We start from the raw sequence: 288,358 nt of genomic DNA, 5'->3' as shown, positions 1-288,358 counted from the left end.
TTTCCACAACCATAATAAAGACATGGCTGTTCTTTCTGAGTGATGCACAACAAGGCATCTCCATTTATCCAGTGGAAGTCAGTGTCCACTTTAAAGAAAAGTAGGCCTTTTCATTTCACATAATGTCACTTTGCATGGTGGAAAGTAAGTGTTTTATTTATTTCAAATGAAATATGTCGCTTGATTTGCTTTTGATATCAGGCACAATTTCACCAGATGCACAGCCTTATATCGCATAGAGTTCAATGTAACATGCTGTTGTTTCATTTTTCTCAATCAGAATGTGCCTTATCCCATTATACATGAAGGCAGCCTTTGCAGAAACACATGTCTTTTGTAATCCATTGGGCGCATTCAGCAGTATTAAAGTTCTAAGGTGCACTTTCCTTCACCTAGGTGCCTTTCCAGTTTGGCAATGTTCAGTGAGGCCCACTTTTCGCATTCACTAGGCCTCAGCTATGTATTATGGGTTTGGGCTAGCCTGTATGTTCCAACGGGTCTCTTTCACTGGCCAGCTTAAATCTTGCATTTGATGCCTAGTTTCGCCTTTTAGTTTGTCCTTCTGGGGCTGAAATTATACCGCACACCTTTCAATGAGTCACTGGTGACCTCTTGGGCAGCTCTCCATGGCACGAGAACATTGGAGTCAAAGGGAGACCTTGTGTGACATTGCAAAGAACCCCATGGTCATCAGAGCAATTTCCTGAACACATCTGCTTTCCTTCAGAAAACCTCTCGCCAGGGTTTCACCTATTACAACAAAAAACGTTACTCCATATTTAGAGTGCAGCTGGTCGGTGATTTACATCTACGGTTCGCCGCCTACCCAAAAGCACTGCTCTGGACTATTTCATGATACTGGCAGTCTGAAGGCCAGTGAGGTAACACGCACATTTCGAATGATATATAGAAAACGGTGTCCTTTTAAGTCAACACCCCAAGACACGAGAATAACTTTTGCAGAGTTTTTTACAGACAATATCCACCTCATACACCAACCACTGCAATGAATCACAATGTCCTACCTATAGACAGACATCAGCTGTACTGTAAGGAAACTTTATTTTTCGCTGCATTCCTCTGTAGACGGGGAACATTATACTCTCATTGAAAACATTGGAACAGTTGTAATCTAGATGGTCAATTAACATTTAGGGACATATTTCCAAAAGTTTTTTGGAGCATGAGAAAAAGCTGTAAATGTTTTCCAGACAGGCGCAACAATTAGATATGCAAACGGACACAACAAAACGCAGACATAAAATGCTCACAGTGGACAGGAATCCTATACATCTGCCAAATTATGCATGAACGAGGGTGTGATTGGCCAGCGTAATCAAAAACTCTCCAAAACCTACTTGTCCAGTAAAGTGTGCGAGCCATCAGAAAAGCAAATCAAGTGGCATATATCTCATAGATCACAACGATGAGCACAGAAAAACGTTCAAGCACATTTCAGCAGGTCTACAGTCAAAGCTTTGCTGATGCAAGGTGAATCCTGCTTCTGTTGAAACTCATGAGGATGCAGAAGGAAAGGGCCCACCTTTCAACTGACAGATGAGAGCCCAGAATCAGACTCTGCACCTCCGCCGGTAATAGACAAGTTCGTTTTGGAAGGGTGACGCTTCTGCACTTGGCAAAGTATGATTCAAAACAGGTGAGGTACTCATTTCCTAAATGACTTGTAGTCTTTCGAAGTGTTCCAACATTTGCTTATTGTGATTATACACTGAACTTCATCCTCTTCAGTCTTATAATGTCAAATATTATGAAGCCTCTACGCGTGTTTCACCACATCCATATTGTGGATCATGAGGAGGTTATAATGAGCTAATGTTTTACATTGGGTATTCCATCTAAAATAAAAAGTATAAAATAAAAAAACTAAATAAAAGATTTGCTGTTTGCAAAATTGCGCTGGTTACATATATACTACATATATAAATCCCTGTCGTTTTATCATATTTTCTAGTTGCTTCTTCTTTACACTTGTCAATGTACTCTGTGACAATATTGTGCATCTAGTCAATGAGGTCTGCTTATTGTAATATTCACATTACAATTGGTAGGTAAGGGATGTATGAAATGAAAAATGGGATAGTAATTACCTGAAAAGTGAAAGATCTGGATATGATAGTGCAGTCTAGGCATGATCCTCAATGCCGATCCGTGTGGAATCGGCATTCTAAGATGGCTGCCTTTTTTATTATTAGCATGCAAGATGTCATTTCGTGCAGGTTAAGCCGAGGTGATGTCACTGCACCATTGCATGTGGCGGCCATTTTATATTTGACAACACTATCTGAAGATGCATCTAGTTTCCAAATATCTTTACCACTATATTTGATGGACGTGTGTGACATGCAGTAGCCAATTTTCTATTCTCCGCCAATATCAGGAGTGCATCTTATTGCCCAGGCCTCCCTAACATGTCAACTGCCAACATGCTAACTTCTATGACTGTGCTTTTATTATTACCATATGTTGCAAGTGAACTCTGACCTTTGCACCCACAGACGCACTACTCAGTGCCCATCAAAAATCAAAATTGCCAAGTACATGACTATCCTTGAATTATGCTCTCCTACACTATCCACTGGGTGTGATACTTTGTCGCCCTCAGCATTTTATAGGGACCTATGCAGACCAACATTCACTAACAATACTCTTCTTGTTTCTCTTCTCTTCCTCCTTGGTGCGTATGTCTCCCCTCCTTGAACTGGACATATACCAACATTAAATGTAATCAACAATATGCCTTAATGCACAATCATTGTTTTCTATTATTACCTGGTTTGCACCACTTGACCTTTTTTATGTATCTTCACTTATCTCACTCTCACCTCACAATTGTACACATGTGACCCAATGCTGTACAACACCCTTTCCTAAACTCAACATCTGTTTGGAATGGTCTAATTGCTGACCCTGTATGAAATATCTCAGCCTTGATAAAGACCCCCAAGTGGTCGAAACACATGTCGGCACCCTAGTATCATTAAAATACCTTATAAAATACAATTGGTTGTGAGTTTTTTGTGACCATAAAATGGCAATCTGAAACCCAATTCCTCTATATTTTACCAATTGCATGTACAGCGCCTATCACGCAGAAATCCCCAACCCATCCTGAATGGCAAAGGGACTTTTATCCTTGCAATGCCTAGGGAAGTTGAAGGAAATGTGCAAAACTCTGGTTCGCCAATGTAGGAAATGTTTGTCCATCGTCATGGCTTTGATATGGATATTAAAGTTCATAAGAAACAGCTGAGAAAGAGGGTGAGAGAATTGTAACTCGGTTGGAGTACTAACTGAAGCTGCGCAAGGGGTTATATAAGCAGTACAAATGCTGGCTTAGACAACGGCCACCATGATTTTACAGCAAGATGCAGAAAAACGTTTGTGCCTTCTAAAAATCTAATCCAACTTAACCCTTATGTCTGAAATACCTCGTTAGATTTTGATAGTAAAGTTTACACCGACAACATCCCTGATACTGAGCCTGTTTTATACAATACTGATGCACCCTGGTCTCTGAATTATGATATGGATGATATTTTAGGAATAATTAGAAATAGTAAACCTTCAAGAGCCCCTGGGCCCAATGGTCTCTCAAGCATGACATTGAAGGGGGCTCTTGAGTTGGGGGCTGCTGTCTTACTAGCTTTATTTAATAACATTATACGTATAATGCAAATACTGCAGTCCTGGAAAACTTCCATCATCATAAGTAATCTGTTGATTAGTAAGGAGGTGAACTGTGCTAGTCTGCAGGATATTTTCTGGAAAAAAGCACTCCGCCTGCCTTTAAATAGCCCCCCCCCATGAAATTGTGTGGTTTGAACTAGGTGTGTCGTCTCTCAGGTCTCAGGTTATATGGAAAGCCTGATCTTTCTAGGCACATGCACATGTGAATTGCAGGGTTGGATTCTGTGATGGGGCAGGTTCTCCTGGCTCTGGAGGGAAAGAAGGAGACTAGACTATGCAAATGGACGGAGTCATGTGATATGCTATTATTAGAGTCCGACCTGACTCTGCAAAATGTAAAAGAATGTCCGCAGTTAGTAAGAAAATGGTTGATTGAGGTAGATTGGATATGCACTTTAGAGACCTATGAAGCCTATGCCCATCAACATTATTTAACACTGGCTGGAAAGCAGCAAACACCCTCTCAAGGTATTTGTCTTTGTTTCTAGGTAGCAGCTAGAGAAGATTCTTCCTAAGTATCAGGTTGAACCTGCTAAACACCATGGACATTTTGGGAGCTAGGCTGAACATTGTAAGGGAGAACAGAAGCAGGCGCCTATGTAAAGGCCCCCAAATCATTGGTGCATGGAATGTGAGAATCTGGTGGATTTGCGGCAAGTCTATCTTGGAAGAATTTTAGCAGACATTCTTACTATGAATGAAGAAATGATTTGGAATGTTATATCAGAAGGCACCAATGTCAGTATTAAATTGAATGTAATACAATGTTTTATAGCTATTTTTAAGAATATTGAAGATGTAGTTAATTGTAACTCTTTTTGGGTGGTGGGTGTATGGTTTGGGTTTTTATACCTAGAGAAATATGTTATTATGAATGCAATGCTGTATCATCTCATGGCTATGTTTTTACTATAAGGCTAAATGTATGGTGAATTTGCACTTCTTTATTTGTCAGTGAAAGGCTCGATGGAGCCAAGCACAATACATTAAAAAAAAATAATTTAAACAAAGTAAGTCAAGAAACTCAACCTCACCTGCCATGCATTCATATGTACACATAGCAAGACATATCACATGCTGCCACTCAGTTCCCCTGCTGATAGTGGTCACCTCCTGAGGAGAGGGAATCCTCACTCATTTCAGGAACTTGTTAGGCCGAGGCCAGGAACAGCACATCACAGCAAACATATTCACCAGGAATCCCAGAGAGTGTACTTTCAAAATACATATGTCCCACCTTAGATGCCTAGTCCATGCAGAGAAAGTTTAGTGGGATGGATCTCTGTTAGTATGTGTGACAACACGTGATGATAATTAAAGGGAATGTTCTCTCAGGAATCTTTCCAATAGATAGGGCATATATGTTGGAGTATATATCAATCGATCACAAAAAACTGTCTAATCCATCTTACCTTTGATTTTCTCAAATTTACACATGCAATACTCATAGGTCGGAAACCACCATCTTATCCGTTGATCCATAACCGTAAGTTCAAGTGCTGTCATGGCAGTAAATCATATCACCTGCCCCTCAAGCTGACATCATTAAACACTTAAGCCCCTTGTCACAATGCCAGTGCACATCTCATTTCAATGTCCTGTTGGAATGGTGATGCAACACCCCAGCTGTGGAAAGGGCTTAGACTGCACAAATTGTATTAGCAAAGAGAGCTGGTCATTTATTTTTAGTATTTTGCTGTTAGGTTTAGCAGTTCTGCACACGTGTTATTTGTAATTAAGCTTTAACACGCTTTACAAAGCATCACAGAGTCTTACACATTGAAAAAGGGGCCACAATGTAGTTGGAAGTTAGAGCCAGGGCATTGTACATTTTTTATCAGATAGTAGTAGTGGGCATAATGTGTTTTGATTTATTAAGGGCATGCAGTTTTTTTTAAATATTTTGAGCAGCATTTGGCAGCTGGTAAGCGGTATAGGGTCAAATCTAGTGCTTAAGTAATGTAAGGGCTGTGTGCAGTGGTAGCAAGGGTTCCGCCACTTTGGATTATGCCACACTAGAAGCTGTTATTCTCACTAGTTAGAAGGATTAGGCCGCCTGTTGGAGCTTTTGCTTTGTTAATTTATGCATCCTTCCCCTAGCGAATAATCAGACGGCCAAGGTTAAGGAAGAAGGGAGACGTGCAACACAAATAGCAAGTTAATTGTGTCGGGTTGAGCAGAGCACAGGGGATGGACGTGATTATTTTTTTTACATACATTTCAAATTCGAAAATGACGAATTCCAATTGCCTGTGACGAAATAATCACATACATCACCCCTGCATGCTATAACCCCACCTGCCACCCCCCTACCATCTAAACTTACCTCTGTGGCTCACGTAGCTGCTGTTCCTCTCCTGGCTCTTTCCTTGCGATGGGAGCTCCGCTTCCTCATTGATAGGAGGAACTTCCTCTGCAAGGTGCCTTTTTCTCTTCTTTTTGAAAAAACTTTATTTGTACCCCGCTTTCCTTTTTATAGAAGCAGAACCCCTTAATGCGTAACCCCTGAATGCCCTAAATATCAAACAAGGGGAGCAGTGGACACAATTAGAATTTTTTTAATCAGTCGTATTTTGATTTTTTTGCATATACATTTTTTTTTATTCGACATTTTGTATGGATACTGAGCACAGGAACTGAGAACATAATGTTGGTTTTAGATGATTAGGTGAGTGTTGCAGCTGTGAAGGACACATTTTATGAGAACAGGGCCTGGTATCGGGCACTACCCGGAGGTCGAGCTAAGTTTGGAGTAATAGTGCCACCATTGAAAGTGGCCAGACTAACAGACTTTACAAATACATCTTTCCCAAGAACTGTGACACAATATTTTTTTTATAAATCACCTGGTTCCCGAGAAAAATATAGCAGAAGGCCTGCAAGGGTGCAGAGTTTTTTCAGATGGGAGTTGCAAGAGGTGATGCAAAAAGAATACAGCTGCAAGGCCAGGGAGGCCTATTCGGGAGTGCCAAATTGTCTGGTCTCATGAGGAAGCAATTGTATTAGCAGGCAGGGTTGTCCTCATTGTTCACACTCGCTCCCTGATTTGGTCCTCTAAGGGGTATGCACATCACAAGTTGTCCACAGTTGTCTTGACCAATAAGGAGACTACATTATTCTAACAATTTACCTGAGTATGATAAATCAATCATATCACAGTGTTTTCTGCTGCCTGCACAATTAGGTTATCTTGTAAGGGGTTGTATTTAATTATGCACGACCAATGGGGAACTAATCTATAGGGGATGTTTAGGTGTTTGTATAGGTGTTAGTCAATGGGGACATGTGATTATGTTGTCTCTGATATATTTTGGTTGTGCTAATGTGCGGTTGGATACTATAAAGAATGCAACTTAGAATAGGAGCGTTGAGCGTGACTTCTGCTTTCAGTTCTAAGGGACCGACTGACACTCCTAGCTGTATTTGCATGTAATAAAACTTTGTTTTTCTTGCAAGCTGGCAACTCATTATTTACCCCCTTTGGAGTGATGTTTTATCAATCGGTTTTGAGGGTCTGCCATACAGTCCTGTCAAGACGCCTTTTTCCTCAATAGGTATCAACTAACACTTTCTAATCAAACAACATTGGAGCTTCTGCTGCCTTAGTGTCTTTTTATTTTCTAGTCAGCCTCAACGTGTTCTTTTTGCTCTATTCAACAACCTTACACCTATGACAAACTAAACTGAAAAAGGTACTTACAGAAACTTCAAATTAATTTACTCTGTAAGAGCTTTCAATTTCAGTGATTGTTAGATAATTAAATCTCTTTACTAAACCATATTTTAATTGGCTATTTATATCACTTCAGATTTCCAAGGGCCAATGCAAGCATTCCAATTCTGGGCCTATTCCCATGTTCTCTGCACTATGGCTTTTTATAACATGTTTGTTTATTCTCCTAATTTTTTTACCTGGTACTTTAATATAAACCACAATTGTTTACTTGATCTAGAATACTATTTTTTTTATTTTACTCACACAGTGGATTTTATACTTCTTCAATACTCAAGAATTATGGCATCCATTGAGCCCTTCCTGTGTGAGCCGGAATATACCGAAGAGGAACTGGATGAGAGAGAAAGCAGACAAAAAGATGGTGAATCTAGTGAAAGTCGTGACGATCAATCACTGGATCCTGATCCTCGTTGCATGGTAGGCCTTTATGCTTGGTGTACCTGCCTTGAATGTGAGGAAATGCCAACTTTGGTTGAGAACTGCTGTTGCCAAGAAAACTCTGGCTGCTAGGCCTACATATCCGAAGAAGAGCCTCTACCACTATGCGTAACCCACCTTCATGACTTCAGGGCAGCCTGCCTTAGAAGATCACTGTTGAGAATGATGATGGTTCTGATGCACGAACTTATAGCAACTGTTCGCCCTTGTTCTCCTAGTAATTAGTAAGTGTTGTGTTTATAAGTTTTATTTGTGACAACCTTGAACTGTAGCCGTTTATGTAGTTCTCCAAGTACATTGTGATATTGTGTGTTCACTGATGATATACATTTTGATTTATTTGAAAATGTATACTTATTTATTTATGCCAAACTATTCCATCTTCTATTTTGTGAATCAACAACCAAATGTTAGTTACTCTTATACTATAAAATAATTCATTTTCCTATGTTTTATATTTCGAAAGGCTGCATACATGTTTATGTTACCCTTGCTTCAAAAGTATTGTGACTACTTTACTCACTAAGAATGTTTTTGAATTGATACCGATGCATTGTATTTTAGAAGATAGGCCAAACAGGATCAAGGCAATTATTGTATTAATTCACCCAAAATATATCTGTATATTTTACACAGATGGTACAGGCTTGTGGCCTATCGAGCGTTTACATGGTGGATTCATGGAAGACTGGGATTCCGCGTTCGTCATGTCGTACCTGTCTGTGTGATTCGAGCCATTCCTGATGAACTTCCTAGTGAATTGAATTTGTAGTTAATATATCAACCTTTCAATAAAGGCATTCATTTTGTTCGTAAATATTTTATTTTAATTAAAATAAATATGTATCATATCATTTTGCATTTTTATATCATTATTTAAATTTAGCTTGTTTCATTTAATTTTTTTGTTTTTCTTTCAAATGTCAAGTTTTATCATGTTTTCAACAGCAACATACAACAAGGCACACACACCAAAGTTAAAATACAAAATAATCTATACTTGCTCTAAAAGATCAATTGCAAAATATATTTCTATCATTTCTTCACATGTTACTGTTTGGCTTCAGGAACTCTGCATTGTTAGAAAGATGTGCCATTGTAATGATGTATCCCCTCTCCGAAACCCCAGCACCGTTTGCTGGACCTCTGCACCTTTTTCTTTAAATCCTGAATGAGTGGAGCCTTTTTCCACTCATTCATTCTTATGGGCACTGTGTTTTGGAACTATGTTCTCTGTGTTTTACCTATACTATGGAGTATACTTTGCTCCATATCTCTTTTAAGGCATCTTTATTTTACTATTGCAGCACACAGCTCGTTATGGGCAGTGTTGCTTTGAGGCCTTTAGGTTCTCCTTTGTGATTCTTTCTTTATCCTTAATGTCTACTGTTCTACACTTGTATCCCTCCTAAAACATTACATTCTGAGAGATTGGCACACACCACCTTGTGTAGTGCCAAGGGAATACCTAATATCCTTTGTTGGAGCTGCCGAAAGGGTGTCAAAACCGCAGACTGACCAGAGAAGCTGATGAAATCCATGCCAGAGGTGCTGCCTCAATACCGCTGCTGAGAGATCCTGTCTATTGTCCTGCCTTTCATCACCAGAGCAAGGAATCCGGAGGTCCAGTCCAGCCCTGCCACATCTAGGGGAATACAGCCACATCCATTTCTTCTAACCAAAGGTACTATGCACAGAAAAGGTATTACCTAGCTTGATTCAAGAAGTCGCTCCAGAGCGTTGGAGTGCAAATAGAGGTGTCCATGGTGTCCACTCTTACCTCTTACCGAAGCTACTGCTTGTGTCCCTTTTGTGAGTCCTTTAACAGAGTCTCCATCATTGAGTTATACTTCTAATATCCTTACCTAGAGACTGAACGTATCCACTGGAACATTTGCTATTCTACTGCTTCGTAAGGCGTGAGCCCTCTCCGAACTGCCTTTTAGATAGGGTTGCAAATTGGACGTTAAAACCTTAGTGTGTGAATAAACTGCTGCTAGAACCTTAGACTCTGCTTGTCAAACTTATAGAGAGTAGGGATCTCGATCCCCTCCTCCGAACCACAGAAGCCAAATAGATTGACCCCTCCCACCGTGGTTGGCACGGGCGCCTGAACGTATATCACAGGGAGCCACGTGGCAGCCAATGGGGGGAAGATGGGATTAGGGAAAGGGGATGGAGAGACAAAGGGAAGGAGGGGAACATAACAAACCAATACATACAACAGCAAATCCTCCTGTACCTGAAACCGTAATTCTAAATCACCTAGCCTAATCTCTTATTCCTGAAGTAAACCTGCTAAATTATAACCATGGTAGCTTTACATGTATTCCCTTTGCATATCACAAACATAACCTAGAACACAGACCTGGAACGTAACATGTTACTGGGGACAATAATGTGTGAAAACACAGAAGATGGTTTAGGCGCAAAATGGCACAAACAAGGGTTGTCCCTTTCATGAAGATACAAAACACATGGCCCGTTGGGCACAATGAAACCACAAACAGAGTTTTGGGACCAAACATAACACATAACTGGCCCCTTGTGATAAGTGGACTCCAAAGACCTGAGTTCTTATAACATGTCTCCTCTCACATGGCGTGTATGAAGCGGGACGTGTATCCCAGAGCGTGTTACCTCACACACTCACTGCATAATGGATAATGAATCAATACATAAACATCCACGTATTATAACCCCAGTATGTAAGCACCGTGGTCCAAAAACACTTAACTGATGGCCCGGATGCCTCACGAGGACATCCGGACCCTGAAGAGCGATGCCCAACACCGGGTAATAAGAACTGCTTCACCGCCGCAGCCCGCGACAGACTTTCTTGTGTTCTTCAGCGTTACCGTCGAGGCCCGGGGAGAAGGGAAGCTCAAGAAGTCCTTCGGTGTCAGATATGCTCCCACATGCCGGCTCCAACACTGCTGCCGCCCATGCTGATAATCAGTAATTACCTGCACCGATGCACGGGCGGCGGCGGGTTTTAAAGCCTAATGGGAAATGTAGTTTATCTCCTCCTGCCAAGCACTAAGCGCCGTCCTCGGCCTTTCCACAGATTCCTGACAGTACCTCCTCTCTCAAGGCCTCTCCCAAGTTTTGTTTTCTCTGCTTGCTGCAAATGAAACTGTCGAACCAATCTAGGTGCATGCACCGCACTGGCCGGTTCCCATGAACAATCCTCAGGTCCATATCCTACCCACTGTATGAGATACCATAACTGCTTCTGTCTCCATCTTGAGTCCAGTATCTTCTTGACTTCATATTCTGTCTGCCCATTCTTAATAATTGCTGGTGGTCTCTGTACTCGCGTTCCCGGAGCTGCGGGTTTAAGCAGAGACACATGGAACACTGGATGTATCTTTAACATGTGAGGCAACTTTAGTTTACATGCCACTGTAGAAATACATTTCACAATTTCATAGGGGCCAATAAACCTGGGGGCAAATTTCCGGGGACCCTTTAAAGGTAGATTGTGTGTCGAAAGCCATACCTTATCCCGCACTTTATACTGAGGAGCCTCCCGCCTTTTTCTGTCGGCATATTTCTTATACTGTTTCTTAGCCTGATCTAAATTGGCTCGTGCTTTCTGTCTGAGTTGTAATAGTAACTCTTTTCTGTCCTGAAGCATAGGGATATTCTCCATGTCAGGTAGATGTTCGGGTAACATATTCTGTGTCTGACCATACAAACATACATTTGGAGACATTCCCAACGAGGCATGTTCAGTGTTATTATAAGTGAACTCAGCCAACCATAAAGATTGTACCCACGATTCACGACCATCACTTAAATAACATCTTAAATATTGTTCAAGCGTCTGATTGACTCTCTCAGTTTGTCCATCTGTCTGTGGGTGATAACTGGTGGACAAAGCACACTCCATGCCTAACATTTTCCAAAAAGCACGCCAAAATTTGGAAGTAAATTGTGGACCTCTATCAGATACAATACTTTGAGGCAGACCATGTAATCTGACCACATGTTGTAAAAACAATTCTGCCAATCTGCCTGCTCCAGGAATACCTTTACAAGGTACGAAATGGGCTTGTTTAGAGAGATAATCCACCACCACCCAGATTGTGTCATACTGATCATCCGGAGGCAAATCAGTGATGAAATCCATGGATAGATGTGTCCAAACCTTCTCCGGAGTGAGTAGTGGCTGAAGTAACCCTGATTTCTTTTGGCGATCTGACTTACTGCGTACACAGGTTTCGCATTCTTGAATATATTTAATAGAATCTTGTCTTAACTCTGGCCACCAGAAATATTTCTCCAGCAACCCTTGTGTCTTTTTGCTTCCTGAATGTCCTGCTAAAGGTGAATTATGACACCAATGCATCGCCTTCTTTTGTAAAGCGAGCGTCGGTAAAAACAATTTCCCTGCATAATAGGGAAGTCCCTTGTGGAATTTTTCCACGGGATTCTCTCCCCACTTCAATTTGACCTTTCCTTTCATTTCCTGTTTAACTTGTCTTAGTAACTGAGTCATTATTGCTCCTACTACCTTTTCCGCAGGAATGATAGTTTTAACTTCGGTTATCATGCTTTCCATATGTTGCTGCCGAGATAGAGCGTCAGCTTTTCCATTTTTTCTTCCTGGTCTAAATGTGACTACAAAATTGAACTCATTAAAGTACTGTGACCATCTTAACTGCCTTGGACTTAATGTATGCGTTGTCTTGAAATATTGCAAGTTCTTATGATCAGTGACCACTGTAACCTGATATTTGGCCCCCAGCAAATAATGTCGCCACTCCAAAAAAGCTGCTCTAATTGCCAATAACTCTTTATCGGTGATTGAATAATTTTGTTCACAGCTAGTAAGCTTGCGAGAGTAGAAAGCTACAGGGTGCCATACTCCTTCTTCATCCTTTTGAGACAATATAGCTCCCACAGCCACATTGGAAGCATCTGTTTCCACTTGGAAAGGTTTTTCCGGATTAGGGTGTCTCAATACCGGAGCTGATGTAAATGCTTTCTTTAACTCTTGAAAAGCTACTTCTGCCTCATAATTCCAATCAAATTTAGTGGCCTTCCTTAATAATTTGGTAATAGGTGTAACGATTTGTGAAAAGTTTGAAATAAAGCGCCTATAAAAATTTGCAAAACCCAAAAAGGATTGGATATCTTTGATGCATTGAGGCGCTGGCCATTCCGTAACTGCTTGTACCTTCCTTTTGTCCATCACAATACCAGAGGGAGTCAAAATAAAACCAAAGAATTCCACTTGAGTGGTATGAAAAGCACATTTTTCCAATTTTACATACAATTGATGGTCTTGTAATCTTTTTAACACTGCTCTTACATGATGTCGATGCTGTTCTTCAGAAGATGAATAAATCAAAATGTCATCAATATAAACTATAACAAACTGATCTAAAAACTCACTCAACACTTCCTGCATAAAGTATTGAAATGCTGCAGGAGCATTACATAAACCAAAAGGCATCACAAGGTATTCAAACAAACCAAACTTAGTCCTGAAAGCTGTCTTCCACTCATCCCCTGCTTTCACACGGATCAAATGGTAAGCCCCTCTTAAATCCAATTTGGTGTAAACAACTGCTGTCTTTACTTGATCTAATAACACTGAAATCAAAGGCAAGGGGTACCTATTTTTCACTGTCACCTTATTCAATGCTCTATAGTCAATGCATGTCCTAAGTGTTCCTTCTTTCTTTGGAACAAAAAATAAGGGTGACGACACAGGGGAGGTGGAATGTCTAATAAATCCCTTATTTAACATGTCATCCAGATATTCACGTAAATGTTGGTTTTCTTTTTCAGTCAACGCATAGATTCTACTGCAAGGTAACTTAGCCCCTGGCTCCAAATCAATTACACAATCATAAGATCTATGGGGTGGTAACTTGTCTGCTCCCCCTTTGTCGAATACCTTAGCTAAATCTTGGTACTGATTTGGGATACTCACAGCCATTGCTCCCACCCTTTGTGGTTCTGCCACTTGGTCTGCCAAATACAATGCGGGTCTCACCTCTTCCTCAAGGTGACTCTCGCATTCCACTCCTTCAAAAACCACCTCCCGCTTAATCCAATCAATCCTGGGATTGTGCCTAAGCAACCACGGCATGCCCAAAATGAGCCCAAATTGAGGTGCCGCAATTAAATCAAAGACAATTTCCTCTGTATGTCCAGACTCACACCTCATTATAAGTGCCTCAGTTTGTTGACAAATGGGTCCTGACACCAGTGGTGAACCATCCACCGATTGTACTCCCTCAACCTGAGATTTTTCCTTCAATGGTAAACCCAATCTTTTCGCCAAACCAATGTCAATAAAATTACCAGTGGCGCCTGAATCCACCATTGCAGACACTAGCTGCTTAGTACAGGCAAACAGTAAAGTCACCAGTATGTACAAATGTGAATTTCTTTTCCCTGTCGTATTTGCACTCCAATTGGGGAACCTAGTTAAGTCTGGGCCTGTCGCCTGAGTTCCCCCTAAGGCCGGCCCAATCCTTTTCCCGACTCAACTTTGTTTCTATCCACCCCTGCTCCTTTCTTGGGAGTATTCGGGCAAGTTCTAATAAAATGTCCTGGTTGTCCACAATAGAGACACAAATTATTAGCCCTTCGTTGCTCCTTCTCAGCAACAGACAAAGGCCCCCTTATTCCACCAATTTGCATGGGTTCTCCTTCTGTATTCCTGTTTCCCTTCCCCCGATCCAATCTAGCAAAAGGCAACACTTCTGGTCTCTTCTTCTCACCCCTGCGCTCTCCAATACGATGATCCAATCTTAGAGCTAAATCAATCATGGCGGTACATGTCATGGGCTGGGGTTCTACTTGAGCGATAGCATCCTTCAACTCCTCTTTGAGCCCTTGATAACACAACACAGTCTGTTTCTTTTCAGGCCAATCTGTCTCAATAACCAACCTGTTAAATTGTGTAACATACGAAACCAAGTCGCGGGTTCCTTGTCTTAAAGCTAACAATTCTTTGTCTTGAGCCAAAGAAACCTCCCGGCGGTCAAATAACCTTCCAAATTCCCCTAGAAACCCATCCCAATCATATAATAAAGGATCATCCTTTTGCACCAAAGGCATTGCCCATGCTGCCGCATCTCCCGTTAAATAGGAAATAACAAATGCCGTTCTAGCTTGTACTGTCTCAAACGCCTTAGGTTTACACAAAAAATGAAGTCGGCACTGCGTTAAAAAGGTCATATATTTCCTAGGGTCTCCTGTGAATCTTTCAGGTGTGGCTAAGGGCACACTACTAGAGGGCTGCACAATCACAGTAGACGTGGCTCTCCCAGTTTGCCTTCCAGTAGAGGTTCCAGCCCCATCAAGCGGGGTGCCTTGTGCGACCAAACCCTGTACCTGAGCTTTCAACATACTCGAATCCTGTCTAGTCTGTACCAATTCTACTTGTATGTCCTGTAGTGCCTTGAGCACATCCGCTAAAGAGGGAGGATTCGTATCCATTTGGCCTGGGTGGTTCAATTACCCCGAAATCGGGGGCAGGTAATTCTGTCAAACTTATAGAGAGTAGGGATCTCGATCCCCTCCTCCGAACCACAGAAGCCAAATAGATTGACCCCTCCCACCGTGGTTGGCACGGGCGCCTGAACGTATATCACAGGGAGCCACGTGGCAGCCAATGGGGGGAAGATGGGATTAGGGAAAGGGGATGGAGAGACAAAGGGAAGGAGGGGAACATAACAAACCAATACATACAACAGCAAATCCTCCTGTACCTGAAACCGTAATTCTAAATCACCTAGCCTAATCTCTTATTCCTGAAGTAAACCTGCTAAATTATAACCATGGTAGCTTTACATGTATTCCCTTTGCATATCACAAACATAACCTAGAACACAGACCTGGAACGTAACATGTTACTGGGGACAATAATGTATGAAAACACAGAAGATGGTTTAGGCGCAAAATGGCACAAACAAGGGTTGTCCCTTTCATGAAGATACAAAACACATGGCCCGTTGGGCACAATGAAACCACAAACAGAGTTTTGGGACCAAACATAACACATAACTAGCCCCTTGTGATAAGTGGACTCCAAAGACCTGAGTTCTTATAACATGTCTCCTCTCACATGGCGTGTATCAAGCGGGACGTGTATCCCAGAGCGTGTTACCTCACACACTCACTGCATAATGGATAATGAATCAATATATAAACATCCACGTATTATAACCCCAGTATGTAAGCACCGTGGTCCAAAAACACTTAACTGATGGCCCGGATGCCTCACGAGGACATCCGGACCCTGAAGAGCGATGCCCAACACCGGGTAATAAGAACCGCTTCACCGCCGCAGCCCGCGACAGACTTTCTTGTGTTCTTCAGCGTTACCGTCGAGGCCCGGGGAGAAGGGAAGCTCAAGAAGTCCTTCGGTGTCAGATATGCTCCCACATGCCAGCTCCAACACTGCTGCCGCCCATGCTGATAATCAGTAATTACCTGCACCGATGCACGGGCGGCGGCGGGTTTTAAAGCCTAATGGGAAATGTAGTTTATCTCCTCCTGCCAAGCACTAAGCGCCGTCCTCGGCCTTTCCACAGATTCCTGACACTGCTAAACCAACTGTTTTCCTTCCTATCTTATGTGGTTTTGCTAGCTAAATACAATTAGTGTATATCTGTATGTGTGTGCGATTGTTCGTTTTTACCGATAATATGGTAGAACTGCCATTATTGTCAAAAGCAATTGTTACTGGAAGCAACTACAAACTAAGTTGTGGCCTTTGAAAAGTATCTACAAGTAATTGTATGTGTTTTAGTTTAATGTGCTAAGTATTTTAAAACATCTTTTGTGTAAATATAATAAAACATATAGGGCCTCATTACGACTCAGGCGGTAAGGGGTTTACGGCGGCGTAAACAGCGCAGACCCTTACCGCCTGATTCCGAGGTCCCTTAGCGCCATGGAGGTTTTAACACCTGCTTTTAGCAGGTGTTAAAATCCATGGCGCTAAGGTACCTTGATGTTAATTACGCCACCGTAATTTACGGTGGCGTAATTAACGCCTTCCCCACTCCCATTATGCCCTATGGGGCAAAAATGGGAATGGGGAAGGGTAAATGGGGATTGGGGACTTACCGCCCCGCCAACCTCGGAATGGGGCGGTAAGTCCGCCAACCACCATGGCGTAAACATAGTTTACGCCATGGTGGTAAAGGTACGACCCAGACGGTAACTTACCGCCTGGGTCGTAATGAGGCCCATTGTGTATATACATGTATTGTGTGTTTCTTTGAATTGCATTGCTAACTGAGTTTATTGTAATTACTCACAGCTCACATCTTACCCTTATGATAAGCTTGACTGCTCTGCCACTCTACTAAGGTTCCTGGAGTAGCAAAGACTGATAGTAAGAGTTGGATACTGATATACCATAGGGATAGTTTTATGTAGTCTTACCTCAAGTGGACAGTAGGAAAACTCTGCTAACATACATTAAATACAATTGTATTTATGAATTAAGATATGAATCAAGATATTTTTCAATAAACGTTAACAATTATCACACCTTTACTGTCATAGTAAATAAAAAAAAAGTATGCTGTGCCATCAAGATCAACAGAGATTACTGTTACTGCCATTAATAGGATTTAAATATCATTCTCACTCTATCATAATATATCCAAAGACTTCTTCATTATCATTATCAATGCACTCAGTTCTTCTGTTTTGAGCCAACAGGTGCAACTTATAGTGTAAGTGTAAGTGAATATACAACTCAACATGTTCTAGCAACTATTGACAATTGCGCACCCATGGCCTGGTGTCTCCATACTCCCCTTTGAAGACCCTGTCCCTGCAATCAACATATCTTTGTGTCCTTTCACTTGGTCACTGTCCTATTGTGCTTGCTTCATCCACATCCATCACCTTCGAGGATCAATGTCAGTTCTGAACTGGGACCATGAACTCACAATGTGGGTGGGTGAATGAGAATGTACCAGGTGCTGAATACCATGTACAATTCAAAGGAGTCTCACCTCTAGGGACCATTGGCTACATGGCCACCCAAACCCTGTATCTCCATACTCCCCGTTGAAGAACCTGTACCTACAATCAACATATCTATGAGTCCATTGACTAGGTCCCGCTCCTATTGCACTCCAGTATCAATGGCAGTTCTCAACCAGGACCATGCATTCCCAATGTGGGTGGATGGATGAGAGCACACAAGGTGCCAGACACCTTGTACAACTCAGTCTTGCCTCTAGGGACAACTGATCACATGGCCACCCTGTGTTTCCAGACTCCTCTTTGAAGACCCTATTCCTGCAATCATGATGTCTTTGTGTCCTTGGACTAGGTTCCGTGCCGATTGCACTGATGTCTTTGACATCCCTTTGTCAATGTCAGTTCTCACCTGTGACCATGCTCTCACAACGGGGCTGGGTGAATGGGAAGGTGCAAGGTGCCAAATACCAGGTACACCACAAAGGGTTGATTCGCATGGGGCCATTGGCCACTTGCCCACCCCAAACCTGGTGTCTCCATAATCCCCTTTGAAGACCCTGCCCCTGTGATCACCATATGTTTGTGAACATTCACAACGCCCTGTGCTCTCCCATTGACTATACCCTTATACGCCCACAGCCCCATCAAAGGCAGTTCTCACATGAGAGAATGCGCTCACAATAGTTGGGTGTAGGTGGCCCCATACGTCTTTGAAATTTGATGTCGTCAAACCCTCACTGCCATCAATCTTTAAACATACCTGTTTTCAGCTTGGTGCTTTTATAATGTTTTTACTCAATTTCCATCCGATTTTCATTTTCATGTATTTCAATGACTTCACCATTATCAATTTTTCTAAGTATTATTATCCCTTCAATTACCCCATCACATGACATTGTATTTGTGGAAAATGTAATGTTTTGTTATCCGGCTTTTCTTTCGATGGCTCAAAAGATGATCAATGTACCAGTAATCCTTTACTTCGTGTGACAGACCATTGACTTAAAAGTACGTTGTCTAGCTGGTCAGACTAGGTTTCAGGGCATTTGCCAAACTGTACAGCACTTTGTCTTTGGAAGCTTTTGTTGGTTGAATTAATCACTGTCATACATTATTTAATTAGTTTTTGTATTTTATTGGACATATGTATGGCGCCTAATCAACAACAAAGACACTGTTATGCTGGCCTTGTGACAATCCTACAATGAAAGTGCATGAGAACGTGATAAGTGCAGGGGGTGAGGGTAGAGGGAGAAGTTCAGGATGATGTAGCCCCACGGGTGGGGGTGGTCAAGGGCTGATCAGGCCAAGTCAGCAAGTGCCAGGGGAATAGGAGGGAGGGGAGTAAGAGTGCACTGCACAGGGAGGACTAAGGTGGAATAGTGTGGGGATAGTCCGGGAGCCCGAGGTCAAGTGCTGGCAGAGGATGCTGGGAGGGACTGGTGGGGGTATGGTCTGGTCCCTGTATGACTATGAAGGGATCAGGGCCCAGTCTCAGCAGCAGGTAGAGAGTTTAGCACAGGAGGTGGAGAGGGAATGAAGTGGGGAAAAAGAAGGTTTTGAGAAGTTTCCGGAACTTAAGAAGATCCGGCTTCAGTCTGAGGGGGGAAGGAGGGTGTTCCAGAGGGAGGTACCAGACAAGAAAAAGGATCTACCTCCCACTCTCTGCTTGGAGAAACGTTTGACCTGCAGAGAGTTGGAGCCAGAAGACTGAATGATTCGGGCTGGGATGTATTTCGGAGAGAAAGCTGGATGTAGAGAGGTCACAGGCTCGAGGCAGCCTTGTGGGTGATGCAAAGGGTTTTCAATTTGATCTTTGCAGTCACTGGGAGCCAGTGGGGAGATTTTAGGGCTGGAGAGATGTGATCCCTGGGCTTCAGGCCAAGGATAAGTCTCACAGTCCTATTCTGGATTAGATGGAGGGGGTAAAGGGAGCAAAGAGTAAGGTTGAGGAAGAAGCTATTACAGTAGTCAAGTCTAGAGAGAACGAGGGCTCTGGAGACATTGAGCTTCTGAGGGAAGGTGAGGAAAGGTAGAATGCCCCTGAGAAGATGGAGTTGAAAACTGGACTTCGTGGCAAGGTCCTTGATGTGTGGAGAGAAGGAGAGAGAGGGGTCAAAGATGCTTCCAAAGTTTGTTGCCTCAAAGGTTGGTGAGGGGAAGGGCCCCAAGGAGTCTGGCCTGAAAGTGAGGGGGCCACTAGGAACAGACATATCAATAAGAAGGATCTCAGTCTTGCTGGCATTGAGGCAGAAATCATTGCCAGAGCACCATGCCTAAATTGCAGTCAGGCAGTCAGGTATAAGGGACAGAGAGGTGGAGGAGGCGGTAGGGGAAGTACGCCGGAAAAAGAGCTGTGTGTCGTCTGTGTAACACTGGAAATGAGGGGAGTAGGAGGAGATCAGGTGGGCCAGAGGGGCGCTATAGATGTTGAAGAGCCATGGCGATAGGCTGGATCCCTTAGGGACGCCATAGGTAGAGAGTTAGGTGGAGTAGAGAAAAGGACCCATTTGCACTTGGGAGGGTCTGTTAGAGAGGAAGGGGTAAGCCATGCCAGTGCCCCGTCTGTGATGCCTAGGGTATCACGGAGACTGTTTATGAGGATGGAGTGGTTGACAGTGTCAAAAGCAGAGGAAAGATCGAGGAGGCTCAGAACAGAAGGAGTGTTAGAGTACAGATTAGAGAGTAGGTTTTCTCAGGTATTCAGGAGAGCAGTTTCAGTACCTTCGGTGTGGAGGGTTAGTTGGGGGATGGCCAGCTTCTCCATGAGTTTGCCCAAGAAAGGGTTGATAGAGATAGGTTGGTAGTTAGCTGGGCAAGAGGGGTCAGCAGATGGCTTTTTTAGGAGAGGGTGCACAAGAATGTGCTTGAGGGATTGATGAAAAGAGCCTGTGGCAAAAGAGTGGTTTCAGAGGTCAGCCAAGGCAGGGGAGATAGTGTCAATGTTGTCCTTGATGGTTCTTGAGGAGCAGGGTAGCACCTGTTTACAGGAGACTTTCATAGAGCAAACAACTGTAGAGATCTCAACTATTGTAATGGGAGAGAGGGAAGAGAGTATGGGTGATAAGGGGGTCAGAAGAGGTGAAAGAATGAGGGAGGTGGGGGGAACAGACGACAGAGAGGACAGGATGTCAAGAGTTTTGGAGGAAAAGTGGAAGGCCAGTGAAGAGCCTAAGGCCTGGTAGGGAGGAGGAGAAGAGTAGACTGTGGTAGGATTGAAGAGTTCCTTGCAGGTTTTAAAGACTTCAGCCATGTTTATTTGTAGCTCCAGAGATGCAAGCTTGGACATGAGCTCTTTTCTTGGAGCAGATGGAAAGATAGTATTGCCTTTGGAGTGGATGGCAGGCCTGTTTGTCAGGGGATGAGCTATATGTCTGCCACTCTGCATCTTTGTATTTTCATTTCAAAGCGTCTAAGTCAGTGTCATCCCAAGAATTGTATTCGGAGGCAGGCTTCATGTGTATCAAGGATGTCCAGGGTGTTGGTGATAGGGAGATGGAGGTTAGTCAGAAGGAGAATCCAAAGAAGGGAGCGGGGGAAGGTTGAAGGAGGAAGCAAAAGCTGCGACTGACACACGCTTCATTGGTCGAATGACAGAGAAGGAGACTGGCATCATTGGGGAAGGAGACTGGGGACAGGGGAGGTCAAGGAGGGAAGAGATCTTCTAGACTATCAAACTATTTCTTCATGTATTGTTTTGGGGTGCCCTAATAGCAGCCATGTCAAAATACTGGGAGCAGTTATGCATATATTCCTAAAGGATATGTTGTTGATATGAACATTCTTGTTCAATTGTTGATTTCCAGCATCCGAGATTGACAGTAGAGCCAAGGATGTCTTGGAAGGGCAATCTAATCTGCCTCTGCAGCATGCAACTCTCAGAATATATGTATAAACCATCAAAGTTCACTAAAAAGCATTGCCCCAAATTTCTTTGCAAATTACTTCCCAATGCAGTTCCAACTATATTTCAGCACACACTGAGTCAGGTGGGTAGTGAACATGAATGATTAATGAATGCTCATATATACACATTTGTGTGCTGCGAGAAACCTGACAGTGTTTTCCCCAGTATCTTCCATTCAGGTGGTCAGGGAAGGGCCATTGATTTTGGTACCCAACCCTCGGGGTGGACAAGTGAGGGAGGATCACCTGTGTGGAGGGTCACGGGTAATTCAGAGGTAAATAGCCAAGGCCGAGACATAGTACTCCCTCTTTCCCTAGCATTCACCAATCCAGTCTGCCTCCGTCTTAATGGGGTATTTCCAAGCACATCCCATCTCCCCCTCCCCATTTCTAAATAATACTGAGAACAAGAAGAGGTGACCGGGAGCAATGAGGATTACCCATAGAACCAACATAGGAATACAAAGTGAGGCCTACCATGTAACACCTTTGAATTGTCCCACCAATATAGCTAGGCAAGGTCAGGCCCTTTACTCCAACTGTGCACACTTGACACCAATTGATGCTCACCTGCATTATAAAAAATGGTTGGTCTGCTAGAAGCAGAGAACGAACTGTGGATTCCGAATGGACCAGTGAAGCCAAGGAGCAGGGAAATGCAGGAAGCAACACCTGGAGGATCCGGAGGAGAACGGCATGCCGAGATGCTGGTCTGGTGCTCATGAGGGGCTGCAGCCTGGTTGGGAGCCATGTCTCCAGGGAGCCGGAGCGAGGCAGCCTGTATGCTACTGGTGGTGTTTGTGGCAAATGCTTGTTCCCTTAGGATGTGTGCCAGTCCTTAGCGTGTCTGAGGGGCAGGTTGTGAGACCCTGACCTCGACCAAAGGCATCTAGGAGAGACCACTCACCAGCGCTATGCTACCCCGTGAGTTTCGAATAAGTGAGAGAGAAAGAAACTCGGCAGTGTGCGGTTGGCTGGAGTGGAAAGGGTTCAAAGACAAGATTTAGTCAAGCGACATGGAGCAGAAAGCAAGAGTGAAAGCAGAAAAGGAAAGAAAGTAAGAAAGAAGAAACAAGGAAAGTGGAAAGAAGGAGAAAGTGGGTCAGCGGCACAGAAACAAAACAAAGTTTAGAGTAAAGACATTTAAATGCACTAGCAGCGCAGAAATAAGTCGAACTCTAGAGGTAAAGACATTTAAAGAGATATAGAAGTAAGAATAGGGTGTGAAAACCGGAGAGGATGTGCAAGTGTGCACAAGTAAAGCAGGTAAGGTGAAAGAAGGTGCAAGGATGTACAAGGAAAAGTAAAGAAAGGTGGAAGAGGCACCGGAGGAGAAAGGTGCCAGAGGAGTGATTCAAGGTACACAGAGAGGGGCCAACAGTCAGGTTGGTTGCACAGCAGAGGAGGAAAATGCCATTTTCGAAAGTCTCTGACACTGCCCCATAGAAGAAAAACAAGTGTTGAAAGGTACACTCAGATAATGTGAACTTTTGTTTGAGACTAGAGGGGCCTGGAGTTGGGGAAGGGAACCCTGAGAGGCCCTAAGGTACATTCCGACAAGGTGAACCTTTATTTGAGACCAGAGGGGCCTAAGCTTGGGAAAGGGAACCCTGAGAGGCCCACAAATACCTTTTTAAACTCAGAAGAAAAGGCCTAGTCTTGGGGAAGGTTACTGAGAGAGTCCCAAAAGTGAACTGGAAGGATACAAGCTTGGGGAAGGGAACCCCAAGAGACCCAGAGACATTTGGAACTTTGTGACATACTGCAGGAGCCCTTTTTGGAAGGGTCACGTGGCAACCCTTTTAAGTTGAACTAATGTTTGAAATGGCAGAATTACACCTATGGGTAAGATTACCTGAAACCAGCTGTGGTTTACATTTCCTTTGTAACCACTATTTTTTTCCTTAAGAAGACTCCCTATCACATTTGATTTAAGAGGGAGGGCAAGCTTAGGTTTGGACCTACAGACATCGACGGCCCTTAGAAGCATCAGTTGAGGCAACAATCCCTTTAGAGATAGGGCCAGTTAGGTGTAGAGTGGAGCCAAGTACCCCCACTCAAAGCTCTGCCCCCATGCTGCCTATATGTTGGGAGCCAGAGTGTGAGACACGTACAGAATCAGTGAGGATACCTATACTGCAAAGAGTAATGGAAGCAGGGTTCATCTTGAGAAAACCATATATGCATATGTGAATATATGATGGCCATTTGAATAAAATCCCAGAGGAAGTGGAACAATCGAACAAGGAAGAAGACTGGTGACGTTGCGAAGTGTGCTGAAAACCCAAAAGAAGCTGACAAATATAGATATGTTATAGAAATTGAAGATGAAGTATAGAAGATGAGCAACATTTTGGGCTTGGGATGAAGATACTCATTCTACAGAAATAATGAAGAAGATATCTCGTAATTTTACACCTGTACAGATGGCAGCAACGCAAGTAGGGTGAAGAATTCTTAAGGCTGGCTACGTAGTAACTAGATTGCGGCGATGCACCAATAATGAACAGCGAATGAACAATGGTGAATTCAAGAAAGGCTTGGCCCAGCACCAGGAAGTCAAGGCCACCGTGAACCTGGATGTTCATGCAGAAGCTACAAAACGTGTGACAAGGTTTTACTATATAAGATATGTTTTTTATGAAACTCACTAAGTGAGAAGATTGAGCATTCCGTTGATGTTCGTTGTACTTCCTGTTTTAGAATAAAACAGTTTTATTTTGCCAACTTCCTAAGTTGGTCTGATTTATGATGTTTGAGTATATTTTTCATCCCCATCTATCTCAGAGTATAGCTACCCCATCTTAAAGAGCGTAGTGTTGGGTTCACGGGTTCATAGGTATTACACCAGCCCCAGAAATTTATTAAATAACGTTTTCTGAAACTGATACATTTGAGTCTGTTTTTCTCTTGATACCATGTATGTCTCACAGTGTATATATATATTCAGTAAAAAAGTTTGTTAAAGGCATGTTATGGTTAAGTTGCACAAATGCAAACCTATGAAATCCAGAGAAAAAACTTTCTTAAAGAGACATTTTGGTTACAAGTTAAACCAAAATTCCCAGAAATAAGTGATGTCATCTTTGATGTCCTGGGTGTTAGTCTTAGCAGTGCACGGTGGTGGCACGATTCATGGTTGCTTAGCTTACCAAATTTGGCACATTTCTGGTCTTATTCGGTTTTACTTGTAAATAAAACGTCCCTTTAACATTTTTTCACAGAATTTCATAGGTTTTTTATTAGTGTAACTTAACAATAATGTCCCTTAAACAAAGTATTTTCACTGCTACATTATAGTGGTTGTATGCCCATTCTCCAGGTGGATTGCGGCAGGCCCCTATTCACATGCTGACACTCTCAGAGCCACGCTGGAGCCATGCTGAGGGGTTTAAACATAAATTTGCTGTGCGTAACACCCGTATGCGAATAGGGTGTGTGAACGCATGAGCAGCACCCTGAAGGCATGCATAGCCAAGACACAACAGAGCACAAAGAAAAATTGGCTTCGCTGCCTGCCTCGTGTGTTGTTTGCATTGAGCAACAAGCCTGGGTGCGACCACCATTTAATGCCCCATGAGGTGGTGACAGGATGGCACATGCATCTCCCACTGGCACCTCCCACAAGAGCACTGAAAGCTTGTGAGAATAGTGCAGAAGTGTTAGGTCAAGAAATGCACAAGTACATTACTTCCTTGATTGCTAGTGCCTCTTGTAACTCTGGCCAGATAAAGGGACAACGGGGAGCCCCCGAATATGCCGAAGTGAGTAACTGTGACAAAGCATTGCAAGACTCCGGATTTAAAAACACAGTGAATGTATGAGTTATTGTGCTTTTAAGGAATTTTGAGAGGCGCTGAAACAGGACCACACATCGTCCAACATGTGGCAGACCGTGCTGTCAAACAAGAGGGGAAGTCAGTCTGGAACCACCTGACTAACATCAAGCCCTACAAAGCAGCGGTCTCCCCAAGCAATGAGATCAAAATGGCCAACATTCAGCAACTGGAGAAGCTACAAGTGAGCAACAAACTTACACTGCTGAGTGGAGGACACCCGGTGGGTATTCGCTCAAGGGCAGCAGAGCTAGGGACAGGACTGCTGATTGATTTAGAATAGGGGACACTGTGCCTCATTGCAAGTATGAAGGTCCAGAAGAAAATGGTGCCAGTAAGCCTAATGGCACCCTTGTTTCTGGACCGGCACACTACAGGTTGGACTGTCAGAGCTGCTGGGCACATCAGCCACGTAGGCAAGTCGTCACAGAATCACCTGCACCGTTATCAACAGTGCCAGTGCTTCTGTGGTCCCCATTCCCATAGAGTCCCATTGGACTTTATAGGAATGGTGACTAACAAATTACCGGCATCTGATTTCCCCGACCGCCAGGGTTGGAATCCTCCGGTGTTACCGGGAAGTCAGGTTCCAGTAATTTTTTTTGGGTCCGGCGGTAACCTACCAGTATCACCAGCAGGGTTACTGCCGGACCTGTAAAGAGGCACACAGTTTGTTTGTTATTTTACCCTCTACATACACAGTCGACGTGAAAGCCAATGTAACTGTTGATGATTGTTCATGTTGCCCGAGGCCCATCGCCCAGAAACTTTCTCAGATCAATTTGTCCACACTGTAAGGAGACCCAGTAGATTTCAAGCATAAGTATATTAAATTTTGAGTATATTACCTTGACTTTATAGAGTATTTGGCCCAGCAGTACCCACAATTTGAGCACAACGATCCCCCAATTCTCGCCACACTGAGAGACCCATCTGTGAGAAAAGTGTGGGAAGTAGTGTTTGCATTCACTATAAGTGATTATCTGTTCCGTGGGGCTTAAGGGTTACTTACAATACTAAAACACTAAACGCATTTCTTTGCGCATTTCAGATGGTCAACTATATCTTCAAGATGCAAGGATCAAGCAGCGTAAGTAAAAATGAATGATATATCAAAAAATGTGATGATTCCGTTGGTCCTGCTTATTCCTAGTGGTGTTGTTGTGTTTGGATTTTGGATGATTTCCTGCGTTGCTAGTGCTACCGCTGTACCCTCCACTAACATTCCCATCAACCCAAGCAGGTGGAACAACCATGTCAGGTGGACAGGATAGCACTGCAGTTACGGTAAGGAGAGGTAAGTGCAATGTTGACTCAGACATGAAGGGGGTAGACATGTATCTTCCCGACATTGCTCGAGTGTCTAATAACATGTGACCAAAGTAGGTAAAGAAACAACCATGGAGAGCTGTTATGTCTGCTCTTTAATCACCTATGCCATGAGTGCCTCCAGAATATTCATAGCAACTGAAATACCAGCAGCAAGAGAACAATGCGTGATGTATCTCTCGATGGTGACAACTCGAGGACGGTTTCAAGGGAAGACAGCAACATTGAGATGGATGTCTCAAGCAATGTTCCTGTATGAATATATTTACATAAACACATTAGACATGTTGAACAATTATTGGCAGTTAGATGAAGCAACACAGTACATTAGAGATGGACCCGAGAAGGGAGAGACTAAGTCTATAAGACTGAAGGAATTGCCATGTTCTTGGACAAAGGTGAAAGAGATAGGAGGAGAACCTGAATGCTTGGAAAGGGCTCAGATATTAGGGTATGGCCAAGTATGCACATAAGATGGATAAAAGGATGGAGTGGTGGGGAGCAAAGCACTGACACTTGAACAGTCACCAATGAACAAGGTACAGGAAGAAAATGACAAGTGCCTGAATAAATGGGAAGCAAGTGCAAAGTTACTCACATGGGTGGAGAAAGAGGCGGGAACAATGCCAAAAATAGCACTAAAGACACCAACTCCGTGTTATCAGAGTAATGGCGAAGTTGAAGTTGGCGATGTCGAATGCAGGAGCATAGAGAAGCATGAAACTATGAAACAGGAACAGGATAACTGATGGACCACTACTGGTCTTGCGGATCTCAGGCATATGAAAAGTTGTCACCCGACTGGGGTGGAGTATCCTCACTGGTACACATCAACATGCCCTTTTTGGTTGTGCCACAGAAGGAGGTGAAACTTGATGACTTTCAGAAGATGGACAATAACAAAAGGAAGAAGGGGTCAGTGAGTGGGGTACCTGCAGCCAAGACAGAAAAGCCAGTTGAATTGAGAAAAGTAAAGAGAGGTGGAAATTACTTCTCTGAAGCATCTGAAACAGCACTAGATGAAGTACCAGCAGAACATAGACTATTCAGCAGGACACAGATGTTCTTTGTATCATTAATACCATCTGTAAAGATGTACACAAACTACCTATTGGCATCTGATAGTGACAATCAACTTCACAGTAAATGGGTTCAATGCAATAAAAGAAGAGCTCTGAACAGTGGGATTGGTGGCATTCCAGGATAGATATGTTCCCAATCTTCTTACAACTATGGAAGGAGGAGATTGCGCAGAAATTGGGAGTTCCTGTTGCACGGTCATACCTGCAAATGACAAAGACAACGGTACCCTGTCAGAAACGGTATTGCAGCTAGCCCAGATGCACGCCAAAATGGAAGAAGAAGCAAAAGGGACTAGAAAGGACCAGAGCTGGATAGCGTTCATATAGTCATGCATGCTATCATGGCTGTCAGATGGACTAAAGGTGAAAATGGGAGCACTAGTGTTGGCAACCACATCATTGTAAGGTATCAAAACTGCATGGCAAAGTGCAAGAAAACACTGGAAGAGGCTATCGGAATGCAGGTAATTGTGGATCTGAACATAGGAGGAGCAAGAGACGAGATGGTAGCAGAGAGAGATAAGCTGAGACAGAGAATAATGATCTACTTGGAGCAATGAAGTTGGACAACCCTTTCGATGCAAAGTATTATGAAGGAAAGGGGATGTGGTGCAACCCCGAAGGAGTGTGCTGCTATATGAACTGGTCCTTCAATGATCACACTAATTACTATGGACACCTTGGAGGAATAATGAAGATATGGCAACCATGAGCGAAAGGATTGTCGTATAAGGATGTGGTCGACAAGTCGACCAAAGGGCATACTGAAGAGGGAGTCGGGATCCTGCCACCATCCCCCCTCCGACAAAGTTCATGACAAGGCGAAATTCCAGAAAATACTGCAACCACCCATTCTATTTCAGATGAATCCCTAACGGTCCCATGATCGATAAATATACAGAGAGATACCCACTCAGCCAGCCATACAGGCCAAAGGACATACAAATCTATTCATGCATGGGAGGAGAGCCCGCGACAATGATTAAGGAATCCCATATGGACAGCCTCGACTGAACAATCTTCCCAACCACACGTATCATCCCATTACACAATCACACATCACCCTATTTATCTCCACAATCACACCCACACATCCATGTACAATACATGCATATACATTCCACAACTTTCTTTTTTCCCAATAGACAGAACAGTATGTCTAATAAAAAGGCACTTCATAGAAAACAAAGAAAAAATAGAGCAGATAAGAATAAAAGCAAGTCATATAGTCATCCACCTCTAAAACAATTGGTAGAAAACATTAAAACAAAACAGCTAGTAACCGCACTCAACAAAACAAAACCAGCCACCACTAAAAGATGTAAGGCCCCTCTTGCAAAAACTAAAACTAAATAAAATGTACAAACAAAAGCAGACCTGCACATGAACCTAACACTATATCTACCAATGTTAACGTAGCCACAGTAAAGCATTCCAAAAAATAAATTTTACCAGAAATGTTACACTGTAGAGTTCTTCACAATCATATAAAGACAGCTAAAAAGTCACAATCTACCCTTAAACAGTACTGCAGAAGACAAATCCTCAACAGTGCATTTCTACTAAAGAGATGTTAGTTTATATTGATTTTGAACAGAATTAAACCACAATCTAAATTAATCAATACATTACTTCTTAACATGCGCAATGTCAATAAAAATACCTTTTCAAACTTCTGTGAAGGTTAATTGATTCACACAAGCATCATAGAACATATTTTAAACAAGAACAACATTTATTTTGCCATAGACAGTAATGGCCGAGTGTATGAAATGGTAGGAGACACCATTATGGCAAAAGAAACCTGTATAGAGAAAACATCCCCAATAAACATTAAACCAAATGTTCCTTTCACCAAACAAACCATCCAGTTTACAAAAGGACATGCTCAATATGTAACCTACACCAAACAATCCTTCAAATCTTTATGACAATTTGTCAATCACTATGTGAAACTAAAAGACAAAAGTAGAATCAAATCTTTACAAACCACAGACTCCTGTCCAGTGTGCAGCCACATTGGACTGTGAGGGCATTGATTAGCCTGCTTTTCAGGAACTGCTTGCAAAAGCAACTTCCACCACATCAAAATGTTAGTAATACACCATTCCGCTATTCTAAATCGTATCCATAGACTGTATTATGCAAAAAGTCCTGCTCTAGAAATCCACAATTTAAATAACATTCTCCTACATGGAACCGCCAAAGAACTCCTTCAAGAAATAGAGCACATCTAAAGTAAATATTTTGGAACTGAAGTTGACTTACACAATTCAGTAACTTCAGAAAACATTAGCGAAACCCTCACAAACTCCAACCTCCTAACAAGCACATATAAAAAAGAAATAGCTAAGTTTCAAAACACATCTGCTAAAATACCAGATCAAATATGTGTCTGTTGTCACAAAACCTTAAAAAAAAGAGCACACATATAGTAGATATGGCCTAAAAAATAGAGGACGATGAGGAATCCCAATGTTTCCAATTATCTGCAAATCTAACAACAAAAAATAAATACAAAATAACCCATCCCTCAATAGTTTGCAAATACTCAGAAACAAAGCTTGACAATAACCAAATGCCATCACATGCTATTACTAACAACTTCAAATTCTTCCCACTTCCAAAAGTTCTCCAACAACTTAACTTGCATGAGAGCATTATAATCCAAACAGTTCACCCATTTAACACCCATTTCAAGCTATAATACGCTTTCAACCAAAAACAGACACAATGCTTCCATCTGAGTTACTAAAAGGCATTAGTGGTAAAGTATTATATTTGCGATTAGATATTGAAGAAAATGTAGAAACTCTAGGAGTACAACTGCCAATAGATCAATCATTGATCGTACTAGTTAATGGTGTACCAACAAAAGACAAACAAATTTGAGAACAACTAGTCGACTTAAACAAAGTTAGACAAGTCCTTCAATATCTCAAAGAAAATAATCAATACTACAAAAATATAATCATAGAGGAAAATGTAAGAGAAACCCCCCAAATAATTCAAGATGCACCACCAACTGGCCAATTTGAACGTGTAGATCCTGTTACTGCAGCCAGCATTTTAGGTTGGTATACAATTACCCCACTGCACTTCAAAGACACCATAGAAGATGCATTAGAAACATATCAAATGTTTAAAACCAAAGGATCACCAATGAGCATATGGGAGAAACGTGTAGAAGCACATTCCTTTCCCCTACTCTTTCCTACAGGACAAGGAAGAAGATAATGATGAAAGATCCATACAAATTACTGCATCAGAATATCGCTCTTCACAAATGTATTCTGAAGACCACAGATTCAGACAAAATGTAGAACACATTTTCCACCTCCTCTTCGAAAGTGAACTAGCAACTCTATGTTATGGATTTGCTCACACATAAAAAACAGGTTCTCATTTTGTAAACATTTCTGCTACCCAACTGTTTCAAAAGATAAGAGACAAAGATAAAGTTCTGCAGTCAAGTATTACAAATCTCTTGGCAAACATGTGCGGTACAGAAGAATATTGGTACTGACATCATGCTGATGTTCGTTGTATGCTAGGGAACCTGGGCCCACCCACATGGTTTGTTACTTTAAGATGTGTAGAATACACATGGGATGACTTGCACGACTTATTGCACACTGCAAACCAAAATGAAGAGGTAATAGATATAGAAACACCATGAGCACTCTGTTCTCTTGACCCTGTGAATGTATGAAGGTACTTTCAACATCACTTCATTGCCATGCTGCACTTCATCTGCAATAAAATGACCGCTCCACTCTGACTAGTGGAACACTTTGTTTGGAGAAAAGAATATCAAAATCAGAGGAGCACCACACATTCATATGTTTTTGTGGATAAACGATGCTCCCAAATGTGGCCATGACAGTGATGCCATTGTTTTACAGTTTATTGAAAATTTAATTACCTGTGGCATTGCTTCAGAAACCATACTTAGTGACCTAAGTACACAAATCTTATGCTTCCAAAAATATAAGTGTGGCAAATACTGATGTAGATATAAAAACAATGGTAAATTCTGCTTTGGCTTCCCTAGCCTAGTTTGCGCAAAAGGATAAGTCGTTTGATGTCTTCTGTTATACACAGGGCCTCATCAGGAGTTGGGCGGAGTGGGAAAATGCAGTCGTAAGGCTATTACCCCTGCATATATGGACATGCCCCCGAGAATCGGACCACTGGCCACAACCACCACAATAGAATTGAACCATATAAAAAGTATGCACAATACAATCAGGTTTGAAAACCCGAGATCCAAATGTTTGAGGGATAAAAGACAAAAGATAATTTTTCCAAAATAACCTTTAGTCTTTTCTCCCCTGAACATTTCCGACTTGGCCCCTGCCCCACCCACAACCCCACCTTCTTACCTTGCAGCCGTTGACTCGCAGTGTCCCTGCAACACCTGTTCCCTTTTACTTCCATGATGGTGAACCGGCGCTGCAGTGTCCTCTCCTTTTTTTTGTTTTTGCGATCAGTGAGTGACACCCCCGCAACTCCCACTCACAATATAGTGAACAGGGGTGTGGGGGTCACCCCTGCAGCAGTAGCTACCAAATGGTGGATTTAGTCAAACGTTTCGGCCGTTCGCTATTTTCGAATGGCGGAAATTCTGCCAAATCTCCCATTTGGTCATTTTTTTCTCCATCATTTTGGCAGATTCCGTACAATACACCTTCAAATAACAAGACTCGCCCTGAACCACCCGCAATTCAAATGATGTCCGCGGACACTAAAATTGACAGCCATCGCCGCAGCACTTGCACACATTTTTTCCACCTATGAAAACATCTCCATGTCAACTTTATTCCAATTCCCCACTGTTCCCGGGCCCTCTTTCGGCCAACAAATAAGCCCAAATGTGTTTCCCAGACTTTTTTCTCACTATGGTGTCTGCGGTCAGCGGTGATGTCCGTGGATTCGGCAACACCTGAAAATCCTTTTTTCTCTTACTAAAAGAGCACCATATCAACTTTATTCCTCTCCCCACCCTATCCAGCCCCTCTTTTTGCCACCAAATAACCCCAAATGGGTTTTCCACACTTTTTGCTCACTATGGAGTCCGTGGTCAGCGGCGTATGGCCGTGGATCCAACATGGCGACTGTTTAAAATAATCTGATGCATCTCCCGTTTTCAATTGACCAATCAGCGTGCTTTTTTTGACCGCGGACACCAAGCCGACCTCTGATTGGTCCAGAGGTGTCCGCAGACCCTAAATCAGGAAATGAGTCCATGGGCCAGACCCACATATCACCAATTTATGTTTTACCTACTCTTTTGCCATTTAAAAAAAAAAAAAACTGGATGGATTTACATCAAATCTAGAAAAGCATGCTTTTATGCACATGCCTCTGCAATTTGGTAAAAACCATCCAGCTGTTTGGCCTGTAGGCTAGAGCAAAATTATATTTTCCATTGCGTCTATGAGGATTTCCACAAATTGTGGGACCTCTCTGTAACTTTTCACCCCTCGGACAAAACTGCACCAAACTTTGCAGAATCATTCTGAGATATATACATTTTCTGCAAAGTTTGGTGAGGATTCGTCTGGCGGGGGCAAAGTTATACGCCATCCAAAAATATGAGTTGAGCAACATAACCATAACTACAGGGCCCTGTAATATAAATATATATATTCCAATTTGCACTGTATTGTTGATAAGCTTACGGCTTGGGTGCTGTAACAGTGTGCTTTCCTTTTCATCTCACCTCACTGGACAGTGATTTTTCTTGTACAAAACCAAGTGACCACCGCACGCATCAGCGTGTGTTTTTCCAGACTTACCACCACATCCAATATTTCAAGTGCTTCTGGAACTGGACTACACATATATTTAAATATAAACAATGGCTTCCCAAGAAAGCATAGAGGCTGCTAGAAGGGAACAGGCAGCTAGCCTGTTCAATGAAACCCTGTCAGCTATTAAAGAGGAAGAGATAGCAGCAACAGAAAAGACAAAAGAAAATAATGAAATTACAATGTTAAAAGAGTTGGAAAAATTATGAAAAAAAGAAATAAGCAAATGGTTGGAAGAACATTCCCTACAGAACTATTTAGATGTGGGGAGGATCCCACGAGGTTTGAGAACCCTCACAATACCATCATTTGAGGAGCAAGATCCAGTCATGCTGAGAGAGTGGGGAGATGCTTCAGACCAATGCTCTAATACCTTTCTACGCATTCTGGTAAAATATGCTGGAAGTGATCGCACCAAAATCCTTGCAAAAATAGGGGAGCTTGAAGAAAAACTAAATAACATGAAGGAGAGCGAAGAAGGGAAAAAACTCAAAATTAACATCAATAATGGTCTTAAATTATATGAAGAAGACATCAAATTGAGGAAACAAAGCAAGTTCCTCCGAGACAAAGATGACTACGAATAAGGACGAGTATATACCTTTGCACATCACTTCGACCACATGAGACAGAAGGCAAAGGAAACAGCAGTTTCATCAGGGTTAGAAAGTCAAGCTAACCAAGAGTCAACAGCCTCCACTTCCGAATCAGACATCACAGAAAATGAAGAAGATGAACCTACAGTGCGCCTCCATTTTTTAGAGGAGATGAGGCTGTTATGCCAAGATGGTTTGATCAAACAACAAGAAGGCCAAAGGATCCACAGCCACAACAAGAGGACGAGGAAAAGGAGCAAAAAAACTACGAGGAGGGGCCAGAGGGGCAACAAGTACAAACAACAACCCTGCATCAAGATCATTGCGCTCTGGCTAATGAATGAAGATATTAGGCTACGCCTTAATGAGCAACAAATCATTAACCTATCCGACCATGTCTTGACCCCGGAAGAGACAAAGGGTTTAAAGCTGGGTTTAAACTTTTGTCCACTGGCTGGTTATGATTACGTGCAGACAAGACTGGATCTGGATAGTTTTGTACGCAAATTACGTTTGAAAAAGTTCTTTGCAACTAACACATACAAAAAGAAAAACAAAAAAATGCTGGAATGCCAGACAGACATCACAATTGCTGATATGGATACTCTCACTACTCTCGTCACATTACGACAGGAAAGCGAGAATACTTTGGATGATGCACCTACAATATCATAAACTAATAGTTTAGAAGCATTAGGTATCTGCACAGACTGGCCATCCAAAAGTAAACTTAAATTCAAATCAAAGTGTTACCCTTTGAGTGCTCAGAACACGAACATTGAAGCATTCTCAAATGTCGTAATTGATGACCTGAAACAAGAAAGGAGAAAAATTATAAAAAACAGTCCAAAAGCAATCTTCCTTGGCAACAACAAAAGGCCCTGTCTGACATCTGTAAAATGGATAAGTACATAGTTAAACCAGCCGATAAGGGTTGCAATATTGTTATAATGAACAAACAAGACTACGTGAAAGAAGCGTACAGGCAGCTTAATGATCACAAATGCTACGAGAGACTTGCAAAAAATCCCATTCAAGAAATAGAAAACAAAGTTTGGGATTTTGTAATAAAATGCAAAGTATGGGCATTTTGGAGGAGGAAATGGTTAAATTTCTTTTTACCAAACACTCAGTCATTCCGACTATATATTTCCTCCCCAAAGTCCATAAAAACCATACTAGACCTCCAGGGAGACCTATAGTAACACTATGTGGCTCCCTCCTTGAGAATATGTCCATATTTGTGGACGAAGTCCTCTGCACCTTTGTCTCTACACTACCCTCATACATCAGAGACACCACAGACTTTTTATGTAGGATTGATGAATTACCCTGGGAACCAACATATTTGCTGGCCACCATGGATGTGGTCTCTCTTTATACATCAATACAACATGAGGATGGCATAAGAGCTTGTGGTGTCTTTCTAAAAACTAGAACTCTCAACTATCTTGAACACACCACAATGATCCTAGAAATGCTAAGACTTTGCTTAGAGAACAATTTCTTTCTTTTCAACAATGGGCCCCATTACGACCCAGGCGGAGGAACATGGTGCTATTCGCACCATGGTCCATGCCGGTAACCTACCGACTCCGCCATGGAGAAAGGGGGAATTACCACCCCATTACAAGGTTGGTGGGGCGGTAATTCCCCTTTCCTCCATGGCCCTTCCACATTCCCATTTTTGCCCCATAGGGCATAATGGGAATGGGGAAGACGGTAATTACCGTACCGCAAATTGCGGTACCGTAATTAGCACCAAGGTCCCTTTACGGGTCCATTCCTTAACAGCTGGTAAAACCAGCCGTTAAGGTGGGAACCCGCAAAGGGACCTCGTAATCAGGCGCTAAGGGATTACCGGTATGGGTAATGAGGCCCAATGAGTTATTTCGTCAAACCCAGGGCACCGCCATGGGAGCAACGTTTGCACCATTGTATGCCAATCTCATGATGGTTAACTGGGAAAAATCAGTTGTGTGGACAGAAGAAAATGAAACTTTCACTGATAAAATAATACTATGGCTACGCTATATCGACAATCTATTTATCATTTGGAATGGTACTGCACAATCATGGCAAGAATTTGTTAAATTCCTTAAAATCAACAATTTGAATTTACAATTCACTGAACAACACAGTATACATGATATTGTTTTCCTTGATGTTAAAATCAAAATTGTGGATCAAAATTTGGGGTGTGAACTTCATAGAAAAATCACTGGCGCTAATGTTCCGCTACATGCGAACAGTGCCCATCCCAAGAGTCTTTTGTGGTCCATTCCATATGGCAAATTCATTCGTATAAGAAGAAATTGCAGCCACATTGTAGATTTAGACACAGCGTGCCAAGTAACAGCTCAAAACCTCTTACATCAAAGGTACCCAAAAAAAGTTATTGAAAGAGAGTATCATAAAGTCCGGGAAATGAAAAGACAGGACTTGTTGATGATATCTAAATCTGCACTTAAGGAAAGTACAGAGGACAGTACTATCAGACTTAGTTTAACCTTTTGAAGCTATTCACCCAAGATACGCAACATCATTAATAAATATTGGAAAGTCCTGACGGTGGACAATGACTTGGGCAAAATCTTATGTGAACATCCAGACATAATCTTCCGAAAAAGTACATTTATTAAAGATCTTGTAGTACAAACTTACATGGTCCCAGACCACACCAAAAAAGGCTGTAATTGGCTCTTAGGGGGATGTGATGGCTTTCTTAAGTGCAGAAAATGCAGTTTGTAAATATGCTTTTAATTGTAACAGCTATACTCACCCCATTCTTAAAACACCCATGCAAATTAAGGGTAAAATCACTTGTGAGTCTGAGCTAGTTGTGTACGTTCTGACATGCCCCTGCCTTAAGTGGTACGTGGGCAGCACAAAATGTAAGCTAAAGGTGCAGATTTTGCAGCACATTAGAGCTATTATCAACACATGGCTAAACATTTTACCGAGTTACATGATGGTGATCCCCAGACTCTAAAATTCTTTGGTATCTTTAAGGTTGACACTGGTCCTAGAGGAGGTGACAGTGAAAAAAAAATGGAGACAAGAAGAGACGAAATATATCATTGACTTTGAAAGCAAATACCCGAAAGGGCACAATATAGATGAGGAATTATACTCATTTCTGGGTGTCTAGATAGTTCCTCTCTCTTTTTTATGACTGCATCTTTCTACCTCCTATTTTATTTCTGTTTTGTCATTTTTGACATCTCATGCTTGCTTGTTGAATAATAACCGCTAGTTTTGTTTTCTGAATACCAAACTATTTTTCTTTTTTCAATAGATTTGATTATTCTTATTTTCGTATATTCTTGTATCTACCTCTCTCCTATACAACCTTTTGGCAAGGGCTTCAGATCCTTCTATACACACTTTTTTCCGTATTCAATTTCTTATTTTACGTGACTTACATCAATATTACAATCTAAGACCTTGGATCTCAGTTCTATTGTTTACTTATCAATGCAAAAAGCATACTATCAAGGAAATATGACAAATGTTTTTTCCATCATGTATATCAGGACACAGCATCAAGCTACTATTTAATTTTAGGTTGCACGGACATATTGTTTGATATTTAATTACACCTTGATTTATAGGCAATTTTAGGGAATATTTTTTTATTCTTTATTATAAAGATCATGAATAGGATCACAATTTTAAAGTGAGGCACTAGCACTTTATTGCAATCCATTTTATAAGAATGTATTTTTATTGACAACATATGTCTGTTCTCATTGTTGCACTGTGCATGAATAATTCTTATGATGTTCAGTTAGGCTGTGGCGGTATTTTATTTTATTCTATTTTGTCATAAACAACAGTACTTTGTCCAGATATGCGCATTGTTGAGATTCCACTATGGATATAATCTGTAATTTCAGATAAAATTTGTATTTACTTGTGTATGAAATTCCATTTCTGCATCTATTCCCATGTTATGCATTACAAACTGAACTGAACCCGTTCTAAAATGGCCACCTGCTTTGCAAGCAGCCAGTAAGTCAACTTTTCACTGTTTAGTAACTGTTTTAGTGTGTTTAAAATCTGGGCTCCAATGACTGGGAGGAGTAACCGTGAACAAGCCACAGGAGGGTAGCGAAACGCGTCGGTCAGCCTCTTACACCTTGGGAAGCCTTTTTGTTTTTAACTGCTATGATTAAATAAAACTTTTTTCTAATTTTGCATATCTTTGCAAGTGCAGTTATTTTCAAGTTCCCAAAGCCTCATCTGTTACTCACCACTCCGAAATAGGCTGAAGATGCGGAGGAGTGACCTTGGAGATGATGGTGGTACAAGAATCGATATTCAGCCTTCCATCCCAGCTCCCCTGAGTACAAGACTCAGGCTTCCTCAAAGAGGGGCTCTTTTCTACAATGTACCTCTCTGCTGTTTCAGTTGGGACAGACAGAGGTGTCAATTGAATAAAAGAGCGGGGAGAACACACACCGCCAATACCAATGCTGCAAAGGAATACAAAGATATTAGACAGTGTTGAAGTTAAGGCAAGTAATCAGAACAGTTGAATTAAATGGGAAACTACCTAGATAGGTATTGGAGTGGAGCTTCCCCGGGGTGGATCTACAAGGAATATAACACAAAATGAGTGGGAATGGTCTAAAGAGCCTTTTAAAGTATCAGTCCCATTTTATACATCGAATTGGTAACAACTAACCTGAATAAGGATATTTTGAGGAAAGGAATCCAGGAAACAGAAGACAATGAAAGGAGAAAATAACAAACAGGAATGTTAGTATAGGGAATTAGCCCCGGACGGCACGAGGGTCGCACTAGTGCCGGGTTGGTGCAGTTTCAGCAGAGCGTTTATATGCACTTGAAGACAAGTTCACAGGATAGTCACTCAATGTCCCAGAATTCAACAGGAAACAAATATCCAAACAAGTCGTGGAGAGAAATAGTAGCAGAGATGGGATTTGCGAATTAAGTATGTACCTGAGCACACATATATCCAGAGTAGGTGTAGAAAAGTTCCGGATAGTTGACAGCAAGTTCTCTGCTTTGGTTCCGTAAGCAGAAGCGGCAACCTGGAATGAAGTACCGCAAGGGACAGAAGGGAGCCGGATCCAGTAACGTTCCGAGTCAAAAAACCAGATGAGCACGACAGAAATAAAGGAGGAGACAAGCCAATCCAATAGTCAGGCAAGGGTCGAAACCAGGAGTTCAGATGAGGAATCGCGTGGGTAGACACGAAGAAGTAACGGACGTAACTGCGTGTAGCTTGTAACGCTAATTAGCAGCAACGAGCCCCTTGAAAGACGGTGGTTTTATAGTCGTAAGGGGGCATGTCTTACCGTATGTCTTCCACGTACAAGACGTGTCGGCTGACCCGGAGTCCGTCGTAGTTTGTACAGGGGCCATGGCAGCCTGTATCTGGTCCATAGAGGGGCTTGTAAAGAAGTTGTATTCTGCAAGGAGGCCCGCAGGGAAGCCTGAAGTGTAACAGCATCCTCCCCCAAAGACTCCAGCAACCCCCTGGCGGAATGGAAACTCCTCAGAAGATCCGGACAATGTTAATTGGAGAGAGGCTTCCATGTACGGTCCTCAGGCCCATACACCTTCCAATCCACAGGTATAACAACGTACCCCTAGACACCCTGCAGTCCAGGATACGCAAGACCTCATACTTCTCCTCTCCATCCACCAAGATTGGCGGAGGACGTGTAGGCAGACGGGTCCCCTGGATGAAAGGCTTGATCAGGGAAACGTGAAAGACTGGATGTATCCGCCATGAGCGCGGCAGGGAGAGCTTGACCGCCACGGGATTGATAACATCAGTAATGGCATAGGGTCCCACGTATTTGGGCAGAAGCGAGCGTTTGCCCGCAATTTGCAAATTACGGGACGACAACCACACCTTCATGCCACTCCAATAGACTGGTGCAGGTGATCGATGCACATCGGCATACTTCTTGGCACGATCTTGAGCTCGGAGTAAATGACAGCGTACATCCCGATGAATCTTATCGAGATCTCTTATACAATCTCTTGCTGCTGGATTGACGGCCGGTAATACCGGATCAAGTGGGAGTGCCCTAGGATGACCACCATACAGGGCAAAAAAGGGAGAAACCCCAGTTGATGTATGCATAGAGTTGTTCTGTGCAAACTCTGCATAAGGCAGAGAAGTAAACCAAGACTGTTGGAACTGAAGGTATAAACAGCGTAGGTACTGTTCGATAGTAGCGTTAGTTCTCTCAATCTGCCCATCCATCTGAGGATGGTAAGCCGAGGAGTACCTGTCCTCAATACCCAGAGAAGTTGTAAGAGCCTTCCAAAATCGTGACTTAAATTGTGTACCAGGGTCGGAAACAATAACCAAGGGTAATCCAAAGAAACGAAACACATTCGTCAAGAACAGTCTCGCCAATTCCGGAGCCGCAGGCAAGCCAGAGCAAGGTATGAACAATGCATATTTTGTGAAATAATCAACAATCACCCAAATGGTGTCATGGCCCTGAACGTCAGGAAATTACACAATGAAATCCATTGAGAGCATCTGCCAGAGTTTGTACGGAACAGGAAGAGGTTGTAACAAGCCTACTGGTTTTGCTCTAGAGGTTTTACACTGAGTGTATATGGAACAAGTCAAAATGTAGTCCTTTACATCACAAACCATGGAAGGCCATCAAGCCCAACGCCGTAAGGCTTCAAGAGTCTTTTGACTTCCTGGATGTGCAGCAATCAAAGAATCGTGAGACCACTGGAGCGCTAAAACTCTAGCTTGACCTGAGGGTATATAGACGCGCCCTTGAATGAATGGCATACCCTGAATTACTTCTAGGTTGAAGTCAGTGATCTCTTTTGGATGGGTTGAGACCCAATCAAGGATGATTGAACGCAAAGAGGGCTGAACCGAACAACCACAAACAACTTTGTTCGGTAGGAGAGGAAGTGCTTTGATCTGTTGGGACTGGCCATCCGCGTGTAGGCGAGAGAGAGTATCAGCCGATACTTGAGCTTTAGCAGGACGGTAAGTGATAACAAATTGATACTGTGAAAAGATTAAATGCCACTGCGCCTGTCTAGCTGTAAGACATTTCATAGATTTGAAGGCTAACAGACTGCGGTGATCCGAGGATACTGTTACAAGATGTTTGGCCCCCAGAAGGTGATGTCTCCATTCCAAGAATGCGTCTCTGATGGTTAAGAGTTTGCGTTCCGTGATGGAATAATTTATTTCGTAAGCTGTCAATTTACGAGAGAAGTAGGCAACAGGATGAATCTCGCCCGAATGAGGACAGGTTTGTGACAACACCGCCCCAAGAGCATAACCCGAAGCGTCAGCTTCAACGAAAAACGGAAGCTCGGGATCAGGATGTTTGAGGACAGGGGCGGAAGTAAAGGCTGATTTTAATTGATCAAAAGCTTTCTGAGCTTCTGAAGACCATACAAATGGCACCTTGGCAGTTGTCAGAGAGGTAAGAGGTGCAGAGATTTCAGAAAAACCATTTATGAAGCGTCTATAAAAGTTTGCAAATCCCAGGAATGATTGTAAAGATTTGACTGAATTGGGCACAGGCCATTCCAGGATAGCACTAATTTTGGACTGACTCAAGCGCACCCCATTGTTGGTAAGATCATATCCCAAAAATTCCACCTCTGAGGCATGAAATATGCACTTTTCGGCTTTTACAAACAATTTGTGATCTCTCAGGCGTTGGAGCACTGTTTTGACATGTTTTTCGTGGTCTTCCTGGTTTTGTGAATAAATCAAAATGTCATCCAGGTAGACAACAACAAACTGATCAAGTATATCATAAAACAAATCGTTCATGAATGCCTGAAAGGTGGCCGGGGCATTACATAACCCAAAGGGCATGACAAGGTATTCAAATAGACCGTAACGTGTTTTGAAAGTGTTCTTCCATTCGTCCCCCTCTCTCATACGGACGAGATTATAAGCTCCTCTGAGATTGAGCTTAGTAAATACTTTGGAAGATCCCAATTGATCAAGGAGGACAGAGATCAGCGGAAGAGGGTACTGTTTTTTTATGGTTTCTGCATTCAAAGCACGATAATCAATACAGGGACGTAAATCCCCTTCCTTCTCAGGAACAAAGAAAAGTGGTGATGCAATTGGTGATTTGGATGGACGAATGAATCCCATGGCCAAGGGCTTGTATATATAATCTTTAAGGACTTCATCTTCTTTGAGAGGGAGGGAATACACTCTGCCGGATGGTATCTATACTCCCGGTATTAGGTCTATTGGGCATCATAGGCTCTATGTGGAGGTAGAGTCTCTGCCATCCCTTTGTCAAAAACATCTGCGTAATCTGCATACTGAGAAGGTACCACAGAGACAACATTTTTAGAAACAGCTCCAATATGCATAGTAGGAGAAACCAGTGCCCTGACCGGACTATCCTGGGTAATACCAAGTAATGTAGTACATCGGGTATTGTATATATTGGAAGGGAACTGAATCTGAGATGTCGACCAGTCGATGGCACGGTTATGAAGCTTCATCCATAGAATATCCAGAATGACTTTGTAGGCTTGTGCTTTGATGATATCGAATGATATCCCTTCAGTATAGCCTTCATCGGCACTCATGTGTAGTGGAACCGTTTGGTGAGTTACCATTTCTGATACAAGAATTCAACCGTCCACTGCATTCACTGTTTCAGGTATAGCTTTGCGAACCAGTGGTATTCTTGACATAGAAGCAAAGCATTGATCAACATAATTACCTGTTTCCCCTGAATCAATCACGGCTGTTGTCTGGAATGAAACATCGTGATTTAGGGAAAATGTAACAGGTAGGCGGACTAGATGACTCGGATTCTGTAATGTAGAGTCCAAAGGTGAATTTCCTGACATAGGGACTCTGTCTACTGTCGGGATTTGGCGTTTCCCGCCTTTCTATTGGGTTTTTGGGACATTCAGGTAATAAGTGGTCAGAGGCCCCACAGTACATGCAGAGATTGTGTGATCTACGATATTCTTGTTGAGCAGGGGTAAGTGGTCCCCTAACCACACCAATCTGCATAGGTTCTGGCGCAGGAAGTGAAGAAGACGAGGCCCCTGCTGAAATGGTGCTGAACATTGCTGGTTTCTTTTCGCCACGTATTTCGGATTTACAGGCATCAATCTGAAGGACTAAATCTAGCAGTTCCCTGAATGCGGTGGGAACTACAGGAACAGTGAAGAGGATGTCCTTTAGTTCATCTGAGAGGCCTTGATAGAAGACGGCTGTCTTCTTTTCTTCAGGCCAGTCAGTTTCTGCTGCCAACTGATTGAACCGAGCCAAATAGACCAATAAAGAATTGATCCCTTGTCGATGCTTTAAGAGTTCCAGGTCTGTAGCTTGAGTAGTGTGACGTGTATCAAATACTTTACTCATCATAGCAAGAAGGGCATCACAATTGTAGAGAACATGACTGTTGGATTCTAACAATGGGTTAGCCCATGCGGCTGCAGTGCCTCCTAAATGTGACAAGACAAAAGCCGCTTTAGTTGTAGAGGTTGGAAATGAAGCGGGACGGCACAAAAAATGCAGTTTGCATTGGTTAATGAATGTTCGGTATTGTTTAGGATCTCCCAGGAAGCATTCAGGAGGAGCTAGAGGGAACTGGGTTGTAAGCATGATCGGGTTTGATTCCTGCTGTGGAGGTGGAAACCCTGAACCTGATGCTGTAGCACCAGCACCGGCCATCTGTGGCGCTGGTGTGGTAACCAAGGCCTGATGGCGTCCATACGTTGGCGCAGTGACTCTTGTGCATTGGTCAAGTCAGTTTGTAGATCCGTGACCATTTGCACGATTTGAGTCAAAGCATCACTGGCCTACGTGGACATTTTACGTGGCTGCTAATTCTGTTACTCACCACTCCGAAATAGGCCGAAGATGCGGAGGAGTGACCTTGGAGATGATGGTGGTACAAGAATCGATATTCAGCCTTCCATCCCAGCTCCCCTGAGTACAAGACTCAGGCTTCCTCAAAGAGGGGATCTTTTCTACAATGTACCTCTCTGCTGTTTTCAGTTGGGACAGACAGAGGTGTCAATTGAATAAAAGAGTGGGGAGAACCCACACCGCCAATACCAATGCTGCAAAGGAATACAAAGATATTAGACAGTGTTGAAGTTAAGGCAAGTAATCAGAACAGTTGAATTAAATGGGAAACTACCTAGATAGGTATTGGAGTGGAGCTTCCCCGGGGTGGATCTACAAGGAATATAACACAAAATGAGTGGGAATGGTCTAAAGAGCCTTTTAAAGTAGCAGTCCCAACTTATATATCGAATTGGTAACAACTAACATGAATAAGGATATTTTGAGGAAAGGAATCCAGGAAACAGAAGACAACGAAAGGACAAAATAACAAACAGGAATGTTAGTATAGGGAAGTAGCCCCGGACGGCACGAGGGTCGCACTAGTGCCGGGTTGGTGCAGTTTCAGCAGAGCGTTTATGTGCACTTGAAGACAAGTTCACAGGATAGTCACTCAATGTCCCAAAATTCAACAGGAAACAAATATCCAAACAAGTCGTGGAGAGAAATAGTAGCAGAGATGGGATTTGCCAATTAAGTATGTACCTGAGCACACATGTATCCAGAGTAGGTGTAGAAAAGTTCCGGATAGTTGACAGCAAGTTCTCTGCTTTGGTTCCATAAGCAGAAGCGGGAACCTGGAATGGAGTACCGCAAGGGACAGAGGGAGCCGGATCCAGTAACGTTCCGAGTCAAAAAACCAGATGAGCATGACAGAAATAAAGGAGGAGACAAGCCAATCCAATAGTCAGGCAAGGGTCGAAACCAGGAGTTCAGATGAGGAATCGTGTGGGAAGACACGAAGAAGTAACGGACGTAACCGCGTGTAGCTTGTAACGCTAATTAGCAGCAACAAGCCCCTTGAAAGACAGTGGTTTTATAGTCGTAAGGGGGCGTGGCTCACCGTACGTCTTCCACGTACAAGATGTGTCAGCTGACCCGGAGTCCGTCGTAGTTTGTACAGGCGCCATGGCAGCCTGTATCTGGTCCATAGAGGAGCTTGTAATGAAGTTGTATTCTGCAAGGAGGCCCGTGGGGAAGCCTGAAGTGTAACATCATCTTTCAGCAAATTGTAGTCATGGATTAGTTTTCTGGAGTGTTGGGAGTGCAGCTCCATACAGTGAAGGCTTTTCTGCCTTATCTTGGGAAAATATATATATACATATATATATATATATATACATTCTTTTTTTCCTGTTTCCCCAATACATTCTGGAAATCTCAAAATATCACAGATTGAAATCAATGAAGCATCAGAATCTTCAGAATTGATCAATGACTATGTATATGATCCTGAGTTCACTATTCCAAGTGGATAATATGTACACAATGAAAAAAAATATAACTCCCTAACCTAGACTGTGATAGTTTGCCAAACTGTAAATAAAATCTGGAATGTCACTTGTTGTGGCAGAGCAATTGTACATTTCTGGAGCACCTTCTTGTGACTTCAGTGGAGTAATTTGTTGGGTAGGCAGAGGCAGTGGGCTGTCTGAGGGAAGCAACAAGCATTGTGGAGCTAGAGTTGGGAGTGGTCATCACAGCTGGCCCTTTTCTCTTTGGGGCAGCAGAGATGCAATTGGTAACAGCTATGATTTTGGAATGCTGTCACATGGACTATTTGATCTGCCACATGAAATGTACTGCAAGCTTTTCCTCAGTTCGGCAAGCTCCAGAACAGCTACCAACCGGCTGTTCCTGACGTCAGCTACCAGGGCGTGCCTGGTAGTTGGAACTTCATCTGGGACACCTTGCAGTCCCTCACCTATGGTGAACCAGATGAAGATGATATGGGCCCTAATGGATAACTAGTTCTGGTTCCTCTTCAACTGTCAGTCATTGTAAGGATGTTGCCCATTCCAATTCGTGCACATCTGTCTGGGAAATGACTTCGCATTTCCATGTTGGAGGGTAGGAGGTGTGGGTGTCAGTGAATGCAGGTGTTGGGCCCCTGGCCTCAATTTCCCTATAAAAGCAATTATTCCTAATTGTTCTTCATCGTGCCATCTCCTGATAAGGTGCTTACTTATTTCCACAGCTATGTGGACATAGTCGCTTGTTCGGGCTCTTCATTGGTGTTGGTATGCTCCAAAATTGATTTGCCCACATAAATGCAAAGAGGGAAGGATTCCGCTGGGGCTATGTCTGTGCAATAAAGGGAATGATACATGTTATACATATGTTTGTGTATGCCATTATCTGCTACATTTTGCAACATATATAAACTAATTGTTGATCACCCTGCACCCATTTGTCTTCATGGCCCTTTGATGAGTGATGCACATTTGCCCTTCTAGCAACACAGGTGCACATCCATCCGTTCCTGCCACAGAACACTTTTTCGATACAAACTCATGCAAGTGACAACTTTGCATGTAACATGTGTGCATCAAAACATTTCGTACAAAACGTGTGCATTTTATCAGGTGCACCATTAAATATCCACTTTCTATTGCACAACAAATTGCATTGATTTGATCACAGCGTATTTTAATTGGTTTTCTTTCATGTATCGCAATGGGATGTGTGAAGGCTCAACTGCATCTGTAATTGATCGCTCCTCTGATTAAGAAGTGCACATTTGGCCACTGTATCACTGTATTTTAATTGAATATATTTATTTGGTGTTTGTAGACTGTGCCAAGCCCGTAGGCATCCAGACACCGGTTACAGTGGTTACATAGCGGATGACTTAAAGATGCATAAGCAAGGGAACATGATCTGTGGGAGCTTAGTTACAAAACGTCAAGGTATAACAGTCTATGCAAAGTAGAAAGGTATGCAATATCCGTGTTACTTTATTTACGGCGGCGCTTTAGTCGGGTTGGTCGATTGGAGTTGATCAGTTGCCGTGTGAAAAATGCCAGGTTTGGAGACGTTTGCAGAAGGTCCAGTACGATGGTTCCTCGCTTAGCGATTGAGGTAGGGTGTTCCAATGCTTAGCTGCCACCACTGGGAAGCTGCCGCCCTCAGCTCTTTGCAATCTAAATATCGGTACAGTGAGGAGGTGGGAGTGAGTGGACCGGATTAGTCTGATTGACTGTGGTTTTTAACATTTTCTAGAGAGGTATTTAGGTGCAGAGTTGGAGAGGCATTTGTGGGTTATGGTGAGGGTTTTGAAGAGAATACGCTCAGGAATGTGTAACCAGTGAACGTTTCTTCTGGAAAGTGATATGTGGTCTTTATATGTGGATATGTTTATGGCAGCTCTAAGCGCTTTATTCTGTATGATCCGAAGCCTCTTTCACATTGCCTGCAGTATCATTCTCCATTACTCATGCTCCGCAAATACTTGCACCATCTCGGTGAGAGCAAACAATTATCTCTACTATTATGTGCCTGATCCTGGACGCCATCTTTGTGTGGGTGAAATAGTGTTTCACAGAACCTTAGCTATCCACACTGATGCCTGTTTACAGGAGGGAGCTTGAAGAGATAATATCACAAGGCCTCATTACGAGTGCAGGGGTGTTGGTAATCCGGTTACTATAGCAACACAAAAGGAGTGATGGCTAGAAGGGTTATGCAGTGATTATAATGAATATCAAAATAACTAATCCCATGACAACGAACCAAAAATAACGAATTCCAAAATAACGAATATGGAGAAAAACAAAAAAAAGGGGTTGGGAGTGGGAATAGTGGTTTTGGTGGTGTGGGAAAAGTATTAGGGTATTAGGAACAAAAAATGGGTGGGGTTTGGGGGAACCCCCAAAAACAATGAAAAATGAATGTTATTTTGGAATTCGTTATTATCGTATTAGCTGTAATGAGATTAGTTATTTTGGATTTGTTAAAATTCCATTTAATCCTAGAATGTTTGAATTAATCTAATCCTCTGAATTGCTCTGGGCACCCTTCCAAACCATCGTTCTTCGCATGCCTGGTAATTTGGTTACTGCCACAATACTGCTGCATTACCGCATTGTCATATTGAACCTTTGGAGCTGAAGATCAGGTACCCCCAAAACTCAGCAGATTTCCCCATCGTTTTACTGCTCATGGTAAATCCATTTAAAATCCCTACGGGGTCCTTGGAATTTAAAAATTGTGATTTATATTGCCATGCCACCACTTGCAGTCCCATGGAAATGCCACAGGTCTGAGTGGCAGTAATTGAAAATGAGATTTGGCAGTACATCACCATATCCATGCTGTAATGAAGGTCACAGTGCATACTTATGGTGTAGGCACATATAGAATGTCCTCAGGGCATGCTTGAATTAAACATAAGGCAAGTAGTGTGCAATTCCCTAGTATAGGTAGATACCGCCACCCATCGGAAGGTGTACACAAACATTTCATTAAAAATTACAAACACGGAACTGATGAAATAGTTCACTGGGGATTCAGGAAGCACATAATGATTTACAAAGCAGGAAACTTTGATTATTAGCAGTAAGACAGCCTCTGACAACACATACAACTGATTACTTTTGCTAAGATCATCTATACAATACTCAGGGATGTCATTTAGGGGTCGCCAGAGGTCGCAACTGTGACCTCTGAGGTCTCCCTTGCGACCTCTAAAAAACGAACAAAAAAAACATAATTTGTTTCTTTTTTTGTTTTTGTAATGCAAGCTCCTGTGTTGTAGCCAGCAATATGTGGCTCTTTAGTTCTGGAGTGGCTAGCTTTCTTGATCAGGCCCCTTAAAAAAAAAAAATAATAACAACAGGAGTGCCACAAGTCTAACACTTTCACCACTGACCCTAAATAAGAAAGAATAGGAATACCAAATAATGTGTCGTTCTGGAATTCTATACAGTAATTGCTAGACTCATTAAAGGTTTATTTCAGGCACACTTCAGGGGGTGAGTCACTAATGTAGTCTGTTCTTAAACGCCTCAACTCAGCCTTTCATCCTTCTGAGGTCGATAAATGAGTACCAACACAGGTTGGGTGATATTGGGTGTATATTTTTTCTATATAAAGCGCTTAAGCGTAAGTGCTATATGATAACATATCATTATCATTTGGTCATGGACATCTGCTTGCATTCACAGTAATTTGGTAATATGGGCCTATACACACTGATCTTAACGATACATATGGCGAACCATTCTTGTATGAAATGTACATCACAATATAGTGATATCATAACCATATTTGTTGTAGGGTACAATGCTTTGTGATGCCGCTTCCTGTTTTGTTGACGGGTGAAAGATTGTTTCCCACGATATAACTTGGGGGTGAGGTCAAATGACATCACTTCCTGTCATGTCATCAGGGGTCAAGGGTCGTGTGATGTCACTTCCGCTACCCCTGGCATTTTGGGGAAATGACGTCCCTGACAATACTGTCAAACGGTATACAAAATATTTAAACACAGTGAACAGCAGAGTTGCAACGGGGGAGCTGAAGCCATATCTGACACCATTCCACTAAGCAACAGGGCATTGTGCACCAGCACCACCCTATGGCAGGTGAAGCGAAGCCACATGGAAGCAAGAGCAGAGTCTGCAACCGGGGACAGGAGGATAACAGGGATCCAAGAATAGTGCCACAATGAGGGAGCGCACTGATTGGCTCAGCCGAAGATGATGGGCAATTCTGAGCAGGTGTGGCTGAAATTTGTTCCAAATTCTCCTTCTTGACTGGCAGAGGCAAATAGTACATTCACAGAGGTGTGCTAATATAAAGGACTACAAATACTGTCCTGGATTGCTGCTTACTGACTGTACCCGCGTGTAGAAAAATCAACTCCTAGGATCCCACAGAAGACACAGGGCCTCATTACGACCTTGGCGGAACGGGTTAAAAGGTGCCGTGAAAGGTGACAGCGCCGTTCAACCCGTTCCGCCACATTACGAGGTCCCCTCGCGGGACACGTTAAGCACACCTGGGAAAACCAGGCGTGCTTACCGGGTCCCGTGAGGGGAAGAGGGAGCAAACAACGGGCCATCTCGTTATGGCCCGTTGTTTGCTCCCTCTCCCATTCCCATTCAGCCCTATGGGGGCTGAAATGGGAATGGGGAAGGACCGTGTCTGGGTCCTTGAGGGAAGAATTACCGGGCCATCCGAACTCGGAATGGCCCGGTAAGTCCTCATTCCGAGGACCCGGACACGGATGCGATTTCGGTGGCAGCCATGCCGCCAATAGCGGCATGGCTACCGGCCGAACTCATAATGAGGGCCACAGTTTCAGAATTGCTTGCACCTCCGCGCTCCCTCGCGTGATCCATAAATGTGAGCTCTGAGCTCTAAACGATCCCCCATACCGTCTACATGAAATGATCAAAAGGCTGTGGCTGCAGCAGCTTGGAATCTATTTGACAGCTTAGCCCTCTATTAGGAGCACCGAGTAGCCACCATAACACATTGCTAAAATAATAGTGGCAGGCATTCACATACAACATTTTATTTCCCTTAAGTGTGAAAAACATTGTTAGGCGGAAACCTGTGCAGTTCCCTCTGGGACCACTGCAAAAGATTTAGGACTACAGGCGTTGGCGGGGAACCCACTTGGTAGCAGTCTGCACCACACAGATTCACTTGGTAGCTGTGGCTGAGCAGTCAGACTTCTCTCAAGAAACGTTGAGCAGTATGTGGAGTATACAACATAGGGCAATTCTTCACAGCAAGACAAGCAAACACGCAACGAGGCTTAGTGTAAAGATAGTAAGGTATTTATTTATAACACAACATCTATGGAAAACACTAAAGCAAATCACGGCAAACAAATCAAACACAATTAATCTACGAAGTAGAAAACGATCAATCCCCCTAGCAAAATATCGACAACTCTAGGTTCTACCGGTACCACTTATTTCCAGACAGAGGTGTATACCTCAACCTAGATGACACTAGAATATTAGTTAGGACGGGAGAGAAAAAGATAGGCAGGTTATGAAATCAACACAGTTCAATCCTATGCGGATAAAATGCAAGGCAGGAAGGCAAGAATCACAATAGATCGTAAAGTTCAGAGGCCAAGCCCACTCGGAGAGAGGCAAGACGCGATGTCCCAAAAAGTCTCTAGTGGAGATGCATTCAAGTCTTTATAGCAAATTGTTATCGGCAGATTGAACCAGTTCAGAACAAAGAATGAGCAAAGCTTGGAGGCGACCCAGCGGAACGGAGAGGATTAAGACACCTCACTCGAACCGAACGAAAGGGAAGCCAGGCGGACACGGTACCTTGTTGTGGAGGGCAGCTCCGGAGGGGGCAGTTGTTCCTGGTGGTGGATGCACGTCGGGTCTTGGCCAAGAGTAGAGATGATCTCGTCGTCGAAGGAAAGTGAAGTCCGGTGCACCACCAGGGAAGAGAAAAGCCGCGGAGTGCTCCGTCACAAGGCACCACCTTTTGGTCGCGGTACAGGGGTAGTGGCTATCCGGTTGCCGAGGTGCTCTGCACGGGCAATTCGACCACTGAGTCCTGAGGCGAATAAAAAGCGAAGGGGACTGGTTGTTCCCATCAGTCAGGGGAAGAGACTCTCCAGCAGGGAGATCTCCTCTGTCGACGGGAAGTGGTGAGTCGGCTCAGCAGGGTTCCACCGGAGGTGTCGTCGTTGCAGGTCGGCTCAGTGTTACCCTCGTCGGATTCTTAGGTCCTGTGGCGACTTCTGAAGATCCAGTCCCAAAAGCCCTGCTTTTATGCAGAAGACCCCCATTCATTCAGCCTAGCTGTCAATCAACACATGCTAAGTGGTGAGCGGGAAGGCTCACCACCTGGGCCAATCACTCCAGAGTGCGACCTGAGTTGGCAAGGCAACTCGGTCCAGGGTGCCTAAACCCCCTCCCACTCCCCTGAGGTAACCCAGACAGAATGGCACCACTTTGGAGGGTCTCTGTACAGAGGCCCGCCAAAAGTGGAACAAAGGGCTCAACCTTTGGTTTAGGAGTCACAGAGACGAACACAGACGCCATTTTAAAACCGAGTTCTGGCAGAAAATACCACTCGATCAACTTATTTAAGATAAGTAGATCGGTGGTACGTCAGAGATAAATGAGAAGAAGTATCAATCTCCAACAATGGGATCGAACATAACAAGTAGTTTCCACTGCCACCAGCCAAAACTCGACGAGGGGGGACGGGACAGTGCCCCCTCGAGTAACAGATCCAGGAGTAATCGAATTACCCCTACTAGTACGTCCACAATAAGATGGTTGGTACTAGTGCTGTTAGTAAATTTAGGTCTAGTAAAGCCAACGGTGACTTTACATGCCCGGGGAGACAGTAGTCAGTCCCCGGGTATGGAATCTATGGTGGGGGACCCGCTAGGGTGCCCCCGTGTTACGACACGTAGGGTACGGTGTAACACACATAGAAAAACATATGAGACCCTATGGAGTAAAAGACCCCATAGCTCATCGAACACATTGACATTTCAAAGGAATTACACACATACATGTCCAAGAGTGGGAGAAAAGAGTCTCACTCTTGGCAGGATGGAAAAAACCAACTCCAGAAATCCAGCAAAGCTGCTGGGGGACTCACTAGGTTAGGAAGTTCAGCCTAAACAGAGAATTCTCCCTAACAAACATTTCATTTTCCCAATGTGTAACTATGTAATCAACCGTGCCCTGCTCTTTTTTTTACTGATTTGCAGCCGGGATACTTGGGGTAAAACGACAAGACTGCATAAAATGCCACTTCCATCTAGTAGCAAATTATGGCAGGCCATGGAACTGGTGATACAAGTAGAGATGAAATTGCTGCACAGAATAGAATGTACAAAATACTGTTCTTTGCCATCCATCTAGAGGCAAAGCTCGGCGCCTATGATTTCGAGGCAGCGATGTCAACTCGTTATGCATTCAGCTGAAGGCTAGCGTTGGATTGTTTACAGTCAACTGAGCTGAGTGAGATATTGCAGGTTGATGGGCTTGGGAGCCACTTCACATGCTATGTCCAAAGATGGAAAATGACCATATGTGTGCAACTGACCAGCTGTTTTAGGTACATGTTGAGCGGGTTGAACTGCATACACAAGCCCATGCACGTATATTTGGAGAGAACATGGATTCTCTGTAACACTACTTGGGCTCACTCAGCTTAAAACAATGGGGAAGATCAAGCTAAGCTAATTTATTTTGAATTTTCAATGCCAAGTGGCCCCATAGCATTTGTGCCAACTTCAGTCACTCTCTGGTTTTGCACATTGAAAATATGTGCATTCAGTACCCAGCTGGCTGAAGCTGGCATGCAGTGTGTGGGGCCACTTGGCAAATATGTCTTTTGTTTTGCGAACCAGGTGTTTTTTAAATCATGTCAGAATTACCCATAGATTACACATTGATTGACAAAGCATAATGATTTAATTGTTTGTATTGGTGTAGCTGATTTAACATATCAACCTTTCAATAACAAAATATACAATTCCATTGTATAATATAAACAATGAACAATTAACAATTGTGATGTCTTAAATCGGCCATATTTCTGATACATATAACAATGTACATACATATTGCAATCAAATAAAATGTAAAATGAATAAGAGAGGAAAGAGAATAAAAGGAAAAAAAAAGACAAACACTGCAATCATGACATAAAATAATCTCCATCTAACTTTTTTGGGTGGGTGAGGACTACCAACCTTGCTAGTAACTACATTCAGTCCTATCAATAGTCGAGATCCACACGATTTATGTTCAAGGCCATTAGAAAATTCATGATAGCAATTCTAATCAATTGTCTTTCAGTACAAAACAGGTTTTTACATAACACATCTGCAGTCATGATGAGAACATCTTTAAAATGCGCCTTAAATTGGCACATTCTTGCAGGTAGCAACTAAGTACAATCAACCATCAAATGCCTTATGGATTCACATTCAGAAAGGGGAATCAGTTGCCATCTTGCTAAAATCTCATGAGTGTGCCACAAGCTTAACCTGAATCCCATAAATGCAGATCTATGTGTTGGATCAGGCGATTTGGTCAAATATGAATGTAGTATACCACACTTCTTTACTAAAAATAGATTGTTATCAAAGTCTTTATAACAAAAACAATTATCCCTTTTTTTTATCCAGTCCCACTGCCACAATTATAACTTAGCTCTGCTAAGATTTGTCAAAAGAAGAAGAATGGATATGTCTGTGTCACATAGAACATCCTGTACATTTGTTCTCCATTGTTCAATGAATTGATGGTTTGATGATTTTACTTATACAGATAAAATGAATAACAAAGAAGCAGTGTCAGATGCAAGCAAAAATTTCTGATACAAGTAACAAAGCTTCCAAGTGTATAAGCTATACAGCAACAGAAGGCCTAATTCATATCTGATCATTGGCATGGGTTCGGACATAGACAATCTTAATACGCTCTTACAATATTTGCCTTCTTGTTTCTGCCAGAACTTTTCTCTCTTCCATGATTTAGTTTCTGCCCCATATAATAGGGTGAGGGTGAACTTTTGCTTGTAATATGTCATTACTGGAACAATGGAGAATTTACCATAGTTAGCATTAATTACCTTTGCTTGTGATATAGCAGTGGACATTTTAGTTTTAAGATCCTCAAGGTATGGTAGATCAGACGGATGTTCATTCAAGTTAAGACCTGGATGTATGTGTTCTTTAACTACTTGAAGTTCAACATCCTGCAAGGTCCATTTATGATATTTCTTTTCTGTTTTTGTTTTATACCATACTGGATTACTTGAGTTTTGTTTGTATTGATGGTCAAATAGTTTTGTTGCGCATATTTATCCAGAGCTTTAAGTAAGATTTGCAAGCCTTTTGGTGTTTTGGACATTGAGAAATAAATTGTCTGCATATAGTAACCATCAGATCACTTGGTTGCCTAATTCAGGTGAGTCTCTGATGAGGCCCACAAATCTCTGGCTAAGGTCTTCAATACAAAAATTAAAAAGGGCTGAAGCAAGTATACAGCCTTGCTTCAGTCCTCCTTGAGTGCAAATTGGAGATGAAATGTGTCCATCCGTGGTGAGGCGGACCTGGATTGAAGTGCCTGTTTGAAACTGATATATTAGTTTCAGTATGTACAATGGACATTGATGATCAATTCGTTTTGAACAATATATCTGTAGGAACAGAATCGAACGCTGTTCAAAAATCTACAAAAGCCATAAATAGCGGTTGTTTCTTTTGCTGTTCATGTGCTTTAACGGCGTTGATGGTAAGCAAATTAATGGCTGTATCCATTCCAGGTATAAAGCTTGTCTGGAATGGATCCCGAAGTTTCATGTTAGTTACCCAATGATTGAAATCTCGCAAAAGAATGCGTGCAAATATTTTCCTCGGGGTGCCTTTTATAATATAGGGATGATGATCGATTTTTATCAAGAGGTTAGAATAGACCCTGTGTATTGAGCATGCCCAAATATTTGCTCCAAAATCTTGGCCCATGCTTCGGGGTGTTGCTTCAGCATAGCATTCTTAAGGCCAACTGGGTTGCAGGCCCTCGAGGAGCTCAACTTAGAGATATACAGTAAAATATCATCCTTGTCAAATTGCATTCAGTACTTAGGCATCACATTGGTAAAGTCTGCTAAGGAGTCAGGTAAAGGGGAGAGATAGAGTTCTGTGAAGAACTGATTCCACTGTTGCTCAGGGATTGGATTTATTTGGACTAATAGTTGAGTTCTATGAAGGGCTCCATTTAGCAGTGACCAGATTCCAGCAGACGTTTTTGATGCCATTTCGTTGAGCATGGCTTCTCCATTTCGTTGCAATTGAAGGGCTTTTCTAGATTTTAGCCAGTTCTAATGGGCAGATTTTAGATGTCTAACCTGAGCATGTCTCAAGGCACCAGGTAGAGCTACGATTCTTCTAATTGCTCATCTAAGTGCTGTCTTCTTTGTTTTTAACTCATAATCAAATGTATGCAGATGTTATAACAAGTTTGCCGACCTACTGATTTCCCTTGTGTGAATCTCTGTAGGGCTGTTGCATAGCTACCCTCTTTATTCGAGATGCTTGTTGAATCCTGAATTGTCAGCATAGTTTCTAGTTTTTTCATAGAGATGTCTGTCCATTTAAAGCAATTCTTTCCATTTCTAACGTATAATTGACCTTGATATTGATGTGGAAGGGTGTCTTGAGGATAGATCGGCCATGACCAAGTTAAACAAAGTTGCTCATGGTCGCTATGCTCATTAGATCTGATTTCTAGAGAAACTGCTGTAGCCATTCATTTTTTGTCACTGTAAATGTAATCAAGAATAGCTTCTTGGGATTGTCTTCTCCAGGTGTTTTGTGATGGAATGTCGCCCAGAAGCGCTCTGTTAAGCATTACCAGTTGTCTCTCGCGAATGAGGCAGGTCCAACAAAGGATTATACATTTTTGTACACCCGAAACATGCACAAGACAATGTAAATTCAGATCTCCCAGAAGTACTATGTTGGTTATCATGGGTTCCATGTAGAGTAGGTCCAAGATGGATTCCAATTGCTCAAAAAGGTAATCTGCTTGCAGGTCTTCATGGCCCCAGTAAATGTTAATTAGGGCAATAATATATGGATGTCTCTTAATTTGAACTAATTGGATGTACAGGCTTGGAGAGAGCCAGGGTAGTAAAGTGATGTTCTTAGATTTTCTTGTGGCAACTAAATGTCCTGTCATTGGACGACCTCTTGGGATAAGCTTAGCTGAGATGATCTCAAGATCGAATCCATCCCATACGGTACGGATGAGAGTCAAGTCTCCTAGAGTACAATGATGTCGAATTCATGCAAGTTGCTAGAGGGCGAGTTTATTAAATGCTTAAATCCGCACATATTCTAGAAAAGCAGTCGTAACGTTTCAAGGGCATGGATTGCTATGCATGTACCCAGTTAGAGTTTTTCATAGGATCAGAGATTGTGACTGGTCTCGTAGAATTATGGGCACTCAGTCGCGGAGGTAACTCTAGATGATGCACCTGTACAAATGTGTTCAATAGGAGATGGTGCCAAGTTATCTCGTAAGAGAAGGAAGCCCAATTCATAACAAGAGTCTTTGGGTCTCCATAAGGTGTTAAGTACCACTCCAAAGCACATCCATAAGCAGACGCTCGTAAGATCAGATTCATGAACACATTCTACTGTTTCAATGTCTGATGATGTAATATCTTCTAAGGTTGGAAAATCCATACAAATATTGAAGATGTTCAATCTATTTAGATCATATGGTGGATATGGTGACTCTCGGCACCGCATAAGCAAGTGATGATAACTTTAATAGGGGGTCATTACAAGTTTGGAGGTAGCCATGGTGCTATTAGCGCGATGGCTACTCCCTCACCGCATACCAGGTCCGGGTTCCCTGAATGGGGAATTACCGGGCCATTCCAACCTTGGAGGACCCGGTATTTCCCCATTTAGGGAACCCATCCCCATTCCCATTCAAGCCCCCATAGGGCTCAATGGGAATGGGGACCATGCTAACAATGGGCCCGATAATAACGGGCCCGTTGTTAGCATGCTGGTCCTTTAGCGGCTCCCACTAAGGGTGCCTGGTAAAACCAGCCACCATAAGCGGGATCCACTAAAGGACCTCGTAATGCGGCAGTAAGGGGTTAACGGCACGGGCACCTTTACCGGCACCATTAACCCTTTACCGCCAACCTTGTAATGACCCCCATAGTGAATCGTCTTCCGTCCTTGCAATGTCTGCATGACTTTCTTTTGAGGATTAGATGGATTTAATATCATTGGCTGTGCGTCATTATATTGGGGTGAATTGCCACTTGCAACATTTGGCCATTGACTTGTTGTAGGTACCTGGAGTGGAGGACAATTCTTTGGGCCACACAAAATGGGCTTATAAGATGCAATTGGCAATATGTTTGGAGTTATCTTATCATCCGGATTTAATGCCATGTATGATGCAAATGATTTCTTGATTTCGTCACGCATTTGGTCAAGGGTGAGGACTGCAGTAGTGTCCTTTGTGTCTATAGTTAGGGGGGGCTGCTCAGAGTTTGCCAAGTCAGACTTAGTAGTATGCTTTGAGGTGGTAGCAATGTCATTGAGTGGATTGGATAGTGCAGAAATTGCTACCAGATCATCCAATTGCTGATATAGCAGTTTATCTGCGTTAAATGTAGTCTTGATGGCGTCTTTGGCTTCAGAAAAGGCAACATATTTCTGCACAATTACAGGTCTGGCTTTGTTAGTCCATTTAGTCGGAGTAGTTATAGCATTGACAAATCTCTAAGTGCCAGAACGTGATTACGCAAAGGTGCGCAACTGATTTTTCATTTTCTTGTTGGTCGATACTTTCGACATTCTCTTTTTTGGGGCTGTCGCAAAGATATTAAAGTGGGGACTGTAAATGCAGGTATCGGCACTGGTATTTGCGTTGATGTACTGTTAGAATTTTGCCCAGATTTAATTACTTTTGGAAGTGGATCAGGTCACGCAGACTCAAACCTACTAAACTGTATTTCTCTATTATCACATTGCTGATTCAAAAGGGGCTGCTCAATGATAAGGAAATCAGCAACATGAGTTTTCTCTGGAAGGGTAGTCATTGTTTGCGAGCTCCTCGATGTTAATAAAGATGGTTTCTGATGCAAGTGATCTAGCAATGCAGGTCTCAATTCGTATTCCCGTGTTGAAGTTATCGTCCAGATATAAGTTGTGTCATTATGTCTGTTTGATGATTTGCCAGAGACAGCAAAGCTATATTCATGGCTGTAAGTGTAATGTTTAAAGGAGAATTAGTGGGTAACGGGGAACTTTGTGATTGTTGGTTTATGGCCATGAAATTAGATCTATGAGTGGTGGGATTTACAAACAATAGTGACAAAACAGATTAATTGTGCGTTGACTGAGCGAACATGATGGGGGACTGAGATAGATTATATTCATTCAATGTAAGAGGAGTACGTGGACTTGTCTGGATATTTTGGGATCGTTCGGGGGGCATAAGATGTTCCGGTTCCTCAATCATCGGATTGTCCCCTGCGTTCGACCCAACTATGTCCCTTGGATCTGAATGTACAAATAACACTTCCTCTAGATGACTACAGTTTCCTACTAGGGTATTCAAAAGCAAGTCACTGGAAGGATCACATGAATAATTGCTGTAGCTAAACCATGGACTACATGGAGCTCCAGTTGAGCAGTTACCATGCACGCTGACACAGTGTTAGCCACAGCAGTAACTGATGTATCAGAGGTCAGGAGATGAAGCCGCCTCATTTGTGAGCTGAAAGGTTGCCTCCCTTGCCGAGTTTGTTATTGGTTCCAATTTTCATATAGGCGATATTGTTGACACAGGGGTAACAAGTATTTGCAAAGGTAGAAGTAATGGTTGAGTCTCAACTATATGTGGTGGAGTTGTTGTCATGACAAATTTGTTAGTACAAAATGTACGAAGGTCAGCGCTCATAGATTGTGAGTGAATCTGAGATTTAACACAGCGCGTTTTAACAATTGCCGCCGTTAATGTCTTTCTCTCTGATGTTTGCTTGTTAAGGCGTGCAATAGCAGGTGAGCCTTTGCTCTGCAGCTTACCTGTTTTTAAAGAATATGTCCGAGTGGCATCACCTTTCTCAATATAAATCAACAGAAACGGTAAAGATACCAATAATGGGCTGCAGCTTAATTTTTCAAAATCCTACAATTTCTTTAGCTACCGGGACGGTAATGGAGGGAGAGGTGCCCATGGCTATCCGCTCAGCAGCAAAGCAGCTAAGCAGCACACTCCTAGCACTTCTCTGGTGCACTTCCCTCAGATGCCTGCATGCAGATGCACGTGCAGGAGTGGAATTTGCAGGAAGTTGGAAAAAGTGGGCGGGGCCTCACGATTAATGCAGCAAAACACAGTGAAACAAAGATAATCTGCAAGAAAAGTAGAAAGAGAGCGTTATAGTTTTTTTTGCCTGAGTCCATTTGCAACTAGTAACTCCTTGGTGTTTTAAGAAGAGCAGCCAGAATACCACGTGAGAAAAGGCACAAGTAGAATTCTCTGCAGATAAGCAGCACCCTCCTAGCACTTCTCTGATGCACTTCCCTTGGATGCGTGCACGCTGTTGCGCGTGCATGACGGTATTTTCAGGAATATGGAAAAAGTGGGTGGGGCCTCACTATTAACACAACAAAACACAGTAAAACAAAGATAATCTGCAACAAGAGTGTGATAGTCTTTTGCCTGAGTACCTTTGCAACTGGTAACTCCTTGGTGTTATAAGAAGAGCAGCAAGCATACCACGTGAGAAAAGGCACAAATAGAATTCTTTGCAGCTAAGCAGCACCCTCCTAGCACTTCTCTGGTGCACCTCCCTTGGATTCGCGCACGCGCGGCTGTATTTGCAGTTCAAAAACGTTTGCTGGGCCTCACTATTATTGCAACAAAACACAGTAAAACAAAGATAATCATGAGAGAAAAGGCACAAGTAGAATTCTCTGCATCTAAGCAGCACACCGCTAGCACTTCTCCGGTGAAATTCCCTCTGAGAGATTGTAATTTCCCCTTATTTTTTCTTTTGTCAATCCATTTCTCCTCTCCTGTATTTTCCTAATTCTTAACCTGGAGTCAGATAATCACACAGGAATCCTGGTGGTCCCAGAATCCCTATGCCATTATCCTCCCCATGTTCAAAAAGCACTGTGATCACAGATGTGAGTGCATCCATAGACAGAGGTGATCAGTCTGCGATAACCTTGCGTGGCTGTCATATAGAAGCATGGCTGTCATCAATTCACGGGATACTATAGATACGTCTTGTTTATTTGTGGTGCAAAAATGCATGGAGAATCCTCCTGTACCACAGCATTTTAGCCCATATTAAAATGTGAGGCAGTGGAGACGCTGTTGCTTTCCAGTGCTTGCAAATGTAGAGAGCAGATTTCCCACTCTATGCCCAGCTCCGGCTAGTGACTCCATGTGAAAATGTCGTTAGGGAAGGAACATAGTGAGATGTTTTCAGTTCATCTTTCACTATCTCCGAACTATGTTCTGGCCCATGCAATAGGAGTGTCGTTGACCGTGTCATATTATTGTACTTTGTGGAGTAAATTAAAAGACTTGGAGACTGCATCGAGTTTAAAATGTGGAGATACGACAATAATGCATCGCTTTATTCATGATTTGTGCGTTTCATTAGTTGCCACCACAAGGTTGTGCTTCTGGTATGCAGGTAGAACTGCTCCCTTGAGAGCTAGCACCGCAAAAATGTAATAGTGTTTCACATATACCAGGAACACTCATATGAACTTGCCCAAAGACTGGGTTTTTAACAACTTTGAAACAACAGCAGGAAATGCTAAAAATGTAGTCCCTACAAATCATGGAACTGCCTATCAAAAACCTGTTAAGACCAAATGTGCACGAATGTGATAAGGACAACAAGAGAACTGAGCTTATGTAACAGAAATATTAATTTTAAAGTGATACAATTCAAGTGATTTGCCTTAATTTGGTAGATATATTGCCATGTGTTTTGAATGGCTCACCTAGGCAGACTCCCTTATATGCATGAAGAAAATCCATATGTTTGTTCTATATAAAGTTCTCCTGTACTGCAACAATGCATTTTATGTAAAGCAGCGGATATTGTCTTAAAACAAAATATGGCAGTGGTTTTGCTCAAACTTGTTTTCTTGCAGCTCTTTAGTGACCTTGACAAAAAAGCTGACCAGGGTTTCAACTCAGGGCATGTCTCTAAGTACAGAGATGTCTACACTTTTCATTGCACTTTCGATGCCACCTTTGATACCTGCCTCCCAATATGGTCAGCCATATTGTTGACCTAATGGAAGGAAACAAAGAAGACTTATCCTATTACTCAAATCAGTCATTGACACAAGACATTTCAAAGAATTGTTCACATGAGTCACTGTGTTGAAAACAAAGTATGAATTCCACAGTTCACATGGAGATGTAAATCTAAGTGTAGCATTCTTTGAAGCCATACAAAAATGGTTCTTACGATAACAGCAATGATACAAAAGAGAATCAAGAGTTGTGATTGCGAGATTCCCTTCGTTTTCTTGTCCTAGAATTGTGGGGTAGGACTGTATACTACTGGACGTTAGATTACCGATTGCCACTCATTGAAAAGAACAACATACACACACAATGGGCCTCATTACAACCTGCCAGTCCGGGACCGTGCAAAATCCGTGATGGCGGTAAAAACGTTTCCGTGTCCACAAGGGTGCGGAAAAACCGCACGATTACACGCTGTCGGTCGCGCGCACCACACGGACTCGGAAACGTTGTTACCGCCGTCACGGAATACCCCACGGAAATGGAAATAACGAAGCCACAAGTGGCGCAAAACCCGTTTCCGCCTCCGCCGCCACGGACACGGAACCGGAAATACCATGATCGCCAAAACAGGAAACAGAGAGGCGGCCATCATATAAAAGCACAATCCATTGCCATCCAGAGCCAGCACAAGCACAATCCTGACTCTGAGAAGCCAAAAGGGACCACCAGCATGTCTGCCAGGATTCCTGCTCAGAGGCAGCGCAAACAGCGCTTCAGCGAGGCGGAGCTAACCGTCTTGGTGGAGCACATTGTGGACAATGCTGAGATGCTGTTCAGCGCCGACCAACGGCGTGCCACACAGCAGCGGAGGAAGGAGGTGTGGGCCGAAGCTGCACGCAAGTGCACCGCTGTGGGCGTGGCAGTGAGGAGCGTGAAGGACTGCCACAAGCGTTGGGACGACCTGAGGCTGAGGGTACGCAACCTCATTTCCACGCACCGCCAACGCAGCAGTGGGACAGGCGGAGGACCCCCTTCCCCACTGAGGCTGCAAGCATGGGAGGAGCGTTGCAGCAGCGTCCTCCACCTAGAGGGAATCCATGGGATTGGGCAGGCTGAGGCAGGAGTGAGCCCACCTGCAGATGCCGGTAAGTGCCCAAACATGAATGCCACATGTAAATATGCAGTTGTGAGTACTGGGCCAAAGGACCCATTAACAACCCCCCCCCCCAGGCAGTGCATGTGTGGGCCAAAGGACCCATTAACAATCCCCCCCCCAGGCAGTGCATGTGTGGGCCAAAGGACCCATTATGATCCGTATGGCAACCAATATCACTGAATGCAGACACCAGCAATCAGATGCATGTGACTAACACTATTCAATGTACAATCTTAATGACGCATGTGATGCACCCATCTGCCACCACAACAACACTAATTGCATGCCCTTTGTGTCCCCACAGCCGTTTCAAGTGACAGTGATACTGCACAACAGGCCAGCCAATCAGCATCGGCAAGTACACTAGCCACCGCCACCACACAGGAGGATGCTGCCGGCAGTTCTGCACCTCTGGCCACATTACCAGCCACTACAGATGTGCAGCACACCACCACCACCACCAACATCCCCACCATCTCCACACTGGCTGAGTCCAGACAGGTGCCACAGGAACCTATCATGGCCACCCAACAAAACACCGAAGGCAGCAGCACTGCAGAGGGGGCGGCCTGCAGTGATAACAGTGCCCCGCAAGAGCACTCGGAAACGGGGCCACAGGGGGAGATGCCCACATTGGAAGACCTGGGCTCCTTCCATGAGCTGGGGTTCAGCCCCACTTCACTGGGGAGTCCCATGAGGTCGCCCACCCCATCCATGGCCGAACTGAATGCCCGCATGCAGCGGATGGAGGACCAGCAGGCTACCCTCACCCAGCTGGTGGAGAGGCAGCTAGAGGAATCCAGGCTGCAGAGGGAGAGCTACAGCGCCTCAGTGCGTCGCCTGTCGATGTCCATTGGACGCTTTGCGAGCACCATAGTGACCCTTGCACGCCATGTGCGGGAGGGCAATGACCACACCTCCAGGCTTGTGGAGGCCATGTTGGTTGGCCAACAGGCAAATCTGGCACGGATGCCCTCAATCCCTGATTCTGGCCAATCAAACACTACCACCCCATCCAGCTCCACTACTGCCAGTCCAAGGAGGCGCTCGAGTAGGCTAACGGGTCCCTTGGGCAAGGTTGCACAGAAGCGCACACGGAAGTGATGGCATGTGTGTGGGGCAGTGCAGGACACATGTGGACTACAAGGGTGTGAGAGGGGTGGTCACGTTTGGGTGGTGGGGTAGGTAGTTTTGGGGGTTTGGACAATGGGCTCTGGGTGGGGGTGGGCACGTTTGGGTGGTGGGTGGCCCCGGGTGTACAGCTTCCCTAACCAATGCACCTTCTTCCCTGTTGTTATTACATCAATACATCACCATTTCAAATCAAGACATACATGTGTGGACATTGATCATTTATTTTGCAGTGCAACTATTAATTCATTGTCGTCACCATGTTTGTGCATTACTGTGAATGTGCTGTGACTCAAAAGTAAATGCGAATCAGGGCATCCCGTGCTCTCTGGCCATCATGTGCACCCCCAGGGGGAGGCGGTGCCATCCCATCCCCATCTCCATCTCCATCCCCATCTCCATCCCCATCTCCATCCCCATCCCCATCTCCATCCCCATCCCCATCCCCATCTTCCTCATCTGCGTCTGGTGGCATTGGGATGTTCCTGCGCAGGCATATATTGTGCAGCATGGCACATACCAGCGTGATTTTGCCCGTCTTCACTGGGCTGTACAGCAGTGATCCGCCAGATCTGCTCAGACAGCGGAAATGGGCCTTCAGCAGTCCAAATGTCCTCTCAATCATTCCACGTGTGCGGATATGTGCCCTATTGTATGCCTCTTCATGCCTGTTCCTTGGTCTCCGTACAGGTGTCATCAACCATGGCGTGAGTGCATATCCCGCATCACCTACATGGGATGTAGATGGGGGAACATGTCAGTGTTTGTGGCATCATGTCCTCATCTGCTGCTGTGCATTCTTGTATCATCATTCATTCATGCATATGAACCATGCAGTGTCTGGAGGTATGTTTTGGCCATCACGAGGAATGTCGCTGACTGCATATGGGCCTACACATTAACTTGCATGTTTGCTGTGCCCTGCGGGTGGCATTTGATTGTGTGCATGTCATGGTGCAGTGCTGTCCACACATGGCAGAGTGACTCCACTGTACGGAAGTAGTAAATACTCGTCGTATCATTTACACGCCTCTCGTGCTTTTTGGGGCAGTGTTTCAATTGAGGGTGGGTGTCTGCAGTGGCACAGGGTTCATGGGACAGTGACGGGATTGGCTGTGGCAGCGTGTGCACAGGCACATTGTGGTGCCCTGTCATGTCTTCCTTCATGATGTTTGGCATCCGCTGTGTATTTGGTAGATGGTAGGGGGGTGATGCATGTGCGGTCACAGCGGCACACTCACAATGCTCATTGCCTGGACACACACACACCACTCCGACAGGGTTGTAGCATCGTCAGCTGTACTCACCCAATAGCCACGTGCTTTGTCCGGCATAGCGTTCCATGTACCGTGGCAACGTGGAATTCCGCAGTACCATTGAGTCATGTGATGAGCCTGGGAAACGTGCGCAGCAGTGTGTAATCAGTTGCATGGCATCACAAACCATCTGGACATTCAAAGAGTGATACTGTTTCCTATTGCGGAACACCGCCTCAATTGCATGTGGTACTGTCAGCTCGACGTGGGTGCAGTCAACTGCGCCTATGCAATTTGGCATGCCTGCTATGGCATGGAAGGCCAACTTGGTGGCAATGACCCCGGGGAGGGTGCGGGGTAGGGCTATGTGTTCCGACACATGGCGCAACATGGCATCCAGTACCTGTACCAGGACTTTTGAGAAACACGGTTGTGATATGCCGTGCAGCTCACCAACCGTGTGTTGATAGGTGCCAGTGCCAAGGAAATGCAGAACTGAGACAACCTTCATGAGGGGGGGGATGGCGGTGGGGGTGTCAATTAGGCTGCTGATGTTGTCCTCAATCATGGCGGTGATGTGCATGATTGTTGCACGGTCCAGCCGGTATAGGGTGTGGATCTGTCCTGGGGTGAGGTTCCAGGGTGAGGCCCTGATGCGTGGTATTGGTGGCTGGCGGCGGGGTCGGGCTGGCTGGGCAATGGGGTTTGCCATAGCTGCAGGGTTGGCTGGTTGCCGCCTGCGCCTCCTCCGCCTACGCCTCCTCCTCTGCGCCATTGCTGCCACCATGTGCAGTACTGCCTGTTGGTTGAGTAGGCCCAGTCCCAGTGCTACTAGCCCTGCTGCCTGCATGGTTCTGTGTTGTGTTGGGCTGGGTGTGGCCCTTTTGTAGGCTCCCAGTGGCCTGCTAGGTCCAGCTGGGCTGATTTGGTGCACCTGTGCCCTGATTCAGTTCAGCCGGCAGTGTATAACGCCATGTTCGCGGTGGTGGCGGTTCCGCCACCGTGATCACGGTATTTCTGCCATTTTTTCCCCGGTATTTCCGTGTCCGCGCTAGTTGTGATGCTCACGGTGTTTCGTGTTGCCGGTAACGGAGGGGTTTCCGTGCAGGCGGAATTAAGGGGAACCCTATTTCCGCGGTGGCGGTTTAGGGTGGTGCTATTACCGGGGCCGCGGGTCATGATTGCGCGGACATGCAAACAGTGCCGGTATGGTTTTACCGGCAGTGTTAATTCCGGACCGGAGTACTTGTAATGAGGCCCAATATCTCTATAACTTTGTATAGAAAAAACATGCAAGAAAGATATATTTAAAAAGGTTCAGAAGCAACAGAAATGTGCATCTCCATTGAAAATAGTAAGACTATATAATATAATCATTATTTATGTATTAACGTAACAGTCATTTTAACTGTACTAATCATGGGTGTGTTACTTAATTTATATATTGCATTCAGAGTTCACTATGAAATTTGATGAATTCTCATCAGGAATTACATAGGCAATAATTTTCATATCCCATTCCTTAGCTTTGAAATACTACATTTATTATTGCAAAATACTTTAGCTCTGTTATCCCCAAAAATTCAAAGATGTGTTTACATCCCAGTTTGGGACACTAGCTGCTCGCATTACTATAGTGCCACAAAGAAAACATTCAGGAACATGTCGCCTTGATCCTTGTGCGCATTGTGGGCCTTAAAGGGGTATTTCAAGGATCAAACATGTTCATATTCTAACTCTTTTCTTTCTCCCTCATATCTAAATATCATGGAAATAAAGGAGATAAACATATTAGACAAAAGAGTTTTTGAAGCAGGGCCAGGAAAAAAACACCCACATTTTTTAACAAGTTCTTTTTGATGTAAGAATGTTTGGTGGTTCTACAAAAATCTTTTTCAAAACGATTGCCAGTGTAATTTCTTTAAGGTTTTTTGACCAACATAACAAGTAATAGTCAAGGATGTTAAACAAGTTTAGTTAAGAAGGCACAACTCTTTAACTTTACAAAATGCCATTTGAAGATATTGCCATAGTGTACACAGATATTATATTTGAGTTTCCTTACATGTCTTTTCAGGGTTAATTAATAGTTGCCAATATTTCTCAATACATGTGCACATGTTAAGGCTTGCCATGAAGTTTGGGTTCTTTCTGAAGTCTATGAAAAAGTTTAAAACATGTTTGTGTTGTTTATGAAAATAACCTGAACATTACATTTCTCTTAAGTTTGTATTGACACTGTGATAGATAGGGTAATGGAAAGTGTAGAGTGAGAACAGATTTTTAAATATTTATCACTGTGGTTGCTAGGTGGTAAAGGACTATATTGTTTGTCGGCCACAATACTGTCCACCATCAGTTTCCCTTTGTTTCCAATAGGAAGATTCACTCAAAATTCTAGCATTGTGTGCTTTCCCTTTCAGTCTCTTTATCAAATGAACCAAAAAATCCCGGCTGCACATTTTAGGAATGAATACATTAATAAATAAATGTATCTGGTTCTTCACACAGCAACAGGATCTGTGCCTTCAAATCCTAGTACACTATGGTTCTCGTTCAATCCCTTTTGCGTTTCGTGCTGGAAATTCCTACCAAGTTACCCCGTTCACTGCGTCTCTATTAAACATTTTCCTGAACTTGGTCTCGAAATGTTCCCTTAAAGTTCCATGTTGACACTTTTCAGTTCAGTCTTTTGCCAGTGAGGTCTAAGAAATGGATCTCCACATCTAACCGGCAGCACTTCTCTTTCTCAGATGCCCACTGAACTCCCTCCTTCAGAGATGCTTTTCATTCATGCTGCTGTACTGCAGAGGTTCTTGGAGATGTCCTCTTAGTCCCTGTGCCTTCACCTCACATCAGCCACATCACAGGAGCTAGAGTCCATAAACCTGTCTTCAATCTTGCTTCAAATTTGCTTACTCTATACAGTATTGGTTCCGATCAATCATGGGTGGCTCTGAAACATGTAATTCAGGTAAACTCAGTGCCATCCCATTGTCTGCTTTTCTTCCTCTGACCTCTTGCTCTCTGTACCTCTGTGGAGTTCCATGTTCACCTGCACTCTGTGTAGGTTGTGTATCCCGTCTTTGATGCTGCTTAATGGCTATAACTCAGCTGTGAATTACATCTTTATTTATTCACTGAAATTGCAGTCTCGCTATGGAAAAAGTGGCACATTGTAATATACATACATATAAGAAGACATATTACAGGGCCTGTGGTAGGGGCCCTGTAGTTATGATTAAGTTGCTCAACTCATAGAAAGACCTCTTTTTGGCTGACATATAACTTTGCCCTCCCTGGATGAACCCTCACCAAACTTTGCAAAGAAAGTATATATCCCCCTTCTGCAAAGTCTGGTACGGTTTCGTCCAGGTTTGGAAATGTTCTAAGGGAGTCCCAAAATGTGTGGAAATCCTCATAGATGCAATGCACCTACTGCCGAAACAGCTGGATGAATTTTCACCAAATTTGTGGCAGGAACGGTGAGTTGGTCCCGAAAGTGTACATTTGCAAATTTGGCGTAAATCTGTCCAGTAGTGATTTTTAAAACAACCAAGAAGTAGGCAAAGAAAAAGGGATATCTGAGTTCAGTCCGCAGACTCACTTCCCTATTCGCTCCGTGGATGGGCCTCTGAGTGGTCTAGAGTAGACCGCGTGAGGTCCCCGAACATCATACGTGCCCACTGATTGAATGGTGAAGAGCGTGAGGTGCGTCATATTTTTGGAAACGCCCGGCATGTTGTATCCATGGACAGTCGCTGGAGTCCGCCGACAGCACACTGGGGAAAAAGTCTGAAACACACATTTGGGGTTATTTGGTGTTGGAAACAGGGTCTGGGAAGGATGGGGGAGTGGAAAAATATGATATGGGGCTATTGTTGTGGGTCAAAAAAGATTGGGCAGGTGTTGTAGCTGTCCGCGGACACCACAGTAGTTTGTGGACCATGCCATGGACGGACAGCTTGCAAAAGACATTTGGGGTTATTTGATGGCTCGAAGAGGGCATACAAATGGTAGGAAAGTGGAATGAAGGTAATGTGGAGTTGTTTTATATGTAAAGAAAGTGTTTGGAAATGTATCAGAGCCTGCTGTCAATTTTGGTGTACGCAGACATCATTTCAATTGCAGGGGGTCAGGGTGAGTTTTATTAGTTGACAGTTTATGGTACTTACTTGTTATTTAGTTAATTGTATTATGGTGGTTGAGGTCAGTGGCCAGATTCTGGGGGGGATGGCCACAGGCCATGGCCCTAAGAATATGTGCATTTGGCACAACCGCCACAGTAATAATATGTGTATAGTAATTATAGGTAATGTAGTGAGAGTACCAAGTGTTTGTAATATGGTGGAATGATGTAATTGAACTGTATATGGCACTTATGATTGTAGTACAATTGAGGATGGTGCTCATATAATATGTATTTGATTGTATTTTCTATGGTTACTTAGTTTTGTAGTGATTATGAATCTGGAATCTGTGGTTTATTTTCTGTGGAAGGTTTAAAAGCTGTAGTTGTATAGAATGTTACATGTTATAGACCCTCATAAACAGTACATTCTAAGTACTATGTTTGATACAACATTAGTGGATTAGTGTATCACAAACTGCTGTTGCTTTGACATTAAGGGGTTGATTCATGGAAATAATGTGCGCCGAAAATTCCCGCGCAGAGGTGCCAAAACGTGCGAATCGCAGGAAAAGTGCGAAAATAGCAGTGCAAGTGCGAAAATCGCAGGGAAACCAGCGCACAGCGATTCATGGAAGTCCGTGCGCGAGAAAAACATTGGATGTGTGCTAAAAATGTGCGCCACGCACGCCGGCGCACAGGTCATCCAACAGCGTGTGCCACGGCCACTGCGAAATCGCACATAGCGCGGCGCACATCACAAAAGTAGGCGGAACACGGGGCGTAACACTCAGAATGGGGAACAACGCGTGAAAATATGCGCGTCACGGGGGAAGTACAGGAGGCAAGTGCACGGAACGCCCACACGTTCGCCTACAACCCGTATTCATGGAATCGAATAGGGCAAACCAGCGCACGGTGAAAGACGTGCACAGGGCCAAACAAGTACACCACAAGAAAGCAGGCGGTAGCGCCCCTTCGACTTAAAAAAATGTGCGCCAAAATGTGCGCTAACAAAAAGCACCCATATACAGCCATGATGAATGGGCCATACAGTGGCCCTCTAGGACAAATGAGGTGCAAAGGGGCACCGACAAACACGGACACCCGCTGTGTGAAAAATAGCATGTGCGCGTGTTCCTGGGTGCGCGGGAAGTTCCACACGCGATTGGCCTGGGTACGTGTACTTCAGGGTGCGCGGGAAGTTCCACACGCGATTAGCCTGGATACGTGTACTACGGGGTGCGCAGGAAGTTCCACACGCGATTGGCCTGGGTAGGTGGGGGTGCGCGGGAAGTTCCACACGTGATTGGCCTGGGTACGTGTACTTTGGGGTGCGCGGGAAGTTCCACACGCGATTGGCCTGGGTACGTGTACTTCGGGGTGCGCAGGAAGTTCCACACGCGATTAGCCTGGGTACGTGTACTACGGGGTGCGCGGGAAGTTCCACACCCGATTGGAATGGGTAGGTGGGGGTGCGCGGGAAGTCCCACACGCGATTGGCCTGGGTACATGTACTTCGGGGTGCGCGGGAAGTTCCACACGCGATTGGCCTGGGTAGGTGGGGGTGCGCGGGAAGTTCCACACGCGATTGGCCTGGGTACGTGTACTTCGGGGTGCGCGGGAAGTTCCACACGCGATTGGCCTGGGTACGTGTACTTCGGGGTGCGCGGGAAGTTCCACACGCGATTGGCCTGGGTACGTGTATTCCGAGGTGCGCAGGAAGATTCACACGCGATTTCAGCAGGGTACTTGTATTTTGGTGGTGCCGGGGAATGCTACACGTGATTTGGGCATGTGGGTCCTCCCAGGTGTTCCCTCTACACCAGTGGTCTTCAAACTTTTTTGACCTGGCCCCCCCCGGAGCAAAGTTTGAGCAGGCCGGGCCCCCCCAAAAAGAGCCAGATGGACAGTATGTAGAAATCGCTATGAACTTTTGCGTGCCGTCACCGCACCCGACTCCCAGTACAGACCCTGGGCTCTCCCCACCCTACTCCCACCACTATCCCAGTGCTGCCACCCATCCTGCTCGCACCACAGTCCCATAACACAAGCATACACACATCCATAAACATTTAAATAAAAAATAAATCGCCACAAACGTAAGTTCTGAAGGGGCCTGCATGTGGTTGCTAAAATGCCCCGCTCTGGGTTGCTCTGCCTCTGCCCGTATGTGCGAGGAGGCGCAGGAGCACCCCCTCGCACATACGTACATGCAGTGCCCCAGCCAGCATTTCCAATGAGCTATGCAAGGCTGGCGAAGCAAAACACTGCCAGTGTTGCATGGCTCAGTGATCATGTGCCTTTGACAGTTCAGCCAGCCCAGGATCACTCCCTCAGCTGGAAAAATCAGCTGAGGGAGTGTTCAGTGTTTCACTGGGCTGGCTCCTCGGCTCCTCCATAATGGGTGAGGTGGCCAGTGGGGGACGCACCCTGAGCCATTATGGGTGAGCCGGCAGGCTTAGACTGGCCTATAGGACAATAGGGCAATAACCGTACCAAAACTGCAAAATGCTAGTGTAGGCCAGTCAAAATGGGCCAATGTGGGCCAATATGAGGAGTTACTTCACTATGCAGCTAGTAGTTTTGACCATTGTTGCTGAATAAATATTCTTTAAATATCCAATTTGTTTAAATTTGTACAAAAAACAACCCCTTGGGTACTAATCAAACAGTCTCTGACTAAGGGACTGAATATCCATTTGCAACTGATGGCCCTTTTTTCATTGGTGCCTAAGTCCGTTTTATGGTCCAGTCTGAGCTTCCCCTTTCCATTTCCTCCATTCCATTCCCAGGGGGGCGCGCCCCACAGTTTGAAGACCTCTGCTCTACACCCTCCACGGCCCCTGCAGGCAGCCCACACCACAGGGTACTACCACACACCCCTGCTCATGTCCCACAGGCAACCCATCCACCATGGTCATGCCCACCAGCCAACCCACATGTCACCTTGCACTACTGATCACCAACACATGTCTCCCATCACCCCCACCCCAAGCCACCAGGGGCAGCCTCCACCAGGCCCCCACTCATGTCTACCACCACCCCCACCCCCCAGCAGTGCAGGGGCAGCCTCCACCAGGCCCCCACCGATGTCTACCACCACCCCCACCCACCAGCCACCAGGGGCAACCTCCACCAGGCCCCCACCCATGTCCACCTGCACCCCCACCCCCAGCCACCAGGGGCAGCCTCCACCAGGCTCCCACACATGTCCCCCTGAAACCCCACCCCCCAGCCACCAGGGGCAGCCTCCACCGGGCCCCCACTCATGTCTCCCATCACCCCCACCCCCAGCAGTGCAGGGGCAGCCTCCACCAGGCCCCCACTCATGTCTACCACCACCCCCACCACCCAGCCACCAGGGGCAGCCTCCACCAGGCCCCCACACATGTCCCCTATAACCCCCACCCCCCAGCAGTGCAGGGGCATCCTCCACCAGGCCTCCACTCATGTCTACCACCGCGGGTAGGCCCCCACCCCCCAGCAGTGCAGGGGCAGCCTCCACCAGGCCCCCACCCATGTCTACCACCACCCCCACCCCCCAGCAGTGCAGGGGCAGCCTCCACCAGGCTCCCACACATGTCCCCCTGCACCCCCAGCCACCAGGGGCAGCCTCCACCAGGCCCCCACTCATGTCCCCTATCACCCCCACACCCCAGCCACCAGGGGCACCCTCCACCAGGCCCCCACTCATGTCCCCTATCACCCCCGCCCCCAGCAGTGCAGGGGCAGCCTCCACCAGGCCCCCACACATGTCTACCACCACCCCCACCCCCCAGCAGTGCAGGGCCGCCTCCACCAGGCCCCCACCCATGTCTACCACCACCCCCACCCCCCAGCCACCAGGGGCAGCCTCCACCAGGCCCCCACACATGTCCCCCTGCACTCCCACCCCCCAGCCACCAGGGGCAGCCTCCACCAGGCCCCCACTCATGTCCAACTCATGTCTCCCTGCACCCCCACCCCAAGCCACCAGGGGCAGCCTCCACCAGGCCCCCACTCATGTCTCCCATCACCCCCACCCCCCAGCCACCAGGGGCAGCCTCCACCAGGGCCCCACCCATGTCTACCACCACCCCCACCCCCCAGCCACCAGGGGCAGCCTCGACCAGGCTCCCACACATGTCCTCCTGCACCCCCACCCCCCAGCCACCAGGGGCAGCCTCCACCAGGCCCCCACTCATGTCCACTATCACCCCCACCCCCCAGCAGTGCAGGGGCAGCCTCCACCAGGCCCCCACTCATGTCTACCACCACCCCCACCCCCCCAGCACTGCAGGGGCAGCCTCCACCAGGCCCCCACCCATGTCTACCACCACCCCACCCCCCAGACACCAGGGGCAGCCTCCACCAGGCCCCCACACATGTCCCCCCGCACCCCCACCCCCCAGCCACCAGGTGCAGCCTCCACCAGGCCCCCACTCAGGTCCAACTCATGTCTCCCTGCACCCCCACCCCCCAGCCACCAGGGGCAGCCTCCACCAGGCCCACACTCATGTCTCCCATCACCCCCACCCCCCAGCAGTGCAGGGGCAGCCTCCACCAGGCCCCCACCCATGTCTACCACCACCCCCACCCCCCAGCCACCAGGGGCAGCCTCCAGCATGCCCCCACACATGTCCTCCTGCACCCCCACCCCCAGCCACCAGGGGCAGCCTCCACCAGGCCCCCACACATGTCCCCTATCACCCCCACCCCCCAGGCACCCACTCATGTCTACCACCACCCCTACCCCCCAGCAGTGCAGGGGAAGCCTTTACCAGGCCCCCACTCATGTCTCCCATCAGCCCCACCCCCCAGCAGTGCAGGGGCAGCCTCCACCAGGCCCCCACTCATGTCTCCCATCACCCCCACCCCCCAGCAGTGCAGGGACAGCCTCCACCAGGCCCCCACTCATGTCAACCACCACCCCCACCCCCCAGCAGTGCAGGGGCAGCCTCCACCAGGCTCCCACACATGTCCCCCTGTACCCCCACCCCCCAGCCACCAGGGGCAGCCTCCACCAGGCTCCCACACATGTTCCCCTGCACCCCCACCCCCCAGCCAAAAGGGGCAGCCTCCACCAGGCCCCCACTCATGTCTACCACCACCCCCACCCCCCAGCAGTGCAGGGGCAGCCTCCACCAGGCCCCCACCCATGTCTACCACCACCCCCACCCCCCAGCCACCAGGGGCAGCCTCCACCAGGCCCCCACTCATGTCCCCTATCACCTCCACCATCCAGCAGTGCAGGGGCAGCCTCCACCAGGCTCCCACACATGTCCCCCTGCACCCTCACCCACCAGCCACCAGGGGCAGCCTCCACCAGGCCCCCACTCATGTCCCCTATCACCCCCACCCCCCAGCAGTGCAGGGGCAGCATCCACCAGGCCCCCACCCATGTCTACCACCACCCCCACCCCCCAGCAGTGCAGGGGCAGCCTCCACCAGGCTCCCACACATGTCCCCCTGCACCCCCACCCCCCAGCCACCAGGGGCAGCCTCCACCAGGCTCCCACGCATGTCCCCCTGCACCCCCATCCCCCAGCCACCAGGGGCAGCCTCCACCAGGCCCCCACTCATGTCTCCCATCACCCCCACCCCCCAGCAGTGCAGGGGCAGCCTCCACCAGGCCCCCACTCATGTCTACCACCACCCCCACCCCCCCAGCCACCAGGGGCAGCCTCCACCAGGCCCCCACTCATGTCCCCTATCACCCCCACCCCCCAGCAGTGCAGGGGCAGCCTCCACCAGTCCCCCACTCATGTCTACCACCACCCCCACCCCCCAGCAGTGCAGGGGCAGCCTCTACCAGGCCCCCACCCATGTCCACCACCACCCCCACCCCCCAGCAGAGCAGGTGCAGCCTCCATCAGGCTCCCACACATGTCCCCCTGCACCCCCACCCCACAGCCACCAGGGGCAGCCTTCACCAGGCCCCCACTCATGTCCCCTATCACCCCCACCCCCCAGCCTCCAGGGACAGCCTCCACCAGGCCCCCACTCATGTCCCCTATCACCCCCACCCGCCAGCAGTGCAGGGGCAGCCTCCACCAGGCCCCCACTCATGTCTACCACCACCCCCAACCCCCAGAACTGCAGGGGCAGCCTCCACCAGGCCCACACCGATGTCTACCACCACCCCCACCCCCCAGCCACCAGGGGCAGCCTCCACCAGGCCCCCACACATGTCCCCCTGCACCCCCACCCCCCAGCCACCAGGGGCAGCCTCCACCAGGCCCCCACTCATGTCCAACTCATGTCTCCCTGCACCCCCACCCCCCAGCCACCAGGGGCAGCCTCCACCAGGCCCCCACTCATGTCTCCCATCACCCCCACCCCCCAGGAGTGCAGGGGCAGCATCCACCAGGCCCCCACCCATGTATACCACCACCCCCACCCCCCAGCCACCAGGGGCAGCCTCCACCAGGCCCCCACCCATGTCTACCACCACCCCCACCCCCCAGCCACCAGGGGCAGCCTCCACCAGGCCCCCACTCATGTCCCCTATCACCTCCACCATCCAGCAGTGCAGGGGCAGCCTCCACCAGGCTCCCACACATGTCCCCCTGCACCCTCACCCACCAGCCACCAGGGGCAGCCTCCACCAGGCCCCCACTCATGTCCCCTATCACCCCCACCCCCCAGCAGTGCAGGGGCAGCATCCACCAGGCCCCCACCCATGTCTACCACCACCCCCACCCCCCAGCAGTGCAGGGGCAGCCTCCACCAGGCTCCCACACATGTCCCCCTGCACCCCCACCCCCCAGCCACCAGGGGCAGCCTCCACCAGGCTCCCACGCATGTCCCCCTGCACCCCCATCCCCCAGCCACCAGGGGCAGCCTCCACCAGGCCCCCACTCATGTCTCCCATCACCCCCACCCCCCAGCAGTGCAGGGGCAGCCTCCACCAGGCCCCCACTCATGTCTACCACCACCCCCACCCCCCCAGCCACCAGGGGCAGCCTCCACCAGGCCCCCACTCATGTCCCCTATCACCCCCACCCCCCAGCAGTGCAGGGGCAGCCTCCACCAGTCCCCCACTCATGTCTACCACCACCCCCACCCCCCAGCAGTGCAGGGGCAGCCTCTACCAGGCCCCCACCCATGTCCACCACCACCCCCACCCCCCAGCAGAGCAGGTGCAGCCTCCATCAGGCTCCCACACATGTCCCCCTGCACCCCCACCCCACAGCCACCAGGGGCAGCCTTCACCAGGCCCCCACTCATGTCCCCTATCACCCCCACCCCCCAGCCTCCAGGGACAGCCTCCACCAGGCCCCCACTCATGTCCCCTATCACCCCCACCCGCCAGCAGTGCAGGGGCAGCCTCCACCAGGCCCCCACTCATGTCTACCACCACCCCCAACCCCCAGAACTGCAGGGGCAGCCTCCACCAGGCCCACACCGATGTCTACCACCACCCCCACCCCCCAGCCACCAGGGGCAGCCTCCACCAGGCCCCCACACATGTCCCCCTGCACCCCCACCCCCCAGCCACCAGGGGCAGCCTCCACCAGGCCCCCACTCATGTCCAACTCATGTCTCCCTGCACCCCCACCCCCCAGCCACCAGGGGCAGCCTCCACCAGGCCCCCACTCATGTCTCCCATCACCCCCACCCCCCAGGAGTGCAGGGGCAGCATCCACCAGGCCCCCACCCATGTATACCACCACCCCCACCCCCCAGCCACCAGGGGCAGCCTCCACCAGGCTCCCACACATGTTCCCCTGCACACCCACCCCCCAGCCACCAGGGGCAGCCTCCACCAGGCCCCCACTCATGTCCCCTATCACCCCCATCCCCCAGCAGTGCAGGGGCAGCCTCCACCAGGCTCCCACACATGTCCCCCTGCACCCCCCACCCCCAGCCACCAGGGGCAGCCTCCACCAGGCTCCCAACCATGTCCCACTGCACCCCCACCCCCCAGCCGTGCGATTTGCCTGGGTACGTGTACTTCGGGGTGCGCGGGAAGTTCAACACGCGATTGGCCTGGATACGTGTACTTCGGGGTGCCCGGGAAGCCCCACACGCGATTGGCCTGGGTACGTGTACTTCGGGGTGCGCGGGAAGTTCCACACGCGATTGGCCTGGGTACGTGTACTACAGGGTGCACGGGAAGTCCCACACGCGATTAGACTGGGTATGTGTACTTCGGGGTGCGTGGGAAGTCCAACACGCGATTGGCCTCGGTACGTGTACTTCGGGGTGCGCGTGAACTTCCACACGCGATTGGCCTGGGTACGTGTTCTTCGGGGTGCACGCGAACTTCCACACGCGATTGGCCTGGGTACGTGTACTACGGGGTGCGCGTGAACTTCCACACGTGACTGGGCCTGTGAGAGTGGGGTACATGTATTCCAGGGGTGGGCGGGAATATTTATCCACGACTGGGCCTGGGAGAGCGTACTACGTGTATTCCTGGGGAGGGCGGGAAGATTCACACGCTCGCCTACGACGTGCCGAAAAATAAATGGTCCAATCCTGAGACACGTACACCAGCATGAAGCAGGCGTACGTCGACCCGCGCAACATAAAAGTGCGCGCAAACAACAAACAAGCTCATACGCCAGGATGAATATACCATTCCTAGCAGCAGTGGCCGTGGGTTACCAAAGGAGGAGGAGGAGGATAGTGAGGGCCCGAATTTTCACTCCCAGAACCAGCCTTTTTGGGATGCCTGATGACCAGGTGTATGGGAGGTACAGGTTTCCCCCACACATAATACTGGACCTGGTCAGTGAGTGGGAGGATGACCTCACATCACCCACCATGTGCTCCCAAGCACTCAGCCCTCTGGAGAAGGTCCTCAATGTACTGCACTTCTTGGCCACAGGATCATTTCAGCGGACAAGTGCCATAGTGGGTCGGGTGTCACAGGCCACGCAGTCACGCTGCCTACACCAGGTCTTGAACATCATCACTGCACACCCATCAGTCCGTAGGCACATATACCTGCCCAGGACACCTGCAGAAAGGCAGGCTGCCACCCTCGATTTCTACGGTGTGGCACAATTCCCAAAAGTGCTAGGTGCCATTGACTGCACCCATCTGGCACTACGTCCCGCCAGGGCATCTGAGCACATCTATAGGAACCGCAAGCACTGGCATTCCATCAACGTGTTGGTAGTATGTAATGCTAAGGGAATCATCACCTCAGTATATGCCAACTATCCAGGGTCCACCCACGACAGCTTCATTTACCGAATGTCTACCCTAAGCCGGGACCTAGAAGCTGGGCGGCATGGCGATACATGGCTGCTTGGTGAGTATGAATGCCACTGCACATGCATGCATTTCAGATGCAGAGTTATGTGACTACCCCACTAATGATACCCATCACCTCCTCACCAGGGGACAGTGCCTACCCTCTGAGCACCCACATGATGAAGCCAATTTGGAACCCCATCACGCCTCCAGAGGTAAGATACAACACAGCCCATATTGCAACCCGGGGCATAGTGGAGCGCACATTCGGAGTGCTCAAGTCACGCTTTCGCTCCCTTGACCGTTCTGGTGGGCAGCTGTTATATGCGCCCCCAGTAGTGTGCAGGATCATAGTGGCATCATGTGTCCTGCACAATGTTGCAACACACCGTGGCCTGGCTGTGGACATGGTGGTGCCCCCACATCCCCAACCACATGCACATCCGCTGCGCATGGGAGGGGAGAGGGCACGGGGTGAGGCAGCCCGTACGCAGCTGGTGGCTAATTACTTCACATACAAATCACACCCCAGTGGAGTGCACACAGGCCTGGCACATACCATCTGATAAGCAATGATGACTCGACCTGACAATTAAGACGAACAAAGGGACTGTCAACTGTCAGAACCATAGCAGCCTGAGATTGTTCATGTGGAAGTGTCACAATGTGTGCATCCCTACCTACATAAACACCACCAATGCAGTGTCATGAAAAGACACTTCCATGCTAGAGAAATGAATACCCACTCGCAAAATACTACATGAAAACAGTGCCATGTCACCCACCCCCTCCCCGGCACGGCCCCACAACACACCATGGCATGTCATGCAATGTGAGAGGAAAGAAATGAATCCCCACAACATGCCCCAAGTGTCACCAGCTACAGTGTCCCTAATGGAAACATGTCCACACATGAAATGCTCACAGTAACGCATGACCTACAACCCACATTACCAAATACCTACCAAGAATACCAATCACCTACACAACTTCCAACCTACCTTAAACATGACATTACAGACTTAAAAATTAGCTAGCCTCACCACCTGATGATGACAGCCCTCCGAACACTTCCAAGTATACAGTGTTAGCGCCACGCAAGAGTGTAGGTGCACTGCTTACAACATGGACTCCAGTTCCAAGGTGGACCACATTGTGAAGACATGAGGAATGGACCTGCAAATATGGAGGATGAGATGGATGCAGAGGCACATATCAATACACCATGCAGTGTACAATACAACAACAATATGCACTATGAATGTATACACAGTATTGACTACAGACTGCCCACACAGCTCATGGGAGTCCAATGTCACCATGTACGTCAATGTCACTTGGGCACACCCTTTGCAAGCCCATGGAAACGGGAAGCAGGAGGGGTGTGTGTGACAAAAACCCAAGCATCTGAACCAAATCCATGACAAGCCTGCATGTGCCCAGCCACAATGCAGCGTATGCCCAGGGGAGCCACACAAGGCAACACACTGTCCCCAAAAAAAAAAAAAATCAAAAATGGCCATTAATGGGCCTGGGGGTGGGGGGGTGGGGGAGGCCACCCAGGAGGTCCGAGGACAGGGTGCACACCAAAACCCACCTGTGTGGATCTTGCGAAAAAAACACCTCCATGGGCTCATGGCCTACACGGCTGCCCTATTGTGGGAGTATCACTGCTGTTGCTATCCTCACCCTCTGCAGCTGCATCAGGAGGTGGTGGCACTGTGGGAGGCAGCCCACGCAATGCCCTAGTCTGTTCCCCCATGGCTGCAAGCATGCGGGTGTGGTAGGTCTCGTTCTGGAGGATAAGTGTGCGGAGGTCCCCATGTAACAACTCACGGGATGTCCGGACCTCCGCCCTAGTTGCCGGCATCTCAGCTGAGAGCGTTCGGGTGAGACGCTCCAGCTGCTGTTCTGTCCTTCGGTTTGTTGAAGCCTCAAGCTCAACAAGAGTCGTCCTGAGGTGAAGGAGTTCCAGCCTCAGGGCTTCCCTGTGGCCCTGGGACTCTATGGAGATGGCTTCCTGCAGAGTCGCCAGTGCCGCCCGCCTGTCCCTGTCAAACGCCAACATTTCCTCCCTGTGTGACTGGCAGATGGAGTCGGTTGCCTGCTGTAGTCGCTCCATCAGCCGTTCGGGGGGGACAATGGAAGTGGCCACCCTATCCATGGCCTGAGCCATCATCTCTGATGATGCTGCCTGTTGAGTTGCCATACCGTAAATGGATTGCTCCCATGTGGTATTGCCAGGTGGCATATGGCCACCACGTCGGCGGGCACCACACCTGTCTGGGGCAAGGCGAACTGCGCCTTGCTGTGCCGGCACTGCCTGAGGCTGCAGGACTGCATTCCCCCTCTGATCTGCTGGCCCAGGAACAGGATCAGATGTCGCGGAGTGTGACCCTTCATCCGTAACAACCAAAGGCGTACCTGCCAACACTGACATCCCCATTGAGGGTCCTAACCCTGGTGCAGGTGGGTCGGACAGAACAGAATCCCTCCCAGGAACACTCACCTGCGACGGCACATAGGTCTCATCATCCGAATCGACACCTGAATACAGCTCGGAGGAGGTGCAGCCAGAGACACCCCTTGAGAGCACGACCTGCAGCAGTTGTGGGTTATCACCCACCACCACACCACGTCCCTCACTGGTGGTCGGTCGGCCCTCAAACCCCTCCTGGGTCTGCACCATCTCCACAACCCCAGCAGTATCAAGTGCGTCTTCCCCTGCAAAGACATAAAAGAAAACAAATGGAAACAGGCATTAGCACTATGACACACATTTAGGGCTGAGAGGCTACAGAAACAGTACTTTATTGACACATGTCCCACATGACTAAAACACTCCCATGCATGCACCGTCACTGCGTGTGATGGGGAGGCAGATGGCACACATTGATGACACCAAGATGGAAGATGAACACATTTGCTGCATGCTGCCTAGCAATGGCATCACACATTGGCCAGTGATTGGCAGGTCAAATACACATGCCATCACAAAGATGGCATGTACCCTAGCCATGAAGTGAAGGGGGAGAGGAGGTCACCAATTGTTCATTCAGTCCAGTTTGCTCATATAATTGATTATTTTCATTATTTAACCTGCAGCTGCCAGTCAAAAATGGTCCTATAGCACAGGGACATGTCTAAACTAATCATGTCCAGGAAACTGAGCCAGTCCACTGTACCATAGCCATGTCAGACATGTGACAATAGGACTGAGAAATCCTGAGTAAAAGTGGTGGTATGCAAACAATCTGCCTGAATAAACAGAGGTAAATAAGCAACAGTGTTGTGGCAAGATGACACTCCAAGGGCAACTGGCGTGGTGTTGGGCTGGATGTCTAATGTTGGCCGAAGGGATGCTGCTATACCCAAATGCTGGTGCCAAGAATGTATAGGAAGAGGCACATGGGTGAGCCGAACCACTCAGGCACACACACCCTCCCCTGGCACCCAAACAGAAGCCCTCCCACACACACCATGCACATGGATGACACACACATGCATGTGCACTCACCGGACAATGCCTCGTAATCTGCCAGTTCTCCCACGCCTTGGATCAGTTCCTCCGTGACGTAGGTCCCAGCAACCTGCTCATGTGAAGTGAGTTCTATGTCATCTGCTGGAGACCCACCTCCAGTCACTAGAGTTGCGGCATGACTTGAGGCCAGCTTATTCTTTGCCCTGCGCTTCAGGTCATTCCAGTGCTTGTAGCATTCATTAGCTGTGCGCCTCACGATTCCAAGGGCACTTATGATGTCCGCAATGGTCTGCCAGTGTGCCTGACGTTTTGCAGGTGTGGTCTTGGATCCTGCAACAATCACCATTTCGCGGTCATGTGCGGACACATACTCTACAAGTGCATTCAGTTCGATCTCATTGAAGCTGGGCTTCCTTGACGGCCCAACTGTGTAGCAGTGTCTGGGGCATCAGCCTCTACTGGACGAGCACTCTTCCTCTTCCGCTTGGAAGGTGGTGGGGATCCTGAGTGTCCTACGCCGCTCTGGACACTAGGGGCAGGAGCGTGGGATTGCACACTCAGCATGGGAGTTGGTGCAGGCATTAGCTCAAGTGTGATGGTGTCAGGGGGAATGTCAGCATGATGGACTTGGACCGACACTGTCCTGGATGGGTGTGTGAGAGGTGGGGTGGATGGAGCCGCTAGCAGATGACCTAGCTGCCCCTGATCCACGTGGCCTGATGACACCAACGTTCACCAGTGCACGTGGCCTAGACCTGCTGACCTGGAAGTCAGCCATGGAGTCACCCTGTATCAGGTCTGGTTCCACAGTGGGCTGGTCCAACAAGGGCTGAGCATGGATGGTGTCAGCCACGGTAACCTCAACCGGGGGGGGGGAGCATGGGTGTCCCTGACTGCTCCTCCACACATGGGGGGCTAGGGGCACCCTGCAAGTCACGGCCACGTCCCCTACTGGATCCACCACGGCCACCACTTGGGGCTCGGCCACCTTTGCCACCCTTACGGCTTGGTCGCCTCCCAGCCATGGCACTGATGTTATTGTGCGTATGGGAGTCGATGTGAACTATTGTCCTGGACAATTGGGGGTCAAAGGGGTTGGGTACCAGATGGTAATCGTACCCTAGTGCTCTAGCAAGGCTGTATGTCACCCCTGGGGAAAGATGACGGGTCACGCAACGCACAGGCACCCCAAAAAAGCAAAGTAAGGTGCACGCAACCCCTCCTAGACCACATGCGTGGAAAAATAAACCTGCACTACGCTGTGGCACCCAGAAACACAAGAATGAACGTATGCGTGTCACACGCAGCCTAGAATGACCTCTGAAGGGGTATGCGACACACGGGGCAAGCACAGATGTTAAATACGTGCGCGACTCACCGTCTGCCAGGAACAAACGCGTGAAAAATATGCGCGTGTGCACGTTGGCAACACCCCCGCCAAAAGAAGAATTGTACGCTGTCTGATGAGACAGGACAACAGTAGAAGGGAACGCTGTTTGAGGAAACAGGCCCAGGAAAAACAGGCAAAGTGAAAAAGCTGTCAGAGGTAACAGGGAGTACGAACTAGAAACGCCGTGAAGTAAATCGCGTGTGAACCGACAAGAAGTACAGAATTAACCCACTCGCTCTCCACGAAAAGCACATACAAGGAAATGGCGTTCTACACGTACCTATTATACACACGTCACAGACGCGCATACGCGAAGAGGCCATTTCCACCAATTACGCGCTTTGACACTCGGACGTGTATCTCTTCATTTTTACACACGCCATTCTCTACGGCCATGCGCGTGACCTCACAGCTGCGCATGGTGGCCTTTGGGCCAATGAAATCGCATATGCGAGCACACGTGGTAAAACTGCACGTCCGAGTGTCATCGCGTGTAATCGGAGTGAAGTGAGCGTACACGCGATTGGCCTGGGTACGTGTATTTCTGGGGTGCGCAGGAAGTTCCACACGCGATTGGTGGAAATCCACGTGTGCTCTGTCATCACGTGTAATGAGGGAAACACCCGCGTGCGTCATGTCACAGATGCGCTTACGCGCTAAGGGCCTTTGGTCCAATGAAATTGCATATGCGTGCTGACGTGCATACGTGCTAAGGGCCTTTCCTCGATTCACATGCAGACGTGCAGGATTTTCACGTGACAAATCACTCTGTATCAAGCTGGCCACGCGTAAGCACACGGAAGACCATGCTCCTGCCCAGAAGGCCGAATTACTGCCCCCCAGAGCCCCGAGCACGCTCCCACCTGCCATCTGCTGCTGCCTGACTGCCTGCTGCCCACGTGCCCTGCCATTTGCTGCCTGCACATCAGCAAGGGGTGCTGTTGCTGTGACCACCCCTGCTGGAACCGAAGACTCCCGACTGGGATTCCATCACTTCACAGCCCAGCCCCAGGACCTAGTTGCCCACCCACTCCTGCCTCTGGGGTTGTCATGTCAGGCACTGCAACATCTGGCACCACTGACAACCCCTCGCCAGAAAGGCAGAGGGGCACCAGCTTCAGTGCCAAGGAAATTGGTGTCCTGGTGGAGCATGTCCTGGGGCAGTATGATGCCCTCTACGGAAGCTTGCGCGCCGACAAGGAAGGACAGACTCGGATCTGGACGGACATCGTGACTGCCATCAACGCGGAGGGGGTGGCAGTCCGCGACTTCCAACATGTCAAGAAGCACTGGGAGGACTTCAGGTCCAGGACCCTGAACAAGGCCCGGTGCCTCTTGAAGGCAGCGGATGCTAAGGGGCGCCGGGGCCACTTGTCCGAAGATCAGATGAGGGTCCTGGAACGCATATCCCCAGCGCTCCACGTCCAGGTCCTTGAGAGGCAGACCCGTCTGGAGTCGAGCGGTAAGTGTACATGCATCATGATTGTAAGCTGTGCGTGTGGTGATGTGCCAGTAGTGTGCCGGTTGCACATCTGTTTGTATGGGGCCGAGTATGGGTGGGGGTGTACAGGGCTGTGAGGCTAACACATGCGAGGGCTGTCATGTGTGAGACATGGATGGTGCTTGTGTGTGTAGGCTTGCATGCCAAATGCAGTTGTGTGGGCATACATGTTTGGATGAATGTGTATGTAAGTGGGCATGTTCGTGATGTCATGCATGTATGTTGTTTTCAGCTGCATGTATCAGCACTGTGTACATGTGCATGTGTGTGTATTTGACAAGGGTGCAACAGTGATGCAACATGGATGCATGTGACAGCGGGATGTGGAAGCCTGATTGGCAGATGTGACATGGATGCCCATCGGAACACTGCGACAGTTGGCTGAGGTGTACACATGCATGCAAGTGTGGTGGTGTGCGTGCATGTGTAGTGCACTCCTTGTGTTGCATGTGATGTCTGGCTCACCTTTGCCTGCTCATGCTGTTGTATGTGTATGGATGGTGCTGGCAGTTGGGATGTGGCTGTGGTATGGCTCATGTGTGCAAGTTGAATTGACATGTGTGTTGCCGATTGTGATGCCATGTCTGAGGTTTGCCAATGCCACTCATGTGCAACTGTCATGTGTGTATGTGTCCATTGTACAGTGCCCTGATGCCTGTGTTTAATTTCTCCCTGTCTGCAGCGTCAACTGATGAAGAGGGCGGAGAAGGTGCTATGGAGCACAGCGGCGGGGATCGCACCACCAGCCGGAGACGCAAGGCCCGGCTCCCCTCCCAGGTTGTGATCTCGTCGGGGAGTGAGGAGTCCGGTGCCGCATCCCAGGCCGCAGCTGCCGGGGGGAGGTCTAAGAGGCGGAGGTCGGAGTTGGACACCTCGGCAGCAGAAGGGGCAGCTGGGACCCCACAGGGCCCAACGGGGGAAGATGGCACGGAGTCATCCAGGTTGGTGGGGGGTTTGGTGGAGGTGGAGGCCTTGCAAGCAACAGAGACGGGGTCTGGAGGTGGGGATTCCACTGGTGCTAGTGGTGCAGTGCAGGACCAGGGACAGGAGGCAGCACAGGTCGCCGCGGAGGTGCCTGTGTGCAATCCTGTCCCTGATCCTGTCACTGCATCATCTTGCACCAGCAGGGATGCCTACGTCCAGACCCGTTTTCAGGCAGGGGATGAGCTCACGACAACTGGCCTTCCTCTGCCTGCGGACGTGGCTATCCATGTCCGGGTTGAGCCTGTCCTGACTGGTGTGGCGTTGCGTCAACGGGCCATGCGAGGTGACCTGCATTCTTTTCATGAGGAGACTGCACGTCATCTCGAATGGCTCGTTGACCACGTCGGCCTACTGGGACAGGTCACCCAGGCCGGATTCCTCCGTTTGATGGGGCTTGCTCAGACCCCCTCCTCAACTGAACCCCCTATGCGCGAGTCGTCCTCCGTGCCATCTTCCCACCCATCAGTCACCTGGGTGCCCTGTGGAGCACTCTGACGGTGCGGCCAGGCTGGTGGAGGAGGCATCCCTACCACAGTCGGGAGTCGGACGTCCCGCCGGGGTGGCCACATCAACGATTGCACCCCAGCCAGCGGAGGATGTGCAGGCAGCAGGAGGCAGTGCACGGGCAGAGGCGCAGCAGCAGCAACGTGGTGGGAGCCATGATGGCTCGGGGCCTTCCACATCGGAGGGGCAGGCATCGGCCAGAGGGCAGGAGGACCCAGGACGGGAAGTGTCTTCCGCGTGGCAGCGGTTTGGCCACGCCATAGATGCGGAGCGGCAGCAGGCGGAAGAGGCACGGCTCACGATGGTCAGGGCGGAGAACTCCATGCAGAGGGCCCTGAGGCGTGCCGAGTGCCTCGAGGCAATCCGCAGGGAGTTTGGGGGGAACATGTGGACGGCCCTGCGGACCCTCGGGGCCATGGAGGAGGACCACCTCCGGGACATTGAGCAGGAGTTCGATGATGCCCTGGCCCGGAACATCCCGAAGTGAGCCGTCGGACTAGCCCGCTGCTCTTGTAAATAGTTATATAGCTAGTGTTAGGTTTCCTTTGGTTTGGCTTTATTTTTGGACCTTTTGGACAATGGGCCACATTTTTGTATATAGTTATTTTTTTTAGATAGTGTTATTAGATAGGTTTCATTTCTTCGGTTGGGATCATGGACCCTGGATAGTTATCTGTACATAGTTGACTTTTGGATTTTCAATTTTTATTATGATTCCGCCATGGAGCAATGGTTTTCGATTTTAATTTGTGACTTTGGACACCTTTCCTTTGCATTATGATTTGTGGTTTAGCATTTTTTCACGGACCTGCTGTTTTTTTTTGTTAAATTTCTATTATTGTTTGTTTATTTTTGATTCAAGTTATGTTGCTTTTAATACATATTTTTTCTTCAAAGTTCAATGTGTAGTATCATCTCATTGGTTTCATGCATATCATGATATGGGTTTTGACATTCACTGACACCCATTGGGTGTATGTGAGGGACATGTGTTCATTTCAAAACTTGCAATTGGGCTTCTATCATGTTTTTGCAATTTCTAAGTGGGTGGATGCAATACTCGGGTGGGTGTTTGCCATTTGGAGGCTGACCATAAGGGCCAGTGATCTAGATTGTGGTGACATGTTGGCTGGGAGACGTGAGTGGGGGCCTGGTGGAGGCTGCCCCTGCACTGCTGGGGGTGGGGGCTCATAGGGGACATGAGTGGGGGCCTGGTGGAGGCTGCCCCTGCACTACTGGGGGGTGGCGGTGGTGGTAGACATGGGTGGGGGCCTGGTGGAGGCTGCCCCTGCACTGCTGGGGGTGGGGGTGATGGGAGACATGAGTGGGGGCCTGGTGGAGGCTGCCCCTGCACTGCTGGGGGTTTGGGGTGATGGGAGACATGAGTTGGACATGAGTGGGGCCTGGTGGAGGCTGCCCCTGCACTGCTGGCAGGTGGGGGTGATAGGGGACATGAGTGGGGGCCTGGTGGAGGCTGCCCCTGGTGGCTGGGGGGTGGGGGTGATGGGAGACATGAGTGGGGGACTGGTGGATGCTGCCCCTGCACTGCTGGGGGGTGGCGGTGGTGGTAGAAATGGGTGGGGGCCTGGTGGAGGCTGCCCCTGGTGGCTGGGGGGTGGGGGTGATGGGAGACATAGGTGGGGGCCTGGTGGAGGCTGCCCCTGCACTGCTGAGGGGTGAGGGTGATGGGAGACATGAGTGGGGGCCTGGTGGAGGCTGCCCCTGCACTGCTGGGGGGTGGGGGTGATGGGAGACATGAGTTGGACATGAGTGGGGGCCTGGTGGAGGCTGCCCCTGCACTGCTGGGGGGTGGGGGTGATAGGGGACATGAGTGGGGGCCTGGTGGAGGCTGCCCCTGGTGGCTGGGGGGTGGGGGTGATGGGAGACATGAGTGGGGGCCTGGTGGAGGCTGCCCCTGCACTGCTAGGGAGTGGCGGTGGTGGAAGACATGGGTGGGGGCCTGGTGGAGGCTGCCCCTGGTGCCTGGGGGGTAGGGGTGATGGAAGACATGAGTTGGACATGAGTGGGGGCCTGGTGAAGGCTGCCACTGCCCTGCTGGGGGGTGGGGGTAATAGGGGACATGAGTGGGGGCCTGGTGGAGGCTGCCCCTGGTGGCTGGGGGGTGGGGGTGATGGGAGACATGAGTTGGACATGAGTGGGGGCCTGGTGGAGGCTGCCGCTGGTGGCTGGGGGTGGGGTTGATGGGAGACATGAGTGGGAGCCTGGTGGAGGCTGCCCCTGCACTGCTGGGGGTGGAGGTGGTGGTAGACATGGGTGGGGGCCTGGTGGAGGCTGCCCCTGGTGGCTGGAGGGTAGGGGTGATAGGGGACATGAGTGGGGGCCTGGTGGAGGCTGCCCCTGATGGCTGGGGGGTGGGGGTGATGGGAGACATGAGTGGGGGCCTGGTGGAGGCTGCCCCTGCACTGCTGCGGGGTCGGGGTGATGGGAGACATGGGTGGGGGCCTGGTGGAGGCTGCCCCTACACTGCTGGGGGGTGGGGTGATAGGGGTCATGAGTGGGGGCCTGGTGGAGGCTGCCCCTGGTGCCTGGGGGGTGGGGGTGATGGGAGACATGAGTGGGGTCCTGGTGGAGGCTGCCCCTGCACTGCTGGGGGGTGGCGGTGGTGGTAGACATGGGTGGGGGCCTGGTGGAGGCTGCCCCTGCACTGCTGGGGGGTGGGGGTTATGGGAGACATGAGTGGGGGCCTGGTGGAGGCTGCCCCTGCACTGCTGGGGGGTGGGGGTGATGGGAGAACTGAGTTGGACATGAGTGGGGGCCTGGTGGAGGCTGCCCCTGCACTGCTGGGGGGTGGGGGTGATAGGGGACATGAGTGGGGGCCTGGTGGAGGCTGCCCCTGGTGGCTGGGGGGTGGAGGTGCAGGGAAACATGAGTTGGACATGAGTGGGGGCCTGGTAGAGGCTGCCCCTGCACTGCTGGGGGGTGGGGGTGATGGGAGACATGGGTGGGGGCCTGGTGGAGGTTGCCCCTGGTGGCTGGGGGTGCAGGGAGACATGCGCTGGTGGGCAGTAGTGCAAGGTGACATGTGGGTTGGCTGGGGGGCATGGCCATGGTGGATGGGGTGCCTGCGCCGGCAGGACATGTGCAGGGTAGGCCCCTGTGGTGTGGGCCACCTGCAGGGGCCGTGGAGGGTGTAGAGGGAACACCTGGGAGGACCCACACGTTTAATTCACGTGTGGTGCTCCCCGCGCACCCCTGTAATACACATACACTGATGGAATCGCGTGTGATACTTCCCGTGCACCCCTAGAATACTCGTACCCTGCTGTTTTTGCATGTGATACTTCCCGCGCACCCCTGGAATACACGTACCCTGATGGGATCGCGTGTGATACTTCCCGCGCAGCCCTGAAATACACGTACCCTGCTGTTTTTGCGTGTGATACTTCCCGCGCACCCCTGAAATACACGTACCCTGCTGTTTTTGCATGTGATGCTTCCCGCACACCCCTGGAATACACGTACCCTGATGGAATCGCGTGTGATACTTCCCGCGCACCCCTGAGATACACGTACCCTGCTGCTTTTGCATGTGATACTTCCTGTGCACCCCTGGAATACACGTACCCTGCTGCTTTTGCGTGTGATACTTCCCGCGCACCCCTGGAATACACGTACCCTGCTGCTTTTGCGTGTGTTACTTCCCACGCACCCCTGATGCACACGTACACAGGACAATCCCGTGTGGAACTTCCCGCGAACCACTGAAATACACGTTCCCCGCTTGGCGTTTGCTGTTTGCCAGCCCTGTGAACTGGTCCAGGGTTGGCGCAGCCCTTAGCGATTATTTGGGGATTTTGAAGGCTTTTCCTTGCGCGAGGGCATTCTTGGGGGCGTAACTGGCGCTGCTGCAGGGTTGCTGCGCCACGCTGCGCCACGGCTAGTTTTGGATGCGAAAATCCATGAATATGCTGTGCGCGGAAATCGATTTTAGCGCACGCGGCTGGCGCATAAATTCGCACGGGCATGCTGTGCGCCAGCCGCGTGCGCCACTTTTGTGCAAATTTCTATGAATTACCCTGTAAATAATCATTGGGTCATTGGGAAATAAAATCTGTACTGGATTAAAAAAACAATTACAGTTACGTGAGTTTAAGGGTGATAGTATGTTTGCTTAAAGTATGGTGTAGTAATATTAAGTAGGCATTTGTAAAATGTTCTGGTAATCTATGTTTTGGAGTAACAGGGGTATCGTTACATTCAAACTAACCACTTATTTTTTGACATATGCAGTGTACTGCTCTGAAATGGTTGTGGCACCAGTGTGGTACACTATTAGTATGACATATTGGCTATGTGAGTGTATTTGTATGGTGGAACGATTGTCAGAATTGCAGAAAGCCATGCCATGATTTACATTCTGCAGAAGTTGGAGAAATGGATTGGATTCAGAATTTTGTATGGATACATGTACAAATTGTTCATTAGGGATGTGGTCTTGCGAAACATGGAGAATGCATGTATGTTTCCAAGTGTATGAAATCTGGAATATTTCATTTATGGGGATATTTTTGGTTTTCAATACTTGTAGTAAGTACATTAGGAAATCTTGTGGATCTTCCTGCATGTTCATGGAACATTGAACAATGTGTGCACAGTAGTTAAATTCTTGTCTTCTACCTGAGATACTCTAAGTGTTGTCAGCATTACTTGTGGCATTTCTGTGAAGGACGATATGATGTCATATGATAGGTTATTTATAATGCTCTTAATACCCAGAGGTTTATAAGCGCGGAACCAGGGATCAAATCTGTGTGGCTCTGTGTAGTCTTGCTTCCAAGGCAAGCACGTTGCCCCTGAGTTATCCTCCTGAGATGAGGATTTGTAAACACAACTGGTCCGAGCAATTCAAGTAAATGTTTTGAACAATTGGTGGCATTTGAAAGTGAAGATTCAGCGCCTCGATGCCCCTGGGCTATGTGAGCGCTTTAAAAATGCAAATAAATAAAAATAAATAAATACATTGTCACATTACCATAACAATTAACTTCAGTTAAGCTACTGAATTTAAACGGGCCAGAGAGTTCTGTTTGTGGATCATTTGATGGGCCTGCAGATCTTTCTGGAGAAGAGACATGTGCATCTTTCTTTTCTGAAGGATGCGCAGTTGACTTTGTGCTAGAAAGTTTTGTGGTTGTATTGTTTGATGCAGAAGGAGTTGGTCATTGTTTTTTTAGATGTATTGTTGGGAGATCCGCTGTAGCTTCTGTTTGTATTACTTGTCTTTTAAGAGGGTTATTGTTTTGATGTACAGGGTACATATCTAGATGGGGGGTGTATAGTGCCTGTAGCCTGTTGTATTCCAGGATACAAGGAATGTCAGCGTTGACTTTGTTTGCATCAAAGTTACCTAGGAATAGACCATTGAGTGTACCAGGCATGCTATGTAACTCATACCTTCTTTAAAGACTGTGCTGCCAATGTCATTCAATGCTTGATCCATGGTTAGACCTTTGATTTGCGAATAGTGACAGCATATGCCATGTTAGACTTCCTGAGTGACGTCTATGTAAATGGTGAGTTGTTCATCATTTAGCTGTGATTCTGACACAGACAAGTCTTCCTCAGATTGTTTATATTGATATATGGTATTTTCTACCTCAGTCATGACTATTTCTGCTTCCTTTAAAATGAGTGGTTCCTGTAAGGGAAGGTCCACTGTCCTCAGAAGTGTCTTTGTCTAGTTAAGCTTCAATTTCTCCCTCTTGTTGGCACTCATTGTCCAACATTTGTTTGTATTGTTTAAAATTGTCATTTGTTATACTGCTTTCATTTGTTTTGAATGCAGCTTCAAATGAGTCATAGTCACCTAATAATATTTCTCTTTACTCTGAGATTTAAATAGTAGAGTAGCGCCATGTGATACCATTTTCTATGTTGTGGTGATTTAAATGATAACTTTATATGATTAATTAGACTGGGTTTTTTTGAGTTTCACTAGGCTTCCTTCACAAATTAAGACTGAATATTTGCCAGTTGTCTCATTTGGTGTGGCATATAGTTTTTCTAGGTGTAGTTTTGGGCTATGTCATACAGACACATGTTTTCCAAAGCAGTACTTCTGTTTGGCTATTATGTGTTAATTAAATAGTTTTTTTTTTAAATGTCCTGGCTGTTAAGATCATTTGTTGCTATGTTTTCTATCTCTTGGTGGGATTTTAGTACTCTTTTCGGGATGAAGCTGGTCCAAGGTTCAGCCAATGTGTTTAGATGTGCCATATAAGGCTGTACCTGTTAAATGGTCTACAGCTTCGTAGCACCCGCATTCTCTATGAGAGAGCATTTTTATGCCAAAGCTGTACAATTTTTGTGACAGTGTTTTGTCAGATGATATGTCATCTCAGGGGTATTTCAGCTCTGTTTTCTCAGTGTTGGTGACATATCTTGCAACTGCAGTGAAAATGTCTGCAATGGATTGTATATCTATGTTTGCATTCCACAAGAGGGCCAGGCTTGCATTGTAATCATTGATGTATCTGGATGCTTCGTCCCTTTTAAATGTTGTATGTATTTTTAGGGGATTTGCTGTAGCTTCTGTTTGTATTACTTGTCTTTTAAAATGTTTATCTTTTGCGGTACAGGGTACATATCTAGATGGGGGTGTATAGTTTTTAGGGGATTTGCCTTTTACACTGTGTAACAGAAGACATCAAGCTATTTACTTGTCCTTTTTTACAAACTGGTCTATTGAAGCCAAAGCGACATTTGGTATAGTATTTGCCTTTGTTTTTATATCTATGTCGCAGTATTTGCCACATTTATGTTTTTGGAAGCGTAACATTTGTGTATGTATGTCACTATCTTTAGTTTCTGAAGGTATGTTGCAGGTAATGTATTATTCAATAAACTGTAAAACAGTGAAGTCACTATCATGGCCAAACTTTGGAGCATATTTTATCGAGAAAGCATGTGGATGTGTGGTGCTCCTCTGGATTGATATTCTTTTCTCCAAAAGAAGTGTTGCACTTCTCAGAGCGGAGGGGTAGTTTCATTGCAAATAAAATTCAGCATGTCAATGAAGCGATGGTGAAAGTACCTTGCTACATTGACAGGATCAAGAGAACCTAATTCTCCTGGTGTTTCTATATCTATTCCGTTTTTATTTTGGTTTGCACTGTGTAAGAAGTTGTGCAAGTCATCCCATGCATACTCTGCACAACTTAAAGTAACAAACCATGTGGCTGGGCCTAGGTTCCTCAACATAAAACGTACATCAGCATGATGTCGGAACCAGTATTCTTTTGTACCACGCATGTTTGCCAAGAGATTAGTGATACTTGACTGCAAAATTGAACCTATGCCTTTTAGCTTTTTAAGCAGTTGGTTAGCGCACATGATTAAAAATCAATAGCCAGTTTTAAATGTGTGTAACTCCAAAATATATAGGGTTAGATTCATGGAAATAATGTGCGCCGAAAATTCCCGGGCAGAGGTGCCAAAAAGTGCGAATCGCAGTGCAAGTGCGAAAATCGCAGTGCAAGTGCGAAAATCGCAGGGAAACCAGCGCACATCGATTCATGGAAGTCCGTGTGCACGAAAAACATTGGATGTGCGCTAAAAATGTGTGCCGCGCACGCCGGCGCACAGGTCATTCAACAGCAAGCGCCACGGCCACTGCGAAATCGCACATAGCGCGGCGCACATCACAAAAGTAGGCGGAACACGGGGCATAACACTCGGAATGGGGAACAACGCGTGAAAATATGGGCGTCACGGGGGAAGTACAGGAGGAAAGTGCGTGGAACGCCCACACGCTCGCCTACAACCCGTATTCATGGAATCGAATAGGGCAAACCAGTGCACGGTCAAAGACGCGCACAGGGCCAAACAAGTACGCCACAAGAAAGCAGGCGGTAGCGCCACTGCGACTGAAAAAAATGTGCGCCAAAATGTGCGCTAACAAAAAGCACCCATATACAGCCATGATGAATGGGCCATACAGTGGCCCTCTAGGACAAATGAGGTGCAAAGGGGCACCGACAAACACGGACACCCGCTATGTGAAAAATAGTGTGTGCGCGTGTTCCTGGTTGCGCGGGAAGTTCCACACGCGATTGGCCTGGGTACGTGTACTTCGGGGGGCGCGGGAAGTTCCACACGCGATTAGCCTGGGTACGTGTACTACGGGGTGCGCAGGAAGATCCACACGCGATTGGCCTGGGTAGGTGTACTTCGGGGTCCGCGGGAAGTTCCACACGCGATTGGCCTGGGTACGTGTATTCCGAGGTGCGCGGGAAGATTCACACGCGATTTCAGCAGGGTACGTGTATTTCGGTGGTGCCGGGGAATGCTACACGTGATTTGGCCATGTGGGTCCTGCCAGGTGTTCCCTCTACACCCTCCACGGCCCCTGCAGGCAGCCCACACCACAGGGTACTACCCTGCACCCCTGCTCATGTCCCACAGGCAACCCATCCACCATGGCCATGCCCAACAGCCAACCCACATGTCACCTTGCACTACTGATCGCCAACACATGTCTCCCATCACCCCCACCCCCCAGCAGTGCAGGGGCAGCCTCCACCAGGCTCCCACACATGTCCCCCTGCACCCCCAACCCCAAGCCACCAGGGGCAGCCTCCACCAGGCCCCATTCATGTCTGCCATCACCCCCACCCCCCAGCAGTGCAGGGGCAGCCTCCACCAGGCCCCCACTCATGTCTCCCATCACCCCCACCCCCCAGCAGTGCAGGGGCAGCCTCCACCAGGCCCCCACTCATGTCCAAATCATGTCTCCCTGCACCCCCAGCAGTGCAGGGGCAGCCTCCACCAGGCTCCCACACATGTCCCCCTGCACCCCCCACCCCCGAGCCACCAGGGGCAGCCTCCACCAGGCCCCCACTCATGTCTCCCATCACCCCCACCCCCAGCAGTGCAGGGGCAGCCTCCACCAGGCCCCCACCCATGTCTACCACCACCCCCAGCCACCAGGGGCAGCCTCCACCAGGCCCCCACTCATGTCTCCCATCACCCCACCCCCCAGCAGTGCAGGGGCAGCCTCCACCAGGCTCCCACACATGTCCCCCTGCACCCGCACCCCCCAGCCACCAGGGGCAGCCTCCACCAGGCCCCCACTCATGTCTACCATCACCCCCACCCCCCAGCAGTGCAGGGGCAGCCTCCACCAGGCCCCCACTCATGTCTCCCATCACCCCCACCCCCCAGCAGTGCAGGGGCAGCCTCCACCAGGCCCCCACTCATGTCTCCCATCACCCCCACCCCCCAGCAGTGCAGGGGCAGCCTCCACCAGGCCCCCACTCATGTCCAACTCATGTCTCCCTGCACCCCCACCCCCCAGCAGTGCAGGGGCAGCCTCCACCAGGCTCCCACACATGTCCCCCTGCACCCCCACCCCCAAGCCTCCAGGGGCAGCCTCCACCAGGCCCCCACTCATGTCTCCCATCACCCCCACCCCCCAGTAGTGCAGGGGTAGTCTCCACCAGGCCCCCACCTATGTCTCCCATCACCCCCACCCCCCAGCAGTGCAGGGGCCGCCTCCACCAGGCCCCCACTCATGTCTCCCATCACCCCCACCCCCCAGCCACCAGGGGCAGCCTCCACCAGGCCCCCACCCATGTGTACCACCACCCCCACCCACCAGCCACCAGGGGCAGCCTCCACCAGGCCCCCACTCATGTCTCCCATCACCCCCACCCCCCAGCAGTCCAGGGGCAGCCTCCACCAGGCTCCCACACATGTATCCCTGCACCCCCACCCCCCAGCCACCAGGGGCAGCCTCCACCAGGCCCCCACTCATGTCTCCCATCACCCCCACCCCCCAGCAGTGCAGGGGCAGCCTCCACCAGGCCCCCACTCATGTCTCCCATCACCCCCACCCCCCAGCAGTGCAGGGGCAGACTCCACCAGGCCCCCACTCATGTCTCCGATCACCCCCACCCCCCAGCAGTGCAGGGGCAGCCTCCACCAGGCCCCCACTCATGTCCAAATCATGTCTCCCTGCACCCCCACCCCCCAGCAGTGCAGGGGCAGCCTCCACCAGGCTCCCACACATGTCCCCCTGCACCGCCACCCCCCAGCCACCAGGGGCAGCCTCCACCAGGCACCCACTCATGTCTCCCATCACCCCCACCCCCCAGCAGTGCAGGGGCAGCCTCCACCAGGCCCCCACCCATGTCTCCCGTCACCCCCACCCCCCAGCAGTGCAGGGGCAGCCTCCACCAGGCCCCCAACTCATGTCTCCCTGCACCCCCACCCCCCAGCAGTGCAGGGGCAGCCTCCACCAGGCTCCCACACATGTCCCCCTGCACCCCCACTCCCCAGCCACCAGGGGCAGCCTCCACCAGGCCCCCACTCATGTCTCCCATCACACCACCCCCCCGTAGTGCTGGGGCAGCCTCCACCAGGCCCCCACCTATGTCTCCCATCACCCCCACCCCCCAGCAGTGCAGGGGCAGCCTCCACCAGGCCCCCGCTCATGTCTCCCATTACCCCCACCACCCAGCCACCAGGGGCAACCTCCACCAGGCCCCCACCCATGTCTACCACCACCCCCACCCCCCAGCCACCAGGGGCAGCCTCCACCAGGCCCCCACTCATTTCTCCCATTACCCCCACCCCCCAGCAGTGCAGGGGCAGCCTCCACCAGGCCCCCACTCATGTCCGACTCATGTCTCCCTGCACCCCCCACCCCCCAGCAGTGCAGGGGCAGCCTCCACCAGGCTCCCACACATGTCCCCCTGAACTCCCACCCCCCTGCCACCAGGGGCAGCCTCCACCAGGACCCCACTCATGTCTCCCATCACCACCACCCCCCAGCAGTGCAGGGGCAGCCACCACCAGGCCCCCACCCATGTCTCCCATCACCCCCACCCCCCAGCAGTGCAGGGGCAGCCTACTCCAGGCCCCCACTCATGTCTCCCACCACCCCCACCCCCCACCCACCAGGGGCAGCCTCCACCAGGCCCCCACCCATGTCTACCACCACCCCCACCCCCATCCACCAGGGGCAGCCTCCACCAGGCCCCCACTCATGTCTCCCATCACCCCCACCTCCAGCAGTGCAGGGGCAGCCTCCACCAGGCTCCCACACATGTCCCCCTGCATCCCCACCCCCCAGCCACCAGGGGCAGCCTCCACCAGGCCCCCACTCATGTCACCCATCACCCCAACCCCCCAGCAGTGCAGGGGCACCCTCCACCAGGCCCCCACTCATGTCTCCCATCACCCCCACCCCCCAGCAGTGTAGGGGCAGCCTCCACCAGGCCCCCACCCATGTCTACAACCCCCAGCCACCAGGGGCAGCCTCCACCAGGCCCACACTCATGTCTCCCATCACCCCCAACCCCCAGCAGTGCAGGGGCAGCCTCAACCAGGCTCCCACACATGTCCCCCTGCACCCCGACCCCCCAGCCACCAGGGGCAGCCTCCACCAGGCCCCCACTCATGTCTCCCATCACCCCCACCCCCCAGCAGTGCAGGGGCAGCCTCCACCAGGCCCCCACTCATGTCCAACTCATGTCTCCCATCACCCCCACCCCCCAGCAGTGCTGGGGCAGCCTCCACCAGGCTCCACACATGTCCCCCTGCACCCCCACGCCCCAGCCACCAGGGGTAGCCTCCACCAGGACCCCACTCATGTCTCCCATCACCCCCACCCCCCAGCAGTGCAGGGGCAGCCTCCACTAGGCCCCCACTCATGTTTCCCATCAACCCCACCCCCCAGCAGTGCAGGAGCAGCCTCCACCAGGCCCCCCCATGTCTACCACCACCGCCAGCCCCCAGCCACCAGGGGCAGCCTCCACCAGGCCCCCACTCATGTCTCCCATCACCCCCACCCCCCAGCAGTGCAGGGGCAGCCTCCACCAGGCCCCCACCCATGTCTCCCGTCACCCCCACCCCCCAGCAGTGCAGGGGCAGCCTCCACCAGGCCCCCAACTCATGTCTCCCTGCACCCCCACCCCCCAGCAGTGCAGGGCAGCCTCCACCAGGCTCCCACACATGTCCCCCTGCACCCCCACTCCCCAGCCACCAGGGGCAGCCTCCACCAGGCCCCCACTCATGTCTCCCATCACCCCCACCCCCCAGTAGTGCTGGGGCAGCCTCCACCAGGCCCCCACCTATGTCTCCCATCACCCCCACCCCCCCAGCTGTGCAGGGGCAGCCTCCACCAGGCCCCCGCTCATGTCTCCCATTACCCCCACCCCCCAGCCTCCAGGGGCAGCCTCCACCAGGCCCCCACCCATGTCTACCACCACCCCCACCCCCCAGCCACCAGGGGCAGCCTCCACCAGGCCCTCACTCATGTCTCCCATTACCCCCACCCCCCAGCAGTGCAGTGGCAGCCTCCACCAGGCCCCCACTCATGTCCAACTCATGTCTCCCTGCACCCCCACCCCCCAGCAGTGCAGGGGCAGCCTCCATCAGGCTCCCACACATGTCCCCCTGAACTCCCACCCCCCTGCCACCAGGGGCAGCCTCCACCAGGCCCCCACTCATGTCTCCCATCACCCCCACCCCCCAGCAGTGCAGGGGCAGCCACCACCAGGCCCCCACCCATGTCTCCCATCACCCCCACCCCCCAGCAGTGCAGGGGCAGCCTCCACCAGGCCCCCACTCATGTCTCCCACCACCCCCACCCCCCAGCCACCAGGGGCAGCCTCCACCAGGCCCCCACCCATGTCTACCACCCCCCCCTGCCACCAGGGCAGCCTCCACCAGGCCCCCACTCATGTCTCCCATCACCCCCACCTCCAGCAGTGCAGGGGCACCCTCCGCCAGGCTCCCACACATGTCCCCATGCACCCCCAGCCACCAGGGGCAGCCTCCACCATGCCCCCACTCATGTCTCCCATCACCCCCACCCCCCAGCAGTGCAGGGGCAGCCTCCACCAGGCCCCCACTTATGTCTCCCATCACCCCTACCCCCCAGCAGTGCAGGGGCAGCCTCCACCAGGCCCCCACTCATGTCTCCCATCACCCCCACCCCCCAGCAGTGCAGGGGCAGCCTCCACCAGGCCCCCACTCATGTCCAACTCATGTCTCCCTGCACCCCCACCCCCCAGCAGTGCAGGGTCAGCCTCCACCAGGCTCCCACACATGTCCCCCTGCACCCCCACCCCCCAGCCACAAGGGTGCAGCCTCCACCAGGCCAACACTCATGTCTCCCATCACCCCCACCCCCCAGCAGTGCAGGGCCAGCCTCCACCAGGCCCCCACTCATGTCTCCCATCACCCCCACCCCCCAGCAGTGCAGGGGCAGCCTCCACCAGGCCCCCACTCATGTCTCCCATCATCCCCACCCCCCAGCAGTGCAGCGGCAGCCTCCACCAGGCCCCCACTCATATCTCCCATCACCCACACCCCCCCAGCAGTGCAGGGGCAGCCTCCACCAGGCCCCACTTATGTACAACTCATGTCTCCCATCACCCCCAACCCCAGCAGTGCAGGAGCAGCCTCCACCAGGCTCCCACACATGTCCCCCTGCACCCCCACCCCCCAGCCACCAGGGGCAGCCTCCACCAGGCCCCCACTCATGTCACCCATCACCCCACCCCCCAGCAGTGCAGGGGCACCCTCCACCAGGCCCCGACCCATGTCTACCACCCCCAGCCACCAGGGGCAGCCTCCACCAGGCCCACACTCATGTCTCCCATCACCCCCAACCCCCAGCAGTGCAGGGGCAGCCTCCACCAGGCTCCCACACATGTCCCCCTGCACCACCACCCCCCAGCCACCAGGGGCAGCCTCCACCAGGCCCCCCAGCAGTTCAGGGGCAGCCTCCACCAGGCTCCCACACATTTCCCCGTGCACCCCCACCGCCCAGCCACCAGGGGCAGCCTCCACCAGGCCCCCACTCATGTCTCCCATCACCCCCACCCCCCAGCCACCAGGGGCAGCCTCCACCAGGCCCCCACTCATGTCTCCCATCACCCCCACCCTCCAGCAGTGCAGGGGCAGCCTCCACCAGGCCCCCACTCATGTCCAACTCATGTCTCCCATCACCCCCACCCCCCAGCAGTGTAGGGGCAGCCTCCACCAGGCCCCCACCCATGTCTACCACCCCCAGCCACCAGGGGCAGCCTCCACCAGGCCCACACTCATGTCTCCCATCACCCCCAACCCCCAGCAGTGCAGGGGCAGCCTCCACCAGGCTCCCACACATGTCCCCCTGCACCACCACCCCCCAGCCACCAGGGGCAGCCTCCACCAGGCCCCCCAGCAGTTCAGGGGCAGCCTCCACCAGGCTCCCACACATTTCCCCGTGCACCCCCACCGCCCAGCCACCAGGGGCAGCCTCCACCAGGCCCCCACTCATGTCTCCCATCACCCCCACCCCCCAGCCACCAGGGGCAGCCTCCACCAGGCCCCCACTCATGTCTCCCATCACCCCCACCCCCCAGCAGTGCTGGGGCAGCCTCCACCAGGCTTGCACACATGTCCCCCTGCACCCCCACACCCCAGCCACCAGGGGCAGCCTCCACCAGGCCCCCACTCATGTCTCCCATCACCCCCACCCCCCAGCAGTGCAGGGGCAGCCTCCACCAGGCCCCCACTCATGTCTCCCATCAACCCCACCCCCCAGCAGTGCAGGAGCAGCCTCCACCAGGCCCCCCCCATGTCTACCACCACCCCCACCCCCCAGCCACCAGCGGCAGCCTCCACCAGGCCCCCACTCATGTCTCCCATCACCCCCACCCCCCAGCAGTGCAGGGGCAGCCCCCACCAGGCTCCCACACATGTCCCCCTGCACCCCCACCCCCCAGCCACCAGGGGCAGCCTCCACCAGGCCCCCACTCATGTCTCCCATCACTCCCACCCCCCAGCAGTGCAGGGGCAGCCTCCACCAGGTCCCCACCCATGTCTCCCATCATCCCCACCCCCCAGCAGTGCACGGGCAGCCTCCACCAGGCCCCCACTCATGTCTCCCACCACCCCCACCCCCCAGCCACCAGGGGCAGCCTCCACCAGGCCCCCACTCATGTCTCCCATCACCCCCACCCCCCAGCAGTGCAGGGGCAGCCTCCACCAGGCTCCCACACATTTCCCCGTGCACCCCCACCGCCCAGCCACCAGGGGCAGCCTCCACCAGGCCCCCACTCATGTCTCCCATCACCCCCACCCCCCAGCCACCAGGGGCAGCCTCCACCAGGCCCCCACTCATGTCTCCCATCACCCCCACCCCCCAGCAGTGCAGGGGCAGCCTCCACCAGGCCCCCACTCATGTCCAACTCATGTCTCCCATCACCCCCACCCCCCAGCAGTGCTGGGGCAGCCTCCACCAGGCTCCACACATGTCCCCCTGCACCCCCACGCCCCAGCCACCAGGGGCAGCCTCCACCAGAACCCCACTCATGTCTCCCATCACCCCCACCCCCCAGCAGTGCAGGGGCAGCCTCCACCAGGCCCCCACTCATGTCTCCCATCAACCCCACCCCCCAGCAGTGCAGGAGCAGCCTCCACCAGGCCCCCCCCATGTCTACCACCACCGCCAGCCCCCAGCCACCAGGGGCAGCCTCCACCAGGCCCCCACTCATGTCTCCCATCACCCCCACCCCCCAGCAGTGCAGGGGCAGCCTCCACCAGGCCCCCACCCATGTCTCCCGTCACCCCCACCCCCCAGCAGTGCAGGGGCAGCCTCCACCAGGCCCCCAACTCATGTCTCCCTGCACCCCCACCCCCCAGCAGTGCAGGGCAGCCTCCACCAGTCTCCCACACATGTCCCCCTGCACCCCCACTCCCCAGCCAGCAGGGGCAGCCTCCACCAGGCCCCCACTCATGTCTCCCATCACCCCCACCCCCCAGTAGTGCTGGGGCAGCCTCCACCAGGCCCCCACCTATGTCTCCCATCACCCCCACCCCCCCAGCTGTGTATGGGCAGCCTCCACCAGGCCCCCGCTCATGTCTCCCATTACCCCCACCCCCCAGGCTCCAGGGGCAGCCTCCACCAGGCCCCCACCCATGTCTACCACCACCCCCACCCCCAGCCACCAGGGGCAGCCTCCACCAGGCCCCCACTCATGTCTCCCATTACCCCCACCCCCCAGCAGTGCAGTGGCAGCCTCCACCAGGCCCCCACTCATGTCCAACTCATGTCTCCCTGCACCCCCACCCCCCAGCAGTGCAGGGGCAGCCTCCATCAGGCTCCCACACATGTCCCCCTGAACTCCCACCCCCCTGCCACCAGGGGCAGCCTCCACCAGGCCCCCACTCATGTCTCCCATCACCCCAACCCCCCAGCAGTGCAGGGGCAGCCACCACCAGGCCCCCACCCATGTCTCCCATCACCCCCACCCCCCAGCAGTGCAGGGGCAGCCTCCACCAGGCCCCCACTCATGTCTCCCACCACCCCCACCCCCCAGCCACCAGGGGCAGCCTCCACCAGGCCCCCACCCATGTCTACCACCACCCCCCTGCCACCAGGGGCAGCCTCCACCAGGCCCCCACTCATGTCTCCCATCACCCCCACCTCCAGCAGTGCAGGGGCAGCCTCCACCAGGCTCCCACACATGTCCCCCTGCACCCCCAGCCACCAGGGGCAGCCTCCACCATGCCCCCACTCATGTCTCCCATCACCCCCACCCCCCAGCAGTGCAGGGGCAGCCTCCACCAGGCCCCCACTTATGTCTCCCATCACCCCTACCCCCCAGCAGTGCAGGGGCAGCCTCCACCAGGCCCCCACTCATGTCTCCCATCACCCCCACCCCCCAGCAGTGCAGGGGCAGCCTCCACCAGGCCCCCACTCATGTCCAACTCATGTCTCCCTGCACCCCCACCCCCCAGCAGTGCAGGGGCAGCCTCCACCAGGCTCCCACACATGTCCCCCTGCACCCCCACCCCCAGCCACAAGGGTGCAGCCTCCACCAGGCCAACACTCATGTCTCCCATCACCCCCACCCCCCAGCAGTGCAGGGCCAGCCTCCACCAGGCCCCCACTCATGTCTCCCATCACCCCCACCCCCCAGCAGTGAAGGGGCAGCCTCCACCAGGCCCCCACTCATGTCTCCCATCACCCCCACCCCCCAGTAGTGCTGGGGCAGCCTCCACCAGGCCCCCACCTATGTCTCCCATCACCCCCACCCCCCCAGCTGTGTATGGGCAGCCTCCACCAGGCCCCCGCTCATGTCTCCCATTACCCCCACCCCCCAGGCTCCAGGGGCAGCCTCCACCAGGCCCCCACCCATGTCTACCACCACCCCCACCCCCAGCCACCAGGGGCAGCCTCCACCAGGCCCCCACTCATGTCTCCCATTACCCCCACCCCCCAGCAGTGCAGTGGCAGCCTCCACCAGGCCCCCACTCATGTCCAACTCATGTCTCCCTGCACCCCCACCCCCCAGCAGTGCAGGGGCAGCCTCCATCAGGCTCCCACACATGTCCCCCTGAACTCCCACCCCCCTGCCACCAGGGGCAGCCTCCACCAGGCCCCCACTCATGTCTCCCATCACCCCAACCCCCCAGCAGTGCAGGGGCAGCCACCACCAGGCCCCCACCCATGTCTCCCATCACCCCCACCCCCCAGCAGTGCAGGGGCAGCCTCCACCAGGCCCCCACTCATGTCTCCCACCACCCCCACCCCCCAGCCACCAGGGGCAGCCTCCACCAGGCCCCCACCCATGTCTACCACCACCCCCCTGCCACCAGGGGCAGCCTCCACCAGGCCCCCACTCATGTCTCCCATCACCCCCACCTCCAGCAGTGCAGGGGCAGCCTCCACCAGGCTCCCACACATGTCCCCCTGCACCCCCAGCCACCAGGGGCAGCCTCCACCATGCCCCCACTCATGTCTCCCATCACCCCCACCCCCCAGCAGTGCAGGGGCAGCCTCCACCAGGCCCCCACTTATGTCTCCCATCACCCCTACCCCCCAGCAGTGCAGGGGCAGCCTCCACCAGGCCCCCACTCATGTCTCCCATCACCCCCACCCCCCAGCAGTGCAGGGGCAGCCTCCAGCAGGCCCCCACTCATGTCCAACTCATGTCTCCCTGCACCCCCACCCCCCAGCAGTGCAGGGGCAGCCTCCACCAGGCTCCCACACATGTCCCCCTGCACCCCCACCCCCAGCCACAAGGGTGCAGCCTCCACCAGGCCAACACTCATGTCTCCCATCACCCCCACCCCCCAGCAGTGCAGGGCCAGCCTCCACCAGGCCCCCACTCATGTCTCCCATCACCCCCACCCCCCAGCAGTGAAGGGGCAGCCTCCACCAGGCCCCCACTCATGTCTCCCATCATCCCCACCCCCCAGCAGTGCAGCGGCAGCCTCCACCAGGCCCCCACTCATGTCTCCCATAACTCACACCCCCCCCAGCAGTGCAGGGGCAGCCTCCACCAGGCCCCACTTATGTACAACTCATGTCTCCCATCACCCCCAACCCCAGCAGTGCAGGAGCAGCCTCCACCAGGCTCCCACACATGTCCCCCTGCACCCCCACCCCCCAGCCACCAGGGGCAGCCTCCACCAGGCCCCCACTCATGTCACCCATCACCCCACCCCCCCCAGCAGTGCAGGGGCACCCTCCACCAGGCCCCCACTCATGTCTCCCATCACCCCCACCCCCCAGCAGTGTTGGGGCAGCCTCCACCAGGCCCCCACCCATGTCTACCACCCCCAGCCACCAGGGGCAGCCTCCACCAGGCCCACACTCATGTCTCCCATCACCCCCAACCCCCAGCAGTGCAGGGGCAGCCTCCACCAGGCTCCCACACATGTCCCCCTGCACCACCACCCCCCAGCCACCAGGGGCAGCCTCCACCAGGCCCCCCAGCAGTTCAGGGGCAGCCTCCACCAGGCTCCCACACATTTCCCCGTGCACCCCCACCGCCCAGCCACCAGGGGCAGCCTCCACCAGGCCCCCACTCATGTCTCCCATCACCCCCACCCCCCAGCCACCAGGGGCAGCCTCCACCAGGCCCCCACTCATGTCTCCCATCACCCCCACCCCCCAGCAGTGCAGGGGTAGCCTCCACCAGGCCCCCACTCATGTCCAACTCATGTCTCCCATCACCCCCACCCCCCAGCAGTGTAGGGGCAGCCTCCACCAGGCCCCCACCCATGTCTACCACCCCCAGCCACCAGGGGCAGCCTCCACCAGGCCCACACTCATGTCTCCCATCACCCCCAACCCCCAGCAGTGCAGGGGCAGCCTCCACCAGGGTCCCACACATGTCCCCCTGCACCACCACCCCCCAGCCACCAGGGGCAGCCTCCACCAGGCCCCCCAGCAGTTCAGGGGCAGCCTCCACCAGGCTCCCACACATTTCCCCGTGCACCCCCACCGCCCAGCCACCAGGGGCAGCCTCCACCAGGCCCCCACTCATGTCTCCCATCACCCCCACCCCCCAGCCACCAGGGGCAGCCTCCACCAGGCCCCCACTCATGTCTCCCATCACCCCCACCCCCCAGCAGTGCTGGGGCAGCCTCCACCAGGCTCCCACACATGTCCCCCTGCACCCCCACACCCCAGCCACCAGGGGCAGCCTCCACCAGGCCCCCACTCATGTCTCCCATCACCCCCACCCCCCAGCAGTGCAGGGGCAGCCTCCACCAGGCCCCCACTCATGTCTCCCATCAACCCCACCCCCCAGCAGTGCAGGAGCAGCCTCCACCAGCCCCCCCCCCATGTCTACCACCACCCCCACCCCCCCAGCCACCAGCGGCAGCCTCCACCAGGCCCCCACTCATGTCTCCCATCACCCCCACCCCCCAGCAGTGCAGGGGCAGCCCCCACCAGGCTCCCACACATGTCCCCCTGCACCCCCACCCCCAGCCACCAGGGGCAGCCTCCACCAGGCCCCCACTCACGTCTCCCATCACTCCCACCCCCCAGCAGTGCAGGGGCAGCCTCCACCAGGTCCCCACCCATGTCTCCCATCATCCCCACCCCCCAGCAGTGCACGGGCAGCCTCCACCAGGCCCCCACTCATGTCTCCCACCACCCCCACCCCCCAGCCACCAGGGGCAGCCTCCACCAGGCCCCCACTCATGTCTCCCATCACCCCCACCCCCCAGCAGTGCAGGGGCAGCCTCCACCAGGCTCCCACACATGTCCCCCTGCACCCCCACCACCAGGGGCAGCCTCCACCAGGCCCCCACTCATGTCTCCCATCACCCAGACCCCCCAGCAGTGCACGGGCAGCCTCCACCAGGCCCCCACTCATGTCCAACACATGTCCCCCTGCACCCCCACCCCCCAGCCACCAGGGGCAGCCTCCACGAGGCCCCACTCATGTCTCCCATCACTCCCACCCCCCAGCAGTGCAGGGGCAGCCTCCACCAGGTCCCCACCCATGTCTCCCATCACCCCCACCCCCCAGCAGTGCACGGGCAGCCTCCACCAGGCCCCCACTCATGTCTCCCACCACCCCCAGCCACCAGGGGCAGCCTCCACCAGGCCCCCACTCATGTCTCCCATCACCCCCACCCCCCAGCAGTGCAGGGGCAGCCTCCACCAGGCTCCCACACATGTCCACCTGCACCCCCACCCCCCAGCCACCACCAGGGGCAGCCTCCACCAGGCCCCCACTCATGTCTCCCATCACCCAGACCCCCCAGCAGTGCACGGGCAGCCTCCACCAGGCCCCCACTCATGTCCAACTCATGTCTCCCTGCACCCCCACCCCCCAGCAGTGCAGGGGCAGCCTCCACCAGGATCCCACACATGTCCCCCTGCTCCCCCACCCCCAGCCACCAGGGGCACCTTCCACCAGGCCCCCACTCATGTCTCCCATCGCCCCCACCCACCAGCAGTGCAGGGGCAGCCTCCACCAGGCCCCCACCCATGTCTACCACCACCCCCACCCCCCAGCCACCAGGGGCAGCCTCCACCAGGCCCCCACTCATGTCTCCCATCACCCCCAGCCCCCCAGGGGCAGCCTCCACCAGGCTCCCACACATGTCCCCCTGCACCCCCACCTCCCACCCACCAGGGGCAGCCTCCACCAGGCCCCCACTCATGTCTCCCATCACCCCCACCCCCCAGCAGTGCAGGGGCAGCCTCCACCAGGCCCCCACTTATGTCCAACTCATGTCTCCATCACCCCCACCCCCAGCAGTGCAGGGGCAGCCTCCACCAGGCTCCCACACATGTCCCCCTGCACCCCCACCCCCCAGCCACCAGGGGCAGCCTCCACCAGGCCCCCACTCATGTCTCCCATCACCCCCACCCCCCAGCAGTGCAGGGGCAGCCTCCACCAGGCCCCCACTCATGTCTCCCATCACCCCCACCCCCAGCAGTGCAGGGGCAGCCTCCACTAGGCCCCCACCCATGTCTACCACCCCCCAGCCACCAGGGCCAGCCTCCACCAGGCCCCCACTCATGTCTCCCATCACCCCCACCCCCCAGCAGTGCAGGGGCAGCCTCCACCAGGCTCCCACACATGTCCCCCTGCACCACCACCCCCCAGCCACCAGGGGCAGCCTCCACCAGGCCCCCACACATGTCTCCCATCACCCCCACCCCCCAGCAGTGCAGGGGCAGCCTCCACCAGGCCCCCACTCATGTCTCCCACCACCCCCACCCCCCAGCCACCAGGGGCAGCCTCCACCAGGCCCCCACCCATGTCTACCACCACCCCCCTGCCACCAGGGGCAGCCTCCACCAGGCCCCCACTCATGTCTCCCATCACCCCCACCTCCAGCAGTGCAGGGGCAGCCTCTACCAGGCTCCCACACATGTCCCCCTGCACCCCCAGCCACCAGGGGCAGCCTCCACCATGCCCCCACTCATGTCTCCCATCACCCCCACCCCCCAGCAGTGCAGGGGCAGCCTCCACCAGGCCCCCACTTATGTCTCCCATCACCCCTACCCCCCAGCAGTGCAGGGGCAGCCTCCACCAGGCCCCCACTCATGTCTCCCATCACCCCCACCCCCCGCAGTGCAGGGGCAGCCTCCACCAGGCCCCCACTCATGTCCAACTCATGTCTCCCTGCACCCCCACCCCCCAGCAGTGCAAAGGCAGCCTCCACCAGGCTCCCACACATGTCCCCCTGCACCCCCACCCCCCAGCCACAAGGGTGCAGCCTCCACCAGGCCAACACTCATGTCTCCCATCACCCCCACCCCCCAGCAGTGCAGGGCCAGCCTCCACCAGGCCCCCACTCATGTCTCCCATCACCCCCACCCCCCAGCAGTGCAGGGGCAGCCTCCACCAGGCACCCACTCATGTCTCCCATCATCCCCACCCCCCAGCAGTGCAGCGGCAGCCTCCACCAGGCCCCCACTCATGTCTCCCATCACCCACACCCCCCCAGCAGTGCAGGGGCAGCCTCCACCAGGCCCCACTTATGTACAACTCATGTCTCCCATCACCCCCAACCCCAGCAGTGCAGGAGCAGCCTCCACCAGGCTCCCACACATGTCCCCCTGCACCCCCACCCCCCAGCCACCAGGGGCAGCCTCCACCAGGCCCCCACTCATGTCACCCATCACCCCACCCCCCAGCAGTGCAGGGGCACCCTCCACCAGGCCCCCACTCATGTCTCCCATCACCCCCACCCCCCAGCAGTGTAGGGGCAGCCTCCACCAGGCCCCCACCCATGTCTACCACCCCCAGCCACCAGGGGCAGCCTCCACCAGGCCCACACACATGTCTCCCATCACCCCCAACCCCCAGCAGTGCAGGGGCAGCCTCCACCAGGCTCCCACACATGTCCCCCTGCACCACCACCCCCCAGCCACCAGGGGCAGCCTCCACCAGGCCCCCCAGCAGTTCAGGGGCAGCCTCCACCAGGCTCCCACACATTTCCCCATGCACCCCCACCGCCCAGCCACCAGGGGCAGCCTCCACCAGGCCCCCACTCATGTCTCCCATCACCCCCACTCCCCAGCCACCAGGGGCAGCCTCCACCAGGCCCCCACTCATGTCTCCCATCACCCCCACCCCCCAGCAGTGCAGGGGCAGCCTCCACCAGGCCCCCACTCATGTCCAACTCATGTATCCCATCACCCCCACCCCCCAGCAGTGTAGGGGCAGCCTCCACCAGGCCCCCACCCATGTCTACCACCCCCAGCCACCAGGGGCAGCCTCCACCAGGCCCACACTCATGTCTCCCATCACCCCCAACCCCCAGCAGTGCAGGGGCAGCCTCCACCAGGCTCCCACACATGTCCCCCTGCACCACCACCCCCCAGCCACCAGGGGCAGCCTCCACCAGGCCCCCCAGCAGTTCAGGGGCAGCCTCCACCAGGCTCCCACACATTTCCCCGTGCACCCCCACCGCCCAGCCACCAGGGGCAGCCTCCACCAGGCCCCCACTCATGTCTCCCATCACCCCCACCCCCCAGCCACCAGGGGCAGCCTCCACCAGGCCCCCCACTCATGTCTCCCATCACCCCCACCCCCCAGCAGTGCAGGGGCAGCCTCCACCAGGCCCCCACTCATGTCTCCCATCAAACCCCACCCCCCAGCAGTGCAGGAGCAGCCTCCACCAGGCCCCCCCCCCATGTCTACCACCACCCCCACCCCCAGCCACCAGCGGCAGCCTCCACCAGGCCCCCACTCATGTCTCCCATCACCCCCACCCCCCAGCAGTGCAGGGGCAGCCCCCACCAGGCTCCCACACATGTCCCCCTGCACCCCCACCCCCCAGCCACCAGGGGCAGCCTCCACCAGGCCCCCACTCATGTCTCCCATCACCCCCACCCCCCAGCAGTGCAGGGGCAGCCTCCACCAGGCTCCCACACATGTCCCCCTGCACCCCCACCACCAGGGGCAGCCTCCACCAGGCCCCCACTCATGTCTCCCATCACCCAGACCCCCCAGCAGTGCACGGGCAGCCTCCACCAGGCCCCCACTCATGTCCAACACATGTCCCCCTTCACCCCCACCCCCCAGCCACCAGGGGCAGCCTCCACCAGGCCCCCACTCATGTCTCCCATCACTCCCACCCCCCAGCAGTGCAGGGGCAGCCTCCACCAGGTCCCCACCCATGTCTCCCATCACCCCCACCCCCCAGCAGTGCACGGGCAGCCTCCACCAGGCCCCCACTCATGTCTCCCACCACCCCCCAGCCACCAGGGGCAGCCTCCACCAGGCCCCCACTCATGTCTCCCATCACCCCCACCCCCCAGCAGTGCAGGGGCAGCCTCCACTAGGCTCCCACACATGTCCACCTGCACCCCCACCCCCCAGCCACCACCAGGGGCAGCCTCCACCAGGCCCCCACTCATGTCTCCCATCACCCAGACCCCCCAGCAGTGCACGGGCAGCCTCCATCAGTCCCCCACTCATGTCCAACTCATGTCTCCCTGCACCCCACCCCCCAGCAGTGCAGGGGCAGCCTCCACCAGGATATCACACATGTCCCCCTGCACCCCCACCCCAAGCCACCAGGGGCACCTTCCACCAGGCCCCCACTCATGTCTCCCATCACCCCCACCCACCAGCAGTGCAGGGGCAGCCTCCACCATGCCCCCACCCATGTCTACCACCACCCCCACCCCCCAGCCACCAGGGGCAGCCTCCACCAGGCCCCCACTCATGTCTCCCATCACCCCACCCCCCAGCAGTGCAGGGGCAGCCTCCACCAGGCTCCCACACATGTCCCCTGCACCCCCACCTCCCACCCACCAGGGGCAGCCTCCACCAGGCCCCCACTCATGTCTCCCATCACCCCACCCCCCAGCAGTGCAGGGGCAGCCTCCACCAGGCCCCCACTTATGTCCAACTCATGTCTCCCATCACCCCCACCCCCAGCAGTGCAGGGGCAGCCTCCACCAGGCTCCCACACATGTCCCCCTGCACCCCCACCCCCCAGCCACCAGGGGCAGCCTCCACCAGGACCCCACTCATGTCTCCCATCACCCCCACCCCCCAGCAGTGCAGGGGCAGCCTCCACCAGGCCCCCACTCAATTCTCCCATCACCCCCACCCCCCAGCAGTGCAGGGGCAGCCTCCACTAGGCCCCCACCCATGTCTACCACCCCCCAGCCACCAGGGGCAGCCTCCACCAGGCCCCCACTCATGTCTCCCATCACCCCCCCACCCCAGCAGTGCAGGGGCAGCCTCCACCAGGCTCCCACACATGTCCCCCTGCACCACCACCCCCCAGCCACCAGGGGCAGCCTCCACCAGGCCCCCACACATGTCTCCCATCACCCCCACCCCCCAACAGTGCAGGGGCAGCCTCCACCAGGCCCCCACTCATGTCTCCCACCACCCCCACCCCCCAGCCACCAGGGGCAGCCTCCACCAGGCCCCCACCCATGTCTACCACCACCCCCCTGCCACCAGGGGCAGCCTCCACCAGGCCCCCACCTATGTCTCCCATCACCCCCACCTCCAGCAGTGCAGGGGCAGCCTCCACCAGGCTCCCACACATGTCCCCCTGCACCCCCAGCCACCAGGGGCAGCCTCCACCATGCCCCACTCATGTCTCCCATCACCCCCACCCCCAGCAGTGCAGGGGCAGCCTCCACCAGGCCCCCACTTATGTCTCCCATCACCCCTACCCCCCAACAGTGCAGGGGCAGCCTCCACCAGGCCCCCACTCATGTCTCCCATCACCCCCACCCCCCAGCAGTGCAGGGGCAGCCTCCACCAGGCCCCCACTCATGTCCAACTCATGTCTCCCTGCACCCCCACCCCCCAGCAGTGCAGGGGCAGCCTCCACCAGGCTCCCACACATGTCCCCCTGCACCCCCACCCCCCAGCCACAAGGGTGCAGCCTCCACCAGGCCAACACTCATGTCTCCCATCACCCCCACCCCCCAGCAGTGCAGGGCCAGCCTCCACCAGGCCCCCACTCATGTCTCCCATCACCCCCACCCCCCAGCAGTGCAGGGGCAGCCTCCACCAGGCCCCCACTCATGTCTCCCATCATCCCCACCCCCCAGCAGTGCAGCGGCAGCCTCCACCAGGCCCCCACTCATGTCTCCCATCACCCACACACCCCCAGCAGTGCAGGGGCAGCCTCCACCAGGCCCCACTTATGTACAACTCATGTCTCCCATCACCCCCAACCCCAGCAGTGCAGGAGCAGCCTCCACCAGGCTCCCACACATGTCCCCCTGCACCCCCACCCCCCAGCCACCAGGGGCAGCCTCCACCAGGCCCCCACTCATGTCACCCATCACCCCACCCCCCAGCAGTGCAGGGGCACCCTCCACCAGGCCCCCACTCATGTCTCCCATCACCCCCACCCCCCAGCAGTGTAGGGCAGCCTCCACCAGGCCCCCACCCATGTCTACCACCCCCAGCCACCAGGGGCAGCCTCCACCAGGCCCACACTCATGTCTCCCATCACCCCCAACCCCCAGCAGTGCAGGGGCAGCCTCCACCAGGCTCCCACACATGTCCCCCTGCACCACCACCCCCCAGCCACCAGGGGCAGCCTCCACCAGGCCCCCACACATGTCTCCCATCACCCCCACCCCCCAGCAGTGCAGGGGCAGCCTCCACCAGGCCCCCACTCATGTCTCCCACCACCCCCACCCCCCAGCCACCAGGGGCAGCCTCCACCAGGCCCCCACCCATGTCTACCACCACCCCCCTGCCACCAGGGGCAGCCTCCACCAGGCCCCCACTCATGTCTCCCATCACCCCCACCTCCAGCAGTGCAGGGGAACCCTCCACCAGGCTCCCACACATGTCCCCCTGCACCCCCAGCCACCAGGGGCAGCCTCCACCATGCCCCCACTCATGTCTCCCATCACCCCCACCCCCCAGCAGTGCAGGGGCAGCCTCCACCAGGCCCCCACTTATGTCTCCCATCACCCCTACCCCCCAGCAGTGCAGGGGCAGCCTCCACCAGGCCCCCACTCATGTCTCCCATCACCCCCACCCCCCAGCAGTGCAGGGGCAGCCTCCACCAGGCCCCCACTCATGTCCAACTCATGTCTCCCTGCACCCCCACCCCCCAGCAGTGCAGGGGCAGCCTCCACCAGGCTCCCACACATGTCCCCCTGCACCCCCACCCCCCAGCCACAAGGGTGCAGCCTCCACCAGGCCAACACTCATGTCTCCCATCACCCCCACCCCCCAGCAGTGCAGGGCCAGCCTCCACCAGGCCCCCACTCATGTCTCCCATCACCCCCACCCCCCAGCAGTGCAGGGGCAGCCTCCACCAGGCCCCCACTCATGTCTCCCATCATCCCCACCCCCCAGCAGTGCAGCGGCAGCCTCCACCAGGCCCCCACTCATGTCTCCCATCACCCACACCCCCCCAGCAGTGCAGGGGCAGCCTCCACCAGGCCCCACTTATGTACAACTCATGTCTCCCATCACCCCCAACCCCAGCAGTGCAGGAGCAGCCTCCACCAGGCTCCCACACATGTCCCCCTGCACCCCCACCCCCCAGCCACCAGGGGCAGCCTCCACCAGGCCCCCACTCATGTCTCCCATCACCCACACCCCCCCAGCAGTGCAGGGGCAGCCTCCACCAGGCCCCACTTATGTACAACTCATGTCTCCCATCACCCCCAACCCCAGCAGTGCAGGAGCAGCCTCCACCAGGCTCCCACACATGTCCCCCTGCACCCCCACCCCCCAGCCACCAGGGGCAGCCTCCACCAGGCCCCCACTCATGTCACCCATCACCCCACCCCCCAGCAGTGCAGGGGCACCCTCCACCAGGCCCCCACTCATGTCTCCCATCACCCCCACCCCCCAGCAGTGTAGGGCAGCCTCCACCAGGCCCCCACCCATGTCTACCACCCCCAGCCACCAGGGGCAGCCTCCACCAGGCCCACACTCATGTCTCCCATCACCCCCAACCCCCAGCAGTGCAGGGGCAGCCTCCACCAGGCTCCCACACATGTCCCCCTGCACCACTACCCCCCAGCCACCAGGGGCAGCCTCCCCAGGCCCCCCAGCAGTTCAGGGGCAGCCTCCACCAGGCTCCCACACATTTCCCCGTGCACCCCCACCGCCCAGCCACCAGGGGCAGCCTCCACCAGGCCCCCACTCATGTCTCCCATCACCCCCACCCCCCAGCCACCAGGGGCAGCCTCCACCAGGCCCCCACTCATGTCTCCCATCACCCCCACCCCCCAGCAGTGCAGGGGCAGCCTCCACCAGGCCCCCACTCATGTCCAACTCATGTCTCCCATCACCCCCACCCCCCAGCAGTGTAGGGCAGCCTCCACCAGGCCCCCACCCATGTCTACCACCCCCAGCCACCAGGGGCAGCCTCCACCAGGCCCACACTCATGTCTCCCATCACCCCCAACCCCCAGCAGTGCAGGGGCAGCCTCCACCAGGCTCCCACACATGTCCCCCTGCACCACCACCCCCCAGCCACCAGGGGCAGCCTCCACCAGGCCCCCCAGCAGTGCAGGGGCAGCCTCCACCAGGCCCCACTTATGTACAACTCATGTCTCCCATCACCCCCAACCCCAGCAGTGCAGGAGCAGCCTCCACCAGGCTCCCACACATGTCCCCCTGCACCCCCACCCCCCAGCCACCAGGGGCAGCCTCCACCAGGCACCCACTCATGTCACCCATCACCCCACCCGCCAGCAGTGTAGGGGCAGCCTCCACCAGGCCCCCACCCATGTCTACCACCCCCAGCCACCAGGGGCAGCCTCCACCAGGCCCACACTCATGTCTCCCATCACCCCCAACCCCCAGCAGTGTAGGGGCAGCCTCCACCAGGCTCCCACACATGTCCCCCTGCACCACCACCCCCCAGCCACCAGGGGCAGCCTCCACCAGGCCCCCCAGCAGTTCAGGGGCAGCCTCCACCAGGCTCCCACACATTTCCCCGTGCACCCCCACCGCCCAGCCACCAGGGGCAGCCTCCACCAGGCCCCCACTCATGTTTCCCATCACCCCCACCCCCCAGCCACCAGGGGCAGCCTCCACCAGGCCCCCACTCATGTCTCCCATCACCCCCACCCCCCCAGCAGTGCAGGGGCAGCCTCCACCAGGCCCCCACTCATGTCCAACTCATGTCTCCCATCACCCCCACCCCCCAGCAGTGTAGGGGCAGCCTCCACCAGGCCCCCACCCATGTCTACCACCCCCAGCCACCAGGGGCAGCCTCCACCAGGCCCACACTCATGTCTCCCATCACCCCCAACCCCCAGCAGTGCAGGGGCAGCCTCCACCAGGCTCCCACACATGTCCCCCTGCACCACCACCCCCCAGCCACCAGGGGCAGCCTCCACCAGGCCCCCCAGCAGTTCAGGGGCAGCCTCCACCAGGCTCCCACACATTTCCCCGTGCACCCCCACCGCCCAGCCACCAGGGGCAGCCTCCACCAGGCCCCCACTCATGTCTCCCATCACCCCCACCCCCCAGCCACCAGGGGCAGCCTCCACCAGGCCCCCACTCATGTCTCCCATCACCCCCACCCCCCAGCAGTGCTGGGGCAGCCTCCACCAGGCTCCCACACATGTCCCCCTCCACCCCCACACCCCAGCCACCAGGGGCAGCCTCCACCAGGCCCCCACTCATGTCTCCCATCACACCCACCCCCCAGCAGTGCAGGGGCAGCCTCCACCAGGCCCCCACTCATGTCTCCCATCAACCCCACCCCCCAGCAGTGCAGGAGCAGCCTCCACCAGGCCCCACCACGTGTCTACCACCACCCCCACCCCCCAGCCACCAGCGGCAGCCTCCACCAGGCCCCCACTCATGTCTCCCATCACCCCCACCCCCCAGCAGTGCAGGGGCAGCCTCCACCAGGTCCCCACCCATGTCTCCCATCATCCCCACCCCCCAGCAGTGCACGGGCAGCCTCCACCAGGCCCCCACTCATGTCTCCCACCACCCCCACCCCCCAGCCACCAGGGGCAGCCTCCACCAGGCCCCCACTCATGTCTCCCATCACCCCCACCCCCCAGCAGTGCAGGGGCAGCCTCCACCAGGCTCCCACACATGTCCCCCTGCACCCCCACCACCAGGGGCAGCCTCCACCAGGCCCACACTCATGTCTCCCATCACCCAGACCCCCCAGCAGTGCACGGGCAGCCTCCACCAGGCCCCCACTCATGTCCAACACATGTCCCCCTGCACCCCCACCCCCCAGCCACCAGGGGCAGCCTCCACCAGGCCCCCACTCATGTCTCCCATCACTCCCACCCCCCAGCAGTGCAGGGGCAGCCTCCACCAGGTCCCCACCCATGTCTCCCATCACCCCCCACCCCCCAGCAGTGCACGGGCAGCCTCCACCAGGCCCCCATTCATGTCTCCCACCACCCCCCAGCCACCAGGGGCAGCCTCCACCAGGCCCCCACTCATGTCTCCCATCACCCCCACCCCCCAGCAGTGCAGGGGCAGCCTCCACCAGGCTCCCACACATGTCCACCTGCACCCCCACCCCCCAGCCACCACCAGGGGCAGCCTCCACCAGGCCCCCACTCATGTCTCCCATCACCCAGACCCCCCAGCAGTGCACGGGCAGCCTGCACCAGGCCCCCACTCATGTCCAACTCATGTCTCCCTGCACCCCCACCCCCCAGCAGTGCAGGGGCAGCCTCCACCAGGATCCCACACATGTCCCCCTGCACCCCCACCCCCAGCCACCAGGGGCACCTTCCACCAGGCCCCCACTCATGTCTCCCATCACCCCCACCCACCAGCAGTGCAGGGGCAGCCTCCACCAGGCCCCCACCCGTGTCTACCACCACCCCCACCCCCCAGCCACCAGGGGCAGCCTCCACCAGGCCCCCACTCATGTCTCCCATCACCCCACCCCCCAGCAGTGCAGGGGCAGCCTCCACCAGGCCCCCACTTATGTCTCCCATCACCCCTACCCCCCAGCAGTGCAGGGGCAGCCTCCACCAGGCCCCCACTCATGTCTCCCATCACCCCCACCCCCCAGCAGTGCAGGGGCAGCCTCCACCAGGCCCCCACTCATGTCCAACTCATGTCTCCCTGCACCCCCACCCCCCAGCAGTGCAGGGGCAGCCTCCACCAGGCTCCCACACATGTCCCCCTGCACCCCCACCCCCCAGCCACAAGGGTGCAGCCTCCACCAGGCCAACACTCATGTCTCCCATCACCCCCACCCCCCAGCAGTGCAGGGCCAGCCTCCACCAGGCCCCCACTCATGTCTCCCATCACCCCCACCCCCCAGCAGTGCAGGGGCAGCCTCCACCAGGCCCCCACTCATGTCTCCCATCATCCCCACCCCCCAGCAGTGCAGCGGCAGCCTCCACCAGGCCCCCACTCATGTCTCCCATCACCCACACACCCCCAGCAGTGCAGGGGCAGCCTCCACCAGGCCCCACTTATGTACAACTCATGTCTCCCATCACCCCCAACCCCAGCAGTGCAGGAGCAGCCTCCACCAGGCTCCCACACATGTCCCCCTGCACCCCCACCCCCCAGCCACCAGGGGCAGCCTCCACCAGGCACCCACTCATGTCTCCCATCACCCACACCCCCCCAGCAGTGCAGGGGCAGCCTCCACCAGGCCCCACTTATGTACAACTCATGTCTCCCATCACCCCCAACCCCAGCTGTGCAGGAGCAGCCTCCACCAGGCTCCCACACATGTCCCCCTGCACCCCCACCCCCCAGCCACCAGGGGCAGCCTCCACCAGGCCCCCACTCATGTCACCCATCACCCCACCCCCCAGCAGTGCAGGGGCACCCTCCACCAGGCCCCCACTCATGTCTCCCATCACCCCCACCCCCCAGCAGTGTAGGGCAGCCTCCACCAGGCCCCCACCCATGTCTACCACCCCCAGCCACCAGGGGCAGCCTCCACCAGGCCCACACTCATGTCTCCCATCACCCCCAACCCCCAGCAGTGCAGGGGCAGCCTCCACCAGGCTCCCACACATGTCCCCCTGCACCACCACCCCCCAGCCACCAGGGGCAGCCTCCACCAGGCCCCCCAGCAGTTCAGGGGCAGCCTCCACCAGGCTCCCACACATTTCCCCGTGCACCCCCACCGCCCAGCCACCAGGGGCAGCCTCCACCAGGCCCCCACTCATGTCTCCCATCACCCCCACCCCCCAGCCACCAGGGGCAGCCTCCACCAGGCCCCCACTCATGTCTCCCATCACCCCCACCCCCCAGCAGTGCAGGGGCAGCCTCCACCAGGCCCCCACTCATGTCCAACTCATGTCTCCCATCACCCCCACCCCCCAGCAGTGTAGGGGCAGCCTCCACCAGGCCCCCACCCATGTCTACCACCCCCAGCCACCAGGGGCAGCCTCCACCAGGCCCACACTCATGTCTCCCATCACCCCCAACCCCCAGCAGTGCAGGGGCAGCCTCCACCAGGCTCCCACACATGTCCCCCTGCACCACCACCCCCCAGCCACCAGGGGCAGCCTCCACCAGGCCCCCCAGCAGTGCAGGGGCAGCCTCCACCAGGCCCCACTTATGTACAACTCATGTCTCCCATCACCCCCAACCCCAGCAGTGCAGGAGCAGCCTCCACCAGGCTCCCACACATGTCCCCCTGCACCCCCACCCCCCAGCCACCAGGGGCAGCCTCCACCAGGCACCCACTCATGTCACCCATCACCCCACCCGCCAGCAGTGTAGGGGCAGCCTCCACCAGGCCCCCACCCATGTCTACCACCCCCAGCCACCAGGGGCAGCCTCCACCAGGCCCACACTCATGTCTCCCATCACCCCCAACCCCCAGCAGTGTAGGGGCAGCCTCCACCAGGCTCCCACACATGTCCCCCTGCACCACCACCCCCCAGCCACCAGGGGCAGCCTCCACCAGGCCCCCCAGCAGTTCAGGGGCAGCCTCCACCAGGCTCCCACACATTTCCCCGTGCACCCCCACCGCCCAGCCACCAGGGGCAGCCTCCACCAGGCCCCCACTCATGTTTCCCATCACCCCCACCCCCCAGCCACCAGGGGCAGCCTCCACCAGGCCCCCACTCATGTCTCCCATCACCCCCACCCCCCAGCAGTGCATGGGCAGCCTCCACCAGGCCCCCACTCATGTCCAACTCATGTCTCCCATCACCCCCACCCCCCAGCAGTGTAGGGGCAGCCTCCACCAGGCCCCCACCCATGTCTACCACCCCCAGCCACCAGGGGCAGCCTCCACCAGGCCCACACTCATGTCTCCCATCACCCCCAACCCCCAGCAGTGCAGGGGCAGCCTCCACCAGGCTCCCACACATGTCCCCCTGCACCACCACCCCCCAGCCACCAGGGGCAGCCTCCACCAGGCCCCCCAGCAGTTCAGGGGCAGCCTCCACCAGGCTCCCACACATTTCCCCGTGCACCCCCACCGCCCAGCCACCAGGGGCAGCCTCCACCAGGCCCCCACTCATGTCTCCCATCACCCCCACCCCCCAGCCACCAGGGGCAGCCTCCACCAGGCCCCCACTCATGTCTCCCATCACCCCCACCCCCCAGCAGTGCTGGGGCAGCCTCCACCAGGCTCCCACACATGTCCCCCTCCACCCCCACACCCCAGCCACCAGGGGCAGCCTCCACCAGGCCCCCACTCATGTCTCCCATCACCCCCACCCCCCAGCAGTGCAGGGGCAGCCTCCACCAGGCCCCCACTCATGTCTCCCATCAACCCCACCCCCCAGCAGTGCAGGAGCAGCCTCCACCAGGCCCCACCACGTGTCTACCACCACCCCCACCCCCCAGCCACCAGCGGCAGCCTCCACCAGGCCCCCACTCATGTCTCCCATCACCCCCACCCCCCAGCAGTGCAGGGGCAGCCTCCACCAGGTCCCCACCCATGTCTCCCATCATCCCCACCCCCCAGCAGTGCACGGGCAGCCTCCACCAGGCCCCCACTCATGTCTCCCACCACCCCCACCCCCCAGCCACCAGGGGCAGCCTCCTCCAGGCCCCCACTCATGTCTCCCATCACCCCCACCCCCCAGCAGTGCAGGGGCAGCCTCCACCAGGCTCCCACACATGTCCCCCTGCACCCCCACCACCAGGGGCAGCCTCCACCAGGCCCACACTCATGTCTCCCATCACCCAGACCCCCCAGCAGTGCACGGGCAGCCTCCACCAGGCCCCCACTCATGTCCAACACATGTCCCCCTGCACCCCCACCCCCCAGCCACCAGGGGCAGCCTCCACCAGGCCCCCACTCATGTCTCCCATCACTCCCACCCCCCAGCAGTGCAGGGGCAGCCTCCACCAGGTCCCCACCCATGTCTCCCATCACCCCCACCCCCCAGCAGTGCATGGGCAGCCTCCACCAGGCCCCCACTCATGTCTCCCACCACCCCCCAGCCACCAGGGGCAGCCTCCACCAGGCCCCCACTCATGTCTCCCATCACCCCCACCCCCCAGCAGTGCAGGGGCAGCCTCCACCAGGCTCCCACACATGTCCACCTGCACCCCCACCCCCCAGCCACCACCAGGGGCAGCCTCCACCAGGCCCCCACTCATGTCTCCCATCACCCAGACCCCCCAGCAGTGCACGGGCAGCCTCCACCAGGCCCCCACTCATGTCCAACTCATGTCTCCCTGCACCCCCACCCCCCAGCAGTGCAGGGGCAGCCTCCACCAGGATCCCACACATGTCCCCCTGCACCCCCACCCCCAGCCACCAGGGGCACCTTCCACCAGGCCCCCACTCATGTCTCCCATCACCCCCACCCACCAGCAGTGCAGGGGCAGCCTCCACCAGGCCCCCACCCGTGTCTACCACCACCCCCACCCCCCAGCCACCAGGGGCAGCCTCCACCAGGCCCCCACTCATGTCTCCCATCACCCCACCCCCCAGCAGTGCAGGGGCAGCCTCCACCAGGCTCCCACACATGTCCCACTGCACCCCCACCTCCCACCCACCAGGGGCAGCCTCCACCAGGCCCCCACTCATGTCTCCCATCACCCCCACCCCCCAGCAGTGCAGGGGCAGCCTCCACCAGGCCCCCACTTATGTCCAACTCATGTCTCCCATCACCCCCACCCCCAGCAGTGCAGGGGCAGCCTCCACCAGGCTCCCACACATGTCCCCCTGCACCCCCACCCCCCAGCCACCAGGGGCAGCCTCCACCAGGCCCCCACTCATGTCTCCCATCACCCCCACCCCCCAGCAGTGCAGGGGCAGCCTCCACCAGGCCCCCACTCATGTCTCCCATCACCCCCACCCCCCAGCAGTGCAGGGGCAGCCTCCACTAGGCCCCCACCCATGTCTACCACCCCCCAGCCACCAGGGGCAGCCTCCACCAGGCCCCCACTCATGTCTCCCATCACCCCCACCCCCCAGCAGTGCAGGGCCAGCCTCCACCAGGCTCCCACACATGTCCCCCTGCACCACCACCCCCCAGCCACCAGGGGCAGCCTCCACCAGGCCCCCACACATGTCTCCCATCACCCCCACCCCCCAGCAGTGCAGGGGCAGCCTCCACCAGGCTCCCACACATGTCCCCGTGCACCCCCACTGCCCAGCCACCAGGGGCAGCCTCCACCAGGCCCCCACTCATGTCTCCCATCACCCCCACCCCCCGCCACCAGGGGCAGCCTCCACCAGGCCCCCACTCATGTCTCCCATCACCCCCACCCCCCAGCAGTGCAGGGGCAGCCTCCACCAGGCCCCCACTCATGTCTCACATCACCCCCACCCCCCAGCAGTGCAGGGGCAGCCTCCACCAGGCCCCCACTCATGTCCAACTCATGTCTCCCATCACCCCCACCCCCCAGCAGTGCAGGGGCAGCCTCCACCAGGCTCCCACACATGTCCCCCTGCACCCCCACGCCCCAGCCACCAGGGGCAGCCTCCACCAGGCCCCCACTCATGTCTCCCATCGCCCCCACCCCCCAGCAGTGCAGGGGTAGCCTCCACGAGGCCCCCACTCATGTCTCCCATCACCCCCACCCCCCAGCAGTGCAGGGGCAGCCTCCACCAGGCCCCCCACATGTCTACCACCACCCCCACCCCCCAGCCACCAGTGGCAGCCTCCACCAGGCCCCCACTCATGTCTCCCATCACCCCCACCCCCCAGCAGTGCAGGGGAAGCCTCCACCAGGCTCCCACACATGTCCTCCTGCACCCCCACACCCCAGCCACCAGGGGCAGCCTCCACCAGGCCCCCACTCATGTCTCCCATCACCCCCACCCCCCAGCAGTGCAGGGGTAGCCTCCACGAGGCCCCCACTCATGTCTCCCATCACCCCCACCACCCAGCAGTGCAGGGGCAGCCTCCACCAGGCCCCCCCCATGTCCACCACCACCACCACCCCCCAGCCACCAGCGGCAGCCTCCACCAGGCCCCCACTCATGTCTCCCATCACCCCCACCCCCCAGCAGTGCAGGGGCAGCCTCCACCAGGCTCCCACTCATGTCTCCCATCACCCCCTGTTAGGGAGAATTCTCTGTTTAGGCTGAATTTCCTAACCTAGTGAGTCCCCCAGCAGCTTTGCTGGATTTCTGGAGTTTGTTTTTTTCTATCCTGCCAAGAGTGAGACTCTTTTCCTCCCACTCTTGCACATGAATGTGTGTAATTCCTTTGAATGTCAATGTGTTCTATGGGCTATGGGGTCTTTTACTCCATAGGGTCTCATATGTTTTTCTATGTGTGTTACACCGCACCCTACATGCCGTAACACTGGGGCGTCCTGGCGGACCTCCACCATAGACTCCATACCCGGGGACTGACTACTGTCTCCCCGGGCATGGAAAGTCACCATTGGCTTTACTAGACCTAAATTTACTAACAGAACTAGCACAAACCATCTTATTATGGATGTACTAGTAGGGGTAATTCGATTACTCCTGGATCTGTTATTCGAGGGGGCAGTGTCCCGTCCCCCCTCGTCGAGTTTTGGCTGGTGGCAGTGGAAACTACTTGTTATGTTCGACCCCGAACATAACCCTATGGGATTCGTCCCATTGTTGGAGATTGATACTTTTCCTCGTTAATCTCTAACGTACCACCGGTCTACTTATCTTAAATAAGTAGACTCCTAAACCATAGGTCGAGCCCTTTGTTCCACTTTTGACGGGCCTCTGTACAGAGACCCTCCAAAGTGGTGTCATTCTGTCTGGGTTACCACAGGGGTGTGGGAGGGGGTTTAGGCACCCTGGACCGAGTTGCCTTGCCAACTCTGGTCGCACTCTGGTGTGATTGGCCCAAGTGGTGAGCCTCCCCGCTCACCACTTAGCGTGTGTTGATTGACAGCTAGGCTGAATGAATGGGGGTCTTCTGCATAAAAGCAGGGCTTTTGGGACTGGATCTTCAGAAGTCACCACAGGACCTAAGAATCTGACGAGGGTAACGCTGAGCCGACCTGCAACGACGACACCTCCGGTGGAGCCCTGCTGAGCCGACTCACCACTTCCCGACGACAGAGGAGATCTCCCTGCCGGAGAGTCTCTTCCCCTGACTGGTGGGAACAACCAGTCCTCTTTGCTTTTTCTTTGCCTCAGGAAGCAGTGGTCGAATTGCCCGTGCAGAGCACCCCGGCAACCGGATAGCCACTATCCCTGTAATGCGACCAAAAGGTGGTGCCTTGTGACGGAGCACTCCGCGGCTGGTCTCTTCCCTGGTGGTGCACCGGACTTCACTTTTCTTCGACGACGAGATCATCTCTACTCTTGGCAAAGACCCGACGTGCACCCACCACCAGGAACAACTTTCCCCGCCGGAGCTGTCTCTCCACAACAAGGTACCGTGTCCGCCTGGCTTCCCTTTCGATCGGTTCGAGTGAGGTGTCTTAATCCTCGCCTTTCCGTTGGGTCGCCTCCAAGCTTTCTCTAGCATGTTGTTCTGAACTGGTTCAATCTGCCGATAACAATTTGCTACAAAGACTCAAACGCATTTCCACAAGAGACTTTTTGGGACAAATCGCCTTGCCTCTCTCCGAGTTGGCCTGGCCTCTGAACTTTATGATCTATTTTGGTTCTTGCCTTCTTGCCTTGCATTTTTTTCCGTAAAGTATTGAACTGTGTTGACTTCGTAACCTGCCTATTTTTCTCTCCCATCCTAACTGATATTAGAGTGCCATCTAGGTTGAGGTATACACCTCTGTCTGAAAATAAGTGATACCGGTAGAACCTAGACTTGTCGAAATATTGTTAGGGGGATTGATCGTTTCTTCTTCGTAGAGTAATTGTAATTGAATTGTTTGCCGTGATAGTGCCATAGTGTTTTCCATAGATGTTCTGTTATAAATAAATACCCTAATATCTTTACACTAAGCCTTGTTGCGTGTTTGCTTGTCTTACTGTGAAGAATTGCCCTATATTGTATACTCCACATACTGCTTAACTCTTCTTGAGGGAAGTCTGACTGCTCAGCCACAGCTACCAAGTGAATCTGTGTGGTACAGACTGCTACCAAGTGGGTTTACTGCCAAACACCTGTAGTCCTAAATCTTTTGCAGTGGTCCCAGAGGGAACTGCACAGGTTTCCGCCTAACACTGGTGTACAGCGGTGGGATTTGTATCGAGTATACAGTTTACAGTGCTTTTCGACACTTTAGGATAACTAACCACGAAGCTTAGCACTAAAAAAAGCAACTTTCAAAAACATGTCTATGATGGAAACTTACAGTCAAGAATCCTTGTCAGGTGAAAATACTGAGAGTTTGCGAGCTCTCTGTAGGCAAGAGAATCTTCCCGTAAGAGGCAAGAAGTTAGAACTAATAGAGAGATTGCTGGCGAACCAAAGTCTGGGTACTGGTTCAGAGGAGCCAATTTCTCCAGCAACTGTAGATAACAGTGATGGTGTTGATCTGAATCGTAATTCTGATGATAGCGATGAAGAGGCTGACGAGGACGGAGAGGCTAACGAAACTGTCTCCCCTGCTCCTCTACCTGCCTTACCAGCTGTACCTACGGGGCCCATAGCAGGTCCCACATGTAACCCTGCTTATTTTGAACTTGAAAAAATGAAACTCGAATTAGAATACAAACGGTTCTTGGCCCAATCTGAACGAAACCAAGAGCTCGAGTTCAGACGGATGAATGCCCAGGCTGAGCAGAAGCAAGCTGAGTTAAGACTCAGAGAAATAGAACTTAATCACGAGTTAGAGATGAAAAAGTTGTTTATAGTAAATGCTTCTCTCTCCTCTGGTTCCTCTAGGAGCTCCAGTCCCAAAAGACCCCGGATGCCGAAGGAATTAGTAGGTATGTATTAACCGAGATTGGATGTGTTGGATTGGTTAAAACTGTTTGAGTACAATCATGGGCTCCAGGACATCACTGGGAATTATTTACTTCCCTAGTTGTTCTCTAGGCTCCCTCCTGTTGCACTGATGTGGTAATGGAGTTGGGGGAGGCGGATAAGACGGATTACGAAAGTGTGAAACTAGCTTTGATAGCTAGATTCGGGAAGACCCCTTCCCAGTATCTTAAGAGGTTTAGAACCCTCAAAAAGCATGATGGTACCCCTTGGGCTACCTGGGTGAGTGAAGGGTTGAAAAACTTAGAGGGATGGATTAAGGGTTACAAAGTGAACACTTATGAGGATATGAAGAATCTTTTTATGTTGGAGTCTATTTATGATGCCTGTTCTCCTGAGCTCAGACAGCACTTGGCTGATTCGAAGGAATTGGATTCCCGGACGCTAGCTAAGGCCGCTGACTTGTGGGTTGCCAACAGGGCTTCTCATAAGGATTCTGGGGCAACTCAGAAAAAGGATGAGGGAAAACAGCCTAAAAAAGACTCAAAAGAGAATTCGAATAACTCAAATTCCAAAGAGGGCCCCAAACAAACCCAGAAGGGTAAGCCACCGGGAAAACCACAGCAGCATAGTGTGTCTTCTGGTGCCAAACCGGAAGGAGGTCAGAACAAGCCACCATTCCAAAAAGCATTTGGTAAATGCTTTGTTTGTGGCTCGACTGACCACGTGAAAGGAGATCCCAGATGTAAGGGTAAACCTTCAGGGGTCCAGCTTGTCTCCTTAACCTTCGCTCCAGAGGAGGAAGTCCAAATGGCAAGTGGAAACTTTCTACTGCTAGCTGACAAACCCATTGGAGTCTAAGCCAGCGTTTCTTTAGTATCTCTGGGGTTGTGGGAACAACAGAATTTAGATGTCTATAATTCTATCCCCGATAATACTAAAGAGTATTATAAGGACAGTGTCCAGGTGAATGGTCAGGAGACACCTGCCATTATGGACACTGGGGACAGCATAACTGTGGTGGATAAATCGTTTTTTCAGGCTGAGGATGTTGCTAAGGCACCCAAACGCCTCACCAAGTTAGCCGGAGGGCCTGTGCAGATGCTTCCCCAATTACCAGTTCTCATCCAGTGTAACAACATGACTGTGAAGATACCTGTCAGCATACAGAGTGAGGTACCAGGACGCGTACTGTTGGGTAACGATTTGAAAACTCTCGGAGTTGTATCGCATACTCCCAGACCTCCTAGTAAATGGTTACAGGAGCTAACCAGACCCGCAAGAGAGAGGACCATGCGCGGTACTCTCCAGGAGATGATGAAGAAGGAAATCACTCCTACTCCACTGGAATTGTCAGCTGCTGTCTCGAAGAAACCAGAAGCGAAAGGGAAACCTAAGACTTCTGCTCCGAAACCAGCAGCCGTCATTACAGTACAGCCAACACGGACTTCCCCGCGGTTGTCCAAAGTTACACCCGTTACTCCACCTCCAGCTGAGGCTGAGAGGGAGGTACAACCCTGTGTGGTAGAATTAGACTCTGAGGAAGAGCTAATGGAAGGCTAGGAACTCATTGCAGATCTGGATCCTGTTGACCATCCTGAGCTGCAGTCTTTACTGGCAGAAGGTGGACCCAGCAGGGCAGACTTCAGTAAGGGACAGAGAGAATGTCCAACTCTGGAAGGTCTTCGCCACCAGGCAGAAGCTCAGGCTGAAGGGCAAGAGCCTGGGAAATACAGGTTGCACAGGGAAGATTGGCTCTTCTACAGTGAACCGACCGAGTCTGCACCTGGAGACTACAAATGACTTGTAGTACCCCAAGGGAACAGAAAACAGTTCTTGCAGTTATCCCACGAGATTCCTTTGGCTGGTCACTTGAGTTTCAAGAAGACTAAGGAAAGGCTCTCTTTCTACTTCTATTGGCCGAAGATGGGGGCCGAAGTAGAAAAACACTGCAGGAGCTGCCACACCTGCCAGACCTCTGGTAAGGTTGGCTCCAAGAATGTGGCACCTTTAGTGCCTCTCCCAGTTGTGGGAGTCCCATTTGAGAGAGTAGGGATTGACAATGTTGGTCCCCTTAATCCTCCAACCTCCTCAGGCAACAGGTTTATAATTGTTGTAGTAGACCATGCTACTAGATATCCTGAGGCAATTCCTATGAGGACTGTTACAGCTCCGGCTCTGGCTAAGGCCCTCCTTGGTATTTTTACTAGGGTCGGGTTTCCTAAGGAAGTCATCTCTGACAGGGGGTCAAACTTTATGTCCCACTACATGAAAGCCATGTGGAAAACCTGTGTAGTTACTTACAAGTTCTCAACAGCTTACCACCCACAAACCAATGGGTTGGTAGAACGGTTCAACCGAACCATGAAGAGCATGATAGGTGCTTTAGAAGAACCCCTTAAGCGTAAGTGAGACCTTCTACTGCCATGCCTTCTCTTTGCTTATAGAGAAGTCCCTCAAGAGGGAGTAGGTTACTCTCCCTTCGAGCTTCTCTATGGTCATCCCGTCAGAGGTCCATTGGCCCTGATTAAGGAGGGGTTGGAGAGTGCTCCTTCCCCCAAGCCAGTCAGAGTGACTGACTAAGTGATAGGTCTCCAGAGGAGAATGTCGCACATGATGACGGAAGCAAGCGATAACTTGAAAGCTGGACAAGCATTGGTCTAGCACTGGCACGATCAAAAAGCTAACATGGTTGAGTTCGCTCAAGACCAGCTCGTTCTTATTATGATCCCAACAAGGCAGAGGGCCTTGCAAGATAAATGGATGGGACCCTTCCGAGTCGTGGGTAAACTCGGAGAGGTTAACTATCTGGTGGACTTGGGCAATCCCAAGGAAGCTCCGACAGTCTTTCACACCAACCGCCTCAAAGCGTATGTCTCACGACCTGATGTAGGAGCGTTGCTTCTAGCATCATCCGAGGAAGAAGAAGAGAGTGAAGCTCTTCCGGATCTCCTCCGCGGCTTACCTTTGGACGAAGAAATTGAAGGAGTAAATCTCTCCTCCAATCTGACACCCGAGCAACAAGAAGAGTGCAAATCTATGTTGAATCAGTTTGCCTCTCTGTTTTCGCTTTCACCAGGCTTGACCCCTTGGGGCCAGCATAATATACTCACTGGTGACTGTCTGCCAGTCAAAAGCAGAGGATACCGAATGTCAGAAAACGTACGAACCCACATCAAAGGTCAGGTCAGCAAGATGCTTGATCTCGGGGTAATAGAGCCCTCTACTAGTCCATGGTCTAGCCCAGTTGTGTTAGTGCCAAAGGCCAGATCTAAAGAGCTTAGATTCTGCGTGGATTATAGAGCTCTTAATGCAGTCACCAAGACTGATGCCCACCCTTTGCCAAGAACAGATGAGTTGGTGGATAAACTTGGCGCCGCCAAGTTCCTCAGCACATTTGACTTGACGTCAGGCTATTGGCAAATAGCCCTGACAGACCATGCCAAGGAGAAAACTGCATTTTCTACCCCCCGTTGGCTTATACCAGTTTAAGGTAATGCCTTTCGGATTGAAGAATGCACCTGCTACGTTTCAACGGATGGTAAACCAGGTTCTGAATGGGATGGAGGACTTCTGCATGGCATACTTGGATGACATCGCAGTGTTCAGCAATTCCTGGGAAGAACATGTAAACCACCTGAGAGATGTTTTGCAGGCTCTTGGACGAGCCAATCTGACCATAAAGGCGAGTAAATGCCACATTGGACAGAGTAAGGTAGTCTATCTTGGACATGAGGTAGGAGGTGGAAAAATAAGGCCTTTGCTCAGTAAGATTGAAGCTGTGCAAAATTGGACAACACATATTACTCAAACCCAAGTGAGAGCCTTCCTAGGCCTCACTGGGTATTACAGGAATTTCATAGAGAACTATGGGACCATAGCTTCTCCACTGAATGTCATCTCATCGCCCAAATTTCCTAAAAATGTTAAATGGAACGAGGAGTGCAACCAGGCTTTTGAAAACCTGAAAAAGGCTCTTTGCCAAGCCCCAGTACTCAGAGCTCCTGATTACCGCCAACACTTCATTGTGCAGACAGATGCTTCAATTGTAGGAATAGGTGCCGTACTCAGTCAACTGGATGGGAAAGGTAGGGAGCACCCTGTTTGCTTCATCAGCCGCAAGCTGAAGGATCCTGAAACAAGGTGGGCAACAAACGAAAGAGAGTGCTTTGCTATCGTGTGGGCTCTGAAGAAGTTTAGGCCGTACTTGTATGGTTCTACTTTTGTCATTCAGACTGACCACCAACCCTTGAGATGGTTAATGCAAATGAAAGGGGAAAACCCAAAACTATTGAGATGGTCGATCTGCCTGCAAGGGTTTGATTTCACCATTGAGCACAGGTCAGGATGTCACCACCAAAATGCTGATGGTCTCTCTAGGATGTATGTCATTGACTAGAGGTATGGGATTCATCCAGGAGTGGATTAAATCCTCCTGTCCCTTAGTCTGGGGGGTGGGGGGGCGAGTGTTAGGGAGAATTCTCTTTTTAGGCTGAATTTCCTAACCTAGTGAGTCCCCCAGCAGCTTTGCTGGATTTCTGGAGTTTGTTTTTTTCCATCCTGCCAAGAGTGAGACTCTTTTCCTCCCACTCTTGGACATGAATGTGTGTAATTCCTTTGAATGTCAATGTATTCTATGGGCTATGGGGTCTTTTACTCCATAGGGTCTCATATGTTTTTCTATGTGTGTTACACCGCACCCTCCGTGGCATAACACTGGGGCATCCTAGCGGACCTCCACCATAGACTCCATACCCGGGGACTGACTAATGTCTCCCCGGGCATGTAAAGTCACCATTGGCTTTACTAGACCTAAATTTACTAACAGAACTAGTACAAACCATCTTATTATGGACGTACTAGTAGGGGTAATTCGATTACTCCTGGATCTGTTATTGGAGGGGGCACTGTCCCGTCCCCCCTCATCGAGTTTTGGCTGGTGGCAGTGCAAACTACTTGTTATGTTCGACCCCGAACATAACCCTATGGGATTCGTCCCATTGTTGGAGATTGATATTTTTCCTCGTTAATCTCTAACGTACCACCGGTCTACTTATCTTAAATAAGTTTATCGGATGGTATTTTCTGCCAGAACTCGGTTTTTAAAATGGCGTCTGTGTTCGTCTCTGTGACTCCTAAACCAAAGGTCGAGCCCTTTGTTCCACTTTTGGCGGGCCTCTTTAAAAAGACCCTCCAAAGTGGTGCCATTCTGTCTGGGTTACCACAGGGGTGTGGGAGGGGGTTTAGGCACCCTGGAGCGAGTTGCCTTGCCAACTCTGGTCGCACTCTGGTGTGATTGGCCCAAGTGGTGAGCCTCCCCGCTCACCACTTAGCGTGTGTTGATTGACAGCTAGGCTGAATGAATGGGGGTCTTCTGCATAAAAGCAGGGCTTTTTGGACTGGATCTTCAGAAGTCACCACAGGACCTAAGAATCTGATGAGGGTAACGCTGAGTCGACCTGCAACGACGACACCTCCGGTGGAGCCCTGATGAACCAACTCCCCACTTCCCGACGACAGAGGAGATCTCCCTGCCGGAGAGTCTCTTCCCCTGACTGGTGGGAACAACCAGTCCCCTTTGCTTTTTCTTCGCCTCAGGACGCGGTGGTCGAATTGCCCGTGCAGAGCACCCCGGCAACTGGATAGCCACTAGCCCTGTACCGCGACCAAAAGGTGGTGCCTTGTGACGGAGCACTCTGCGGCTGGTCTCTTCCCTGGTGGTGCACCAGACTTCACTTTTCTTCGATGACGAGATCATCTCTACTCTTGGCAAAGACCCGACGTGCATCCACCACCAGGAACAACTGCCCCCGCCGGAGCTGTCTCTCCACAAACAAGGTACCGTGTCCGCCTGGCTTCCCTTTCGATCGGTTCCAGTGAGGTGTCTTAATCCTCGCCTTTCCGTTGGGTCGCCTCCAAGCTTTCTCTAGCGTGTTGTTCTGAAATGGTTCAATCTGCCGATAAAAATTTTCTACAAATACTCGAAAGCATTTCCACTAGAGACTTTTTGGGACATATCGCCTTGCCTCTCTCCGAGTGGGCCTGGCCTCTGAACTTTATGATCTATTGTGGTTCTTGCCTTCTTGCCTTGCATTTTTCCCATGAAGTATTGAACGGTGTTGATTTCGTAACCTGCCTATTTTTCTCTCCCATCCTAACTGATATTAGAGTGCCATCTAGGTTGAGGTATACACCTCTGTCTGAAAATAAGTGATACCGGTAGAACCTAGACTTGTCGAAATATTGTTAGGGGGATTGATCGTTTTCTTCTTCGTAGAGTAATTGTAATTGAATTGTTTGCTGTGATAGTGCCATAGTGTTTTCCATAGATATTCCGTTATAAAAAAAATACCCTAATATCTTTACACTAAGCCTCGTTGCGTGTTTGCTTGTCTTACTGTGAAGAATTGCCCTATATTCTATACTCCACATACTGCTTAACTCTTCTTGAGGGAAGTCTGACTGCTCAGCCACAGCTACCAAGTGAATCTGTGCGGTACAGACTGCTATCAAGTGGGTTTACTGCCAAACACCTGTAGTCCTAAATCTTTTGCCGTGGTCCCAGAGGGAACTGCACAGGTTTCCGCCTAACACCCAGCCACCAGGGACGGCCTCCACCAGGCCCCCACTCATGTCTCCCATCACCCCCACCCCCCAGTAGTGCAGGGGCAGCCTCCACCAGGCCCCAAACCATGTCTACCAACACCCCCACCCCAGGGGAAGCCTCCACCAGGCTCCCACTCATGTCCCTCATCACCTCACCCCCCAGAAGTGCAGGGGCAGCCTCCACCAGGCTCCCACACATGTCCCCCTGCACCCCCACCCCCCAGCCACCAGGGACGGCCTCCACCAGGCCCCCACTCATGTCTCCCATCACCCCCACCCCCCAGTAGTGCAGGGGCAGCCTCCACCAGGCCCCAACCCATGTCTACCAACACCCCCACCCCAGGGGAAGCCTCCACCAGGCTCCCACTCATGTCCCTCATCACCCCACCCCCCAGAAGTGCAGGGGCAGCCTCCACCAGGCTCCCACACATGTCCCCCTGCACCCCCACCCCCCAGCAGTGCAGGGGCAGCCTCCACCAGGCTCCCACACATGTCCCCCTGCACCCCCACCCCCCAGCCACCAGGGGCAGCCTCCACCAGGCCCCCACTCATGTCTCCCATCACCCCCACCCCCCAGCCACCAGGGGCAGCCTCCACCAAGCCCCCACTCATGTCTCCCATCACCCCCACCCCCCAGCAGTGCAGGGGCAGCCTCCACCAGGCCCCCACTCATGTCTCCCATAACCCCCACCCCCCAGCAGTGCAGGGGCAGCCTCCACCAGGCTCCCACACATGTCCCCCTGCACCCACACCCCCCAGCCGTGCGATTTGCCTGGGTATGTGTACTTTGGGGTGTGCGGGAAGTACCACACGCGATTGGCCTGGGTACATATATTTTGGGGTGCATGGGAAGTTCCACATGCAATTGGCCTGGCTACGTGTACTACGGGGTGCGCGGGAAGTTCCACATGCGATTGGCCTGGGTATGTGTACTTCGGGGTGCGCGGGAAGATCCACACGCGATTGGCCTGGGTACGTGTACTACGGGGTGCGCGGGAGGTTCCACACGCGATTGGCCTGGGTACGTGTACTTCGGGGTGCGTGGGAAGTTCCACACGCGATTGGCCTGGGTACGTGTACTTCGGGGTTCGCGTGAACTTCCACATGCGACTGGGCCTGTGAGAGTGGTGTACGTGTATTCCAGGGGTGGGCGGGAAGATTCACACGTTCGCCTACGACGTGGCGAAAAATAAATGGTCCAATCCAGAAACACGTACGCCAGCATGAAGCAGGCATACGTCGACTCGCGCAGCATAAAAGTGCACACAAACAACAAACAAGCTCATACGCCAGGATGAATATACCGTTCCTAGCACCAGTGGCCGTGGGTTACCAAAGGAGGAGGAGGACGATAGCGAGGGCCAGAATTTTCACTCCCAGAACCAGCCTTTTTGGGATGCCTGATGACCAGGTGTATGGGAGGTACAGGTTTCCACCACCCATAATACTGGACCTTGTCAGTGAGTGGGAGGATGACCTCACATCACCCACCCTGTGCTCCCAAGCACTCAGCCCCCTGGAGAAGGTCCTCAATGTACTGCACTTCTTGGCCACAGGATCATTTCGGGGGACAAGTGCCATAGTGGGTGGGGTGTCACAGGCCACGCAGTCACGCTGGCTACACTAGGTCTTGAACATCATCACTGCACACCCATCAGTCCATAGGCACATATACCTGCCCAAGACACCTGCAGAAAGGCAGGCTGCCACCCTCGATTTCTACGGTGTGGCACAAATCCCAAAAGTGCTAGGTGCCATTGACTGCACCCATGTGGCCATACGTCACCCCAGGGCATCTGAGCACATCTATAGGAACCGCAAGCACTGGCATTCCATCAACGTGCAGGTAGTTTGTAATGCTAAGGGAATCATCACCTCAGTATATGCCAACTATCTAGGGTCCACCCACGACAGCTTCATTTACCGAATGTCTTCCCTAAGCCGGGACCTAGAAGTTGGGCGGCATGGCGATACATGGCTGCTTGGTGAGTATGAATGCCACTGCACATGCATGCATGTCAGATGCAGAGTTATGTCACACCCCACTAATGATACCCATCACCTCCTCACCAGGGGACAGTGCCTACCCTCTGAGCACCCACATGATGACGCCAATTCGATACCCCATCACGCCTCCAGAGGTAAGATACAACACAGCCCATATTGCAACCCGGAGCACAGTGGAGTGCACATTCGGAGTGCTCAAGTCACGCTTTCGCTCCCTTGACCGTTCTGGCGGGCAGCTGTTATATGCGCCCCCAGTAGTGTGCAGGATCATAGTGGCAGCATGTGTCCTGCACAATGTTGCAACACGCCGGGGCCTGGCTGTGGACATGGTGGTGCCCCCACATCCCCAACCACATGCACGCCCGCTGCGCATGGGAGGGGAGAGGGCACAGGGTGAGGCAGCCCGTACACAGCTGGTGGCTAATTACTTCACATAGAAATCACACCCCAGTGGAGTGCACACAGCCCTGGCACATACCATCTGATAAGCAATGATGACTCGACCTGACAATTAAGACGAACAAAGGGACAGTCAACTGTCAGAACCATAGCAGCCTGAGATTGTTCATGTGGAAGTGTCACAATGTGTGCATCCCTACCTACACAAACACCACCAATGCAGTGTCATCAAAAGACACTTCCATGCTGCAGAAATGAATACCCACTCGCAAAATACTACATGAAAACAGTGCCATGTCAACCAACCCCTCCCCGGCACGGCCACACAACACACCATGGCATGTCATGCAATGTGAGAGGAAAGAAATTAATCCCCACAACATGCCCCAAGTGTCACCAGCTACAGTGTCCCTAATGGAAACATGTCCACACATGAAATGCTCACAGTAATGCAGGACCTACAACACACATTACCAAATACTTACCAAGAATACCAATCACCTACACAACCTCCAACCTACCTTAAACATGACATTACAGACTTAAAAATTTGCTACCCTCACTACCTGATGATGCCAGCCCTCCGAACAATTCCAAGTATACAGTGTTAGCGCCACGCAAGAGTGTAGGTGCACTGCTTACAACATGGACTCCAGTTCCAAGGTGGACCGCATTGTGAAGACATGAGGAATTGACCTGCAAATTAGGAGGATGAGATGGATGCAGAGGCACATATCAATACACCATGCAGTGTACAATACAGCAACAATATGCACTATGAATGTATACACAGTAGTGACTACAGACTGCCCACACAGCTCATGGGAGTCCAATGTCACCATGTACGTCAATGTCACTTGGGCACACCCTTTGCAAGCCCATGGAAACGGGAAGCAGGAGGGGTGTGTGTCACAAAAACCCAAGCATCTGAACCAAATTCATGACAAGCCTGCATGTGCCCAGCCACAATGCAGCGTATGCCCACGGGAGCCACACAAGGCAACACACTGTCCCAAAAAATAAATAAATAAATAAATAAATAATGGCCATTAATGGGCCCGGGGTGGTGGGGGAGGCCATCCAGGAGGTCCGAGGACAGGGTGCACACCAAAACCCAACTGTGTGGATCTTGCAAAAAAAAATCACCTCCATGGGCTCATGGCCTACACGGCTACCCTATTGTGGGAGTATCACTGCTGTCGCTCTCCTCACCCTCTGCAGCGGCATCAGGAGGTGGTGGCACTATGGGAGGCAGCCCACGCAAATCCCTAGTCTGTTCCTCCATGGCTGCAAGCATGCGGGTGTGGTAGGTCTCGTTCTGGAGGATAAGTGTGCGGAGGTCCCCATGCAACAACTCACCGGATGCCCGGACCTCTGCCCTAGTTGCCTGCATCTCAGCTGAGAGTGTACTTGTGAGACGCTCCAGCTGCTGTTCTGTCCTTCTGTTTGTTGAAGCCTCAAGCTCAACAAGAGTCGTCCTGAGGTGAAGGAGTTCCACCCTCAGGGCTTCCCTGTGGCCCAGTGACTCTATGGAAATGGCTTCCTGCAGAGTCGCCAGTGCCGCCCGCCTGTCCCTGTCGGACGCCAACATGTCCTCCCTGTGTGACTGGCAGATGGAGTCGGTTGCCTGCTGTAGTCGCTCCATCAGCCGTTCGGGGGGGACAATGGAAGTGGCCACCCTATCCATGGCCTGAGCCATCATCTCTGATGATGATGCTGCCTGTTGGGTTGCCATACCGTATATGGATTGCTCCCATGCGGTATTGCCAGGTGGCTGACGGCCACCACGTCGGCGGGCACCACACCTGTCTGGGGCAAGGCGAACTGCGCCTTGCTGTGCCGGCACTGCCTGAGGCTGCAGGACTGCATTCCCCCTCTGATCTGCTGGCCCAGGAACAGGATCAAATGTCGCGGAGTGTGACCCTGCATCCGTAACCACCAAAGGCGTACCTGCCAACACTGACATCCCCATTGAGGGTTCTAACCATGGTGCAGGTGGGTCGGACAGAACAGAATCCCTCCCAGGAACACTCACCTGCGACGGCACATAGGTCTCATCATCCGAATCGACACCTGAATACAGCTCGGGGGAGGTGCAGCCAGAGACACCCCTTGAGAGCACGACCTGCAGCAGTTGTGGGTTCTCACCCACCACCACACCACGTCCCTCACTGGTGGTCGGTCGGCCCTCATACCCCTCCTGGGTCTGCACCATCTCCACAACCCCAGCAGTATCAAGTGCGTCATCCCCTGCAAAGACATAAAAGAAAACAAATGGAAACAGGCATTAGCACTGTGGCACACAATTAGGGCTGAAAGGCTACAGAAACAGTACTTGATTGACACATGTCCCACATGACTAAAACCCTCCCATGCATGCACCGTCACTGGATGTGAAGGGGAGGCAGATGGCACACATTGATGACACCAAGATGGAAGAGGAACACATTTGCTGCATGCTGCCTAGCAGTGGCATCACACATTGGCCAGTGATTGGCAGGTCAAATACACATGCCATCACACAGATGGCATGTACCCTAGTCATGAAGTGAAGAGGGAGAGGAGGTCACCAATTGTTCATTCAGTCCAGTTTGCTCATGTAATTGATTTTTTCATTGAAATGGTTCAAATGTTTAACCTGCAGCTGCCAGTCCAAAATGGTCCTATAGCACAGGGACATGTCTAAACTAATCAGAAAACTAAGCCAGTCCACTGTACCATAGCCATGTCAGACATGTGACAATAGGACTGAGAAATCCCGAGTAAAAGTGGTGGTATGCAAACAATCTGCCTGAATAAACAGAGGTAAATAAGCAACAATGTTGTGGCAAGATGACACTCCAAGGGCAACTGGCGTGGTGTTGGGCTGGATGTCTAATGTTGGCAGAAGGGATGCTGCTATACCCAAATGCTGGTGCCAAGAATGTATAGGAAGAGGCACATGGGTGACCCAAACCACACCCTCACCTGGCACCCAAACAGAAGCCCTCCCACACACACCATGCACATGGATGACACACACATGCATGTGCACTCACCGGACAATGCCTTGTAATCTGCCACTTCTCCCACGCCTTGCATCTGTTCCTCCGTGACGTAGGTCTCAGCAGTCTGCTCATGTGGAGTGAGTTCTATGTCGTCTGCTGGAGACCCACCTCCAGTCACTAGAGTTGCGGCAAGACTTGAGGCCAGCTTATTCTTTGCCCTGCGCTTCAGGTCATTCCAGCGCTTGTAGCATTCATTAGCTGTGCGCCTCACGATTCCAAGCGCACTTATGATGCCCGCAATGGTCTGCAGTGTGCCTGACGTTGTGCAGGTGTGGTCTTGGATCCTGCAACAATCACCATTTTGCGGTCATGTGCGGACACATACTCTACAAGTGCATTCAGTTCGGCCTCATTGAAGCTGGGCTTCCTTGACTGGCCGGACTGTGTAGCCGTGTCTGGGGCATCAGCCTCTACTGGAGGAGCACTCTTCCTCTTCCGCTTGGAAGGTGGTGGGGATCCGGAGTGTCCTGCGCCGCTCTGGACACTAGGGGCAGGAGCGTGGGATTGCACACTCAACATGGGAGTTGGTGCAGGCATTAGCTCAAGTGTGATGGTGTCAGGGGGAATGTCAGCATGATGGACTTGGACCGACACTGTCCGGGCTGGGTGTGTGAGAGGTGGGGTGGATGGAGCCGCAGCTGCCCCTGCAGCATCCCCAGCCTGCCTACGCGGGGCAGCAGATGACCTAGCTGCCCCTGATCCACGTGGCCTGATGACACCAACGTTCACCGGCGCACACGGCCTAGACCTGCTGACCTGGAAGTCAGCCATGGAGTCACCCTGTGCCAGGTCTGGTACCACAGTGGGCTGGTCCAACAAGGGCTGAGCATGGATGGTGTCAGCCACGTTAACCTCAACCAGGGGGGGCATGAGTGTCCCTGACTGCTCCTCCACACATGGGGGGCGAAGGGCACCCTGCAAGTCACGGCCAAGTCCCCTACCGGATCCACCACGGCCACCACTTGGGGCTCGGCCACCTTTGCCACCCTTACAGCTTGGTCGCCTCCCAGCCATGGCACTGATGTTATTGTGCGTATGGGAGTCAATGTGAACTATTGTCCTGGGCAATTGGGGGTCAAAGGGGTTGGGTACCAGATAGTAATCGTACCCTAGTGCTCTAGCAAGGCTGTATGTCACCCCTGGGGAAAGATGACGGGTCACGCAACGCACAGGCACCCCAAAATTGGCGAGTAAGGTGCACGCAACCCCTCCTAGACCACGTGCGTGGAAAAATAAACCTGCACTACGCTGTGGCACCCAGAAACATAAGAATGAACGTATGCGTGTCACACGCAGCCTAGAATGACCTCTGAAGGGGTACGCGACACACGGGGCAAGCAGAGATGTTAAATACGTGCGCAACTCACCGTCTGCCAGGAACAAAAGCGTGAAAAATATGCACGTGTGCGCGTTGGCAACACCCCCGCCAAAAGAAGAATTGTACCCTGTCTGAGGAGACAGGACAACAGTAGAAGGGAACGCTGTTTGAGGAAACAGGCCCAGGAAAAAGAGGAAAAGATAAAAAGCTGTCAGAGGTAACAGGGAGTACGAACTGGAAACGCCGTGAAGTAAATCGCGTCTGAACCGACAAGAAGTACAGATTTCACCCACTCGCTCTCCACGAAAAGCACGTACAAGGAAATGGCGTTCTACACATACCTTTTATACACGTCACAGACGCGCATACGTGATGAAGCCATTTCCACCAATTACGCGCTTTGACACTCGGACGTGTATCTCTTTTTTTTTACACGCGCCATTCTCTACGGCCATGCACGTAATGTCACAGCTGCGCATGGTGGCCTTTGGGCCAATGAAATCGCATATGCGAGCACACGTGGTAAAACTGCACGTCCGAGTGTCACCGCGTTTGATCGGAGGGAAGTGAGCGTACACGCGATTGGCCTGGGTACGTGTATTTCTGGGGTGCGCAGGAAGTTTCACACGTGATTGGTGGAAATCCACGTGTGCTCTGTCATCACGTGTAATGAGGGAAACACCTGTGCGCGTCACGTCACAGATGCGCCTACCCGCTAAGGGTCTTTGGTCCAATGAAATCGCATATGCGTGCTGACGTGCATACGCGCTAAGGGCCTTTCCTCGATTTACATGCAGGATTTTCACGTGCCAAATCACTCCGTATCAAGCTGGCCACGCGTAAGCACACGGAAGACCACGCTCCTGCCCACAAGGCCGAATTACTGCCCCCCAGAGCCCCGAGGACGCTCCCACCTGCCATCTGCTGCTGCCTGACTACCTGCTGCTCACGTGCCCTGCCATTTGCTGCCTGCACATCAGCCAGGGGTGCTGTTGCTGTGACCACCCCTGCTGGAACCGAAGATTCCCGACTGGGATTCCATCGCTCCACAGCCCAGCCCCAAGACCCAGTTGCCCACCCACTCCTGCCTCTGGGGTTGTCATGTCGGGCACTGCAACATCTGGCACCACTGACAACCCCCGGCCAGAGAAGCAGAGGGGCACCAGCTTCAGTGCCAGGGAAGTTGGTGTCCTGGTGGAGCAAGTCTTGGGGCAGTATGATGCCCTCTACGGAAGTGTGCGCGCCGACAAGGAAGGACGGACACGGATCTGGACGGACATCGTGACTGCCATCAACGCAGAGGGGAGTCCGCGACTTCCAACATATCAAGAAGCGCTGGGAGGACTTCAGGTCCAGGACTCTGAACAAGGCCCGGCACCTCTTGAAGTCAGCGGATGCTAAGGGGCGCCGGGGCCACTTGTCGGAAGATCAGATGAGGGTCCTGGAATGCATATCCCCAGCGCTCCACGTCCAGGTCCTTGAGAGGCAGACCCATCTGGAGTCGAGCGGTAAGTGTACATGCATCATGATTGTAAACTGTGCGTGTGGTGATGTGCCAGTAGTGTGCCGGTTGCACATCCGTTTGTATGGGGCCGAGTATGGGTGGGGGTGTACAGGACCGTGAGGCTAACACATGTGAGGGCTGTCATGTGTGAGACATGCATGGTGCTTGTGTGTGTAGGCTTGCATGCCAAATGCAGTTGTGTGGGCACACATGTTTGGATGAATGTGTATGTAAGTGGGCATGTTCGTTATGTCACGCATGTATGTTGTTTTCAGCTGCATGTATCAGCACTGTGTACATGTGCATGTGTGTGTATTTGACAAGGGTGCAACAGTGATGCAACATGGATGCATGTGACAGCGGGATGTGGAAGCCTGATTGGCAGATGTAACATGGATGCCCATCGGAACACTGCGACAGTTGGCTGAGGTGTACACATGCATGCAAGTGTGGTGGTGTGCGTGCATGTGTAGCGCACTCCCTGTGTTGCATGTGATGTCTGGCTCACCTTTGCCTGCTCATGCTGTTGTATGTGTATGGATGGTGCTGGCAGTTGCGATGTGGCTTTGGTATGGCTCATGTGTGCAAGTTGAAATGACATGTGTGTTGCCGATTGTGATGCCATGTCTGAGGTTTGCCAATGCCACTCATGTGCAACTGTCATGTGCGTATGTGTCCATTGTACAGTGCCCTGATGCCTGTGTTTTATTTCTCCCTGTCTGCAGCGTCAACTGATGAAGAGGGCAGAGAAGGTGCTGTGGAGTACAGCGGCGGGGATCGCACCGCCAGCCGGAGACGCAAGGCCCGGCTCCCCTCCCAGGTTGTGATCTCGTCGGGGAGTGAGGAGTCCGGTGCCGTGTCCCAGGCTGCAGCTGCCGGGGGGAGGTCCAAGAGGCGGAGGTCGGAGTTGGACTCCTCGGCAGCAGAAGGGGCAGCTGGGACCCCACAGTGCCCAACGGGGGAAGATGGCACGGAGTCATCCAGGTTGGTGGGGGGTTTGGTGGAGGAAGAGGCCGTGCAAGCAACAGAGACGGGGTCTGGAGGTGGGGATTCCACTGGTGCTAGTGGTCCAGTGCAGGACCAGGGACAGGAGGCAGCACAGGTCGCCGCGGAGGTGCCTGTGTGCAATCCTGTCCCTGATTTTGTCACTGCATCATCTTGCACCAGCAGGGATGCCTACGTCCAGACCCGTTTTCAGGCAGGGGATGAGCTCACGACAACTGGCCTTCCTCTGCCTGCGGACGTGGCTATCCGGGTCCGGGATGAGCCTGTCCTGACTGGTGTGGCGTTGTGTCAACGGGCCATGCGAGGTGACCTGCAGTCTTTTCATGAGGAGACTGCACGTCATCGCGAATGGCTCGTTGACCGCGTCGGCCTACTGGGACAGGTCACCCAGGCCAGATTCCTCCATTTGATGGGGCTTGCTAGGACCCCCTCCTCAACTGAACCCCATGGGCCAGTCGTCCTCCGTGCCATCTTCACACCCATCAGTCACCTGGGTGCCCTGTGGAGCTGCCTCTGACGGTGCGGCCAGGCTGGTGGAGGAGGCATCCCTGCCACAGTCGGGAGTCGGACGTCCAGCAGGGGTGGCCACATTAACAACTGCACCCCAGCCAGCGGAGGATGTGCAGGCAGCAGGAGGCAGTGCAAGGGCAGAGGCGCAGCAGCAGCAACGTGGTGGGAGCCATGATGATTCGGGGCCTTCCACATCAGAGAGGCAGGCATCGGCCGGAGGGCAGGAGGACCCAGGACGGAAAGTTTCTTCCGTGTGGCAGCGGTTGGGCCACGCCATAGATGGAGAACTCCATGCGGAGGGCCCTGAGGCGTGCCGAGTGCCTCGAGGCAATCCGCAGGGAGTTTGGGGGGAACATGTGGACGGCCCTGCGGACCCTCGGGGCCATGGAGGAGGAGCGCCTCCGGGATATTGAGCAGGAGTCCGATGATGCCATGGCCCGGAACATCCCGAAGTGAGCCTTCGGACTAGCCCACTGCCCTTGTAAATAGTTCTATAGTTAGTGTTAGGTTTCCTTTGGTTTAGCATTTTTTTTGGACCTTTTAGACAATGGGCCACGTTTTTGTATATAGTTATTTTTTTTAGGTAGTGTTATTAGATAGGTTTCATTTCTTCGGTTGGGATCATGGACCCTGGATTGTTTATCTGTACATATTTGACTTTTGGATTTTCAATTTTTATTATGATTTCACCATGGAGCAATGGTTTTCGATTTTAATTTTCCATTGGATTTACTTTTGTGGACTGTGACTTTGGACACCTTTCCTTTGCATTATGATTTGTGGTTTTGCATTATTTCACGGACCTGCTGTTTTTTTTTATTTAAATTTCTATTATTGTTTGTTTATTTTTGATTCAATTTATGTTGCTTTTAATACATATTTTTTCTTCAAAGTTCAATGTGTAGTATCATCTCATTGGTTTCATGCATATCATGATATGGGTTTTGACATTCACTGACACTCATTAGGTGTATGTGAGGGACATGTGTTCATTTCCAAACTTGCAATTGGGCTTCTATCATGTTTTTGCCATTTCTAAGTGGGTGGATGCAATACTCGGGTGGGTGTTTGGCATTTGGAGGCTGACCATAAGGGCCAGGGATCTACATTGTGGTGACATGTTGGCTGGGGGACATGAGTGGGGGCCTGGTGGAGGCTGCCCCTGCACTGCTGGGGGGTGGGGGTGGTGGCAGAAATGAGTGGGGGCCTGGTGGAGGCTGCCCCTGCACTGCTGGGGGATGGGGGTGATAGGGGACATAAGTGGGGGCCTGGTGGAGGCTGCCTCTGCACTGCTGGGGGGTGGGGGTGGTGGGAGACATGAGTGGGGGCCTGGTGGAGGCTGCCCCTGCACTGCTGGGGGGTGGGGGTGATAGGGGACATGAGTGGGGGCCTGGTGGAGGCTGCCCCTACACTGCTGGGGTGGGGGTGGTGGGAGACATGGGTGGGGGCCTGGTGGAGGCTGCCCCTGGTGGCTGGGGGGTGCGGGTGCAGGGAGAGATGAGTGGGGGCCTGGTGGAGGCTGCCCCTGAACTGCTGGGGGGTGGGGGTGGTGGGAGACATGAGTGGGGGCCTGGTGGAGGCTGCCCCTGCACTGCTGGGGGGTGTGGGTGATAGGGGACATGAGTGGGGGCCTGGTGGAGGCTGCCCCTGGTGGCTGGGGGGTGGGGGTGATAGGGGACATGAGTGGGGGGCTGGTGGAGGCCGCCCCTGGTGGCTGGGGGGTGGGGGTGGTGGGAGACATGAGTGGGGGCCTGGTGGAGGCTGCCCCTGCACTGCTGGGGGTTGGGGGGTGGGAGACATGAGTGGGGGCTTGGTGGAGGCTGCCCCTGCACTGCTGGGGGGTGGGGGTGGTGGTAGACATGGGTGGGGGCCTGGTGGAGGCTGCCCCTGGTGGCTGGGGGTGGGGGTGGTGGGAGACATGAGTGGGGGCCTGGTGGAGGCTCCCCCTGGTGGCTGGGGGGTGGGGGTGGTGGGAGACATGAGTGGGGGCCTGGTGGAGGCTGCCCCTGGTGGCTGGGGGGTGGGGGTGCAAGGGGACATGTGTGGGAGCCTGGTGGAGGCTGCCCCTGCACTGCTGGGGGGTGGGGGTAGTGGTAGACATGGGTGGGGGCCTGGTGGAGGCTGCCCCTGGTGGCTGGGGGGTGGGGGTGATGAAGACATAAGTGGGGGCTTGGTGGAGGCTGCCCCTGGTGGCTGGGGGGTGGGGGTGGTGGGAGACATGAGTGGGGGCCTGGTGGAGGCTGCCCCTGGTGGCTGGGGGGTGGGGGTGCAGGGAGACATGAGTGTGTGCCTGGTTGAGGCTGCCCCTGCACTGCTGGGGGGTGGGGTTGGTGGGAGACATGAGTGGGGGCTTGGTGGAGGCTGCCCCTGCACTGCTGGGGGTTGGGGGTGGTGGTAGACATGGTGGGGGCCTGGTGGAGGCTGTCCCTGGTGGCTGGGGGGTGGGGGTGCAGGGAGACATGAGTGGGGGCCTGGTGGAGGCTGCCCCTGCACTGCTGGAGGGTGGGGGGGGTGGGAGACATGAATGGGGGCCTGGTGGAGGCTGCCCCTGCACTGCTGGGGGGTGGGGGTGATAGGGGGCATGAGTGGGGGCCTGGTGGAGGCTGCCCCTGGTGGCTGAGGGGTGGGGGTGGTGGGAGACATGAGTGGGGGCCTGGTGGATGCTGCCCCTGGTGGCTGGGAGGTGGGGGTGATGGGAGACATGGGTTGGGGCCTGGTGGAGGCTGCCCCTGGTGGCTGGGGGGTGGGGGTGCAGGGAGACATGAGTTGGACATGAGTGGTGGCCTGGTGGAGGCTGCCCCTGGTGGCTGGGGGGTGGGGGTGATGGGAGACATGAGTGGGGACCTGGTGGAGGCTGCCCCTGGTGGCTGGGTGATGGGGGTGGTGGTAGACATTGGTGGGGGTCTGGTGGAGGCTGCCCCTGCACTGCTGGGGGGGGGTGGTGGGAGACATGAGTGGGGGCCTGGTGGAGGCTGCCCCTGGTGGCTGGGGGGTGGGGGTGCAGGGAGACATGAGTTGGACATGAGTGGGGTCCTGGTGGAGGCTGCCCCTCGTGGCTGGGGGGTGTGGTGATGGGAGACATGAGTGGGGGCCTGGTGGAGGCTGCCCCTGATGGCTGGGGGGTTGGGGTGGTGGTAGACATGGGTGGGGGCCTGGTGGAGGCTGCCCCTGCACTGCTAGGGGGTGGGGGTAGTGGGAGACATGAGTGGGGGCCTGGTGGAGGCTGCCCCTGGTGGCTGGGGGGTTGGGGTGGTGGTAGACATGGGTGGGGGCCTGGTGGAGGCTGCCCCTGCACTGCTGGGGGGTGGGGGAGGTGGGAGACATGAGTGGGGGCCTGGTGGAGGCTGCTCCTGGTGGCTGGGGGGTGGGGTTGATGGGAGACATGAGTGGGGGCCTGGTGGAGGCTGCCCCTGGTGGCTGGGGGGTGGGGGTGATGGGAGACATGGGTGGGGTCCTGGTGGAGGCTGCCCCTGGTGGCTGGTGGTGCAGGGGGACATGCGTTGGTGGGCAGTAGTGCAAGGTGACATGTGGGTCGGCTGGGGGACATTGCCATGGTGGATAGGGTGCCTGCAGGACATGTGCAGGGTAGGCCCCTGTGGTGTGGGCCACCTGCAGGGGCCGTGAAGGGTGTAGATGGAACACCTGGGAGGACCCACACGTGCAATTCACGTGTGGTGCTCCCTGCGCACCCCTGTAATACACGTACCCTAATGGAATCGCGTGTGATACTTCCCGCGCATCCCTGAAATACACGTACCCTGCTGCTTTTGCGTGTGATACTTCCCGTGCACCCCTGGAATACACGTACCCTGCTGTTTTTGCGTGTGATACTTCCCGCGCACCCCTGGAATACACGTACCCTGATGGAATTGCGTGTGATACTCCCCGCACACCCCTGAGATACACGTACCCTGCTGCTTTTGCATGTGATACTTCCCGCGCACCCCTGAAATACATGTACCCTGCTGTTTTTGCATGTGATACTTCCCGCGCACCCCTGAAATACACGTACCCTGCTGCTTTTGCGTGTGATACTTCCCGCGCACCCCTGAAATACACGTACCCTGCTGTTTTTGCCTGTGATACTTCCCGCGCACCCCTGGAATACACGTACCCTGATGGAATCGCGTGTGATACTTCCCGCGCACCCCTGAGATACACGTACCCTGCTGCTTTTGCGTGTGATACTTCCCGCGCACCCCTGAAATACACGTACCCTGCTGCTTTTGCGTGTGATACTTCCCGCGCACCCCTGAAATACACGTACCCTGCTGCTTTTGCGTGTGTTACTTTCCACGCACCCCTGATGCACACGTACACAGGACAATCGCGTGTGGAACTTCCCGCGAACCACTGAAATACACATTCCCCGCTTGGCGTTTGCTGCTTGCCAGCCCTGTGAACTGGTCCATGGTTACCGCAGCCCTTTGCGATTATTTGGGGATTTTGAAGGCTTTTCCTTGCGCGAGGGCGTTCTTGGGGGCGTAACTGGCGCTGCTGCAGGGTCGCTGCGCCACGCTGCGCCACGGCTGGTTTTGGATGCGAAAATCCATGAATACGCTGTGCGCGGAAATCGATTTTAGCGCACGCGGCTGGTGCAGACATTCGCACGGGCACGCTGTGCGCCAGCCGCGTGCGCCACTTTTGTGCGAATTTCTATGAATTACCCTGATAGTTTCTATAGGACTTTCGAAGAGGAGGTGGAAAATGTATTCAACATTTTGTCTGATTCTGGGGTCTTGTGAATACATTCTTAAAGAGTGATATTCTGATGCACTAATTTATGCTGACCTTTCATCATATTTTCCTCCTTTTCCTGTAGGTAAGTGTAGAGGAAAATAACCTGCTTCTACACTTTTTCCCATATGCTCACTGGGGATCCTTGGATCCAGGAGTCTATGGTTTATAAAGTTTACATTTTACTTTTGTCTTTTAGTTTCACATAGTGATTGAGGAATTGTTGTGAAGAATTAAAGGATTGTTCGTGTACATTACACATTGAGCTGCATGTCCATTTCTACAGTGGACAGTTTGTTTGGGTGAAACAAGCATTTGCTTTTAAGTTTGTAGGGGACGATTTTTTCTATAAGGGTTTCTTTTGCCATAATGATGTATTGCACCATTTCATACCCTCGACCATTATCTATGGCAATTGTTTTTTGTTGTTCTTGTTTATGTGCTTTTCATTGAAGTATGGTTCTGTGCCGCTTGTGTGAATCCATTCACCATCGCAGAAGTTTGAAAAGGTCTCTATATTGATACTGAGCATGTTTTGAAGTACTTTTGTAATGTATTGATTAATTTAGTTAGTGGTTTAATTCTGTTTAAAATCAATATGAACAGTTTTCTCTTTAGTAAAAAAGCACTGTCAATTAGAGCGTGCAGGATTAGTCTTCTGCTGTACTTTTTAAAAGTTGATCATAACTTTTCAGATGTTTTTATAAGATTGTGAAGGACTCCATGTTGGAACAGTTTCTGCAACATCATTTTTTTGGATTGCTTTACTGTGACTATGTTAACACTGGTATATAGATGGTTAGGTTCATTAGTAGGTCTGCTTTTCTTTGTATATCATTTTTACCTTTTGATTTTGTAAGAGGGGTCTTACATTTTTTAGTTGTGGTTGGTTTAGTTTTGTTGAGTGAGGTTACTAGCTCTTTTGTTTTAATATGTTCTATACATTGTTTTAGATGTGGAGGACTATATGGTGTAGTTTTAGTCTTATCTGCTCTATTGTTTCTTTCATCTCTATGGAGTTGCTTTTTAGTAGGCATTTTGGTGTGTATTTTGGGAAAATAGAAAGTTTGCATTGGAAAGAGGTGCAATGTATATTCATGTATGGTGCATGGGTTTGTGGGTTGGATTATAAAGATGAATAGAGTGTTGTTTGATTGTTAGGTGTTTAAGGAAGGCATGGCACCAACAGTAAAACAGACACACGTGACCACAGTTCAAGGGTGCAGATTGAACCTCAAATAAAGGTGTGATAAATGCCTATCTAAACCTACATCTACAGATGGGAGCAAGCTAGGACCATCAAATAATATTATCGCAGTCCTAGTGGTGTCTTGTCAAAATGAAAGGGCCTACACTAAAATAAATTATTGCCAATCCTTACCTCTAAATACAAATAGTGTGGGCAATCATTTTATGAAAAAGAAAGAAGTGTTCAAAAATGATATGTCAGGTTTTCAGGCCATTGGCCTCTCTTCCCCACGTTTTCAGCACAGGGTAAGGTGGCTCCCTCAAGCATAGCACAGTCTCTGGCTTCTTTAGCATGAGGTTACCTTTCAATGATCAGCATCAGGGCCTTCGGAGCATAAGTCTCCTTGCTTCTCTAAGTCTCTTCACTCAAAGGGCCTGATGCAACCAAATAAACAATACGTTTTTTTTTCCGCTTCAGATCTTCACCAGTATTCATATCAGGTGAGTCACTCTCCACTCCGGATCCCCCCCAGCCGGGGTCAGATCCATTTTGCATAAGGTTCTGCACAGGCTTCCCTCTGCCAGGTTAGAGACTGTCTTTCACCTTTCACTTTATCACACAATGTTCCCAGGTTATTCTTTTTCAGGTGACTCATGGTTCACCCCAGATCACCCGCAACCGGGCTCTGATCCCTTCAACACAATTAGTCTCCCTCATCCGGGCTAGAACTGATGTCAATTTTATAGAGTTTCAAAGACATTCAAATGTGCACTGGGTTTGGCTTGACACGCTGCAGAACCACTTCAATTTCACAATTCGTTTTCTTTTAACGTACGCACCCTTCTGTTTGGACACCTAACAGAGACTTTCATTTGAGCACCCACGTGATGCTGGACTACTCGGTCTACAGTATTGTATCTTAGCTTCAAAGTTCATTAACTCATCTGCTGTTTTAATAATCTTCTTTACACACCATTGCCACTTGCAACCTTGATTTCCACACAGAATGGTCTGGTATCAATCTCCCCAACTCACCGGCTGTGCTTACATCACTGGTGCTGCTTTGTTTTACGAGCCAAGCACAGTACCACAGTGGCAAACGCTTCTCCCCACCTTGACTATCCACGTGGGAGAGCCCCAGTTACCTCTGACACAAAATGCAGGATTCTTCAGCTTTTATTCCAGGTTTTACGTTTCCTATTCTCAAAAGCTCATGAAAGATTGGTCTTTCAGTGAAAAGGTCAAGGGTACTTCCCTCCCTGCAATCGTCTTCCGGCTTGCATTGAACTACCATCTTGGAACTGCTGCTTCCTCACTTGCTTTGCCTCATTCAAAGTGTGCTTTCGTGTTCTGCCTTTTATCTGTGTGGGGAGGTTTGATGGAAGTCAGGTGTGTCTAATGATCAGTAATTGGTTGACCCGGCCTGACCACTTATTGGGACATGTCAGGTATACGGCTCAGTTGTTAGTCTGTTTTTGATGACAGAAAATTGTTTGTGGAAAGTGTTTGTGTTGGAAGGGGGGTGGTTGAGTCCCTACTTATCCTACCTGGTAGGATGTGGTAAAGGTGTTAGAGGGAAGAGGATACCATGTCTCACCATCCGTTGTCCCACTTCCACTCCATAAAGACTCCCCATCCAGGTGATCCTCCCACACTTGTCGACCTCCAGTAACTGGATCCAAAAGCGATGGCATGTCCTGGCCAACTGAACGACAGATCCTCAGGGACTAGCTGGCAAAACACCTTCAGATGTGTTTCGGAAGTTTGTGAGAGTAAGAGTCTGCAGGGTGTGTGATGGTGTTGGGTTAGTGAGTAAGGGAGTGGTGGTGTGATGGAATCTGTAGGGTGATTGTGCTGTTTTGAGTAACAGAGTGGGTGTTGCAATGGTGGTGTGTAGATGGGAATAGTACGAGTGTGAATGGCAGAATATTATAGGCTAGAGTGAAAGAAATGTGCTTTGAAAAGAGTAGTCTGAGGTAATATATAGTGGAACTATGCTGCTGTAATTACATACACATAGATAGTACATTAATTTACTTACTTTGTTGGATGCGAAGGGTATTCGTTTTTGGGGTGTTTTCTTCAGTAATATACTTCTTTCCTTTAATTGTAAAAGAAGGTTAGTAGTAATGGTGAAGTACTTTTAGTAAGCAAGGTTCATATTCATGAAGGAAGGAGGAGTGGTGGGGAAAGACAGTTAACAAAATTGGTGGACGGTTAAAAATGGTTGCTTTTAGGAGCATTTTCATGAACGTTAAGAAATACGGTAGAAGCTCTGCAACGTTTTGTAAAAGAGATCAAAATTTGTTGGACAAGATGTTTAGTACACTTTTAAATGGTAGTTGTGGTGCGTTCTGGGACTTGTAGTTCCACTTTTTCCATTGTGAAAGTTCAATACAAGTCACAGAATGTAGAGAAAAAAGTATGACTGCATAAGCAGCTGAAAATTGGAATGGGTTGCATTAGGAAGAATCCATGTACTGTCAATGGGCCTCATTACGACCCAGGCGGTAAGGGGTTTACGGCAGCGTAAACAGCGGCGACCCTTACCGCCTGATTACGAGGTCCCTTAGCGCCATGGAGGTTTTAACACCTGCTTTTAGCAGGTGTTAAAATCCATGGCGCTAAGGGACCATGGAGTTAATTACGCCACCGTAATTTACTGTGGCTTAATTAACGCCTTCCCCACTCCCATTATGCCCTATGGGGCAAAAATGGGAATGGGGAAGGGTAAATGGGGATTGGGGACGTACCGCCCCGCCAAGGTCGGAATGGGGCGGTAAGTCCGCCAACCACCATGGCGTAAACGTAGTTTACGCCATGGTGGTAAAGTCACGGCCCAGGCGGTAACTTACCGCCTGGGTCGTAATGAGGGCCAATGTATTAAACTGGCATACACTCAGTGCCAATTACGAATGCTGTACATATCTATTTTGTCTGCTTTTATTTTCTTTTATGAAAAAGTGTCAGTAAAAGCAGATATGCATTTTTGAAGTTTCTTCAAAATGCTTACAAAAATATTTTTGAAAGCACAGCATTGTATATGCTTTATCTTTATTTGATATACATGTGACAGTTTTGAATCTTGAAGTTAAGTCTTGTTTTTTTCTGTGCATTCTGGGAGTTGTAGTTTGAGTTTTATAATGGGCCAAGTTAATTGGAAGTGACAGAATGCAAAGGCAAAAGTAAAGACATAATAAACATGTATAGATTGGAATGGTTGATGTTGGGATGTATGCATGTGCTGCCAACAAATTAAAACTGGCAGACAGTGAGTGGCACTTAAAAATGGTCTAAAGATATATTTTATATGCTTTTGCTTTATTTTATGAAACAGTGACACAGTGCTGTTATACATGCACATAGGCATTTTTTTGACTTTCACAACACAGATTTTAAATAGACACATTTTGAAGTGCAGAGCATTGTCATTGTTTGCTGCTTTAAGTGAGCAGGTGATGAATGCTGCAATGCATGACATTTGCTAGAGTGGTTACTGAGAAGCTTATTACAGGGTGAGTAGCAAGAACCCTTTATATTTTGCTTGTTGTACAGTTAAGTCTTCTGTATCTTCTTGATACTGATACATGGTGTTTTCTACTTCTGGCATAGCTACTTCAGCCTCATTTGCTATTAGTGGTTGTCCTAATGGTTCTTGACTTCCTGTTACAGAAGGTTGACTACTGTCGGAAGAGTCTTTATCTAGTTGGGCCTGAAGTTCTTCATCCTGTTGCTGCTCATTGTGTAACATTGTTTTGTACTGCGTAAAGTTCACATCGGTGATAGTGCTTTAATTTGCTTTGAAAGCATCTTCATAGCACTCATAATTATCTAGTATGTCTTCCTCTTTTCTCCATGGTTTGAAAAGTTGTAACAGAGACATGTAATATAGTTCTTTCTGTTGAGGAGTTTTTTATGACAATTTTACATGATTAATTAAGCTTTGTTTGGTAAGTTTCACTAAGCTCCCTTGACAATCGATCACTCTATATCTACGTTTGCTTTCATCGGGTTTTACATTATTTTTGTATGCAAAATTTTGAGCCATGTGGTATAGACACATGCTTTCCAGAGTGATACTCCTGTTTGGATAGCATGTGTCCAGTAAATTGTTTTTTAGAATGTCTTGGCTGTTGGGGTCATTTCTGGCAATTGTTTCTATGTCCTCATATGACTTTAGCACACTTTTTCTAGATTTTGCAGGACCAAGACTGAGCCATACTATGTTGTCTGATTTTCCATGTTAAGTAGTCTGTAACATATCATGCAACAGCAGTTGAATTGTCTGCAATGCACATCATATGTTTGCATTCCATAAGAGGGCAATGATTGCATTGTAATCATTGATATATTTTGATTCTTACCTTCTTTTTATGTAATACGTGTTCTTAGGTGATTTAACTTTAACACTATGTCGAACTGAAGACATGAAGTTGTTTACTTCACCTGTTTCTGTAACTGGTCTAGGGAAACCAAAGCGGCATTTGGTGTAGTATTTGCCACATTTGTGTCTTTGAAATTGTAAAATCTGCCCATGCAGCTCACTATGTGTCTGTTGTGAAGGGATTTCGCATGTGACATATTTTTGGATAAACTGCAAAACGGTACTATCACTGTCGTTCCCAAATTTCTGTGCACCTTTGATCCATAACAGCATGTGAATATGTGGTGCTCCTCTCGCTTGATATTCTTTTCTCCAAAAGAAGTGCTGCACTTCTCCAAGGGGAGGAACAGTTTTATTGCAAATAAAGTGTAGCATTGCAATGAAACGATGATGGAAATATCTTGAGACATTAACTGGATCTAGAGAGCAAAGTTCTCCAGGTGTTAATATATCTATGTTGTTTTTGTTGCTGTTTGCTATGCGTAGGAACTCATGTAAATCTTCCCATGCATATTCTGCACAACTTAGCGTAACAAACCAAGTCGGTGGTCCAAGGTTTCTGTGATGCAACGCATGTCTCCGTGCCGTCTGAACCAGTATTCCTTTGTACCACGCATGTTTGCAAACAAATTTTTTATACTTAATTGTAAAACCTCATCTTTTTTTGTACTTTTTGTATTAACTGCGTAGCTGACATATTTTGAAAGTGGGTTCCAGATTTAAGAATGTGTGCATCTCCATTACATAGTGTTGCTAATTCACTTTCATAGAGTATGTGGAATATGTATTCCACATTTTGTCTGAATCTGGGATTTTGTGAATACATTCGTAATGAGCGGTATTCTTATACCCCAATCTGAGTGGGTCTATCTTCGTATCTTCCACCTTTGCCAGTAGGAAATAGCAGTGGAAAAGCACGTGCTTCTATACTTTTTTCCCAAATACTCATTGGTGACCCTTTGGTTTGTCGCATTTGGTAAGTTTCTAGTGCATCATCTATGCTTTCATTGGAATGCAATGGATGAATTGTGTAATGGTCCAAAAGAGTGGATACTGTAGCTGGATCCAGAAGTTCGAATTGTCGAGTTTCTGATGGCTCTTGAATTATTTCAGTTGTTTCCCATAAGCTTTCATCAATATTTATTTCCTTGTAGTACTCATTATTGTCTTTTATATATTGCAATGCTTGTCTAACTTTGTGTAAATCCACAAATTGTTGCCAAATTTTTGTTGTCCTTTGTTGGTACTCCATTTACCAAGACTATTAAAGAATGCTCTATTGAAGGTTCCACTCCTAGAGCGTAAACATTTTCCGTTAGATCTAATGGCAAATAAACTACTTTGCCACGAATGCCTTTCACCAATTCAGAAGAAGGTAATTTTGCTGTTTTTGGATGAAAGCGTATAATTGCTCGAAATGGGTGAACTGTTTGAATTATTATGCTCTCATACAAATTGAGCTGTTGCAGGATTTTTGGTAATGGAAACAATTCCAAATTATTTGTAATAGCACGTGAAGGAGTGTGGTTGTTGTCTAATTTTGCAGTACAGTAACTGCAACATATTAGGCGTTCAGTTATTTCATATTTGTTTTCAGCTAAAAGGTACGAAGCTAATTCAAACAATTTAGAGTCTTCATTGCCTTCTATTTTGTATGCTATGTCCACATTTTTTGTGTTCCTTTTGTAAAATGTTCTGCAGCAACACACACACACATGGTTTGGTACTTCAGCCGATCACCTTTTAAATTGTACTATTTATTTTCTGTATGTGTGTAAAAGAAGGTTGCTATGTGCAGAATTGTCCCTAATATGTTCTAAAACTGTTGCATTTTGTAAGTGGCTCTTTCTGAATACGTTAATTTCTTCTTGTAAGTATTTGGGTGTACCATGCAGAAGAGTGGTATTTAAATTGCCTAATTCTGAAGCTGGACTTTTTGCATAGTATATTTTATACACTAAATTTCTTACATTGGAATGATGTACTGATATTCTTTTGATATCATGGAAGGTACTTTTGCAAATAGGCCCAGAAATGCAGGCTAATGAATGTCCTATTAGTCCTGTGTCTTTCCGCACTGGACAAATATCCATATTTTGCAGCACTTTCATTTTACTTTTGTCTTTACCTTTTACATATTGATTGAGGAACTGACGTAAAGATTTGAAAGCTTTGTTTGGAATGGCACACATTGATGTGCACGGCCATGTGTATACTGGACGGTGTGCTTCTGCTGAATCGAGATGTAATTCTGAGTTTTGTATAGTTTTGTAAGCAGTGTTTCTTGTTCCATGGTGGTAGTATTGATTTTCTCATACCCTCGTCCACTGCTATGGATGGCAATTGTGTTTGTTTGATTTTGTTTGTATGGTTCTTCATTAAAATATAGCTCTGTGGTTGTTGTGTGACTCCATTCACCACCACAAACATGCAAGAAATTATTTTTGTTCACATTCCATTTATTGCTGAATTTCTTTTGTAGTTTGCTACTTAGTTTTGTTAGTGCTTTCATCCTATTTAACACTAATATGAACAACTTCCTTTTGAGAAGGATTGCACTGTCCACGAGAGCTTGTCGGATTAACTTTCTACGGTAGGTTTTAAGGGGTGAGGATAATTTTGGTCCTCTTCTTAGTAGATTCTGAAGGACTCTGTGACGAAACATTTTTGCTAAAATATTTTTTTTTACTATGGGTTCTTCTTACACTATCAGGATTATTAGGAACATTGTTAGCTGTACTGACAGCCGTTTTTTTGACAACATTTCTGTGTTTTGTGACACTTTTTGATGGAGGAGGTATTGTTTCGGTAGTTGAGATTTCCTTTATTTTGTTACCCAACTGCATTAGCTGGTTTGTACAAAGATTCTCTACAAACTCTACAACAGGTGGATGCTTACATTGGGCACCTTTATTTTTATTTGCTTTAATTCTGCATTCCTTTCTATGGAGTTGCTTTTTGGTAGGCATTCTTTGGTGTCTGTTGAGAAAAAATATATACTTTTGTCTGTTGTCCAATGTATGTGTTCAGTTTGCATGTGTGCATAAGTCTGATTGAGAAGCTCTTTGTCATGGTGTGTCAACGTGCAGTGAACTCTAGCAATGATTTGGTAAGGCTACTTTACCGTTTGTATACTACTACAATGTGCTTCAGATGAGAGTACAAAGTGGCCTACTTGTGACGAGAACCATTATTAATAACCAAAATGGCAAAAACTTGCTACAGCAACTTCTTTTTACAAATTACCCTTCTAAGGATTACGTATGTTATTTCAGTACCAAACACACAGGAATTTGTCAGCCATTCTGCCTGTTATTCTTTGTTCAATAAATGGATATTTGTAGGTAGAATGGTTTACAAATCAATGCTTGCTTTGGTGCCCAAAATAAACAAATAACCGATGCAGCCTCTTTGAGGAGTAGTTATATATAAAGGTTGTACTGTACTTACTTTTTTGTGCAAGATGACCAGGTTTCTTCGGATATGTCGTCTGCAGTGTAGATGCTGTTGATTCTCAGGAGTGTAGTCTTCACTGCTAATTAAAAAAACAAAATCAATTACTTTGTCTGTTTGCAGTAGTGATGATACTGCAGACATTATTTGTGCTTCTTTCGTCAGAGCATTCAACTTTCATATTTCAACCCAGTGCACATGTACATTTCACTTCACTCTGTGCAGTCTTTGCATTTGTACTTGCAATATGGTACTTGAAAGTCCTTCAAAATAGCTACACCTTTTAAGGGTATGCAAATGCCTTGTTATTTACAAAGTGCACTATGCATAGGAGAGAGGTTTGTAAGCGATAGGGCATAGTACTAGATGGGGAAACATTTTCTACTTGTAAATTAAAAGCATGATGTCGAAAAATCGGAATTGTCACCACCACAATCGGGAGTGCTTACTATTCTCATATGGTCAAATTGCAAGTAGCATTACTGTAGGCCGTGCAGAGTACACAACTCTGACATTTTCACATACAAAATTGAGTTCTGCCCTAAATAGGCATGCTTGCAACGTATGTACAGGTTATGCAGAAGACAGTAAGCAGTTGTGAGATTTGCAAATGACAGATCGGACATCTTGCACTTTAAAGGGGGAGCGTTTTTATGTATTCCCTGTGGACATTTAGCGGCATTATTTTGTCTAAATTAAATCATAAGGCTTCCACATGTTCTCTGATTAAAATATACATACCTGCACTCTATACTCATGCATGTGGATGGACCTATCCGTAGAAATTCACCATCCTTGCACAGTAGCTTGTCAAGTATGCGACTTCCATTCAGAATCATCAACAGTAATTTTGAAGTGCGCAATGTTGATGACAGTGTTAAAATTAGCGATGTTCTATGTGATTGGTGGATGATTGTGTGACCGCTTAGTTGTGTCCAATGAGGGACTCGCTTTGGTACCGCTGTAGAAAGGGTGCAAGTACTGGGTAAGTGTTACGTGCCGCACGTAGGAAACGCTTGTCCGCTGGTAGGGTCATGTTACATGTGTGTTTCTACAGCAAATCCTGCATGGAAAGGCGACTGTAGGCATAAGCCAATCAGATGTTCACATTACTCTTTTGTGTCAAAAGATGGTGTGCACACTGAAGATGGCAGAGGTGCAGAGGGTCAGGGTTTTGATGCTTGGAGAATTTTTTGTGCAAGGCTTACAACACTATGCCGAGAGTAGGCATGTGGCACACCATTTCGATGTGAGAGGAGTGGAGGTGGTGTGGAGCGCTGACACCTGATGCTAATGCTGCGGCAATTCTGCAAGTTTGTAGAGACATGCGTAGAATGACCACTCCTCATGTGGTAATTTTGCACTACGGTGCTTGCCATTTGGGATACTTGACTTCACTTACTTTGTTGGCAGATTTGGCACAGTTGGTTGAAGCACTCATGACCATCTTCCCAACAACGAAAGTAATGTTTTCTGCTTTACTCCCGAGAGTACAATGGAACAACAATTCTGTTTTCTGTCCAGATCAAAGCATCGGGAGGTGTATCATCAATCGTGGCATGCGTGCATTCATGCTCCGAGCTGATATGTTTTTTTGGAGCCACGATAACATTGCTCCAAGCAATGCGGATTACTTTGAAGGAGATGGTGTTGCGCTATCTTCTTTGGGAAATGTGATCTTCTTTTGGAACGTAAGGCTTGCTTTAGAGAAGGTTCTGTAATGTTTGCAAGAGTAAAGCAAGGACAAAAAATCCATAAAATACCAGATGTTTGTACGGTATCTGGACAAAAATAAAAAAACTGCTCTTTTCAGAGCCTACCTTAAAGGGGAAAAAGGGGAATAGTACTTTAATGTACCGTCGTCACACTATGATCCTGTAGATGTCCGTGAACATGGCGGTAGTTAGCAGCCAGCACATATCACCACCGGGGATTCAAGGGTGGAGCCGCATGTAAATGAGAATGAGCGGAGCTAGGGATTGGTCCATAAAGTTCAGTAGGTGTGTTCTGACCGACGTACTTTAGTAAGACCGTCTACTCCCTCACATGAGACCACACAGCCATGGCTTTCCATGCTCAAAAACAGATTATCTGGATTTTGGGAGACTCATGGATACATTGGTTGAAGGTGCATGCAGAAAGCTGCAGTTTATCTACAAATCTCGGATTTCCTCATGCGGAAGTGCACTGGCATGGCGTGCGTGGCATGAGATGGCTGGACTTGGTAGCTCTCTGTGTTACTTTACTGACAGAGCATCCTCCAGATATACTGATCATTCATTGCGGAGGAAACAGTTTAGGCCATGTATCTGGAATTTCTTTGCAATTTGCAATGAAGGAAGGACTTGCGAAGCTCATGGACATGTTTCCAAATTGTCAACTACTTTTTTCCCGTATTGCACAATAACAAATATGGCTGCGTTCTTCTGCGTTTGGTCCACAAATGGAGAAAGCGAGACGCAATGTGAATACGGCTGTGGGTGCCTTTTTAAGAGATGTTGGCATGTCCTCTTTCCACAATGAAAACATTTTGTTTCACAGCACTTTCATTTTCCGCAGAGATGGAGTCCACCTCACATATGCTGGCAATCAGCTTTTTCTTCGCAATGTACAAAATGCATTGCAACCTCTTTTGCAATCACACTAACCTATCTGGCAATCTGTTTTCCCCAATCCACAGTTTTTGACCCACACAACACACCACCGAAAGGCTCTTTTCAGAGCCACCACTTACTCCCAACGTACACTTTATTGCGTTTGCTCCGCTTGCACAATCCCTTTTTTCTCCTGACTATCCGCAATATTTTACAGAACTCTGCAGGGGTCTACGACCGTCACTTCATAGTTCTATTGTTATACTGAGAAAGGCGGCTCTGAAAAGAGCCTTTTCTGTAATTTTTGTTGTTTTTACGTTCATTGCTTAACAGCACACGGCACACTAGGAGAAGAGGCCAAAGGAGGGTAAGGAAGGGACACCAGCCACGGGGATAAAAAAGGGCAACTGAACAGAGAAAGATTTAGGGTGAGCTTTATTTAGGTAAGGAGCAGATCTTCTGGTGCTCTGTGACTGCAGCCTCATAAGCACTTCGAAAACTCTCCCCCCTGCAGAGTACTGCGTCACAATACGTGCACACAACTGTCACCTTTGAAAGGTCAGGGTCAACAGCATTGCGAATGGCTTGTGAGGCAGCTGGATGGAGGCGCTCCCCCACAGGAGTGTCTCTTGTGGTGGGAGGATCGGACACCGAGGATGCTGTGGAGGAACTCAAACGACTACGCTCTTCACATGGCACCATCTTGCGAATGTCCGCAGTGTGGAACGAAGTGAGGTGTCGCTTCATGGTTGTCGTACCAAAACTGTACACACCAAATCTCCCGCGACTCAGCACCACCTCGCACTGGTTACACTTCACCAGGTTCGCACGTGCTTTTGGTGCATTCCCATAAACGGAAAACAACTGCCACACCCACGACTCCCGCCAAATGCTCCTAGTGCGGAGTTCCTCCACTTCATTCTCTTCCTCCTCTTCTTCCTCGATCTCTACATCCTCACCCATTTATCTCTCTACAGGCCCTTGGTGAGGTGGTGTGGTAGCGGATTTGGGGGTGGTGCAGAGGCTAATGACCCAACAGCGGCCATGAAAGCCATACCGATTAGTTTCCTTTTGGTTACTACAGCAGTAAAGGCAGCACACCTCAATCAACTATAGCTAGAAAGACAATGAAGTTGCGCTCGGGGGTGTGGCCTTTTGTAGGGGTGGAGGGGTTTGCCTCGTGACCGAATTCATCCCTACAAAGCGGTACACAAATTTTACATAGCAATTCCCGAGGTGAGCTATTGTCTGGGATATGTGAAATTATATTTTCACACTCTACAATACTTTGCCTTGTGTCTACAAGTTCTTTTGTAGTGTTGCGGAATGACGCACACTGTGCAAATTAGTCCCCACGCTCAGCATGGGTGCGGTCACATGATGACGTCCTCAACACATCCGCGCCAGTAATGAAAGTCCCCTGGACAGCAAATGCAAAGAATCAAATGTGCGCATGTGCACAATTGTCATATGGACAGTGTTCGGGTTCTCAAAGTAATTCAAAGTGCGACACAAGTTGAGAAGGACAGTTAGAGACAGGTGCGATGTTCGCTATACTTACATTTTTACTGAGCATGTGTACGCATGCTATGTTCACTGCACGGACAGTTTCCAGTGTCCTTAGTACAACTCCATTTTGTTTGCCTATGAACTTGCCGGCCACCGCGCCTGTTCTACGGACGGCACCATTTTGGCTGCGCCCAATACGGACAGCTATACTGTCCTTCAAACACTCCCATTTTCCTCATTTACACCCATTCCGGACCTCTGGTGTGTTCTACGAACATGTATCATCACGTTTCCAAGTGGTACGGCGAGGTACTATATCCTATGGACACCCCTTTCTGTTTATGTACGCACAATTTCAACAGATGGTGCAGTCACACATCACATCCGTTTTACTTGACATTAGTAAGGGTAGGTGTACTGCCTTTACAGCACCCACATTCCATTTCTTGCGGATAGGTCAAAAAGGCAAGCTGTTCGCGAACATTTTACGTCTTTTAAAATAAACATTTATACACAAACTCTTTCTCTACAACTACTGTACAAAAACATTTAAAACACACACACACACACACACATCATTCTAAAGAAATAGCGGAGGAAGCGGACACTGAAACAAATATGGGGGAATTAGGATTCAACACGGGCTGGTTATGAGGAGAAGATTTGTGAGGGTAAGAAGGGATGGATATTTCGTCAAAACATCTATTTAACTGATGGCATCAATGATATTTGTGATGTCATCTTTGATGTTCTGGGTGTTAGTTTTAGCAATGCATGTAGATGGTGCGAGTTATGGTTGCTTAGCTTACTATAATGGGGGAATGTGCATTGGTGTTTGGTTGCACTGTGAAGTATAACATTCCTTTAGTGAATTTTTTTTACTGAATGTACATATATATGTATGGCAGGGAAGGAAAAGAAAGGGGCTAAACAAGTGATGTTGTCATTGATGTCATCATTGACATTTGAGATAACATCTTTCATGGTCTGGGTGTTAGTGTTAGCAGTGCACATGGGTGGTGGCAGGGTTGGGGGCTTAGTTTACCATAACTGTCGAATTTCAGGGGTTTTTCGGTTTTAATTAGAAGCATAAAGGGGAGGTGCAAAGTTCTTTTTTGTGAGATGATTGAAAATGGCCATGGCAATGTCTTTCAGCAGGCAGAATGTTTGGATTTTGGGGGACATTTGGGTCAATTGGTTGAAGGTGTAAGCTGAGCATTGTGGAATAGACAAACTTCTTGGATTCCCTGAATTGGAAGCATTCTGGTATGGATTACGAGGCATGAAGTGGGTGAACCTGCTCCCATTTTGGGCAAATATTGTTGAATTGAAACATCCATACATTATTATTGCACATTGTGGAGTGAATAGTTTGGGTAACGTGACTGAAATTTCATTGCAATTTACAATGCAGGATACATTGGGAATGTTGAAGGAAATGCTCACTAATGCGAACATTATCTTTTCACGCATTGCCCAGAGACAGATGTGGATGCATTCCAGTTAATTTGGTCCACAAATGGAAAAAGTGAGGTGCAAAGTCAATAAAGCTGTGTGTTTTTGTTCGAGATGTTGGCATGACATTGTTTCATAATGAGAACATTACATTTCATAGGGACAACATTTTTCAGTGAGATGGAGTCCATCTAACTGAACTAAGAATGTTTTCTTAGTTCAGTTTTTAAAAGCCAAAAACAAAAAAAAGGTTATTTTAAAAGCCACCCTTTTTGAACGCAAAACAGTTAAAATGATTTCAATCGTCCCATGCCTCAAATGTTTCAGATGTACGCGGCCTACCACTGTGTCTGTGGACTATGCAGGCTGCTCATGGGCCTGTGCATTTTTTCTCATTTCTATTTCTTAACTGTGAAATTGTGAAAGGTGGCTCCTGAGGTACCTTTCTTGTCTTTTTTAAAATTCTATATTTTTTGCCATTTGTTTTTCAGGAGAGGCAAGTTAGGGGAAGGTAGGGAGGGTAGGGGCACCAGACACAGGGATGAAGGGGCAAGTGGAGAGAGGAAGATGTTGGGCAGCTCTTAATCAGGTAGGTGGTAGTGTTTCTCTTGCTCCTTGAGTGCAGCCTGAAAAGCACTCCGAAACAACTCCCCCCTATAGACCGGTTATTCACAGTACATGCATAGCACTGTGACCCTTGAAAGGTAAAGTTCAACAGCATTCTGTATGGCCTGTAAAGCCGTTTAGGGAGGATACTCCCTAAAGGAGTATCCTTTGAGGTGACAGGAACAGATGAAGATGATGGGGTGGAGGACGTCAGCATATATTTCCTTTCTCAGAGCAGTCAGGTGGGTTGCATCATCAAAGTAGTCCTATAGGAATACAAGCCAGGTTTCCTGCGACTGAGTACAAGTGCTTCAAACCTTGCTTGCATGAGCCTTTGGGACATTTCCAACGGTCGTAAAAAATTGCCACACCCTCCTAGTACTGGTGACAGGGACTTCCTCCACTTCATCCTCTTCTTCCTCTTGATCCTCCTCTTCTGTATCACCATGCCTGTTCCCCTCTCCAGGCCCTCCAGATGATGATGGGGGGTGGCTGCGCAGAAGCAATGGCCATAAGAGGTGCCATGTTCTCCAAGATGCACATACCTGAAGCAGCAGTGAAGCAGGTGCTGTCCACAAAACAGATCTGCAAAGCAGCAAATCAGGAATTTAGAAACTGCAAGCAGGTTCTCTATCCAGGATAGGCAGATTGAGAATGAGTAAAAGTAATGGGTGGGTCCCTATTGAGGAACAATCCGCAGTCGTAAGGTCTGTGGACTACCGAGTCGCAAAAAAGGCCTTGAAAAGTTGTAAAAAGTTGCCAGATCAATCAAGAGTGGGTCTGGAAGATGTTCAAGGGTAAAGTTTGTGCTTGAAACAACCCCAGATTAGCTGGAAAAACACTGTTAAACTTTTTTCAGCCGCGGATACCGTTCATGGACACTCCTGTCATGCCGCACAGGTGTGGTCACATGAGGATGTCCAGGGACGTCTGTGGCCCAATGGACATTTGTGTCACCCTCCAGGCAGGAATCACAAGTCACACGCACTGGATGTCTGTAGAACAGGCATGGTGTCCATGGACTAATTAAAAGTGTGTCATACGAAACCAGACATTGCGCTATCCAGGGGCACCTCCATTTTAAGTGCAGACACTGCAGACAGTCGTAGTGTCCGCGGACTCATAATGGGTGTTTTAAAAAATAGGAAATGTCACAAAACAATGAACAAAACATTTCTAGTACATACAATATATTTATTCATGAAAGGGGTGGGGAATTGGAATGAAAAACATAAATGGGAGCCAGTTACTCACAACCCTGCATGTTCACATAATTGTGCACTACACTCCACATTCACACACCTCAACATGCACATAAACACCACACACATAAAAACACAAACTCACACAAACACCCCTGCGTGCTCATGCACCTGTGTATGGACACACATGCACTGCTACAAAGATAGAGTGATAGACCTAGATGGAAATGCCATTGTCAGTTATATTAGCTACACTGCAGTGCATTAATACAATGGTGCCATATATTTACTTTCAGACAAGATGCAGCCTCAGCAGAACCATTCAAATTTCAAGTAATCAATCTACAAAGGTTACTTCAGAAATGACTTCCCAGAGGTGTCAATTTGAGTCACCTTTTTGGAGGCTAATTTGCATTTTCAAAATTATAGTATATGTCTATTCTCCAAGGGACCATAGATGCTTGCTTCAAAAAATAAATCATGGATACCAGTTCTTTAAGTAGTATATGAAAGATCAGCTAAACCGAGCTATGTTGTCCTCTTTTTAGGGGCTGTGTGGGTGAGGACTAAACTGCTAGATCCCACATAAATGGCTTCCTCCCTTTCAGGCTATGAGTCTGTCTATAGCACCTGCCAACTATACATACACGCTACCCATTCAATATTTAGGTAGACACACACGGTCTTTCAAAAAATAACACATATTTTAATGTCTCTAAAATTAATAAAACATGATTATAAAACACAATAATACATATAAAAGAACCCTAATGGTTCACACATCAATACATCCTTCCACAATTACATTAAGTATGCATCAAAACACCCTCTGTTATGTTTGTGAAATCCACCATAACATGTGGACACACTTAGTTGTGTGTTCTTACTACAATGTTCTCCTCTTCTTTTGGGAAAAACAAATGTGCCAACACTAAACATGTGTTTCTAGAATCTATGCATCATTTTATAATACAATCAAATTAATTTACTTTGTATTTCTTCATAGATTCTGTCTTCAGGACACTTTCTCTTTTTTTCTCACGCAGTCATATTAAACGTGTTGCATACTAGGGGCGCTGTCGTGCTCCCAACACAGATCTTATGGCTGCCAAATGGCTGAGACGGCCATAGCGATGTAATGCGATCCAATTCGCTGGAAAAATCAGGATCATTTCCTGACCTGGAGGGCACCATATGGACTTTAGGGAAGGCCAGGGCTGCATGTGTAGGAAAATGAGGAAGCAGCACAGCTTAGCCCAACAAATCGATGTCATCTGTAAATCACTGCATCAAACAGATGCCATATCTGTTAAATCGCCCGAGCAGAAGGAGTCAAGAAGACTGGCTCTGTTCCAAATTCTTTTGCCAGTCGAAAACGCCACGCATAACAAATTATAGTTTGCCTTGACCTCTCACTTCCAGAGACTGAGTCTAGGCTCAGGGTCTGCCTGGAAGCTGTTGGAGAATGTGTGGGTCACTACTGGCTTAAACTCAATGGTGATAAAACGGTATCAGGTAATAATATCCCTATAGGTATGGTCACTATATATAATGTCACAGAGAAAATGTTATGGCAACATAATATTGATTGAGCCACCATCCTGCATGTCCTAACACATAGTGCACAAATGACTTTACATTATTTTAATATACGCTCTCTGGCGCTGAGAGGAATGGCGATTTAATCCTGGGATGAGGCTGACCTCCGCCACTGCACACATATCGCATGGACTAGGAACTCAACATGTTTCCCCACGTCTACTCCTACTGAGGTAGGAGGACCCATACCCCTGACGCCTAACGTTATCTGCACTATGATAATTTGTTCTCCATGCCCTCAGTAGCCTCATAGTCCCCCACCCATGCTTTTGTCTTTTTAGGCAGTCAGGGTTGTTCACACTCACCAAGTGTCTGGTGATTACCTTTTCTCCTGCAACCACAAGAGGGGATTAGCTCACAAGCCATTACTGTAGCAAAGGTTTGCAAACAGTAAGCTTGACGATGTGTTACTTCAACAATTTTGCCCTTTCTTTCTCAATTCTGCATGAATAGCTTATGTTACTAAGAAACGAAATATTAGAGATCACATCCTTTTTGAACCACACATTTCTTGTCATTATCTTTTGACAGAGACCCACAGGACACGCTCCTTTACCACCAATTCCACCGTCCTGATGAAGGCCAACCGCATGCAAGCTCCATCAAGCAGCTATAACCTTTTGGCCGAAACTCAATAGTTTGACAACTTTTCCACCATTCCAATGTCCACCAATAACACTGATATTTGTTCACTGTACATTTTATTCTGTGTCCACATGTTCTATGTACACCAATATCCAGTCTAATTGACTGGATTGTACTTACGTTTATAGTGTACAACATTGTAAAATGATAAGTGTCCTTGGGTACTTTGTATTATGACAAACAAATGTATATTAAAAATTATGAGGTCAATAACCCTTCTGACCTTTGTAAAAACTAGAATAATGTCTCATTGGGGGTCATTACGACCTGGGCGCTAAGGGATACCGGGCACCAGTAATGTTTGTTTGTTTTATTACTTGTATTGCGCACCAGACCCAAGGGTAACCGGGCGCATTGCATACGACAATTTACAGCTTAGTTACAGAAACACAGAGGCACATGTGGCGACAATAAATATACACAGAAGGCAAAATAATCGTACAAATATTTACAGTCCTACTCAGACAGGTGGTAAATGCTGAGTGGTGGATGTGCAAAAGTACAGTCAAACAGTGGAGGGACATGCAGAGTAGGTCTAGGCAGTTAATAGTCTGTTATTTGTCTGCGTCTTTGATCCACCTTGTCAGGTTGTGTTGGAAAGTGGGGTATGGTTGATCTGCCCATAGGGTGGTTGGTAGGGAGTTCCATAGTTGGGCTGCTTTGACCTGGAAGCTACAGCCACCAACTCTGGACAGTTTGAATCTAGGTGTTGAAATGTTGTTGGAGCTAGAGGATCTGGTGAGTCTTATTGGATTTATTCTTGTGAATCTCGAAGAAAGGTAGCGTGGTGCGGCATTGTTTAGACATGTGTAAACAAGTGAGGCCACTTTTAGCTGGATTTTCTCATGAGTTGAGAGCCAGTTATTGGCTCTTCTAAATTCAGTGATGTGGGCTCTCCTCGGAATACCTAACGCTGCTCTAAGTGCATTGTTCTGCAAAATTTGAATTCTTTTGATAACCTCCTTGTTGGCCCCAATGTAGAGAGAGTTGCAATAGTCCAACTTCGATAAAACGAGAGCTCTAGCAAGTTTGATGCAGCTATTATTGGATAGGAAGGGTTTGCCTGCTCTTATCAGTTTACAGATGTAAGCAGTGGCAGAGGCCATCGCCTTAACCTGATTGTTGAAAGAGAGGGTGGAATCCAAGTAGAAACTCAGAGTTTTTACTGCATGAGTGGTTGTGATTTGATTGTTATCAATGTTAAAAGAGGAATAGTTAGGACCCAGTTTTTTGAGGGTAGAGGGTGTGTCAAGGATAATGATTTCAGTTTTGTCGTCATTCAGGCATGGTCCGTGAGTGGCCATCCATGCCTGGATGATGAGATACACCCTGTTCACCAAGGCCAAATCCTTGTCGTAATCACCAGTAAGTGGTAGGAGAATCTGAGTATCATCTGCATAATTAGTATAGGTGATACCAACAAGGTCCAGATCATCAGAAAGGGGCTTCGTGAAGATGTTATAGAGTGTGGGAGAAACACAGGATCCCTGGGGCACGCCGCATGTGATGGGGATGGAGTCTGCTGCCGCTGTGGTGGAGATGACTCTCATGGTCCTATTATTGAGGAAAGATTGGATACATGCTGTGGCTTCTTCAGAGAAGTGCCCAGCCATGTCCAGATGCCTACAAAGGACCTTGTGGTCAACAAGGTCGAATGCAGCTGATAGGTCCAGAAGGAGGAGTAGGGCTGGTTTCCCTTGATCCCTCAGCTCATCAATTTGTGCCTTTAGATCTAAGAGGGCTGTTTCGGTCCCGTGCTGAGGACGGAAGCCAGACTGCCGTACTCCTAGCAAGTGGTTAGTTTCTAGGTGTTTCTGTATGTGTGAATACGCCATTTTGTCTATGATTTTTAGGACAAATGGCACGGTAGTAATTGGCCGGTCATTCCTGGGTATGGCTGGGTCTAGGGTTTGTTTTTTGAGCAGGGGTCGTACCCAGGATTCTTTTAGGTTACTTGGTATAGACCCTGTTGCGAATGAGGCGTTGATGAGTTTTGAGATGAAGGAAGCCAGGTCTCTGACTGCGTCATTTATCAGTTGGGCTGGGCATTGATCTCCCTGGCAATTTGAAGGTTTGAGTGACAGTATAATTTTTTCAGTCTCAATAATAGATACTTTAGAGAACTTGAAGCAAGGGGTGTCAATGTTATTTTTAGGAGTGATAGTTGTTTTAGGCATGGTATCCAGACTAAGTGAGGATTTTTTCTTCGCAATTTTGGATTGGAGAGTTGTCACTTTATTGGCCAAGGCTTGCTGAATATTGGTGCACCATAGTTTGTCTTTGACACAGTTGTCTGGCACTGGGATGGGAGATTCTATTTCCTTTAAGATGATGAAGAGTTCCTTCATACAAGAGTTGGCTTGGGCTATTCTACCGTTGTAGGCTTCCCATTTGGCCGACAGAATTTCCTTTTTGTAGAGGGTAGATATATCCCTCAGAATACTTTTATTTTCTTCAGAGGGTTGTAGTTTGCCTTTTTTTGTACGAAGTGTTTTCAGGTAGGGGGTGTACCAGGAATTGAGGTGGGCTTTGGGTTTGCTTTGTCTCATTTTGAGTGGTACAATTGAGTCCAATGCAGAGGACATAATTTTGTTGTACTCATTCACTAGAGTTTCAGGGTCTAGGTTGTCTGGTAGTGAATTAGGAAGGATAAGTGGGAGGAGTTTATTCGGGGTGATGTTTTTCTTATTCCTTGTCGGAATGGGCGGTGCTAGCTGGGTGCTAGTAGGAATGGGTCTGTTGGTTTCTAGAACAAATGTTATAAGATGATGGTCTGTCCAGATTTGGGGGGGGGATCGATAGGATAAAGGCGTTGCAGTTGTGGTCTGCCACCCAGTCGAGTATCCTACCTTTGTTATGGGTAGGGTGAAGCACTCTTTGTGAGAAGCCTAGTTCAGAAAGTACATTAGCCACTCTACTTGCATGTGGGTCGTTAGGGTCGTTGAAACCCAGGTTGAGGTCCCCTAAAAGGATAACTTGTGATGAGTGTTATGCAGAAACCTGTGCAGTTCCCTTAGGGACCACTGCAAAAAGTTTAAGACCACAGGAGTAAGCAGTAAACCCAATTGGTAGCAGTTCTCACCACCCAGATTTACCTGGTAGCTGTGGCTGAGCAGTCAGACTTCCCTCAAGAAGAGTTAGGCAGTATATAGAGTATACACAATAGGGCAAAAAATTACAGTAGAACAAGCAAACACTGCCGGAGCTTTGGTATTAAAAGTATATAATTATTTATTTAAAACACACTTATGAAAATACACTGGCACTAATATATCAAGCAAGTTCAAACACAGTCACTATAAGTATATACACCTCCCTAGTTAATTATTCGACAAGTCTAGGTTAAGACACCACTTATTAGCAAAACAGAGGTGAGCGCGTAACCTTAGATGGCACTCCAATAATTCGTTAAAAAGGGAGGGAAAAGGCAGAACCTGGAAATAACACAGTACCAACACTTTTAAGAACCCCCAGCAAGGCAGGAAAGGCAGGGCCTACTGTAGAGCCAAAGTTCATAGGCCAGACCCACTCTTAGAGAGAGCAAGGCTGAATGTGCCCAAGATCACACAGTGGAAATGCACTCAAAGTCTTTGCAGAAAATGTCAAAAGAGGTTGTATCAGTTCAGAAAGATAAAGGGCCTCATTACAACTCAGGCGGTAAGGGTTTTACGGCGCCGTAAACAGCGCCGACCCTTACCGCCTGAGTACGAGGTCCCTTAGCGCCATGGCGGATTTAACACCTGCTTTTAGCAGGTGTTAAAATCCATGGCGCTAAGGGACCATGGAGTTAATTACGCCACCGTAATTTACGGTGGCGTAATTAACGCCTTCCCCACTCCCATTATGCCCTATGGGGCAAAAATGGGAATGGGGAAGGGTAAATGGGGATTGGGGACTTACCGCCCCGCCAAGGTCGGAATGGGGCGGTAAGTCCGCCAACCACCATGGCGTAAACGTAGTTTACGCCATGGTGGTAAAGTCACGGCCCAGGCGGTAACTTACTGCCTGGGTCGTAATGAGGCCCAAAGTCAGAAGGTTTGGAGGCCAACCCAGTTGGAAAGTCCAGGATTTACGGGACACCTTGGACAGTCCGTTGCAAGGGCGTCGCCAGGCGGGACACAGTACCTTAAATGGTGAGAACGCTCCATCCGGGGGAGTTGTTTCTGGCAGCGGGTGCAAGTCATGGCTTCAACCAGAGGAAGAGATGATCTCGACGAGGAAGAAATCTGGAGGTTGTTGCACTGCCAGGGAAGAAACCAGCCGCGGAGTTCCAGATTAAAAGGTACGACCCTTTTATTCGCGGTCAGTGGTGAAGCGTGGCTATCCGGCCACCAGGGTGCTTGGCATGGGCGATTCAACCACGAGACGTCCTGGAAGGTGAAAAAGGCGAACTGGTTGGTCCCACCAGCTCAAAGGGAAGAAGACTCTCCTGGAAGAAGATCTCCTCTGTCGTCGGGTAAGTGGTGAGTTCGTACAGCAGGGCTCCACCGGTGGTGTCATCGTTGTAGATGGCTCAGCTTCTCCCCTCTTCGGATTCTTTAGGTCCTGTAGCGACTTCTGAAGTTCCAGTCCCCAAAACCCTGCTTTTATGCAGAAAAACCCCCATTCAACAGCCTAGCTGTCACTCAACCATGCTAAGTGGTGAGCTGGGCGGCTCACCACTGGGCTAATCACACAAGAGTATGACTTGAGTTGCCAAGGCAACTCAGTCCAGGGTGCCTAATCCCCCTCCCACACATTCTGTAGACCCCAGATAGAGTGGCACCATTTGGAGGGCTTCTGTGCAGAAGCCCGCCAAAAGTGGAACAAAGGGCTCGACTTGGGTTAGAGTTTCAGAGGCGAACACAGACGCCATTTTAAAACAGAGTCCTGGCAAAAGGACCCAACCGGGGAATTAATATTAAATAAATAACCCGGCCATATCTTTAACATTGCACCAAAAAGTGGTGCGTTTAAAATCAATGGGAAAATCCCATAAGAAATATTCTGGTGGAATATTTTGTGTGGTATCCACTGCCACCAGCCAGAAACTCGACAAGGGGGGACTGGACAGTGCCCCCTTGGAAAAAAGACCCAGGGGCAATCAAATTACCCCTACCAGTACTTCCTCAATATGATAGTTTGTACTGGTTCTGTTCACAATTTGAGACTAGTAAAGCCAATGGTGACTTTACATGCCCTGGGAGACAGTAGTCAGTCCCAGGGTATGGAGTCTATGTTTGGGGGTCACTATGACACCCCTGTGTTACTGCACTGAGGGTGCTGTGTAACACACATACCAAAAACACATAAAAGCCCTATGGAGTAAAAGACCCCATAGCCCATAAAACACATTCACAGTCAAAGGACATTCTCAAATCATGCCTAAGAGTGGGAGAAAAAGAGTCTCACTCTTAGCAGGAGAAAAAAAATATAAACCCCAAAAATCGAGCAAAGCTGCTGGGTGACTCACTAGGTTTGCGAAATTAGCCTTAACAGAGAATTCTCCTTAACAACGAGTTTTTTAGGTTATGGGATAGAATAGTAGAAATGTCCTCCTCAAAGGTTCCAATAGGGCCTGGAGGTCTATAAATCAGATGGATGGTGAGGGTTTGAGAGTTGTTAATAACTAACTTGGTTGTAAGGCTTTCACAGGATTTAGTGTCATTGGATGGAGCTAGCCTAGTAGATAGGTTAGATTTGACAATAAGGGCTATGCCGCATCCACGGGCTTTGCTTCTATCTGATCTTAGGATGGTGTATCCATTTGGGATAGCTAGCATGATGGCAGGTCCTGCAGCGGCATGAAGCCAGGATTCAATAATGGCCAAAAAGTCAAGGTTTTCGGACTGGATAAGATCAGCAATCTCGATGGCGTGAGCAATCATGGATCTGGCTATAATTAAAGCACCTTTTAAGTGGGGTTGGTGGATGTGGTTGTGCATAGAATTTCCTGGGTCGTGACATTGGTGTGCGTGAGTACATTCTGTGTCCTCAGGTGTGGGCTATGTGGTTTTTTCGTACTCCTGTTGGGTGTAGTCTTTCTACGTTTTGACGTGGTCAGAGTTCTGGCAAGCGGTTCATACAGTTTTGCTAGTCTGGCCCGGAGTCTAGCATTTCTAGATGTAGTGTTGCACGGTTGGGAATCGAATGTGCAGGACTGTTGGTGTTGTTCAACCTGGTCATTGTGACTAGTCAGCTGTTGGGATTGTGTCTGTGTCATGGTGGGGGAAATGGCCAGGAGTTGAGAGGTAGTATAGTGAATGGTAGGGGCTGGAACGATCCTGAGTGTGCAGACTAGGACTTCTGTTATTATGAGGAAGGCTAAAGAGATTCATAGGGCATACATCTTGTGGCGTCACCGGGGTAGGGTGGGGTGAGTGGTCTAGACCGAACAGACTATTGGTTGAGGGTACAAATGCAATACACAGTAGAGCAATGCTATGTGGGTCAGCCTATCAGGAAAGAACAAATGCAGTACTATCAGGGTAGAACAAATGCAATACACAATAGAGCAATGCTGTGTGGGTCAGCCTATCATAGTAGAACAAGTGCAGTACTATCAGGGTAGAACAAATGCAATACACAATAGAGCAATGCTATGTGAGCAGCAATGGGCATGAGATAGTTGGGGAGGCACATACATAATAGGCAAATAGCCCAGCCCCTTTGAACATGACTGATGTTAGAAACACTGAAGTTTAGGTAAACAGAGACCGGCTCAGGACGTAATCATCTTATTTGAATGCAATGTGGATACAGTATTTAGACAAGTATTTAGAATAGGGCTTACCCGTAGTTTGTGAGCATACATACATGTTATACGTCAACGCAAGGAAGTTCAGGTAGGGTCTATTGATTAGCAAATGGGAAATTGGGCAGGAGCAGATCTCAGGAGAGGTTCATGCCTTGAGAGGAGCTCAAGTAGGACAGTAAGTGTAGCATAAGAGGTGGGCAGGAAAAGGTGGCTTAAACTAGAGGAAGATATATGTAGGTAGACAGGCGGTAATGCAGTTAGTCTTTAAAGGTGTCCATAGCGCTGGTAAAGGGTCCACATTCCATATGTGAAGGGTCGGGATAGGGCACTCCCTTGCACTCCACGGCGCAAACAGGGAGCAAACAGGGGCCTTGGTATGGGCCTTTATGTGGCCGCCGGCGCTTCCGCCTGACGGCGGATGTGAGCAAATGAAAAGTCTGCTAGTTCCTAGCAGCGAGGCATCAGCCTCGGTTTCATGCCGCGCTGCGCCTGGCATTATGAGGTCAGGCAAGATGGGTCAGGAAGTGCGGGCTCGGCGACACCTGCCCAATGGCATCGGATTTTCCAATTTTGCTTGGTGTAGGCAAGGTGAAGTGAAGGGTGTCTATGCCTTACTGCATTGATGGCTCGACGGGGGCTTTCACTACGGCTGGGTGCCATGGATGGTGGTGCCCATAGCATGTGGTGTGCTTCTGCTGCTGGTTGGAAGCTGCTGCAGGCGAGGAGGGGCTTCTGCCCTCTCCTCTGGGTAGCTGCTGTTGAAGTTGAATGGGGCTCCAGGGGCAAACAGGGGCCTTGGTATGGGCCTTTGTGTGGCCGCCGGCGCTTCCGCCTGCCGGCGGATGTGGGCAAATGAAAAGGCTGCTAGTTGCCTAGCAGCGAGGCATCAGCCTCGGTTTCATGCCGCGCTGCGCCTGGCATTATGAGGTCAGGCAAGATGGGTCAGGCAGTGCGGGCTTGGCGATGCCTGTCCGATGGCATCTGATTTTCCGGTAATGACACTGGTGCCGGTAATTCCTTTGCGCCCTATTCCGAGGTCCCTTTGCGGGTCCTCCCTTAACGCCTGGTTTTACCAGGCGTTATAGACGGGACCCGCAAAGGGGTACCGGGGTCAATAACGGTACCGCAATTTGCGGTACCGTTATTGCTGCCTTCCCATTGAGCCCTATGTGGGCTCAAATGGGAATGGGGAATGGCTCTGGTGAATGGGGAATTGCCGGTCCCGCCGACCATGGACTGGATTGGTAATTACTCCCTTCACCAGACCGGAGTCGGACCGATTTTGGAGGCAGCCATGGCTACAAGTTTGTAGCTGCTGGCCAACTTTGCAATTCCCTTTGCGCCCTATTCCGAGGTCCCTTTGCGGGTCCTCCCTTTATGCCTGGTTTTACCAGGCGTTATGGACGGGACCCGCAAAGGGTTACTGGGGTCAATAACGGTACCGCAATTTGCGGTACCGTTATTGCTGCCTTTCCCCTTCCCATTGAGCCTATGTGGGCTCAAATGGGAATGGGGAATGGCTCTGGTGAATGGGGAATTACCGGTCCCGCCGACCACGGACTGGACTGGTAATTACTCCCTTCACCAGACCGGAGTCGGACCGATTTTGGAGGCAGCCATGGCTACAAGTTTGTAGCTGCTGGCCAACTTTGGAATTCTCTTCCAAGCGCGCTTCGTGCCATAGAGAATTGCCTTTTATTCAGACACTCTTTGAAAACCTTCCTGTTTTAATTTGTTTCTTCTTCTTGTGTGCCATAATGCCTGAGGCTAGCGCCAAGATGCCTTAACATAACATAACAGTTCTGTGCTGGTTTACTATCTCATTCAAATTGAATGAGGGAACACAAAAATGCACATTCTACAAAATGCAAAATTGTCCCATACAAACCTTGCGAAGAAACATCAGAGATAGATAATAAACAAAAGTTCATGGAGTGCAGAATTATTTTTGGTGTGTCCACCGACAGTTGTGAAGCGTTAACTATTATTCGCAGTTTTAGAAAATGGATACTTGCTGACAATCAGGTAATCAGATCCTAGGCTACAGCATCTCAGGAGCACAGCATGGTCAATCAATAGACCAATGACCTGTCGTCCAGATCAATTGCATGCACATTTATCTAATTAATATATGGATTATGTAAACCTTGAATGCCCAGGGTTTCGGTCCGATTGCGAATACAGCAGTAAAGTGGCCGAATGCCATTCCATGATTTTCGCTCTTTCCGATGGATGTTGATATCCCTTGATGCCAAATTGCCTGCCTTTGCCCTGCCCCTTTGTTAGCGCTGCTCTCTCTTGTATCTTTGCCTCCCTGACTGTGTACTTTGCTCTATGACTTGTAAAGTGCTCTGTTGCTCCCTGAAGCTAGGTCCACACTCAAGGACTACCCGAATAGTAATAATAATTATATCATAAGAAAGGGGAGGCTATGGGAATATTCCGACTGTGACAGCATTGGTGATTGGTGAATGGAAACCACGTGTGCTTTTGCTCCTATTCCTCGCTAGTTACCAGTGATTGGTCATTTCGTCTTTACACAAAGGTTTTCATGGCATTTTGTCATTTGCAAGCACCGATAAAAGTAGAGCTGATTATTCCTGTTCATTTCCACTGCACATTGCATCATTTCCACTGCACACTGCATGATTTGTACTGCATTCGGAGGCATATAGCTGTGTAGGTAAAACTTGGTACCGCATACTGTTTCCGCTGAATACGTGCACATATGCAGTCTAGCAGAAGAGTGCATAACTCTGGCAATGCCCTCTTCTGGCGTGCCTAGTACTCCTGGCGTGCAATGACTGCAATTGGCACAGTAATGTGGTGGAGATGTAATCAGTACAGGACACTGGCGTAACATGGGCCCCCGCAGCCACCCGGGGTGCGGGTGGGGCCGCTAGCACATGTCCTGGGAGGGGATCCCACTTGAAAAAAAAAGAAAATAAATATTTTTCCATTTTCTTTTTTTTTTACATTTCTTTTTTAAATCACTTTGCCTTAATAAAGAAATTATTAACAGAAATAATGGGCCTCATTACGAGTCCGGCGGTAGCCGTGCGGGAAAAACCGGCAGGCTGCCGCCGGACCCAAAATACAATTCTGCCTCCGTGATTGCCAGAATCACTGGGGCATAACAACCCCTGTGATCCGGTAATTCCGAGGCAGAATTCCGTACATTTCCATTCCCTTGAAGTCCTATAGGACTTCATGGGGATGAGGACAATGGAAACACCGGTTCTGTCTATGTCGGAGCCGGTTTTTCCATTTCCGCCTGCAGACAGGTGGGGTTACTCCCACCAAGTGAGACCTGGCGGGAGTGACACCTCCCACCTGCATAACTCGGAATCAGCGGACCCGGAAACAACGGTGGCAGCGGATTTACCGCCTCCGTTGTTTCTGGACCAAAAGGGTTAAAATGAGGCCCAATGTCTTTATGAAGGCAGAGTGAAATCCAGGGATCCCCCACCCCATGACATGGAAGACCCCAGGCTGGAAGCCTCCATGTCATGGGGTGGGTAGTGCCCTATGACTTCAAAAAAGAAATAGTTTCTTTTTGAAGTCACTCTGCCTTCATAAAGAAAGGATTTCCGTTATGGTTTGGTCCTTAACGGAAATCATTTCTTTATGAAGTCAGAGTGATTGAAAAAAGAAACATTTTTTTTTAAGTAATTGGGCTCCCTTCAGCCCTATGAAGTGTGCCTGTGTGAGTGTATTTTGAAAGGGTGTACACTTAAATGTGGAGCTGGCTGCCTGTGTGTGTGTACAGTGAAAGGGTGCACAATTTAATGTATGGGTGGCTGCCTGGGTGTGCCTGAAAGATGAAAGGGGGCACACTCAAATGTATAGGTGGTTGCCTGTGTGGGTGTATGGTGAAAGGGTGCACACTTAAATGTATGGGTGGGTGCCTGGGTGTGTGTGCCTGTGTGGTGAAAGGGTGCACACTTAAATGTACGGATGGCTGCCTGGGTGTGACTGTATGGTGAAAGAGTGCACACTTAAATGTATGGATGGCTGAGTGTGCATGCATGTATATGGTGAATGGTGTGTGTGCTTGCGTTCAGAACCTACATTTCGGGGTGCTGATCCTCCAAATGTTGGGAGAGGCGCTAACTTCGCCATCGGTGGAGGAGATGCAACCTTTTTTGTGTGGGGGCATCTAACTTCTTTAAGCATTTTAATGACATTATTCTAGTGCAGCTTTAATGTTACAAGCAGTTAACTCCTTTAAGTGTGAAAGCACCCACTTATGAACTGCTGTGAGAATGAACGGTCTCCTGTTCCCTTTCTACCCTTCCAATCACTTCCCTGGCATGAAAGTACTAAATCCACACCACAATTTGAATTGCCTAAAAAATGTGGCATTTGAATGCAGATACTAAAAGTGAAATGCTTTACGTTAGTAATTGCTGGGCTCTTTCCTAACAGCAAAACCCAGGTGCCGCTCAACATCTGTGTCCTTTTCTGTCCGGCAACTGCTCTGAAGGTCAGTCAGGTTGAGTCAACATAGCCCAAAATGTCTGGGGGTGGGTGCTGCAGCCCAGTCAACTCAATAATGTTAAACCCCTACTTCTGTTTAATGACTTAATTACTTATCAGGAATCGTCATTACTCCTAGCCTTATTCTTTCGTGTCCCTGTACTTGTGTATGAGGCAGTACTTTTGTATGAGGCACTATGCTTCATACACAAATACTGGGATGAGGTAGAGGTACATGGAGGTAATGCCTGACTTAGCTACCTGTATCTTCATTACTCCTAATCCCACTCTTCCTCTCCCCAGTACTTACCTGTGAGGCAAGGATCCTCAAACATAAGCTCTGGGAGAAGGAAGAGGGACGTGAAGGTCATTCTGGGCCAAGGAGCTGTTTTTGAAGATTGAGGTAGGGCATGGGACGGAGAGGGGATGTGTGGGGGCAGGATTGTGCAATAAATCATAATGGTTGTCTATGTCCAGGCTAAGCAGGCATGATTTGTGGTATTAGTGGCTAGAGAGGCATTTTGGTGCAGCCAGTATAGTTATTCCTCAGTTTGGTATGACTTTTTTTTTAACTGCGCATTTCTGATAATGCAGTCCTTCTAATTGTAATTACCTGGCTAGTCTGGCATTTGGGTGCTGCCAGTCTAGCTGTTTATTACTGCAGCATTGTATCTTTTTTTGGGCATCTGTGATAAAATGATATGATATAAATCTATTATAACACAACTGTACATGTACACAAGTGTTTCTTGGCGCGACAAGCCAGGGAGGGACGATAGAGGGAGGACAAGACAAATGATCTTACTAGGCCTTGTGTCATTCAGATTGTGCAAGTGCGAGAATGAGAAATGCAAGGAGAAAGGGAGGGGGGAAGTGCAAGTTAGAAGGGAGGGGAAAACAGAACAGTTTACCCCCCACTCTCTGCCTGGAGAAGTGTCTAGCCACTAGAGAGTTGGAGGTAGCCTGCGGAAGGGCTCAAGAAAGAAGGTATTTTGGAAGAGAGCGATGGATGTAGTGTGGGTTTGACCCCAGAACCCCTTGTGGACAATGCAAAGGGTCTTGAACTTGATTTTTGCAACCACTGAAAGCAAGTGGAGAGATTTCAGGGCTGGAGAGATATAATCCCTGGGCTTGTGGCCAAGGATACGTCTTGCAATCCTGTTCTGGATTAGTTGCAGAGTGCAGAGAGTAGAGGAAGGCAGCTTGAGAAAGAGGCTTTTGCAGTGGTCCAGCCTAGAGCGAAACAGAGCTCTGGAGACAGTGAGCTTCAGGGGGAAAGTGAGAAAGGGAAGAGTCCCTTTGAGGAGGAGTAGCTGATAGGTAGTGGGACTTCATGGTGACACCCGAGATGCGAGGAGAGAAAGGGTGAGTGGAGTCGAAGATGAAACAAAAGGTTTTTTGCCTCGCAGGAAGGAGAAGGAAGAGGGCCCAAGGTGTGCGTCCAGAGTCAGAGAGAGAAAGCAGGTGCATGCGTCCCAATGAGAAGGATATCCATATTAATGACATTTAGGGCAGAGATTGTTGGAGGCGCACCAATCCTGAATCATGGATAGACAGTCAGGAATGAGCGAGAAATGAGAGGAACCTGAAGGAAAGCTGACTGCCATCCGTATAACACTGAAAGTTAGAGGAGATGGTAGAGATCAGGTGGGCCAAAGGGGCCAAGTAGAGGTTGAAAAACCACAGTGAGAGGATAGAGCACTGGGGAATGCCACAGGTAGAGAGAGAGGTGGCAGAGAGAAAGGGACCAAGTTGGACCTGGGAGGGGCAGTCCAAGAGGAAGGAGGTAAGCCACTCCAGGGCCTGATCCGTGATGCCCAGGATCTCATATAGTCGATTGATCAGGATGGTGTGGTTGACTGTGTCGAAAGTAGAGGAAAGATCAAGGAGGATTAGGATGCTGGAATGCTGGAATCACAGGTGTTCTGGAGATCAGTTTCCGCACCCCTGGCAGCTCTGAAGCCACACTGATGGTCATGGAGACAACCAACAGATTCAATGTGGAGAGTGAGCTGGGAGATGGCCATCTTTTTTCCAATAGTTTGTCCAGGAAAGGGGTGATGGAGATTGGACAATAGTTTGCTGGACAGGTAGGATTGGCAGACGACTTCTTGAAGAGTGGGTGCACAAGGGAGTGCTTAAGGGGAGAGGGGAACGTTCCAGTGGTGAAAGAGTGATTTCAGAAATCGGCCAAGGCATGCAGCGAGGGTGTCAATATGGTCCTTGATGGTTCTGGAGGAGCAATGGAGCACCTGTTTGGATGACACTTGCATGGATCAGATTTGTCTAGGAACCTTATCAGGTGTTGTCAGAGAGAAGGAGGAGAAAGGAGAAGGAGAGGTAGAGAGGGCCTGGGAGGGAACTGGAGATTTGGAGACCACAACAGGATTGACTAGTTCCGTGCAGATTTTAAAGCGTTTGGCCGTGTTGTTAGAGGCCACAGAGACCCAGGCTTCAATGTGTGCCCTCTTCTTGATGAGTGTTTTTGCTTCGACTGGCATTTTTGTGCAACCAGTCTAGGTATGTCTAAATGTGGCCTGGCATGCTTTACTGGAATATTATTACATGTCTACAATGGTCTACATTGTGCAGCCTGTGGGACATGTTTTGAATGTGTCCCAATGAATGTGGCGTGGCATTTTTTAATTGCAAAGCATTAATGTTCCTGTGCAGTGTTGGTGACTTGCATGTATTGGATTGGTGTTACCCTACAAAACAATTGCACACTCTGGCTTTTTAACCAATTTTTCTCAGAAAGTGTGCTGTATATTGCATAAAAACACATATTTATATCTTTCTCCTAGTACAGTGTGCAGCATACACCTTCAGCAGCATGTTCATGTGTATTGTGCAAGCTGATAATCTAGGCCGGCTCAGAGTATAGCACAACCCGTGATTTGTTGCTGAGTTGGGGGGGGTGGGCCCTCAGCAGGGCTCACAGCGGGGCCCCCACATTTTGTGTTACGCCACTGGTGCAGGGGCAGCTGCTCCCTTAAGCCTTTTTGCAAACTTTCCAGGGATGCACAGATGAATGTGCAAGGTGAAAGGAGACAGAGTATTTATATAATACTCATTGATGTATTCAGAATGTCACAGCATATTTCCAAATCATATTATTTGAACATACTCCTGTATGTAACTGACAAGATTAATCTCCCAGGTATTAGAATTAAGACTGAGAGCTGGTAATGGGCGGATTCCAAGCAATATTCCAGAGAGACCGACATTTAGGAGAAGGCACGCTGGTAAAGAATCTGGGGATCCCTCAAATATTCAAATATTGATCATATTTTACTAACTGCAAGAACAAGTGCTTGTTTCAAAATCTGTGGGTGATAAAGAAACCTGAGAGGGACCATGGCCCTCTCATGTTAAGAATCAACTGCCCAATAAAGCACGGAATGACCTGAGATCATACATTCCATGGAGACTTAATCCAGGATTTGTTTTTAGATTTGAAGCAAAAATGACGTATACATTCAAGGACAAAACTTTAGTTGCAGGGACGTTACAGTGAGCAATACATTGTAAAAACACGTTAAGGTGAGAACTTAATGCAGCAAAATCACTGAAATTTAGCTATAGCCACTTTAACTTCGTGCCCCCTGTTGCGCAGCCTATGACCACAATGATAACATCACAGTTTACAGTGGCCACTTATTGTGTTAAAATATACAATGGCCACTGCCAAATGTCATTCCTACTGCCAGTGGACGGTTTGTGTTGTGATGGAATCAGTGGACCTCATTACGAGGTTGGAGGTAGTTTTACCGGCAAGGCTTCCTCCAAACTCGCCTCCGGATCCGGAACCTGTGAATGGGCAATTACTGGGCTATTCTGGTCCAGCCGGGCCGGGTAATTGCCCTTTCGCAGGTGCCGGGCCCAGTACATCCCCATTCCCATTGAGCCCATATAGGGCTCAATAGGGAGGGTGGTAGCAACGGTACCCTTAATACTGGTATCGTTGCTACCATAAAGTTCTGCACGTGGGTGCAGGTACAGCCACCAGGTCAGACCTGGTGACTGCAAGGACACCCGCAAGCAGAACTCCTAGTATGGCGGTACGGTAGCAACGGTGCCGGTAGCGATCCCGGCACCATGGTTGCCTTACCGCCATACAGTGATTCCATCAGTGATGTCATATATGGTGTAATTAGGGATGTAATGAGTAATGTCCTCATTTGTCATTACTGATGACATCATTAGTACCATCACTAGTAACATCATATAAAAAAATTATTACTTAACTGATGGCATCAGGCATACAATAACTCTAGGTAATTGCACATATTTAGACCATGTTACATTTTTTTTAGCATGTTACAATAGTTCCTAACAATGAATAACTCTGCGAAGTAGTCAGCAGCTACAAATACATCATATCACTACTTGCAAAGCTTTCATTTTTAGTGGTTTGGTAAAAGATAATATCTGAATTATAAGTATCAAGGAGTGAGAGGTAGAGGAGACCCACTGCCCCCAGGAGTCATATCCCACCACACAGGGCGAAATTAAAGAGAGTAGGAAAGTAAAATGGCAATAGAGGACAAACTGACTCCAGCAGCAGGGTCAGAAGCAGGGCGCAGCAGCGTCATGGCAGTAAGCATAGAGTCCAGCATAGGGTCTGTGATTGAAGAACCATCCATGAACCAGAAGAAAAGTGTGTAGAAAGATTAGGTATTATTTACATTAATACAGAGAAATTCTTCCCTAAAATGGTAACATCAAGCATGGTAAAGGGATGTCTTTCCGTTTGACCATGTACACAACCTATTTCTTTATACCCCATGGGTTTCCAAGTGAATGGAACACGTAGATTTTAGAACACTGCCAGACCACTAGCCATGGCCATCGGCCATACCCACTGTCCATTTTAGAACAATACCAGACCACTAGCCATGGCCTTTGGCCACTAGCCTTGGCCTTCGTCCGCGCCCACTGTACATTTTAGAACACTACCAGACAGTACACTAACCATGGCCTTTGGTCAAGCCCAGTGATTTTTCTTACCCACAACATCACTTTAGCTGCAAATATATGTAGGTATGTATGTATGTATGTATGTATATATTTCTTTTCCATAGCCGCGTCTATGAACTAAAAATACCCGTGGTTATACCCCTGGTTATTATTTTGCAGTCCTTATAACCGCTTTTATTGGGGAAAACATACAAAATAAAATGCTCCCCTGCCCTCTCAGACCCTCACCAAATCCCCCCACATATGGGCCTGCTCTCCCCTTCCCATTGATAGCCCCCTCACCTCTCGTGCCCTCACCTATTCCCACCTTCAGCACTTGCTGTTTCTGTGATGCAGTTTGCTATGGAATGTTAACTATTTGCGGCTATTCTGTCTGATAGCTGAGATTACAGAACATCTTTGTGTTGCAAACTCAGTCCCTACACCTCCTCAAACCCTCAAATTTAACTTGGTGTCCTATTGCCCCCCCACCGCACATCTACCCTAAAAGCATTTCCCTGATTTTTTCACTTGGAAATGGCATTTTGCTGCTTTATCGTTCATTTTCAGCTAACCAAAGTTATATCCGCAGCTATCTCTCGCATCGAGAACACAAAAATGGCAGCTGTTTTATTTATAAATACCCTGTTTCTTCACGATTTAGCTGAGACAAAGCTACATATTTTCAAAAACTACTGGATGGAATAACCCCAAACCACAAAAAGGTCTCAAGTCAACGCTTTGTACTCAAGTTGTTTTGCCCCTGGTCTAAATCCTTCCAGCAGTTTGGGCTGAGCAGTCTGGCAAAAATTGACCTTATTTATCTATGGGAAAATGAATGAAGGCTAAGCCACAACTTTAGTTTTTTTCTTTAATAACTTTTTTATTTTTTAATGAATCATTCACAAAGTTTGCATTTAGGCTAGGCCCGGGCATATCTAGTTATCGTCAGATTTCTGATCAAATCTTTCAGTGTTAAGAATGATGGCAAGGCGAGCACTCTGGTTCCCAGTCAAGTTTTCCTGCTGTAGCAACAAATTGTCTTCTCCTCCAAACGTTTTCTTGACTCCATCAATCATCAGGGAGGCTGTGTTTCTTTTCCTTTTCAGGAGTGTCTAGTTACATTTCCTTTTCAGGTGTTTCAGGTTAATTCACATTGATATGTCTAAGGATTCTGGTACTTGTATTCTCGCACTTGGTGACTGGGAAACAACTCCCTCCGAAACACAAATCCTATCCTTGATAGGGGCAGGGGGAAAACCATGTTTATGGCTCTCCATAGTAAGGCATCCCAAAAAACATCCCAAAGAGCAGAAGGGGTGAAATGGATCTCATACAATGTAATATGAACTTGCCAAACTTTAAGAAAACATTCCTAAGATTACAAAGGCATGGAAAAGGAAACATAGTTAGTTGCAAATTTTATAAGCCCATTAGAGCACCAGGGGGTGAGAAAGAGATCTTACAATACATTGTGAACTGAGTGAAGCAAACAAACACATCTCAAGGGATGCAAGAGAATAGAAACCAAGACAAACAGTCAAATAAGAACATTGGAAGTAGACCTAGGTGGGGCAGTACCTAGCAGGAGAGTACGCCAGGTCTGTTTAAGTGGATTCTAGGGAACAAATCGACAGGGATCCCACCAAGCCAAAGGAACAGGGTCTGGGACTAAGATGAAAGAGGCCATTGCCCAACAGTTGAGTACATAAGGGTTGAGGACCCACGTCAACAGCAGAAAATATAAAATATAAAACCAGTGGGATGGAGCACAAAACAAAAAAAACATTAAGGAAAGTGAAACTTGTGGAAAGTCAGGTCTGGCAGGTGAGTAAACCAAGCTTGAAATATTGCTGAAGAATTCTACGGTGAGGTCTGGCACGTTAGTGAACCAGACTTGACAAGAGATTGGGAAGGATCATTTTGTGCTATGAACTGGGGGAAGAAGAATTCCCCAGAGGATCTTTGAGCAACATTGTTTTTGCAAATAGAAGGAACCAAGAACCCAGGGAGAGGTTCCCCCAGGATACCAGGGAACTTGGGGTACCTTTAAGTAGATTGAACTTGTGAAGTGTGAACCTTGGAACTTTATATACTTTTGGCAGAAGAACTGCACTTGGGGTTCTACATCAAGAACTGGAGAGGCCTCCTTCCGACACCCATTTTGCCTTTATTTAGAAAGAAAGTGTAAGGAGCAGAAATAGGATTAGACCCAGAACGGTGTGCATTTTTGTTTGACGGACATCAAGACAGAGCCCACAGTATTCTATTGTTGAGGCAGGGCAATCCCTCTGGTTAGGGGTAGTTAGGCCTTTTCCCAACTCCTTTTTACTTTTAATAAAAAAGCTTGTAAATCACAAAAATGCCACCTGTGTGTCATGTCTCTTCTTCTGCACCCTTCCCAGCCTACTCGCATTCATTTTCCCATAGAGAAAAAGTGCAGTTTTTGAACAGCTGTAGCTTGAAAACAGGTTGGCAGTTATGGACCGAATAAGATACAATTTGAGCACAATGCATTAACTTAATTTCCTTGACTGGGTTGGGGTAAATCTAGTAGTTTTTAAAATATCTGACAGAGAACAGGGTGCCCCCTGTACCTTAAAACTTTTATTTCGGTTTTGGTGTTTTGCAGCAGAGAGGTTGAGGGAGGCTAATAAGCTTTGACTTAGGGCATTTGTCGATCTGAGCTGTGTTGAGCTGAGCTGAGTTTTTAAACGCATACCAATTTAGAAACAGTAGTAATGATGGTGTCGGAAGCGACTGGTAGATTTTAACATCCCAGCAGTGAGGCTTGACATGGCTTGACAAACATGAGGGTCCTCTAGCCTTCCCAGCCCTCCCACCCTCTCTGTGGTGCTCTCAGGGCTTTCACACCTTCATTGAAACGAAAGCAGTGTCAGCAGTAAGGATGAACTACCTGTGTCCATCTCTCGCTTCCACTACTGCCACCATCTTCTTTCCACCTGCTCTCTCTGCCTCCTCCTGCTGCCTTCGGCTGCACTCTTTGTGTTCTCGTCTCGTTGCAACCACTGCAACCACTGTAGGATTGGCCAGTGCTCCCGATCTTGGGAAAAAGCATGGGCTTCCTACAATTTAATTTAGATGTGATGAGACCTGAGTTTACTGGAGAGAAGATATAACCCCATAAAAGCCTTTTCAGGTGTGATACAGGCTGTATACAGGCTGAGACAAGGAGAAGACTGCTAGTCTTCTAGCAAAAAAGAAGAAAAGAACATGCTTACCTACGCTGTCTCGTGTGTGCAGTATTGTTGTGGGCTATAGTCATGGTCCCCAAAATAGAGCAGGCTGGTCCTCCCTCAGGGAATGCACAAGGAATTACAAAAGGAAACACACAAAAAACGTGTCCACTCAGTGCCTGTCTAAAATCCTCAAACCCAGTAAATGTACTCAATCCACTATCAGGTGGGCTCTATGTAGATTGAGAGTGATGAATGGCACGGTGCCTCCCCCAAGATGCTCCCCTCGCCGGGTCCTGGCCGTGTGCCTGATGCACCACCTGCTTCATTAATGGAAATAGTGCAGCGCCTGCTTTAGCCTTATTCCATGGCACTTCAACTACTCAAGCCTCCATTCAGTCCCTCAGCCTAGAGCCTGATGAGCCCGATGAGCCTGTTAAAGCTGCTTCTGACTCTGAAGAACAATGGTGCAGGAACAGCATCAGGAGGGCACGCGACAGCACAAAAGCGCTTTCGCCTATGAGTGTGAGCATGGGCAGGCCTGCAAGCGCGGGCATGAGCATGCGAACGGGCAAGCAACTTTCCGCTCTCAGTCCCCGGTTGCTGTGGTGACTGTCAAGCAGGGTCAGTCAGTTCTCCATGAAAATCAGCAAACTACTCCAATGGACACACATCGAGTGAGTAGTACGCTTTTGGAGGCACTGGAGTACTCGATCGACCGCTTATTTGCAGAAAACTGCCAAAACTGTCAGTGGGTCTTAAGCGCCACCTGGGAGGTCGTTTTTTCAACTACATCTACATTGGAATTTCAGCAGCTCCTAAGTGACAGTGCTCTGACTCAACGACAAGGAGTCAGGGTGGATACCTTTCGCAGTTAGTGAGGAGATCCTGTACATTTAGTCTACCCCCCAGATTTTTCAGCCATCACCCGAGAAGCCCTGCTGATGAATGCCCTCGAAATAGACTTAGCGGCGCCCTCCAAGACTACCAACAACATTTCCCAACCATCATTTATCAAGTGCTCCCCAGATGTTTTCATTGAGGGTGACCCGTGTCTCTAGGATTGGAGTAGGCACTACATCGTCACCTCTCTCCCCTTTCTTAGTATACAGGGACTCTCTGTGGAACCTGGAGAGGGCATACAAGGCAATAAGTGCCCTGGACAATTCCAGAAGTAAGTATCTGTTATGGCTTAACACATTTATTGAAATAATAGAGTGGCTAGCAACCTTAGTTCAAATAGGGCCCCTCCGTCATCTCTTCTGGGCTTTCAGAATTTGGGGTCCTCTGTCGGATAAGCCCCTCTACCTTAAGGCACAGAGGCCCTGCCTTGTGGTGGAAAAGGCATGTCAAACTGATGCGTTGGTCGATTTTAGCCAAGAGTCCCCATCTCTGCCATACCCCTTGCTGCTAGCTGTGACAAATTCAAGAGTGCCTCACTTATCGCTTGCCGCCTCTACAGCAAGGTCATCCACTCATGTGGAAGCAAACCCTGTCAATGTATCTAACGCTGGCATTGTCTCTATGGGTCTGTCATTTGTCCACCCAGGTCTGTGCTTTCACCCAGTCGGCAAGCCGACACGGGTGTTATATCCAAACAGTCTTGGACTATTTGCTCCAGCCGGGAACCGAGCGTTCATCCTACTTTTAAGGGGAGAACTAATGGCAATAAGAACTTATATAAACGTTTTCTGCTGGCTGCCCTGTCAATGATCCTGGGGGTTGAGGACCTCACTTTCAGAATATTTATAGCCTGCCGCATATTGTCTGAGTGCACGTTTAATGGGGGATGTAGCGTCCACTTTAGTTTTTCAAATCAATATATTAGAGATTGTGTTTTGAATTGTCAGGACTCTACTAATCAGAGGCTTAGATGTGTACACAGATTCCAAGTTTTCCATCTGCCCACTCCACGACCACTGGGTGGAACTTAACAATGCACCAAGGTGTCTCTGTGCCTTTGTGAATTCTGGGGATGTAGTGTTCACTTCAGCAGCCTCGACTGGAAGCAGCTCTGTCCCAAGTGCTCCCATCAATATTCCACCTGTAAACAGTCTTTCAATTAAGCCCTTGCTGTCGAAACAAGCATGTGAAATGGTGTACCAATGTGTGTCCTGCATTCCGCCAAAGATTGTTTAACGTTGGCCATCGCGGGCCACATTGGCAGCGATTTGAGATGGTCTGTTTGGACACTAGCATTAAAATAATACGCTGGAATGTGGCTGGTCTTAGAAGTAAAGTATCTGATATAGGGCCTAATTACAAGGTAGGCGGTCTGCTAATAACGATACCGGTAAGTGAATACCGGCATTGTATACTGGACTGGCGCATTATGACCCACAATGCTGGTGCTACCGGCAACCGCAGGGACCCGCAGTGCTGTAAGGAAGTGATCATTACGAGCTGCATGTCTAGATGCCGGTAAGAACGGTCACCATGATGCCAGCAATACCGGCATCACGGGACAGACGTTAATAGCAATCTGCTGTTCTCCAAACTACCACAGGTGCACTCAATCAGCACAGGTGGAGGCAATGGAGTCAGGCACTGCACAAAAGGAGCACACCCACACACCACACCCCTCCCAAGTCCAACATGATATCACTAGCAGTTGCCATAGAGGGAATGGAGGATATGCCTGCACTCCTACTACTCCAGCAGGCACCAAAACTGGGAGGCGCAGGAGGAGAAGGAGGATGAGACTGATCCAGCACTTACCACCAGTGCAGGCAGTGGTATCCAGCAGGCAGCCACCAATCCCTCACATAAGGGCCAGTCCATTTGACTTAACACCTGCACAGATCCACACCCTGTACCGCCTGGACAGGGACACAATATGCACAATTGTGGATCTCATTCACAATGACCTGGTCAGCTAATCAACATCCATACCGCCACCCCCCCTGCTGAAGGTAGTGTCAGTGCTCCACTTCCTTGCCATAGGCACCTACCAGAACACAGTGGGGCAGCTGCATGGTATCTCACAACCATGTTTCTCCTGTGTGCTCAACCAGGTGCTGGATGTACTCCTGAAATACGCAAGGCACTACATACCGCTACCACGGACTGCAGAGGAGGTGAATGCCACCAAAATTGTATTCTATGCACTGGCAGGCATGCCAAACATCCTTGGTGTCGTTGACTGCACCCATGTGGAGCTGGTAGTCCGCCATGCCGTGGAGGTAGTATACAGCAACTGGAAGCTCTACCACTCCCTGAATGTCCAGATGGTGTGTGATTCAGGCAAGATAATAATGCATTGCAGTGCCAGATTTCCGGGATTCACACATGATGCAATGATACTGCACAACAGCATGCTTCCCCGCTACATGGAATGACACGCTACACGATGTGCCTGGCTGCTGGCTAAGTCCAACCACAGGGCCATGGGGGTTGTTGTTGGGGGGGACCACAAACATATGTAACCTGTCTGCTGGCTGGGCCATAGGGGTTGTTGTTGAGGGGGGATCAAGCATATGTAACCTCTCTGCTGGCTGGACCATGGGGGTTGTTGTTGGGGGGGGACCACAAGCATATGTAACCTGACTGCTAGGAGGACCATGGGGGTTGTTGTTTGGGGGTGGGACACCCTCCTGGGTGCCAAACACTGTGACCCCAATGATAATGACAGGATGTGTGAGACTTACAATGGATGCAGACATGCCATGGCCACACAGATATGTGTAAATGGTAGCTACAAACACAGCACCCACCCCTGCACATGCACAGGTACATCATCAGACCTGAGCCACAGGTACCACAATGCACCAACCTGCAGTCACAATGGATAATTCACGTGAGCACAGCAAAGTAAAGCGCAGGTCATGCAGCCATGACTGAGCCAAATCCAAATGCCTCTCAGGGAATCCTTTGTTACTGCCCCTGCCCGACAGGTACACCACACACCACCATGCCATTCCCTGCACCTGAAGGGACACCCAAAAAACCAATGGGGCATGGATGTAGAAAATAGATTTCAGCAAGTGTACAACACCACTGACACACGTGTGACTGCTGCAGGACCAATACATGCAACCTCACTTCCACCATGCCAGTTGACACCCAGCGCCATCACAGAATCTCCTGCCTACATTAGCGGACCATACCACCAATTCCATTGTGCCATGGTCTCATGGGTGAAGGTGTTGATGGACGTGTACATGGCGTCATCAAGTATTTGGAAGCATGATTGGCAAAACAACGTTTATCATGTTGCACATCAGGGAAATCCATCATTCAGTTCCCTACATGCATACTGGATCTTCCATCGCAACCCAGCCATCACATGTGAGCAAATCATGGACCTACCGACATCATCTGTGTGAGTGCTGTACTGGGTTTTAAGGTCCCTAAGACCTGAACGTTACCCATGCTCCCCTACCGTTCATCAACATCAAGTACACCAACCTGAGCGTTGCTCTAATTAAATGGCAGCAGCTGGCAGTGAAGATCTCTTGCATTCGACCAAGAACAATGTACAGCCAGTGTACACAAGGAATGCCAAAAACCTTCACAATCAAGTTTTCAATTGCTCCCATACTGGTGATGCTGGGTATCCCCTGAAGCCGTGGCACCTCACCCCTGTCAGGCATCCACTCAACAGGGATGAAGAGGACTACAATCGTGCGCATGGACGCACTTGTGTGATAATTGAGCAGACTTTTGGGCTGTTGAAGGCACGGTTTCGCTGCCTCAGCAGGTCTGGTGGGGCACTCATATACGGCCCTGAGAAGGTGGGGAAGATTGTTTTGGTATGTTCCCTGCTGCACACGCATCTGACGCAATGTACCCCTGCCACCTAACATGGACCAAATTCCACTGGAAGATGAGGAGGATGATGGGGAAGATGCTGCATATCGGCCACAGCAGAATGTTCCTGAAGGACGTGCTGTACGCCAATTCCTGATTGCATAATATTTCTGATGGACTGGGTTACTACTGGGAATGGTGAACACTGGGCACTGTTAAAAAATAAATGTACACACACTCAATAATCAATGTCCAGTCATGTGTTCTTCATATGCACACCAGTTGTATTAATCAAATGTGAACTATGTGGAAAAAACAGGTATAAATGTGGACCCCACCCCTTTGTTGTTCTACAATGTGCCCCCCACCCCATCCCTCAACACCCCCACACACCCATGCCCCCCACCCCTCAACACCCCCACACACCCACGCCCCCAGCCCCCATCCCTCAACACCCCACACACCCACGCCCCCACCCCCATCCTTCAACACACCCACGCCCCCACTCCCCACCACCCAACCCTCAACACACCCACACACCACCGCCCTCCAGACCCCACCCCCCATCCCTCAACACACCCACACCCCTGCACCCAATCCAAGTCCAACCGGACTCCTTTGTGCATGGGTGACCGCCTACTGATGGCCCATTTTGGATGGAGGGAGTTGCTCCTCTGGCCGGCACATACTGTGTAGCGATTTACGCACCAGGCTCGTCTGGGTCGAGCTGGCCGGGGTTGTGCTTGCTAATGGTGGTGGTTGTGGCTTGGCCGGTGCTGCATGATGTTGGGCCATGGTGGCACACAACTGTGTGAGCGCCTGCTTCACGGATGCCATGCCTTCGCGCACCCGCCTGGTCATGCGGTAGACAGCATGGGTTAATGCCTGGGTGTTGTCATGATGGGCCCAGCATGTGGCTTCCCCTTCTGAGAGGTATTGTCTCACCATGTCGTGCATGGCCTGCTGGCGCCCCTCTATGTGGCTCATGCGGCCCTCAAGGCCTGTATGGTAGGTCCAGCTGGTGGTTGTACAGGAGGTTGAGTGGGACTCCTTTGAGGGCTGAATACATCTCTAGGCATCTCCTCCCAAGGGCTGCGACCACCAAACGCATGTCCCAAGGAGTGCTGTGGTGTGGGCGGCAGGGATGGTGTTGCTTCAATGTCCTCTGACATGCATTCAGGTGTGCTGTGTCTGCCTCGTCCTGTTGCCCTTCCTCCTCCGCGCTATGTTGGGCAGATTGAGTCGGCTCACCGAGGTCACTTGTGGCCGCTGACTGCAGCCCCTCAACATCGCTGCCCGCTGGTGAACCCTTCTCGTCCACATGAGGTGTCTGCTGTGGGGCAGGGGTTTTCTTGGCCGTGGCCTTTGGGGCCGGTGTGCCTTTTGGCAGTGTGCCATGATGGCACCAATGTTTCCTTGCTGGGGCACATTACCAAGTGTCAGAGCTGACTGCTCCTCATGTTCTCCGGCATGTGCGCCCTGTTGGCTGGGGTGCTTTAGCTTGTGAGGGCGGTGGTTCGCCAAGGGCCAGCCCTTGATGTGGACGGCCTGGTGCCATCATCATCCCCTCTACTCCTGCGTGCTGGTGTTGGCTTGGTTGTTGTGGTGTGTCCGCCATCGCTGTTTGATCTTGCCTGTGGGGGATGGAGAGGCAGGGTATGGGTCATGGGTGAAGGTACATCCTACATACATTGATGTCAGTACATTTTGAGTCCTGTGCATTGTTGTGTGCATGTTAGAGGGGCGGCCATGGTGCTTACAGGAGTTGGGGGTGGGGTGCAGTGTCTGTGCATCCTTCCGGGGCAGCCATGATGTCCATGGTGTCTGTTGGCTGGCCTACAGGTGTGTCGTGGATTGCGTGCTGTAGACATGCCTCAGGGGCTGCATGACATGTGCTGTGTGGTTGTGGCTCAGGTGTGCAATCGGTAGTGGAGATGTGTGCACCATGCAATGAGATGGCACAGTGGTGAGGCCTGCATCTCTACGGTGATGCATATGTGTGTGTCTGCATGCAGATGGTGCTTGTGTTTGCAATTGGGGACTCATGTGGTTTGTGTGAGTGGGGTTGGTTGTGTGTTTCCATGATAGGGATGTAGCATTTGTGTTAGGGCAGACATTAGGTCGGAGGTGATGGGCGATCTATTTGCTGTCATCTACTTGCCATTTGGACTCCACCATTGTATTTGGGGTGTTGTGTGTGCCTTCCCTTTCATATTATGCTAAGGGTCACTCACCGTCATCAGCCATTGATCGGACTCCCGTCTCAGCATGCCCGACTCCTTCGATGGCCTCCATGTCAATTACAGAGCTGCATGTTTCCTCCCACTGTGCTTGCTTGATGGGTGAGGATGGTTCGCCACCTGTTGCCGGGCCCTGGATGTTGCGGACATGCAGCCGCAGATCGTCTCACCTTTTCCGGCAGTCTTTTACACTGCGTGGGGTTGTTCCCACTGCAGAGACCTTCTGGGCCACTTCCTACCAGATGTGTTTCTTCTGCATTTGGGCAGCAGGGCACAGGTCTGAGCAGAACACCACATCTGCATGCTGGACCAAGGTGTCTGCAAGCATGTTTAGCTTGTCGTCGCTAAACCATGGTTTACGCTTATGAGGTGTGCCTTTGCGGGTGGACTGAGTCATTCTCTTGTAGGCAGGGTTCACAGTTTCGAATTCCAGGTGTTGTAGGCAAAGGATTGCAATGGATTGTGTTTTTCAAGATGGCCACCAGAGCATTTTCCCGTTCTGGTGCACTTCCGGTGCCGGTATGAACGGTATCAGTATCAACAGTACCGTTCTGTCCAGGATGCCGGTGCCCGTGTCTGGATGCCCGTGTCATGGATGATGCCGCTATCGGGTTTTGCAGGGCCTTACCGGCATGCTGGCTCGGGATCAACCGTTGATTCCGGCAGCAGTGCAACATTGACACGGTTGCACTGGCATGCCGGTAATTTGCAAATTTTTACTGGCCAGCTCGTAATGAGGCCCATAATAGACTGGTTGGAGTGGGTGAGTACAGCTGACGTGGCTTGTTTCCAGGACACCTGGCTGGCAGACTACTCCTTTCTAGTGGAGTCTTTCCAAAACATTGTAAAACATGCTGTTGATCCCACACCATCTAAAAAGGGCAGACTGAGCTCTGGGCTGCTTACTATAATAAAAAAGCCATATTTCTCTTCATTAGTGGCCCAGGCCTCGGCTAACCCTGCCATAATGGTAGTCTCTAACTGGGCAAAACATTAAAAGGGGACCCCATTATGACAGTAGGTAATGTGTATGCACCCACAAATTACAAGCAGATATCCAGTCTTAATGAAGATTTATTTTTTCCCCTTTGCTTTACAGCACTCTAAACTGGACAACATTTTATTTCTGGGAGATGTTAATGCTCAGCTAGGCCCAAACCCTGTGACTCCTCAAGACAAGTTGTGGCTGGATGCATTTTGTGGAATTCCAAGGAGAACCATAATGGCAAATGCTCCGCTATTGGCCATTTGATTGATCTGTTCATATCTAAATACCTTTTTGTTGAACTAAATGGCAGGACCAATGGTGTCTCTCTCCTCCAGCTCCAACTTTCTTAGCTCGGAACAGAACTTCAATCACTGACTACGGCTCTTGAATTTCTTATCATTTAAGAAAGGTGCATAATTTTGAATGTGCGCTCACCCGGAAAGCGATCATAAGCCTATGGTTTTACATTGGCTGCTTAACGGGGACGTAGGCGAGCCACCAATATTGGAGGGGTGTTTAAAGTGGATTTGTCACATGAAAAAGATCTTGAGAACAGAGCAGATGAGGATAGCTCTTAAATCCAGGACAAGTTATTGAAGGCCTGGTCGCATGCTGAGGTGATGAACCTGTTTGATTGTAATAAGCTGCAAATTATCAAATTAGCTGTGCCTGCCACCTTAGTGCTGCAGCGCATCACATGGCCAGTGAGGGGAGATGCCACCTGGTTTGATAGTGAATGCAGACAGATCGAGCAGTCAATCCAAGTAGCTTCTCGTACACAGACGTCCTAAGCAGGCCACCTCTTCCACCTGGGGAAGTCATATAGGAAACTGCTTAAGAGAAAGATATATCTGTTTGTCGAGGCCAAGTGAGATTTGCTGGACAAGTCAGTGAAAGATGATAAACCCAAAAAATTCTGGGGTCTAGTATCGAAGGCGTTTGCAGGTGTTAAAACAAATGTGGTAGGCGCAATTGACCCAGAGCGATGGGCATCCAATTTGGAATAAATCTTGTGGGACCCCACAGCGGGGTCCTGTACCTCCCCGTATCTGCAATCCCAGGCGTAACCTAACCTAAGTACTCTTTGGGCCTAACACTGACTGAAATTGAAGGCCAATTAAGGATTTAAAAAAAAGGGAAAGCCCTGGGTTCAGATGCCCTCGGACCTGAAATCTATGGTAAGGCCAGTGACTGGTGGGCCACGGTACTGGTCCAGGTTTACTATTCCCTAGCCCTTTGGACATCCCGACACAGACATTCATTAGTTTATTGATGTAGGGAAACTCCTCCTAGAGTTAGGGACAGATATGAATTCCCCAACCCCTCCTTTTGGTTTGATAATAAAAGGTTTTTTGCAACTTAAAACCTCTAACTGTCCGAGTCTTACTCTTGATCCCTCACAGCAGGAATAGTTGAGACAGGTGGAAGATGGAGTCAGAAAGGTGCTGTGGTAGAAGCTAAATCAGTACGTTCATATGGCAAAAGTGTCACTATATTTGAAGCTAAGGTCCAGTGCACCATGAACATAATACGATGCAGTCCCTGATGTGGAGCTGCAACTCTGTGGAGCTCAGCTCCAAAAACAAATCCCCTTTCCCATTCGTCAGGAGAGAAGCCGAGGTCAGAGGCACCCACATTGCACATATAACTGCTAATTGTATCCAGCAACAGGGCCTGAATCTGGTGGGAATGGAATGTGAGCTGTTAGGGATTTGCTCTGCAAAGAACAAACTCATGAGAATAGGGAATTTGGTTTTGTGATGCCAAGAGGGTAAGCAAAGATTTAGAGCACCACTGTCCTCCCCAATTAGCGGTCATTCCACATGAAATACAAGTGAACAAATCCATGAAATTCAGACTCAAGAGCGGTGCCGCATTCACATCATTACTGGGCACTGGGGGTTGAAGGAGATAAGGGACGAGACGTGTCTGGAATATCCCATGAATTGGAATATGAGGCGCGGAGGAGATGCCAATACATTTTTTACAAGGTCAGGGAGGCAGCTTGTGTGCGCGGCCGCATCTGGTATAATGAGAAGTCATATTGTTTTATCAAAGCAGAGATGGCCTCGCCAGTTTACTTCGATCCCATCTGTAACAGAGGGGTGCACATCACGTGGCAGTCTCGATTCATCAATATGTTAATTAGAGTAAACTCTCAATTATGTACCTGGATTCAATAGGGCCAATAGAGGGGCACACACATTAGGAGAATGGGTTTAGATAGTGTGTGTCCACTGTGTCCAGCAAATATCGGAGGACATTAGCATGTTCTATAGGCGGTAGCCAAACAGGGTGGTGGGATGACATTGTGACCTATGTATGCTAATATTCAGTTTTCCGCTTTAAAAGCTTTAACCTCTTTGGGTGGAACAAGCTGTGTGTCCTTTCGAAGCTATGGAACCATCTGAGACCTTTTACATGCAATAAACCTTGCTTTGCCTTGTAAAAAGGTCCAGTGATTATTTGGCCTCTTGGATTATTTTTATTGTACTGCTTTTGAGTTGCTATTGCTTTACAATCTTTATTATCTGCAGTGACCAGTTCACATGTACGATCCAAAGAGGTTTGCAGGTGGTGTGTTGCCAAGAGGCCTGTATGCTCCTTGGAGTGGGGAGCTGCTCCCAGATTGTGCAGGCTGTTGATGGAACCCCGTATCTAAGGTGCGTAGTGAAAGCATAGATGTAAGTGCACCATTGCAGGAAAAAAACAACAAGAGGAGATGGTATATGTGCGTAGTGAGGTTATCCGGATGGTATGGTTAAGTTGCCCTAATAAAAACCTATAAAATTCAATGAAAAAACTTTGTTAAAGGGACGTTATCGTTGCAAGTAAAACCGAAAAACCTCAGAAATTCGCCAGTTATGGTACGCTAAGCAACCATAACTCACGTCACCACCCTGCAATGCTAAGACTAACACCCAGATAACATCACAAATGTCATTGATGACATCACTGATGATGTCACATATCTGGGAAACTTGTTTTTGTTCACTGACAGTCAGAATATTTAAATTCAAAAGGTGCTAAATAGCTAGACATTAACCTTGTCTTATGTTCTTAAAGTACTTTCCTTAGGGTATGGTCTCAGCTCATGATGCACATACATGGGGCAATAAGCAGGCCTCAAACACACAATTTATTTGTATACATGAAGATAAACGTTAACGTTATTAAAGGGACGGAGGATAGCCTTGGGGCAACATGCTCGCCTGGAAACAAGACAACACGGAGCAACACAGGATCGATCCCCAGGTCTGCGCTTAGAAACCTCTGGGTATTAAGCGCTTTATAAATAACCAATCATATATAATTTGGTGATGCTGTTTCTTTGTTCCTTACTTTAGTTTCCCTGTATGTGCCTCTGATTTGTATGCATTGTGAGTCTGCATATGTATTGTTTGTACTAGCACAAGTGTGTAGTAGGTCTTGAATTGAGAGGTTGCTTAGCTTCCATAACTGGTGAATTTCTGAGGTTTTTAGATTTTACTTGTAACCATAACGTCCCTTTAACAAAGCTTTTTCATTGAATTTTAGAGGTTTTTATTTGTGCAACTTAAACATAATGTTCCTTTAACAATGTTTTTTCAGTGAATTTCATGGGTTTTTACTAGTACATGCTAATTTTCTACAATCATAATTACCCCATTATAGCAACATTTTTCTACAGTTTAGAAAGTTTCACCTTAAAACGCTGCCATTTCTCACCTTCTAGCATCATTTATAACACTTCTGCACACTTTTTGTGACTTTTCCCACTGTTTTTACGTTCATCCACGTCGGCAAACGTCTAACCTTATCGCAGACTTTCCGGACAGTGTCACGTGAAAGCATGCATGCGCACTGCATAATGAGGTGTCTGCGAACGCACCCGCACGTCACGATCGTGTCCATACTTCACAGTTTGGAAGTGCACTTTCTACTGATCTGGCAACTTTCAACCTCAGAATGTACCCTTGCACAGCTCCTATAACCATTCTTACTCATTATCCACTATCAATCTAGCACACTGCACATCCTTGGAAGAATATTAGCAAAAATGTTATTTTATCTTAGAAATGGCATCATCTTCTGCCATCCCTCATCCCCAAGAGCCACCATCACTACTACCAGCTGAAGGATGAGCACAACAAAAGAAACACTGCACTTCCAAAGATAAACAAGAAGACCAAGAAAATGAGGTAGAGGAAGAACCTACCTCTACCACCAAGAAACAATCATGGGTGTGGCAGTTCTTTACATGGTTCTCAGTCACGGTCTACCACGACAGTACTCCTACGGGACCACATCCATGCGCCGCCACACCTAATCCAACCACTGCAATGCTCTTGGAAAGGCTCTTCCTTACTTAGCAAGTAATAGCCTGTCTTTCACCACCTCATCTTCGTCAACCAGTACTATAACCACACAGCCTAGATCAGTGGGACACAAAATCCCACAAGCTGCCTTGCACACAATAAAAGAGGCTGTTGATCCATATCTTTCAAAGACAACAAAGCTCTGTATATACTGCAACAAACCAGTCTGCAGTGAGGAGCAATTTGGAAGTGCTTTTCAAGCTGTAATCAAAGAGCATGAAAAGCACTGCCCCCTACCTTACATTGAACACAGTTGCTACATATTCACCTGTCCAGCTGCCCCTCCATAATAGTGATTGGTGCCTATTCCCTCATTTCCTTCCCCACCTTACGTTATAACCTCTTCTGCAAGTAAAATCAAAAAAATCAAAAAACAATTAAAAAAGATTTGTTTAGGAACCACCTTTCACAGTTTTCAAATGGTACTAAAAACAATCTTATAGACTCCATCTACTTTACATTTCTCATTAAAGTACATAGACTCAATACAATTTTCTAACATTACCATTAGCATTTTGTGCTATGCTTATGGGAATAATGTGGCTTTCATCCACCATTCTAGGGACTGGAATGGGGGATAACGGCCTGCCAGCCCAAGTTATGTGCCCAAGCGAAGCAAGGGTGGATAAGCAGGGCTCCAGACCGTTATCCTCCATTACAGCCCTTGCAATGAGGGATGAAGGCCATTAGCACACTGGCTTGCCAAAGCGGTAACCTGGCATGCTAAAAGAAAAAAAAGGATTTATCTTCCTACATCGGGATGCACGTGATGTCCCACTGTAGGAAGGAAACTTATTTTCCAAGTTGGCCACCATGGAAAGGGAAGGCGGGGCTCCATACAGAGCCCCTCTTCCCTTTCCATGGTGGCCTGCAGAAGGCAAAGAGAGATCCTTATGACCATATTACCATGAGCACATTTTTTCCACCTTTCAAACCTATCCCAGTTTCGAAAAACATTACCGCATAGCCGGTCCTTGATGGACATGGCCACTTTCTCCCCATTGGTCATCTCTTGTGGTCATGGCCAGTAGCTAGATTGTCCAGGCCATGACCTTATGCCATGATCCGGACAATATGGCCACTGCCCATGGCCACAGGCTATACCTCAGTCACCAAAGATATATCACAATTTTTTGTACCTTAATTATGACACTTGTCAAAAAATAAAACACAGACACATTTGCAAAACCATGATTTCAGGTCCTTTCCAATGATCCTTACATGAGTTTGCTGGAAATCGCCCCATGTTTTATTTTTTCAAAAGTGTCAAAATGTACATACATACAATAGTCATATAAATTAGCCCCACTTTACAAAATCCAGTCAGAATGTGCACAAACATTCAAGGTTGGGTCTCTAATCTTTTTGAAAACCTTTGTCCATATTCGTCAAACGGCAACAAAGTTATAAGCCATCTAATTTAGCCCCCTCTTGACAAAATCCCACCAAACTTTTCAAAAGAATGTATATCTAGATCTAAAAAGATTTTGATAACTTGTGTGTAGATTCATCAAATGGCACCACATGTATAAGCCTTTAAAATATTTTAGACCACCCTCTAATTTTGCTCTCTCTTGACAAAATCCTACCAAACTTTGCAAAGCCATGTATACCTGGATCTAAAATCTTTTTGCAAACGTTTGTGCAGATTAGTCAAATGGCACCACATTTATAAGCCTTTAAATAATATTTTAGGAGACCCCCTCTAATTTTCTTCCCTCTTTACAAAACAGCACCACATGTTTAAAAACCATTCAGAATCAGGTCTAGAATCAAATTTCAAAATTTCATTTAGTTTCATTGAGTGGCGCCAAAGTTAGCCATCCAAAAACTGCTTTTCACCAACCCTGTAATCCACAAATAAGCATATATGCCCCCGAACATCTATATGTTCGTGAACATCACAGGACTGCCCCGGACTGTTAGCGGACATAGGAGAAGAAAAACACCTGTTTTGTTTTAGCTTTTTAAGGTCATATCCCATCCTAATCACCCCTCACCTTGCCAGAGATTGTTGCATTAGTTTGACAAGTGCAATGTTATGTTTTTTTATGTGTTTTTACTATGATTTTCTCGGACACCGGCCGCTGTCTGCAAATCCATGATGTTTCCAAAAATGTGATGCACCTCACGTTTTTATTGACCAATCAGCAGGCATGTCCGATGTCTACGGACCTCAGGTCCCTCTCTACCTAATCGGATGCCCATCCAAAAACCGAACAGGGAAGTGAGTCCGCAAACCGAATCCAGATATCACTAATTTAAATTTACCTACTTTTTGGTAATTAAAAAAAAAGAAATACTGGACCGATTTACACTAAATTTACAAAAGCACGCTTTCGGGACCAAGCCGCCGGTCCTGCCTCAAATTTGGTGAAAATCCGTCCGTCGGTGTAGATGGAAGCAACGTTTTTTTTCCATTGTGTCTAAGTCAAAAAGCACCCGTTTTCACACCCCCTATACGTTTGCCCCTCCTTGAGAAAACCTGACCAAACTTTGCAAGATCAATCTGAGGGGCCATATACTTTTTGGGTCAAATTTCATGAGGATTCATTCTAGGGTGGGCTCAGTTATAAGCCACCCAAAAAGTGCTCTTACTATGGGTTGAGCAACTTAACCATAACTACAGGGTCGGTTCCGCAGGCCCTGTGATATATAGGAAGAAGCACCCCCGAGCGCAAGTGCCAAGGAAGTGCCTGATAGCCTGCAACACCCCCTGCTGCTGTCTGTCACGTTGTGCAGCTCTTTCTTCTTTTTGGACTACTAATCAAGGTGAAGATCTCCTATGCTGCATTGGACATCGCTACACATTTCACAACGTTATTTACTTTGAAAATATAGTGTTTACATAAGTATTATAACACTATTTCACTTATACTTATACTTCAGGCCACGCCCCCTCCCACGAGCCTCTGCTACAAAAGGCACTGGCCTCGCGCCCGAACTTAAGTGCCTGATAGCATGAGAGACTGTGGAGGTTTGGGTGTATTCCTGAGCAGTTATTATTGTGTATGCTGTAATTGAATACCTAGCGCGCTCTAATAACTCATTCCCTATTTACTGTATTGGGGCGTAAACGTGAGTAACGGTACTGCACTACTGCCTCTGTGCGTTGCAGACGCACCAAACCTGCTGCTCATTCTCGTGGAACGTTTCAGTGTACGGTCGTACCATGTGCGTACCTAAGTGCCGTCCAAAGCTCTAATATTGTTGGCTTATACTTGCCGTTCTGATTTCATTGCTAGTTCTGTCTCACATATCGAGAGCCACTAGTATTTTGGTCGAACTGACTACATTTCCCAGAAGTCGTCATTATTGTAGTCAGTCAGAGAGTACCTATTGCTGTCAGCACAACTTTTTCTCCCATGGTGCACCTGTTTTCCAGTATTGGTTTTGTTTCTACAGCAGCTTCATTCTGTTCGATGTCCTGACCTGTTTTACGTGCATTTCCATGCACTAGAGATTTCCGTTTTTCTTTTCTTTTTCATTTTTCCTCTTTGCACACTGCTTTCTGCCATAGTACACAGCATCAGTTCTGTGAAGTGACTTGTTCCCCACACATGAACTGACACATGTAGTGCCTCGTCCTGAAGCAAACGTTATATTTACTGTGAAACGTCGTGGGGTGATTGTCAATTCTTCTCGTCTCATATTTTCACTTTTGTGTCATCCCTCAATCGTAGTTTTCCTTTGTCATAAACGGAAAATGGATATAGGACTTAGAAGTGGCAAGCGCTTGGGGGATCACCTCGTTAAAACTGCCCCCGTTTTTGCCACGCAAGCTCTTCAAATTATACACCACTGCCTCTACGAGGTAAGCGTTCTTTTCTCTCTTTGGGCCTCATTACGACCCAGGCGGTAAGTTAACGCCTGGGTCGTACCTTTACCACCATGGCGTAAACTACGTTTACGCCATGGTGGTTGGCGGACTTACCGCCCCATTCCGAGGTTGGCGGGGCGGTAAGTCCCCAATCCCCATTTACCCTTCCCCATTCCCATTTTTGCCCCATAGGGCATAATGGGAGTGGGGAAGGCGTTAATTACGCCACCGTAAATTACGGTGGCGTCATTAACAACAAGGTCCCTTAGCGCCATGGATTTTAACACCTGGTGTTAAATCCTCCATGGCGCTAAGGGACCTCGGAATCAGGCGGTAAGGGTTGGCGCTGTTTACGCCGCCGTAAACCCCTTACCGCCTGGGTCCTAATGAGGCCCTTTGTCTTTTGAAAACCTAGACAATAGTGCTACTTCTAAGCTTAGTGATAGTCCACCTGCCTTAGACTCTGTAGCAGCACCTGTTCCTGCCAAACTCTCTACTAAGAGGAATATTCCACCCCTTACACAGAGTGTGTATTCAATCCAAGAGGCCAATGAACCCAACTTGAATTTCACTTTCCCTTCCTCTGATGTGCTGACATTCGAAGTGGCAACCACTGGCATTTCAGAGGAAGGTCAATTTGCTCCATTGTCCGACACTTCTCTTCTTGCCCCTGTTGTAATGTCCGAACTTGACAAAAGGGTGCGTCTGTCAATGGGACCTTCAAAGCCAGTGTCCAAAACGACTAAACATCGAGAAGAGGTTCACTTTCACAAATTAGATACACTCCCTCATCTGGGCTGTGTTGTACCTCTCTCTTTGCCATTCTTACCCAATACCTCCCCATCTGCACACATGACTGCTAGCTCTCCATCTGCTTTCACTTCATTCTCGGTCCCAGTCCATTTACCTATCTCTCCTGTGTATGATTGTCCTCCCTCTGATTTGCCCAAGGAGGTTTCATGCTGTGTCAAATCCTTACCTCCAGTTACGCCTTCTGCTCAATCTGATGATAACATGGACAATCTTTCGGAACAAGCATTACAAAACTTTCCTGTCTTGACAGGTATTTTAAATCTTTTGGACAAGGGCCATGATTTCACGCATACTGTTTTAAGAGGACTAAAAGTCGCTTTGTTAGTTACCAACTCCAAATTGGGTAAAATCGAAGGCTTCATACTTGCCCTAGACTCATGTCATCAATTTCATGCCAATTGTGGTGAAAGGTCCCTTCAGGCACTTCTGACTGCCCAATGCCAACATGATAAAGCAAAGGCCTCCTCTACTGCATCCACTCAAACCTGCGATGACATACTTCACTGGCAGCCTAAGTCATTTGCCCATGTAGTACAAGGAGCTAACACAACATCAAAAACGTTATCCGAATCTCCTGATTTCGTTCCTGTGGAAGTTGCAAAATTGCAGCATGATCGCCGGCTCTATTTTGAACAAATCCTTTTTCAAGCCAATCTTGTTCCACTTCCTGAAACAAATCCATTGGACGTACATAGTTCATCCGTTACGGATACCCCGGATAGTCCATCACCTTTCACGGACATACTTGACACACAAGTCAATACTTTACAACCCAGTGATCCACAATCACAGAATTCCATCTCTCAGGAACAAACCCAGACTGTGCAAGTTCTTACGTCACGCAAAGCCAAAAAATCCCTTCAGAGAGCCCAAAAAAGAAGATTGGTTGCTAAAAATACTATTAACAATAATGCGGCCAATGGGCCCAAAACTAAATCTAAAAACCTACCACATCAGAAAATCAAAGGGCACAATTTGAACATCAAAGAGATCTGTAATATCTCCCATGAAGATCAAGTGCTAGATCTTAATCAGCTAAATGAAGAGAGCAATATAGTCTTTCAAATTAAATCTAAGGAAGATCCTCTGTTCTCTTCCCAGATTGTAAAGGGCTCCTCTGTTGAGGCTGCCTCGTTTTTAACACTGACTCCAAGTGCAAAGTCATGCTCTGCCTCGAAAGCCTCTTCACCTGCTCATGATATTGGTCCTCAAACATCGCTGGTTCAATCACAAATGTCCATTTTTTACCTACTACTTGTAATAAAATTGTTTCAAATGCTTCGCAAGCTGTTGATTCTGACAGTAACATAATGCGTTGTCCTATGTCTGTGTTCCTGCTAAATGCTGCACTTCCCTTCCTGTTTCATCGAACATTGAATTGCCTACTTTTTGCAATCCTCTAATAGTGCAGTCAAAACCAGTCCTCTGTTGATTAAATCGCTACATTCTAAAAATGGCATAGTGTCTACTATGCCTGATGATTCGTCCTCTGAAATTACTTCTCTGCCTTTGTATGATCTTCAAAGCATGGGTACACTGGCTCCAGCTCCTTCTTTGGAGAAGAGAGCTTGCACTTCATTTAGGGAAATCCCAAAAGAGATGACAACTATCTTAGGCTGGTCAAGTGATCCGCTTGTGAATGGCAATTCACAAATAAAGCGTTCATTCCTTATGTCTGCACTCTTTAAAAAAAACCTCTTTACGTAACCTAGTCTCCAATGACATTTAATGGATCAAGCTTGCTAATCACAACAATTTCCGTTTGATTTGCCGAACTCAATCATACATAATTGCAAAGCTGCTATGGGACCACAATTCGGACTTGAAATTACTCGGTCTCGAAATGGAAGTCTTTTCTTCCATGGACGACGCATGGCTGGCAAAACAGGAACCTCTTGCAGCGTCAAAGGAATTTCCTCCATGAATACACAGACCGAAATGCTTGAACAACTTACCTCATTTGCTAATGCTCTAAAAGGTCTGTCCTGGCTTGAACCCTTTATTAAAGCTGCTGTGCACAATTGGGAACCTGCCCCCACTTCCTAATTCGCGTTGTTTAGCATAGCGTCCTGGAACTGTTGTGGTCTACAAAATCTTATTTCTTGGCATAACTCGCTCTTGCCTACTCTTACGCCATCTATTATCTTCATACAAGAAACTATGTGTTCCTCTGATTTTCAATTGGATGTTCTTTTATCCTTTACACATCCGGCGAAACAAGCGCTGGTGGGAAGGCCCTCTGGAGGACTTGCGATACTAATTAATAACACAATGCAATTTTCGGTCAAATCCTCTCACTCATCTGATCTTTATTTGATTATTATACTCCATCTCGAGGATTTTCCTTGCAAGTATTTATTACTTGTGTCTCTTTACTGAAATCCTGAGAGATTAGTTGTAGATAATGTGAGTCTAGAAATGACCCTACCAAAGTATAGAAGGTACATTATGTTGGCTCATGCACAAAGCGAGGCCACGGTTTACACGTTGAGAGACCGGCCCAGACAGAAATCCTAAACAGTACAGAAATACATTGTTTTCCTCCCTCACAAGTCCTGGAAGGCGAGCAGTGAGGAATTTAATCAGCAGCCCAGGTGCCGGCTGGTCTTGCTGAGGCTGCAGAAATAGGCCGTTAAAACATGAATTATACTTTTCTAGCGGCCCCCCTTCAGGGATCTCCTTATATCAGACTGACCCCTAGTTCACAAACAGAAACCAGTAGATAACACGCTTCGGAATGTGTCTCTCCTACGAATACAGTATCCTCGCTGAACAAGTGCCTTGTGTTCTTCATAACAAAAAACTATGGGCCTCATTACACGGTAGGCGGTGAGCCATGGCGCTATTAGCGCCATGGCTCATGCCGGTAAAATACCGGCACCGCCTTGGCAGAAAGGGGATTTACCGCCCCATTCCAAGGTTGGAGGGGCGGTAAATCCCCTTTCTGCCATTGCCCTTCCCCATTCCCATTTCTGCCCCATAGGGCTCTATGGGAATGGGGAATGCGCTAATTACGGCACCGCAATTTTGCGGTGCCATAATTAGCTCAGAGGTCCCTTAGCGGGTTGGTATTTAACGCCTGCAAAAAGCAGGTGTTAAATCCCCCAACCCGCAAAGGGACCTCGTAGTAAGGCGGTAAGGATTTACCGGTACCGGTATTTTACCGGTACCGGTAAATCCTTACCGCCATCCGTGTAATGAGGCCCTATGTCTGCTTACTCCAAATTGCAACTGTTGCTAAAACTAGTATTATAGATTGGGTAAGAAACGTGTCACAATGTGTCATATTTGTCATAATTGTCAATCACCAAACCCTAGCTCAAGAAGATACATTATGGGCAGTTTTGATGTGTCACAAAGAGATTGTATAATTGTTTTTCATATATATGATACCGTTGTAGAATGTTTGCTCTCTTGTGTCTCACGAGGTCTGGGTGACACACGTAAACCCTAGTACTTGGAAATCGAACTTCGTGTCTGTCGTATCACTTAGAGTATGGTGATTGTGCCTTGCTTCCATACGCAAGGGTCTTCATGACCTAGCAAAAAATGACGTCCAAATAGGGACCCTCCCCCTTTTGCTCCATCATGTACGTTGAATTTGAAGAAGGTGAAAAAGAATCGAGGCCGTCGAGCCGGGATCGAAAGGTGTTTGGGGCGCCCCTGTAGAAGTAATGAGAGACTCCTTTGCAGATCTGTACACAGCCGATCCCTGAACAACGAGCAGCGGCCAGAGAGCATCGAGGCGAGGGTCCCGAAACGAGGCAGATTGAGCCAGATACGTAGTCACGACGATTCTTGGTTGTGTCTGTATACAGACGAATTGCGTCTTGAGTGACGAACTGATTGATCAGGTGAGTTGTGCCTGATTCTTAACAGCCTTGATATTGGATGAGGGTTGCTCTTGCAAGATCAAACGCCCAGGGTAAGGTACAAATAGGATCAATATGCCTGGGAAATTGTCTTCCTGTCTAGTGGGATTTTTCCACTGCGGTAGACAATCTTTGGAAACTGGCCAGGCTGCGCCACCCATAGGGTCGCCAGCGTTTGAAATGTTTGTAAAATATGGGATAGGGGCAATAATGTTTAATGAAAATTGGCATAAGCTGACCAGGCATGTTGAAGACTTGCAGTGGCCGAAAGATGGTACTTTTGTAATGGCACGTATAGAACACTTAGAATCAGTACTGCTGCGCAAGAAAGCACGCCCCCAACATTTGACTTTATTAGAGACTGGAGGAAGGCAGCGAACCTCCATCTAAAAAGTAGGGAGAAACATGCACAAAGACACAAATCAAACACAGAAAAGGCGCTAGAACTAGAAGAGCTCAGAATGACTGAAGATATTAGAAGAGGGGATAGGAGTATCCAATTAGGCATACAAAAATGATATCCCCAACAAGAATTGCATGCATCAGATGAACTAATAAATAAAATTCTGAATGAGTAGAGAAAAGAGCGTCCTCAAAGTAATGTTGACACTATTGCACCAGTACACATTGCTCCACCTCAGTTGCCACCCCCTACTCCTGTTGTTCCAACTGCACCATCTCGACCTGTGCACGTTCCACCATTTCCCCCACCACCGACAGAGCAGGAATTAGAATATGCAGAAGGAAGCAGTTCTAGGGAGGCGGGGCCTGCACAAAGAGGGAGCACTAGAGTAACTCGTAATACGGTTAGCAGGGAGAGGAAAGAAGGATTGAAAGAGTGGGCAGAAACGTACATTGAAGGCAATGACAAGGGATCCGCGCTGAGTGCAATGTATAACTACAAGAAGCTCATGAACAACATTGTATTGTTGGCATGCTCCGGGCAGTATTTTATGGATAGATGGAAGAAATTGACCGGTATGTTAGCACTGCAGAAGTTGCAGGATCTGAATACTTTTTCACGTATGAGGGAAAGTGCAACAGAGATAAAAGAGCATGTAGACCGGCTATTTGAGTTTAAAAATTAGCTTGATGAATTGCATACCGAGGTGAAAAGAGGGAAACAACAGGTGGTACCATATGTCAAGCAGCATTTTTTTTTTCTGCTGTCAAAACCTGTTAGTGAAGAGATGAAAATATGTACAAGAGGCGCCTAGATGGATTACGGATGCTAACATTTCTCCGATGGAGATGCGTGATACGTTTGATCAGTATACGGTAGAGATGCAGCGGAAGGCATCGCAGGTGATGGTTGAGTATTTACAAGATGAATGCTTTGAAAGAAGTATTGTTATCCCCCCCAATTTAATAACAATATACAAAAGAGCGTTTTTACCTGAAACTGCAAAGTGTGCCCTCTCCCTCGGTTTAGCTATAGTGCTTAATAAACGGACCAATAATGAGGAAACGCCTAGTTTGATATTGTCCATGAGAGAAGTACCTCCCACCTTTGTGCCAAAAGTAGAGATAACTGGCACAAACGGCGATCCACCGCAGGTAATAGAAGCCCATTATACATCACAGTTCGTGCATGTCCCTTTTTCCAGACAAGAGGTGAATAATATACATTTTTTAACCCTTGAGGAACTTTTCTTGTGAAGATAACTTCTGTTTGTACCTGCGCGACTTATGTTGTTTGTTCTTTGTGATTATCGTACTTTCTTTATATATTTGTAGATATTCCTATATTAGCCAATTGTTTGTTGCATGGGTGAAGGCCACGACGGAGACAATGGGCCTCATTATAACTCAGGCGGTCCGGAAATAACGGTGGCGGTAAACCCGCCGCCACCATTGTTTCCGGACCGCCTGATCCCGACTCCAGCAGGCGGGAGGTATTGTTCATGCCAGGTCTGACCTGGCGGGTTTAACACCGCCCGCCTGCAGGCGGACGAGGAAACACCGGCAGCATTAGGAGATGCTGCCGGTGTTTCCATATCCCATAGGACTCGATGGGAATGGGGATTAACACCATTCCGCCTCCGTGATGCCCGGAAAACTGGGGTTAAATTCCGGGAATCACGGAGGCGGAATGGTAATACGAGTCCGGCGGTAACCAGGCGGTTTTACCGCCGCGGTTACCGTCGGACTCGTAATGAGGCCCAATGAGTCCCTCAACTCCGTCTGTAAATAATATGGGAAGTATGCTTTTGCCCGCACCTTGCTGCGCCAAGATAGATAAGTAACAAAATTGAAACAGCCGTTGTACAATTTTGAATTTATTCAGTTTATTCTGTTCCTTAGCCCCTTGCTGATGACACTTGTTTTGGCATATATACTGCGCCTTTCTGAAATCCGGGTCTTCGTATGATGTTGTGGTTTCACCTTAAACGGTACAATTTTTTATATCTTGTCAGGCAATTCCTGGGTCCAATCCCACCTCACAATTCAAGTGCTCCTGCTCCAGGCGTTGGGTTCCTTCGAAGGGTTCAGCAGGTACGCCAGTAATCAGTCCAGTGTCACAGTCAGTACCTATAAGACTAGGTCCATTCACAGAGTCTTGCCCATTTCTTTTGACACAAAATTGCGGTGAAAATGTATTGGGTTCGAATTTGGTGAAAAAATTGAGTGTGGTTATTGATTGTTACCCTGATGGAGTGTATTTGACAATAGCACCACAAAAAATGCCAGTGTCACAATTTTTGTCTAAACCATTACCAACTGAATTAAGTAGTGTGCCGACTTGTATATGGGCGATGAATGACAATGATGTTGTTTGTTTGAAAATAGAGCCAGTGAAAATCATTTTGAAGGAGGAGTTACATTGCCACGTATTCCACTGTATAAAATTTCAGTGGAAGGTAAAAAAGCGTTGAAATGCATTGTTTCTGATTTAATTAAACGGAATGTAATTGAAGAAATTACTGGTAGTACTTCCAATAGTCCAATTCTTCCAGTTTACAAAAAAGGAGGGAATGAAATACGATATCGTTTCATAATTGATTTGCGCGGATTGAATAAAGTAGTTGATCCCCAATTCCCATTGGTCCCAGCTGTCAATACCATTCTGACTATGATATCAGCATGTGCATCGTATTTTAGTGTTATAGATCTGAAGAATGCATTTTTTAGCATTCCGGTACATCCAGATAGCAGTTATTTATTTGCTTTTACACTAGGAGGACGTTCTTTTACATTCACACGAATTCCACAAGGTTACACTGAGAGCCCAAGTATTTATAGCAGAGCGTTAAAAGAACAACTAGGCACGCTAGAATTACCAACGTGTTGTGTATTATTGCAATACATTGATTACCTATTGATTGCTGCCGACACAGAAGACATTTGTAAAGAGAGTACCTCTAAGTTGTTGACACATTTGGCAGCATATGGACATAAAGCTTCACTAAAAAAGTTCCAGTATTGTCGAAAGGAGGTGGCCTATTTAGGCTACCTACTTTCGAAAGATGGAGGAGACTGACACCAGAAAGAATAGAAAGCATCTCTGGTATGCCTATGCCAAAGACACAGAAGGAAGTCAGAGCTATAACAGGCATGGCTTCATATTATAGGCAGTGGATTGCTAACTTTGCCATGATTGTGAAACCAATGGTGGCATTGACAAAGAAGGATGTTGCATTGCCTTTGCCATGGAGCGTGGAATGTCAGGAGGCGTTTGATCTGCTCAAAGTTGCATTGTGCTCAGCTCCAGTTTTGGCCACACCAAATTATGAAAAGGATTTCAAGTTATTCGTGCATGAGAGTAATGGTTGTGCTTTGGCAGTTCTGATTCAGGAACATGGAGGGAGAAATAGACCATGCGGTTATTTTTCTTCCGCACTGGATTCTGTTGCATGCGCTTTGCCGCGCTGTTTGCAAACTGTTGCTGCGGCTGCCGCTTCAGTAAAACAAACCGAGGGAATGGTTTTGGTTCACGCCTTGACCTTAATGGTGCCTCACACAGTAGACGTTCTTTTAAATAGAACGCAGACGCAACATCTTACGTCAGCTAGACTGACGAGATATGAAATCATACTATTTGCACCGCATATTCACATTTTGAGATGTTACGCTTTGAATCCTGCAGAGTTAATGCACCCTCCCAATGAAATAACGGGTGAAAGAGAATCACCACCCCATGATTGTATAATGGTTACTGAACAAGAAACGAAAGGAAGAATTGACATAACAGATACCCCACAGAAAGAGCCAGATGGAGAACTGTTTTGTGATGGTTCCTGTTTCAAATTACCCAATGGTACATCAACTGCTGCATATGCCATCATGACACTAAAGAGTATTGTAAAGAGCAGAATGATCCCATATAATTCAGCACAGGCTGCAGAGATAATAGCATTGACCAGAGCATGTGACATTTCTGAAAATCTGAATGTAAACATATATACTGACAGTCAGTACGCATTTGGGGTGGTACACAATTCTGGTCGGCTCTGGGCTGAAAGAGGTTTTCTGACATCACATGGAACCAAGATTCAACATGGTCCTTTGATAGCAAGATTGTTGTCTGCACTGGAGCGTCATAAGCGATTAGCAATAATGAAATGCGAAGCGCATAAGAAAGTAACATGTAACATTGGAAAAGGGAACGCATTTGCAGACAAGATTGCGAAACAAACTGCCACCGATCCACACACGAAAATGTTCATTGCGAAGTTAAGGAGATGCAGACAGAAGCAACTGCAGATGAAATTAAAGCTTGGGCTGAGGGTCCAACAGAATTAGACGTAGAGGGTTGCTGGGTAGACAAAGAAAGTAAAAAGTGGATGCTGCCCAACTCCTATGTAACCGCGATGGTCATTATGGCCCACAGTCCCACACACATACGTGCTAAGAAAATTATTCAGCATTTAAACACAGTATGGCAGAATCCGCACATTAGAAAAACTGCTGAAAGACTGGTTCAGAATTGTATGACATGTTTGCAACGCAACATTGGAAAAGGAACAACTAACCCAGTAGGTAGTTTTGGCCCCCCCTCCATGCCATTTGAAGTGGTACATTTTGATTTCATAGAAATGGAAAGATGTCAGAACTTAAAATACGTCCTTGTAGTAGTCTGTGTATTCAGTATATGGGTGGAAGCATACCCGCTTAAGGACTGCACAGTGATGAGCACAGCAAAAGTGATGGTAAAGGAGTACTTTTCCAGATTTGGCCTGCCACGTGTCATATGGTCAGACAACAGCCCGCATTTTGTTGACGCCATGATATTACAAATATGTGCAGGCCTCCAAATTGATAAATGATTCCATTCGGCCAGACACCCGATGAGTGCTGGTCTTGTTGAGCGCCAAAACGGTATCCTGAAAAACAAGATTAGTAAAATGTGTTCAGGGAGCCAGTGAAGTGGCCTGATGTGCTGCCCTTAGCTTTGTTGTGCATGCGCACCTCTGTGCAGGCAAAGACTGGACTCTCCCCATACAAAATCGTAATGGGGAGACCCGTAAATGTTTGGAGCGCCCGCAGCCTAGGCGTTTGAACGAAATTGAATACCCTTCGCTCAGCACTTATTGTAACGTGTTAACTGAAAAACTGTGTTTGATTCATCAGCAGGTGCAGGAGGCTCTTCCTGTCAGATACACTGGCCCAGAGCATTGTCTGCAGCCAGGCGAATGGGTTCGGGTCAAGAACTTTGAAAGAAAATGTTCACTTGCACCGCATTGGAGAGGCCCCTAACAGATCCTCCTGGCAACACAGACTGCAGCCGAGTGGATGGTCGAAAGGCATGGATTCATGCCACCCACACAAAGAGAATTCTATTCCTGTTGAAAGAGCTGCCTGATCCAGATGACAAGAAAGAAACAGCTGCTCTTGACTCGAAAGACACCATCGCCAGTTCTCTGCCACAAGTACTGCCTAAGCCTGAGAAAGAGCCTGAAAAGATTGCCACAATGGAGAAAAGGCTAAAGGTGGCCCGACTTTGACCAGCTGAACCTGCATCATCGCAGGCTGACATTAAGCCTGCTTCATCACTTATTGCATCACAGGCTGACACTGAATCTGCATCTGGAAGTAAATCTGCATTGTTCATGGATCACCCAGTACCTGGAGCAATAAGGTACAACCTACGTTCTCAAAATCGGAAGTGATCTGATCTACATGTTTTGTTTTGCCTCTGTTCCCAACACGGATGAATTGGGAATCGGAGGCCTAGGGAAGTGGAGTGTGGGCGCGGTATCAATCTGTATCGGCGTAAAAGCTCTGGAACGTGGCTTCCCGGTGCTATCTTTGGAAAAATGTACTGGCCTATGTTGATCACCCCGTGCGAACAAGCAGGGCGCATATGGTACAGACACAACTGATACTTGCTCCAACATTTTGGAGCATTGTGCAGAGCCACAACAAGCTTGCTATTTCTTCATAAAGCAGGCTAACGAGAACTGTCCTCTTCATAAAGCAGGCTAACGAGAACTGGTCTGGACGCTTTGCTGATTTCTTTGGACGCTTTGCTGATTTCTTTGGACGCTTTGCTGATTAAACAGCGGCTGCTGTGAAGTAATTATTTGCGATGAACATTGCTGAAACGAAGAATTGCAGACAATGCCTATACTTACTTCTATTCCCTCCTGCACCAACGCTGATGACGTAATAGATATAGAGACTATACAGATGTCTAAAAGAATTTGCTGTAGGAAATTCATGCTAATGATTATAAAACTACTTTGCATTCTGAGTACACTGATCCCAGTATTATGGTATCTGGAGAGCGTGCATCTATTAAGTGCTCCTTTGCCTGCTACCAATGCACCTGCCACAGACAAGCAAGTCCATGTACTCTCTTATACTCTCCCTTCACTTGAAGAAAGACACAGGAAAGGGTTTGATAACAACATGTTGCTTTTGATCATGAATATGACTCACTCTATCCTGAATAGAACAAATTGCTGGGTCTGCTCCCATTTACCCCAGCATGGTGGGAAAGCAATGGGTTGGTATGTACAACCATTACCCCTGAATAAGGCATGTTATGCATCATTAAGCGCATTATTTTATGGGAAATGGAACAAGAGTGATACAGTTCAACTAGATGGAACAAACATGGATGAATAGTTCGAAAGAGTGATAATGGAACCAGTGAGTTGTTCCATATTTAACAAAGCAAGAGTAATCAAACCTGTGGTGAGACCAGTAGATGGACTTTATGTGCCTTATAAATCATCTTTAATAACTTTTCACATGAATCCAGTAGGACACAAGGACGTTGTGCCCCCCTCTTATACTATTAATTATAACCTGAGCACTGTCCCATTTTGCTTGCGAAAGAAGGGTTCCTATTCGGTAGGGACATTCACTAGATGCATGAATATTGCAGTACTTGAGAAAGAAGAAGAACTAATATATATAGGTGATCCCGTTTATTTTATATGTGGAGAAAAAGCTTATCCCTGGTTGCCTAGAAATTGGGGAGGGACCTGTTACTTAGGGATCCTTTTTCCTGGTGTGTTCCTTTCCAAAACGTCAGACATATCCAAATTATGCAGATCTAGGCCACGGCGGGATGACACAGGAATAATTGTGTAGGACATAGCTAAATCATTTATCCCATTCTGGGGGCCAGCTCTAAACTCTTGGAATATACGAAGAATGTCCCAGTTATTAGAGAAAACGATAAATGGAACAACCAACATATTGTATAATATGACACTATAAGAAAAGGCAGTTAGATTAATGACACTTCGAAATAGAATGGCTCTTGATATATTCTTGGCCGACCGTGGAGGTGTTTATAAAATTGTGGGGTCAGAGTGCTGTGTGTTTGTAAGTGACTCCTCCCCTACGATTTTTGAGGCAATCAAGAAATTGCGCATTCTGAATTCTGACATTCATACTCCGTTCATGTCAATTAATATTGATGATGACGATTACAGTAGCATGCATGGCTCAGAACTAGATACGTGGTCAGATGAAGATGCGATGTGCGGATGATGCTCTTGGCTTACGGCCAAAAGGAGGGTTTGTGAGTCTAGAAACTACCCTACCAAAGTATAGAAGGTATATTATGTTGGCCAAAAACCAATCGCATCATATGCCCTACATCGCCAATAGAGAATAGTCAGCATAACCATAGGGTGTCCATTTTGTGCTGTAACATCCGCCATTTGCTTTCTCTTCCTTTCTGTTCAACGCTTTGCAAAATGTAATTTATTTCATAAGCTCATGCACGGAGCGAGGCCACAGTTTACACATTGAGAGACCGGCCCAGACAGAAATGCCAAACAGTACAGAAATACATTGTTTTCCTCCCTCACAAGTCCTTGAAGGCGAGCAGCAAGGCATTTAATCAGCGGCCCAAGTGCCGGCCAGTCTAGCTGAGGCTGTTGAAACAGACCGTTAAAACTTGAATTATAATTTTCCAGTGGCTCCCCTTCGGGGCTCTCCTTAGATCAGACTGACCCCTAGTTCACGAATAGAAACCAGTAGATAACACGCTTCGGAATGTAACTCTCCTACGAACACAGTATCCTCGCTGAACAAGTTGTTAGGCAGAAACCTGTGCAGTTCCCTCTGGGACCACTGCAAAAAGTTTAAGTCTACAGGAGTTAGCAGTAAACCCAATTGGTAGCAGTCTGTACCACCCAGATTTAACTGGTAGCTGTGGCTGAGCAGTCAGACTTCTCTCAAGATGAGTTAGGCCGTATGTGGAGTATACAGGATAGGGCAATTTACACAGTAGAACAAGCAGACACTGATCAGAGCTTGGGTGTAAAGATATATAATTATTTATTTAAAAACACATCTAAGAAAAACACACGCGCACTAATACGGCAAACAACTTCAATCACAATTACTATAAGTATATTAATCCCCTAACAATATTTCGACAAGTCTAGGTTCAACGGCACCACTTATTTGCAGACAGAGGGGAATGCTTTAAACTAGATGGCACTCTAATATTCATTAGAAAGGGAGAGAAAAGGCAGGGTATGAAACCAACTCGGTACCAACACTTTTACGAAGCAAATGCAAGACAAGCAAGGCAGGGTCTACTGTAACTCACAAAGTTCAGAGGCCAGGCCCACTCGGAGAGAGGCAAGGCGATATGTCCCAAAAAGTATGACAGTGGAAATGCACTTCAAGTCTTTGTAGCAAAATGTCACAGAAAGGTTGGACCAGTTTTAGAACAACAGTTAAGAAGGTCTGGAGGCGACCCAGTGGAAAGGTAAGGATTTAAGACACCTCACGCTAACCGTCACAAGGGAGGCCAGGCGGACACGGTACCTTGAAAGTGAAGAGACAGCTCCGGCGGGGGCAGTTGTTCCTGGTGGTGGATGCAAGTCGGGGCTTTGCCAGAAGATGAGAGGATCTCGTTGTCGAAGAAAAGTTGAAGATCGTTGCACCACCAGGGAAGAGACCAGCTGTGGAGTGCTCCGTCACAAGGCACCACCTTTAGGTCACGGTACAGGTTAGTGGCTATCCGGTTGCCGGGGTGCTCAGTACGGGCAATTCGACCACTACGTCCTGGAAGCGAAGAAAAAGCAAGGGACCGGTTGTTCCCACCAGTCAAGGGAAGAAGACTCTCCAGCAGGGAGATCTCCTCTGTCGTTGGGAAGTGGTGAGTCGGTTCAGCAGGGCTCCACCAGAGGTGTTGTCGTTGCAGGTCGGCTCAGCTTTACCCTCGTTGGATTCTTAGGTCCTGTGGCGACTTCTGAAGATCCAGTCCCAAAAGCCCTGCTTTTATGCAGAAAACCCCCATTCATTCAGCCTAGATGTCAATCAAACACGCTAAGTGGTGAGCGGGGCGGCTCAACACTTGGGCCAATCACACAAGAGTGTGACTTGAGTTGGCAAGGCAACTCAGTCCAGGGTGCCTAAACCCCCTCCAACACCCCCTGTGGTACCCAGACAGAATGGCACCACTCTGGAGGGCTTCTGTGTAGAAGCCTGCCAAAAGTGGAACAAGGGGCTCAACCTTTGGTTCGGAGTTACAGAGGCGAATACATATGCCATTTTAAAAACCGAGTTCTGGCAGAAAATACCAACCGATGGATTTATTTAAGACAAATAAACCGGTGGTATGTTAGAGACTAACGTGAAAAAGTATTAGCCTCCAACAATGGGAATAATCCCATAAAAATATATTCGGGTTTGAATATAACAAGTAGTTTTCACTGCCACCAGCCAAAACTCGACGAGGGGGGACGGGACAGTGCCCCCTCGAACAACAGACCCAGGGGTAATCGAATTACCCCTACCAGTACGTCCACAATAGGATGGTTTGTACTAGTTCTGTTAGTAAATTTAGGTCTAGTAAAGCCAATGGTGACTTTACATACCCTGGGAGACAGTAGTCAGTCCCAGGGTATGGAGTCTATGGTGGGGATCCTCTAGGACACCCCAGTGTTACGGCACGGAGGGTGCGGTGTAACACACATAGTAAAACACATGAGGCCCTATGGAGTAAAAGACCCCATAGCCCATAGAACACATTGACATTCAAAGGAATCAACCACATTCATGCCCAAGAGTGGGAGAAAAGAGTCTCACTCTTGGCAGGATGAAAAAAAAAAAACTCCAGAAATCCAGGTTAGGAAATTCAGCCTAAACAGAGAATTCTCCCTAACACTCGCCCCCCCCAGACTAAGGGACATGAGGATTTAATCCACTCCTGGATGAATCTCATACCTCTAGTCGATGACATACATCCTAGAGAGACCATCAGCATTTTGGTGGTGACACCCTGACCTGTGCTCAATGGTGAAATCAAACCCTTGCAGGCAGATTGACCATCTCAGTAGTTTTGGGTTTTCCCCTTTCATTTGCATTAACCATCTCAAGGGTTGGTGGTCAGTCTGAATGACAAAAGTAGAACCATACAAGTATGGCCTAAACTTCTTCAGAGCCAACACGATAGAAAAGCATTCTCTTTCGATTGTTGCCCACCTTGTTTCAGGATCCTTCAGCTTGCGGCTGATGAAGCAAACAGGGTGCTCCCTACCTTTCCCATCCAGTTGACTGAGTACTGCACCTATTCCTGCATTTGAAGCATCTGTCTGCACAATGAAAGTTTGGTGGTAATCAGGGGCTCTGAGTACTGGGGCTTGGCAAAGAGCCTTTTTCATGTTTTCAAAGGCCTGATTGCACTCCTCGTTCCATCTAACCTTTTTAGGGAATTTTGGAGAGGAGATAACATTCAGAGGAGAAGCTATGGTCCCATAGTTCTCAATGAAATTCCTTTAATACCCAGTGAGACCTAAGAAGGCTCTCACCTGGGTCTGAGTAGTAGGTGTTGTCCAATTTTGCACAGCTTCAATCTTACTGAGCAAAGGCCTTATTTCTCCACCTCCTACCTCATGTCCAAGATAGACTACCTTACTCTGTCCAATTTGGCATTTACTCGCCTTTATGGTCAGATGGGCTCATCCAAGAGCCTGCAAAACATCTCTTAGGTGGGTTACATGTTCTTCCCAGGAATTGCTGAACACTGCTATGTCATCCAAGTATGCCATGCAGAAGTCCTCCATCCCATTCAGAACCTGGTTTACCATCCGTTGAAATGTAGCAGGTGCATTTTTCAATCCAAAAGGCATTACCTTAAACTGGTATAAACCAGCTGGGGAAGTAAATGCAGTTTTCTCCTTGGCATGGTCTGTCAGGGCTATTTGCCAATAGCCTGAAGTCAAGTCAAATGTGCTGAGGAACTTGGCTGAACCAAGTCTATCCACCAACTCAACTGTTCTTGGCAAAGGGTGGGCATCAGTCTTGGTGACTGCATTAAGAGCTCTATAGTCCACACAGAATCTAAGCTCTTTCGATCCTGCCTTTGGCACTAACACAACTGGGCTAGACCATGGACTAATAGAGGGCTCTATTACCCCAAGACCGAGCATCTTGCTGACCTCACCTTTGATGTGGGTTCTTACACTGTCTGACATTCTGTATCCTCTGCTTTTGACTGGCAGACAGTCACCAGTGAGTATGTCATGCTGGCCCCAAGGTGTCAAGCCTGGTGAAAGTGAGAACAGAGAGGCAAACTGATTCAACATAGATTTGCACTCTTCTTGTTGCTCAGGTGTCAGATTTGAAGAGAGATTTACTCCTTAAATCTTTTCGTCTAAAGGTAAGCCTCTGAGGAGATCCGGAAGAGCTTCACTCTCTTCTTCTACCTCTGATGATGCTAGAAGCAACGCTCCTACATCAGGTCTCGAGACATACGCTTTGAGTCTGTCGGTGTGGAAGACGGTCGGAGCCTCCTTGGGATTGCCCAAGTCCACCAGATAGTTCACCTCTCCGAGTTTACCCACAACTCTGAAGGGTCCCATCCATTTGTCTTGCAAGGCCCTCTGCCTTGTTGGGATCATAACGAGAACTAGCTGGTCTTGAGTGAACTCAACCATGTTAGCCTTTTGATCATGCCAGTTAGCCTTTTGATCTTACCAAAGCTTGTCCAGCTTTCAAGTTATCTCTTGCTTCTGCCATCATGTGTGACATTCTCCTCCGGAGACCTATCACGTAGTCAGTCACTCTGACTGGCTTGGGGGAAGGAGCACTCTCCAACCCCTCCTTAATCAGGGCCATTGGACCTCTGACGGGATGACCATAGAGAAGCTCAAAGGGAGAATAACCTACTCCCTCCTGAGGGACTTTTCTTTAAGCAAATAGAAGGCACAGCAGTAGAAGATCCCACTTTCATTTAAGGGGGTCCTCTAAAGCACCTATCATGCTCTTCATGGTTCGGTTGAACCTTTCTACCAATCCATTGGTTTGTGGGTGGTAAGCTGTTGAGAACTTGTAAGTAACTCCACAGGTTTTCCACATGGCTTTCATGTAGTGGAACATAAAGTTTGACACCCTGTCAGAGATTACTTCCTTAGTAAACCCGACACAGGTAAAAATACCAAGGAGGGCCTTAGCCACAGCCGGGGCTGCAACAGTCCTCATAGGAATTGCCTCAGGATACCTAGTAGCATGGTCTACTACAACAAGTATAAACCTGTTGCCTGAGGAGGTTGGAGGATCAAGGGGACCAACAATGTCAATCCCTACTCTCTCAAATAGGACTCCCACAACTGGGAGAGGCACTAAAGGTGCCACATTCTTGGAGCCAACCTTACCAGAGGTCTGGCAGGTGTGGCAGCTCCTGCAGTGTTTTTCTACTTCGGCCCCCATCTTTGGCCAATAAAAGTAAAGAGAGAGCCTTTCCTTAGTCTTCTTGAAACTCAAGTGACCAGCCAAAGGAATCTCGTGGGCTAACTGCAAGGACTGTTGTCTGTTCTCTTGGGGTACTACAAGTCGTTTGTAGTCTCCAGGTTCAGACTCGGTCGGTTCACTGTAGAAGAGGCCATCTTCCCAGTGGAACCTGTATTTCCCAGGCTCTTGCCCTTCAGCCTGAGCTTCTGCCTGGTGGCGAAGACCTTCCAGAGTTGGACATTCTCTCTGTCCCTTACTGAAGTCTGCCCTGTTGGGTCCACCTTCTGCCAGTAAAGACTGCAGCTCAGGATGGTCAACAGGATCCAGATCTCCAACGAGTTCCTGGCCTTCCATTAGCTCTTCCTCAGAGTCTAATTCTACCACACAGGGTTGTACCACCCTCTCAGCCTCAGCTGGAGGGGGAGTTACTGGTGTAACTTTGGACAACCGCGGGGAAGTCCCTTTTTGCTGCACTGAAGTGCTGGCTGCTGGTTTCGGTGTAGAAGTTTTAGGTTTCCCTTTCGCTTCTGATTTCTTTGAGACAGCAGCTGACAATTCCAGTGGAGCAGGAGTGATATCCTTCTTCATCATCTCCTCGAGAGTACATCTCATGGTTCTCTCCCTTGCAGGTCTGGTTAACTCCTGTAACCGTTTACTAGGAGGTCTGGGGGTATGAGACACAACTCCGAGAGTTTTTAAATCGTTACCCAACAGAACGCGTCCTGGTACCTCACTCTGTATGCTGACAGGTATCTTCACAGTCATGTCGTTACACTGGATGAGAACTGGTAATTGGGGAAGCATCTGCACAGGCCCTCCAGCTAACTTGGTGAGGCGTTTGGGTGCCTTAGCAACATCCTCAGCCTGAAAAAACGATGTATCCACCACAGTTATGCTGGCCCCAGTGTCCCTAATGGCAGGAGTCTCCTGACCATTCACCTGGACACTGTCCTTATAATACTCTTTAGTATTATCTGGGATAGAGTTATAGACATCTAAATTCTGTTGTTCCCACAAACCCAGAGACACTAAAGAAACACTGGCTGAGACTTCAGTGGGTTCATCAGCCAGCAGTAGAAAGTTTCCACTTGCCATTTGGACTTCCTCCTCTGGAGCGAAGGCTAAGGAGACAAGCTGGTACCCTGAAGGTTTACCCTTGCATCTGGGATCTCCTTTCACATGGTCAGTAGAGCCACAAACAAAGCATTTCCCAAATGCTTTCTGAAATGGTGGCTTGTTCTGACCTCCCTCTGGTTTGGCACCAGACGGTACAATATTCTGCTGCGGTTTTCCTTGTGGCTTACCCTTAGGGTTTTGTTTGTGGCCCTCTTTGGAATTTGAGTAATTAGAATTCTCTTTTGAGTCTTTTTTAGGCTGTTTTCCCTCATCCCTTTTCTGAGTTGCCCCAGAATCCTTATGAGTAGCCCTGTTGGCAACCCACAAGTCAGCAGCCTTAGCTAGCTTCCTGGAATCCAATTCCTTCGAATCAGCCAAGTGCTGTCTGAGCTCAGGAGAACAGGCATCATAAATAGACTCCAACATAAAAAGATTCTTCATACCCTCATAAGTGTTTTCCTTGTAACCCTTAATCCATCCCTCTAAGTTTTTCAACCCTTCACTCACCCAGGTAGCCCAAGGGGTACCATCATGCTTTTTGAGGGTTCTAAACCTCTTAAGATACTGGGAAGGGGTCTTCCCGAATCTAGCTATCAAAGCTAGTTTCACACTTTCATAATCCTTCTTATCCACCTCCCCCAACTCCGTTACCACATCAGTTGCAACAGGGGGGAGCCTAGAGAACAACCAGGGAAGTAACTCATTCCCCGTGATGTCCTGGAGCCCGTGATTATACTTAAACATTTTCAACCAATCTAATACATCCAATCTAGGTTCATACATACCCACCAATTCCTTAGGCATCCGGGGTCTTTTGGGACTGGAACTTCTAGAGAAGACAGAGACAGAAGCAGTTTCGACAGACAACTTTTTCATTTCTAACTGATGCTTGAGTTCCATTTCTCTGAGCCTAAGAAATTGTTGCATTTCTTGGTGTTTCTGTTCAGTTTGAGCAGTAATCCTTCTGAATTCCAAGTCTATTTTCATTTTTTCTAGTTCAAGGACTTGAGGACTTAGTGTGGGACCTGCTATAGGCCCAGTAGGTACAGCTGGTAAGGCAGACAGAGGAGCAGGGGAGACAGTTTCATTAGCCTCTCCCTCCTCTTCAGCCTCTTCATCACTATCATCAGAACTTTGATTTAGATCAACACCATTACTGTTATCTACATTTGCTGGAGAAGTTGGTTCCTCTGAACCAGTACCCAGACTTTGGTTTTCCAACAATCTCGCTATCAGTTCTATTTTCTTGCCTTTTACAGAAAGATTCTCTTGTCTACAGAGAGCTCTCAAACTCTCAGTATTTTTACCTGACAAGGACTCTTGACTGTAAACTTCCATAGTAGACATGTTTTTTGAAAGTTGCTTTTCAGTGCTAAGCTTTGTGGTTAGTTATCCTAAAGTGTTAAAAAGCACTTTAAACTGTATACTCAATACAAATCCCACCGCTGTACACCAGTTTTAGGCAGAAACCTGTGCAGTTCCCTCTGGGACCACTGCAAAAAGTTTAAGTCTACAGGAGTTAGCAGTAAACCCAATTGGTAGCAGTCTGTACCACCCAGATTTACCTGGTAGCTGTGGCTGAGCAGTCAGACTTCTCTCAAGATGAGTTAGGCCGTATGTGGAGTATACAGGATAGGGCAATTTACACAGTAGAACAAGCAGACACTGATCAGAGCTTGGGTGTAAAGATATATAATTATTTATTTAAAAACACATCTACGAAAAACACACTGGCACTAATACGGCAAACAACTTCAATCACAATTACTATAAGTATATCAATCCCCTAACAATATTTCGACAGGTCTAGGTTCAACGGCACCACTTATTTGCAGACAGAGGTGAATGCTTTAACCTAGATGGCACTCTAATATTCGTTAGAAAGGGAGAGAAAAGGCAGGGTATGAAACCAACTCGGTACCAACACTTTTACGAAGCAAATGCAAGACAAGCAAGGCAGGGTCTACTGTAACTCACAAAGATCAGAGGCCAGGCCCACTCGAGAGAGGCAAGGCGATATGTCCCAAAAAGTATCACAGTGGAAATGCACTTCAAGTCTTTGTAGCAAAATGTCACAGAAAGTTTGGACCAGTTTTAGAACATAAGTTAAGAAGGTCTGGAGGCGACCCAGTGGAAAGGTAAGGATTTAAGACACCTCACGCTAACCGTCACAAGGGAGGCCAGGCGGACACAGTACCTTGAAAGTGAAGAGACAGCTCCGGCAGGGGCAGTTGTTACTGGTGGTGGATGCAAGTCGGGGCTTTGCCAGAAGATGAGAGGATCTCGTCGTCGAGGAAAAGTTGAAGATCGTCACAAGGCACCACCTTTAGGTCGCGGTACAGGTTAGTGGCTATCCGGTTGCCGGGGTGCTCAGCATGGGCAATTCGACCACTACGTCCTGGAAGCGAAGAAAAAGCAAGGGACCGGTTGTTCCCACCAGTCAAGGGAAGAAGACTCTCCAGCAGGGAGATCTCCTCTGTAGTTGGGAAGTGGTGAGTCGGTTCAGCAGGGCTCCACCGGAGGTGTCGTCGTTGCAGGTTAGCTCAGCTTTACCCTCGTCGGATTCTTAGGTCCTGTGGCGACTTCTGAAGGTCCAGTCCCAAAAGCCCTGCTTTTATGCAGAAAACCCCCATTCATTCAGCCTAGCTGTCAATCAAACACTCTAAGTGGTGAGCGGGGCGGCTCACCACTTGGGCCAATCACACAAGAGTGCAACTTGAGTTGGCAAGGCAACTCAGTCCAGTGTGCCTAAACCCCCTCCCACACTCCCTGTGGTACCCAGAAAGAATGGCACCACTCTGGAGGGCTTCTGTGTAGAAGCCTGCCAAAAGTGGAACAAAGGGCTCAACTTTTGGTTCGGAGTTACAGAGGCGAACACATACGCCATTTTAAAAACTGAGTTCTGGCAGAAAATACCAACCGGTGGATTTATTTAAGACAAATAAACCGGTGGTATGTTAGAGACTAACGTGAAAAAGTATTAGCCTCCAACAATGGGAATAATCCCATAAAAATAAATTCGAGTTTGAATATAACAAGTAGTTTCCACTGCCACCAGCCAAAACTCGACGAGGGGGGACGGGACAGTGCCCCCTCGAACAACAGACCCAGGGGTAATCGAATTACCCCTACCAGTACATCCACAATAGGATGGTTTGTACTAGTTCTGTTAGTAAATTTAGGTCTAGTAAAGCCAATGGTGACTTTACATACCCTGGGAGACAGTAGTCAGTCCCAGGGTATGGAGTCTATGGTGGGGATCCTCTAGGACACCCCAGTGTTACTGCACAGAGGGTGCGGTGTAACACACATAGTAAAACACATGAGGCCCTATGGAGTAAAAGACCCCATAGCCCATAGAACACATTGACATTCAAAGGAATCAACCACATTCATGCCCAACAGTGGGAGAAAAGAGTCTCACTCTTGGCAGGATGAAAACAAAAAACTCCAGAAATCCAGCAAAGCTGCTGGGGGACTCACTAGGTTAGGAAATTCAGCCTAAACAGGGAATTCTCCATAACACAAGTGCCTTGTGTTCTTCATAACAAAGAACAATAGGCCTCATTACGACCCTGGCGCTAATGGGTTAACAGCGCCGTAAAAGGCTGCGGCGCCGTTAACCCATTATCGCCTAATTACGAGGTCCCTTTGCGGGACCCGACCTTAACGGCTGGTCTAGACCAGCCGTTAAAGTAGGGACCCGCGAAGGGACCTTTGCGGTATGGTACCGCAATTTGCGGTACCGTACTTAGCACCTTCGCCATTTCCATTATGCCCTATGGGGCAAGAATGGGAATGGGGAAGGGCCATGGGGAAATGGGGAAATACCGCCCCGCCTACCTTGGAATGGGGCTGTATTTCCCCATTTCACCATGGCGTACACGTTACGATACCGGCACCAACCCTGGTGCTAATAGCAACATGGTTTAGCGCCGGTATCATAATGAGGGCCTATGTCTGCTTACTGCAAATTGCAACTGTTGCTAAAACAAGTATTATAGATTGGGTAAGAAACTTGTCATAATGTGTCATATTTGTCATAATTGTCAATCACCGAACCCTAGCTCAAGAAGATACATTATGGGCGGTTTTGATGTGTCACAAAGAGATTGTATGATTGTCTTTTCATATATATGATACTGTTGTAGAATGTTTGCTCTCTTGCGTCTCACGAGATCTGGGTGACACACATTGCGAGACATTAGACCCATTCGGCCTACTGAGAATATTTGCTTTGCAATAAACCCTAGTACTTGGAAATCGAACCTCATGTCTGTCGTATCACTTAGTATATGGTGATTGTGCCTTGTTTCCATACACAAGGGTCTTCAGGGCCTAGCGATAAGGCGTTTTTTGCTCTAAACGCCGCCCTCTCTGATGCTATGGCTCTTTATCATGAATGTGAGATTATCATTGGTGGCGACTTTAATGCCATTCTCTTGGCTGATGAACTCGCCTGTAGGAGGTCTAGCCCCTCCTTTTATTAAAAAGAATCTCTCACTCATGGGTGCAGATGGGCCCAGTTCCTTGATGATAGGGACATTAACATTATTTCGCCAGCTTTCCCTCCTCTTACATTACCTGGCAAAGAGGGGCAGCCTGCTCTTCCATTGACTATATTGCTGTTTCCAGGCTGCTCTCAGGCCTCATTGAGCCAGTGATTGTTTTAAATCCCCACTTGGGGGACCATAGGATATTATCTGCTGTAATCCATCACAAGCTATCCAGCTTTCATCCCATCCCTGTCCCCTCACTATTGCAAATGGACAGACATGCACTTTGGATCCATTGGAATCCAAGATTTTGTAGACATCTTACCTACTTAGTAAATCGAGATTGCTGGGCCGATTCCACATTGCTCTTTCTCCGCAACTTTTGGAGAAAATAGTCGAATGTAACATGAACATGATTCACGGCCATCTTCGTAGTTTGTCACTCCCAGATGTCACTTTGCTCAGACCAATGCACGCTCATTCGCATCTTACTTCTCTTAAGAGATCTAAAAATCGCGATATAAGAAAAGCCAAAGCGACATCCCATAATCTAGATGCATTCATGCAGGCTAAGAAAAAAATCATTGCCCAATACAAAATGGACCTTAAGAAAATTCATTTTTGTAAACGCCTATAAGATAATCAGCAGATGGTGTAGCTCCTATGCAAACATAAAACCAAAGACATTTGGGCAATCTTGAGGAACTCCATGGGACACAACTCGGTCTGCCTGGGAAACAGGTATCGATGGCCTGGCCTGGCAAACCTTTTTCAAATCCAAATATGCTTTACCCCTGCAGTTAATGCCTTTTGAAGTGGATACTCTGCTTCATCATATTCCGAGTTTATGCCAATGGTTAATAAAAGATATAATTTGGGCTATACATAAATTAAAATATTCTGAGGCTGCTGGGCCAGATGGACTTCCGCCCTGTGTGATAAAAAGATGATGCATTATTCTGGCCAACCTTCTTTTTACAGATTTTCCGGAATGTATTCCACTTCAAGAAAATTCCCTGTTCATGGCTTAGTTCTATCATCATTCCTCTCCACAAAAGGGCCCAATTGTTAAATACGCCTATTGCGTTAATTGATGTGGCGGCAAAGATCTTCGCCCTACTCATACTCAATGAACTGGAAAGTTTCATGGCACAGAAAGCTACTTTGTCCAAAGTGCAGGTTGGCTTTAGAAAGGCCATGGGCACCCAATTAAATGCCACAATGGTAGCTCACCTTATCTCCTCAGCCCAACATACTTCTGCCAGGCCTATTTATATGGCTGCCCTCGACCTATTATCAGCCTTTGATAGTGTTTTTAGAGGTCGCCTGTGGGAAAAGATGTTGGCTTATGGGATTCCATCATACATCGTTGCGCTTTGTTCCCTACTGCACCACAACACCAATTTTAGAGTCTGCATTAATGCAGCAGGACTTTTGTCAGATCCAATTCCTACCGAGATTGGTGTCAAGCAAGGCTGCAATCTTGCCGCCACTTTATTCAATCTTTACCTTGCTGACACCGATCTCCTATGGAATGATGCTGCTGTTTTTCCAGTCAGAGTGGGCGATTTACGTCTGCAACGGCTTGCTTTTGCGTACGATGTGAACCTTTTTGACCGGACACAATTTGGTCTACAAAATAAGCTTAATCTCTTTTTTGCTTATTGCCTCCAATACAACTTGGCTATGAACTCATCCAATATTCTTATCTTTACAACCAAAAGAAAACTTCGACCTTTCAAATGGACTATCAATCGAAATGAAATTAAGGTTTCCTCAGAGATGATATATTTAGGATATAATCTATCTAAGCCCCAGCTTTATACAATGCTTACACGGCCGACTATAAGGAATACGAGGACAGAGTTCGCTCATTCCCCCCAACATTGGGAGGGAGCAAATGATCAAGGCTGCTGTATGCAGATGATATCTTTCTCATGGACCTCACTCCAATAGGCCTACTGAGGCAGATTAACAATCTTGATGCCTACCTGAAAGAAAATCACCGCCTGATGAATCTTGAAAAAACGAAAATCATGACAATTGGAAAGAATTCTAAGAACACAGAGAAATTGTTCAGTAGACAACCAACAAATAGAACTTGTAAATAATTTCAAATACCTCGGCATCATCTTGAATAAAAGCAGTAAGGAAGTGCCATGCAGGACAACATAATGACAAAAACATGCCTCCTAATCTCTCAGTCTCGAGCAGTGTCATGCAAATTTGGGCGTTTAACATTCTATAAAACGAAAGTGGTACCCAGTATAACCTATGGGGCCAAAGCTCTCCCTAGGCTACCGGTAAACTTCTGCCCTAAAGTCGAAGGGCTCTATTTGAGAAAGATACTTAATCTCCCGCAGTCCATTCCGATCGCTCTGATAAGGAGAGAGCTTTCTCTCCAATCTTTGGGATCAATAGTGGTACGGAATGAAATCATGCTGTATTGCAAAACACTGTTACCTTGCCCTCCATTGATCCTGAAAGAAATACATCAGGAAATACTTGCAGGGTCATGTAAGATGCTCCAGGAATGGGCACTAAGGATCCAATTGTTTCTGTACTGGGTGGGCAGCTCCAGCGAGGAACTTATCCACAATCCGGTAAAGGTAAAACAGCGTATTCTGCAAAGAGGCTGGATTGACACACTGGAAAAGGCAGCAGCCACTAAACTGACAAAAGACGTGCCCCTTTTCTGGACTAAAGTAAACCAACCAAAACCCTACCTGCTAAACAACCTTCATGAGAACTTTCTGAGAATGTGTTTAAACATCTTACCCATGAGGGAAGTACTATCAAGAAAAAAGCAATCTTAAGAAAAAACATGTAGATTTTGCCAGCCCCCAGAGGAGACGGAAACCATCAAACACCTACTACTGCATTGTTCGGGGGTGTCAGGCCTTGGTCACCTGCTTAGAAATTAAAACTTTTATGATGAAGGTGAATGGTAGTGCCGCCTAATGAGCGGGGAAAAGACATCTTGGGTTACCAAGGTATTGGCCTGCTAACCTGATGGATATGGTTTATTAAAACTTACCTAGTCTGTCTTCGAATATAGATCCTGGGAAAGTCTGGGACAAAGGGGCTTTAATTGGAAAATCGGTAATGACTATGTTCCTTAAATGGAAAAGGCTCTTGTAAAAATAGTTTTCCTTTTAACAATTAAATCAAGTAATAAAAAAATATATAAAAATCTATCTAATTCCACATCACTGACTAAATGGCAGTCATCTATTTCATCCAGAATTAGTCATTTTACAATACAAATGCAGATTATATTCCGTAAACATTGTACATTTTCTTTAGTTCCTTGCATGGATTTTTATCTGATGAAGGTCGAGGCCGTGAATCTAAATGGTCTAGACCTTTGTCTTGCCGAGATTGGCCCTTTCTTAAATAAAATCCTTGGAAAAATTTGGAAATCAGTATTGGGCCTTCCCATGTATCTTCCTAATGCCATAGTAAGAAATGAATTATGTCTTTCATCTTTGGCCTTGAAATGTTCCTGGCGTATGTTATCCAACTTCACAAAGATGTGCTTTCCTCCACCCAATTCTCTTTACGAACATCTCTCTATTATGTTAACAAAGTCAGCTCCTGCTTCTATAGCTCAATTTCAATCATGCATCCAGAGTCTACTTGCTTGTATGAATTTAATAACTGAAGATCTTAAGTGGCGATCGGGTCTGGCAAAAAAAAAACGCTTTCGCAATGATTGGGCGACAACCACAGATCTCATTTCGACGTATTCCTCGTTTAAAGAATATGCTAAATTTAGACATAATCAGCCCCTGCGCATTCCCTATTTAATTATGTTTCCATGCAACAAAACAAGAACGTTATATATGAGATGTCGCCTGGATTTATTCCACACGAAGGCCTGTACCAGGAGTTGGTCTCATGGATCTGCGGCCTGGCCAGACATTGATTGTCGCTTCTGTTCTGTTAAATGGGTTGAGGACTCTTTAAAACATCTCTTTCTTTTATGTCCTCAGTTTGAAAGCTCTAGAACTAATTTTATGAGCGAATTTCTGCTCGGAATTACGCCACTGTCCCGGAACCTCATTTGGATGAGATGTATCTGGGGCTGCTCAAATTCGATCATTTTCACAGCTTCCCGTATGCTGAATCTTATCAGCATAAAACCTTTAGAGGTACTGATTTAGCTTCCTGCAACGGTGTGCTTCTTCTGAGCTTCCTTTTATTGCTAACTTTAACCATCTCTTGAGTTGGTTTATTTCATTCTATCTAATGCTGGCTCGTTAGTCATCTTATTACCAACATTTTTGTTACCCCTGCCCATGAAATGTCGCATGTTGACCATTTATGAGATAAAGCTTCACTCAGAGATGTGCACCTGACTTCAATGCTCTTCCCTCTAGTGAGTAGTTTGAATCAGGGGTTTATCACAATTTTTCAATTTCTATCTGACAGTGACTTTTGTATTGTTCTTAAAGCTTAAATTTGAATAACAAATAATAGATGTTTAATTTCTCTGAGATAAAGTGCATATTCCGTGATGTTTTATTTGAATTGAATGATTCTTGAGTTTTTGAGTTCTATGTAACATGAGTATTATGTGATGATTTTCTTTTATTGCCGTACGTTTTCCTTTGTTTGGTTTAGGATTATTTTTTGTAGCTTTTATATCCCCACCCTGATCATGGTCTATAAAATAATGGTTTCCAATGGTTTATGTAATTTATGACGATTTTAGCTCTGTGTTTTCTTTATTTAAAAGTTGTAGCTTGCTATTATTGTTTTGCAAGATTTTTTGTAAATGCACGTTTTAGGTATATGAATATATTGTGTTTTTTAATAGTTATGCAATGAAATATATAATGAAACATTTGTGAAGCTGCTTGTGCACTAATAACAAATAAAAAAAAGAAAAAGAAAATTTTATACATGACACAGGATTGCACTCTCATACACCCATGTTTAATCTTTTCCCTGCAAGATAACACAGAAAATGAGTCTCCACCAGCAGTTTAATGTAGATAGATTTCCAGCTTTAATGAGGTCACAGGATAAAAACGAGATTGCGGTATAATGCGTTTCACAGCCCTCCGGCTGCTTGTTCACATACACAAAAGTCAATGAGGGGACATTCTTAAAACGGCAACTGCAACTCTATGGTTCTGAGATTTTGTTTCTTTCCATGACAATGACATATTGGTAAAGCAATTACGTCTTTTGGCGGCTACACATTTCTGCCACTTTGAAACGCAACTGTCGCACCAATAAAAAATGTAGTTTTCACTTGTACCATTTAAATGGACTGCTCAGTGCAGGATGATACATGCTCCAATGTTTTAAATCAATATTACCAGTACTACAAACTGCATCTGATATTTGCTTTTAAGAACAGGTTTACTGTTACAAAAACTAATCTATCTGGCCCTTATCAGATTCAATAGAGTGCACGATGTGCAACAGTAAATAATCACTGATTCTAAAGAGTGTCTAAACTGTAACACATCTAACATCTGATTTCCCCCCTACACTGCATAGCACGAAAAAAGATGGTATTATCTGCATATGATTGAAAACATTCCAATTTGGAATGCATAAGGCTGTCAAGCATAAATATCTCTAGAAACTCTATCGATATAAGCTTCGAATTCACCTTAATAAGATGCATACGGCTGACACACTGCGTATTTATGAACCTCAATAGTGCCTAAATAAAGTGCACAGTGCATTGTGCAGTGCAAAATCATGATGGCAGCATCATTTATAGTATAAACCTACCAGCTCATATAAAATACTTGATAATAAACTTCCGTAGTGCCTTAATAAGGTGCTTCGTGCATATACAGTACACATCATAATAGCAGCAACATTGCAACTCAAGAGCGCCTCATTATTATTTTTTTTAAACTTTCTTTATTTACTTTTTTAATTATAGGTTCACATGGAGGTAAAGCAGACACACAATGTCAACCGTACTAAGCATCAAGTCACAAAGAAAATTATAACAGTCCCGACCCAAGTCCCACCCCCCCAACACAAGTGCCAAACATCAGAACACATTCAATTACAAATCATCAATGCAAAAGCTAAACAATGGGAGGCGTCAGCCACTTACACAACATGAGGGATAGCGAACTTGTAATCATGACCTGAAGGACGGGAAGAGTGGGGAGGTGGCAGGCGGGAGGGTAGGGGGAGGATCTGGCTAAGGGTCCTGGTCTCTGGTGGAGTTAGGGCGTGACTCGTCTTGGATACGGGTCACAAAGCTATATGTGTCCCAGTAGTCCAATGGTTTAGCGCCTTCCTGTATAGAGGAATTATATAAGGATTCTTTTTTCTCACACATGTTCATATTGTAGAACCATTCCATGTAGGAGGGAGCGCAGCGTTGTCCCCAGGTTGTAGCAATCAAGGTTCTAGCCACGACTGAGGCCATTGCTTGCAACTTCCATATGTCCTTCGGGGCCGGGTCTAGAAGGACAAGCAACCAAATTTCAGGGGTGTTTAGGTCATAATCTTCTAGTATGTCAGACATGGTGTCTCTGATTTCATCCCAGAAAGGACTAACTCGGAGGCAAGTCCAGGCAACATGGAAAAAAACAGCCACATCAAATCTGCATGTTATGTTATGTTATGTTATGTTATGTTACTTGAACTTGTAAAGCGCACGGTCGCCCAGAGGCATCATGGCGCTGGTAAGGAAGCTACAGGTTAGAGAGGATCAGTAGAGAGCGAGAGAGCTAGAATAGAACTAATGCATTGTGGAGATCTATCCTGGTAGAAGCCATGGAGCCTAGCTGGGAAGTAGTACATCTGGTGAACAAATGTATAATGTATCAGCTGCGGGCGGTTATTCATTGGGACTTAACGGGTTTGCAGGCAAATTTCTTTCCATTATTAATCTGTGAGCACCCTCCCCAGGGCAAGATCCCATTTGGTCTTAGTGGTATGTGTCTGAGCAGCTTTCTGTGCCCTGATATATCTATATAAAGAATAGACCAAGTTGCGCATCATAGGGGGGGTTTGTAACATATTGGAGGATTGGGGAAAGAGGGGGAGGGAAGGAAAAATTAACCGACTTGGCCTTGATCATCTCCCGTAACCTTAGGTACAATAATTGTGTAACAGCTGTACATTTACCCTTGCCTTTTAGTTCATCCCAGGCAATGAATCCCTCTTTTTGCACCAGGTCACCCAGTATTTTGAACCACAGTCTTTCAAAGTGTTGCTGGAATATGCGTTTGTGTGTGAGAGGGATACCTTTGGCCCAATACAGAGACAAGTCGGGAGAAAACCAATCCTCCCGTGCTGGCTCCCGCTGCAACGCTTTCCAGGCCCTCAGTGTGTTATTTCGGGCTGCATCTCGGATACGTCTTTGCCCACTGAAGTGTCCCAGAGCAGTCCCCTTACATCAATAGGATAAGCCGTAACTTTTTCAAGAAGGGTATGCGGAAGGTCAGGGTCGGGTCCCACCACCATACTGAGTATTTCATCTGGGCTGCATGATAGTAGGACCAGAAATCGGGGTATTCCAAACCGCCTTGTTCGTACAGTAGTATCAATGTGTCGTAGGATATTCTGGCTGGACCCCCAGCCCATATTAGGCGAATCATCAAACTCTTGAGACGAGACCAGAAAGTGGATGGTGGCCATACGGGAACATTATTAAAGACATTAGGCAGAATCACCATTTTGCTAGGGCTGCTCGGGCTGCTTGGGAGATGGGTAAACGGATCCACGCATCCACCTTATGCTCTATCTGTTCCAGGGTTGTGGAGTAATTGAGTTTATACAAATCTGTAGTAGAGGTGGTCTCCTGTATCCCCAGATAGCGGATTGCGTCCGGGCACCATCGAAAATCGCCTGGTATGTACGACCAAGTGGTCAGGGGAAGGACTTCGGAATTGGAACAATTAATCTTCAGTCCAGAGAATTCACCATGATGTGTGTTAGGAAAGATTGCATAATTGCATGTAATCTTACCTCCATGTGTCAACCCCCAAACTTTTTGCTGCTGTTTAAACACCCTGAACTACACTTTGCCAGAGAAGCACGGCCCTAAGCTGCACTCCTCTGGGCTTTCGCTCACTTTTAATGGGGAAACTGACATGCCCTTAAGACAGTCAGTACTGGGAGACTTTGTTTCCCTTAGTCCTTTCCTCATGTTGCAGCTTTTGTGCAACATTTAACAAGTGTGCAATGTAACTTACCTTACAGCACACTTGGGTCTCTAGTCGTTCCAAAGGTCCTAGAAACTCCCGCCAGACGTTTTATGAACTGTGAATTTGTGTCATGGACAGGACTGGTGGCACCTATTGTTTTCTTATGTTTTAACCCTTTCTTGCCAAGTTAAACCGCGTTTACTGCGCTTGGCATGAATAAGTGGCCTGGCTCCAAAATGGCCATGCCACAAGGTTCTTTGTCCTGTCCTTCGGCCATCTTGCCCCTGCACCTTCCCCAGGTCGAGTCGACCCGGGTCCGTCCTTATTTGGGCATGCACTTTCCCACAAAACCCAATGCTTTCACGGGCTTCTGCATGTCTTGTGTGTGTGCCTCCAGGATGTGGGCTGGGATGTCTGTTCTCAATACACATCCTGGGTGCCAGAGTGTCTGGAGTGTCCTGAATGCCTGGGACCACTGTGGTCCGTGATTGGTCCACATATGGAGTGAGTGTTTGTGAGCAGATCTCCCACTGGGTCCTCTCCTTTTTGGCGCAAAGGGAACTTTGGATAAGAGGAGGCTGAAAACACTGCTACCATGTCGATCTCCTGAGTTCACACGAACAAAGGATAAGGAGCCAAGTATCCTGCAACAAGAAGCCGAGTCAAGGAACCGCTGGTGACCCGCTGGAAGATTTGGCACCCTTAACCCGCTGTCGTCCCCCGGGACCCCTCTGCATCTGATCGTCCTAGAAGGTCTGCGAAGATGCTTCAATCCATTGGAATAGTGGGATCAACTATTCTCAGCACCGTCAACATACCCTGCAAGTAAGCTCTTCGGAAGTGTCCCTGGCCCAACCAGTGGGCTGACCATCTTACACGGGATGTTTGCTCTGTTATCGCCGCAGTTTTGAGGAGGCCCTCGAAACTTGGTATACTGCTTGCTCTGTGTCCACTGCACCCTCACACCGAATTTCGTACACTTGGCATTCCCAGGTATGAAGTGAGACGAGTGCACACGGACCGAAGTAAACACGGTTACTGTATTGTCCTGCTGCGGAAATGACCTGTGCAAGTTCGCTGCATTTCTGACCCCACTTGACCCTGAAGCCTGGTGCAGTGGAATTGGGCTGATTCCTCCACCCGGGGCAGAGAAATCGCCACTGTCCTGTTTGGGAATCCCCGCTGTATCACGGAAAGTACACGGTGTCGAGACGTCCTGATTGTCACATACGAACCTGCCAGCGAAGTGGACTGTACTGGCGAAGTTTGGGTCTGCCTGCGTAGGGGACCGGTGAGTAGTCCTTACCCCAACCAGTGGCCCCTAGCACAGGAGCCCATTGTTACGCCAAAGTGGCCCCTTTGGGCCCCTTTCCTTTCCACAGCTATTGCGAAATAGCGACTCCATCCCGCACTCTCAACCTGCCTCTGCCCTCAAGTGGAGGTCCTGCTTGAATAGTGGGAACTTGTGGGAATAGGTGGATAAGGCGATGAAGAACAAGTTTTGTATTTGTATTCAATAAAACTCAAATACAAAACTTGTTCTTCATCGACTTATCCACCTTCCTGAGCTGCTAGAGACCCTTGAAGAGACCCTATTTTGACCATTGGCACAAGCGCGTGCATGTACCATTGAGCATAAGGCTCCTCTCTTTGTAGGGCTTGCACTGCCTCTTAGTTAGGTGTATTCTTGATGTTGAACTGGGTTTAACGATTGCTTGCACTGCCTGTTTACATATTTCGTGCTTTTTACTCCGTTAGACCCCTCTCTTGTATATATATTGTATTGATTGTGATGTATTGGTTTACTCTAGTGTTACTGTGATTCTTTGAAATGGTCTATGTTACAAAGGCCTTGTAATAAATGTGTCTATATTTTAATATAACACCTGTCTGGAGTAATGTGTAAGTGTCCTTGCTTTGTGTGTTCATTGAGGTCTTTCAGTCACCCTCACCCCTCTTGAGACTTGGTCTTGACCGGTTGCCATAGCTACCCTGATTGGTCTGGCTTGTCCAGAGGTTACCCTGTTCCAAGAAACTAGGTTGGCCTTCTGAACCTCTGCCCCTCCAGGTCAGAGTTCAGAAATCCTTCTTAACAATGAGTTATCGCCTTTACCAAGGTGGATATATAAAACTTGACCTGTTTCACGTAAAGCAACATTTCATCAGCATAAAGTGATATGATGGAGAGGTGCCAGTTGATTTAGACACCTCTATGGGCATGGAACTCTCTTATGGCACAGGCCAGAGGCTCAATAGCCAAGGCAAAAAGGATCAGGGAAAATGGGTACCGTTGGTGCATCCCTCGTGTTGGATGTATACTATCAAATAGAATTCAGTTGGTGTATATTTTGGCAACTGGGGTGGAATATAGCAATTTTACACAGCTAAGATATGCTGTGCAAATTCCCAATCTACGTAGAACCTCGAAGAGGAAGTTCCACTCAACCGTTTCAAATGCCTTTTCGGCGTCAAGTGCAGCAACTACAATTGGCACAGTAAATCTAGGTTGTGCATAAGAGAGAAAAGACGGCGCAGGTTAATCTGCGTAGAATGGCCGGGGACAAAGCCTGCCTGGTCAGGGAGAACCAGAGCGGGTATATGCGGAAGAAGCCTATCCGTCAGTATCTTAGCGAGAATTTTGTTATCTGTGTTAGTCAGGGATAACTGTCTATACGAGGGACATTTGCGTGGGTCTTTGGAAGGTTTCACAAGGATTGTGATTTGGGCAGTTCTAGTGGATTCCGGCGGGGCTCCACTCAATCTTGCTGCTTCTGAGCTGAGGGATTAGCAAATCAACGTACGCTTTGTATAACTCGGCTGTAATGCCATCTAGTCCGGGTGCTTTACCATTGGGAAGCGAGAGGATTGCCCTCTGGAATGCGTCGTCTGAGGGTGGCTCATTCAGGAACCCCCAAGTGCTAGGTCCAGCCATCCCAGGGACACTCTGTCTAGGTATTCAGAGATAGTCTCCCGGATGGCTTCAAATTGGGAGGCATAGAGTCTGTCATAATAATCCCGAGATATTCTATTGATCTCTCCATTATCCTTGGTCAGCGTACCCACAGGGTCTTCAATCTCTCGTATGGAATCCAACTGGCGCTCATGTTTAATTGCACAGGTGGGGGTCCGGCTTGGACGATCCCCCTCAGTGAACATTTCCCACACCATCCTAGGGTCTCCCGCTGAGCCTGTGTTTATTTCAAAGAAAGACTGAATATCTCATCTAATTTCCTCCCGAAAGGAGAGGTCCTCTAGGGCACGAGCCCTGAAGCACCATCGCAGAAGTCTAGGGGGTCTGGAAGGACCCTGAATGTCCACCAACACCAGTGAGGGGTCGGATAAAGCACGGGAAAGGATCTGGGCTTTCTTAATATCTCGAGCGAGGTTCGGGGAGACCATGACATAATCAATCCTAGAGGAGCTGCCATGTACCCCGGAGTAGTATGAGTATTCCTGAGATAAAGGATGCATGAGTCTCCAGGAGTCGTGGAGGTTGCGGTAGTTGGCTATGACCACCCATTTCAGCACAACTTTTGGGACAGGGTGCGAGAGTCGTGTGGATCTATCAAGTTCCCGGGAAAGGGCCTCGTTAAAGTCAACTTTCCAAATTATTTCATAGTCCGGACATGTATACAAGTAAGACGCACAGGTCTGAAAAAATTCTGGGTCATCGTTATTCGGGGAATATATATTGATGAAAGCAACCCTCATTGCCACCATCTCCCCCGTCAGCAGTAAGAAATGGCCTACCTGTCTCCAGTTTTGATGGATATACGTGGCAACGCCGCATGAGTAAGAAGAATAAGGAGATCCATATCTATGGATAGCCCATCCTTACAGGCCGGGGAGTTTCTAGCGTGTGCCAGGTGTGTTTCTTGTAAATGTAGGATATTGGCCCCATTTAATTTTTGCGCAGTTCGCTATTAATCGGGCCTGCTTAGTGTTTGTGAACCCTCTAATATTCCAGGTCAACACGTACAACGTTACCCAATGTTCCGCTGTCATATCAGGTATAGTATGGATGGGAGAAAAAGCCAGGCCATGTATTGAAAATCACACCTGCCAACCGTGGCAACATTGTGCATCACAGGACTGGGGGGCATGTTGCTCCAGTGCGACAGATAGCTTTCATGGTGATCTATTGTCCAGTGTCACTCATTATCACCCCAAACTGTTAAAACAAACAACACAACTCATTCCTCAATCGAAAAATCTCTGCCCACCCGCCTCTCATGCCAGAAAATACAACTGATCGGCTCCCAGTTTCCAACCCCCCCCCCCATCCATCCCTACACTACGGTAAAAATAAACACAACAGCACTACGTAACGACAAAGCAAAAAAAAAGAAAGGTGGGTGCTACAAAGGGTTGCCTTCAGGTGTGGGGGAGTGCAGCGGCTGTGGATGCTCCATGCCATACCGGCTTCAGATGTCATACAGTGGCTTTGCCATGTGGTACTAACCGGAGGCAAGTACTTTGTGTTATGTGTCAATGTAGCATTAATAAATCAACAGGTACAAAGAGTGGGCAGGCAATATGAAACACTTAACTCGTCACTTCTACAAGTTAACAAGAGCCCTCGCAAGGGGAGGCTCCAGGGTCCATGATGTCCCTGGTGAAACGCTCTGCTGTCTCTGGGGATGTGAAAAAGAATGTCTTGTCATCCAACACCACCAGGAGCTTAGCCGGGAACAACATGGAATATTGAACGTCTTTTTTCCTAAGGATATTCTTGGCTGTCTGGAGTGATCTTCTCTGGTCCTGCACCTATGGGGTGAGGTAGGGGAACAGTCGTATTGTTGCCGAGCCCCAGAGCAGTTCTCCCTTCCCTCTGGCGGCTCAGAGGAGAATATCTCTGTCCCGGTAGTTGACAAAATACAAACTATCATCGGTCTCTCCAGAGCACCAGGAGGAGGTGTGGCTGCTAGGGACCTGTGGGCTTGTTCCACCATAAACATGTGGGTAACAGGAGGGTTTTCGAGGATCTCCATTAGAAGCTTTTCGATAAAGGACTCAGTATTGTCAATTGGGGTAGATTCAGGAATACCGGTGATCCTGATGTTGTTTCTCCTGGACCTCCCCTCGAGATCATCGTTCTTGGGCATCACCTTTTTATGTTCTGATGGAGAATCTCCACCTCATGCTGGAGGGTTGTCTTCTGGTCTTTGCCGACTCCGATACGCTGCTCGGCCTCAGACATGTGGCTGCACAACTTTTCAATTTGGACTGCAGATATTTCCACCTTACTGGTGAGGGCATCTATCTTAACCCCAATATTGCCTGTGCTACTTTTCAAGGCCAGCAGCATCTGGTTAATCGCTGAAATGTTCAGCTACAAGTGGCCAGAGGGATGGAGGGAGGGAGTGCAGACTGGTCCGCCCTGGTGTACTGCTCCATCTTGGATTGACATTTAGGATTCCCCATATATGGGTGGAAAGGGCTGGTCGGGGAGGTGGTCACCCACAGTGTGCAGGCCAGGCCACCAATGCTTCAGTTAGACCAATAGAAGGATGGGGAGGGGCATCTCGCCCTTGTTCCACAAGAGTTAGAGTCAAACATCTGCAGAGGGGCTATGCTGGTATGTGGAGGGAGCCAACATTCCAAATCGGAGGTTTGGTATCCTGCGGAGTGTCAGCTGCCCGTGAATCTCACACAGGGCATCCACAGCCTGGCGGGTGCACACACCAGAACCCCCAACTCACAGCACTGGGGGCAGACCTTGGCTCTCCAGACACCAGATATTTAATTCCTTGTTGCAGGTGCAGCATGCACTGAAGAAAACAGGGCTAGAAAAGCAGTCTAGCCAGCCTCTGGGTGAAGTTTATAGTGTTCAGTGAAGTGGACGCTGAGGAGGGTGGTGTAGGACCGGACCGGTGCAGATGGGGAGTTCAGAACTAGTGGGCCATGGTGGGGGATTGATGTTCCACCCCTGGCCCACATCAACATCGGGACCCTGCGGCACCAGGAGGCCAAGCACGTTGTGGCACCCAATGTCTCTTTGCAAATGGAATGACCAGAGGTAGACAGCAGGGGCGCCCAGACAGTGAGGATCAGGTGCGGTGGTACACACAGGAACAGACCTCGGTGGTTAAGTCCATTCCCCAGTTACTGAACGTGGCGGGACATAGGTCCCCCTGTTGCTTGCGGTACGACGCTGGTAGTGCCTGGTCATGCAATAGTGAAAGTATCCCCCCAGGCTGGGGTGGGCCGTACTATGTTCAAAAAGGGGGGGACCTGCACCACTGCTGAAAAGAATGTCGGCCGTTGATACGGTTCAGGACAGTGGCGGATTGGTATGTATGGCAGCCGTTGCAGGGGCTTTTATGGGGGCTTAAAACATGTTATACTGAGGCTAACCTGTAGTTGCTAGCCTACCGCAAGGCCCGTCCTCTGCCCGAGGCCCCGAAAATGGTTGTGGTGCAGCGAAGTGGGCTTGAGGTCCAACAGCCCTCAGTGTATCCAGAGATTGGTGAGTGATATTTATAAAAGAGGAGTCCTGCTGTGGGGTCCCGGCCCGGCAGGTCCGGGGTATAGGATCATCTCAGTGGATCCGCAGGCATGCCCGAGAAATCCAACCAATGCGGACGAAAGGTGTCAATGCAAAGAAAAAGCCACAGCTGTTCCCCAGACAAGGGGTGAAGGTGGAGCTGCGCGCGCCCGCTCCGCCCCTGGTTGAGCACAGGGTGCCGGCGATTAGGAGTCTTGTGGTCGGTTCCTCCCCACAGCTGTGGCACAGGACAGGAGCTGCCCCTCTGCAGTTTGTGTGCCTCTAAGACCACTGCTGATGGCCAACCACGGCAGCAGGCGCTTCACTTGTTGGGCCGCTGGTGCATGCACGCAGTCATCCAAGGTTCACGTCTCACCAGGTGCGGATGGTGCGGGTATAGTCAGTAGGCCTGGGGGCAGCACTTACAAACTGTTGTAGTAAAGGGCTCTCTAGTCGGTGTACCCAATACCCCATATGTTTGCACGTCGTGTAATCCAGACTCTCAGGATAAGACGTCGGCGAAGTAGGATAGATGTACAGATTAATGTCAGTCTGTGTCAGAGCACTTTTAGGCGGTGGCCATTTCCCAGCCAAGCAACAACACCCCACAAGAGCACATAATTAAAAATAAATATAGTGCTTTGTGCACAATGCATATACCTTACATAGTTGTAAAACACGATATTGCCTAGATAAAGTGCATATACAATACAAAATCTTCATAGCAACATAATGTATGGTATAAACCTACTGGCTCATATTAAGTGCTTAGTAATACACTTCAGTACTGCCTTGATCAAGTGCTCCGTTCATACATAGTACGCTTAATAATAGTCGTAACTTTGCAACTCAAGAGCACAGAGTTAAATTTAAAGTGCATTGTGCCTTAAATAAAGTGCAATACTTGAACTTCAGGTAAAAGCCTATACTGGTCCTAATATAAATAAACAATAGCCATCAATGATTTGCGTACTGTTACAAATAGCCTTTCAGGCAAGATTATTACCGCCATACTAATCCAACATCCTTAATCATAGATAAAATTAAAAGTAGCATATTTCTTAAGCCTAAAGAAGTCCCCTAAACAAATAGTTTTCACTAATACCAACTTGGGAACTAAACACTAACATAAATGAATCTAACATGATTTCTGCAGTTCAAAAGGCAAGCAGTTGAAACACTTGTGTATAGGCGTGTTATAAATGCCATATCGTATCATAAGTCAAGCAGGTGAACAATTAATGTTATTTTAAAATCCAAAGACAAAAAAGGACTTCAAGAAACAAGACATATTTGAATAGAGAACCTTTATTTAATGAGCACCCTCATTATGTGCCCAAGAATGTATATAGTTCTTCATCGATGTTAAGTCCTTGTGGTTTCTTTGATTTGAACTCCAATATGCACGTAATCTCCATTTGTCTTAGTTGCATCTCACGATTGCCTCCTCTGAAGTGATTTTTGATACTTTGGATGCCAAAGAACACAAAGCCTTCCATTTTGCCCTAATGTTTATGCTTGAAGTGTAGTGCCATAGGGTAAGCAGGATCTTGATTCTTAATGACTCTAATATGTTGGAGAATTATTGTTACCTATAGTACTGCTGGCATACCATTGTTTACATGAACATGTTACCACATACACAACAAACTCTGTGTTACAAGTGATTCTTGTTTTCAATTTTACTTCATGTCCAAGTATCGGATGGATGTAGCTTGTCTTATTCTGGGAATACTGACAGGCTGTGCACTTTGAGGATTTTTAAAAACCCTAGAGGACATATTTGCATCCAGGTGTTGGCAAAGGCAGACAGTACTGGAGTCCTAAAACTGGGGACTAGACAAACAAGTAGATTTGTGGAAGGTGATATTCACTCTTTCACTGATTTCAGAAGCTAGATTCTCATCAAGTTTAAGAACATGCCAATGGCGATGCAAAATTCCTCAAATATACCCGGCATGAGCACAAAAGTGAAGAAAAAGATGTATTGCGTACTTTTCTTCAATTGCACTTATAGCTCTTTGATGTCTAATGGTGTGTGCAGATGTCCTTCCACTCTTTCAGTGTGAGGGCACATTCGATATGGCTGCCTGAGTGCATATTGTCTCTCATACACTTGATGCAATATTGGGATTATATCTGTCCCACATTGAGCTCTTCTCCAGCTAATCCAGTATGATGGAGGTGGGGTGCCCAGGAGCTAAGGATGGTGTGTACACAGGCACTTATCAGTCTGGTAGTGTATGCTGCTGGGGAGGAGACAGCATTCACTTAGCGAGTCAGGGATAGGGTTGCACCAAGGTATTCTCTCAGAGTTGTCACTGCTGGGGAGACTGTAGGGAGACTGTAATCAGAGTGCCGTCATTGTTGAAGGCTAAGTACCTAGGGTGAAGTTTTTTTTAGCACTGGTGAAGTTCCTACCAGAAGGAGATCTCTCTACTCGTCATTTAGACAAAGGCCATGCGTTGACATCAACGCTGGGATAGTCATGCAGGCACTGTTGAAGGTGTCAGCATCAATGGAGTAATTTCCTGAGAGGGGCAGAAGGATTTGCGTATCATGGGCATTGTTAGTGTAGTCTATATCGTGGGAGTTCAGAAGGTCAAGGAGGGGTTTAGTAAATATATTATCGAACATAGGATAGACACAAGATCCTTATGGCACTTCACATGTGATTGGCACTGGGGAGTGCTTGTGTTGTCCGCAAAGACTCTCATTGCTCTGCCATATAAGAAGGAGGCATACCAGGTTGTGGCTTCAGGTGAGAAAGACGCTGAGGTGGTTGGATTGTGGCAGAGGATGTTATGGTCAACTAGGTCAAAAGCAGTGGATTGGTCTAGAAGGAAAAGCAGGGTAGGTCCCCCTTCATCCCTGATCTCATCAATCTGTGTTTTGAGATATAGGAGTTCTGACTCTATGCCATGGCCTGGGTTGAATCCAGGCTATCAGATTCCTTGGTTCGAGTTCTCTTCCAGGTGATGTTGAATTTGGACATAGGATGCTCTGTCAAGAATGTTTTGTAGAAAAGAGACTTTGGTAATTGGCTGGTAGTTGGTGGACAGGGCAGGGTCAAGAGTAGGTTTATTCAGTAAGCGGAGAACCCAGGCTTCGTTGAGGCAGAAAGGCGCACTGCCTGTCTCAAAGGCATTAATGAATGCTGTGATAAAGGGTGTTAAGGAATCCGCACAACCCTAACGAGCGATGCAGGGAAGACGTCTCTTTTACATTTAAAAGTTTTTAGGCTCATTAAGATGTGCAGGGTTTCTAGGTCAGTGACTTTTTTGAAGCAGAACAGAGGGATGCAAAGTTTTTAGGATCATAGCATTCTGTATGCTAGTACACCATGCCTTGTCTTTACTAAGGGCAGAGGATAGGGAGAGGGGAGCTTCCACATCCTTAAGGATTGTTGAAAAGTTCTCTAGTGTTGGATTTGGCATTGGCTATTCTGGTATTGAAAGCGGTAGCTTTGACGTGGATGATGGCTTGTGTGTGGAGTTTAGCAGCCCTTGTGAACGCTAGCCTTAGAGCATTTCAGGGGGTGGGGGGGTTCCAGCAAGTTTCTGCAAGTTGCTTACTGGTGCGGATTTCAAGGTGATCTGTTGTGACCCAGGAGTTAATATGTTCTGTTGGTTTAGCTTTTTTAGGCAGTAAAGGGGCGATGGTGTCCACTGCTGTTGCAATGGTTGTGACATAGAGGTCTGCTAGGGTGTCTGAGTCGATTGAGTGGAGGTGCTCTTGTTTGAGGGGAGTAAGGTAGGGTAGGATATGATCCTTGGTGAGTTTGCAAGAGCTGCTTGCCAAGGTGGGGGGGATATGATATGATAGTTTATTTATATAGTGCCTATACACAATGGGCCTCATTACATGGATGGCGGTAAGGGATTACTGGCACCGGTAAGGGCACTGGTGCCGGTAATCCCTTACCGCCCTACTATGAGGTCCTTTTGCTGGTCCCTACCTTAACGGCTGGCTTTGCCTGCCGTTAAGGAAGGAACCCGCAAAGGGACTTTCGAGGTAATTACGGTACCACAATTTGCGGTGCCATAATTACTGCCTTCCCCATTCACATTGAGCCCTATGGGGGCTGGGCCAATGGTGAATGGGGAATTACCGCCCTGCCAACCTTGGAATGGGGCGGTAATTCCGCCATTCACCATGGTGGGATTGGTAAATTACCGGCGGCAACCATGGCGCTAATAGCGGCATGGTTACCGCCTTCCGTGTAATGAGGTTCAATGTGTTTTAAAGCAGAATGGTATGGTGTTGGGTTGGGTATGGTGGCAGAGGGGGATCGCAAAGGAGATAATATGATAGTCAGACCATGGACAGGGAGAGTTAGATCTAATAGTGACAGGGCAATTAAGGTGGCTGAATCCTAGGGCATTCAAGGAGTTGGCAAGGGAGGAGGTTTGCAGGTCGATACGGTCGATCAAGCCCAGGTTCAAGGAGTATGATTTTTGACAGGGGTTTGCTATTATCCACAATTGAGTGGAGAAGGTCTCCCTCAAAGGTAAGTGTGGGGCCTGGTAGGTGGTTAATAACATGGACTGTGATAGTGTTGATAGGAGAGGTGGTCAGCTTCACGGATGTGATGTCTCAGTTTTCAATGGAGGTGTTGAAATCCCTGATGGAAAGGTGATCTTTGGCTATGACCCCGAATGCATCCTCCTTTGGTCTTCAGTCTATCATGTTAAGTGACCTCAATTCAGCACTCCAACTAAGTGAATGCCGAGTCTGGGATGCCCAAGGGAAGCCCTTAATTATATAGTTTGACAAGTTCATAGATCTGGATGATAAACCCTTGTATAACGCCCCTCTCTTTGAATCTCCCTGACCTCACTGAGCCAAGAAGTAGGTTTGTTTTGCAAATTAAAAGATTTATTTGAAAAATTAAACAAGATATATATCACACTTTTATAAATAAATTAATATTTGATAGCACACTTATGAATATGACATTGATCAACAATGGATAATATTACACTAGCACACTTTTTTAATTACTTAGGAGTTGGTATAGAGAGTATAAAGTAGCTGAGAATGCTTTTATGGGTTCAAGGAAATGTAATGATGGAAAAGAATGCAGCACAAAAATAACTGAGATGGTTTCCACAAGAGATAATATGATCACTTTTTCTTTTGACAATTCACTCCCCCCCTATGCAATATAAGGAGATGGAGGAAGAGCCCACAATTTTCAGGGATACAATCAAATGCAATACCCATTCAGTTCCCCCCTAGCAAGCTTAGAGCAACAGGGATGATTTTAAAACACAGGCAAACATACTTTAAATGTGATTTTCAAAGAAGTGAAAATATGTTAAAAATGATCTTAATTCCCTATAGGAGATTCAGGGTAGGTGATAGCTACTTAAGATTGGTTCAGGTCAACACTATCAATGATTCATGAGGGATTATCTGGTTAAAAAACTAATTTCAGCAGTTGCAAGCAAAAGACAGCGATTTTTGACAGGTGGAGAAATTTGATTCAAATTGCAATTCGCTGCACTTTTTCCAAGTGCGTCGGGCGCGATTACGGAAAAACTAATAAGGAGTAGAAAGGGGTTGATGGAAAGCTGAGGATCTTAGCCTTAAAATGAAAGTTAAATCTTGCTCCTAGCACACGTGGTTCAAAAGATACGAACAATATAGTGGAGGTAGATTCTCAAAAATAAAGTAAAGCTCAGAATGACAAATGACACTTTCACAGGTTTGAAATCACAGAATGGAGACACGATTTCTATGATGCAGTTTTAAATAGGTGGAATGGGTTGAATTAGATTATTTTAAACTAAGAGATGACTATGCACAGTTCTGTGGGTACTCACACTATAAATTTGAAATAGGCCATCAAGATCTGGTCATGTTTGGGCTTCACTCGCCATGGACGGTCTCTGGTACCGGTTCTGCTCACAGCGATCTGGTCTGCAACTCTGGTTTTGGCAAAAGTTCTGGCACTGCACAGTGGTCTGTTCTGGGTCTGGTATTCTATCGGCACTGCACGGCGGTCTGGGTACAGCTCTGCTTTGTGGGTTCTGGCACAGGTTTCTAGGCCAGAATCAAACAGCTTGCCCGGCTGTTGAATAGTTTGGTTAGGTTGCAGTATTCCGAGGCCTCTGAAGGATTCAGCTTGTGGACTAGGCCTCTCTGCTACAAGTTCTGAAGTCTGGATTCTAAGTTCTTGTTCTGGAGTCTTCTGGATTTGAAGTCTGGATTCTAAGTTCTGGTTCTGGAGACTTCTGGCAAAGCGCTTCGCAGGAAATAAGTTTGAAGGGGGAAGTGAGTGTCCCTACCTGAGTTTCAGTGGTCCTTTTTAAGTCTTTTGAAAGTGGGTGGGAAGGCTGGCTTTCTATGCCCAACCCTCTGAAGATCCTGATAGGTTAGCGGACTTTCTGTGCTCTCACTGGAGAACAGAGTTGTGAGTCATCCGGTGTCATTTTTATGGCATACAGAAAGAACACTCCCCTTGTCACTTTGCACACAAATCTATTTTTGTTCCAAATGCGTATTAATCTATGTACAATTTTTCTAATATTATATGTCCAGTTGACATATTTTCTGTAGCGCCAAACCATCCGAGCCCTGTCTTTGTAAGATGCTGTGTTCACTTCTGGCAGAATTCTGCCCTTTTCATCCAGAACACAACCTCTAAACTTTTCCAGAATTTACACAAATGTGCGCAAGGAATATGGGCATCAGATGAGGAAGTGTCAGATTTTTAAAATACATACATTTGGAGTAGCACCCTATTTTGCGCTACTACTCCCCAGAACATACCACAGAGTCCTAACACCTCTTAAAATGTGCACAGAAAAATCACAGAAATAATGATATTATTTACATAATTTTGACACTTCCGTACTAAGAATTATCGATCTTTTTAAAATTATGCTCTGGCCCAGAGGGGTGTGGTTTCCCAAAGCACATGGGGGATTTCTGGTTCGTCCGCTTCCTCCAAGCTCAGCTGGCTCACAGAGGCAGCGCCCCTCTCATTTCCTTCCAAGAGGAAGCCATTTACGACCCCCTGATTTAGCATTTGCCTGAGCCAAGGAAAGTTCATTGTTCTGTTTCCTGCAGTCCCAGGTATTCCTCCCCTAATTCAATCAAAGAGGTGTGATCTCCTTTTGGTGGGAACAGCAGAAGGCAGCCAGGCCCGTGAATGTAGTTGCTGGGCAAGTTTCAACTCCTGTCAGGGGTAGTTGCCGGGCAGAATTCAATCTCTTCAAGCCAGGCTTCAGCTAAATGTCACTTTTGTTCCAGTTTTCTTCGTTCAAATCAAACTTACAATTTTTACACATCCAGCTAGAACACTGATTCTAGGTTCAAAACTATGACATTTAAACAGTTGCAACCTATGTGACACTCTAAAGTAGGTCATTCATTTATTTTAAACATATCGGTTTTTGTGGTTTTAAATCCAATTTCACTTAAGCTGCTGACATCCACAGCTCAGCCAGTTTTGTTATAAAAATTGTTTTAGGCTCTTCATCTTTCCAGATTTTGTATCCATACAAGACTACATTCTGCCAAATGTCTCCTGGTGTTCAGTGCGAAGACTGTTTGGCCTGGTTCCTTTGGAAATTGTATAGATAAACCCGGTCCCCTACATTGTATTCTTTCCAAGTAGTCTTCAAATCATAGTGAGTCTTCATGCTATCGGCTTATCTTTCTAGGTTTCGCTGAGCATAGGCAAAAGCATGTTGGAGGTGTTTCCTTAAATTTTCAACATACTCATGCGTTGTGGAGGCATTGATCAAGGTTTGCTCTTGGGTCCTGTAGAGCAAATGCTGGGGAAGCACCATCCTGCGTCCAGTCATCAGCTCAAACGGTGACATTTTAGTTGCAGATGAAGGGGTAGATCTGATGGCCATTAGGACAAGAGGTAATCGGATATCCCAACGGTTCTACGTGATTTCGTCGAATGAAATGTCATTGTGGGATATTTCATCGCCGAAATCTCATTGCCAGAAACCCTGTATTTTTTTTTTATTTGTGGGGGGGGGGTTCCCCCCCAGACCCTCCCCTACTTTAATAATCATACCCCAACCCACACAAAACACCCCCCAAAAAATATTTATTTTAAAAAAGGGTTTCTGGCGATGAGAATTCCGGCAATGAAATGTCCCACAATGACATTTCATTCGGCGAAATGAATGTATACCATCCCAACTTGGCCCAGAATCTGCCACAAACTTTTTTAAGATGCTCACAATGATTCTGTTGCATCTCTCCACTGCACCAGAAGAGGCTGGCCGGTAAGCAATATGTAGATTAATTTTAACCCCCATTATCTCCCACATCTTAGTCATTACTTTGCTGGTAAAATCGCTACCTCTGTCTGACTCGATCCTTTGGGGTAGACCGAAACGGGAAAAGATGTGGTTGATCATCAGGGCAGCTGCTGTTTCTGCCTTGCAGTTTGGGGCCAGGAGACGTTCTACCCATTTAGTAAGTAAGCATGTCACCGTCAACATGTACTTATTTCCCCTAGAGGAGAGAATCACGGGGCCTATGAAGTCGACTTGCAAATCTGACCATGGCAGTGTCATCCCCCTCTTTTGGAGAGACGCACGGTGTGTGAGGGATGTTGGCTGAAATTGTGCACACACAAGACACCCCTTCAAGTATTGGTCGAGGTCCTGCCCCATGTGTGGCCAGTAAGCAACCTCTCTTAAGATCTCAAGTGTTGTATGAAACCCCCTATGACCGGCGGTGGCCGCATCATGGGCGTGACTTAACATCAGGCTTCGGAATGAGGTAGGGACCACCCACTGATCATGGCCAGCTTGGGATTTCCTTAACAACAAACCGTATTTTTTTCGGAACATTTTTGGACATTTCATCAACACTCTAAGGTCCTCTTTCCCAATGTAATTGGTATCCGTCAGGGGAAAGTTCTCAGGGTCCTCAGTGTGTTGGTAAAACTTACCAATTATTGGATCCCACTTCTGAGCCGTAATCAAATCAGCATCTGGGGTCTCCTTACTCCATTGTGCAGTTGAAAGATCATTGTGAGCGTTTGTCTGGGACCTAGTGATAGCAGTGACCTGGATTACCCCAACAGGGACTCAATCTCTATTAGATTCCCTTGGATGGCCCCGGTTTTGACCAGCTGATCAGCTAAGTCATTTCCAGTTTTGTCTGGTCCCTCTACTTTGGAATGACACTTGATCTTCTTCCAGTAGATGGTCATCTCATTCACGGTGACCAGATCATCAATGTTTGGAATTAACGTCCCATTTTTCAAGGGTTTGTTATTAGCACATAACATGCCTCTAGTTTTCCAATTAACCAGGTGCTCCACTAACCCGTTCCGTACATAATCTGAATCTGTGATTATGACCAGTTCGTGGAGTTGATGTTGGACAGCAGTGAGGATCGCCTGATGCACAGCCATCAACTCTGCCACCTGACTACTTCGGGGATCAATTTTGTACCCAGCGGAGGGTTCTGGGGACTCATTCACCCATACACTCCCTACCCCGCCCACAAGTTCTTTTTCCCCGCTGTTGTCAACATGATAAGAGCCTCCATCCACATAGACAGTGGGCATTCCCTCACACTTGTTGTCTTCAAAGACTTTGTGGGGGGAATTAAGGTATGCCTCCATGTTGTCCTTGATTTTTAAACTTTCGTTCTCGAGACAGTTTTCTCTGGCACAATCATGCAAGTCAGCCAGACCTTGCGCAAGGGGACGCTTCTTGTTTTGGCCATATCTGACCTCCACAGGAAAGCCTTGCATTGACAGAAACCAGGAAGTAATTCGGGAATTACTCACATTTCCGGCCCGGATTCTATCATTTGGAGATATTGCAGAGGCTGGTATGGAGTCTCCACTATGATGTGTTCTCCCTGGATAAATGGACTGTAATTCTTCAATGCCCACACCGTTGCCAGGAGTGCCTTCTCACAATCCTTGAATTTTTCCTCCACAGAGGATAAAGTTTTGCTCGCATAGGAGATTACTTTATTGACCTTGTCATGCTTTTGATATAATACTGCAGTCAAGCATGTATTAGAGAACCCTGTCTCCAAGAAAAACTCCTTGTTTCTGACAGGGTAAGATACGCAAGGCGCTTGTGAGAGGCTTCTTTTGAGCTGTCTTACTGCCTCGGATTGTTCTGGACCCCATTCCCACTTGACCCCCCCCTTCAAGAGATGAATCAGGGGTATGGTGATCTCTGCGTAGACCTCAATGAACTTTCTGCTGTAATTAGTCAGTCCAAGGAGGCTCCTTAGTTCCCGCAGAGTTGTGGGGTCTTTTAGTTTCTGAAGTGCTTCCACTTTCTTTTCTTGGGGACAGAGACACTGAGGAGTAATCTCATGCCCCAAGAAATTAACACAGGTTCTACACCACTGTGCTTTCTGAAAGGAAAGTTTTGCTCCCCCAACTCTGTCAGAACATAACGGATCTCTGCTATGTGTTCCTCCACAGATGAACCTTTGATGAGGACATCATCTACATAAGCCAGGTTACCCCTCGTACCCAGGTCGGGCATGGCCTTATGTAGGAAAATGTTGAATTTGTTGCCGGAGTTGAGGTATCCGAAGGGAGTCCGGGTCCATGTGTACTGCTGACCCCCAAAGGTAAAAGCCAGCTTGTATTGGTCCTCCCTACTGACAGGCACAGTCCAGTACCCATTGGTCAGGTCTATTGCAGTGAATACCTGTGACCCCTGGATCTGGGCCAGCCCTTGGTCAATGTAGGGAAGAGGCCATCAGGAAGTTTGGACCCATTTGTTGAGCTCCCTAAGGTCGGCGCAGAGTCTCCACTGGCTGTCTGGCTTCAATATTCCCAGCACCGGATTATTGAAGGTGCTGTGTACTGGACGGATTATTCCCCGGGACTCAAGGTTCTTAATTATTTCAGTAAGGGACTCCATGGATACGAGAGGCAAGTGATATTGCTTCACAAACACTGGAGTCATGCCAGGGTCCGTGGGAATTGTTGTTGTGTGGATGTCGGTGGACCACAGTCATATGAGTCCACCGCAAAGAGGTCTTGGAAATCCAAGGAAAGTTGTTTCAACTTTTGCTTCTGCTCACGAGTCATACAGGCATCAGCTAGGTTGACTCTCTCTTCCACCATCTGCCTGAAGCCTGGAAAGACTTCTGGTTTTGCTATCTCAGCGGCCTCCTCCAGCTGGGTGGAGAAGTCCCTGTTCAGAGTGCTGATTTGGACTGGAGGCTTCAGGTGGGAAAGGCAGCCCTCACGGACCTGGAAAATCACCTCATCCCTTCGGAAGTCACAAGTCACATCTCCTTTACCATAAGGGCAGGAAGTGTACACCAGGAAGTTCCCCCCATGCCGGGTAAAGATCCTGTCTGGTGTTGTATTGCCATCACTGTCACTGTCAAAACAGTCCTTGGGGATTGGTCCTAACAGTTCATTTCCTAAATCAATGGAAAAATGTCGGTCATCAACTGCCATTCCAATAATGGTTCCTGCGGCTAGAGTTATACTCTTTAAGTTGCTGTTATCCACCTCTATTGGAATGGTGTCATGTTCTATGTTGACTAATGGTGTTGGGTTTACCCCCAACCCTTGCTGTTGGAGAGACGCATTTAGATGAATTTAAGCATCAGGGATTTTCAATTTTTGTCCTCTTTAAACTTTCACTTCCAGAGAGAATTGTCGGGTCCTTTCTGGGATGGTGACTTCCTCTTTTATCTGAAATTCAGTGCATAAGGTAGCAATTGAGCCGACCTAAATGCTTTTTCTGGATCAACAAAGCCCATGGGATTATTCGCTAATCGGGACCAAGCTTTGAAGTTTATTAGGTCCAAACTAATGGCAAAGCGATTGAGAATATCACTGTCTAAGTAAAAGGCGGCAGTGACGTCTCGCACGACCCAACAATTATGGACTATGCTCTTGTTGCCAATGGAGATTTTGAGCATACACCTGCTTGGCAGGAGATGTTTGGAATTGGGTGTTTCCAGATCCAGTTCCCATTTGTCTATCAGTTTGAATGTTGGAATGGCTGGATCTTTTGGGAGTTGGCGGAACATGGCTTCGCTGATGAAGCTCTTACCGTTGTTCACACACACTCGGGCGAGAACAGAGTCCTTCCCATCATTTAACTGAACAGGGATGAACAACTTCTCTCCAATTTGCTCAATATCAGCCAGGCTCTGAGCTGATTTCACATCTTTCTGGACTATTGGATTGGGAATGTCTGATTGTGGATTAGGAAAGAATTTCAGAGTGTTTCCTTCCAGTGTGGAATACCACCTTAAACTGGAAGGAAGGTTGATTTTCAGAAATAGAGAGGACCCCCCATCACCAGTCTGTTGTCCTACTACTGTTACCGTCACGTCTGGAATTTGGTTGTTCTGGAAGTGAAATTCTACTTGGTCAGATTTTTGTTCAACCATGTGGCAGGTGCCGTTTAAACTAACATGGTTGACGCTCTGTTTTAATTTTATTGGTCGGTTAGTCTGGGTCCAGAGGACCTTGTTTACGCAATCTATTAGGGGTGACAACCTTCTCAGGAGGTCATTCCCTAGTAAACAAGGGGTGCCCTTTGGAGTCACTACTATGACCAGGTGTTTCACCTTGTGTCACCCAATTTTAATGTCCAAATCCGCAGTCCCCTCGACGGGAATTTCCTTCCCGTCAAAGTTCTGAAGTTGTCCAGGAAGAGAGGTGAGAGGAATACGATAATTCTCCCCCCTTCCTGCATTTAGTTCATCAAAGGCCTTTTTGGACAGAAGAGTAGCTTGGGATCCAGGGTCCACCAGCGCCAAAATTGTACCCTGCCCCTGCACTTGTACCGGGGCATAGTATCTTCTCTCCTTCTCCTCAAGGGGGCACAAATAATGCACATTTTTGGACAACTGGTGGGCTAATTTTTTAGTTTTGGACATTGCGAGAGAAGAGATTTGGGCAGAATTCTGTGGAGAGTCATGGGAATCTGCAAGAAAAAGTTGGCAACTGGAAATCAGAGCCATTGTGGGTTTCCCTGGTTCCGGTTCTGGGCCGCCCCCCCCTTTTTGGAGGCAGTCACCAGGATGGGTTTGAACCAGGGGATTTTGATGCGGTTGGTTCTGGGATGAGATGATGGGCGGCGCTAGCTCAGTCCCCACATCTCCCCAGTCGGGATGTGGGACCCATCTTTCTTTGGGAGGAGTTCCCCCATCTCTGAAGGAGAAGATCCTTTTCCCAGGATCCTCTGAGGATCCCTCTCCCTCAAATTGGAAGATCTGTACCTCCTCCACAAACTGGGTCTGTTTACGTCCTTTGTTTCTCCTACCTCCTCTCTGCTCCTTGGGTGGCAGACTTTCAGGGGTAGAAGATTTTGTTTCCGGTTCCAGGGTTTCCAGGGGCTGTTTACAAGTTGGTAAGGGAGCTTCCTCCAAGGCTTTACAACCCCTTCCCCTTGTGCCTCCTCCCTGGGAACCGGTGGGTTATCAGGGTGCTGCCCCGTCATTCTTCTGGAGCACCAGGCCCAGGGTTTGGGGCATTCTGTGCCGGCATGGTCATCTGAGGATTCTGTTGAGCCTGGCGCTCTAACTGTGAAACCCGCTCAGGCTGATACGGGGTTCTATTTTCTCCCCTGGGCTGATCCCGGGAAGGGTAGCTATCCCTTCTCTGGTAGTACCCCAGGTTGGGAAGATTTGGGTACCCCTCCACCCTTGGCCTCCCCTCTCCCGGATTAGGTGATCTGGGCTCAGGGAATTGGGGAAAGAAGGATGGATGATTTTGGGGCTGGAAATTGGGTGGATACCTGGGGAAAAAGTTCTGCCCAGGGTTTGGTGAATTTCTGCCCTCCTGTGGGAAGTTAGGAGGGAAGTTCCCTGGGTTGGGTGCATGGTTGGATCCCCCCCTTGGGTTGGAGAAGTCCACACATACCCCAGGATAGGTCGGTTTCCCTTGTAGCGAGGACTTACATAATCAGGGGAGCAAGGGACCCCATTTGTGGGACTACCTCCTTGACTCCCTGTTTGTGACTGGCCCGAGGGCCTTCTGGGCTGAGAATTATTCGGTGCAGGCAGGTTTTTAGGCCCCCCCATCTCCAAATCTAAAATGGGGGCAACCTTTACCTCTGCCACCTTGGCAGCAGCAGGGGTGCTGGTCGGTTTGGGACTTTTCTGGGCGTTATTTTTATTTTCTATGGGCTTCTGCACCTCATAGATTCGGGTGGCCTGTTCAATGACCCAGTCTAGTGATATTTTCTCGTGAAAATCTCTCACTAGCTGGGTCATGATGTATTTGGGCAAAGCATGGGAAAACTTATTTACAAACTCTTTACTGTCCGTGCGCACCCTTCTGGTAGTCTGCGCAAAGGCAAGCTTCAATTCCTGCGCAAATTCTTGTGGGGCCTGATCCTCCCCACATTGCAAATTGTAGGCTGCCTTGCAAGCCTCTTGGGGATTCCGGTGAACAGAAAAATGTTTCAAGATGGCTGCCCTATATGTGGACCATCTTGAAAGGTTTCGGTCCTCCAGCCCCGCAAAGAAACTGGAGTATTTTGGGGAGAATGTCCATTTTACATACTGAATGCAGCTACTGCTGTCATTCAAATGGAAAGTCTCCATCATTTGCTCGTAAAGCTCCAAGTGTTCCCAAACAGAATACTTGGCGTTCTTGTGATAAGGGGTGATGACACTCCTTACCGCCTTCATCTGTTTTACGGGGTCCTTAAGCAAGGCCCTTTTTGCCTTATTGGCCTTTTTGGTTCGGGTAACCCTGGTCCATTCATCCTCTGACTCAGAGGCACTGCTCCCAGAGGTTCCCGTCTGATCTTCCAGGTTTTCCCGAATTCTGCGAGCCTGGGAATGGCCGGCAGAATGTGGGGACCTAGTCTTGTGTGTCCTGGGGCACGCTGAGGAGTCTTCAGATTTCTCCTTGCTGCCCGGGTACCCCCCACTGACCTAACTGGGCAGAGGTTTTCAGAATGCCCTTAGAGGGCCTACTCTCCCGGGGTTCGCTACTAAATTGCACTGTACTTAGGTGCCATACCAGGATGCCCGCCCATCCATTCTTGGGTGGTACTGGCCTATGAGCCCCATACTTTTGGTTGGATATTAATCTGCCATCCCTGTGGCCCTGTGCTCATGTGCGCCAGGGGTCATGGGGGTGGCAGAGTCCAGGGACTGGGAGAGATGAAGGCCTCTGGTACTAGGCCTCCTGAGGTTATGCTCAGGTGTTTCCCTTTCCCAGTGAACCTCATCTCTATCAGCCCCTACTCCCTGTTGCCATGCAAAAGCCTGTGCTTTCAGTTACTCAGTTAAGGCCTTACTAGACTCTATCAGTCTCTCCTGCCTGGCTACCTGTTGCTGGAGCCTATCATTGTGCTGACAGAGAGCCTCATTTTCTCTCTGTGCCTCCTGGTTGGTCCTGGAGTACTGGGCCATTCTTTGCTGCAGGAGGGTTACCTCCTGAGTCCCATCCCTACTGACCTGTTCCTTTCTTGCCAGAGCATCTTCCACCCTCCTGGTGTGCTCTAACAAGTTCTGATGCTCTTTTTGGAGGTCACCCAGTCCCTGGAGGGCCAAGTGATTTTCTTCAATTTTTTTCTTTTAATTGGCAGACTTCCTGGCCTAAGGTGTCCCTTTCCTGACTAAAAGCCTGCATCTGTGCCCCCCTGGCGCTCTTCCTCAAATTCTGTATGGGTATCCAGGTATTTCAGAATCAGTTTGTTGCTCTCTGCCTTCTCCCTATCTAGGTGGCTTTGAAGAGTGACTACCTGCTCTGCGCATGCCCTTTTGAAGTTCAGTTGTTGCTCCAGCTTTTTCTGGCTCTGCAGTAGGGCATCCAAACCTTCTTGGTACTCCTTCTGCAAGGCCAGAAATCTGGTATCCTGGTCAGACTTTTCCTGTTTCAGGATACCCATATCCTCTTTTATTTTAATGATATACTGCCTACTATCATTTTCTGACTCCTGGCTCCTCTGCAGCCTCTGCTCGGAAGAGACCAGGTCAGATTGGGTCTTCTCTAATGCCATGTGTTGCCTATTTGCCAGATCTTGGCCTTCAGCACATTTGTCCTGTTTGGCTCCCATATATAAATACAAATATGCCGCTATCCTAACAATCTTGTTGTGCTCATCTTTGGCCTTAGGGGCCATGTATAATTCGCTCAGGGCTACGTGTAAGGGCCCTGATCTTTTCAAGTGTCTAACCCAGTCGCATTGACCTGTTTTTTGATCGCCTGCAGCCACACATTCTGGTCCTGTTCCGTCCATTCGCCTCTCCCAAATACCTTATGTAAGAGGTGCTCTCTGGCTATTTTGATATCTACCAAGGTCGTCATTCTGGAAATTGATTTCCTTCCTGACTTACAGAAGTTAGTATTTTATTTTGCAAAACAGACCGTCTCCTTAGAGCGTTCGTCTTTTGAGGGGTGCTTTTGCAATGTAACACAGGATTTATGTATGCTGTCAGTTAGCACACTGTATTGGCTGCACAAGTGTTAGGTCTACTCCAGACGTCCCGGCACGAGCCCCCACTCTGTTAAGCAACCTCAATTCAGCACTCCAACTAAGTCAATGTCGAGTCTGGGATGCCCAAGGGAAGCCCTTAATTATATATTTTTATGACAAGTTCATAGATCTGGATGATAAACCCTTGCATAACGTCCCTCTCTTTGAATCCCCTGACCTCACTGAGCCAAGAAGTAGGTTTGTTTTGCAAATTAAAAGATTTATTTGAAAAATTAAGCAAGAGATATATCACACTTTTATAAATAAATTAACATTTGATAGCACACTTATTAATATGGCAGTGATCAACAATGGATAATATTACACTAGCACACTTTTTTAATTACTTAGGCGTTGGTATAGAGAGGATAAAGTAGCTGAGAATGCTTTTATGGGTTCAAGGAAATGCAATGATGGAAAAGAATGCAGCACAGAAATAACTGAGATGGTTTCCACATGAGATAATATGATCACTTTTTCTTTTGACAATTCACTCCCCACCTATGCAATATAAGGAGATGGAAGGGGAGCACACAATTTTCAGGAATACAATCAAATGCAATACTAATTCAGTTCCCCCCTAGCAAGCTTAGAGCAACAGGGATGATTTTAAAACACAGGCAAAAATACTTTAAATGTGCAAAGAAGTGAAAATATGTTAAAAATGATTTTAATTCCCTATAGGAGATTCAAGGTAGGTGACTTAGCTACTTAAGATTGGTTCAGGTCAACACAATCAATGATTCATGAGGGATTATCAGGTTGAAAACGAATTTCAGCAGTTGCAAGCAAAAGACAGCGATTTTTGACAGGTGGAGAAATTCGATTCAAATTGCAATTCGCAGCACTTTTTCCGAGTGCGTCGAGCGCGATTATGGAAAAACTATAAGGAGTAGAAAGTTGGTTTAGGGCTTGTTGGAAAGCTGGGTATCTTTAAAGCTCGTTCCTAGCACACGCGGTTCAAAAGTTACGGACAATATAGTGGAGAAATATTCTCAAAAATAAAGTAAAGCTCAGAATGACAAATGACACTTTCACAGGTTTGAAATCACAGAATGAACAGACGATTTCTATGCGGCAGTTTTAAATAGGTGGAAATGGTTTGAATTAGATTATTTTAAACTAAGAGATGACTATGCACAGTTCTGTGGGTACTCACACTATAAATTTGAAATAGGCCGTCAAGATCTGGTCATGTTTGAGCTTCACTCGCCACGGACGGTCTCTGGTACCGGTTCTGCTCACAGCGATCTGGTCTGGGACTCTGGTTTTGGCAAAAGTTCTGGCACTGCACAGCGGTCTGATCTGGGTCTGGTCTTCTATCGGCACTGCACGGCGGTCTGGATACAGCTCTGCTTTCTAGGTTCTGGCACAGGGTTCTAGGCCAGAATCAAACAGCTCGCCCGGCTGTTGAATAGTTTGGTTAGGTTGCTGGATTTTGAGGCCTCTGAAGGATTCAGCTTGTGGACTAGGCCTCTCTGCTACAAGTTCTGAAGTCTGGATTCTAAGTTCTGGTTCTGGAGTCTTCTGGATTTGAAGTCTGGATTCTAAGTTCTGGTTCTGGAGTCTTCTGGCAAAGCGCTTTGCAGGAAATCAGTTTGAAGTGGGAAGTGAGTGTCCCTACCTGGGTTTCAGTGGTCCTTTTTATGTCTTTTGAAAGTGGGTGGGAAGGCTGACTTTCTATGCCCAACCCTCTGAAGATCCTGATAGGTTAGCAGATTTTCTGTGCTCTCACTGGAGAACAGAGTTGTGAGTCATCCAGTGTCATTTTTATGGCATACAGAAAGAACACTCCCCTCTTCACTTTGCACACAAATCTATTTTTGATCCAAATGCGTATTTATCTATGTACAATTCTTCTAATATTATATGTCCAGTTAACATATTTTCTGTAGTGCCAAACCATCCAATCCCTGTCTTTGTAAGATGCTCTGTTCACTTCAGACACAATTCTGCCCTTTTCATCCAGAACACAACCTCTAACCTTTTCCAGAATTTACACAAATGTGCGCAAGGAATATGGGCATCAGATGATGAAGTGTCAGATTTTTAAAATACATACATTTGGAGTAACACCCTATTTTGCGCTACTACTCCCCACAGCATACCACAGAGTCCTAACACCTCTTAAAATGTGCACAGAAAAATCACTGGAATAATGATATTATTTACATAATATTGACACTTCCGTACTATGAATTATCCATCTTTTTAAAATTATGATCTGGTCCCAGAGGGGTGTGCTTTCCCAAAGCACATGGGGGATTTCTGGTTTATCCACTTTCTCCAAGCTCAGCTGGCTCACAGAGGCAGCGCCCCTCCCATTTCCTTCCAAGAGGAAGCCATTTACGACCCCCTGATTTAGCATTTGCCTGAGCCAAGGAAAGATCATTGTTCTGTTTCCTGCAGTCCTAGGTATTCCTCTCCTAATTCAATCAAAGAGGTGTGATCTCCTTTTGGTGGGAACAGCAGAAGGCAGCCAGGCCTGTGAATGCTGTTGCTGGGCAAGTTTCAACTCCTGTCGGGAGTAGTTGCCGGGCAGAATTCAATCTCTTCAAGCCAGGCTTCAGCTAAATGTCACTTTTGTTCCAGTTTTCTTCATTCAAATCAAACTTACAATTTTTACACATGCAGCTAGAACGCTGATTCTAACTTCAAAACTATGACATTTAAACAGTTGCAACCTATGTGACACTCAAAAGTAGGTCACTCATTTATTTAAAACATTTCGATTTTAGTGGTTTTAAATCCAATTTCACTTAAGCTGCTGACATCCACAGCTCAGCCAGTTTTGTTATGAACATTGTTTTAGGCTCTTCATCTTTCCAGATTTTGTATCCACACAAGACTACATTCTGCCAAATGTCTGCTGGTGTTCAGTGATAGTTTTGAATTTCTTGCAAAGGTGATTTCAAAGTGCTTTTTGAGCCAACAGGCACTGCTGTTTTTCCTTTGGCACCACGTTTCACTCATGGCGCTTCTGGCCCATCACGCTCTCACTGGTGGGTGGCAGGTCAGGCGGCCATTTTGGTGTGCGCAAAAACTGCACGGTTTTCCTGGATTCTGGCGCAAATGTGGGCTTTTCAGCCATCTTGGATTTTCTATGCCCACCGCACCAAATGTTGCAGCATAATAACTTGAACGTGGGTGAAGACACCTGACAATCCTTCCTGAGAATAGTGTATCCTATAGGGTTAGCTCGCGAGAGGGCGGGGCTTGAGGCAGTATGGCGCGATTGTTCGTAGAGGGCAAGTATGTTGAGGTTTCCTGTCGCGATGAGGTCATGGATGTCAAGAGCGTGGGCTGGTAAGGAACGGCTGCTCACCAGGGCACAGCAGAAGGAGGGCGCAATACATGTGGTGATGAGAGGCTTACTAGATACCTTGATATCAGAGTCAAGGGGAGCCACACATTTTTTATTTATTTATTTTTTTCATGGCTAGATGCATCACAGGTAGCAGGTGTGCCTTTAGGGTTGGTGTCATTCAGCGCGGGGCAGATTCCATTGCTGCTGGGGTTGGGGTGTCAGTCACTAGGCTAGCCATAAGGGTGACCTGGGAGTAGATAGTGTTTGCATAGCTATCAGCATTATGTGTAGATTCTGAGACATTTACTATAGTGTTGTTAGATACAGGATGGGCAGCCTCGTTGGCATCAATATTGAGTGGTGTAGGGCAGGAAATAACATTAGCATCTGTGGGTTACATGTAATTATAACTAATGAAATAATAACTAATGAAAAAATAATAAATACAAAATTACTAATTCCAAAATAACTAATACATTTTTTGTTGTTTTGTGGGGGTTCCCCCGAAACCCAACCTTTTTTTAAACAATACTTTCCCCCACCGCCGAAACCACTATTCCCTCTCACAACCCCATTTTTTTTCCTCCAAAAATTAGAATTAGTTATTTTTTCATTCGTTGTTTTGGATTCTATATAATAACTGCATACCGCTTCTGTGTGGTTCAGCGCATGGGCCTCAATAACATTTGTAACAGTGTTGTTTGGCACAGGACAGGCAATATTGCCAACTCTATGGTCAGCAGCAATTACATTTGCAGAAACACAGTTTAGTGCATGACATACAATAACATTAGCATCTGTGTGGTTAAGCGTAGGGACATCAATAACATTTGTAATAGTGATGTTTGGCACAGGGCAGGCAATATTGGCAACTTTGTGGTTAGCAGCAATCAGATTTGAGAAAACACAGTTTGCTGCAGGACAATCAGAACCATTAGCATCAGAGACAATGTTTACAGGGAGGATATTCTCTTTAGCAGGGATAATGGTGGCAGGCGTGTTGCCCATATCATGTGCAGCAGGGTTGTTAGCATTTGCATACTGGCTAGGTAACAGAGGAGGAGAAGGTAGCAGCATATCTAGCTGTATCTTGTGTGTGCATGGTCATGTGGCTGGCTGTAGAGCAGGGCTGGTAGCGGTGGGGGTCATGCTGGACTTCAGACCAGCAGCAAGGGTCTCTGGGGGCAATACCTGGCTCAGGTGTTGCGTATGTTGTGTTGCCACTCACAAGATTTGCAGAGTAGAGTGCAAGAGTCTTATGCTTAAGGGGCCCAGGCATGCTTCGTAGCGAATAAATGGCCAGGCTGAAAAGTATGCACCTGTTGTAGGGAGAGTTGCGACTGTAGAATTCTATATGCGAGGCAGGAATTCATATCAGCGCGTCTGTTTTCGTGGTTTTGGTGGAGGGTAGGCCCCAAGGTGTGCAGGTCATCGGGCGGTGGCTTCTCAGATGCTGATTTTGGATTTCTGCGTTTTTGTGAGGGCGGACAGTACGTAGTGAGGTACAGGGGTGTTGCTAGTTCTTGAAATGATCCGGGGCTACGCTAATGTCGGGACTGTCGGGTCTCGGGACTGGCTAGCCTTTTGGCTACGCTAATGTTGGGACTGTCGGGTCTCGGGGCTGGCTAGCCTTTTGGTTGTAGCCCCTGAGCTTCCATCTGGGTCTACCAGTTGTAGGGATGAGCTCCTGGCACAAGCAGTATTAGAAGTGATGGTATATGCACGCCTTCTAGGCAAAGTCACATGCCTCATCTGAACGCCGGTGAAGGTCGGGGGAGGGTCTAGAGAGGCAGCGGCGGGCGCAGACGAGACCATTGGCTCCTTGTGGGCCTATGCCCCAGGAGATGTTTCTTAAACTCTCTCATACGCCCTAGAAACCCTGTTTTGCTCTTTGCACATCAGCATTGTGTACTGGGTTCAGGAAAAGATTGTATTCCAATTAAAATAAAAAATAAAAAAACTACAATTCTGAAACGCAGTTAAAGCACCACAAGTCCTGTAAACAAAATGTTACTTTCACTTTGAAAGACGAACCAATCCAATCTTGTTTACTGTACGTTCTTCAAGGTCAGGTCAGTGTAGTAGAAGCAGCAGGCCTGGGGACTAGCAGTTTCCAGAGCTAGTTTAAGAGCTTAGATATGCGTGAAACAAACTTCAGACTCTGGTTCCATTTGAGCGGACGCTGCTGAACCCTGAGCTCTCGCATCACGGTGGGGCAAGGCTGTGCACCTTGCCCACTCGGCCTCTTGATGTATGAGTGTAGGACCCCACCAAACATCCCAGATCCTGCGCACGGCCCCGGCCGCCAACATACATCACCTGCCCTGACAGAGCTGATTACTGGACCGTCAGACTTGACAAATGTTCTAGTGTAATTCAATTTTGCAGGTCTCATATATATGACCCGAAGTTGTGTTTTTTGGTGAATGTGTCCCTAAAACAATGTCTGGGGTTGTCATTCCTTATATTCCAATTCATCAGTTTCGCTCAAATATGTACAACAGCATTAAAAAAAAAGTTCCTAATACAAATTCAGGTCAGTTACTAAGAAAGGTTTGAATGTATGTGGTTTCTAGTGAAATAAAGTCACTGCTGTTTCCTGAAGTGACACTATACAGCACACATGTTTTACTGAAAACCGCTTTGACAGTATATTTTCTACAGAAACATGCGTGCATGTTATTGTTTATTTTTTAACTACCACCTTAACAAGATACATTTCACATTTTCTTGTTTTCTTTAACATGGTTTTACGCTGTTTCTTGTGGTAATTTGCTTAGCTGAAATTACCACGTGGCATTTCTTTGTTCTTTAATCAATGGGGCGGTTCCATGTCCTAAAATCGCGGCACAAATAGCTGTGAATACAAAACATTGCGGCAAAAAATGCTGTGGTTTTTTGCACCACAATCATGTAAAGGATGCGGGGACACCCCTGCAACGCCCGGACGCATTATACCATTTAAGGGGAGTGGGGGACACCCCCACAACCCCTAATCCCCTTAAATGGTATAATGGGGTACACCGTTACCGGGTCAAACCGTGATTTTTTTTACCAGCAAAATTTTTGCAGCAATTTTTTTACCTGATACCGATTGGGATCGAGCCAGAACCCCACCTTACCCATCCCCTGCCCATCCCAGCCCCTTACCTACCCACCATCCTCTACCCACTGCCCCTAAACAAATACACATCCTTTTTTTAGCGCCTCTACGTAATTTCGGCCAAGTAAACTACCACGATGACACGAAAAAACTGTGTATGCTTTCATGTCCGCCCAGAGCTCCCTATAAACCACCAGTTCAGGCATTGTATTATTAGTATTATTATTAGGTTATTTATTGAGCGTGGACCTGGCTTGGAGAAGAAATGGGGCCTTTGCAATCATAGGGGAAGAACATTTGATGAGAGGCGTCATTTGGGAATTGCTGTTCCTGGATTGCTGATCCCACTGCCGTGCTGCAGGTCTGAAGGGCCCAGTCTGATCACTTGCCTTGATTTAATAATATCCGGTAATATTAACCCCGACTGAAAATGAGGCGGTAAAAATAACACATTTGACAATGAAATCAATGTAAGCAGCGAACATGAACGCATGTTGAATGAAGACAACGCACATTAAAAGAAAAGGTTCTATTGTTCGTGCTTCTACTGAAAAAGGGAATTCTATTTTAGGCATGTACTTTGTTTTCAAGAAGTTTCTTATAGATTTAGTAGCACAGCGGCAACTCCCACACCCACTTCCAACCGTTTCTTTTGAATATGGCAACTCTTGAAAGCTTTATTTCCAAACGTTAGCACCTGTTATGTTATGTTATCATATTGTGTAAAGCGCACAGTCGCCCGAAGGCATCATGGCGCTAGGGAGAGCAAGAACAGACGCCTAGCAGAATCAAAACAAGAAGTCGTCATGCACCCTTGCAATCTTCTTCAGCCCTAAGCAACTGAGTGATTTTTGCATTTTTCACATTTACATACTTATTTTCCTCAAAAGCAATGTATTCTCCTCTTTCGGTGTTGTTCATTTCTGCAGTAACCTTTTACTGTGCTCGGCCTACTGATCTTTTCAATGTTAATATTCAGTAGGCATTTGCTAGTTTAAACATCCGAGCCTTTTGACGTTTTATTAGTGAGTAAAATGAAGCAGGAGGGGAAGTTAATACAGCAAATCTCTATTAATGACTTCCTCTCGCAAGCCTGTGCACTCGCAGCTCTCCTGTTAGTATTTTCATTAATAATCCCCCTAATTCTTTTTAATAAGAATGATGTTCCAATCAAACATTGATATAACCCGGATTACTCCTGCACTATATGCAGATCATGCTGCAGCTTAGCGACAGCTGTTCATTGGCTGCGGCAGCAGTTTAGCCATCCTTTGTGGACTAAATAAGTCCAGTATTTAAGAGTATCTGGAAGAGGCTGCAAGTGGTGAAATCCTAATCGTCAGTGCTGGGTCTCTGGTTCAGCAGACACTTGCATCCGCTGCAGGGACCTGTGTTGGAGCTCATGGTCACTGGTTTGAATCTTCGAAGGATCCTTCAGCCCGTTCACCTTAAGAGGGGGCTTACATTTGCAGCACTCACTGAGGCCCTGATTCATGGAATAATCTGTGCTGCCAAAACGGGACTTGCGCGCGAAAGTCCCTGTTCGTTGATTCATGGAACACAATGCGCGGGGCTCACCGGTGAGTTGCGAGGAATCCACGCCGGTCCAACGCGTTACTGCAAGCCGACGAACGCCTTGCGTGAGACTCCAAGGTAAGTGCCAGCCAGGCCAGCACAGCCACCTAAACAAGGGGCAGAACACGTGGGATGAGGAAGAACAAGCGAAAATGTGGGTGTTACGAGGGACGTTCCACCATCAAACAATCACACCAGCCATACGCGCTTAAAACAAATGTATTCATGGAATTGAACAAGGAATGCCGGTGCGCAAATACCATGCACAAATCCTGAAACACTTACGCCACATGATAGCAGACGTAAACGTCATCACGCACACAAACAAATGCATAAAAAGCACGCGTGACAAACAAACGCACGGATACAGCCACGATGAATGCACCATTTGTTGCAGCAATCATCTTGGGGCACCGCAGGAGGAGGTGGATGGCCAGGGCTAAGATCTTCCACCCAAGAACCACCCTTTTTGGGATGCCTGACGACCAGTTATGTGGCAGGTATAGGTTCCCCCCCATATCATCCTAGACCTGGTCACGGACTGGGAAGATGACCTCACATCACCTACCATGTGCTCCCAAGCACTGAACCCCTTGCAAAAGGTGTTCACTGCACTGCATTTTTTGTCAACTAGCTCATACCAGCGAACCACCGCTATAGTCAGTATCATCTCCAGGCCAAGCAGTCACACTGCCTACACCAGGTGTTGGCAATAATAACTGCACATCCTTCTGTCCGCCCGCATATCTATATGCTCAGAACACCTGCAGAAAAGCAAGCAGTGGTCCAGGATTTTTATGGGGTGGCGCACTTCTCAAATGTGCTAGGTGACATTGATTGCACACATGTTGCTCTACGTCCACCTCGATCAACAGAGCGCATCTACAGCAACCGGAAACACCCACACACCATCAATGTTCAGGTTGTGTGTGATACCAAAGGCATCATTACTGACGTGCATGCCAACTATCCTGGCAGCACGCATGATAGTTACATCTTCAGGATGTCCCCCCTATACCAGGCCCTGGAAGCTAGGAAGCATGGCAACACATGGCTCATTGGTGAGTATGAATGGCCATGCACATGCATGCATGTTGCATACAGACCAAAAAACACTTTCAACAAATGACAATGACAACCATTCTCACCTCTACAGGGGATAGTGCCTAGCCCACTGACCACATACATGATGACGCCTATACGCAACCCCAACACACCTGCCATGGCCAGATACAACACTGCCCATATTGCAACTCGGGGCATAGTGGAGCGCACATTCCGAGTGCTCAAGTCACGTTTCCGCTCCCTTGACCACTCTGGTGGTGTGTTGCTATATGCACCACCAGAAGTCTGTAGGATCATTGTGGCAGCATGTGTCCTGCACAATGTTGCAACACAGCGTGGCGTCCCGGTGGACATGGTGGAGGCATCCCATCCACACCCACAGGCCCACCGCTTGCGTATGGCTGGGCAAAGGGCATGTGGAGAGGCTGCATGTAACCAGTTTGTGCAATCGTATTTCACCTAAATTTCCTCCCCTGTGGAGTGCACACGATCCCGCTACATCAAAGGTGCCATTCAATGATGACAATGGGCCAATCCACTGTGCCCACAAAACCACCCTTAGAAAGTGCCCTTGGAAGAAACACATTGAAGAGGATGTACACCACTACCACCATGACAACCAGTTAATTAAATCACCTCTGTGTCACCAAAACCATCCCATATGTAATGGAAAAGGATATTTATAGTGCGCACTGTCCCCTTCTGCTTTGGTCGATCTGAGTAACTAACATACCGGTCAAATGTGTAAGCATCAATAAATCCTGAAACAGCATGTCTGAGCTGCAAGCCATACATGGCCTCAACAACTTACATGGACACAAAATTCAACCAGCACAATTTGAAATATCTGCGCACATGTCCTAGATTGTGCATAATGCACACAAACATGTCCCCACATTGTGGGGTGTAGAAAAGCAGTGCAGCATTGACCCAAAAGTTCCTCAACATGGCAACATGACCACAATAAACACCATCCACAATAAAACTATTGACAAGAGGTCTTAGACAATTGTGACAATCAGTGAGACCCACAGGAATTACCACATCCAGACATGCAGCAACTATAGTAGCCATTGCATAACGATCAAGATAAATGAACATCTTACCTGTTCCCTTGGCATGCAGTTGACAGTCAGATGTCATCCCATGAAATAGCCATCATTCCCTGATAGAAGGATCTGCACACAATGAAAAAAATGAAACATAATGCAGCTAACACATCCATGCACCAAAAAATGAAAGACCCACGGGCACCCCAAAGTGTCATACAACACATCCAAAAAACAAATCACAAGACAACCATCAACATGTGTCCCAGCACACATGCAGACACACCTACACACTGCATGCAAATCAAATACAAAATACACACACTGACAAACAACAACATCCCCCACACTCCCTCTCCCCTTCAATGACATGCAGCAAAGGTGCATGTCACATATCCCCATTCACTAGACGATGCACGCATCAGTCAACATGCTGCATGAAAATGAGAAGACATCACATATGCAGATAATTGATCCCACAAAAAAGCAGGGGCACCCCTGGATGACTACGAATGACATAACAAAGCATGCAATCCCCTGTGTATTATTGGGACAGTGCACTCAACACAGTCATGGGAGTACATTCTCTTATAAATGTATGTATTGGTCACATGTTAGGCACTTATACAATTACGCGAACAGTTGCAAAGTGCATACCTGGCAACAGGGTGTGGAAAGGGGAAGGTAGACTATGAATTACAACATAATAAAATAATAATAGAATTAATATCACAAACAAATCATGGCAATAACTGGGAGGGCAGATGAACATACTATGCCTTGTGAGTGTTTCGAATGTGCAAGTGTACTGGCCAGGGGATTAACGGAAAAAGTTCTGCGGTGTTCATGGAAAAGTGCTCGGGTTGAAGTGCTAAGAAAAGAACAGATAAACATAAGTGCAATCTCCTGTGGTGACGATGAGCATGAGCAAGTGCAGTACATACACCGTGGCTTGGATGATTGATGTTGAGGGTCAGGGCCCCGAGAATACATAAGGGCCATGCACATCAGTCACGCTACTGTATGATTATCAGGGAAGAGAGGAGGAGAAGGAAGAGGAGAAGAGAAAGGCATTGAGGCTTTTTGGGAACTTTGGGAGGTCCTGCTCAAGACGCAGAGGGCAAGCAAGGCTATTACACAGAAGGCAGCCTGCCAAAGAAACTGATCGACCACCAAATCTTTGTATAGCAAACCACTTCACACGCAGGGAGTTGTTGCCAGAGGAACACAGGAGTCTAGAAGGGGAGTATTTGATCAGGGGTGGAGTTGAAGATGACTCTAAGATTCCTGCCTTTGGAGGAGTGGGCAGGGGGTGAGACCATGGAGGAAGGCCAGAGAGTAGGGAAGAAGTTGGCTGCAGGGGATCCAATAGAGAGACTCTTGATTTTGCTGGCAAACAAGCTGGGGTCATTTGCAGTGCACCAGGACAGGACGGCAGAGAGCCAGTCAGGGATGAAGGAAGGTGCAAGTGTTTCAGTAGGAACTTTGCTGAAGAGTTTTGTGTCGTCAGCATAGTACTGGAATTTGTGTGAGAATAAGGCAATGAAGTGTTGCAGCAGGGAAATGTATATGTTAAAGACGCAGGGCAAAAGAATGGCGCCCTGGGGGATGCCACAGGTGGAGGAGGAAGTAGCAGAGGAGAAAGCACCCAGAATGTTTTTGGGAGAATGTTTTTTAAGAATGAGCTAAGCCAGTTCACTGCCTGCTCCGGGATAACAAGTATATCATGGAGCATTTTAATGAGTATGGAATGGTTCACTGTGTCAAATGCAGATGCGATATCAAGGAGGATGAGGACAGCAGGAGATTAGGAATTGAGGGATGCTTATAGTTCTTCACGGGTGTTCATGAAAGCAGTGTCCATGGTTCACGTAGTTTGGAATCGATAACTGGTGTTCATGTAGACAGCCAACAAGCATGTTATGGGTGTTGATTTGGGGGAGGGCCAACTTCTCGAACAGTTTGCCTAAGAAGGAGGTCATTGAAATGGGGCGGGAGTTAGCTGGGCAGGAAGGGTCTGCAGATGGTATTGTAAGGATGGGGCGCACAAGGGAGTGCATGAAGGAGGATGGAAAAGAACCAGCAGCAAAGGAGTGCTTGCAGAGATCAGCAAGAGCAGGGGTGAGAGAGGAGATGTTGCCCTTGATGGTACTGGGTGAGCATGGGCCCACCTGTTTGGAAGAGATCTTCATAGAGTTGACAACTCTGGTGACTTCTTCAGGGGAGACAGGAGCAAAGGAGGCTAAGGAAGAAGGAGGAGGTTGAGTGGTAGGGGGGAATAAGTGGGAGGGTTCGGTTGGAAGAGCGTGTCACAAGGATGTTCAGTATGCCCAGGCTTTTTGAAAACAAGTGAGAGGTGAGTGCATTACAAAGGGACTGTAAAGTAGACAGGGCAGAAGATACTGCGGGTGGGTTGGCAAGTTGCCTTCACATTTTGTAGAGTGCAGCCGTGATGCAAACAACAAGAATGCAAGTACACAAATACTCACCTCTTGCACTCCTGGCAGGATCATGCTTGACGCATCAATTCACAGAGGCCGATGTCAGAATGGAAGGCTGGCCACTGAAGCAACTGCCATGGAAGGCATAAGCAGACAACACAAAGCAATGTGATACAGCAAGTAAGGACAAATGCATGCTAAATGTAGGATGAAAATAAAAAGTGCATGGTCAATGCAGATTTCATTGTCACAGCATACAATTGGTCAAATACTGCATTCAGTTGATACCATGCACCAAGCTGTGGTCAACTTGAAGCTGCAGCACCATGGTGCAGCATGCATGGTACATGCAAGTGAAATCACCAACACCACTAAACCTAATGTGCTGGTAAATAACATAGCATCCCAAAAAAGTGCATAAATGTTCACATGCCTGTGGCTTTTAACTGGTGCTGCACACCATAATTGTTGATCCATAATCAAGAGAGCCCATATGTGCCGTTGATCCGTAACCCCACAAACATTGCAACAGATGTGAAGTGTCACTCCTTACACATGCTCAAAGTGCTCTGAGCCACACATCAGTACGACCATCAACACATGTGACAGGCCACAAACAGCCGACCATGCAACCCACTCCCAAACACCCATGAAAGGCCCACAATGTTTGAAATGTCCACAATTTAGAAAATTATACCAATGGCCCCACCAATCCATTGAAACAACACCACTCCCAGACCCATCACCAGAAGCACTCCCTGTGAAACATGCACCCATGAAGAAGTACTGGTGCCCCACAAGAAAAGTCACTCCGAAGTGATCACATACAGTGCAAGACTCCCATGCAAACTCAGCACAAGCGTCTGCTAATGCCCTTCACTCACCTGCCTTGCATACGATGCACACCATCGGGAGACGCTTCCCCTAAATGCAATCACTTGCATAGTAACAACAGAAACAACATGCACATCCATGACAACACATAATTTGATACAGAAAATATACAGAGAGGACCTACTGTAGAAGCACCACAGGGTGCAAGAGGGTGACATGACATAGATTTTGATCTGCCCCGGAGTGCACCATACCACAAGAGAGAGACGGAGAGAGAGTGACACTGAGAGGGAAGACTAAGGAAATGCCACAACAAGGTGTACACTGCCTGGATTGGAGATGGCAATGACATGCAATACACCACAGTATGATATGATATGATATGGTATTTGTAACGCGCCTATACACAAGTGTTTCAAGGCACGACGAGGCAGGGAGGGGGGAACAAGGGGAGACAGACAACGATCATACTAGGCCAGGTGTAATTCAGATCGCGCAAGTGCATGGGTAGGGGGGACGGGAAAAGTGTGAGGGGGAAAGGGAGAGAGGAAAGTGCAGTACAGGGTTAGTAGCGGACAAGATAAATAATAAGGGCCAGCTGGTGGCAAGTGCAAGATAAGTGCAGACAAGTGCTGGGAAGGGGGGCTGTGGGGATACAGAGACAGTCCCGCAGTGCAGGGGTTGCCAGGAAGGCAGTGCAGGGGAGAATGGCTGGGCCAAGGACCGAGAATTGTGAGTGGCCCAGTTGCTGATTCAGTACAGTTTCAGTGATTTAGCAGGGGAGAGGGGGAGAGAAAGCAGAAGCAAAGAGGAAGGTTTTGAGGTGCTTCCGGAACCGGAGAGGTTCTCCTCAAGGGCAGTGCAGGGGAGACCACAGTAGTTGCGGCCATAGATGAATTGACCAAGGTAGGTAACACAGTCATATGAATACTACTTAAATAACCATACCGGCATGGTAGCATGCAAAGCACATATAGGTTAAGTTACAAATGAAGCACACGTGGAGACCAATCACGCATGCTCAACATGCAAGACAGTGCTCATGCTTACCCGCTGAATGCGTTGGCATGGTGTGAATCCCGCATCACCTTCACCCGGAACTTTGTCTCCAAATTAGGTACATGAGGTACAGTGCCTGGTGGAGGGCATGGGGAGCATGGATGTCAAAGGGTGCAGGGTGTCTCCCAATGGACAGCAGTCACCACCAGATCACAGATTACTGAAACAACATGGGAGAAGACATTACAACAGGCATAGTGAAGTACCATTCACACAGAACACATGTGTGAGGGAACACAGGACCCATAGTTAATTGCACATGCCATCCTGTGCACCACCATGCAAACATGAAATTTGACCACACTATGCATGCCTGCATGTCCACCACTGAAAACATCATGGCCTTTAGTTGTTAACAGCACACCTCAAGGAAAAATAAATACAATTATTAAAATTAAACAAGGAAAGGGCAAATCAAAAATAAAATGCCCACATCCGGGCCTGCAGTGAACAAAAGTATCAACAAAAAAATATATAAAATGTCCATCATGGACAGGTGGGGAGTGGGGTGCGCCAGGGTACATGTCATTATTATTTCACCTTCCACAAGGGTGAATGTGAAAAAAAATGAAAAAACAAAAACCCCTCCATGGGCTCACAGACCGCACAGCTATAGTGGACCGGGAGGCATGTCTCTGCTGGCACCACCATCCTGGGTTGAATCAGAAGGTGGTAGTGGCGCTTGAGGCTGACCACCAATGCCCTGCCCTGGTCCTAAGTGGCAGCATCCATGCGTGACACTGATGTATGCACCAGCACACTGAGGGCTTGGACGTCACCATGCACAACCTCACAATATACACGGAGTCTGCCTCAATGATAGCATCTCCTGTTGGAACAGTCTCCTGGTGGCTGCCGCTTCCTCACAGATTGCAGCTATGTGGGCCAACAACTCTTGCCTCAGGGCTTACCTGTGTGCACAACCTTCTGCAAGAAGGGATGCCTGCAATGACCTCAGATCTGCCTGTTGACTCCTGATGTTGGCCTCCATGTGCAGCCTGTGGGAGCAGCGTCTGGACCGCATGACCTGCAGCTGTTGATCCACCTGTGTTGCTGGTGGGATCATGGAACTGGTCAACCTATCCATGCCCGCAGTCAACCTCTCATATGCAGCACTCTGTCGATGTGCGGAACCTAACATCTGCTGCTCCCACTCGGTCTGCTCAGTTTGCTCACGTCACCCACATGTGCGGTGCCCACGCCTGCCTGATCCAAGGGAGCATGGCCCATGCTGTGATGACACTGTCGCTGGCCGCAGGACTGCAACCCTCCCTTGGACATCTGCCCCAGGACCAGAAACCAATGCATGGGAGCATGGCCTTGCATCCATAACCACCACAGATTGCCCTGACACCACTGACTGGCCTTGTGAAGGAGCCTGACCCTCAGCAGACTCACGGGCCCCAACTGCTCCAACAATTGGAGCACTCACCTCCACCAGCATTGAGGACTGCACATCTGGTTCAGCATCAGAGCTACTGGAGTCTGAGGAGTCAGAATTGTATGCAGCAAGGCCCAGGATGGTCTACAGCACCAGTGGATTCTCACAGCCTGCCACACAATGTCCTCCACTGGTGGTCTGAACAGCCACAGACTCGTCTTCCTCCACTTCCTCCTGCCCCTCCTCTGCATCTGGCGCCTCCTCACCTGCACATGGACAGAAAAAGACATGAGGAGTCATGTGTAACATGTCTACAGTAAACACGTGTATCACATTGCTGTCATGCAATAAAATGCAGGGCATGTCACCATGAGAGAAACAGCATCCACACACTGTGCACATGAAGCTATCTGATCATGGCATATGCAGACTGGTAACATCATTCCCTGCTCAGGGCCATGCTGCCAGTGGACACATTGCCAACAAACAGGGTCATTAGCAAGCACAATATGGCACAGCGAACTGTCGACTAATACAAATGAAATGGGCATGGTCATGTGGTTCAGTGTCGTGCAATTACATGACCTGTCAACAGTCAGACACACATATTCACATCCAAGTCTGCATCCATCACATGCCACACCAGTGATGACCTGGCACAGGGACTGTAAACAATGGGAACATGGCGTAAGTTTTGAAAAAAGGAAAAGGTCCCAGTTGATGTATGAATGTGAGAGTAACACATAGCCATGGTGTGTGAAGTGGAGAGAGTAAGTAAATGGAGTTGGACATAGGCACACGGTACAGTCACCCACAAGTGGGACTGGGCCATGGACCCATGGAGTGTGTGCTGAGTGTGGGAGGGTAACAGGGATCAGGCTTCACAATGATTTGACTGAGGATTCATTGCCATAGCGGCAGCAGGGATGTGCACAGTCTAGACATATGAACACTCACCCAGGGCACGCCTTAAGGCGTGTTGATTGTCATCTTGGATGTTCTATGTAGCATGAAAGCACCTATGTACATCTGTGAATAGAGAACCTATACCTTGCAGTGCATGAAGTGTAACTTGTTATTCAGACACAAGCATATGTCTAGCAGAGCAGAGTCACTGACATCAAGATGAAACTATCAAGAGGGCAAGTTGTGGCATCATGTTGCAGATGTTGGGTGGGTATGCTAGTGGGGGATTGGTACTGTCACAAGGCCATGTTAAAGTGAAGTACAACACATGGATTGTATCCACTCTTGAGTACACTGGACAGGGGTCAGTACACCATAACATGGTTCACCCAGAGCAGTCATTCAAATGCAGCCAGATGCGCACCACAATCATACATCTTGGTGATGCTTCACTACACGTACTCTGGATGCACAATCTTGGTCACTCGCCAGGTGTGACCTCGTAATTTGGCAGGCCTCCCACGCCTCTATGGCAACATCAAGGAGACAGCACAGGAAAATCATTGTCAAATCTTAGAGAATGACAACACGATTCAAAAAGTGCTAAACAAAGTCAGTATGAACAAGAAAAAGAAAAGAGGTAAATCGATGCAGTCTGTAAGCGCCCACCAAAACAATGACAGCTTAATTTCAGGTTTAGATACCTACTGGAACATGGAAACAGGAAATCTGATGCCTAATAGTCCATCCCTACTGATTGATTGTCAACTGGGGAGTGGCCCGCTGTTGCCAACTCACAACTTTTCTAATGATACTACCAACGAGGATCAGAGTGTCATAGCTATTCTGGATAGATCAATTTCTGCTACCTGTTTGGGTAAATCCTGGAACACAAAAGCAAAAAACGAAAGACAATGAAAACAACAAAAGAAGAAAACTAAAAACCTGCCAGCTAAAAACAAAAATAGAAGGAAATCCTTGTTAAAGTTCCCGAGGTCGCTGTTGATATTGGAAGAACCTTCTAACAAATCCATCGAGGAAATTGTAGGCTTGCAACTTTTGCCGTCAGCAGGCCCAATAAACCAAGAAGAGTAACCCTGCATTGGAGTCTTTGTCACAGCCTACCCCTACTTCTACTTTAAAGCCACTGACTGTAGATACAGAAAACATTACCTCTAACAACAACATGTCAGGGGCACACTCAGCGCAGGAACGGAACTAAATTATTAATTGACCCATCCCAATTAATATCTAATGGCTCTTTAATAATCAAGAGCAGCTGGGTAAAGATCCATGGTCATCTAAAAGGCCTTTGTTTAAATCAGTTGGATGGACTAATGTTACCCACATCAACAGGGATATAATAATGAATAGGAACAAAATACTTGACCAGTTCCAAGTGATACCATCTTTGCAATTGCTATGCTTTGGAAATATAGCCTACTTAGAGTTCTCAGACTCAGACAGCAATCACCTGGTATGTCCCTTTTTTTCAAATTTGGTTACGAAACTGGTCTTTGAAGAGCAAGCTACTTTAAGATCTCTGGGATTTGACCTCTATGAAATCAACAACATGTCAGAGAAACAGTCATTTTTAGCGACGCCTACTATAAAGGCAATATCAACAAATAACGACCAACAACAACGAGGTATCACTCAACTGTTGATCCAAACCTATAACTTACCTGAAGGGGTTACTGCAGGGGCAATCCAGGATTGGTCATTGTTGGAAGCTGCATTTAAGATGTTTGAAAACTCGAGACAAGCTCCACAGTAGCTTTAACATCTCCAACGTATCACTAATTTCTTGGAATGTCTACAGTTATAAGAACCTAGACAAGGCTTGACATTCAACAACATTACAAACCATTTTGACTTTTGCAGGAAACCCTGGGCCTCATTACGACCCTGGCGGTACGGAGTGAACAGCGCCCGTAAAAGGTGCCGGCGCCGTTCCCTCCATACCGCCGCATTACGAGTTCCCCTCGTGGGACACGGTAAGCACGCCTGGGAAAACCAGGCATGCTTACCGGGTCCCGCGAGGGGAAGAAGGAGCAAACAACGGGCCATCTCGTAATGGCCCGTTGTTTGCTCCCTCTCCCATTCCCATTCAGCCCTATGGGGGCTGAAATGGGAATGGGGAAGGACCGTGTCCGGGTTCTTGGAGGGAGGAATTACCGGGCCTTCCGAACTCGGAATGGCCCGGTAAGTCCTCATTCCGAGGACCTGGACCCCGACGCGATTTCGGCGGCAGCCATGCCGCCAATAGCGGCATGGTTACCGCCGAACTCGTAATGAGGGCCCATGACTGGATCCCACTTCAATTTAAAAGTTTTTTTTAACCTTTGCTAAACCAGCTACCAGAGGTATCACAGGTCTACCATCTGAAGGCCTTGCTATCGCCCTCGACCTCGGGCTGAAGGCGAACTATGAGGAAATGAAATACACCTGTGATGGTCTATTAGTGGTATTCTTTACATCAGAAAATCTCAATTTTGCAGTATTGAGCATTGATTTTTATTGGAACCCTCAACAGACGACACATGATGCTACACAAATGGACCTGGTTGATTTATTTACAAAGTGGTTGAACCTAGGTCACCCCTTGAATATCATTGTTGGTGGTGACTTTAATGGCAGCTGTATAGAAGGGGCCAGGTTAAACAACAAAGAATTAGCCCTGGGTGGGTCTTTAGATGGCCCGACAGTACAAGGTCAACTATAGGATAGCTTTATCTATCAATGGGTCCTTCAATTCACCTTACCAAACAGTATACCAAATGGAGGGGAAATGTTAACTTGGAGTAGAGGCTAATCACCCCCTTAGATAGATCATATAAATGTTATCACCTACCTATACTCTTTGTGTGGCTCTGTGGTAATTCAGGATCTTGAACTGATGGATCACATGCCCTTACACCTTACTCTAGATGTGAAGGTGAAAAGACATACAATTTCACAACTTCTAGTTCCAGTTTCCATTTGTAGGGGAGGTTTATCTGTATAGTGGAACGTGAGCTCTTGTCATGATTATGTATTTATCAGCAAAAAAGGATGAATTTAGAAGATCAAAGGGGTGGAAAGCACTGGAATCGCTTTAAAAATGGAAACTTTAACACAACTACAACACAGAATCTAACAATTTTGTTAGACAAGGGCAAGTTCCGACAGCTACACGAAGACGGAACCTCATACACTGGGAAAGCGGCACATATTACAGAGTTAGAAGAATGCTGTCAAAAGACTTAAATTCCAAATGCACATTAAAGGTAATCAAACTATTATTGAACTGTCATGGCCACGGGCCCCAGAACACAAAATCCACACCATCTAGTGCCGGGGCAATGGGTCACTTGACTCATTTATGTCCCTTTGGGACTCATAAACACAGGGGCCCTGGCTGAACTCAGTCCTGGCGCCTTTGGCACCAGGCTCATATAGAGATGTAAGCAGGAACACTTTATTTCAGTGCAGGAGTGCTTTTATTTTACTTCAGTGCACACTTTATTTCAGTGCAGGAGTGCTTTTATTTTACTTCAGTGCTGGAGTGCTTTTATTTAACAAGAACTTTCCAGGTGCTGAAAGCCTTTATTCGAGAGAACATCCCCATGTGCTGAGTCATCGGGCGTGGCTCCCTAGGCCTGGTCTTCAGGTGCTGACTCATCAGGTGTGGCAGGGCATGGCAGCAGGCAGGCCAGAGCTACTGGGCGTGGCTGGGAACAAGACTATATAAACCCACCGATCCCTCAAGCAGCGCTTTGCGTTACTTTGCACCTCCGTGCAACGTGATGCTCACCGCTGCCTGGACCAGCTACTTAACTTGTGATCCTAAAACAACAGCATCCTTACCTGGACCCTGGCTCGCATCTCACAGCAACGCTCCATCTTCTTGGCAGATCCCGAATCGACGCTGCAGCACCTGCGCTCCCTATCCCACGAAGCCGAAGTCCTGAAACGAGAAAAGAAGACAAGACAAGGTTAGAACTCCCAAAAACACCCAACCTAGGGTTGCACCACATTTAAAACCAAACGTGCACCCTAAGGCACAATTAAAGGCTACTTGCCAGCTGTTGGACCATCTGAACCCTGCTCCTCCATACCACTGGCTCTGCTTCTTCTACCACAGCTACCGCCGGCACTGCTACACCACCTGCAAGGGGAGAAAGCAGAGAAAAGAGACATTACATACAAAGGACAGGGAACAAACTTTACAAATACAATTACAACAGTCGGAAGACAAGCGGGCAAGTAGCAACAAGGGAAACACTTACCGACAAGAGAAGTGGACTAGTCGCAGCTGGCCTGGACTTCCACGACAAGGGACCAGTGACAAGGGACCAGTGAAGGAACTCGGTTCCCTTCAACAAGAGGCCCGGCCAGAAGCAGCAAGACGGAGAGCTCATCATCTTCATTCAGCAGGAACTGCACTTCTCATCACCGCAGTTCCCCACACAGATGCAGAGGGAGGAACAGACAAGAGGAGTTTCATCCCTGGGAGGGCTGCGACCAAGCCCAACGCCTCTGCAGAGACCAGGTGAGCATAACATGAACATCTAACACACTGCAATACTGCCAAACTTTGGGCAAGAGTTGGGTCCAGGCTGGGTTCACTTAAATCTACTCTGACATGTTCGATCACAGAACCAACCTGGATTAATTACTATTCTGCTAATTTCACTGTTTCGAATGGGGATGTGCCAGAGGATTCTTGGTTGATGGGTTCTTTGGAACCAGGAGTTTGTCCTTGTGGGTTTAAGAATTACTATGGGAAATTTCGAATGCCAAGACTCCTAGGGCACCTGTTCCTGGTGGTCTGGCACCTGTTTTATTTAAGAGTGACCTAAAGGCCTGTGTGGGTTCCTTAGGTGTTTTTTTTTCCGTGATTCCTTGATATATGCCACCCACGTCTTTCTTCCCTCTTGGCATACCAATTTTCAAAAAGGTTTTGTTCAGTGATCTAAAGAACTATAGGCCAATTGCACCCCTTGATGCAGCCAGCAAAACATTTACTTATCTTCTATTACGAGATTTGTTTGAATCTCATCTGGGGGTGTTAATCTGTTGCGGGGTGGGCTTTAGACCAGGTATGGGCACTGCCCCCAATGCTACTATCATGGAACACCTGCTGGAATCAGTGAAAAAGGGGGCTTCAGGTACCATATATATGGCCGCCCTAAACATGAGCAGTTCATTTGACTGTTGCGAGGTGGGCTTTAGACCAGGTATGGGCACTGCCCCCAATGCTACTATCATGGAACACCTGCTGGAATCAGTGAAAAAGGGGGCTTCAGGTACCATATATATGGCCGCCCTAAACATGAGCAGTTCATTTGACAGAGAACACATATCTCTTCTGTGGAACAAGCTGCTGGGATGATCAGTCCCATTCAAACTAGTGCAACTAACGGCCAACCTTCACAGAAATGCTTCTGTTAGGATAAGTTTGATGAAAGAGGGTACAGTGTCGGGCCCAGTTCAGACCTTTGTGGGCCTTAGACGAGGTTGTGTCCGGGCACCTACCCTCTTTAATGCGTACATTAGCGACCTAGAAAATCTGTCCACAGAGGCAATCACATTCCCAATTAACCTGGGTCACGTGAAGTTGAACAGTTTAACATTTGCAGATGATTTGGTTTTCTTTGATAAGAGCCTTAGAGGCCTACAAAAAAAGCAACATTTATTTTTTGACTATTCCATCAGGAATAATTTCATGATTAAGGGAGAGCAATCACAGATTGTAATTTTCTCTAACAAAGTAAGACCAAAAGAAATGATATGGAAGGTGGGAGAACAGAGTCTGGAGAGGTAGCTTCTATACGTTACCTAGGCTACGACCTTATGAATATTCGCTCGTTCGCAGCTAGTAAAACCAGCCTTAGAGAAAAATCTAGACCTCTGATCTGCCAGATGAAAAGACTGACTTTATATCTTTGCAAATTCTCCCTCCTTCCAGTCATTAAATAATACTTAGCAAAAGTGAAGCATCCCATTTTGTATGGGCTAGACTTGACCACCCTAGACTTGGGTGTATACCTAAACACTGTCCAATGGTTGGTATGGATAGATACCCTAGGTTTGCCAGTTTGAGTAATCAGGCACAAGTGGTTCTGATTTCCCTTCAGGCCAGGATACAATGGAGGAAACTGTCCAACTACCTAAAATGATCTCTCCACCTGACAAATCTCTACACAAGGATCTGGGTGAACTGTTAATATACCAATCCGTACATTTACTAAATGTGTTTAAAGCCACCTGTAGGGCTATTCTGGAGGTTATTAACTCCTCGGAAGAGGAACTGATCTCTCGGCTGTCGGCCACTAAAAACAATGTATTTGGCATGGACTGGTGTATAACGATTGATGGTCTATATCGCTATAAGTCTTATATCGAATACACAAAGTTCACCAGAAAAAGGGAGAATCTCCCCAAATTTGTCCATCTTTTTCCAAGTAACAAAATATGAGCATTATACACACGCTTTTGCCTTAACCTACTCCCCACATTAGAACATGTGGGTACCTGGAAATCAGATGTAAGGACCAGGCTACATTGCAGACTGTGTAATTCTATATCCGCTTGTGAAACTGTGAAGCACCTGGTTCTACACTGCACTTCATTAAAAGATACCGAAATACACATTTTGGCTCAGTAGTGCCCACAGATATTAACGGCCTGGGGGAGACTTTCTTTGCTCGCTTGATGTGGGGCGACAATAAATCTTTCTTAATAAACCTACATGGTTTTCTGGTGGAGGCATTGAGGAGAACAAATGAAACTATTTCGGATTTATCATTTACTAGATGATTAATTCATGTTGTAGTGTAGGTTAAGTTACTAATTTTGTGATCTATATAATCTATATATATATATGATTTGTATTTTATAGCTTCTTCATTTTTGTCTTTTCTTCTTTTTCTTTTCTTTTTCTTTAAGGGGATGTGTCTTGTTCTTTTTCTTTTCTTTTTTACTTGATGATTTGACTTGTTTTGTAATATGCTGAAATGTGAATGTTGATTTTCAGAAACCATATAACACAATAAAAAAATAAAAAATAAAAACATTACCCTCACATTTTCTAACTAGACTAATCACCCACCCATGCAAGGGGAAACGTGCATGACATACAAGCTGACTATATATTTGCAGATAGATAAACTTGGAACTACACACACAATATCAGAATTATGCAAGTTGCTGATAAAAGAAAGGAAATACAAAAAGTCTCTGTGCAAAGACAGGACGTGGAAACATAACCAGTCTTTAGTGTTCAGGGTACGTAGGTTGCCAAAGTAAGGACAACTAGCCTGCATGTTTTCCTCCTTAATCTCTTTTGAAGGCTTGATATAAAATGCTGGAGCATCCAGAGTCTACATAACTCACTACAACGCAGGACAAGTGGTCTTTCTGCTCTGATCTGTCAGTTATGATTTTAAACAGGATGCTGATTATAGCTAATAATACCCGGGATTGCAGGCTGTATCGGGCAGTAAAATCCTGGGGCCAAATTACTGTTACCATCCATCCAGCCCATCGGCTCTGGTGTTATTGCTATTAGCACACATAGTTTTTAATCCGGGATGCTGATAGCAATCAATTTGTTTGAATGACTAGGACCTGTGCATTTGGAATCCGGTTTATTTAAACAAATACCTGCCTAACATGACCACTATGTGGTCCGGGATGTGGGAGTGTACATTGAGTAGAGAGTTGTCGGGAGAGGGAGTGGTGACAGGACGAAAGGGGAGGCGAAGACAAGATGACGGGGTGGGCACCTGCAGCTTCGTGCTTGCTTGGAACGCAGGCTTGGATTGTGTGATTCAGCTTGCGAACTGAGAAACCTTATTGGCTTTTTCACCCGCCCCTAACGGCTAATGAATGTTCAGTAATTATGTCTTTGCCAAATAGGCAACTCAGCCAAAGGTATTGAGAATTTTGAGCAAAAGCTGGAGGACACACTTGACTCCCTGACAACCAACTTGACTGCTGACATCTACTCTGTTCTAGCAGCTTTTCTGTTGCATCTTTGCCCCATTGATATGTAGCTTTGATTCCACCCGGTATCTCAAGTTAATTGATGACTTTAAAGGATTGCCATCTGCCAAGGCTGTAAATGCCTTGGCTTTTTTAAAAAAAATATATACAATGATGAGGGTAATTATCTCTCAGAGAGGGTGGTCTGCTGACCAGGCCCCCTCTCCAGAAACTCCATGCCAAAAGCATAATGTACAACTGTGCCCAGCTGAATTAGTAGCCTTATCTACAGCCTCTGCTCTCCCATGGCACAGAGAAGGATCAGGTCACATGTGCCCTCTTGACAGCTGCAGTGACAACCAAGACCTGCTTCACAGGGTCTGCATTTGAGGTATGCACCTCTGAAAACTACATACCTATGTGAGATCCCATGCTGGTGGCATTTTACACTCTCAATATAAGCCATACCTGAGTTTAAGGTATGGAGCCTAGCATCTCTCATAATATCTAAGCTACATCAAATTGATATATATCACACATGTGTCAGGCCTCTGAGCCCAGCTCATCTCTAGAAATGTTCTTTGTATTCCCCCCAGCCAGACTGTCTCTACTACTGACAGCACGTCTGTAGCCCTGGGGATGCCTCTATTCGATCCTTTCAGAGGGTAGAAAGCTGTCCCGTAATTTGGAGTGAAAGGGCATAACCTTTACAAAAGATCTAGCCTCACAACAGCGTGCTGCATACCAAGGGAGCCTTTGATACTATTGACATGGGAAGGGGGCAGGCTTAGAGTAGACAGAGGAACATCAGACCAGCTGGAGGAAGGTTCCTCCATCTTCCTTTCACTTGTGATCTCTCTTCCTTTCTATTCCCTCCACTTCCTTTAACACACATCACTTTGGGTGTGATGTCAGAGGGCAAGGTCCACCTGCTCCAAAAGCAGTAATTGGACACTTCAAGCAGGTTTGCTTTTATCCAATCACCTGTAGACATTTGTCTTTAAAAGAAGGGGTCTACCATTCCTTCTCAGTCTCACTTTGGAGCAAACACCTAAGGAAGAATCCATTTGACGTCTGTTGGGAGAGTTTACTTTAGTAGCTGGTGTGAAAATTCCAAAGCCAGTAATATGGCCATCCTCCCCAAAATGTACTGATTCTGAATTTAGGGTAGTGGACACAGGTCTAGTGATTGATAGCTTGCAAAGTGTAATCCCCTTGCAACTGCTAAGGTTGAAGGTCTATTTTTGGGAGCTTAACGCGGATGGTCACTTACTGCAGAGAGGAAAGGATTTAAAACCAAATCCTAGTAGAAGTTTAGATTTAATCAAATAAATGATGTTGCTGATAAATTAGGAAACTTTGTAACAGTTTTCAAAAATAAAGAGAGATAAATCTACCAAATCCATGAATAGAATAGCACAAAGGAATTCTGGTATTGAGAAGCAAAACATTGTTAAGTGTTCCTAAGAACTAAAGTCAGTGTATTGTGACCCTGATCATGATCTACTGACCAAAATGGCACTTCATCTGCACGTTCAATTATTGCTCCCACGGTAATAACAATTCCCACTGAAGAGCTTTGTCTAAGATCCTCTATGACAATTATGGCATACATAATCAGAATGACAAGAAAAGCCATTACCAGAGTGAGGATTCTTTGATATGGTAGGTATTGTAGGGGATGTAGTACAATAGACTTCTTCGAAGACAGAATCTACATGATCTTGTATGGAGTAAAAGAGAATTCATATCTGTTGAGGAAGTTAACATTTATCTTGATAACTCAAATGTGTTTTGTCACGTTCATGAGAAATGGTACACTCTTGGAAAGATTTACTGCCTGAAATATGGCAAACCATCTGTCACCACAGCTTTGCTCACTACAAACGTACTCACTGACACATTATCTAATATGCAAACTATGGACATGAATCCAAGAGGTCTGGAGAAGGCCCTAGGAAATGCAGTGGGCTTTAATCTCACAAGCCGGTCAATGCAGAAAGTCTATGGTTGTATTCAACGGTATCTCCCTGTGCAAAGGTTAGTACTCTCCTAGGACATTGCAGGACTGGAGAATAAACTGCTGAAGTTGGATTTCACCCAAAATGTTATTCAGTTTGATATTCTTACAGTTCAGTAGATGTGAACCTTTGCCTCTTGGTGGCTGTGAATGCTTGTTTTGCAATAACCAAATCAAACAAGAGAGCGAGCAATAGTGCTGGGATGACAATTTACGTGGGAGATACATTGTGATGCAGGGGACTGAACAAAACCCTGTGTATGGACACTTCTCGACTGTGAGTTAAAAAATGAATAGGGCGTGAGGTGGTTTTGCAAAATGTGTACAATGCCCAACGCGACTCTCCTCCCCCTGCTTTTAGCCTTAACAGAGAAGTTACCAAATTAATGAATTGCTAACAATTGGGGTAATGTCATGCTGGAGTCATATTTCAACAGGGGAGATTTAAATCTGAAATTAAGGGATTGTTTGCTACCATATATTCTAATTGATGAGTCAGATACAGAATTTGATATTTGCTTGCCGGGCATCTGTGATCCAAGCATGAATCAAACGTAATACAACACACTCATCAAAAATAGATTGTTCTTGCTGCTGCTTGAAAAGTAGCACCTGAGTAATTTTGAGCTTGACTTAAGAACTGAAAGTGATCACAATCCTCTACTCCTATTTATTTGTAGTGATACTAATAACTACCATGATTATCCAGTTAAGATGGTCCATGATGGTATAGTTATGGCTAGAGAACTGACATAGGAATTAGTTGATTAGGACCAAAAGTTAAATTAATGTATTGTTGTGCTAATGTCTTATATTGAAAATTGTTTGTTCTGTAACACTAGCTTGGATGCCATTTTATGTGGTTTGATAACTGTTCTGGACCCAGTTAAAATGGCCCATGTGACTACATGCAAAAATGGTTCTAAGAATACCCACTCAGGGTGCTGTTTGAACCACGAGTGCAAAGAGGACAACCACATCCTTTTTAGCGCCTTTAAAAGTTCATCCTGTGACCCCCAGCCTTGTTGCCACCTGCAGAAAAAAGCTGCAGAAATGCTACACACAAGGAGTGGAAGGCACTGAAGAGTTCATCATGGGATTTACTTGAGCAGGGAGTTCTTGCCAATGCTAGCAGTATGTTTTGGAGCAGCAAGGGAGCAGCAAAAGGCCTTAGCTGAATATCTTACCTGATGAAGGATGCCCACACCAACAATGTGTATTGATGTATAGCTAAATGTATGGCCCCAATAGTATAATTGCTGATGTGTCAATTCCCTTAAACTAGGAGGCAGTGGAAATAAATCATCTGGGGTTCATTTTGATGTTTCCTCTAAGCTTTAACTGTGAGGAGGTTAAAGGGGCTCTGTTTCAATTAGTTGGTCAACATCAAAAAGGCCTTGCCCTGATCATGTTCCTATTCATATGTTTAAACCTGAGGCAAATTTATGGGTTCCAGTTTCCTCTATATTTAAGAAGGGAAAGAGATTGAATCCAACCTGTTTTGGGCCTGCGCCCCTCCTAAAGGCATCCTTAATGTGGTTTGGAAGAGTAATGTACCATAAAATCATGTAGTGGATTAAGACCCATGAAATCTTAATGGACATTCAGTATAGCTTCGATGAGGGACTGGAAATGTGAGACTTAATTTGAAATCTAAAATTGATCCTTGACAAATACGTCCTAGTCCCCAATTTATTTGGGGTTTATGGACCTGAATTTTGACTTTAATACAATAAACAGATCAAAGCTTGAAGGCTATGGGGATTACAATTATGTGTTTGTCAATTTAGTTTCAAACACACTGTAGACTGGTTGTGCCAGTTCACTGTGCGAGCTCTACAGAGCTATATTCCTTTTTGCAACCAATCATGGTGTCATGTTGGGTTTCATACCATATACCCTCCTTAATTTGAATGTTTATTCTCTTTCTCTTGAGCCAAATAAAATTACTGGCAACACCCCCAATATAGTTGTCAGGAAGACATGTGCCATACGGAAGACATGGCTCTTATCCCCGTACATGGCATGCACTGCAATTGCTGGTGTATGCGAAAATTGGATTGTGGCCATATATAGACCACAATTAAATGTTGACAAGTCAAGTATTATGTATGTGGGAAAATTACCACCTCTGGTGTGAAATTAAAGACAGTAAGAAATTGCTGTCATCTGTAAGTGACCTTCTCAGTTAATTTAATGTGGGCAATGCATATTAAAACTCAAGTGACTATGATAGCCCAGGTTAACAAAAACATTTTTTTTTCTGATATACAAAGCTAAATCTATTCCCCTGGCTATTCCTGGCTCTGAGGTGTTGGTTTATGCTGATCATATGTGATAAAACTCTAAAGAAAATACATTTTTGAACACCAGGCTAGGCCTCCCCCAGAGGACCCGGGCATATCTAATGCAAGTAGAATGTGACCTGGGATACATTTCCGATACATCTGCTGCTTTAGGCCAAAATATGGAGGAGCCCTCATCCTCAAGCTGTAATTCAAGACAGAATATCCTGAGTTGTAAGTGGCAGTATTGACTGGCGGTGTTAAGTAAAGAAAAGTTGTTGTAACCCAGGATAATCAGTGCCATCCTCTGAAATGCTTACAGATGGATCTGCATTGAACAAAGGGAGAGAATGTTGGTGAAGAGCTGATGGTCATTGGCTGGGGTAAGAGTACAATGAGGACCACAACCACACGTCCTCTGGTTTCATGGATTGCATGGCAAGAGCGCATTGCTACATGCCTCAATGTAAGTACCTCCATTGCTCAGCTTGTTTGTGTACTGTTACCTGCCAATGTTGTCCCTACAATGTCACACTATGTTGCGCCAGGAGCACCAGGATGTATGTGCCTACTGCTCCTTAGCTGTGTTACGCACCTCCTGCAGAGCTGCTCACATACCCTGCCTTCGCTTGACTCCACAAGAACTGCCACAATCACAGAGCAATAAGTAATAATATTGAAAAGAAACCAATAATTGAACGTTAATAAGCAAATAGGTTATTAATCATACAAATAATGCATAGCACTCTATGACATGGTCTCAGTGATTCCCTCCAGGCACACATTGCTTCCGAAACTTCCCCCACTGTGCCCACCCCCATACCTTTCACAAAGGCAAAATTAAACATCTTGATCCTCCATCACCAAAATTCTTCCCCATCTTGGCAAGTCGATGTAAATGTAAAAGAGAAATCCCAGATATACTTGGAAGCCAGCAAAGGCACACGATCCATGGTTGTGTGGACCAAAGACCTACATTGAATAAGAGGTACAGATTGTATGAAGACATCTCCCTCTCACCGGTGTAAAAGGGACAGAGGAGGTCTTAAAGCAATATGAACAGTTAGTACTCCAGAATTGAGACTTTTATAATGGAGTGACACAAGTACCACACCCAAGAGCAACATTTTGTTTAGCCCTCAGGATGCTAGCTGCCTTTAGTAAATTGAGCAATTCCTCAATGAAGTTACCAGGGACCAACTAAAAGCACACGCAAAACCTAAAATACAAGGAAGAGATGGATGGTGAAGTGACCATAGTTTTTGTCTCACACTCACTGAGTGAGGCTCAAAGGAATAACTTGCTGATTCAGTGTGAGGCTTTGGTATGAGCACAGGTTCAGAACGTTTCTGGCAGTTCCTATTGGGTGCAGAGATTACCCAAAAGACTAGTCACAAGCCCCTGGCGCAGGTACTGGGAGTTGGAGGCACCACTGAGATTTCCTTGACTGCATAGCCTCAGGACTGACCAATTTCAAATATGTGGTCGCGGATAAGGCAGGTGGCTCAAATGTTGTGACTGACTCATTCTTCAGGCTGCTACTCAATTCCATTGTAGATAGTGTCAGTAATTAAAGTGAGGTCCTGGTGCGCAATACCTGGTATAACAATTCGGCAGGGAGATGTACCCCTAAATTTGAGCATCTGAATAAAGGCAAGGATGCCACACAATACATACCATTAAAGCCTGAGTCATCAAGAGGTAGTCAACCATGAAGTATTTTGAAAATCCCCTTAGAACCCACACTAAAGTCGAGGATGAACTCAATGTTCAAGTGTGAATTTTTGGTCGGCTCAGAAGAGTGTGCCCATACCAGCAAGACAGGCATATCGACTACCACAATTCTCAACAATAAGAACTACTGTGGCACATGGTTAACAGAGATGGTGATAGTTCTGTAAGAAGTTGCCAGAAGTGCCAACACAGTGACAGAGTCTTTTGCACTGCCTTACACACCTGTTGAGATTCAGACCGGGGCCTGGAAGAATATACCTTTAACCATCAAAGCTTCATAGATATTCCATAGACATATGACATTTTGCATCATGTTTGACTATTTCTCAAAATGACCTAAAATTAGGTTCATAGAGTACATGACCAATGAGAGGATCATTGATTTATTAGAGGAGTTATTCTGGAATGGAGGTCCCACCTCTTTATCCTAGTCTTTGACAATAGGATACAGATTGACACTTAAGAACTGTAGGAATTCCTTTGAATTCTGGCAGTTAGCATTCCCCCATGTCCGCTATCACCCCCAGGCCAATAGGATTGTGGAAAAATGTAACCGCGAGATAAAGGACAACATTCAATTGCTTTCAGAGCTGGGTATCCTGTGAGGAAAGGGGCCAAGGAGATGTTGCAGGCAGAGCATGCAAGCATTCCACCATTGGTGTTAAAGAGTTTGGATTCATGAGAAGGAGTGGTAGCCATGATGCCAAGTGTCCATTATGTTTTGTTTTGTTAAACCAACACAACACAATTGAAGATGATACATAGCAACATCAAATAAGTTAAAGTCAAGGGTATGTCAGAGAATGAGGCCAATCCAGTGCTCAAATAGCACAATATTAAAAGTGGGAGAAATGGTCTACCTCATGTTACACCTCCAGCTACCCAGCGATGCATCCATTACAGTGAGACCCACTTTTCCATTATTACTACCAATAGTAAAGTCTGAGGGCCCTCCCTGTCCTACCTCAAAAACTAAGCTCCCTGGGCCTACAGCACCTAGGACCTACCTCAAAAACGAAACTCCCTGGGCTTACTACAACTAGGATCCTTTCTGCATCCTGCCTGCAAACCCAGAAACCATCTTGAGAACTCTGATTGGCACCCAGAGGATCATGGGACCACATCACATGACTGAAAATTCATTTTAAAGTAATTTCTTACTGCTTTTTCAGAGAACAAGATGCACCATGCAAGGATCCCTCCTCAAAAGCTGCAAAGTGTATGTTCCTGTTTGCACCTATTATGGTCAGAAAGGTGTGAGGGCCAGAACCTCTACTCAAGCCATGTCTTTGCTGTGCTCACTCTTTGCTTGACTCTAGATCCATGACCTGTTGGGGAGGGTGGTGGAGGTGGAGTGACATTCCTTATTATTATGGACCTCACCATAACCACAACCCATGCTCCTCTGTCATCATCTTTTCCTCTTTTGCATATGATAGAAGTTAATTCCTCTCTTCTATTCCTCTCACTGTTCTGGGACTCTATCAAACCTCTGGCACTCACATATAATTTTTCACTGACCTGAAACTTCTCCTTGAGTCACTTCACACCAATGTCCCCATTGTCATGCTTGGGGAATTTAACCTTTACAAGCACCCTCTTGTTTCTGACCATCTGTCTAGCCGCTACATGCAGTTATGATATGATATGATATGATATGATAGTTTATTTATATAGCACTTAGACACAATGTTTTTCAAAGCACTTCAAGGCAAGGGAGGGAACAAGGGAAAATAAAATGACATTCTTACAGGCCATGAAGAGTAAGGATGTGAAATTAACTTTCGTACTCGGCCTGACAACATCTCAGATAGTGTAAGAGCTAAGACATAGATAAGGAAGGGAGAGGGAGAGTGGAAAAGAAATGGAAACAGACTGGCAACCACCGTACTAGGCCTGACAACATTTCTGATAGAGCCGGAGAAAAACAAGAGGTGAGGGAGAGGGGTGCAGAAAGGTAGTGTAAAAGCAAAAGGAAATATCGAGGCTGAGTACCCCAAAAAATGAAAATACACCAAACACGGGTTTACAAAGATACACAGATCTTTATTCTATAACTGAACAGTTTTCAAAGGAACAAAATATCAGATAGCTATCTGGCCCAAATGTTAGCTG

This window comes from Ambystoma mexicanum, chromosome 4q (assembly GCF_040938575.1).
Source record: "Ambystoma mexicanum isolate Mex_15411 chromosome 4q, UKY_AmexF1_1, whole genome shotgun sequence".
In the NCBI taxonomy this organism is placed as follows: domain Eukaryota; kingdom Metazoa; phylum Chordata; class Amphibia; order Caudata; family Ambystomatidae; genus Ambystoma; species Ambystoma mexicanum.
This window is presented reverse-complemented; position numbering follows the sequence as displayed.